The following is a 288,358-nucleotide window of genomic DNA, read 5'->3' as shown; positions in this document are numbered from 1 at the left end:
AGGAAGAGAGGGAGAGAAAAGGTGAGAGAGAATTTTTTTTTGAGTCAATTTACAGGGTGTGCACTAGAAACTGCATTCCAAGATGAACTCTGTAACATGTAGGATTTTTTTTTTTTAAGCTTTAAGGTTTTCTTTATTGACAACTTCCATAATTGTAAACAATATCCCATGGTAATTTCCTCCCTTCCCCCACTTTCCCCTTTGAAACTCCATTCTCCATCATATCCCCTCCCCCTTGCAATCAGTCTCTCTTTTATTTTGATGTTATTATCTTTTCCTCCTATTATGATGGTCTTGTGTAGGTAGTGTCAGGAACTGTGAGGTCATGGATATCCAGGCCATTTTGTGTCTGGAGGAGCACATTGTAAGGAGTCCTACCCTTCCTTTGGCTCTTACATTCTTTCTGCCACCTCTTTTGCAATGGACCCTGAGCCATGGAAGGTGTGATTAAGATATTTCAGTGCTGAGCATTACTCTGTCATGTCTTCTCAGCACCATGGTGCCTTCTGAATCATCCCAAGGTCACTGCCATCTGAAAAGAGAAGCTTCTCTAACCAAAAGAAACAGTAGCATTAATATATGGGTATGAACATTAAAAGAAGTATTTACTGGGCAGTTTGGTGAGCATAGTGTATACATTTATCCAGACACCAGCAGACGTTACACCCCTAGGGCTCATGACTACTCCTGATGTAGGTTTTCAGTATCAGGTATGCATTCCCTCCCATGCAATGGGCCACCAGTCAAATTAGAGAATGGTTGGTTTTCCCCATAACAGACATGCTACTAGTGTACCCGTTGGCTCATTTGGCCTGGCTGGCCAAATATAAGGTTTGCAATGTCCACTGTTGGGTAACATCTATGGCTCCTGAGTGTTCCATTGTTCAAAAAAGTAGGTTTCCATATAACTCATTTATATCCTCTTAGATTTTGATTAGCCCTCTCTCCACCTTTCCTTTACTCAATCTCTTCCCCTGACCTTTCTGAGGTCTTTTCACACCTATTAATCTGTTCTTCTACTTATATATAGTACCACCCTATCAAGTCCTCCTTCCCTCCCTTTCTATTCCCTTTATATCTCCTTTCTAGCTAACTGGTCTCTGCTACTGGGTTTTCTTCCTACTCACACACATGTAGCATTGATCTTATAGGAGCTGTCCCCTCCAGGAGGTGTGCCTGTGTATGGACCTCAAGCCAGGAAAGCAGATATGCTCTGGTGAGGAGCATCACTGGTAGCTTACACAGGGACATAGCCATGCTGAGTAGGGTGGATGGAAGGTGGCACATGTGCTGGTAACATTAACTAGGAAGTTCAGGAACACTGGCTGAGCCCAGAATCAGATGGGACATAGTAGCCACATGGGCAGGAAAGGCATATATATACAAATAAATAAATAAATCAAAATATTTTTTAAAAATTAGGGCTGGAGAGATGGCTTATCAGTTAAAGCTTTTGCCTTCAAAGTCTAAGAACCCATGATTGACTCTCCAGATCCCTCATAAGCCAGATGCACAAAGTGATGCAAGCATGCAAAGTCACACATGTGCACAAGGTGCTGTATGTGTCTGGAGTTTGATTGCAGTAGTTGGAGGCCCTGGCATGCCAATTCTCTCTCACACACACTTTTGCTCTTGCATTTAAAAAGGCCAATCTGCATATAAGCATCTAAAAAAATGTTCTACGTCACTAGTCATCAGGGAAATGCAGATTAAAACTACATTGAGATTCCATCTCACTCCTGTCAGATTGGCCACCATCATGAAAACAAATGATCATAAATGTTGGCGGGGATGTGGAAAAAAAGGAACCCTCTGCACTGCTGGTGGGAATGCAATCTGGTCCAGCCATTGTGGAAAACAGTGTGGAGGTTCCTAAAACAGCTAGAGATTGATCTACCATATGACCCAGCTATAGCACTCCTAGGCATATATCCAAAGGACTCATCTCATTTCCTTAGAAGTACATGCTCAACCATGTTTATTGCTGCTCAATTTATAATAGCTGGGAAATGGAACCAGCCTAGATGTCCCTCAACAGATGTGGATAATGAAGATGTGGTACATTTATACAATGGAGTTCTACTCAGCGGTAAAGAAAAATGAAGTTATGAAATTTGCAGAAAAATGGATGGACCTGGAAAGTATTATACTAAGTCAGGTAACCCAGGCCCAGAAAGCCAAGCGCCACATGTTCTCTCTCATATGTGGATCCTAGCTACAGATGACTGGGCTTCTGTGTGAGAATGAAAATACTTAGTAGCAGAGGCCAGTAAGTTGAAAAGGAGACATAAAGGGTGGAGAAAGGAAGGGAGGAGGATACTTAATAGGTTGATATTGTATATATGTAATTACAATGATTGTAATGGGGAGGTAATATGATGGAGAATGGAATTTCAAATGGGAAAGTGTGGGGGTGGGGAGGGAGGGAATTACCATGGGATATATTTTATAATCATGGAAAATGTTAATAAAAATTAAAAAAAAATAATAAAAATAAAAAGGCCAATCTGTTGGGCTTGCCTTAAAAAAAAATTTTTTTTAACCCACAATGATGAACCTCACACCAACTAGGATGGTTATAACTTTTAAAAAAGAAAGATGTGAGAACAAATATTTGTGAGCTTTATTGGGAAACAGTTTATCAGTACCTCAAAAAGTTATATTGGGGTGGGGCTGTAGCTCAGTGGTGGCACATTTGTCTACCATGCACAAAGCCCAGGTTCAATTCCCAGTACTGTAGATACAAGAGCTAAACACAGAATAGGACACACTGATTCCACACTGAGGTTGTACTCAGAAGGACTGAAAACTGGTCCATACCTGTGCATGCCTTCACAGTAGCTAAAAGGGGAAAAGCCCAAATTTGTTCCAGTTAGTGAGTAGATGAGCGAATTGTGGTTTACCCACAGATGAAAGAGTGACCAGTTGTGAAAAGGCATGAGATACACATGCTAACATAGATGAAGCCTGAAAACATGCTCAGTGAAAGAAGCCAGACACCAAAGGTCATATTATGTCATGATTTCATGGAGGTCAAATGCCCAAAGGAGATAAAGCCATAGAGTTAATCCAAGTTGCTAGTTTCCAAGGGCTGATAGGGGCCACAGAGAGCAATTGCTTAATGGTAAAGGGCTCCAACAAGCTGTCTACTTTCCAGGAAGACACACAGAATTGCGTGTGCTCTGATCCTTGTGAAAGTGTCAAGGTTAGGGAGCGTGATGATGGTGGAATCCCAGTCAGATGGTCAACCACCTGCCAGGTTGGCATCAGTGAGAGGAAAGACAGGAGTTCTTGCCATCCCAGGATTCTGCTCTCTCCAAAGAGCAGGAATGGCAGAAATTAGCAAGCAACCTTCATGTCAGGTTTTAAGGGCAGAGAAAAAACCAGATTCTAAAATGTCCCCCACAGTGAGCTTTTTAGGAGCAAAGGGTAAAACACTATACCTTCCTAAGGCCCTACTGTGTAGGAGACACCATGTCAGCCAGCAGCCACAAAAACCTGCTGGTCCCTTCCACCCACGTGCTTCTTAGGGCAGACAGGAACACAGAAAGAAAGGTGTTTGGGATAGTGATGGATGGGGTGGGGGAGGCAGGCAAGAAGACACAGGGGACAAGGAAAAGCCCAGGAGGTCAAAGGAGCCTAGAGTGGTGAGGGGGTGGGTAGAAGGGAGCCCAGAATCAGATGGGACATGGCTGCCACATGGGCAGGAAAGGCATATGAGCCAGATGCCATGATGGTGATATCTTGTAACTGCTCTGGTGTCCCCTGTGCCTTCCCCTGGCCCACCACTGGCTGCCACTGTGGCCAGGATGCTTCCTGCACATGGCATGGCTTCCCGCCTCAAGCACCCATGCGGTACTCTTTTTGTGTGTGTGTGTGAGAGAAAGCAAGTGTGCACGTGGGAGAGAGAGAGATGGAGAGAGAGAGAGGGAGAAAGAGAGAGAGAATTGGTGTGCCGGGGCCTCCAGCCACTGCAATACCTTGCACCACCTGGGTGCATCTGCACTCTTTGTGCTTGTGTCACCTTGTGTGTCTGGCTTATGTGGGACCTGGGGAGTTGAACATTGATCCTTAGGTTTCACAGGCAAGCACTTTAACCACTAAACCATCTCTCCAGCCCTATTTATAAATTTTTAAAATTTATTTATTTGAGGGAAAGAGAGGGAGAGAAAGAAAGGGAGAGAAAAAGAGGGACACACACACACACACACACACACACACACACAGAAAGAGAGGGGGGGGAATGAATGGGCATGCCATAGCCTACAGCCTCTGAAAATTAACTCCAGACACATGTACCACCTTGTGCATCTGGCTTATGTGGGTCTTGGGAAATAGAACCTGGGTTCTTTGGTTTTGCAGGGCAGTGCCTTAACTGCTGAGCCATCTTCTCCAGCAGCCTATTTTTTTTAAAAAAATAATGTTTATTTATTTGCTAGCAGAGAGAGAAAGAAGAGACAGATGGACAGAATGGGCCCTGTGCCAGGGCCTCTAGCTGCTACCAACGGACTCCAGATGTACGCACTACCCTATGCTTCTGGCTTTATGTGTGTACTGGGGAATCAAATTCATGTCGTCAGGTTTTGCAGACAAGTGCCTTAATGGCTGAGCCATCTCTCCAGCTCACTCCCCTCTCTCCTCCCCCCTTTTAATGCCAACAGAAGTTACCACCCCTGGAAGGTGACCCTCTATGAATAGGGGACACATTAGTTACTTTCATCTTTGCTATTATAGGATACATGACCAAAGCCACTTAAGGAAGGATTTATTCCAGTTCACAGTTTGAAGGAAAACCATGGTGCCATGAAGAACTGGTCCCACTTCATTCTGTCAGGATGGAGGGAGGGAGAGAGAGAGAGAGAGAGAGAGAGAGGGAGTGGGGAGATTAATGCTAGTGCTCAGCTCACTTCTTCATTCGTTCTGGGACCCCAGCCCATAGGATGGTGCCATCCACATTTAGAGTGGGCCTTCCCTGTTCAGTTAGACCTTTCTAGAGACACTCTCATAGACACAGCCAGAGGCGTGTTTCATGACGATTTTAAATTCAATCAAGTTGATAATGATGGTGAACCATCACAGGCTATAAACATCTAGAAAAATGTTCTTGCTTTCCCCGCACTGAAGACCATTCTGGAACACACTGTACAGTTCTTCAGAGGACCTTTAAGGTGCCAAGGTCCTGGCTTTGCAGCGGTGGCAGCCCAGTAATCCAGACTTTCTCTGGGCTCGCTTTCTTGGCACCTTACCCCTGCGGTCTGAGCCCACTCCCAAGTAAATTGCCTGGGAACAGATCTCGGGGGCTCTGTTTTTAGGGGAGCCTAAACTAATACAACAAAAGTGGAGAGTTTAAAGCCAAAGGAAGTGAAGATAGTGCTAAATAGAATGAAGCTGGCAGTGTGATAAGCTCTGAAAAGTAGCTCCTCAGTTCAGCGACGCTGAGGCACTGGTGTCCTCCCGCAGGTGGCCTGTTGGGGGCCTGAGTGAAGACTGAGGAGAGGGGCGCTCACATGAGCGCTGCTTTGAGAGGCTTGGGGAAGGGGAGGCCTTTCAACTTCCGGACTGTTTCCTTCCCCATATCCCAGTGTCTGTCACACTCTGCCTGCTGTCCTCCACAAAGATGTCTAGAATCCTTCTGGAGATGGCATTTCTTGATAAATTTTCTCCTGGAATTTTCCTTGTAGAATCTTCTAACGCTAGGGTCTGGCTTCCTGCAGAGCTGGGCCTCTGCCCTGCTCCCTGTGAGGGAACCACAGTGCATGCGCTCACTGTGTTTGGAAATGTCCTCAGCTGCTTTTAGTCAGCCCTAGACAGCCGCCCAGCCATCCCCAGCAGTGAGGTAAATGCAGCCCATGGTGGAAAAACAGGCACAGACAAAACTTAAGCATGCGTCCCAGGTCAGTCAGGAAGCCTGTGGTGGCCTGAGTCTGGGATGCAGAAAACAAATGTCCCAGACTAAGCCCCAGGGTGACAGGCTAAGCCACGGGCTCCCAGAGGAGGAGGGGCAGGGGAGTTCTCATTCCTTTCTGTCTGCAGAAAACAACCCTCGGGTGCTGGCAGCATGGAGGGCCTGCTTGCAAGGAACCCACGCTTCTCTGTTATAACGGGCAGGACATACCTTCTGACCAGGCCAGGTGTGGCTGCTAACAGCAGGCTATCAGAACTTCCGTTCTGCGTGGAGCTTCAGGAGCCAACTGAGGGCTGGTTCACTCCTTACCTTCTGCCAGTCATACTTTCCACAGAGAAAAGGCCATAAGGTTGAAGAGAGATGAGACCGGGGAGGAGAGAGGGGAGCTGGGGAGACGCTGAGGAACGTCGTCCTTGACCGCAGGGTGACAACAAGCTGAGGAGGGCTGGGCATATGAGTGTGTGCGCATGCCCGTGAGTTAACGTGTGTGTATGATATAAAGGGCCCCTCAAGATTAACACATCCATCTTCCCAATGTTGGGGAAATTAAAATTACAAACGGTTTTTAAAACTTAAGGTTTGAATAAAAAAGAAACACAATCAAGGTATAGGAGAGGTAATATTTGCTGGAAATTTTTGAAATACAGTAGGTAAAAATACACTTTGAAGTCCAGGCTGGTCTAGAAAGCTCTTTGTAGCCCAGGTTGGCCTTAAACTCATTGTGATCCTTTGCCTCAGCCTTCCAAGTGTTGAGGTTGTTGAAATTTCAGATGGGAGCCACTATATGTAGCTAATTATATACATACATACACACACACACACACACACACACACACACACACACATATACATATATAGTATTTTATTTTTATTTATTTCTGAGACAGAATGAGCATACCAGGGCCTTCGGCAGCTGTACACAAACTCCAGACACATGCACCACCTTGTGCATCTGGTTTACGTGGGTCCTGGGGAATTGAACCTGGCTCCGTTAGCTTCACAGGCAAGCACCTTAACTGCTAACCCATCTCTCTAGCCCAGCTGATAGATACTTTTAAGGACAATTCTAAAACACCTGGATCCCAGGCCTCTGGGGTTTTGTATAAGCTTTCTTCTGCCTCAGAAGAGCTTAGCAGAGACTTTATGGGCTAGCACATCTGTCGAATGCAGTGGTAAGCTGATAAATATTAAATTAGCTCTTCAAGGGAAAAGAGTCATGATTTATAGTGTCTGTCCATTCCCATGGTGTCAATATTCCCCCATGGCTAAGTTCCACCACCCAATGTGAAATTACCAGTACAGCGCTGGGAGGAAGTATACGCAACCTGTCCGCCCAGTCTAGTGTGCCCAGCCCTAAGGCACCGTGGACTCCAGCCCCACCTCCTTTACAGCAAGAACAAGAGCCCAGAGAAATGACCACCCAAGGCTACCCCAGGGAATTACTTGTACAGCTGAGCTCCTGACCAGATGCTCCATTCTTAGTTCTATGGTGTCACTTACTACTTGTTGTTGTTTTTTTACTTTGTGTTGCTCAAGAATAAGTGAGGCTTATTCTAACTCAGAATCTTCCTTTCATATTTTAAAATTGTGCATGTGTGCACGCATATGTGCATGTATATGTGCACATGTGCATATGTGTACATGTGTATGCACAGCGAGTGTGTATGTATACCCATACTTCTTTAGCTCTTTCCATGGGCATCCCTCTCTGGAATCTCAGCTGCCCAAAGCTGCCACCTTAACCTTCCGTCTCAGTTCTCCTGTCACATCCTCAGCACACATACAGTTCCCCCATGACAGAGCCCAGTTCATTATCTTCCTGGCAGGTGATGTCTCTTAATTACTAGCTGACTGTGGTCTCCTCCCTAAAGAGCAATCTATGTGAGAGGCAACTGTGTCATTGATACCAGCTCCTGGAATTGGCCTGGCAGCTACGCCCTCATTTGCCAGATGTTTGTTGAGCTCTCTACTTTGTGCCAGGCATAACTTTGGCAGAGATGGGCTGGCACCAACTGTTCTAAAATGGAGTGCGTAGAGGGTTTCCTCCCATGGCTGTGTATGAAGGCTTGCATTCCCTCTGCTGAAGTAGCAGCAAGGCACATAGAGGCGGTCAGTCAAGGACTCGGTGGGCAAGCATGGGCCCAGGAGGATGCTTTGGCTCATTTCCCAGAGTTCCTTATCTGTTTCTGTGTAGCAAATAATCCCAAAACCTAAAGGATTAAGACACAGCATTTTTAAAAATTTATTTATTTATTTTTACTCTTGCAGTCCAGGAAACACAATCTGTCACACGGAGCCTTGTGGAGTGGCAGCCTTTGCATTGAATTCTAGTGAGGATTATGTGTGTGAAAACTTGCATGTTAGCAAATGAGCCAAAGCTCATGACCCAGCATGCAGCAGAAAGGCCCAGTACCTTTCGTGACTTTCACACCCACAAGCTAGTGTTCTTCGCTTCTTTTGTAACCTTTCATGATGACCTTGGAATGAAAGATTTATCAGGGCAGGACCTTTAAGCATTTTAAAAAATGAGAGGACGATATAATTTACATGCAGTAAAGTTTATCCTCTTTTTGTGCATAGGGCAATATATTTTGACAAATGCTTACAGTTGTGGCCATGACCACTATCAGAATATGGTGCATTCCCTGTGACCTGTGGTGGTCAGCCATTCCTTCTGCAGCTTCTAGCAGCCTGCATCTGTTTTCTGTCTCCATACTTTTGTCTTTTCTAGAATGTCATGGGAATGGGATCACAGAGCATAACTGTTTGGGTCTGGCTTCTTTCATTTAGTGCAATATATTTCAGATCCATCCATACTGTTGTGTGTTAAGCTCTTTATTGCACTGAGTAGTAGCGTGTGGAATGGCATCCTTTTCAGTCTGTCTGTTTTTCAGATATGGAATTCCTTATGTGAAATCCAACTGGCGCCTCCAAAATATGCAACAGGTCTGACGAGCTAGAGAGGGGAGGAGAGGGGCTGGGGAACCTCAACTCTGGGTCACAGTCACAGTATAAAGAACCCAGAGGTTTCCTTGGAGCATAGTTTGAAGAACCTTGCCCTAGAGGTTTAGAGATAAGCCCATCTTCACTTCATGCTAACCTTCATTACCTCTTAGCTCTTCCCACTGCTGTTTAACACAGGCTGTTCCCTGTGCCTGGGACACTTTCTTCTCACATATCCATAGGGTGCATTCCCTCAGCTCCTCCATTTCTTGGTGAGGCCTTGGCTTTTCACAAGACTGACTTTGGCTCCTTCTAGTCCACATTGCAAACTCACCCACTCCTTCCCAACCTTCCTACTTGGTTTTCTCGCAGCCCCAGAGTCTGTCTAGTCCATCAAGTTATGCTTTTACTTGTTCTGCTTATTACTCAAGGTCCATCTTCCCTGTGAGAATGCAAACTCCATGAGGTGGAGGATCTTTGTTTTCATCATCTATCTTCATTATGTAGCAAGCAACTGGCAAGTTGTAGGGAAATAATGCTGGATTAATATATGAGGAATGCCAAGAGTCATGAAACCTGAAGACAGGGTCTGAATCGTCAAGCATTGTCACCTTTATGTATACCAGTCTCTTTGACCCTGGGTTTCTTCCTCTGGAAAAGGAAGTGATGATCCCAAGGCTCTAGTAGCTACATGAAAAAAAACCAGGTTGTGGGCTGGAGAGATGGCTTTGTGGTTAAGGCACTTGCCTGCAAAACCTAAGGACCCAGGTTCCATTCCCCAGTACCCACATAAGCCGGATGCACAAGATGGTGCATGTGCCTTAAACAGGGAGGCCAAGACACTGTGGTGGGTACAGATACCATACCTGCCTCCCGAGGCCTCACTCAGAGGTTGGACCCAACCCAGTAGCCAAACCCATGGGTATTGGAAAGCATTCTGCACTACTAGCAGTGCCCAAGCATCCTAGGCTCCCAGCTTCCCTTTCTGGGACCCACTTGTTCCATGCCTGGGGCCTACATCCTGTTACCTGTGTATGTTCACACCATCCTCCTCTGATGTCAAGTCCATATTTAACTCGTGATCTGGGCCTGGGAGTGTAGCTCAGTAGTAGAGCACTTAGCCAGCATGTGTGAAACAACTCTGGGTTTGGTTTAGCAAAACACACACACACACACACACACACACACACACACACACACACACACACATACCTTAACTCAGGATCCCAGGCCAGCAAGTTTAAGAACTTGGAACTTGCCTCAAGGAAACCTGGGAATGTACATTGGCATCCATTTCACCCTCTAGATATGTCTATGAAGCACACCAGAGCTCCCAGTACCTTTCAAAGCTAAGTGTTGGGATTAAGTTTTCTCAGTTCCTAATGTGACTCCTGGGCCTCCCAGGCCTGCAGTGGGAGGTTGTAAACAGACTTCCACTGCCTTTGAGTTTCCCTTCCCCCGCAGAGCATGGCTGGAACCCAGTCCCCTCTGGGCACACCTCAAGCTCTCCATTTCTAACCCCAGTTTCTACTTTTGTGCTCTTTACTGCGTCCTGTGGCCTCATTCTTTCCTTTGCCCCTGGAACCCTGGCTGTCTTTTAATCTGGTAGGCCTAGCATGCTTTCCCCAACCCCTTGTTGGACTCCACACTTAAATGGTCCTCACCCTTGTGTGCTACAGAGAACATCTGGGCAAGGTTGACCCAAATTCAGCCTTGTGCAGGCATCTAATGCCCATGCACAACAGAGTCTGCTCTTGGAGACGGGGCCCCAGAAGTGGCCCTTGTGGCAAGGATCCAACTGCAGGCCATTTATTTGGAAAGTGACCCTAGTGGACATTGATAGGGAGTGGAACAGGGCAAGGGAGGCACCAGTATGGGTGTCTGGGAAAGCAGGTCACCACTACAGCCAGCTGCTCCATTGGCGGGGGAAACCTCCCAGGGTTGCACTTAAGATGGTCACTCTGAGTGAGGAAGGGAGCTGGGATGCATGTCCGTGGGTTCCCATGAGTCTTTGGTTGAGGGTTGCTGGGTCGGCTTCCATGCCCTTCCAGCTTGCTCTGTGGGTGGGCTTCAGATGAAGTACTTATGTAAACAGAGGCGGGCAAGGCTACATGGATTTGACAAAGAAGTCAGTAGAGCATCTACATCTGCTGCAGTCCCTTACAAAGTGTGTGCCACGACATTAACATGTGCTGGGCACCTCTCACCTCTCAGGAGCTAGGACTGCAGCCATGATACTAAGCAAGACACACATGGGCCCTGCCTTCCTGGCTCAGTCTGGCAGGAGATAAAGGTACTTAGCCAGGCTATCAACTTGCAGAGGGCTGTTAGAGGAGGAGATGCCAGGGCTGAGAGGGAGAGGAGGGCCGGGAGAAGTGCTGGGTAGTCGCAGAGGTTGCTCAGTGTATGGGAATGGCACTGGACTTGGTAGGGGCACGTGGACAGGAGAGAATGCGCAGGCTTCCTGGGGAACCTGAGCAGATGCTCTGGAAGAGCGGGAGATGAGGACTGAAGAAGAGAGGGCAGCTCCGATCTGAAAAGGTCCTGTAAACTGTACGTTGTACTAGCCTTCACATTACTGGGACAAAGGACCTGACCAAAAGCAGCCCACGGGAGAAAAGGGTTTATTTTGGCTTATAGTCTAAGGGGAAACTTCATGATGGTAGGAGGAAGCATGGCATGAGCAGAGGGTGGACATCACCTCTTCCACAGCAGGTGGAAAACAGCAGTAAGGAAGTGAGCTGAAGTCTGGCAAGGGGGAGCTGGCTATAAAGCTCCTAAGCTCACCCTCAACAGCCCACTCCTCCAACAATGTGCTGCCTCCCAAATTGCCACCAGCTAGGGACCAAGCATTCAAAATACACGAGTTTATGGGGGACAGTCTGACTCAAACCACTACACTCATGAAGGAACTGTGATATCACGCTGAAGTCAGAGGTGAGCGAATGAAAAAAAATGATTACCATGGGAGTGACCTGAGCAAATGTGTGGTTTGAAAATTTCTCTCTAGAGGCTGTGGGCTAAGAGGTGGGGTGGAGAGAAAAGGACTTTTGTCTCTTTAAAGCTTTTAAGGGATTTCAAATTGAACGGTCCCTTTGGCTACTTCTTTCCCTTGCATGTGTGTGTGTGTGTGCGTGCGCAGGTGCACGAATCTCATGGCCCACATGTGGCAAAGTATAGTTTGGGTCAGCCTTGCTTTTCCACTTCATTTTCTCTCTCTGGGTTCTGGTTATGCTGTTGCTCTTTGCTGTACTTACCATGAGCTTCTGGGAAATTCTCCTGTCTCCGGCTCCCTCGTCAGCATGCTGGGATTGCAGAGCATTTGATCCATGAGCCATCTCCCCAGACTCTTCTACAAGTTCTCAACCTTCACGTTCATACTGTTGACTTGGTGATGTCATCATTATTATTATTGAGATAGTATCTTGCTAAGTAGCCCTGACTGGACTGAAGCTCAGTATGTAAACCAGGTTGGCCTCAGATTTGCATAAATCCTTCTGCCTCTTTCTCCTGAGTACTGGGATTACAGGTGTGAACCACCATGCCTAGCCTTAACTTGGTGATTTCTTTATAGGCATGTAACTGATGGCAAAGCTCACCAGGTATAAGTAGCTGCTGGCTGTTCAGGTCTGTGTATTGGAGCACAGTTTCCATCAGGGTCCTCCATGCTGCCTTTAAGCCACTTACCCCCAACCTGGCCACTGGCTGACCTCTAACACCATAGAATACTTTTGTTGTTGTTGCTTTGAGACCAGGACTCACTATGTAGCACAGACTGTGATCCTCTTATCTCAAACTCCCAAGAGCTGGAATTACCGGCATGTGCCACTGAATCCCACTCGTAAGGTACTTTCACCCATCCTTGACCTTCTTAGAGGTGGATCAAATGGGGTACATGTCTCTGAGGTCCTTCTTTGCCACCTTGTGTCAGGAGCCTTGGTCTTCTCTTTGCTGTGACCCATGTATGAACACACAGTATGGATGGGTACTCAGGTTGGATCCAGTTCAGCACTCATGAGCAGTCTTCTCCAAATGTACTGGCTTGTGTTTTAGGAGGCTCAGATGCAGCCCTAGCACTCCTTCTGACAGGCTGTGGCTGCAAACAGAATTTTCAGGCTTCAGTTTTTAAAAATTTTCTTCCAGCTTCCCTGCTATTCATAGTCAAAAGGAAAGTCTGGGAGTCAGCGTGGGGACTTTCTGAAACTGAGCATTCTCCCACAGCTGGGCAGTGACCCCATTTTTAGGATAAGGAGTCTGTCCCTTGATCAGACGTTCACCCACCACTTGCAGGTGCACACAGACATCACTCCCAAGTGGAAATGGCACCCTTCTGTTCTTTTAAGGCTCAGGCTTTCTTTCTTTTTTTTCCTTCTTCTTGTGAGTGTGTGTGTCCTCATACATGTGTCTGTGTGTAATGATCCCAGAAGAGACTCTCACAGAGGAAATAGCAGAGAGAAAAGACTTGTGCTTTATAAAATAGTTTCCCCAACAATGAACTTACTAAAACCTTCTGCTCCACTGTTGCCTAAAAGGAGTATGTGTCAGTAGATTAGTGGAATAGAATAGAGGGCCCAGATATCAGTCCATGCCACTACAGGCATCTGATTTTTGACAAAGCTGCCAAAAATACACTCTGAGAAGAGATGGCATCTTCAACACATGGTGCTGGGAAAATTGGATATCTACTTGTAGAAGAATGAAGCAAGGTCTTATCTCTTACCCTGCACAAAATTCAACTCCAAATGGATCAATGACTTCAATGTAAGACCTGAAACTGCAAGACTGCTAAAGGAAAAATTATGGTTAGACCACAAGACATAGGCACAAGCAAGGATATTCTAGGATTCTTGTTGGCCAGAAAATCAAGCCAACAATTAACAAATGAGACCACATGAAAATAAAAAGCTTGTACAGCAATGGAAATGGTGAAGTGACAGCCAACGGAATGGGAGAAAATCTGCCAATGACAGAGAATTACTATCTAGAGTATACAAAGAACTCAAAAACAAGGTGTGTGTGTGTGGCGGCGGGGTGGGGGGGGGGGGAGGCTTGGAACTGAACAGAGCAAAAGAGGCTCATAAGACCTCACACCTTCCAGAATAGCTAGTGACAGCCAATATTTGCTAAGGGAGGGGTAGTCATGTCCTCATTCTCCTCCCCTTCCTCGCCTCCTCTTTGTCTTCCTCTTCCTCCTCTTTCTCCTCCTACTCCTCCACCTTCTTCTTTTTAAAGCAGGGACTCACTCTAGCCCAGGCTGACCTGGAACTCACTCTGGAGCCCATGCCGGCCTCTCTGAGTCTTTCCCCAGGTATCTTTACCTCTTCAGAACTCCCCTACTCATTTTAAATTGCATACTATCCCTTACCACTTGTTATTTATTTTTCCTAGTCTCAGTCCTTTTGCCCTTACCGCAATTTAATACACCACATCTTTGACTATTTAACCTGTTATCTATTCTGGGAGGCCAGAGATTTTCTTTTTTCTTTTTTTTTTTTTTTTTTTCTGTGTGTGTGTGTCGGGCGGGGGGGGGGGTTCCAGGTAAGGTCTCACTCTAGCCCAGGCTGACCTGGAATTCACTCTGTATTATGATGGTGGCCTTGAACTCTCAGCGATCCTCCTACCTCTGCCTCTTGAGTGCTGGGATTCAAGGCTATGCCAACATGCCGGGTTTTTCTTTCTTTTTTAAAACTATGTGCCACCTTGTGCATTTGGTTTCATGTGGGTATTGAGGAATTGAACTTGGGGTCCTTAGGCTTTGCAGGCCACTGCCTTAACAGTTTAACAGCTAAGCCATCTCTCCAGCCCAGAGATTTTTGTTGTTGTTGTTGTTTGTTTGTTTGTTTGTTTTGATTTTTCGAGGTAGGGTCTCACTGTGGTCCAGGCTGACCTGCAATTTACTCTGTAGTCTCAGGGTGGCCTTGAACTCATGGAGATCCTCCTACTTCTGCCCCCTGAGTGCTGGGATTAAAGGCATGCGCCACCATGCCCGGCCCAGGGATTTTTTTTTTTTAACCCAGAGCCTTGACCATGCTAGACACATGTTCTATCACTGCGGTACATCCTCTGTAAAGGCCGGAAGTTTATTTTAATATTTATTTTAATTAATTTATTTGAGAATGAGAGAGAGAGCTAGAGAGAGAGAATGGGTGCACCAGGGCCTCTAGTCACTGCAAGTGAACTCCAGATGCATGTACCACCTTGTGCATCTGGCTTTACATGGGCAGTAGGGAATTGAACCCAGGTCCAGGCTTTGCAGGTAAATGCCTTAACTGCAAAGCCATCTCTCCAGCCATAAGGGCAAGGAGTATTAAACATCTTGTTCTAGAACTTCAGAGTGAGAACATTGCCTGAAACATTCTAGCTGGTGCAGGTCAGCTACTGGACCTGGCCTCTTGATGCCACTAGAGAGGTGTATACATGAGATGTGAGAGGCTGCTGTTGGCATAACATGACATACTCTTTCATGGTGAACAGTGTTTGTTTGTTTGTTTGTTTGTTTTTCTGAGGCAGGGTCTCACGCTAGCCCAGGCTGATCTGGACTTCATGGACTTCACTATGTAGTCTCAAGCTGGCCTTGAACTCATGGTGATCCTCCTACCTCTGTGTCCCAAGTGCTTTGACTAAAGGCGTGTGCTACCACACCCGGCATGAACAGGTTTTTATATGTGTAAGCACACTGTAGAGTAACAGTGGAATGCAGATTGAATATGCAAATCAGTCACCCAAGTCCTTAATTTGTCCTCACTGGGAATTATGTGCCATATGTGATTACATGTGCTGTGCTTTTATCCCACTGGCAGCGCGAGTAAGTTTGTTTACATCAGCAGCGTGCTGAGCCGGGCCGGTCCGCACACCAGTGAGGCCATCACCAGGCAACAGGAAGTGTGGGCTCCATCGTAATCTTATGGCATCACTGTCACTCACATATACAGTCTGCTATGGCCAAAGTGTCCTTTACAGTGCGTGGGGGTGCTTCTCTGGGGCCAGTGTTACTCTTTGCCTTCTCATGAAATAAATATAGCTTAGTTTCCTTCTCACCTTTGACCTTAGTGCTTCACTTCCCTTTCCCACAGGCAACTTCTGTTGTGATTCTTATTTATCCTTGCAGACATGCATTTCTAGCATTCCTTTTTCACAAGTGATAGCACATCGCACACTCTCTTCAGCATGTTGCTTTTTCCACGTCGTATGTCTTGCAGGCACTTGCACCCCAGAGCATGAAGAGCTGTCTTTGAAAGGCCATAGACTAGGCCATAGGTGGATCTACTAGACTTAACCCACTCATGCCCATAGACATGAAGGATGATTCCGGGCTTTGTCCAAGTGTAGAATTTTTTTTTTCAGAGAGGGAAGGAGGGAGGGAGAAGGAAGGAGGGAAAGAAGAAAGGAAAGAAACAGAGAAGGAGGGGGCAAAGAGGTAAAATAATCCACACGTATGGATTCAGAGTTTGACAAATATTTACTGGGTGCATAATTTAAATGTTGGTCCAAGTCTGTGGCACCCTAGCCCTCGGAGCCAGCTTAACAGTGAATCTCAAAGCCTTGCCGCTTTCCTTGCTCCATGGAAATTCCTTGTAGCCTCTCCAGCCAGGATGGGGAGGAGAAAGCAGAGGGCTGTGTGTAGCTTTGAATGGAGTGCCTGGGCTGGGCTTTATGTGGAGGCCCTCAACCGCAAACACGAGAGCACCCCTCATATATAGGCATTCAGGCAGCCGAGGGTTATGAGTTTGCCATGATATATTTAGAAGGAGCCCTTGAGTGGTGCCCAGAGCTGGAGCGTAAATAGCTGCTTACACGGTCATTTCAAGTGAACACAGAAAGCGGCTGTAATTGCAGAGCTCAGGAAATGCTGTACTTGAGAGCTGCACTGAAATGACATGCTATGTGACCCAATATTTTCCAGAATGCAGAGGCTTCTTTGATCTCTGAGGCAAGCTGCCCTTGCACAATGACCGCTTCACAGCAGCACTCTGGGTGGATGTGCCCAGCCCCGGGGGACGGGGGGCAGAGCTGATGGTGGGGACAACCTGGGCTGAGAGCTGATGACCTGGAGCTCGCCTGAATTCTCCCAGAAACAGACACAAATTGAGTTCAAGTAGATCATTTTAAAGGCAATTCCTGAAGTGCTGTTAGGGAAGAGAAAGAGAGCGAGATGGGAAGAGCAGTCATCGCCATGGGCCTCAGGTCACTACCTAAAATCCTTCAGAGCTGCTCACTGAGGGGCAAGGAAGCTGGGGTATTTACTGGACCCAAACCCAGCCACCACCGGCTGGAGGCTCTTTGGGAGGGAGCTGGAGTGGAGCCCTGAGTGGCTCTGTGAGCTGCTGGAGAAAGGAGCTGCTGCTGTGGTCTCGGCAGGAATTCTTTGTTGTTGTTTGTTTCGAAGCAGGGCTACTCACTGTAGCCCAGGTTTGCTTTGAACTCATGGTGCCGAGATTAAAGGTGGGCCGCCATGCCAGGCCTCTCTGTGGGAATTTTACGGAACCTCCTGATTAGTAAGTTCTGATGAATGATCTCAAATTTCTAAATGTTATTCAAAGCTGAGCACAAAATGTTGAACTCCTAGAAGTAATTGTGAACTTCTGGCTTGCCACTACTGCTAGGAAAGTGGCACCCAGGGCCACCTTCCAGGTGTCTAGGCTGGGAGACCCCATGACACGCGGCGTGCTGAAGAATCAGGGAGATCTGAGCGGCTACGGGTTTACTAGTGACGCCTCAGATGTCATGCAGCACATATCTGTGCCCTCCCCCTAAGAAAAGCCCTAGCCAATGGATTTGAACTGGAGCAAGACCTTAAACACAGATGGTCCTTGACTTATTATGGTTCCACTTAAAGACGTCCTGGGTTTCTGCTGAAGTGAAAGCAATGCACCCTCCGTAGAAACCCTCCTTTGCATTTTGATCTTTTCTGAGCTAATGATATGTGTAGTGTGATTCTCTCTGGTGATTGGCAGTGGCAGTTCCCAGTCAGCCACGTGGTCACTGAACACCACGGTTATCAACAGTGTGCTGGTGGCTGAGCTAGGATGTTTGGTAGATTAGGTGAATTAAGTGCATTTCCACTTACAGTTTATGATGGGTCTGTTTGAGTGAGGCCCTATTGTAGGTCATGGAGCACTGGTGTTTGAAACTTGAGAGACTAAAAAAAAAGAAAATCTCAAAACATTGTTTCAATGGGATACCAGTGTCTTCCTTCTGGTTGAGGGTAATAACGGGGGGGGGGGGGGGTAGGTATAGTGAGAGAGTAGGTTAACAGGTTGTGACATAGGTTGCATCAACTGACTTCGTCACTCTTACCTAAACCCCAAAACACCTTACCTCCCAATCTCTCCCATGGAGAAATGCTGTCTCAAATATCATTGGCATCACACCATCATTCATCTTAATGGCTTTATTAAAATTCCACTAAATCATAGAGAGATAACAATTTACAGATTTAAGTTAAGATTTTAGATGGCATTTCTGTTTACTGAATTTTTTTTTCTGTTTTTGGTTTTTCAAGGTAGGGTCTCACTCTGGCCCAGGCTGACCTGGAATTCACTATGTAGTCTCAGGGTGCCTCGAACTCACAGTGATCCTTCTACTTCTGCCTCTCGAGTGCTGGGATTAAAGGCTTGAGCCACCAAGCCTGGCTCAGTTCACTGAAATCGTTACAGATTAAATGATGGACAGTTAGAATTTGTTTCAAGCAATACAGGGAGTAGAAAGGGGGTTGGGTGTGGCCAAAAAGACTGTCCATAAATTGATCATAATTGAATTGGATATGGATGGTCACATGCTATTTTCATAAATATTTAACATCTACCTACCTACCTATCATCTATTAAATGAAACTTATATGTAAAGAAAATTTCAGAAAAGTATTGAAAGTTATAGCTTGTTATTGAATGGACCAAACAGGACCAGCCAACCAATCATGGACTAAACCCTCCAAAGCTGGGGCAGTGGAGATGGATTAGTGGTTAAGAGCATGAGGTCCTGAGTGTGCCTAGGTTCCATCCCAGATACTCACGTAAATAGTTGGGCATGGCCATACACTCCTATAACCCCTGTTCTGGGGCTCAAATAGCCCAGGTGTGTTAATTATTTTATTCATTGCTGTGACCATATACCTGCCAGGAAGCAATTTAAGGAAGATGTGATGATTAATCTGTGGTTGTCAACTTGACAGGGTTTAGAATCACCATAAAAAAAAATCTCTGGTCATGTCATTATATTAGTTGGGGTGGGAGGCTCCACCCTAACTGTGGGTGGCACTGTGCCATGGGCTAGGTCCTTGGACTGTACAAAAAGAGGAAAGATAGCTGGGCATTCAGGTTTCATTGATCTCTACTTCCTCCCTGCTGATAGAACAGTGTGATGCTGGCTTCCTGCTCCTGTCATACTTTCCTCACTGAGATGGACTTCCCCTCAAAGCAGTAAGCCAAAAATAGAAGCTTCCCTTTCTTAAGCTGCTTCAAGTTCAGTATTCTGTCCTTGCAATGAGAAGTAACTGGTAGAGAAAGAAAGGGTGCTTTGGCATATAGTTTCAAGGCGATATTGTCCATCAAGGAGGGGAAGGCACAGTGGCAGCAGCATGAGGCAGAGCAGGTCTAGGCTGTAAGATCCGTCCGCGGTGACCCACTTCTGCCACCTTCTAAAGGCTCCTTTCTAAATAGCATCACCAGCTGGCGCCCAAGTGTTCAAACACATGAGCCTACAGGGGACATTTTTTATATATATATATATTATTTATTTATTTATTTGATACAGAGAAAGAGGCAGAGAGAGAGAAAGGGAGAGGGGGAGAATGGGCATGCCAGGGCCTTCAGCCACTGTAAATGAACTCCAGATGTGCCTCCTTGTGCATCTGGCTTATGTGGGTCCTGGAGAATCAAACCAGGATCCTTTGGCTTTGCAGGCAAGTGCCTTAACAGCTAAGCCATCTCTCCAGCCCCTATAGGGGACATTTTACATTCAAGTCACACCAGGCAAGTACTCTACTGCTGAACTATAATCCTCAATGTATCTTTCTCATTTTAAGTTGATTTATCTCAGGCATTTGTTACAGTAGCTGAAAGCTGAGTCACACCAAGGGTATCCCCATTTTATATGGCTTAGCTACTCCAAAGGAGGAAGTGGGGCAACTTTGAGGGTGACCTCCTTTCCAGGAGTGATCCAAGAAACTGGTGGGGAGGGGTGCTGTAGGATCTACTGGATCTATCACCCCTTCCCACGCTTTCTCACCTCTCAAAAAATCCAAATGTTCGTTCGGTAGGTAAGACAACTATTGTTATGTTTGGTTTTTAAAGCAGCGCAGGCTGACCTGGAACTCACTGTAGACCAGGGTGACCTTAAACTCAAGGCAAATTTCCTACCTCGGCCTTCCTAATTATAGGACACCAACATGCCTAACAGCTGCCTTTTGTCCTTGGCTCATGTAAGTCTAACAGACACCCAGAGAAGCGCTCTTTCCATCGATGTCCAGCTGCCAATTTCTTACAAATGGTGATGGCCACCTGGGTCAGGAACTATAGTATGTCAGAGGTCCGCCCTATGCCCATTGAGGGCAGTGCAGTGCTGTACAGTACAGGTTTGCTTTGCATTTCAAACTTCACCTCAACTTGGAGCCATCCAGCATGTGTTCAGGGTGACTGGTTTCCTTTGCAAGCATGATGTCTCTGTGAATAGCTGCAGACAATTTATCCTTGTTCCCTAAAGACATTCCATTGGATGGGGCTTATTCATCTATCCATTTAATTATTGATGATGATTACCATTTACTCTATTTCTTTATCCATGTTACTGTTGATAGGAACTTGAGTGGTTTCAAACTTGAAGTGATTGTAACACTGTGAATTTTCTTGAACATGTCTTTTTTTTGGCCATGGCCAATGCCTTTCTCTGAGGTAGACATCCAGGAAGGTTTTAGATACATAGTAGGTCAGTTTCCACAAGCCCACAACATGGTTTGTTTTCTTTGGGGGAGGGGCAGCCTTTGGTCTTTCTCTTTTGGGGTGCTAGGTATACAGCTATTTTTGAAACATTTTTATTTTTTAATGTTTTTTCATTTACTGGCTTTTTAATTAACAACTTTTATAAATATTGACAACATACCATGATCATAATCCCCTTGACCATCCTCCTTTTCCTCCCTTCCGGAATCCCTTCTCTATTGAATCCCTTCTTTCCAACTAGTCTCTCTTCTGGTTTTTTTTTTTTTTTTTGAACTTTAAAAAATTTATTTTTATTAGGTTTGGACATATTTAGTATGTAAACAACATATGTTGGTACCATCCTTTCCTTCATCCCTGCCCCCTTTCCAAAGAGGCCCTCCTAAGTTGGGCATGCAGGTCAATCCCATGAGGATTGTGGTTGTGCATTGTGGGGGCAGCAGTCAGTTATGGGGGAGAAGTAATGTGTCTGTGCCGGTACCAACTTGTGGCTCTAACAATCTTTACACCCCTCTTCCACAAAATTCCCTGAGCCTTGTTGGGTGCATTTTAAGTATATTTCATTGATGGGCTCTTAGGAGCCTCTGGCTCTCTGCTTTGGTAGGTGTTGAGTGTCCTCAGTGTCTGTCTCCTTCACCCTTGTGCTGACAGCAGGTTCACCAAGAGACCATCACTCTTGCTCACTCCCCCAGTTCTTCTGTGGTTTCAGCTGGGGCCGGGTGAAGTGCGCTGGGTCAGTTATCTCCTCAGGCCCCACTCCCATTGCTGCTGGGCCTACGCACACACTGTCCAGCACAGGGAACCCGGACTAGGGAACTGGGGGGAGCCAGGAAGCGGGCTTTATTTTTATTTTTAAAAATAGTTTTATTTGGGGGTGGAGAGATGGCTCAGCAGTTAAAGGCATTTGCCTGAAAAACCTGATGGCCTGGGTTTGATTCCCTAGTACCCATGTGAAGACAGATGCACAAAGGGGTGCATGCGTCTGGAGTTCATTTGCATTGGTTAGAGGTCCTGGTGCACCATTTCCCCACCCATTCTTTCAAATAAATAAGTAAAATATTTAAAATGTTTTTATTGTGTGTGTGAGAGAGACAGAGAGAGGGAGAGAGAGAGAGGAGAATAAGAGTATGGGCGTGCCAGGGCCTCTTGCCACTGCCAATGAACCCCACATACATATTCCACTTTGTGCATCTGGCTTTATATGAGTACTGGAGAATCAAACCTGTGCCGTCAGGCTTTACAAGCAAGCACCATTGGACAATCTCTCCAGCCCCTTATTTTTGTTTTAAAGGAAGATACCCCCTCATCTAGATCAAAGATCATCTATATCATCTGTAACAAAGATCCTGGATCTGTGTACTCCAGAGAGAGAGCAAGAGATTGAGAGAAATAATGGCTGACAGACATATAGACTGAGCTGGACAGAGACAGGGAGGGAGGAGGGGGAGAGAGGAGAGAGACCCACAGTGACAAAAGCAGCTGCAAAGCAGAAAGGAATGAAACCTGGGGGCTGTGAAGTGAAACCACACAGCTCTGAGGAAAAATCCATATCTTCAAACAGGTGACAATTGTGTTTTGCTACCAAATTACTGTGAGAAGTAGCTTCAATTTGAAAAATCTCACAGGGCTCAACTCAAAATGGCTCCAGGGAAATGAAATAAGCAGGGCTTGTAACATCCTGCAGGGAGGAGAGCAGATCCCTCAAGACCTTGAGGTCTCACTGGAGGGATGATCAGAGGCCTCTTCCCTTAGCTGCCAGGCCTGAGGTCCCACAGGTGCAGAGGTAGCAAGAGGTCTCTGGAGAGCCTCCTGCCCCTGCCTGTGCTTGTGGGTGCCTGCCTGCTTCTGCGCCCCGAGGGCCTTCCTTCTTTATGCTGGGAGGGTCTCCCTCAGAGCTGTGAGCACTCCTAAAATGCCAGGTTATCAGAGAGGAAGACATGAAAGGAAGCCAGGCTGGGGTAAGGTGAAGCAATTGCTTCAGGGGCAACATTTAAGTGGGTGCCAAGAGCTCTGGAACCAAAGACATAACACTTTGTGCATCTGGCTTTACGTGAGTACTAGGGAATTGAGCAGGCAAGCAAGCACTTCTCTGAGCCATCTTGGCCACCCAGCCTGAGAGATAACACTTTTTTTTTTTCAAGGAAGGGTCTCACTCTAGCCCAGGCTGACCTGGAATTCACTATGTAGTCCCAGGCTGGCCTCAAACTTATAGCAATCCTTTTACCTCTGCCTCCCAAGTGCTGGGATTAAAGGCGTGTGCCACCATGCCAGATGAAAACACTTTGCTGTAACTTCTTGTAGGTTACTGGGAATTCAATCTAGAGCCTGTATATGCTGGCATGTGCCTTACCATTGAACACTGTCAGACCTCAGTGTAATTTTTTTTTAAATAAAGGTGAATGAAAGCTGGGTGTGGTCGTGCATGCCTTTAATCCCAGCACTTGGGAGGCAGAGATAGGAGGATCATTGTGGGTTTGAGGCCAGCCTGAGACTACATAGTAAATTCCAGGTCAGCCTGGGCTAGAGTGAGACCTTACCTCGAAAAACCAAAAAAAAAAAAAAAAAAAAAAAAAAAAAAGTGAATAAAAAAATCATGCAATGAATAAAGTGTCAAAGTTTTAAATGAAAAGGGGATCCAATCCTCTGCTGACCTGACACTGCCTCAATTGATCCACCATCATCCTTATGTTGATTCTATTTATTTATTAGAGAGAGACAGAGAGAATATGTGTGTGTGTGTGTGGGGGGGGGTGTCTATGTGTGTTTGGATGCACCAGGGCTTCTTGCTGTGAAAAGTGGACTCCAGATATATGTTCCACTTGTGTATCTGGCTTTACATGGGTACTAGGGGATTGAACCCAGGCCAAGCAGGCTTTGCAAGCAAGCTTCTTGAACCACTGAGCTATCTCCTCAGACCTCTTCATTGGTTCTAATAAAATGTAAGTTATAAGAAAGATTAAGCCTACAGGCTATAGCTTGCAAAAAAATTTTTAAACAAAACTTGGGTAAGGCTGACCATTGTTTTTCATGAATCTATAGACCAGCTGGGTCTTGTTTGGCTATAATAAGAAATAAGGACTCCAGGTGTCTTAGATGTTGAGACTTCTAGGCAGGAAACAGAGGATAATGAGGTACTTGTCTATGGTAGTTGATTACATGGGCAAAAGGCAGGGTGACATGACAACCAGTCTGCCAAAACAAATGTTCTTTCTTATATGGTGCCATGATTTGAATACATTTTCTAACAGTTCATGTGTTAGAAACTTAATCTTGGGCTGGAGAGATGGCTTAGTGGTTAAGACACTTGCCTACAAAGCCAAAGAACCAAAGTTCAATTCTCCAGGACCCGTGTAAACCAGATACACAAGTGTCTGGAGTTTGTTTGCAGGGGTTCTATGCCCTGCTGTGCCCATTCTCTCTCTCCCTCTCTCTGTCTCTTTCTCTCTCTCTCAAATTAAAAAAATTAAAAAAAGAAAATCTCCAAAGCCATGTCATACGTTTAAGATATCTGCACATAGGAATTCTGGGAGGTAACTAGGGTTAGATGAGATCATGAGACTATGTGGGGCCCATAAAAGCATTAGTAGCTTTATAAGAGAGAGACCAGGGTCAGCATGATTGTTCTGCCTTGCCATGTTATAATGCAGCAAAAAGACCCTCACTAGATTATAAGAAGATGCAGGTGGCATGCTCTTGAATTTCCTATCCTCCAAATAAACTATTCTTTGTAAGTTGCCTAGTTCTAAGTATTTTAGTGTAGCAACAATAAGCAGCCTAAGACACATGATGAAAAATTGTGATCAGGAAACCACTGGCCATCAGGAAGCACATTTCCCATTATTTATTGCATCCATACTAACAGGGCCATGTGACTAGTTCCCACCAGTGAAATGTGAATAAAAGTGAAGGCATTGAGAAAGAGTGTGTTGGGCTGGAGAGATTGCTTAGTGGTTAAGGCTCTTGCCTGTAAAGCCTAAGGACCTATGTTCAACTTTCCAGATCCCACTAAACCAGACACTCAAGGTAATGCAAGTGTGCAAGGTTGCACATGCACACTAGGTGGTGCATGCATCTGGAGTTTGATTGCAGTGGCTGGAGGCCATGGTGTACCAATTCTCTCTTGCTTGCTCTCTCATTTTTTTAAAAAAAGGAGTGTGTAAGGACCTAGAGAAATCATGCTGTAACTGAGCTGGAAGTTTCTTCTCTGCTAGTTAGCCTTCATAGTGCTGGAAGGTGTGATGCAAGCTTCTGGGGGAGAAAAGTCATCAGTGTTCTTAACCCAGCTGTGTACCCTGTATGCTCTACAATCAACCTACCAGGCAAGATGTGCCCACTGGTATAATAATGGCATGACTGTTGAGTGTGACCAATCTCTTTCTGACTGAATTTGAGGCATCCCCCACCCCACCGAAGGGAAATTCATGCCTGGCTCTGTAAATCTAGTCAAAAGCCCATGGTTGAGGAGGTCATAGACCCTAGGGGAGGACCCTATTAACTGTTATTATATTAAATAGACAGATTGTCAAACTGTCTTCTAAATATTTATAGTTACACCCATAGACTACTGCCGCTCTCAGCCTCAATTACAGAGGTTTCTTCTTGCAGTGAGCAGAGGTAAATGTACACACACACTGCTATTACTATTGTACTATTAGTATTGTGTGCTCAGCTCTAAACAGGACATCCTGGCCATCCCCTCCAAGGTTCAGAGCATGTCGTGGAAGAGGAAGTGGAAAGAATGGAAGGGTTGGAGGATGAAGAGGAGCTCTGTGGAATACTGTCTTCTGAACACAACATGGCTGTCACACTCAGGAACACGCAGCTGCTGGGGTTTACTGCACAAGATGAAGCCACCCATATTCCATTATGGATCAGTGAGGGCTGCATGAGACCCCATTTCTCCTAGGGGACACAATTGGTAGCTAGTAGTTGCCATGGGAGGGAGGATCAGTTCCCACCGTGGAATGTGAACATCTTGTCTCCAGTGGTGGTATGCCAGTAAATAAATTACCACCCATCCTCATACAAGCAGCCCCAATTTAATCCAGTGAATGCCCCACCAAAAAAAAACAAAAACAAAAACAAACAAACAAACAAAAACCTCATGGAGACAGGAAGGAGATTAATTGGCCACATTTCCTACACCATGGACGTTGCAGTTACAGCCACAGAGGACAAAATAGTGAAAAGGGTGGATTGCTGCTGTCAGCTTCCTGAGATGTAGGCTTTCTGCATCCTTCCCATGATAAGCTGACATCTCAGAAATGACTTCTAATTACCTCTCTGGTCCAGGCAAAGTACTAACTGGACTTTTTGTTACAGACACACAAGAATTCCAAATACTCCCAAAGATTTACATGAGACACAGTGAGGTTACATTTTTGGGGCTTTGAGAGGAGTTGTGGGAAAGGATGCCTCTGGAAGATCTTGAGGGGTGGTGTCTTAGAAACTGGGTTAGGGAACCTCTGCTCACTCATTGGAAAGGGGGGATTGTGATGGTTAGTTTCAATTTGACAGTTTGATTGGGTTATGAAATGCCTAGGAGCTTAGTAAAATGCACATCTCTGGTGAGGGAATGGTCTGTGATGGCGTTTCCAGAGACAATTAGGTCCTGAAAGCTCTGACCTAATCAATGGATTAATCCTTTGATGGACTGTTGATATGATAGCATTGCTGGGAGATGGACATAGGTAGAAGTGGGTCCTGGTTGGGAGAACTGGGTCACAGGGAGGGAACATGTCCTAGTATTGTAGTTCTCCCTGGCTCCTTCCTATTCTCTTTTCTCTCTGCTTCCTTGTTGCTATGCCTCTGCACTTTCATGTCCTCTCTGCCATCTTGGTGGGGCAACACTTCTGAAACTGTGAGCTAAAATAAATCTTTCCTTTCTTAAATTGTTTATATCAGGTATTTTCATCACAGCCACAAGGAGCTAGTGAATATAGTGATGGTAGTGGAACTTAAGGGTCAAAAATGAATGATCCCATTCATATCCCTGCTTAAAGACATCACAGAATCTACCTGATCTCTGCTTGCTTCCTGGTTCTGAGAAGGATTTATACTCACAATCACCTCCTCAACCCTGGATCATAAAGCCTGACTGTGGCATCCTCAGTTGTTGTCAGTTGATGGGATCCTGCAAGTGTGAAGGCTTGCAGGGAACATAGATATTAGAATTACATGGAATGTTTTGCTTTTCAAAAGATGAAGCTCAGAAATGAACATATATTTAACCAAAGAGGATATACAGATGGCAAATAAGCACATGAAAAGATGTTCACTAGCTTGAGCCACTAGGGAAATGCAAATCAAACTGTAATGAGCTGTATTATAGGATGACTAAAATAGAATGACAACACCACATGCCAGAGGATGTTGGGGAGAAACCAGATCATTTGTTCAAGGCTAGTGGGCTTGTTGTAGTTGCCTTCACATTGCTAGGACAAGCCACTCAACCAAAAGCAGCTAATGGGAGGAAAGGATTTATTTTGGCTCGCAGTCTTGAGGGGAAGCCTTGTGATAGCAGGGAAAGCACAGCTGGACATCACTTCTGCCACAGCAGGTGGAAAACAGCAGCAAGAGAGTGAGCCAACTTCTGACAAAGGGGAAGCTGGGTAAAAACACCCCAGAGCCCTTTCCCATTAACACACTTCCTTCAGTAAGGCTCCACTTCTGAAACTGCCAACATCTGGGGACCAAGCATTCAGAACACATGAGCTTATGGGTGACACCGGAGTCAAACCAACACATTCTACTTCTGGTTCCCATAGACTCATAACTATCTCAAGATGTAAAAATGTCTTTAAAAACCCTTGGGCTGGAGAGTTGGCTTAGTGGTTAAGGTGACTGCCTGTGAACCCAGGTTTAACTCACCGGAACCTACATAAGCCATATGCATATGGTGGCACATTAGTCTGGAGTTTATTTGCAGTGGCTAGAGACCCTGACACACCCATTCTGTCTCTCTAATAAACAAGTGAAATATTTAAAATTCCTCATATCTTTTAGCAGTCCTAACACTGTTCAAATATCCCCATAGTCCAAGTCTCTCAACTTTGAGCCTTTACAACCAAAACACAAGTTACATACACATAATAGTATAGACATTCACACTGCAAAAGATGGCACAGTAAGAAAAGATTGAAACAACACAAGGTCTAAAACAACTGGGGGAAATATTAAATTCCGCAGCTCTATGTCTAGCATGGAGAACCCACATCAAAGTGTCTGGGGTTCCAAGTTCACACCTTCAGCTGGGCTGGGGAACTCTTTCCTGAACCAGCAGCTCTCCTTGGCAGACATTCCACAGACCTGGCATTTCCAAAATGTTGGGGTCTCCATTGAAGCCCACAGTCCATCCTCCTGGCTCCATCAGGCCTTACGACAATGCTCTTCCCATCCCCACCTACCTCTCTGACATGGGTTGCTCCCCACCGTTCTTCACTGTGTCCTCATGTCTGCCCTTACTTATTCCATGCACAGCAACCAAAGACATCGCTTTCCTTTGGCTTGTCTCCTTGACACAGCCCACAAGGCCTGACCTGGCTTGTATTTAGGGCCCAGACTCCTGCCCATCGCCTTCCTCATCACTCATCATTCTACTGTCACAGATTTCTCTGTCTCCTTTAGCAGATTACCTCTTTGCACTGGCCCTTATGCCTGATTCTTAGGGATTAGGTTTCAGCCAAATATTACCTCCTCAGATAGCGCTTTCCTGACCCTGCTACTTCCCAAGTTAGCCCAACAGCTATTTTTCTGATGGATTTATGGTTTTAGGTGGAATTATATTGTCTTGATTTTTTGTATTATAATTTTTGCTTTTTTAATTTGATTTGATTTTGTGGAGATTTTTGCATCTTGAGTTAATTTGATGCTTGGGTTTTCTAATTATCTGTAGTATTCTTGGATGTGTAAAAACCAGAAGTTATATACCTGAGGGTAGGAGTTTAGGGTGCCAGGTGTGGCTCTTACATTACTCACATTACTCTCAAATTAATAGCAGGAGTGATCCTAGGTGTTGGGTTTGCCTGTTACTCAAGTATTCTAGTAGGCTGTGTAGAGCCAAATACAGGCAAGTTCTAAAATTCAACTGAGCAACATACATACCAAATCAAACCAGCATAGAATATTAATGTAAGAGTGGATATTAAACAAATTATCTACCCAAGTCAAAGTCCCTAAGGGTGTGTGTTGCCTCACACCCTTAATTCTGTCAACTGGGAGCCTGAGATTTCTGGTCTGTAAAGGGTTCTAAGTCAGCCTGGTGTTGAGTGAGACCCTGCCCCCAAGAATGACAGAAGAAGAAGATAAAGGCACTATAAACCAGGAAGCCCCAAAAGACAACCCCAGAATACAGCTTAAAAATGTCAAAGCTGGCCATTAATCAAATCTAACACATAACCTGCCCTGACATGGAAGGTGTGATTAGCACTTCCAGTGCAGGCCTGTGTACCAGGCCTGTATACCTTTTGGGATGGCTTCAGTCTCACCTATGCTGTGTGCCTGCTTGGATGCCTCTTTACTGCGCTGTGGGCTCAGCTAGGCTGGCTGGGTCAGTGGGTCTGCTGCTTTACTTGGCTGTGCTGGGTGCTGTGTGACTGGGTTCCATTCCTCAGGTCTCCAGTGGTTGCCTGCACTGGCAGCTGGGGCCGGGGAGCTGTGGAGACTGCCTGAAGTTGTACCAGAGCTGCGGAGCTGGTCCCTGCAATCCTCTGCCTCAGCAGCTGCACAGCTGGCCCCTGCAGTCTTCCCCTTCAGGGTTTTGACTTTGCGAGGAGGCTGGTGTGGGTGGAGAGTCCCCCCGACCTGGGTTCTGCTCCTGTGCCTCAGGCATGTATCTCTTCCCACAGCTGGGACGGGCGCTGGGGCAGGAGCTGGTTCTGGCTGTGTGTGTTGTTTGTAGAAGCTATGGGTCTCTCCTGCTTCTCTGCTGAGGTTGATAATTCCTTATATACCTTCACTTTTTGGTAGAAGAGTGTATTGCGGTATTTTTCTGCTTATTTCTCCCCCTAGACTGCTTTGGCATAGCTATTACACCACCATCTTAAGTGGAAGTCCCCTTTGTGTTACTTTTCTAAAGCATGGTGTCGCTGCTTGGTGTTTTGTAAGCCTTTTATTGACAACTGTCATACATATAGACCAGATACTGTGATCATAATCCCCTCCCACTACTTTCCCTTTTCATCCTCCCAAACCCCTCTCCACTGAATCCCTTCTTCTTTACAACTAGCTTCTATTCTATTTTGATGTCATCATTTTTTCCTTTCTATTTTGCAGGTCTTGTGTAGGCAGAGTCATGCACTGTGAGGTCATGAATACCACGGCCCCTCTGTGTCTGGAAGACAGCATTGCAAAGCACTCCTCCCCTGTTTTGGCTTTTAAATTCTTTCTACCACCTCTTCCTCAATGGTTCCTAAGACTTGTAGGGGGTGATAGAGATGTCTCACTTAGTGCTGAACCCTCCACTGTCCTTTTCTCAGCCCTTTGGCCATTTTTGAGTCACTCCAGTGGTCACCATCATCTGAAAAGAGAAGCTTCTCTCACTAAAAGTGAGAGTAACATTAATATATAGGCATAATCTATCCATTCAGTAGACAGTAGTATTGGTTTTCCCTCTACAGCTTACGATCTTCAAGCCATAGGTTTGTGTTTAGATTTTCAGTACCAGGCTGGAATACCCTCCTATGGAGAAGGCCTCAACTCCAATCAGAGAGCAGTTGGTTTCCCCCAAAACAGATGTGCCCCCGTTGTACCAGTTGGTACATTTGGCCTGACTGGCCAGCCATAAAACTTGCAAGGTCCGCTTTTAATTAAGACCACTAAAGACTTTTCTCCTCCAACAGGCTGCATAGCTCTCTCCAGCACCGCAGCAGCTAGTCAACAGAGGGGAGACTTCCAGCTCAGATCCATCTGGATTTTTCGCAATCTACAGCCCAAGCATGTGCTGTCTTCAGCAATAGGGGCTTTCCATCTAGTTCTGGTGGGCAACCATGAGCTTTGGAAATAGCCTGTAATGTTTTGGGGTAGCAGAGGCCTCCATGACCAACAACTCACTGGAAGGTGAAATTTTCTAGTAGCAATCTATGGTTTCTGGATACAACATTATCTACCTTTTCAGGCTACTTCTGCACAAACTTTCTTTTTTAACATATATATGTTATTTGCTACTGAATAAGTAGGTTTCCAGTGGCTTAATCATAAATTTAAAAATCTTAAATTTTAATTAATCATTGTCCCACCCCCTTCTTTTTTCCACTCACTCCCCTGATCCCACTTAGACCATTGCACCCCGTGTTCTGCGCCTCTACTTACGCACCTATACGCCACCCCTGAAGCCCTCTCCTCTCCTCCTTCTATCATGGCCCATTTCTATCATTTTGGCCTCTATTACTGACTTTTACTCCAAGTCACTGCTTGTTCATTTGTTGTTACTTGTCTTCCCAGCTAGAGTTTAGGCCCATGGAGGAAGAGAGTCTGCCTACCTTGCATATTGCTCTCTGCAGTGTCTGGAACAGTACCAAGTGCACAGTCACTTCTTATCCCAGCCGCCTATTATGCATAAAGGCCTTTCCAAACATAGAGACATGCAACAACAACCATCCTATTTTGCCCACAGATACGGGCTGTGAGGGATGGATAATGTGTTTCTGTTTTGCCATGCTGGGGCTTCATGATGTCTGGAAAGACTAGACTGGGAAGGCTGGAGGCTATTTGAAGATCTCAGGCTAGACCAGCTGTGGCTAAAGGATCCACTTCCAAGAAGGTTCCTCACTTACATGCCTGGGGCTTGAGCTCGAGCGGTTGGGAGGCTGGGCTCAGTGGGGAATGTTGACTGAACTTGTAGGTGGTCTCTCAACTTGGCAACTGCAGGGTCACCTGAGGCTGTGGCTTTGCCTGTCCATGAACTAGACTAACGCTGTGTAGCTTTTGTCACAAAGCAGAATTTCAACTCTATTTTGGCAGTCAAAATAATGGCAGGGGAATGTAAAAGAATGTGTGGTTCCAGGGCTCATGGAACAAGGGGGCAGACAGAATGCAAGATCTAGAGAGTGGGGAGGAATGTCGAGGAATGTCATCACTCAGGCATGACATGGTGGTTGCACTCATGACCTCACAGTGACTGTCATAATTTTCACAAAGACCTACATGATTTTGGGCCTATTCACATTCTGTCATGGATATTGGAGGAGGGCATAAGACCCTCGTTACTACTTGAGGAGTTACAGGCAATTTTTTGCAGTGTTTTAGCCCCTAGTAGGACCCAGACGATCTGGTAAATAATCCCCTACCTGTGCCCATTACATGCAATCCAAATTAAACTCCGTGAGTCACATCCACACACACAAAAAAACAAGACATCAAAGTAGAAGATGGACTAGTTGGGAAAAATAAGGGATTCAACAGAAGGGCTTATGAGGAGGGAGATCAAGAGAAAGCAATGGAAGCTGGCCATGGTGACGCACGCCTCTAATCCCAGCACTCAAAAGACTGAGGTAGGGGAATTGCCATGAGTTCGAGGCCACCCTGAGACTACATAGTGAATTCCAGGTCAGCCTGGGCTAGAGTGAGACCCTACCTCGAACTGCCCCCCCCAAAAAATGGTAAGAGAGGGCAATGGGAGGGGATTATGATCAAAAGACTGTATATACACATATTAAAAATGTCAATAATTGCCGGGCATGGTGGTGCACGCCTTTAATCCCAGTACTCGTAGGCAGAGGTAGGAGGATTGCCATGAGTTCGAGGCCACCCTGAGACTCCATAGTGAATTCCAGGTCAACCTGGGCTACAGTGAGACCCTACCTCGAAAAATCAAAAAAACAAACAAACAAAAATGTCAATAACAATTGAGTTTACAAAAAAGAATTTTGGCCTGAGGAGATGGCTCAACAGTTAAAGGTGCTTGTGTGCAAATCCTGCCAGCCCAGGTTCAATTCCCTAGCCATCCACATAAAGTCAGACAGGCATTTGATTGCAGTGGCAAGATACCCTGTTGCACTGTCCTTACACGCAGACGTGCAAATAAATACATAATAATAAAGGAATTTGTGGCTGCCAAAAAATGTTTGGAGTTGGAAATGTAGCTCAGAGGTAGAATGCCTACTCAGGATGTGCAAAATCCTGAGTTCCATCTGTTACATTGTAGGGGGAAAAAGTCTATAATTGTTCTCAACAAATGTTTCTTGAATGAGTGAGTGAATGAAGCTGTGTGTCTGTATTAGGCTATCTCTAGATAACTGGCCTCAACTAGTAGCCACAAAATCATATATATATATATATATATATATATATATATATATATTCATTTAATTGTGTGTGTGTGTGTGTGTATATATATATATATATATATATATATATATATATATATATATATTCATTTAATTGTAAGGAGAGAGAGAATGGGCACCCCAGGGTCTCCTGCTGCTGCAAACTCCAGACACATGTACCACTCTGTATCTGGCTTTATGTGGGCATTGGGGAATCAAAACCAGGCTGTCAGACTTTCCAAGCAAGCACCTTATCTGCAAAGTAATCTCCCCAGACTCCTTACCCAATTTTTTATGGTTTCAAATAAATTAGAAAAAATACTGCCTCTCAAGCCACAAATTTGCTCCCTTAAGTGAGCTAAAGAAACATGTGTGCAGGGAGCTCAGGGGCTACAGGGCAGCCTTGGCCAGTGGAGGGCAGAGGAAGCATAGGGCTTTGAAGAGACAGGCAAGGAAGGGGACCATGGAGGAAGGGGATGGTTGGCAGAGGAAATGGGTGAGCAGGGTGTGGAGTATAAAGGGGGAAACTAGTCTGTGGGACTGGGGTCACCAGGACTGATGACATCACCAGATCTTTTGTCTCCAGCTAGTGGACCCCTCAGGCCCTTACTGTAATGGCTTCCTTGAGTCCAGGTACTGGGGAGCCCCTCTCCAGACCAAAGCTTCCAGAGCCTTGTTATAATCCCAATATGAATGTCTGCTTCTTTCCTCACAGCCACACATCAAGATTTTTTAGGTGAAGACCATATTCCTTAATGCAAATTAAAACTAAAAAGCATGCTATTATGCTTTCCTCAAATGGGTCAAGTGAAAAAGACTGACCTACCCAGCACTGATGAGGGCACAGAACCCCTGAAATGTTCCCACTGACTGCTGGGAGTGCAAGTTGGTACCAACATTGTAAATTGCCTGGTAGTGTCTAGTGCAGGTGAACACACATGCGACAGTTCCACCCCAGTATATCCAAAGAAATGAGCGCTCCGAGCAGCGCTAACTACGATAGTCAATAAATAAAACAATCTATTCCTATAGTGGAATACCCTACAGCTGAGACAGAAATGAATTATTGCTGCACGAGACAGCATAAATTAATCTCACAAATATACCACTGAAAGAAGAGAAACACAGAGTGTATGTATTGCCAACTTTGGGTCTGGAGAGAGGCAGTTGCCTGCAGAGTCAAAGGACCCAGGCCCCATTCCCCAGGACCCACGTAAGCCAGATGCACAAGGTGGCACATGTGTCAGGAGTTAGTCTGCAGTGGCTGGAGGCCCTGGTGCGCCCACTCTCTATCTGCCTTTTTCTCTCTCTCAAATAAGTAAATTACTTAAATATTACAAACTTCGAAGTTCAAACAGGTTAAACGATCTTGGAAGCTAACTGCCAGCCAGCAGTGTAGTTAGATAGGCTTGTCTGAGAAGGGGGCCGGGCTCTGAGCGGCCAGGAATATTCTGTTGATCTGGGTGGTAGTTACATCCGTCTGACATGGGTGAGCTACATTGGTGGTTACATGGGCGGGGGCGGGGGTGTATTCTGGGAACCCATCAAGCTGTTCACTGATGTTATATGCCTTTTTGTGTGTGTGCATTGCAAACCAAGGGATTGTTATAAAGACCATAACCCATAACTCACTCTGGTGCATCTTTGGAAGACTTTCAGAGAAAATTTTTGGGCTCTAGCAGCTTTGCCCAAGGAGGGGATTCCAGAATGTTCCCAGCCAGGAGCGGGTGGCTGGGCCCCCAAGGGGCCTAGGTCAGCAGTACCACCCTTAGTGGACTCACACCCAGGGAAATGACTGCCCAGGGGATGCTGCTTCTGCTTCCGGAAGAAACCTGGATGAGCCCATGACTTGGACCTTCTGAGCTGGGCAGTCCGGCTGCTGGTTCAACCCCGAAGCATTAATTGTGGGAACTTGTTCATTGACTTGTGGTTACTTTACCAATGTGATCACACTCAGCTTGGAAATTTTGCTTCTCAGCCTACAGTAAAAATCCTGGAGCCTGGCCGGAAGTGGTGTACAATGGGCAGACTTGGAGTGTGTGTTGGGGGGGGGATTACTGATGTGTGGCCTGATTGGACCTGGAAAGGGATTTCCCTGCTTCCTGCCTCTGGGACTAGGCTCCAGCATGGCCTCTTCCGGAAACTGCTGCTCTCCAAGTCTGGGTGGCTGACCTTTTTCTGGGCCGAGCCAGCCTCTGGGAGGTCCTGGTGCACCAAACACTGGCAGTAAGTGCAGGAAGCTGGCCTAGGTGTCCTGGTGGGCTTTGCACTGCGTGAGGGAGAGTTCCCTCCTTCCAGAAACAAACCTTTGTTCTCCACAGTCACAAGCTGGCTTATCTGACAGGGTCAGCCCTGCCCAGGTTTTGTTAAAGGGCAGGACAAACAACCCTGAAGGCATCCGCCTCTCAGTTTGCTTCAGAGCTCAGCCAAGAAAAATGCTGATGAGGAATTGTTAGAAGACTATAGCCATCCACTGACCTCTGGGGGAGAAAGTGGATGTGGGTGGCAGAGTGGGTCCTCAATTTTGTAAGAGCAGCTCTGAATACCAGCTGTCCACTCGATTCAATAATTGTTTCCTGTGTGCCTACCCATACCAGGCACTGAGCCAGGCTCTAATGATTAATTGTAGCGGGTTGAGATCATAAAATAAGTCAACAATGCAGTCGATTAAACTATGATAAATGCTATGGAGAAAATGTGTGTGGACACACAAAGAGAGGGAGACCGAGAGAGTGAGTATGCTGGACCGGAGATAAGGCTGCAGGGTGCGTTTTTGACAGGACAGCCTGGAAGGAGGTACGTGAGCTAGGCAGAGACTGGGGAAGGGTGTTCTGGGCACAGGGACCAGCCTTTGAGGAGGCTCCCTTCTGCCAATGAGTGCATCTACTGTGTTTAAAAACAAGGAGGGGGCTAGAGGGATGGCTTAGTGGTTAAGGTGTTTGCCTGCAAAGCCAAAGGTTCAATTCCCCAGGACCCATGTTAGCCAGATGCACAAGGGGGTGGATGCATCTGGGGTTCTGTTGCAGTGGCTGGAGGCTCTGGGGCACCCATTCTCTCTCTCTCTTTCTTTGTCAAATAAATAAATAATAACATACTTATTTAAAAAGACGAGGAGGGCCAGTGTGTTCTGGAACAGAGGAGTAGTGGGCAGTGAGAAGAGGCCAAGAGTTAGGTTTCATTCACATGGTATGGAAAATGGTGATATTGAACTCGCTTTATGACCCAGCTAGGTGATAAGGTCAAACTTTTTAGAAAAATGATTGTAGCCAGCAGTAAGAGTCTTTTCTTTAAAAACAAAACAAAAAAACACTTGGGGGGCAGAGGTAGGAGGATCACAGTGAGTTCAAGGCCACCCTGAGACTACTAATTCCAGGTCAGCCTGGGCTAGAGCAAGACCCTACTTCAAAAAGCAAAAATAAATAAACACATAAATTGGAGCCATTTGTGGTGGCACAAACCGTTAATCCCAGCACTCAGGAGGCAGAGGTAGGAGGATCACCATGAGTTCAAGGCCACCCTGAGACTACATAGTGAAATCCAGGTCAGCCTGAGCTAGAGTGAAACCCTACTTTGAAAAACAAAAACAAAACAAAAAATGGGCTGGAGAGATGGCTTAGCTGTAAAGGCGCTTACCTGCAAAGCCAAAGGACTCAGGTTTAATTTCCCAGGCCCCACATAAGCCAGATGCACAAGGTGACATATGCATTTAGAGTTTGTCTACAGTGGCTAGAGGCCTTGGTGTGCCCATTCTCATTCCTTCTCTCTCCCTCTCTCTGTCTCTAATAAATAAATTAATTAAAAATTTAAAAATATTTAGTTATTTATGAGAGAGACAAAGAGGCAGATAGAAAGAGAGAGAATGGGCCGGATGTGATAGTGCACGCCTTTAATCCCAGCACTCAGGAGGCAGAGGTAGGAAGATCGCCATGAGGTCAAGGCCACCCTGAGACTATATAGTGAATTCTAGGTCAGCCTGGACTGCAGTGAAAACTTACCTTAAAAAATCAAAAGAGAGAGAGAGAGAGAATAGGCTCTCCAGGGCCACTGCAAACAAACCCCAGACGCATGTGCCACCTTGTACATCTGGCTTACATGGGTACCGGGGAATCAAACCGGAGTCCTTCCTTAGGCTTTGTAGGCTAGCATCTTAACTGATAAGTCATCTCTCCAGCCCAAGAGTCTTAAAAATATCTCCCCCGCCCCCATGCAGTTGGCCTGTTTCTCAAGGAAGAGTGGGATATGCTGCAAGGAGTTGTGCTTAAGGATTTGTTCATTCAGTCAATGAGCGTGAATAGCTGCTCATAAAAGCTTTGCTTATAGTGATGAAAAGCTTCCAATGTAACAGTAGAGGCGGAGGGTGTGCTTCAACACCACGGCACACGATTAGGTTGTTGTACCGTTTGCTCGCAGCCCATGCTTTGGTATGCCTAGGTTCAACCAACCATGAATCAAAAACATTTTCTTTCAGATTATATCTGTAGTGAACATGTTTCTTTTGTTGTTATTCTCTATACAACACAAGCGACTGCTTGCATAGCACTGACATTGCATTAGGTATTATAAGCCACCTAGAAAGGGGTGAATATCTAGGAGGAATGGTATAGATGATATGAAAATATTATACCATCTTACATAGGGATTTGAGCATCCCCAGGCTGTGGTATCCATGAAGAGGACTCAGAACCAGTCCCTCATGGGAAAAGGGACACATGTATAGAACTGTCATTTTCTTCCCTAGGGGCTGGGGAGATGGCTCAGCAGTTAAAGGAGCTGGTCTGCAAAGCCTGCTGGCCCTCGGTTCAATTCCCCAGCAGCCACATAAAGCCAGATGCAAAAAGTGGCTCACGCATTTGGTGTTCATTTTCAGCAGGATGCCACCCCCACATATGTAAATAAATAACTAAATAAACAAAAACATTTTAAAAGTAGGGTATGGTGGTATACATGCCTTTGGTCCTAGCACTTGGGAGGCTGAAGTAGAAGGATCATTGTGAATTCAAGGCTAGCCTGCAGCTACAGAGTGAGTTCCGGGTCAGCCAGAGCTAGGGACACTTCTTCAAAACAGAATTTTTTTAAAAAAATTCGTTTCTATACTGATTGAAGCTAGGACCCAGCACATGCTAGGCAAGTGCTTTACACCGAACTATATCCTCAGCTTCTTTTAAACTTTTTATTTTGAGCCAGGTCTCACTAAGATGTCCAGTCTGGCCTTGACCTTGTGAGCCTCCTGCCTCAGTTACTTCAGAATTAAAGACTCATAGGCCTGCACCACCAGGCCCAGTTTACTAGTTTTCAAAGATTTAATGATGAAAGGAGAATGTTCAAAACATAAATGAAAGAAACAGGGTAATTCATGCCCTCTACAGTCTCAGTTTGGCTTTTGAAATGTGTACACACACATGCTACAATAGGGATGTGTCTTAAGAAACATAATGCTAAGTTAAAGAAGCCAGACAACAAAGACCACATAATGATCCCGATTATATGAATGTACAGAATAGACAAATCTACAGAGACAGAAAGTAGATTAGCAGTTCCCAGGAGCTGGGCAAGGGGTAGAGAGTGCCTGGTAATTGGATGACGAGAACATTTTGAAATCAGATAGCAATGGAGTTCATATAACTCAGTGAGTACGCTGAAAGAGAGTTGCCCACCTCCAAATGGTAGGTTTCATACTATATGAATTTTATCTTAGTAAAACTCATTAAAAATGCACTTATGTAGGTTGGAGAGATGGGTTAGCAGTTAAGGCACTTGCCTGTGAAGCCTCAGGACCCAGGTTTGATTCCCCAGAATCCACGTAAGCCAGATATACAAGGTGGTGCATGTGTCTGGAATTTGTTTGCAGTGGCTACAGGCCCTGGAGCACACATTCTCTCTTTCTCTCTCAAATAAATAAATAAATAAAAATATTTTTTAAAATGCACTTATAAGCTAGAGAAATGGATCAGCAGCTAAGGTGCTTACCTACAAAGCCTAAGGACCAGGGTTCAATTCCCAGTGCCTACACAAAGCCAGATGACAGTGGCACGTGCATTTGGAGTTTGTTGGCAATAGCTGGAGATCCTGGTACACACCCATATTCATTCACTCTCTCTCTCCTTGCAAATAAATAAAAATATTTTTTAAAAAAGGAAAAAATGTGCTTATGAGTCAGGCATGGTGGCTGAGGTAGGAGGATCACTATAAGTTTGAGGCTAGCCTGCACTACAAAGTGAGTTTCAGGTTAGCCTGGGCTAAAAGTGAGACCCTACCTCAACAAGAAAGAAAGGAAGGGAGGAAGGAAGAAGAATAAAGAAAATGTACTTTTATGCATTTGGAAAATACATGGAAAGAAATAAAGTATTTGATGTTAGTAGTTGTTTATCTTTGTTTAAGTTATTCATTGTGTTTGTATTCTCCTATGTTTTTCAGATTCTACAATGAGGATACAAGTTTTTTAATTGTGCCCATACCCATTCTTTTAGAACCTCAGTCATTATGACGAATACTTCAAAAGAAAATGGGACAAATCCTATATGGACCAGAGCCTTCCTATGACTCCTAGGGCTCTCAAGATGGAGTCATGTGGTAGTGTTTTGGGGTGTGCATTAGTTAGTTACCTTCCTATCCTATAATGAAATACCTTGTGCAAACGACTTGCAAAGACAGAAGGTTTATTTCACCAGTTAAAGAATGTCAGCTCATGAGCACTGGCAGGAAGGCTTCTGCCTGTGCTGAGCTAGCACATCATGGGGAGTGCACAGTGGAGCCATATCGCTCACTTCATGGCCAGGGAGCAAGGAAAGAGGAAAGGGCCCGCATCTGACAACCTGCTTGTGCTCACAACCCCAAGAACCTAAAGTCCTCCTGCTAGGCCCTACCTTCTAGAGCTTCTGCCACCTTCAGTAGCGCTTTTCTGGGCCTAAGCCTTTGACTATGGACCTTGGGGACACTTGAGGCCCAAAGCATAGCAGGCTGCTTGCCCTAGTTGTCCACCCTCCCCTTCCCTGACTCCATGGGGATAGGTGAGGCCAGTGATTTGTTAGCAGTAGTGACACGGCTGCTCTTGGCCAGAACACTAAATGCAGTGTGAAACCATCAGAGCTCTCCTCCGGCTGCGTTGTCCGTGAACATGCCGATGGGCTGCCCTGACAGCGCAGGTCCTAGGCGTGAGACGGTGAAGCTGTAGGACAGAGATACAGAGCTCTGTTGCTTGAAGAGCCTGAATGCTTGGAGGCTGTGTGAACTTTTCCTTGGGAGACAAGAACACGTATCTTCTCACCCCAGACAGGGCATCAGTGACAGACCATTGTAATGATTATACATAAGCCAGGCTTGGTGAACCTATGAGTTTATTGGGTGAGGGGCAACTTAGAGGAGGATCATGGTGACTTCCAAAACAGATGTGTCACCAAAGCATCTCACCCCATCATGGTTGATGACTTCCCTATAGCTGCATAGATGGCATCTCCCCTTCACTTATCCTTTCATCCTCTATGTTACTCGGGCACACCCAGAGACCATATTCAGTGGAAGCAGAATTACATACAGGGCTAGAGAGATTGCTCCCTGGTTAAGTCATTTGCCAGAAACACATACATCAAGGAGGAAGCATAGGAGGGTGGGAGTGACTGGAATCTCAGACAAAGGTCTAATGACCCTTCCTACCTGCTCCTTCTATCAGGTAACATCAGGCTGCAGAGATTGCTTAGTGGTTAAGGCACTTGCCTGCAAAGCCTAAGGACCCATGCTTGACTCTCCAGATCCCACATAAGCCAGACGCACAAAGGCAAATGCAAGGTCGCACATACCCACTAGATGGCGTGAGTGTCTGGAGTTCGATTGCAGTGGCTGAGGCCCTGGCACACCAACTCTCTCTCAAATAACATAAAATAATAAAATAAAATAATATCAATGGGCCTGATCTTGTTGAGGGCCTCCCGAGGGTAACCACAGCTTCTCTGATCCACATGGTAATTGCTGTTATGCTTGAAGGACAGCTTTTCACAACAGGGTTTTGGGATGATGCTTGTTACCACAGCCGACCCAGCCTACGCTGACTAATGCAGACAAGCAGTGAGATCTGAGGAGCCACTGCCACATTCACTGGCATCTGTCATCCAAACCAAAATCATGCAGGCATATCACATTGCTGGAGGGTGCGCTACCTCCTTTTCTATTTAAAATGCCCTGTGTCTTTTTTTGGAGTTCTCTTTCGAACAAAGGAGATAGAAAATAGCATATTTTCCTCATTGCACAACTCAGAAAACAGAAATGCAGTCAAATAATACGATTTGCCCATGGTCCAGCCCCAGTTAGAGGCATTTTCCAGGTCTTCTTAAATCTCTTCCCAGTGTCCTTCCCACAGTGGCATTGCAATCTGGTCTAAGTCAGTTCAGTCACTCGGCCAGTCCTAGCAATACTGCAGTAAGTCAGGTGTGGCTACAGAGGGAAACAGATAGGCAGCTATTGAGGATCTGATAGAAAACAGCAGAAGCTGGGAGTGGCAGAGCATACCTTTAATTCTAGCACTCGGGAGGCAGAGGTAGGAGGATCACTGAGAGTTTGAGGCCACCCTGAGACGACATAGTGAATCCAGGTCAGCCTGGGCTGGTGTGAGACCCTACCTTGAAAAACAAAACAAAGCAAAAATGTCAGGAAAGAAATGGTGCGGGGATGTCAGAGACCATCAGTGGCTTTGGCCTTGGGAAAGGAAAAGGGAGAGGTAGAGCCTGGGAAAGTGAGAAAGGAGATCTAAAAACCTCCAACTAGACTGGGCTTGGTGGTGCACACCTTTAATCCCAGCACTCAGGAAGCAGAAGTAGGAGGATCATCATGAGTTTGAGACCAGCCTGAGACTACATGGTGAGTTCCAGGTCAGCCTGAGCTAGAGTAGAGACCCTATCTCAAAAATATCAACAAACTCTCCAACCAGGAGAACTATGAGGAACTTTTCTGCTTGGTAAACAGAGTTCATGGAGCGAGAGCAGCAACGTGAGGCCCCTCAGCATGGCTGCACTGAAGGCCCAAGTCACCACACCTCTGGAACTCTTGAGTTTTCCTACGTTCTAAAATGGAGGTGCCGTGTATTGCCCCCCCCCCATTTGCACAAGTAGCCATGCTAAAATATTCAAATTATAAAGTATAGAAAGTTAGGGCTGGAGAGGTGGCTTAGCGGTTAAACGCTTGCCTATGAAGCCTGAGGACCCCGGTTCGAGGCTCCATTCCCCAGGACCCACGTTAGCCAGATGCACAAGGGGGCGCACGTGTCTGGGTTTTGTTTGCAGTGGTTGGAGGCCCTGGCGCGCCCATTCTCTCTCTCTCTATCTGTCTCTTTCTCTCTCTGTCACTCTCAAATAAATAAATAAATAAAAATGAACAAAAAAAAATTTTTTTTAAGTATAAAAAGTGAAATCACCTTTTAATTTCAACCTAAAAATTGGTGGTTTTATATGGCAAATTAATGCATTTACTTATTAGCATTTGTTTCCTGCCCTTTCCCTTTAGAATATCAGCACTTGTGGGTAGATGCTTCTTTTTGTCTGCTGGACACCAGAACTGTGGCATATGTTTTAGTCACCCACTTCCACCTTAGCACATCTTGGGCAACTTTCTGGGGTCATAGCAGTGGGTCTTCCTCTCTGATTCCCATCCCTGTGAGCGCTACCTTCATGCCCATCAGCACATCAACTACATCACCAAGCATCGTCTCCACTGCCAAAGGGGCTCTGCAGGCGGGTTGGGGGGGCATGGCTTTAACAGAAGGCAGACCTTGAGAAAGATTAGTAGCTAAACTCAATTGCTTTGGCTTCCGCCACCATGCCCCTCTGTCCACCTCCCACTTCCCCATCCTCAGCTTGTTCAACTGGGACTGCCCTTTAATACCAAGCTCGAATGTCGTCTCCTTCTAAAGATGACCATACTGCTCCACAGCAACTTCTCTAAGTGACCAGGCGCACTCAGTGTTGTACAGTTGAATGCTTTGGTTTGTCAGAGCCGCTGTGTGCACGGAGCTCTGACTATGCACCCGGAAGTTTTATCTTCCTACCACTTGAATTAGGTGCACGGATAGGCGTTTCACAGTCTCCTGGCTGGACTGAGGGGGTAGCTTTGCAAAGGTCTTATAACTTGTGACCAGGGAGGATTCTGTTCCAAAGCCAAGCCCCACGTCTCACTCCACCACCCACCTGCGGCAGAAGCTCCCAGTACCTTCCAGGTTCCCACCTCTTGTTTCCAGGCAGGGGCTGCCAGGGAGGCACATTTTCCCAGGGGTGAGCTCAGGAGCTGAGCAGTTACTGATGAGTGGTGTGTGGAGACCCCAGGTCAGGGTCTCCTTATATGCTTGCTCTTCACTGGTGGCCAGAATCGCCCCCAAGGGCAAAGCTTCCATTGCCCACAGTGAGAGACAGTAGCAGGGCTCCTTCCCTGTCAGGTTCCTGACCGCCACCTGCATTTCCTGGGGACACCCCCAACGAGTCACTCGCACAAGGTCTCTGACCTTAGGATCCACATCAGAGTAGGTGTCAAGCTGAGACACACCTCTAAACACCTCTGCTGGACTTCCTTCCTTCTCCCACTCACCTCTCATCATGATGCAACTCCTGGAAGCCAGAGAAACTGCACCTTCCTTCTTCCTCTACCTCTCCCATAGCACCTAAGCATGCTTTAAACCTTATACACTTGGCAAATTCCAACTGAAATCATTGACTCATGGACACCCAACACTACAAAGATCCAAGTCCAAGGGGAAGGCCCAACCCCCCTTCTCATGGTCAACTCACTCCTGCTTCAGATGCTTCAGACCCACCACATGTGATCAGTGTTCTGAGGCCCCAGCCCTTTGTCAAACCACAGAAGCACCACCCTGCCAAGAAGAGGAGGCACCATTAGCTATGCTGAGGACTGGCATACCTGTCACTTGTCATGTGTCCTTTAAACTACTTTGGGGGAAGCTGGTCGTGGTGGCACACACCTTTAATCCCAGCACTTGGGAGGCAGAGGTAGGAGGATCACCGGGAGTTTGAGGCCAGCCTGAGACTACATAGTGAATTACAGAATAAGACCTTACCTTGAAAAAAAAAAAAAAAGTTTAAAATGTTGGAAGGATTGCTTAGTGGTTAAAGGTGCTTGCTTGCACAGCCTCACAGCCTGCATTGTTCCCCAGTACCCACGTAAAGCCGGCTGCATGGAGTGGTGCGTATGTCTGGAGTTCCTTTGCAATGGCAAGAGGCCCTGGCTCACCTATTCATTCTCTCTCTCTCTCTGGGTCTCCCTTTCTTTCTTTGCTTGCAAATAAATAAATAAAATGTTAAAAATAAAATACTTTGGGAACAGAGGCTTGATATGACTCTACAAGATTACAGTCAAAATCTGAGACAAAGCCACGTGTGGTGGCACACACCTTTAATCCCAGCACTCTGGAGGTTGAAATAGAGGATCACTGTGAGTTCAAGGCCAACCTGAAACTACACAGTGAATTCCCACATCAGCCTGGGCTACAGTGAGACTCTATCTCGGGGAAAAAAAAGAAAAAGAAAATCTGAGACAAGCTGATGTTCATCTCTTGCCTTTCCTCACCTATTAAAGAGTGGTGGCCAGTTGCCCAGGGCAGAAGTGGACTGGAGCAGATAAGCTGCTATCTGGGTTCTTGTCACAAGAGAATAAAGACCTGAAGACCAGAGATAATGATGCCATTTATTGCACCATGTAATTTGCACACTAATAGCATTGATATACCTTGTGAGGCACGTTGGTTATGACCTTCTTCCCTCATAACATGGATGAGGAAACTGAGGCTCAGCTTTGTTAAGTGTCTCACTCAGGATGAGGTGGAGATTGGCAGAGGCAGAATTCACATCTATGTCTCACTGCCTCCAGAAACCGTGCTCGCTTTGACCTGCCCCAAGCTCTTCTCCAGATAGAAGTGTGTTTGGGCCTGGTGCGGTGGTGTGCCCCTTTCTTTAGTCACAGCACTTGGGAGGCAAAGGTAGGAGGATTGCTGTGAGTTCAAGGCTACCCTGAGACTATATAGTGAATTCCAGGTCAGCTTGGGCTAGAGCAAGACCCTACCTCAACAAAATAAACAGTGTTTGGAGTTTGATGCAGCACACTTTTCCAGGGTAGACTCATCTGAGCAAGGAGAAAGGTATCAGTTAGATATTGCTGTGGAGCAAACTGTCTCAAATATCAGGAACTGTAAATAGTGAACCTTTTCTTTTTCTCTTTTTTTTTGTTTGCTTTTTCAAGGCAGGCTCTCTCTCTGGTCCACTATGTAGTCTCAGGCTGACCTCAAACTCACAGGGATCCTCTTACCTCAGCCTCCCAAGTGCTAGGATTAAAGACATGTGCCACCATGCCTGGCAAACCTTTTTTCCTTATAACTACATCTGTGAGTTGAGGAGTGACTGGGCCACACAGGGCTAGCTGGGCAGCCAGGCCGCAGCTGCAGGCCTCTTGTTCTTGCTGCAGGTTGGGCTAAGGTTTAGTTTCACCTGGATTCCTTCTGGGGGCTAAGATGAGGGACCACATTGATCCAAGGAAGTAGCCCTTCTCTGGGGATTGGCAGAGGCACAGGAAACTGAATGAAAATACAAGCAGGAAAAAAATTAAATTTAAGTTAAAAAGTAAATAAAAACGAAAAAGAAGATATGAACAGGGCCTCAGTGTGGACAACCTGTCATTGTCACCTAATCTCATTGGCTGAGGCAAGTCACACGTCAGGTCTAAGTCCAAGGGCTAGGAATGTCTTTCTACTCCTAGTGGGAGGGGAGGGGACTATAGGAAACTGAACAAAAGTGAAGAGTAGCGGGTATATTGGTGGTGCACACACCTTTAATCCCAGCGCTCGAGAAGCAGAGGTAGGAGGATTGCTGTGAGTTTGAGGCCAGCTTGAGACTACATAATGAATTCCAGGTTAGCTTGAACTAGAGCAAGACTCTACCTCAAAAAAAAAAAAAATGTGGGGCTGGAGAGATGGATTAGTGGTTAAGGCACTTGCCTGCAAAGCCGAAGGACCCAAGTTTGATTCCCCATGACCCACGTAAGCCAGATGCACAAGGTGGTGCATGCGTCTGGAGTTTGCAGCACTAAAAGCTCTGGTCCCATTCTCTCTCTCTCTCTTAGCTATCTGCCTGTTTTTCTCTCTCTGTCTGAAATAAATAAATAAAAAGTGAAGAGTAGAGGCCAATAATTTTATTGAAGAATTAAGGCCAATGAGTTTATATACAAGGAAGACAAAAACTTCAAAGCAATGAATGAATGATAGGGACAATTCCTAGTCTAGGGGAATATTTTTGGGAACAGCATTCATCCCTGGTGTAATAGGTACTTCCCTTTCATTGTGATAAAATATCCACCCAGAAGCAGCTTGTGGAAGGAAACAGGTTTATTCTGGCTTACAGTGTTGAGGGGAAGCTTCATTGTGACAAGGAGCAGACAGATGGCTGGGCATCGGCGTGAAGTAGGGAGGTGAGCTGAGCACAGCAAGCAGGGCTGGGCTGTGGCACCCCAAGGCCCACCCCCAGCAACACCTCTTCCAGCAAGGCTTCACCTCCTCCCCGGCTCCACCCGCTGAAGAGTAAGTATAAGGCTTATCATAGTCACGTGAGGCCAAGTGGGACATCCAAACCACCACTTCTGATATCCCTTTGCACAAGGGAGGGCTTGTCTTCGATATCTGTGTTGGAATCCATCTGTAGGGGTACCCTTCTGGGGGCCATGTATTTTCCAAGTTTCTGCACTCCCTGCCATCTCTATATACCCCTGGCCAAAGGGATGAATTTCAGCAATGTTGGAGTATGTGAAAATAGACCGAGACAAGAGCCCCTCCCTCTTTCCGTGGGAGTCAACCAGCTCCTGTCTTCCAAGATGAGTGACATCTAAATACTGCCACTCTGTCACTGGAGAATTATTAGCTCAAGGGTGGGCCATGAGAGAGGAGGCAAGGAAAGACTTTTGATGGTCAGATCCTGAGCTCTTGGGGTATAAAGCTACTTAATCCAACTGGCTCACCGCAAATCCTTGACTCTTGTGTCTCTTTGAGGAAAGCCAAGGAAGAACTGGGAAGGGTGAATAGACTTTGGTTGGCATAATCCAAAATTATAACTTTAGAAATGTACCACCAGTGAGGTGTTTAGAGAAAAACATAAAGATCTTCACTGAAGATGTTGGTCTTGGTTAGTGCTATCCCCAACACTTCTTTTTCTTTTGTATTTCAAAACTACCGGAGCTGGCCTTTTAGAGTTAGGTGTGGGCACAGGACTTGCTTTGGCAAGGTGGGATGTATCACTTCTGGAGAGAGGCTTTGAGACACAGTGTGCATGCAATTCACCCTGGCTCCTTCCTGCTGCTCTGGTTACCATAGAAGTGTGTATGGAGGGCTGGAGAGATGGCTTAGTGGTTAAGCGCTTGCCTGTGAAGCCTAAGGACCCCAGTTCGAGGCTCGGTTCCCCAGGTTCCACGTTGGCCAGATGCACAAGGGGGCGCACGCGTCTGGAGTTCGTGTGCAGAGGCTGGAAGCCCTGGCGCGCCCATTCTCTCTCTCTCCCTCTATCTGTCTTTCTCTCTGTGTCTGTCGCTCTCAAATAAATAAATAAATAAATTAAAAAAAAATTTATATAAAAAAAAGAAGTGTGTATGGAGTAGGGATCTCCATCCAGCCACAACTCATAGTGACAAGAGACAGTTTTCCCGATCACATATAATGGACATGCAGCGTGAGAGTCAACCTTTACTGAGTAAATCATTGAGATTTTTGAGGTTATTACAGTAACATAACCCTGTCTATGCTGACTGATTGCACGATGCAATTCAAACAAAAAGGACAGGTACCAAAGAATTCAAGAATGACAAAGCTATGACCTTGAAAATAATGACACTAACAAGGATTGATGATAAGTTCTATCATGTACAATAGGGATTGTGCTTATGGCAAGAATGTACTCACTATAAACCTTGAATGAACTGAAAGGATCAATGAAACCAATAAAAATGAAAACTGGGGAAGATAAATGAACAGTCCTTTTTATTTTGGTAGCAGGAGTTCACACCCTCTACATTTAAAAATTAAAGTTAGGGCTGGAGATATGGCTTAGCAATTAAGGTGCTTGTCTGCAAAGCCAAAGGACCCAGGGTCAATTCCCCAGTACTCACATAAGCCAGATGCACAATGGTGCATGTATCTGGAGTTCGGAATTTGTTTGCAGGGGCCAGAAGCCCTGGCATGCCCATATTCTCTCTTTCTTAAGTAAATAAATAAATAACTTTAAAATTTAAACCGATGATGCTCTTTACTGTTTCTTCTATGTTATATACTTTTTTCATTAAAGCATCTATTTGGGAGCACTGAGGAGGTGGCTCTGTGGGTAAAGCACTTGCCACACAAGCACACAAGAGTTTGGATGCCCAGTGCTCACATAAGTGCTGGGTGGGTATGGTGGCCATCCTGTGTTTGTAGCACTTGGGAGGCAGAGGCAGGAGACCCCCCCAGGGCAATCTGGCTAGCTATAACTTCAAGTGAGAGACCATGCCTTTTTAAATAAGAGTGTGATTATCAAGAGACACCTGGAAAAGAAAAGAAGAGAAGAGAAAACAAAAGAAAAGAAAATTGGTCTGGAGAAATGGCTTAGTGGTTAAGGCACTTACCTGTGAAGCCTGAGAACCCAGTTTGATTCCCCAGGACCCATGTAAGCCACATGCACTCGGTGGTACATATGTCTGCTGTTCATTTGCAGCAGCTGGAGGCCATGCGCATTCTCAAAAGAAAAAAAAAAAAAGAAGCCTGGCATGGTGGTTCACACCTTTAATCTCAACATTTGGGAGGCAGAGGTAGGAGGATCGCCATGAGTTTGAGGCCATTCTGAGAGTACATAGTGAATTCCAGGTCAGCTGAGCTAGAGGGAGATCCTACCTTGGGAAAAAAAAAAGGACACCTGATGTCAGCCTTGGGCTGGGCCTCCATGCATGTGCACGCATGTGTACAAGCACCCATATATACATGTCCACACACACATGTACATACCACATGCACACACATACACAAAAATCTATTGTGTGTGGCAATAGGGATCAAGCAAAGGCCTCATGCATGCTGAACAAGTCTACCATTGAGGTCCACCCCCAAAACCTAGAGGAAATTGACCTAGAAATGTACCACTATATCTAATGATGAAAAGAATTGAAGCCAGGCATGGTGGTACACGCCTTTAATCCCAGCTCTCAAGAGGCAGAAGCAGGAGGATCGCCGTGAGTTCGAGGCTACCCTGAGACTACATAGTGAATCCCAGGTCAGCCTGGGCTACAGTGAGACCCTACCTCGAAAAACAAAACAAAACAAAACAAAACAAAACAAAAAACAAAACAAAAAAGAACAAAAGAATTGAACACAGTTCAGAAATTCTTTCAATTCCTTTTGGGGGGGGGTTGAAATAGGGTCTCACTCTAGCTCAGGCTGATCTGGAATTCACTTTGTAGTCTCAGGGTGGCCTTAAACTCTTGGCAATCCTCTTACCTCTGCCTCCCAAGTGCTGAGATTAAAGACGTGCTCCACCATGCCCGGCTTCAATTCTATTTTTCAAAAGTATTATTTATTTATTTATTTGCAAGCAGAGAGATAGAGAGAGAATATGGGTGATCCAGGGCCTCTTGTCATTGTAAACAAACTCTGGATGCATTGGCCACTTTGTGCATCTGGCATTACATAGGTACTGGAAAATCAAACCCAGGCTGTCAGACTTTTCAAGCAAGTGCCTTTATTACTGAGCCATCCTTCCAACCTCCTCTTTTTTTTTTTTTTTTGCCTCTCTTGTCAAAACTAAATCCCAATACTCTTGTCTTTGGTTAGGTTCTCCCAGAAATGGATTCTGAGACTAAAACTGAACATTTTGGGTGGCAGAGGGAGAGAGGAGGGATCACGGGGGATACTGGAAGGGGATCAGAGAAGTAGGACAGGAAGAGAAGGGTGAGGGTGGATACAGGGGTGTTAAAGAGCGAGTCATCATTGGGGAACCTGGGCGGCCTGGTTCTGAGCTGTCCCATCCTAAAGGCAAGGATGCTGAAGTGTTTACCCACTGACTTGCATGCGTCCTGGGTATTGGCTGGCTGGCAGCTTCTCTTGCTCTCAGCTGTCTGCTCCCGCTCCTGTAGAGAGACCCCTAGCAGAAGGCCGCTATTACTCACTGCGAAGCTTGAGGAGTTTACAGAACAGTGAGTGCCCACAGCAGAAAACATCAACAACATTGAATAAAACCTTTTTGAGTTTAAAAAGCCTGAATTATACTAACTGAAGAAAAAAAAGAAAGAAAGAAAGATCCAGTTTCAAAAGGCTGCATACTGTGTTATTCCATTTATATGGATTTCTGGAAAAGTCAGAACTATAAGGACAGAAAACTGTGGTAGCTGCCTGGGGGCTGGGGGTGGGGGAGGGGAAGTCCACAGAGAGACCATAGGGGACAAAAAAGCAAGTTGTACTGGGTGGGAATTGTGGACTGGGAAGATGGCCCAGTAGAAAAAGCGTTAGCTGTGCAGGCATAAGGACCAGAGTTCAGATCCCCAAGCACCCAGGTAATTGCTGAGTGGGCAACCCACCTATAACCCCAACCCTCCGGGGGCACACACAGACCGAGGACACTCGGGTGAGCAGGCCGACTAGCCTGCCTGGGAAGCGACTTCTGCGCTCCAGTGAGAGATCCTGCCTCAGTAAACAAGGTGGAGAGTGGTCAAAGAAGACACCCAGCATCAAGCTCTGGCATCCACACACAAGTGCACATCTACCACACGCATGTGCAAAATCAATCCAACAGTGACGATCTTAAAAGTATGCCTGATAGGGGCTGGGAAATGGCTTAGCGGTTAAGGCATTTGCCTGTGAAGCCTAAGGACCCCCGTTTGATTCCCTAGGATCCACATAAGCCAGATGCACAAGGGGGGGGGGCATGTATCTGGAGTTTGTTTGCAATGGCCAGAGGCCCTGGCGTGCCTATTTTCTCTATCTGCCTCTTTCTCTCTCTCTTTCAAATAAATTAACTAACTAATATATATATATACACACACACACACATACATACATATACACACACATATATAATATACATTAGTTATATATATATGTCATATATTAGTATATATATATATACACACACACATAAATAATATACATTAGTTATATATATCTCATATATTAGTGTATACATACATACATACATATATATATATATATATATATGTGTGTGTGTGTGTGTGTATATATATATATACCTGATATACTATTTCAAGAAAGAGAAATTTTCCTTTCCAGACAGTGACTTCTTAAAAGAGAGACAGAGCTCTCTCCTCCTGCCAAGCAAGATGCCGAAAGGAAAGAAGGCCAAGGGGAAGAAGGTGGCCCCGCTCCTGCTGTTGTAAAGAAGCAGGAAGCCAAAAAGGTCGTAAATCCTCTGTTTGAGAAAAGGCCCAAGAATTTTGGCATTGGACAGGGCATTCAGCCCAAAAAGGACCTCACCGGCTTTGTCAAATGGCCCCGTTACATCCGGCTGCAGTGGCAAGGGGCTATCCTGTAGAAGTGGCTGAAAGTGCCTCCTGTGATCAACCCGGTCACCCAGGCTTTGGGCCACCAAACAGCTACCCAGCTGCTGAAGCTCGCCCACAAGTACAGGCCAGAGACTAAGCAGGAGAAGAAACAGAGGCTGTTGGCCCGGGCTGAGAAAAAAGCTGCTGGCAAAGGGGACGTCCCGACTAAGCGACCCCCGTCCTTCGAGTGGGGGTCAGCACCGTCACAACTTTGGTGGAGAGCAAGAAGGCTCAGCTGGTGGTGGTTGCACATGATGTGGATCCCATTGAGCTGGTAGTGTTCCTGCCTGCCTTGTGCCGCAAATTGGGGGTCCATCCTACATCGTCAAGGGGAAGGCCAGGCTGGTCCACAGGAAGACGTGCACAACCGTTGCCTTCACACAGGTCAACTCAGAAGACAAAGGCGCCCTGGCTAAACTGGTGGAAGCTATCAGGACCAACTACAATGACAGATACGATGAGATTCATCGCCACTGGGGAGGCAATGTCCTGGGTCCAAAACCTGTGGCTCGCATTGCCAAGCTGGAAAAGGCAAAGGCCAAAGAACTGGCCACCAAACTGGGCTGAGTGTACACCACTGAGCTTTCTGTACATACAGATAATAATAAACACTGTCCTTCTCCCTGAAAAACAAAAAGAGAGAATATAAAGATATAAAGCCAGGAGTGGTGACTTGTTCTTATAACCCTACCACTTAGGAGGCTGAGGTAGGAGGATCAATGTGAGTTTGAGACTGGTCTGGGATACAGAGTGAATCCCAGGTTAGACTGTGCTAGAATAAGACTGCCTCAAAAAAATAAAATAGGGCTGGAGATATGGCTCAGCAGTTAAAGGCAGTTGCTTGCAAAGCCTGGTGGTCTGGATTCAATTCCCTAGTACCCACAAAGCCAGATGCACAAAGTGGTGCATACATCTGGAGTTGGTTTGTAGTGGCAAAAGGCCCTGGTGCACCTATTCTCTCTCTCTCTCTGCTTACAAATAATAAAGTATTTTAACAAAACAACACCAACCACCTAGAATATAGAGTTGGGAGGCAGAAGTGATGTTGCATGAATCAATGCTAGATGGTTAAAAGCACTGTGGCTTCCTTCTCTGTCTCTGTCTCTCAAAAAAAGTTGAAAACACAAGGAACAACTCAGAGCCTGGGCATAAGTGGTGAGGGCATCATGTACAGGGGCAGAGTGGCCGGGGCAGGGACATCACAGGAAGCAGGCACACCACTTCTTCAGGCAGGTGGAGCTCTGCCGGGCCTCGCACTCGGTGGCACCGCAGCAGCAGATGATCCACTTCTGGAACTCTGCCTCATCCTTGTGCATCAGCAGGAACTGTCCCAACAGGATATAGGCCTGGAGGAGGGGCAGCACGCAGGGAAGATGAGAAGGGCCGGCGCTGACACCGGAGCGCCCTGCCTCCTCCAGCCTTCTGTGCTCAGGTGACACACAAAAGGGCATGGGTCACACGCCAGGGAGACTCAGTCCCTGAAACCCTGACTCCAGCCAGGAGTGTCTGGTGACAAGCCCCTGGGGAGCGATGAGGCCAAGTTAATCACTCGTCTTTCAGTGCTGGTCTAGGACTGTCAACCTGCGGTCACTAGGCCTTGTCCTCCTCAAACTGTGAGAAACAAAGGAATCCCCTGGGATGTTGTGAAAGGACAGTTTCTGACAAAGCAACTAAGACTAGGGTGAGGCCTGAGAGCCTCCCTTCCTTCCCTTCTTCCCTTCTTCCCTTCCTTCCCTTCTTCCCTTCTTCCCTTCTTCCCTTCTTCCCTTCTTCCCTTCCTTCCTTCCTTCCTTCCTTCCTTCCTTCCTTCCTTCCTTCCTTCTTCCTTCCTTCCTTTCCTTCCTTCCTTTCCTTCCTTCCTTCCTTCCTTCCTTCCTTCCTTCCTTCCTTCCTTCCTTTCTTTCTTTCTTTCTTTCTTTCTTTTTTGTGGTATATGCCTTTAATCCCAGTACTCGGGGAGGCCGTGGTAGGAGGATCACTGTGAGTTCGAGGCCACCCTGAGAATGCACAGTGAATTCCAGGTCAGCCGCCTGGGCTAGAGTGTGACCCTACCTCAAAAAAAAAAAAAAAAAAAAAAAATCACTGATGGTTCACCCAGCCTCAAATCTTTTCACTGGCTAAAGACAACGCCTTAATTTCTTTGCATTTCCGACCCTTAGGAGGAGGGCATAAATACGCTAATACAGTGCAGTTACCCTTTGATAGAGGAAGCTTTCCATGCTTCAGCCCTCACTATGACATTATTTAAATGTCATTCACAGAATACACCCGACACTCTGGCTTTACTGCTTCACGGCTGTGTCACCCCAGGCAAGTTACTTAACTTTTTAGCATTTCAATGTTCTTATCTCTAAAACCTGTTTAAAAATTGTCCCTGGGCTGAGGACCATAGCTCAGTTAAAAAGCATTTGCCTAGCCTTCCCAAGGCCCTGGGTTCAACCCCTAAAACCAGAAGAAGAAAAAAAAAGTGTTTCAAGGACTGGAGGGATGGCTTAGCAGTTAAGGCACTTGCCTGTGAAACCTAAGGACCTATGTTCAACCTTCTCAGATCCCATGTAAGCCAGATGCACAAGGTGATGCATGTGTAAGGTCGTACATGAGTACAAGGTGGCACACACATCTGGAGTTCGAGTATAGTGGCTGGAGGCCCCGGTGCCCCAATTCTCTCTTGCTCTCGCTCTTGCGCTCTCATTAGAAAAAAACAAAAAAGGCCCAGTCTGTTGGGCTTGCCTCAAAAAAAAAAAAAAAAAGTGTAAGTGTTTTAAAAAATAGATTCTGGGGAGATGGCTTAGCAGTTAAGGCACTTTCCCACAAAGCCGGATTCCCCACTATCCATGTAAATCCAAATGCACAAGATGTCACATACATCTGAAATTCATTTGCAGTAGACAGTCTCCATTTCTAACAGGTGCCCAGCTGAGATTGGGCCAGTAGGAATATTTTGAGTACAGGGAGAATTAGCCTACCTCTGAGGCTCTTTTCAAGCCTGTCATATAATACTTCTCTTATTTTTATTTTTAGATTTTTGGTATTTCAAGGTGGGGGTCTTACTATAACCCAGGCTGACCTGGAATTCACTGTGTACTCTCAGGCTGGCCTTGAACTCACGGTGATCCTCTTACCTCAGTCTCCCAAGTGCTGAAATTAAAGGCATGTGCCAGCATAGCTGGCTTCTCTTATCTTTTTTTTTTTTAAAGTCAGTTTTTTTTTTTTAAATTTATTTATTTGAGAGCGACAGACACAGAGAGAAAGACAGATAGAGGGAGAGAGAGAGAATGGGCGCGCCAGAGCTTCCAGCCTCTGCAAACGAACTCCAGATGCGTGCGCCCCCTTGTGCATCTGGCTAACGTGGGACCTGGGGAACCGAGCCTCGAACCGGGGTCGTTAGGCTTCACAGGCCAGCGCTTAACTGCTAAGCCATCTCTCCAGCCCTCTCTTATCTTTTTTGTGGGGAAATGGTGATGGTACTAGCACTAGGGACCCAACCCAATGCCTTGCACATATGCTAGCCACACCCCAAGAGCTACAATCCTCAGTCCAAGGGTTTCTCTGAGATGCATTCATACAACGTCAAGTGAGAGACAGTTCTCACCCCACTACTTTCTCAATTGCAGGAGCACAGGTTTCCTTAACCTCAGCACCGCTGACCTTCTGGCTAAGTCTGTGGTGTAGGGGACTGCTGTGCAAGGCAGCGTGGTTGGCAGCATCTCTGGTTTCTACCCCGAAAATGCCAGTAGCATTCCCCCCAGTCTCCCAAAGAAATAACCGTGATTTCCAGACATTTTCCCATGTCCACCTGCCAAGAAATCTCCCTCAGTTGAGAACCGTGGCATGTGCGGCTGGCAGGTGAAGGACGAGTTAGCCTCACATTTGTTTTTACAAGCTGCCTGTGTGATCTCACGTAACTCAACTGAAAGGAGAACGCACAGGGCCTTTGCAAGGCTTCCACCACTGACCTGGCCGCATGGGAGTGAGTGAGTCAGATGGGAAAGCATTACAAAAATGTGCATTGCTCTTCTGCCTTGGGAGAGGTCACTCTCTGGAAACCACACAGGGTATAAAACACTCTAAACCTTATCCCTCTTCAACTTGGGCTATGTGTCTGCTCCCTCTCTCTCTTTCTCTCTCTCCATGAGAGGTTTCCAGCCTCGTAGACTGAGCAGTTAACTGCTACTTTCCCTGACTTCCAGCCTGTGGGTAGCCACAGTGGAGCTACTTGCCTCTGATCGCATGAGGCCATCTAATAAACCCTCTCGTATAATTACATGTGTCTATTTGTTCTGTTTCTTGGAAAAGGTAATATACTTCCTCAGAATCTCTGTGGACTAAAAACTAAAGAGGCAGCTGAAGAGAAGGCTCAGTGGTAAAGGCGCATGCTTGCAAAACTTGATGGTCCAGGTTTTGAATCCCCAGTACCTGGTGTAAAGCTAGATGCCAATGAAACACGCAGCTGGAGTTCATGAGCAGCAGCACAAGGCCCTGGTTACCCATTCTCTCTTTCTCTCCTTTTCTCTCTCAAATAAATAAGTAAATTTTTAAAGTTTAGGGGGGAGGTGAATGAGAACAAAGTATAATGACATAAATGTATGAAAATACCAGGGCTAGAGAGATGGCCCAGCTGTTAAAAGTGTTTACTTGCAAAAGCCTGCCAGCCTGGGTTTGATTCCCCAGTGTCCACATAAACCCAGACCCATAAAGTAGCACATGGGTCTGGCAATTGTTTGCAGAGGCAAGAAGATCTGGTGCATCCATATTTACTCTCCCCACCCCTCTTTCTTATGCATGTAAACAAATAAAATATATTTTTTAAAGCTGGGCATGGTGGCACACGCCTTTAATCCCAGGACTCAGGAGGCTGAGGTAGGATCACTATGAGTTTGAGGCCAGCCTGAGACTAATTCCAGGTCAGCCTGGGCTAGAACAAAACTCTATGGTGAAACTGCCCCCCCCCCACCCCAAAGAAAGAGGAAAACAAATGCCACAATGGAACCAATTACTTTGTATGCTTTATTTAAAAAATTTAGAGCTGGGTATAGTGGCATATGCCTTTCTTTAATCCCAGCACTCAGGAGGCAGAGGTAGGATAATCACTGTGGGTTTGAGGCCACCCTGAGACTACATAGTGAATTCCAGGTCAGCCTGGGCTAGAGTGAGACCCTATCTTGAAAAGCAATTTTTCTTTTTTTAGAAATGGGGCTGGTATGATTAAGTGATTAAGGCACTTGCCTGCAAAACCTAAGGACTTGGGTTTGATTCCCCAGTACCCACAAAAAGATGGTTCACAAAGTGGAGCATGTATCAGGAGTTCATTTGCAGCAGCTAGAGGCCCTGGTGTGTCCATATTCTCTCTCTCTCTCTCTCTCTCTCTCTCTGTCTGTGTGTGTGTGTGTGTGTGTGTGTGTGTGTGTGTGTGTGTGCTTACAAATAAATAAAAATAGTTTTGAGAAATTTAGAAACTTGGTCCTATGGCAGTCTTGAGTTTTCTGACAATTCACCCTCCACAGCTTTCACAATTTTATCACACCACTGTTAACAAGAAGCAGGGCCACATGGCCATAAACTGGCAGAATCAGAAATAAGGCAGAGGCCAGAGACTTCAGGTCACATTACGTATGCATCTCTGGGGCCTGGCTTGGGGGCTCTCCAAGTTGGAATGAAGAGAACCGACATCCACCCACGCCTTGGAGTTCTGGGCCCTTTCCAGGAAAACCCACTGCTGTCTGTTGACTTTCTGTTACATAAAACAAAGCAAACTTCATCTCAACCAAAGGGAACATTTCTTTTTTTAACAAAATTAAATCAAATAAAAACCAAATCCTGGTCATAAAAGGTGCACCCGAGAGTTAACGTTTGGAGGTTTTATTTATTTGTGTTGCTGGGATCAAACTCAAAACCTGTAACACAGTAGGCAAGCACTTACCACTAAGTCTCACCCCAGCCTGGGGTTTTATTTTTAGTTATTGTCCAGTTGTTGAAAAGAGAAAAAAGCCAGGGTTTCATGGTGATTGTAAACTGTTACTTTATTTTTTTTTTTTAAAGCAGTTGCTTAGCATGATCTCATTTTTTTTAATCAATATCACCCCATTTTCGCTGGTGCATTTTACTGAGATGGTTATAAATCAACATTTTAAAACACTGACATCTCTAAAGGGTCCATTGGACCCAGTGCTATATGTGTGGGAGATATCCAGCTGAGTACAGCATGATACACACGTTTTGAGCAGGAAGGAGACATCAATGAGACTTGTATAACAAGCAACAGGCTACTCATTACTAAAGACACCTGACACGCATTAGTCTCTCGATCCTCACGGGTACTCTGTCCACCATTCTTCAGAAGGTGTCCCCAAACATCCAAGAGATTGAGACTTCTGTCTCTATCCATTCAGTGCTTCCCCATCCAACCCTTCCACAGCCCAATATGGAGGCAAAGGCATTCTCTGCCCCTTTCTGAGGCCGGCCATGGCATCTGCTGGTGTGGAAATCAGAGCCTTAGCAGCCAGCAAGCCCAGAAATGCACAAGTGAGACCCAGGCAGGCTTTCCAGGAACGCGGCAGGGAGAAGGGCTTCAGTGCCAAGTTGCAACCTGATGCTCCTCCATCCGTCCAGGGCTTTCCCTTGGGTCTCAGCCTGGCACCTTCCGGGAGTGCAGAAAGAAAGATGACTTGCCTTCTTGCTTCGTCCTTGAGGACTTCACCTTGCTCCCGAGAGAAGTGGGAGTCACGGGCTCTGGTCACAACCCTGTTTAATGTCTTCTTGGTCTCCCCACTGCCTCCGCAAAGTGAACCCCTAACCAGAACTCCTGTTGCAAGGAATGTGATACCCGAACACAGACACCTGAGCAGATGGCAACCACCTTGGACAGTGGCCATGGCCAAGCCTGCCTGGAAGGTGCATGTCTTCCTGAGCAGCAAGACGGTGACTCAGAAGCAGGCTTGTCTCAACTCCAAGTCCAGACAGGGAAGGTTGCCCAGTGCCTTCCCCCAGGCTGACAGGAGCCGCTCTCTTGAGTGCAGTGTCCGCTCACTGCTCAATGACTGTGTTCTGAATCTGCCTCACAGGTGATCCATGTGGGGGGACCGTGCACGGAAAAAAACAATTGAGGGCTGGGGAAATGGCTTAGCGGATAAGGCATTTGCCTGTGAAGCCTAAGGACCCCGGGTTGATTTCCCAGGACCCATGCAAGCCAGATGCACAAGTGGGGGAGCTCATGCATCTGGAGTTTGTTTGCAGTGGCTGGAGGCCCTACTGTGCCCATTTTGTCTTTTTATCTGCCTGTTCCTCCCTCAAATAAATAAAAATATTTAAAAAAAAAGAAAAGAAAAAATTGATCCCATTTAATGTTATGCTGTGACATATTGAAATTTTTATGCATTTGAACACAGGGCTTCACCTGTCTTTCTGCATCAGGCCCCTCAAACTAGGTAGCTGGCCCCGGTCCTCGCTCATTAGCATACTGATCCTTCACTACATCCTTGTCCGATGAGGTAGCTGGTCTCGGCTTCTTTCACCCTCAAGCTTCTTGAGTTTTCCCCCGCCCTTGTTCTTCAGCTCCTGGCCTTCTGCACGGCATGTCTAGCACTGTCGCAAGACGCTGCTGCTCCTCGATGACATGACTTTTTTTTTTATTTCCTTTAACCCAGCATGGACACTTACGTCTTCAGGTCCCCCAGTGGTAGGTGGACAACCTTGCAAACCCAAGATTTCTGACAAGATCAGGTGCATTGAGGGTGGTATGGCCACAGACAAACTCAGTATTTCTTGCTCACTTCCTGTACAAACTGCGGAGCCGTTAGTGTGACTGCTCAGTCCAAAGCAGGCCTCCTCCTCCTCCATTCTAGACTGTGTCCACCTGGACATGCTTATTAAATTATTTGTTGATGCAAAATTAAAATTTAACCAGGCCTTTTGTATTTCAGTTGACAACCCTATGCATGGTAATCCCCAGGCTTGGGTGGCTGACTCTTTGCAGGGCCAAGATGTCAGGCAGTGGGCGTCCAATGCTACAGAGAGGACAGGAGGCGCTGGGGCTCTCTGCAGTTCGACCATGGGTTCCTGCTATTTGCAGTGTGGAGGAGCGTGTGTCTGTACTCCGAATAAGTAAGGAGGCACAAGCTCACTAGAGCCCATAGATTCAAGACCAGCTTGAGCAACAGGGTAAGACCTCATCTCAAAATGAAAAACAAGCCGGGTGTGGTGGCACATGCCTTTAATCCCAGCAACTGGGAAACAGAGGTAGGAGGATCGCCATGAGTTTGAGGCCACCCTGACACTACATAGTGAGTTCTAGGTCAACCTGAGCTAGAGTGAAACCCTATCTCAAAAAACCAAAAAGAAAAAGAAATGAAGAACAAAACTATTGATCTACTCAAGTCTTCAGGAGTTCAGAAACCAAAAACATAACTGTGTTTTCTCTGGGCTGCTTTGAGTCTGCTCTTCACTGGGATAATCAGCTTTGCCCTAAAGACCTGTACCACTTGCTGTTGTTCTGGCCTTGCCCACATCCATTCACATCCTGAGGCACTTACTCATCTTGTGGGCACCAGATGTGGGTCTTCTGGACTCGGCCAGGGTCTGATGGGTCCCAGGCCCTTGTGCTGAATCTCACCCCAACATCTCAGTCTGATATTCCTCCTGTGAAGTACAGCTACCTGAATCTTCTTGTGTAGTTTACGACAGTATAACCCAAGGTCACTTTCATACTCACTGGAGAGCTCAGTCAAGATGTCAACTCCTAGCCAGACATGGTGGTTCACACCTTAATTCCAGCACTCTGAAGGGCTGAGGTAGGAGGATGGCTGTGAGCTTGAGGCTAGCCCGGGCTACAGGGTGAGTTCCATGTCAGCCTGGGCTAGAGTGTGCTGTAGTTACTGTCTCATTGTTGGGAGAAACACCTAACCAGAAGCAGCTCATGGGAGGAAAGGGTTCGATTCCCCAGTGTTTAGATGCACAAAGTGGCTCGTGTATCTGGAGTTTGCATGCATCTGGCATGCCTGTTTTCTCTCTTTCTCCATATAAATAAAGAATATTTTTAAAAACACCAATAACAAAAAAGAAAAGAAACCAGAATCCTCATCCGATCAGTGTGGAATATGTTTCCAGAAAGGATTGGGAAGGAATGACCCATTCTGAGTTAAAAGAAGAAAGCCAGATACAGGCTCACATCCCTCTTCCTCTGCTTCCTGGTTGATGTTAGGGACCAAGCTGCTGTCACGGCCAGGTCTTCCCCACCATGATGAACTGCACTCCTCTTAATTATGAGCCAAAATAAACCCTTTCTCCCTGGAGTTGCTTCGTGTTAAGTGCTCCATCACAGCAACAAGTAGCCAGTACAAAGAGTAAAAGGAATAGTCGTTTCTTTAAAGAATGTTTAATAATCAAACATTTCCCCCCCTAGCTACACCTACAGGCTTCCCTGCCCTCTTGGGAATGGTTCTCTTCCTTGATCAGGGAGGGAAGAATCCATTCCCCTCGGCCACGCTGCTCCACTCTCCTGGCAACACCACCTACTGGATATTCAACTGCTGGTCAGTGGCGGTGAGATTCAGAACATGGAGAAACAGGCACAGCATAGCAATGCCAGTCAGAAAACCACGGGCCCAGGGTTTAGAGTGTGGGGGTGAAACACACGTATTATCAGCCAGGCATACGGTAATCCCCCGCCCCTGAGTGTTTCTGTAATGTTCCTGCCTGCCGGTGGAGACCTCGCTGAAAATGGAAGGGAGGTACGGCAGCAGGTTGTGCCTCTCTTAGCTGGGCGTGCAGTGCAGCCTGGCTCTCCTCCCTGCTTCGTAGGCACTCTTCTTGAAACTCATTCTGGGACTGCCTCCCATGCACTCCTCAGGTTCCATGCAGGGTATTTTTTTTTTTTTTTTTCAACGTAGGGACTCAGGTTCAACTCCCTAGGACTCACGCAAGCCAGATGCCCAAGGTGGCACATGCATCTGGAGTTTATTTGCAGAGGCTGGAGGCCCTGGTATGCCCATTCTCTCTCTATCTGCTTCTGCCTTAAAAAAATTTTTTTTTTATTTGAGGGAGAAAAAGAAAGATAGAGGTAGAGATAGAGAGAGAGGAGATAATGGGTGCACCATGGCCTCCAGCCATTGCAAAAGAACTCCAGACACATAAGCTTTGTGCATCTGGTTTACATAGTCCTGGGGAATTGAACCAAGGTCCTTTGGCTTTGCAGGCAAAATGCCTTAACTGCTAAGCCATTTCTACAGCCCTGTTTCTGTCTCTTAAATTAATTAATTTAAAAAAGTAATTACATAGAATACTCAGTGGTGTGATTTGGGTGTAGCTTATTTGTCCTCCCAGAGTTTCATTTTTTTTTTTTTTTTGGAATTGCCTAAATATTTCTGTGTAGACATGATGCAGCTTTTAAAAGGTGGGACCTGGGGCTGGAGAGATGGCTCAGTGGTTAAAGGCACTTGCTTGAAACACTGATAGCCTGGGTTTGGTTTCCCAGTAGCCACATAAAGTCAGATACACAAAGTGGCACATGTGTCTGGAGTTTGTTTTCAGTGGCTGGAGGCCCTGAGGCATCCATTCCCCCACCCATATATGTATGTGTATATATGTGTGTGTGTGTCTTTCTCTCTTAAATAAATAATACATTTTAAAAATATTTTGTTTATTTATTGGAGAGAGATACAGAGAGTATGGGTGTGCCAGGGCCTCAAGCTACTGCTAACAAATTTCAGACACATGCAACACCTTGTGCATCTGGCTTATGTGGGCACTGGAGAATCAAACCTGGGAACTTAGGCTTCACAGGCAAGTTCCTTAACCACTAAACCATCACTCCAGCCACAGATAAATATCTTTTTTTTTTTTAAGAGGTGGGACCTAGTGGAAGATTGTTTGGTCACTGGGGACAGCACCCATGAAAAAGAGCAATGTAGTTCTCTTGGGAACCTGATTAGTTCTTGAGAGAGTGAGTTGTGACAAAAAGACAAGAATGAGGGTGTGGCTTAGTGGTAGGTAGAGCACATGCTTAGTTTGTGTGAGGACCTGGTTAAGTTCATGAAATCAAAATTTAAAAAGAAGAACAGTCTTTCCCTACCCTCTAGTTTCCTGTCTCACAATATGGTTTCTCCCCACATGTGTGCTCCTGCCTGTAGTACCATCCACTATGATTTGAAATGGTCAGGAAGGTCCTCACTAGAGGCCAAACATATGGGACAGTCAATATTGGGCTTTCAGTGTCCAAAACTGTGAGCTAAATAGAACTCTTTTCTTGCTGGGTGTGGTGGTGCATGCCTGTAATCCCAGCACTCAGGAGGCAGAGGTAGAAGGATCACTGTGAGTTCGAGGCCAGCCTGAGACTACATAGTGAATTCCAGGTCAGCCTAGGCTAGAATGAGAACTTACCTCAAAAAATAAAATGAAATAAAATAAAAAAGAACCAAGCCTGGCGTGGTGGCGCACGCCTTTAATCCCAGCACTCAGAAGGCAGAGGTAGGAGGATTGCCATGAGTTCAAGGCCACCCTGAGATGACAGAGTTAATTCCAGGTCAGCCTGGACCAGAGTGAGACCCTACCTCGAAAAACCAAAAAAAAAAAAAAAAAAAAAAAAAAAAAGCTAAAAAGGAACCCATTTCTTTATAATATCCTGAGTATCAAATATTTGGCTATGGCAATGGGAAGTATGCTAATGCATCCCAATTCTGCTGGATATCCTCAAGGCCATTCCTGGGCTGGCAATAACAGCTTAGAATAATTCACTTCTCCTCATCCTTGTACAGACCTCAGGCTGCTTCTCCACATGTCATTGCCACTCTGGTGCAAGCACGACTCTGTAGCTCCGTCATGGGGGTGGGGAATGGACCCAGGAACCCATCCTAACAGCTCTGTCTCTGTCCCGGGACCCCTGTCAAGCTCTGAGTATTTGAACACTGAGCAAATTCTGCCTAACCCAGCTGCTCTGAGCTGAAGCAATTCTATTTACCTGCCATCAATAAACCCTCAAGGCTGCCCAAGCATGTGGGTGAGTGGCACTGGAGTATGTGGCGCCCTGCCAGGTGGCAGCTTTGCTGTCTGATGGCCTTTCGTGGGGACACGTGGTGAGAGCAGCCATCTGGTAGGACTAAAGGAAGACAGGTTAGAATAAGGAATTGGAAAGGAAGAACCAAATTACCTTGTTAAAACCTTTGGTGACCAAATTGATGGCAAGCTCTTGACTGATTCCATCCACCCAGGTGATATCCTTTTCCCCAATGGGTTCCGAGAGGAAAGCTTCCAGTCTGGGAGACATGTAATCCATCTCCTGCAAAGCCACAGGGGTGAACAAGAAGTGAGAGGGTGTCTGAATGCTGAATGCTCACAGTGTGGTGGACATCAGGGAGGTCCTTCAGCCTCCTGAGGGGTCGAGAGCAGCAGATGGTGGACAGTTAGCCATCATCAATGTCTACTGGAGACTTCTAAATGCCAGCTGCTCCACCTTGTCCTGGAGGCCTTTATACTTCTATTCTTACCTGGATGGACAAGGGGAAGTGTGCTGATGGCTACAGGTGAGTCAAGTCAATCCAGTCTCTATGACAAGAGTGTGCTTAATGCTAAGAAGTGCGAACTCCTTCCCCAAAATTTCTACCCTATGTGCTTAAAGAAATGGGCACTTGTCTTCTTTCTTAACCATCCAGCTCTTTTATTATACTTTTACTCTACCATTTATCATACTGTATAATGGTTGGCTACTGGGCTCAGGCAACAGAAAGCTCTTCAAATGGACATCACACAATGCAAAAGCCCAGGATAAAGTTGGGCATGGAATAATCACAAGTAGTTCCATTTCTCTGTGAATCTCTTGATTTTTCTCTCCTTAGGTTGGTTTCGCTCTTAGTTTATTTCCCCTTATGATGGTCATGCAGCTACTATAGCACTCTATTCTCCAACACTGTCATCCCAAAAGAAGAGAAAGAGACAACATGTTGCTCAGAAGTTCCAAGAAGATGCTACCACTAAGATCTGCCCTAGGTCACTCATGTGAGCTACTATCAGTAGATGCCCAGGTCTTGATCTGGGAATGGAGTTGTCCTTCTATAAGCCAGATGAGCTGTGAGTTCACATGTAGTTAACCCAGAGAGGAGAGATGGGTGTTAAAGGAGTAACTATAAGGTCCTCCTACAGCCCACCCTTGGCCACCCAACCTCTGTACACTCTCCTTCCCTTGTATCATTATCAAAAACACCAATACTTGGCTACAGTGAACTCACCTCTCTTCCAAAGGGTGCAACCTTGTGATTCACAAGTTACTGGGTTGAGACTTAAGGTCATTTGGGGAGAGGTGCATCACACGATTCATCATGTCTGGAGGTGACCTACTAGCAAAATTCTAAATTTCCCCTCCCTTTATACTGATGGCCACAAGCAGAAAGGAAGAAAAGAAGAGAAAAGGTAGGTTTTCATCCATCTCTACTTCCAAATGGGCTACTTTCCTACTAAATTTGAATCCTTTAGGACCTTGATGATGATTGCCAGCGGTAGTCAACATCCTGAACATTTCCTGTAAGATCCCTGCATGGGGGCTGGCGGTATACAGCTCACTGTGAGTGCATATACATAGCATTCATGAGTCCCTGAGTTGGATCTTTTGCACACATTCCCCGCCCCCCCCCACCTCTCTCTACATGGCATGTACTATGTTTTGCTTTGAATTTGAAATGTCCTCACAGGTTCATGTTTTGAAGACTTGGTCAACACCAATGACACTATTGTGAAGGCTATGAAGCCTTTAGGTGGCTGAGGGAACGAGGTCACGGAGACGGGGGCTTTGCTGGTTATATCCACTGTTGGTTTGGGCTTGTGCTCCCTGTTTCCTGGACTGCCCTGATGTGAGGAACCTCCATCTGCTTCTGTGGACTGGTTGTTTCCACCATGCTACTTCCCCCATGGTGGACTGAAATCTCTCTGACACTGTGAGCCCAAATAGACCTTTTCTCCTTTAAGTTGTTTCTGTCAGGCATTTTGTCACACAGACAAGAAGTATAACTGACACAGAAAACTGGTCCCAGGAGCTGAGAAGAGCAACATTGGCTATCTTGCTACTGGAGGTACACAGAACCTGGTAGCTATTTAGTCCAAGCAGCTGGATGCCTTAGCTCATAACAGAGATGAAAGCCTGGAAGTTCTCTGGAGAGTTCTAGTGTTGAGGACATGTCAGAAGGCCAAGAATTTAGAGTCGGACATTGCAGATAAGGGTCCCAGCCACAGACACTCTCATTCAGGAAGAAGAGAGAGTTGCACATTCACTTGGCTTCCTCTTTGTCCAGTTTTATTCCACCCAGGCCCCTATCCCACTAGATAAGGCCACCCACATCCAGGGCAATCCTTTCCCCTCAGTCACTGACTTACAGGTCAGTCTTCTTTGGAAATATCTCCACAAACACACTTGGAGGTTGGTCTTTAGCCCTAGACATCTCCTAATCAAGTCAAGTTGACTACTAAAAACAATCACTGGCTGGAGAGATGGCTTAGCAGTTAAGGCACTTGCTTGCAAAGCCTAAGAATGCATGTTCGAATCTCTAGGTCCCACATAGCCAGACACATAGTAACGCAAGTGTGAAATGGCACACATGCACACAGAGGGTGCACATGTCTGGAGTTTGTTCACAGAGGCTGAAAGGCTCTGGTATGCCCATTCTCTCTCTCTCTCTCTCTCTCTCTCTCTCACACACACACACACACACACACACACACACACACACACACACACGTTCTCTACCTCTCTCTCTCAGAAATAAAACTTAAAAAAAACAGTTACAAGTGGCTGAGCTCTTGCCTATCTAGCATGCGCAAGGAGGGCCTGGGTAACACCTGCAACACTGTGGCAGGGGAATCGCCATATGGCATAGACTCCATCATAAGATTTGTGTCCCAACATAACTGGTCATTGCGTTGAGTGAGGACCGCCATCTTCCTAGTTCCAGTAAAGACGTTCTTTTGCTGCTTTCTGCCCAAACATCTCTTTTCCACGAAATCCTTTTGAATTATATTCACCACAGAACTCTCTGGTGTCAAATAGGTTTAGTTGGTGATGTGTAGAACAGAAAAAAAATCCAGCTTAAAGTAACTTACTTATTTAATTAGCCCATTACCAAAGAATCCCGAGGAATCAGGTATGGTTTGATCAAGGCAGTTCTCAGGACTTGGACTTTCTCTGTATCAATCCTCAGCTTAACTTTTTCATGAAAATAAGCAGCTCACATCAGGGCCTGCCGTTGCTCTTGAGAGTCACACTCCCTCCATCAAAGGAGGACACAGAGCTCTCTCCCCAGAAGCCCCTAACCAGTACTTTTTCCAGTCCTTATTGTCATATGTCAGAGCCTACAACAAGAATTCTGATCCTGGGCTGCAGAGATGGCTCAGTGTTAAAGGTGCTTGCTTGCAAAGCTTGGCAGCCTGTGTTCAATTCCCAATGCCCATGTAAAGATGGACCCATAAAGTGCACTTTATGTGCAGTGGCAAGAGGCCCTTCTGTGCTCACTGCCTGTGCCTTGCTCCTCTCTCTCCTCTCTTTCTCACTCTGCTTGCAAAGAGATTTACTTATTTATTTATTATCTAGACACCACAAGCACACTGCAGATACATGTGTCATCTTGTGCATCTGGCTTTATTTGGGTACTGGGGAAATGAACCCAGGTCCTTAGGCTTTGCAGGTAAACACCTTAACTGCTGAGCCATCTCTCCAGCCAAGTATTTTTGTTAAAGAATTCTTGTCTGATCTGCACATCCTTACCTCTGGCCTTAAGAAGCTCTTGGACTGCCAGAATAGAGAGGGGTCAAAAATCAGGAGAGTAACCATGTGGTCTGGGATAATTGCTCCATACTAGAATAGAAGACTGTTAAGGGGAAACCCAATGTCCACCTCATAGTCTCCAGTAGTTTGTGAACCCCCAAGGGCTCTGGCTGCCTCCTCATGGCACCAACACAGCCATAATGCCTAGCATAGTGCCTAGTACATGGCAGACCCTTGATGACATAAGTGATCAAATGTGTCCAAGGCCTGTCCCTACCTTTCTGACCTTTGTCCAGACCTTTCTATGAAACAGATCTCCTCTTGCAAGCTTTCTTGTCCCCCAGAACATTTTGAAACACTTCAGATGCAACTAAACTATTAGAGAAAAGATGGATCTGAAGGCTCTGCTTTTAGAAGTCAGGGACTCCTAGGGAGAGCAGCCTCACTGTGTCATAGATTCTAGCAAGAAAGGTAAGGCAGGGGAGGTTGCTCAGTGGACCCCTGACACTGGGTCTCAAACACACAGGTATGTGAGTTGTCATGACTGGAAAGAAGGCATGGATCACTCTTTTCATCTGAGATGTCTCCTTACTACCAAGAGATGTTTAGTGCCAGCATTAACAGGAGAATCACTCAGCACTCATGACCTTAGGGACAATGATTGGAATTGGTGGCCTGCGCATGCCCAGGTCAAGGAGAGTCCAGGATCTTTGAGCAGAAATAGCTTAGAAGCCCCATCTGCTAGTGCCAACTTTTCTGCGGGAAAATTCCACCCACTATCCACATTGGCCATCTGTTACGTTCAACCTCTTGTTTGGCCTACCAGGCCTTCTAAGAGCAAATGGAAACTGTAACAATGTTATCAGAGCGCCAGCGCCATCAAAGACACAAGTGGAATGTTTGCTTTTCCCACATGCTGAACTCACTTGGTTGCTCAAAACACCTCTGAGGAAGACAGCAGGGGGTTGTCCCTCCTAAGGCTGCACAATGAAAGAGCTTCACGTTCTTTAGGGTGGCTTTAGCTGGAACAATGGATTTCAACCATGAGAGATTTGGCCCCCAGGGAGAAGTTCACTGTCACCATTTGAGAAGCTGCTACTGCATCTAATGGGTGGAGTTCAAGGACACTGGTGAACACCCTAACAGTGCATGGCAGTACCCCACATCAAGATTTGGGATGGTGAGAAAGTATGAGTACCTGAAAAACTGGTGACAGATGGGGAGCGGGGCTGGGGGCGTGCAGGAGTGGGAGGGAGGCAGTACCCACGCCAAGCCACGCTCACAAAGCGGTGCATGCATCAAAGAGTTTGCTTGCAGAGATACCATTCTCTCTCTGTCTGTCTCTCTTCTCTCTGTCTTTCTCTGCTTGCAAAAAAATAAATAAATAAACAAATAATTTTTTTTAATTGACCTGATGGCTGGAGAGATGGTTCACCAGTTAAAGGCAATTGCAAAGCCTGATGACCTGAAATTGAGTCCCCAATGCCCATGTGAAGCCAGAGGCACACAGTGGCACATGCATCTGGAGTTCATTTGTAGCGCTGGTGTGCCCATACTCACTCTTGCTCTCTCTATCTCACTCAAATAAAAAAAAAAAATTTAAGATAAATTTAAAAATATTTATTTGGGGCTGGAGGGATGGCTTAGCAGTTAAGGCTTTTGCCTGTAAAGCCAAAGGACTCAGGTTCGATTCTCCAGGACCCAGGTTAGCCAAATGCACAAGGGGGATGCATGTGTCTGGAATTCATTTTCAGTTGTGGAGGTCCTGAAACACCTGTTCTCTCTCTTTCTCCCCCTCTTTCTATGTCAAATAAAAAATAAGATATTTTAAATAAAAAATTTAAAAATATTTATTTGTGCACATGTGAGCAAGCGAGAGAGAGAGACAGGGAAAGAATGGATGCACCAGTGTAATGAACACCAGATGTTTGCAACACTTTTGAAAAAATACATATTTATTTATTTGAGAGAGAGAAAGAGAAAAACAGAAATAGGCATGCCAGGGCCTCCAGCCACTGCAAACAACTCCAGAGGCAAACGCCACCTTGTGCATATGGTTTTACATGGGTACTGGGGAATTGAACCTAGATCCTTTGGCTTGGCAGGCAAGAGCCTTAACCACTGAACCATACATCTCTCCATCCCATGAAACACTTTCTACATCTGGCTTTATATGGGTACTAGGAAATCAAACATAGGCCAATAGGCTTTGCAGGAGAGTGCCCTTAACCACTGAGCTATAATCTCAGCACCATGTATTTAAATATACTTCTGAAACATTTTCCCATATCTTGATGAACCTTATTTTGTGGTGCAGTGATACTAAATACTGTGAAATTGTTTTCTTAGTAAAAAGGAAAAATTATTAGGCTATAAACTCATATAAACCCTTGGTATGAATGAAAATGAATATGGCCACTAAGGAAGTCAGTATGGAGGAATAAAGAAGGTGGAGGATGAGGAAGAGAAAGGGGAGGAGGGTCTGGAAAAGGGGATGGCTGAGAGAATGGTGCAAGAAGGACTAGAGAAGGTGATGGAGGGAGTATAGGGGGAGTGAGGAGGAAATAGAAGAGGTGATGGAGGGAGAACAGCAGGCAGAGAAGGGACTAGAGGAGGTGATAGAGGGTGAACAGCAGGGAGGAGGAGGGACTAGAGAAGGGGATGGAGGAGAACAACATGGGCAAAGCAGACGAGAGAAGGGGATGGAAGGGAAACAGCAGGGAGGAGTAGGGACTAGAGAAGGTATTGTAGGAGAACATGGGGAGGAGGGACAAGAGAATATCGTGGAGAACAGCAGGGGGAAGAGGGACTGGACAAGGTTATGGAGGGGAGTGGCAGAGAAGGAGGGAGTAGAGAAGGAATGGAGGAGAACAGCAGGGGAGGAGGGACTAAAGATGTGATGGAGGGGTAACAGCGGCGAGTAGGGGCTAGAGAAGGTGATGGAGGGGAACAGCAGGGAGGAGGATGGACTACAGAAGGGGGTGGAGGGGAACAGCAGGGGAAGGAGGGACTAGAGAAGGTGAGGGAGCAGACCAGCAGGGGGAGGAGGGAGTAGAGAAGGGAATGGAGGGGTACAGCAGGTAGACTGACTAGAGGAGGCTATGGAGGGGAACCATAGGGTGAGGATGGACTAGAGACTGTGATGTAGAGGGAACAGCAGGGGGAGGAGGGAGTAGAGAAGGGAATGGAGGGGTACAGCAGGTAGACTGACTAGAGGAGGCTATGGAGGGGAACCATAGGGTGAGGATGGACTAGAGACTGTGATGTAGAGGGAACAGCAGGGGGAGGAGGGACTAGAGAGGGGGATGGAAGGGAACAGCCGGGAGGAGGGAGTAGAGGTGGTGATGTAAGGGTCAAAGGGCTGCTTATCCATTTATGAAAATGTCATAATGCAGCATAGTATTTTATATAATTAAAATAAATCATTAATTAAAAATAAAGATTCTACTCTAAATGTCAATAGTGATAGAATTTACAGAACCTGGGCTATACACAATAGAAAACTTTGACTCTGATCTTAAAGAGTAAATCCATTTCTGATCTCACTTATTCAACAGCCCTGTGATGATGGGACCTGAGATTTTGTCTATCTGTGGCTCTGTCTTTTCAGGGCTAGGCTAGCTGTCCCCCTAATTCTAATAGAGTGACAGAATTTGCTCCAGTGTCATTGCAGTGTCAAAATGTCCTAAGAATGGAGTCACTATTTCTCTTTCCATGTCCTTAAGGGGAGATGACTTTCCTGTAGCCTCAGGGATCAGTCCCAGGGAACATGTCCACTCACAGTCTATCACTGGGCTAGGAGGAGGACTGCCTCTGTGGTGGGTCAACTCAACCTCCCTTGAAGGACAATGGTGGCTTCTGGAAAGGCGGGGAGAAAGACTGGATGGATTCCAGGAAATCAAATCCTAGTTCATGAATGGCTTAGGTAGAGGACTGCCATGACTTCAAGGCCAGCCTCGGCTACAGTGAGATCCTGCTTCAAAACAAGCAAACAAAACAAGGCAAGACTAGAAAGAATGAAGCAGATCTTGACTCTGTATGCCTGAAAAGGGCCTCCAAGTCTGTTTTGCAAAGGGTCACAATGGAAGGACAAGGAAGCTGGTCCACAGACCAAACCTTGAGTAGGTCATCACATGATGCTACACATTCCTTTTATGCAAATTATCGATTTTATAAAAATTGTCATCTTCAGCTGGGCTTGGTGGCACATACCTTTAATCCCAGCACTCAGGAGGCAGAGGTAGGAGGATTGTTATAAATTCAAGGCCACCCTGAGACTACATAGTGAATTCCAAGTCAGCTTGGGCTAGAGAGAGACCCTACTTCAAAAAACAAAAAATTAAAATTAAAAAATGAAAGAAAAATTATCATCTTTATCCTTTGTAAGCGTACAGTTCAGAAGTGTGAAGTGCATTCACACTCACTTGCAGCCCATCCCCAAGTCTCTGCATCCCGCAGAAGGGACCCTCCATGTCCGTGAACAACTTCCCCGTCCCGCTCTCCTACACCCAGGCCTTCACCCTCTAACTTCTGTCACTGTGAACTGGCTGATCTAATTACACACGTATGTGCAGTCATACAATGTTTGTCCTTTTGCGACTGGCTGCTTTTGCTTATCATGTCCTCAGAGCTCATTTATCCTGTAGCTTCTAGGAGAATTTCTTTTCTTTTTTTCAAGGTAGGGTCTCGCTCTAGCCCAGGCTGACCTGGAACCCACTATGTGGTGTCAGGGTGACCTAGAACTTAAAACGATCCTCATACCTCTGCCTCCCTAATGCTGGGATTAAAGGCATGTACCATCATACCTGGCCAGAATGTCCTTTCTTTCTTTTCCCACAATTTACTTTATTTTATTTATTTGAGAGAGAGGGGTAGAGAAAGAGGGAAGGGGGAGAGAGAGAATGGGCATTACAGCTACTGTAAATGAACTGTAGACGCATGCTCCACTGGCTGATGTGGGTACTGGGGAATCCAACCTGGATCCTTAGGCTTCACAGACAAATACCCTAAATGCTAAGCTATCTTTCCAATCCCAGAATTTCCTTTGTTTTTAATAATATTCTGCTATGGGTAATAGACCACACTTTCCTTTTGTTCTTCATTTCTTGGTGGACATGAGTTGCCCCAAACTTTTATTTATATATATATATGGTGAAGAAAAGAATTCTGGGGACTTAACTCTGTTACAAAGCCCTTGCCTAGCAAATTCAAAGCCCTGTGTTTGGTCCCCAACACCAGGGTAAAACATCATAAAAAGAATTCTGGGGCTGGAAAGATAGTTCAGTAGTTGAAGGTGCTTGTTACCAAAGTTTACCATCCTGGGGTTTGATTCCCCAGTATACAAATGAAGCCAGACGCACAAAGTGCTCCGTGGGTCTGTCTACAGTGGCTAGAAGCCCTGTGTGTTCATGCTGTCCCACCCCTCCCTCTGCTTGCAAATAAATAAAATTTTTTGAATTTATTTATTTATTATTGGAGGGGTTGAGATAGGTCTCACTGTAGCTCAGGCTGCCCTGGAATTCACTATGTACTCTCAGGGTGGCCTCGAACTCACGGTGATCCTCCTACCTGTGCCTCTAAGTGCTGGGATTAAAGGCGTGCTCCATCATGCCTAGCTATATTTATTTATTTATTAGAGACAGAGAGAGTGAGAGAAAGAGAGAGAGAGAGAGAGAAATTGAGAGAATGAGTGCCCCAGGGCCTCTAGCCACTGCAATGAACTCCAGACACATGCACCACCATGTGCATCTGGCTTATGTGAGACCTGGAGAATCAAACCTGGGCCCTTAGACTTCACAGGCAACTGCCTTAACTGCTAAACCATCTCTCCAGCCTGCAAATAAATAAATTTTTAAAAAAGAATTCTTACATGAACATAGGAGTATAAACATGTCTTTAAGACCCTTTTGTATCAAATGGTAACCCTATTTTCAGACTTTGAAATAATATTTATGTATTTGTGATCAGAGAGAGAGAGAGAATGGTCATGCCAGGACCTTTTGCTGCTGCAAATGAACTCCAGATGCATACACCACTTTGTTCATCTGGCTTACATGAATCCTGGGGAATCGAACTCAGGTCCTTTGGCTTTGTAAGCAAGCGCCTTAACCACTAAGTCATCTCCCCAGCCCTATTTTCAGATATTTGAGTGATCACCATAGCGTTTTGCATTTGGCTTAAGCTTGGCCGCACATTAGACTCACATGGGGAGATTTGCAAATGACTGCTACGTAGGTCTCTCCTCCAGGGTTTGGCTTGATTAGCTTGAGATGTAGCTGGGCATCCACATCCTTAACACCCGCCTTCCTTAGTGGTGTTAGAACCCCTGCATCCTTGTCCTTTGCCTCTTTCTCGCAAACCTCTGAGCCGGTTTGCTAAGATGACGGGGCCCAGCCAAGAGGGATTGTATGCTGGGGTCAGTATGCCATGTGGCATCCTCCACCCAGCACTCAGGCAGTGTTTCCCTCCAAGTCACCAAGCACATCAGATCCTCATTAGCCACCAGTAAGGAGATTTAACGATGGCTTCCCATGGCTTTGAACTCAGAGGACATCTGAGCAGGCCAACCTCTGTAAGCACCACTCCTTTTCTTTTTTAATTAAAAAGGGATTTATTAACTTCAAAGGAAAATTTACCTGAGATTTATTAATCTAAGACAGATCAAAGTAGAATTATTCTGTAGACTAGGGAATGAGATGAGGTCACTTATGCCTGAAACCATGATCTCCTGTGTTCTCCTAAACTCTTCTCTGATCTAGCCTTAACCTCTCATTTCACCTGTCTGGAAACTAAGGCCCAAGAACCGAAGTGGCTTGCTGGTGACAGTGTTCTATATCTCTCAGGATATCACTTCTCCGTAGGGGTGTGCAGTATTCCTTGGCGAGCTCTGGGTGGGCTTTCCTAGCACCCGGCGGAACACTTAACCACCAGGCACACTTGTCAGCAGCTACAACTGCCTCCATCTAACCCTGCCCACAGAAGTTCATCCTGTTACAGTGGCTTCATTATGATCTTCAAAGTACTACTTGGGGAGGACACATTGGCAGGGAATAATCTCAATCAATTCTCTTTTGGGATGGCAGTGAGACATCCACTTAAGTACAGAATAAAGGAATCCATGGGATTTCACCAGGACTCCACAGGAATGGCATAAAGAGTGGCACCTTTGATGCCCTCAAAGGCCAGGAGAGGGGTTGGGGATGCAGCTTAGCTGGTAGACTGCATGCAAGAATGAGAGCCAGCACTGCCTACATCTACACATACATGGGACATGGTAGTTCACACCTGTAACTGCAGGAGGATCAGAAGTTCACGGTCATCCTTGGTCAAGGCCAGCCTGGGATACATGAGACCCAGTCTCAAAGAAAAAAAAAGCTGTCTGCTAGGACTTGATGAGAAGGCCATCATCACTATGGCCCAAACAAATGGGGTGAGGTGGAGGCGATGTGCCAGTGCTATACAAAAGGTATCTGTGGCTTGCAATGTGGCAGGTTGTAAGAATTCAAAAAGGAACACCTCTCAATAGCTACCATTAGCTGGAAGTAAGTTTTTGTCCTTTGGAAATTATATAAAATGACATAAAAGTGACACCTATTAAAATTTACTGTTTACTTAAAAGTTGAAAACACAACATTACTAAATGTTTTGTAAAATCTATGATTTTAGTGTCTCTAATTAAATTATGAAACCAAACCATATGCATAAGACTATTTTACCTATATCCCTAAAAGTGTATATCCCCAAATAGCCAAAACCTATCTTTGAGAGGACTTTCTGAAGAAGTGAGGGATTCTCTAATGTTCATGTTTATTTTATATTTGGGCACCATGGTATCACCCTACTCCAGTCTACTAGGAAGATCTGAGAGAAATATGATTAGATAAAGAAATGATTAGCAAGGGTTGGCATCTCCTTCCCTGTGTAGCTATATTTGTTCTTTTGCTCAAAGCCTTCTTTTCTCCTTCCTTTATTTTTAATTTAAATGTTTAGATCAAGGTACTCAGTAAAGTCATGACCTTCCTTCCTCTCTCTCTCTCTCTTGCTGTCTCTCTCTCTCTCTCTCTCTCTCTCTCGCTTTCTCTGTCTCTCTATATCTTTCACCTGAGGATAGCCCAGGCTATATTCTTTCCCCTTCCTTCCTTCCTTCCTTCCTTCCTTCCTTCCTTCCTTCCTTCCTTCCTTCCTTCCTTCCTTCCTTCCTTCCTTCCTTTCTTTCTTTCTTTCTTTCTTTCTTTCTTTCTTTCTTTCTATCATCTGTCCAACACATAACACATGGAAAGAGGGCTAGGATGTAGTACAGAGGTAGAGAACCTGCCTTGCACTGGGTTCAATCCATAGCATATATACACAGACAGACAGACAGACAGACCGACAGACAACACGAGAGAAGGGGGGGGGGGAGTTTTTCTAAGCCAAACAGGTTTGTGGAGACATTCAATACCCAGCCCTATGCTCAGAAAACACTGTAGGCTTATAGCACCAAGGAAAGGAAAGAGAATGAAGGTGAGAAGGATCTCAGAATTGGCCCCTCTATTGGTCTGCTGTGTGATGACAATGGCAAAGATGGATGGAATGGAAACATTCCCATACTTCTCACTCCATTAGGATTTGAGGAAATGCTTCCTGTCAGTCACTACCACTTCCTGGCTCTTTATGCCTGTCCCCACTCCTTAAAGTTATGGTTCCTTCCATATAAAGAGTAGTCAGGGATGGAGAGATGGTTTTAGCAGTTAAGGTGCTTGCCTGAAAAGCTTGAAGACCTGGGTTCAGTTCCTCAGTATCCACATAAAGCTAGATGCACAAAGTGGCACTTGCACCTGGAGTTTGTTTGTAGTAGCTGGCATGCCTATTCTCTCTGTCTCTCTTCTTTCTGTCTCTCTCTGCTTGCAAATAAATAATATTTTTTAAAAATAAAGAAGACAGTGGTAATGTTTCCATCATATTGGAGTTTGATCCTGAGGTGCCCTTCTCTTTAAGCCGTTCAGATCCCAAGAGATATGAAAAAGCTGTCCTCCTACAGCAGAAGGAAGGAGAAATGCTTCCCTTTGGGGGGCTGATGCTTGTGACCTCAAGAGCTTCTAAAATGCTACATTTTGCACAATCAACTCAGGAACTACATTCCAGGGGTTACCCTGCTCGCTGTTGTATCCTTGGGCTGCCTATGTGGGATTGCTTAGCTATGATGAGCAGCGTGTGCTCAGTTGAGTTTGATGGCTGCTATCTTGGCCATAGACCATAAGGAATCCACATGAGGGCTAGAGAGATGGCTCAGTGGTTAAGGTGCTTGCCTGGAAAGCCTAACAACCTGGGTTCAATTCCCTGGTACCCACATAGAGCCAGATATACAAAGTGGTGCATGCATTTGTTGATCATTTGCAGTGGTTGATGGCTCTTCACTTGATATGCCCATTCTCTTTCTTCTATCTCTCTCTGCTTGCAAATAAATAAATATTTAATTTTTTTAATTGGCTGGAGAGGTGGTTTAGTGGTTAAGGCATTTGCCTGCAAAGCTAAAGGGTCCTGGTTCGATTCTCCAGGTCCCATATAAGCCAGATGCACATGGTGATGCATGTATCTGCAGTTTGTTTGCAGTGGCTAGAGGCCCTGGTGTACCCATTCTCTCTCTCTCTCCCTCTCTCCCTCTCTGTATCTAATAAATAAATAAAAATAAAATCTTTAAAATTTTTAAATTAAAAAAAGAGTGCACATGAGGACAGCAGCTCTAATGGACTATCCATAAATCATGGGCGTGCCTGGATCTAGCCATGCCTAAAGTCGCCTACTCTTGGGGTTCTCAATTGTGTTAGGAAAGGTACAGAAAGTAGATATTTTTTCCCACTGCATTTTAAGTTAGGATGATATCCTACATAACAAAGAGGCCTAAGTAATAGGTTATCAATGTCTATTTATTAACTCACTCATTCAACGGCAACCTGAGGTGGTACCAGTCCCATGGCTCAGGTATCAGGAACATACGGGGTTGTTTTCCAGTGACCACGAATGCTCACATTTCAAAAGCAGAGGTCATATTTACCATCCTTGTTAACTCTAGCGTCACACCCAAAGCAAGATCTTTTATTCTTCTGCTCCTTGTTGGCTTACACTGGTCCTTTAATCATAGATCTTTCTTTTGATGGGTCTACAAGTAATGACCAAATAAACTCAGTGATTCCTTAGCCGTTCACTGAGCCCTGTTCGTATGTGAGGCCTTGAGTTATTTCTTTAACCTGTAGGACAGACTGTTCTCAGAGAGGAAGCGTCATAGGCCCACAGCAGGACACAGTGTGCTGGGAGGGTGTCACCAAAGGCAAAGGGCTTCCCTCTCTTCAGAGAATTGGGAAAAGGCTGTGAACCAATGTCATAGACTCCACACTGCTCTGAGGTATCTGTATCTGGAGGCCACTGCTGAGAACTGGGCTGGGGGCAGAAGCCTTGGATGTGGTCACAGCTCTACTCAAGGCCAGCTCCTTGTGCGAGGGCCAGTCACCTCGGCTGCACTCAAGTCAGCATGCTGAGCGTAACGGGGCATGGTCTCCTGGATCCTCGCTCCGCTGCATCTTTATTTACTGTCTTCAGATGGCACAAAGCTTGTGCAGGCTGACAAGCCCTGTCCTACCAGTTTCAAATCTAAAAGGCTCTGAGAACCAGAAGGCTTTTTTCCCCCCTTATTTTTGGCAAGGGGTACTTACTTAGCAGCCAAACGTGGCCTGAACTGACTTGAGGCTATTTATAGTCTTTATTATCCCACTGGTGTGAATATTTCTACATTTCAGCATGGGAATATGAATAGGTTTGTTTACAGGGTGCTGGGTCAGACTCCACTGGAACTATCTGGAAGAAAGAGTAGACACCATATTGTCTTCCTTAAAGACGCCTGAACTTCTCAAAACTTCTACCCCTCCCCCTGCTAGTGTTGAGTAACACTTTAGGTACCTGTACCAAGGTCATTGTGCTTGCAGCCAAAACACCTGCAGAAGTTCCCAGAGCAAGTTACTTGTCCCTCAGGCCTCGCCACATTCACTTGTACCATGAATCTAAGTCTCCCAACCCCCCCCCCCATAATATCAGAATCCACAGTTATATACGAGATCATGACATTTTGGTCAATGAGGGAATAGATGGAGATAGAGATAGATAGAGATATGGGTTTCATCCTAGGATTACAAAGAAGCTAAAACCTCCTATTGTCTGTCCATGTCTTAGCCGTTCTAATGTACAGCACATGCATTACTCCGGTGTGTGTGGCATGGTGGTGTAAGCCAATGCACAGATTCCTGTCATGTAAAAGTGAAACAATTAGCCAGGCATGGTGGCGCACGCCTTTAATCCCAGCACTCAGGAGGCAGAGGTAGGAGGATCGCTGTGAGCTGAGGCCACCCTGAGACTCCATAGTGAATTCCAGGTCAGCCTGGGCTAGAGTGAGACCTTACCTTGAAAATAAATAAATAAATAAATAAATAAATAAAAAGTGAAACAATTATATGCAGTGTATAGGGCTTGATAACAACAATAAATCCCTATGTTCTTGGGTAATATATTTATCATGCTATGCTTTTTATCATTATCTGAGACCATTTCAGCTTACAAAAAGTTTACTGTGGGGCTGGAAAGATGGCTCAATGGTTGAAGGTGCTTGCTTGCAAAGCCTGACAGCCTGGTTTCATTTCACAAGTACCTAGGTAAAGCCAGATGCCCCAAGTGGTACACGCAGCTGGAATTTGTTTGCAATGGCAGAATACCCTGGTGAGCCCATACTCCCTCACTCTCTCTCTCTTTCTCTCTGTCTGCCGTTTTCTGTCTCTTTCTCCCTTTCTGCCTCTTTTTCTCTAAAATAAATAAATAAAATATTTTTAAAAAAAAGAAATTAGAAGTGTGGCTTTGGACTTGCCCAGCTTTCTCTGCTTCCTAGATTACCACATGACATATCTCCCTGTGCCCTCCACCATCCACCATGGGACCTCACCTGAGCCAGATTCAGCACGGTGCCATTAGACTTTTAGTCTCCGAAACTGTAAGTCCAATAAACCTTCGTTTACCCAGTTAGCTACCTGAGAGGTATTGTAGAAATTTGAGACTGCCAAAATGCCTGTTAAACTGGCAAGTAGCCTCTCACATTATTTATCTTGACTCCATCAGGAGGCCATGTCACGTGACTTAGACTGCCTAAGTGTGTGAATACCTGCTCTGATATTCACTCAGCCATGAAATCATTCTTTTCTCAGCACACCTTCCCAACCTTAAGCAATTTGTAATTTTGTCCCTTTTTTGAAAAAAATCCTATCTAGCCTAGGACATCCTTGTTTCCAGTTGCATTTTTCATTCCTAAAAGTATTCTCTTCCTTTTGAGGCCCTGTTCTCTGCAAAAGATCAAGAACTGATCATGCAAAGAATAGATGAGCCAGGAATGGAAGTGCTTGTCTTTAATCCCAGCACTCGGGAGGCAGACACCCTAAGCCTGCATAGTGAATTCCAGGTCATCCAAGGCTAGAGCAAGACCATACCTTGGGGGAAAAAGAAAAAAGAAAAAAAGATGGCTTAGTGGTTAAGGTGCTTGCCTGTAAAGCCTAATGACTTGGGTTTGATTCCCCAGTGCCCACATAAAGCCAAATGCACAAAGTGGCACATGAATCTGGAGTTCATTTGCAGTATCTGGAAGCCCTGGATGGCTCATTTTCTCTGTCTCTCTTCTATCTCTGCTTGCAAATAAATAAATTATTTTTTTTAAAAAAAGAAGCCAGGCATGGTGGAGCACACCTTTAATCTCAGCATTGGGGAGGCAGAGGCAGAAGGATCACCATGAGTTCCAGGTCAGGCTTGGCTAGAGCAAGATCCTGGCTCAGTAGTAGAGCAATGGCCTAGCACCCAGGTGTTTAAGCTGTGGATTGTGACCTCATACAGTGTCACATAACTGAATATGGAGGTCATGAAAAATCTGAAAATACAAGATTCCTGAATATACAACAGCCAAAAATGAATGGAAAACCAAACACATAATGAATCTGAGATACTTTTGGCAGAGGTTGCCCTTACTGTATCATGCGATTTCACTGCAACCTTGGTTCAAAACACACATGTACACTTTATAGTACATATGACATGCCACACAAAATCAATGAACACTGCCTGAAACACCTGGGCTCAGACTTGAGACTATTTTATGTTATGAACTGTACTGTTTTTACTGCATATAAAAAGTTTTCTACTCTCGTAAAAAACATACCTTAGCCAGGCCTAATGGCACAACACTTGGGAGGCAGAGGTAGGAGGAGCTCTGTGAGTTCAAGGCCAGCCTGGAACTGTAAAGTGAGTTCCAGGTCAGCCTGGGCTAGAGTGAGACCCTACCTTGAAAAAAATCCACAAAATAAAAAGTAAGACATACCTTAATTATGTATCTGACTATAAGTGGGTACTGGGGAATCGAACCCAGGTCACTGGGTTCTGCAGGCAAGAGCCTTAACTGCTGAGCCATCTCTCTAGCCCTTTACCTTAATTATGGAAAACACACAATTGTAGTATTTTCCTATAGTCAGCCATCACCAAATTAGTATATTTTTGTATTGTATTGTATTGCCTTGTATGTCCAGAGTCCCAGGTTTAAGCCCCAGTGCCACATAAACCAGATGGGATGGCACAATCCTATAATCTCAACACTTGGGAGGTATAATCAGAAGGACCAGAGGTTATACAGCAAGTTTGAGGCCAGCCTAAGTTACATGAGACCTTGTCTCAAAAAAAAAAAAAAAAAGAATCATTCAGCTGGGCATGTTGGTGCATGCCTTTTTAATCCCAGGACTCAGGGAACAGAAGTAAGAGGATCATTGTGAGTTTGAGTCCAGCGGCTACAGAGTGAGTTCCAGGTCAGCCTGGCCTAGCAAGACACCCTACCTTGAAAAACCAATAAAATAAAATAAAAAATGAAAACAAAATCATTCAGTGAGTTTTGGCTTGGGATTAGAACAGAATTTCCAGAAAGCTTTGAGATGGTCCTAAACATACTGTCATTTCATACTAAATATTTATGCAAAGCAGCGTTCCCAGAATTGATTTTAAAACCAAAGTAATGGGGGCCAGAGAGATGGCTCAGTAGTTAAGGCAATTGCCAGCAAAGCCTAATAACCCCAGTTCAATTCCCCAGTACCCACATAAAGCCAGATGCACAAAGTGGTGCATGCATCTGGAGTTCATTTGCAGCAGCTGGTGGTCCCAACGCACCCATTCTCTCTGTCTCCTCTCTCTACTTGCAAATAAATTTTTAAAATTTTTAATAAATAAATAAAAGCAAAGTAACACTGAACTCTGAAAAACTATAGATGTTATACATCTTTCAATCACATATTACAATTTCACTGTTCATATTAAAAAGAAGCATGTTTGCAAATTAGTATACAAATTGGCTTCCATCTTTAATAGATGATAATACTATATGTATACCAAAGAGTTGTTTTTAAATGAATTTTTTTGTTTTGTTTTGGTTTTATTTTGTTTTTCAAGGTAGTGTCTCACACTAGCACAGGCTGACCTGGAATTTACTTTGTAGTCTCAGGGTGGCCTTGAACTCATGACGATTCTCCTACCTCTGCCTCCTGAGTACTGGGATTAAAGGCATGTGCCACCACGCCTGGCTCTTAAATGAATTTCTTTATGAGTTATTATCAACAAATGTTTAACTTTATGCCAATTTCATGTATCTATATGCCCAAGGTTGTGGGGGAAAAAATTAGGGCAAAAGAGGTTACAAGTAGAGAAAAGTTTAAGAAGCCCCAGGCTAACATTGGCAAGGCACTGGGGTTGATCCCCAAGGTGGCAAAAGATAAAACAAACAAAAAAAGATGGGTAAATCTATTACTCTACACTACATAAACAAGGCAGCTTCATCTGTAATAAAACTTTAATTCATGGGTTTTAACATTTGTTATATTCCATTTTTATTTACTTGACAGATAATGAAAGAGACAGAGAGAAAGAATGGTTACAAATACACTCCAGATACACGTGCCACCTTGTGCTTCTGGCTTATGTGGGTACAGAGAATAGAATCTGGGTTATTTGGCTTTACAGGCAAGCGCCTTAGCTGCTAAACATGTCTCCAGCCCAATTCACTGGTGTTTTATAGCTTTTTAAAAATTTATTAGAGACAAAGGGAACACAGGGGGTGGGGAGGGGGCGTGTGGAGAGAATGGGCATGTCAGGGTCTCTGGCCACTGCAAATGAACTCCAGATGCATGCACCACCATATGCATCTGGTTTACATGGGACCTGGAGAATCAAACCTGGGTCCTTAGGCTTCACAGGCAAGTGCCTTAACCACTAAGCCATCTTTCCAGCCCTCACTGGTGTTTTAAACATTGGTTTAATTCTACTTTCTGCCTCTATGAACTTGATTACTCAGGAACTCTGAATTTGCCTTTGTGACTGACTTATTTCACTTAGTATAATGTCATTAAGGTTCATCATGCTATGACATGTGACAAGATTTCCTTACTTTGGGGGGCTAAATAATATTCTATCATATAGATATATACCTGTCCCTTGGTTCCTGGACCCCAACTCCCAAAGATGCTAAAATTCATAGATGCTCATGTCCTTTATATTGAATGTTGTAGTGTTTTCACATAACTTGTGTACATCTCTCGTCCACTTTAAGTCATTCCAAATGACTTATAGTAGCTAACACAATATATGTGCTATGTAATAGGGGTCACACTATGTAGTGTAAGGAATCATAGCAGCATAGTTAGTAAAGATATGGTTTTCTAAGTACAATTTTTGTTCTGAGTTTAACTGCACCTGGGGCTGTAGATCTGGAGTGCTGATGGTATTTAGTTTGTCTGTTCAGGCATCAATGGACACTGAATGCATCCACTCATTTTGGGGAAAGGGGGATCGAGGTAGGGTCTCACTGTAGCCCAGGCTGGCCTGGAACTCACTCTGTAGCCCCAGGCTGACATGGAACTCACAGACATCACCCTACCTCTGCTAGGATTAAAGATATGCACCACCATGCCCATATGCATCCACTTTTTGGCCATTGTGAAGGCCCTTCTCAATGTGGGCATACTACAATAGGTGCATTAGGTTTTAAAAATATTTTTATATACTTATTTACAAGGAATAGAATGGGCATGCTACAGTCTCTAATCATTGTAAATGAATTCCAGATGCATGTGCTACTTTGTGCATCTGGCTTTACATGGGTACTGAGGAAACAAACCAGGGCAGTCAGGCTTTGCAAGCAAATGCCTTAACCACTGAGCCACCTCTCCAGTCCTGTAACAGGTGTATTCTTAACCCTCTTGATTTGCAGCCCCTTGTGAACAGAGAACATTGATTCCTCTTCCCTTTGCCTCACGGTGTCAGAGAGGAGGAGGAAGTGGGAGGTGGAGAAAAAGGACGGGGGTTTGGGAATCAGGCAATAGGGTCAGGAGCTTGACCTTCCCTCTCTGGGACACAAACTTGGAAGTGACAGGCATGGTGATCTTGGGGGGATGGTTCTGAAATGCTAGTGGGTGTAGGGACAATACATGGGCTTAGTGACCAGCCTTCCTGGGCTTATGGAGAAATAACCAGAGCAGGGCCACTTCCAAAGTGCTTTGGACAGTAGTACAGCAGGAACAATAGCTAGGCAAAGACTTTGAGGAGGTGCCCTCGGTACTGTGCAGCAAAAAGCTCATGTGTCCAGGGCAGAATGAGAGCCAGGTGCTTCAAGGAATGACGCATGAGTCAAAGCCTGACATCAGTATAAAAAGTCTCCCTTAGGAGGAAATTTACCTCCTGGGCAAGTGACCAGGCCATGGAGCCACAGCAGTGAGTATCAAAATGTCCCTAGTATATTGCCTGTGGCCAGACACCCCAGGCCACAGAAGTGACCCTGCCACAATGATAAGGTCATTGTCCTGTGGTCTTGATAGCCATTCGGAGTTCACATGAGATAGTGGTTATCTGTCCCCACCCCCTGACAGCCACATCACTCCTTTGGGAGGACTGAGAAGGGCAGAGCTCTGTCCGAGGAGACTGTCTCCCAGTAGAGACTCTTTCAAGGTTTGGATAGAAGCTCATGCAAGGAGCCCAATGGGAGCTAAAGGAAAGACCAGAAGTGCTGCTGGTCCCCTGCCCAGCTGCACACCCTCAAACCCTGCTGCTGCAACTTCACTGCAAACCTCCCTGCGGCAGAAGGAGCGTTGCCTGGGAGACAGAAGCCACCACCCCTGGAGACACCTGGGAGTCTGAGAGGCCCAGCCCCTTGCCTGAGGGTAACAGTGGTTTAAAGCCTATAGATAGACTCAAAAGCACAGAGGTCCTGTTCCCTTGTCACTCACTATATGAAGCCAACTCGGACACCCTTCGTGAACTAAAGTACACCATGGGCCCAGGTAGGAGCTGACTCCATGGGACAGTAGACCACCCCCTTCCTCCCTGCCCTCCTCTTCCCTGGGCCAGTGAGCAGGATCCTGATCCCCATCTCTGCTTCTGGGAAAGCCACCTAGGACACCCCCTGCAGATATCACTAGCTGTGTGTCCCTGTGCTCCCATGTGGTGGAGATGTCTAAGACTAAGAAAGGTTTTTTAATTTAATTGATTTAATTTAATTTAATTAACAACATATTTTATATGGATACATCACATATTGGTACCCTCTTTTTCCCTCGTCCTTTCCCCATTCCACTGGGGACCTTCCTCAGAGGGATTACAGGCATTCCCTATGGGGTTGTGGTTTTGCATTGTGGGAGCAGCAGTCAGTTATTTGTGAGGAGGGGATGATGTGTAAGTACAGGGAGAGGGAATCAGTCTGCACTGCATGATGTAACAAGGCTGAGGACGCAAGTAGCTCTGGTGAGCAGTTGTGTTCTCTATGCGCTGGTGCTGGGAGGCTTTCCCAAGGGGCAGCCTGCTGGTCTATAACCCAAACCTCCCAAGGAGGTTGTTACTCCTTAAGTTCCCCAAGACCAGGCTTATCAAAGTTAGCGAATAAAAATACAAGATGCCCAGTTAATTTAAATTTCACATTCCAGGGCTAGAGGGATGGCTGAACAGTTAAAGGCACTTTCTTCTGAAGCCTGACGATCCAGGTTCAATTCCCCAGTACCCAAGTAAACCAGATACATAAAGTGGTTCATGGGTCTGGAATTTGATTGCAGTGGCAAGAGACCCTGGCACACCCATACTTTTCTCTACTTGAAAGAAAATAAATAAATACATAATTTATTTATTTTGGGTTTTGGAAGTAGGGTTTCATTCTAATCCAGGCTGACATGGAATTCACTATGTATTCCCAGGCTGGCCTCAAACTCATGGTGATCCTCCTACCTCTGCCTACCAAGTGCTGAGATTAAAGACCTAAGTAAGTAAAAATTTAAAAAATGTCGGGTGTGGTGGAGCATACCTTTAATACTAGCACTTGGGAGGCAGAGGTAGGAGGATCGCTATGAGTTCGAGACCACCCTGAGACTACATAATGAATTTCAGGTCAGCCTAGGTTAGGGTGAGAGCCTACCTTGAGAAACCCAAAACAAAAACAAAAACAAATTTAAATTTTTTTACATCTGATATGCTGTGTCAGGAGGATCACAAGTTAAAGGCCAGCCTTGATTGTGCAGCAAGACCTCTTGTTTAAAAAAAAAAAAAAAAAAACATAAATTAATAAACAAGTAAATCAGATACTCATTAATACATAATATTGTAATGTAAATATGATGACCTGACATACTTACACTTAAAAAAAGTAACTGATTATCTAAAATTTCAGTTTAACTGGGCATCTTCTATTTTATATCACGGAATTCCACAGTTGGGTGCACAGAAGCCCCCAGAGCTGCCTGCCTTCTAGGGGTCAGCAATTCTTCCTGTGGGGATTTCCTTCCTGGCCTGGACTCAGGCAGGCCAGACACTTTCTCTGCCCTGTGCCTGAGGAAGCTTGAAGCCTAAAGCTCTAGCGGAAATGATAAGAGGTAGCTGGGGCGAGTCTGGAGGCAGCACAAGGTGTCTCTTAAGAGGCAGACACTAGTTTCTACGCTGTTCATCTGGAAAGGAGCCCTGCTGCCAGCTAGGCTCACTCCAGGGATAGAAACAGAGGAAAGATTATGGGCAAGTGGGAGATATGAACCAAATCACACTGGCAAATCATTGGGCTCACATGGATTGAACAACTCAACTGTGCTGTTTAGGCTGGGCGTGGTGGGGTAGTAGTTCAATCCCAGCGCTTGGGAGGTACAGGTAGGAGGATCACTGTTTGAGGCCAGCCTGGGACTATAACAGAGTGAGTTCCAGGTCAGCCTGGGCTACAGTGAGACCCTCTGCCACACTTAATCTTCAAAATTAATTAGTTAATTGGGAAACCGAGGTCCTGAGAGGTGAAGAGGGTTCCTATTCAGTAAAGACACTGATGGAGTATATAAGCTCAGGGCCCTGGAGCCCAGCAGCAGGGACTCAGAACCAGGGCCTTTTAGCCAGTGCTGTCCAGCTCTGCCCTTGTCCTCTCGAGCTCAGAGTCGCCACCACAAGCCAGTATCTGTGGCTGTTGGCCTTGTGACTGGGAGCAGCGCCTAGCCAGGGAGGGATGCCCTGGAGTGACAGAGCCTCACCATCTCAGGAAGGACAACCTCGGGGGTATGTTCCACATCACCTCCCAAACGTGGCAGGGGGAAGTAGCCTCAGTTGCTCATGGAGGTGACCTGTTTGTGACTACTTTCTCCACCCAGGCTCACCTCCCGATTCCCCTGCTTACGTGCATGAACCTTGCCAAATCAACCACAGATGCTTCTCAACTTGGGGAAAAGCACTTGATATGCCTAACCTAATGGACCTCATAGTTCAGTTTCTATTGAATGTGTATAGCTTTTTTTCTTTTTTAAGTGGGTTTTCGAGGTAAGGTTTCACTCTAGTCCAGCCTGACCTACAATTCACTACAGTCTCAGGGTGGCCTTGAACTCATGGTGATCCTCCTACCCCTGCCTCCCAAGTGCTGGGATTAAAGATGTGTACTACCACATCCAGCTGCTTTCTTCCTTTCTTTTTTTAAATATTTATTTATTTAAGAGAGGAAGAATGGACACACCAGGGTCTGTAGCCACTGAAATGAACTCCAGACACATGCGCCACCTTGTACAGCTGGCTTATGTGGGTTCTGGGGAGTTGAACCTGAGTCCTTAGGCTTTGCAGGCAAGCACCTTAACCACTAAGCAATCTCTCCAGTCCCCTGTATCACTTTCTTCACACCATCACAAAGTTGAAAACTCACTGTACATTGGGACTGCCTAGCTTTTTGCATTTCTGTTCCATTCGTGGTGAAGTCCAGTGTAAGAGAGCAGTCTAGGTTGCTTCAAGCTTCCCATGGCCCTGTACCAAATTCCCACAGATATCTCATTTAATCTGCCCTTCACAAGCTTAGTTTCCATTATGACCCTTCCTTCCCATTCACTGACCAGAGGGGTTGTCAAGCCTGAAACTGTGTGCCCCTCTGGCTATAGCTATATTCCCAACCCCTGAGTCATTGGAAGAGGCTTCCACTGGGTTCCTGGGCAATCATCCCCTCTCCATCTAATGCTGGGCACAGATGCAAAGGGGTCTATTCAGCCAACAAGGGAACATCTCACAGTACAGGAGGGGCTGTGCAAGGTGTGCTGTTCTAAGATCACAGCAATCCCATTCATGAGCTAAAGCCCATAAGGTACACGTTTTCCTTTCCAATTTGCCAGACAGAATGTCTCACCTAAGAGTCAACTTCCATTCATTCTCTCCCATTTTGTGCATCATGCCCTGACCTGCTGGGTCCCAGAACAACAGCTCTGGCACTTTCTAAGGACCAGGCAGCTCAGCTCTTGCAGCCTAGAGCCATGAGTATGTATGTGCATCTGTGATGTCTGCTAAGGAAGTGCCTCCAGCACATGCCCAATTTCTCCTATGTAAAGTCCTACTCAAGACTCTCCAGAGGGGCTGGAGAGATGGCTTTCTGGTTTAAGGCACTTGCTTGTAAAGCCTGACAGCCTGGGTTCAGTTCCCCAGTACCCACATAAAATCAGATGTACAAGAGGCTGGAGAGATGGCTTAGTGGTTAAGCACTTGCCTGTGAAGCCTAAGAACCCTGGTTCGAGGCTCCATTCCCCAGGACCCACATTAGCCATATGCACAAGGGGGCGCATGCATCTGGAGTTTGTTTGCAGTGGCTGGAAGCCCTGGCGTGCCCATTCTCTCCCTCTCCCTCTCTCTCTCTCTCTCTCTCTCTCTCTGCCTCTTTTTCTCTGTCTGTCGCTCTCAAATAAATAAATAAATAAATGATAAACAAAACCAGATGTACAAAGTGATGCATGTGCCTGGAGTTCATTTGCAGTAGCAAGAAGCCCTGGCATGCCCATTCTCTCTCCTTCCTCTTTCTCCACTCTCTCTTTCCTTACAAATAACTAAAAATATTTGTTTAAAAAAAAATACTAAAGACCCTTTCCAGGATCAACAAAACAGAAAACAAAAACTTCCCTTTCCACCCACCCCCAAAGGAATCACTAGGCTGACTGGTTCAGGTTTTCAGAAAGTGACCCAGCAGAGGCGCTCTGGCTTTCTGAGAACTGGGTTTTCTATTCAAAGACAAGTTCTCAAAGTACCAAAGAAAGAATTCCCCAAAGATGAACTTGTTTTCATTGATGGTATTCTCACCTGAACAGTCTCTTGCAAACTCCAGGAAGAAGTGTAATCATTTCTGGACACCTGTGGCTGTTTTGTAACCATCTATACAGAAGCTGACTCCAGAGGCTGAAGTAGATAAACTGTAAATTGGAGGCCAGCCTGGGTTACAAAGTGAGTTCAAGATCATCCTGTACAATTTAGTAAAACCCTGTCTCAAAAAAAATAAATAAATAAAAGCCAAAAAAAGGCTTGTATAAGACCCCTGGGTTTAGTCTCCAGAACTGGGGGTGGGGGAAAAAAAGAGAAGAAAAGCATGCCCATTCATGGGTCAATACACATCCCTTGGGAGGAAGTAGGCCTGTGTCTCCTGGCCAGGCAGGGCATGCTCTGCTCCTTCTGAGGGTTCCGTCTCAACACTGGAAGAAATCTTAGTTTCTGTGATGGTTTAAATCAGGCACCTCTTTAATAGCTATTAACAGCTTAGATCTCAAGCAATGAATGCAAAAGCCAGAAGGAACTGACTCATGAAAGAAAATAAACCAGGTGTTACCTAAATAGCAAATAAGAAGAAAATCAAAAGCCAAGTGTGCTGGCACACACCTTTAATCCCAGCATTCGGGAAGCAGAGGTAGGAGGATTGCTGTGAGTTTGAGGCCACCCTGAGACTATATAGTTAATTCCAGGTCAGCCTGGGTCAGAGTTAAACCCTACCTCAGTAAACCAAAGAAATAAAAATGTTTAAAAAAGAAAGAAAAGAAAGCAGAGAATTAAAATTGCATCAGCAGGGAGATCACAAATGGTATTAGGCTCTGGTTGAGGGGTCCCAACCTCATCTAAAGGCCATCCCCTCTCTGGGTTGTGTGTTCCACATAACACTTCTTGGAAGAATTTTTTAATCAAGAAGCCCAAAACTTAGGTTGTTATGCACATCCTAATTGTTTTTTTTTTTTCCCTGAGACAAAGTCTTGCTATGTAGCCCTTGCTGACTTAGTGCTTGCTATGAAGTCTAGGCTGGCCTTGAACTCCCAGCAACGCTTCCACCTAGGTCTCCTCAGTACTGTGTGCCACTATGCTTGGCTCCATTTTTGTTTGTTTTGCTTTGAGTTTTGAAACAGGGTCTCATGTGTACCAGGCTGCACTTGAACTACCTATGTGGCTGAAGATGACCTTGGGCTCCTAGTCTCCCTGCCTCCAGTTCCCAAACGCTGGATTATGGGTATATGCCACCACATCAGCTAGACTTGAGACAGGGTCTTACTGCGTAGCTCAGACTTGCTTTGACCTGCTATATGGCCTAGGTTAGCCTCAAGCTATCAACAATCCTTCTATCTCAGCCTTCTCAGTGCTGGTATTACAGGTATGTACCACCAAGCCTGGATCAAGCCCCCAGTTTTTAAATGTAGGCAACAATCACATATTCTTAGCACTACATAGACCCAATAAAACAAAGCCACACCATTAGTTTGCCTCTGTTGCTGGTAGGCTTTCCTTCCAAACAAAATGCCCATCTGCTGGCCAGCCAGGCCAAATGAGCCAACAGGTGCAATAGTGGCATGTCTGTTATGGGGGAAACCAAATACTTTCTAATTGGACTGGAGGCCCGCTCCACAGGAGGGGATATATACCTGGTACTGGAACCTAGTCAGAAGCCTATGGTGGGGCCGGGCATGGTGGCGCATGCCTTCAATCCCAGCACTTGGGAGGCTGAGGTAGAAGGATCACTGTAAGTTTGAGGCCACTCTGAGACTCTGAGAGTGAATTCCAGGTCACCCTGGGCTAGAGCAAGACACTATCTAAAAAAAAAAAAAAAAAAAAAAAGCCTATGGCTGGGGAGGTCAAGAACCCTAGGGGAGTAACACCTGCTGTTGTCTGGCTAAATCACATAAATGCAATTTAATAACACACATCCCAGTGTGTGGTCCAGAGACCTCAAATTAGGGGCCCTATAGGCAAGTTCCACCTCTTATCATACCTTTACCTTACATCTGGTGGCTCTCCCCTCTTCCACCTTAGATAAGACCTTCCCATGAAGCTATCTACAGATAGGTAGCCACCATTCATACTTTCACTTAAGACACCACACCCAACATATACCCTTAATTTCATGCTGGGATGCTCATCTCTAAGACATGCCATAGAGACGGCTGGATTTCCAGCCCCTGCAAACTCAGCTGAATGGGTCAGGTGCAGTCACCAATTCTTCCCTCTGCTGGCCTGTGAGTGCTGATAGATAGGATCCGGATGTCCCTCCAAGTCCCCAGCAGGACAGGTGTACATGCCTCACCCTGTGTACATTAGCTACGTATATGAATGGACTTTGGATAGAGTCACCTGGGAGTGACCGAGGAGACAGACACAACCTGTGCTCCTTCACAGGGACGCCTTGAGAGAGCCCTTTGCTCAGCTTCATGCCCCTGTGGTGAATGCTGTTTGCTTCTTAGTGTGGCGGTGCACGCTGGGAGAGCCACACCAAATGTCTCGGTTTGTCCCCTTAGTGGTTGGAAACCTGGACCTGATGCCCAATCCCCTCCCCTCCATTCTGGTGGCCACTGGAAGACTCCTAACTCTGGATGGGCCAGGTTTTCTTTTTTCTTCCTTCCTTTTTCTTTCTTTCTTTTCTTTCTTTTCTTTCTTTCTTTCTTTCTTTCTTTCTTTCTTTCTTTCTTTCTTTCTTCCTTTCTTTCTTTCTTTCTTTTCGAATAGCTAACATTGCCATTGCAAACCTTGAGGCAGGAATTCCAGATAAGGAAGCAGAGGGCTAGAGAGTTTAATGACATGCCTAAGGTCAAGTGCCTTGCAAGCAGAAGAGCCACAGCTCAACTTCTGAGTGTTTAGCAAACACCTGTGAGTGTAGCCAATGACTCAATGGCTCTTCTCTTCTTTGTGGTCACAAACATGCCTGGACCAGGTCAGTGAGTGGTAGCCATAGGAACCACCCAAGCTCAAGAGGGTCTTAGAGTCATGTTACCACAGCCACCCCCAAATCAGCGCTCCACACACTTGATGTCCAGTCTCCTTTGGGACATTCGGGTCGTGCTGGGCTCTGGGAAGTGTAACCCCACCTGTCCAGCAGACGCCACAGCTCATGGCACTGACTCTGGCATCTTGGGCCAAGCACAAGCCTGCAATGATGTCATCTTTATGGTTGGGTGGCTGTATTTTCCTAAGAAGACCCACAGGTTATTCTGCACTTTTCAGCCATTTCTTTTGATTTGTAGCAGCACTGGGGAGCGGGCAGCATGTCTCAGGCAGGGTTGGGGCTCACTGCTGAGTGCTCACTGCTCCTCACAAGTCCCCGCTGTGGAGTCTTGGAGCTATTACACAGGGAGGGGAGTGAGGAAGAAAACAATCACCTTCCAGACAGGAGGACAGCGGGGGACAGCAGGGCTGCTGATGGGACACAGCATGAGCTATGGCCACCCTCACAGCACATGGGGACAGTTCCAGCACTACCTAGTCACAGGGCCTTGCCCAAGTCACTTTTGTGCTCTTGCCTCCAGTTTCTTCATCTGTAAAATGAGTAGCACAGATGTGACATTATAGTATGTCTATTTTGGGTTCCATACACAGTTTCTGGCTTGCAACTCCTTCCCTAAGGCAGATCAGAGACACTGTCATCCCCCACGCACCTTTAGCTGTCCATAAGGAAGTTCTCTGTCCTACCTCGTCTGATAACAGAGTCTAAGGCTCCCCTCATTTCAGATGGTTCCTACCCTCACCCGGGTGAAAGGCAAAGTCCAAGTAGACACTCCTTGGTGGGTTTCCCCATTCAGCTCGTCAGCATTGGATCAGAATGGCGTCCAATCACTTTTTTTAATAAGGAAAATTTACTTTATTTATTTGAGAGAAAGAGTCAGAGAGAGGGAGGGAGAGAGAGAATGGGCCCGCCAGGATATCCAGCCACTGCAAGCGAACTGCAGACACATGCACCACCTTGTGCATCTGGCTTATGTGGGTCCTGGGGATTCAAACCTGGGCCCTTTGGCTTTGCAGGGAAGTTCCTTAACTGCTAAGCCATCTCTCCAGCCTTGCAATCACTTTTATCCATGCTTTAACCAGAACTACACAGCCAAGTCACCAAACACACACACACACACACACACACACACACACACACACACACACACACGCATGCACACACACATGCACGCACACACACACACAAAACTATAGAGACAGGCTTCAGGGGCATTCAAACAGCTTAGTACATGAAGGCTCCTGGAAGGTGGACCTCAGAGAGCCTGAAGGCTGCCCATGCTCTCCATCCTCCCCTGTTCATCTCTTCATCTGTGTGCCTTATAATGTCTGTCTCTTATGACAAACCAGGAAACCTGTTTCCCTGAGTTCTCTGGGACTAAGCCCTCCACCAGGGGGCCATGGCACCTCTCCAGGTAAACAATGTCAGAAGTGAACTGGATTAGGACACTGGCTGCTGCCCACTGCTGGCTGGCTGGCGAAGAAGTCCTCACACCTTTTAGTTCACAGATTTTTTGTTTTTGCTATTTGCTTGCATGTTTGTTTGTTTGCTTGTTTGTTTGTTTGAAACAGTATGATTTAGCTCAGGCTGGCCTCAAACTTGCTATGTATCCAAAGATGACCTTTAACTCTAGGTGCTCCTGCATCTACCTCCTCACAAGTGCTAGGGTAACAGGTGTGTGCCACCATACCTGGCATCCTCACACCTTTTAAGGTCACAGATGTCTAATATGGCTGACTGTGATATGAGAGAAGAAAACCAGGCAGTTTTCCAACACAGCAGAGTTAAATTAATAGTATTTTTCAGACTGGAGAGATGGCTCAGCAGTTAGAGGTACTTGCTTGCAAAGCCTGATGGCCCAAGTTTTATTACCTAGTACCCACATAAGCCAGATGCACAAAGTGTGCATGCATCTGGAGTTCATTTGCAGTTGGAAGAGGCCCCAATGCAACTCACACACACTCTCTGTGTCTGTCTACAATAAATATATATATGTATGTGTGTGTGTGTATATATATATTTTTTTTTGGGGGGGGGTGGTTTTCGAGGTAGGGTCTCACTGTAGCTGAGGCTCACCTGGAATTCACTATGTAGTCTCAGGGTGGCCTCGAACTCTCAGGGATCCTCCTACCTCTGCCTTCCAAATGCTGGGATTAAAGGCCTGCGCCACCTCACCCGGCCCAAATATAATAATTTTTTGAAGATATTTATTTATTTATTTATTTATTTGAGGCAGAGAGATGGGTGGGGGGGGGAGAGAGAGTGTGTGTGAGTGAGAATGGGCATGCCAGGGCCTCTAGCCACTGCAGACGAACTCCAGACGCATGCACCACCATGCGCATCTGGCTTACATGAGAACTGGAGAATCGAACCTGGCTCCTTAGGCTTCGCAGGCAAGCGCCTTAACCACTAAGCCATTTCTCTAGCCCTAAAATAATTTTTTAAATACCTCTTTATCTTTCTCCAATTCTTCAGAATTCACAGGCCACTCCAGCCTACTTAAGGCTCTGACGAGTGCTGCAGAGCAAGGGAACTGCTGTTTTGGCTTATGCATTGCCTAGCCTCCCTTAACCACATAGCTTTTTAAGTTCAACCAGTGTTCTGTGGAGCATGTCTTGGCTAATTTTAGGTTTCTTCTGGTGCTAAACTTCTTTGGGGTTTTTTTTGTTTGTTTGTTTGGTTTGGTGTTTGGTTTTTCAAGTTAGGTTCTCACTCTAGCCCAGGCTGACCTGGAATTTACTATGTAGTCTCAGGGTGGCTTTGAACTCATGGCACTCCTCCTACTTGTGCCTCCCAAATGCTGGGATTAAACGTGGGAGCCACCACCCCTGACGTCTTTGTTTTGATGGTTTCTTTGAATCTATGCTAGGGGTTGAAAGACTTTGGTAGCGATGGGCACTCTGGCTTCTCAGCCATCACAGGAGACACCTGCACCTGTTCTCATGGCTAACTGGGTTGTGTTTTGGCCTTGCAGTAGCTAATTCTGGGGGGTGGGGATGCCCTTTTTACTGTTTTCATTCCATTTGGGTTAAGTGAGGCCAACTCTGCCATTTGGGTCCTGGGGTTCACACATGGCCTAGCATGTCCTCTTTCCCATAGTGACTGCTTCACTGTGGACATGTAGACTAGCTAGACCAACTAGAGAGAGAGAGAGAAAGAAACCCAGGCACTTCTGCAGGAAAGTCTGGGAAAGAAATGTACCCCTCTCCTGCTGGGATAGCTAATGGAGAGAGTACATCTCTTCCTCCACTTGAGGGGGTTCTAGAGATCTTGGGGGGTAATTTCACTGGATACAACCAGTCCTGAAGCCCTAACATGTTCCAACCAATTCTCCTCTTCTTCATCATCATCTCTTTTTTGTGTTTTTAAGACTGGGGAGTGAACCCTGGGCCTTGGGCACACTAGACAAGTGTTAAGCCACTGAACCATATCCCCAGCCTTTTTCATTTTCCATTTTGATATAGGGTCCCACTAAATTGCCCAGGCTGACCTTGAATTTACTATGTAACCCAGACAGGCTTTGAATTTGTCAGCCTCCCAGGTAGGTAGGATTATAATCCTGTACCATGACATCCTATCTATTCTTTTAAGCTATAACAGTTTCCCAACCTATGATGGATTTATGTCCTGATAAACCTATTGTAAATTGAAACTATTACAAGTCTAAAATGCATTTAATACACCCGTCCTACTGAATATCACAGTTCAGCCTACCTTAAATGTGCTCAAAACATATTAGCCTACAGTTAGCTCAGTCATCTAAGAGAAAGCCTATTTTACAATAAAGTTCTGAACATCTCATGCAAATTACTGAATGCAGAACCTTGTATGGTGTATGTGTACTCTCATGATCATATGTGAATCATGACTGACTGCCACCTGGAGCTCACAGTCGCTGTCCAGCATCCCAAGAGAAGATTAGACCACAAATCAACGAGCCTGGGAAAAGATCAACTTTCAAATTTCCAGGTATGAGGCTGAAGAGATGGCTTAGTGGTTAAGGCGCTTGCCTGCAAAGCCAAAAGACCCAGGATTGATTCCTCAGGACCCACGGAAGCCAGATGCACAAAGAGGTAAATGTATATGAATTCGTTTGCAGTGGCTGGAGGCCCTGGCACGCCTTTTTCCCCCCTCTCTCTTTCTCTACCTGCCTGTTTCTGTATCTCTCTCTCTCTCAAATAAAAACATAAAATATATTTTTTTAAGTTTTCCAGGTATGACTTCTAGTGAAGAGTGTAGTGCTTTCACATTGTCATTAAGACTGAAAAATCCTTGGCTGGGCGTGGTGGTGCACACCTTTAATCCCAGCACTTGGGAGACAGAGGTAGGAGTATCGCGGTGAGTTCAAGGCCACCCTGAGACTCCATAGTGAATTCCAGGTCAGCCTGGGCTAGAGGGAGACCTTACCTTGTAAAAACAAAAAACAAACAAGAAAGAAAGAGAAAGAGACTGGGGGGGGGGGAGAGAAAGGAAGGAAGGAAGGAAGGAAGGAAGGAAGGAAGGAAGGAAGGAAGGAAGGAAGGAAGGAAGGAAAGGAAGTGAAAAAAGAAAAGAAAAAGAAAGAAAGAAAAGGGGGAAAAAGCCTTCACTGCACGCCTGTTATCCCGGCATTAGATAGACTGAGGCAGTAGCATTGCCATGAGCTTCAGGCCAGCCTGGGCTAGGGTAATGAGACCTTGTCTCAAAAAATTAAAAGAGCCGGGCGTGGTGGCGCACGCCCTTAATCCCAGCACTCGGGAAGCAGAGGTAGGAGGATCGCTGTGAGTTCAAGGCCACCCTGAGATGACAGAATTAATTCCAGGTCAGCCTGGACCAGAGTGAGACCCTACCTCGAAAAACCAAAAAAAAAAAAAAAAAAAAAAATTAAAAGCAAGAATGAATGGCGAGAGGAACACTGCTGACTTGGCTCTTTACCTCCGGCTGAGTACAAACCCAGTACAAACGGAATTTCGCCGCTTTGCAAGCAGCTGACCTGCGCAGATTCACGTCGCCGGAGCCCGGTCCCCACGCGACAACGCCCACCCACGTGAGCGCTGGCTTCTACGCGCCCGCGCACCGCAGTGACCGTGACGCTACTGGGATGAGGTGGGGCTGACCTCGGACCTCACTGGAGTCGAGGCAGGAGGAGCCCGGCCCAACATCCAGGAGGATGTGCAACGCCCGGGGCTGTGTGCTTGCAGCATTTGGGATCTATGGAAGTAAGTCTCTCCCGCCTGGAATTAGTAAGCCCAAAATAAACCCTTTTCCTCCTAAAAGCGTGCACTACCACGCGTGGCTAAACAACACCGCCCCTCTTTTATCTTGGCCTGCCGTGACTTGGCTTGATTGGCAGATGTGATGGAGACAGCCTGGCATCTTCTATTTGCTCACTCAGCTGCCTGCCCGGTAGAAAGTTGGGTCCCACCGAGACCGCCATGCTGTAAGGAGACCCAAGCTACGTGCCTGGAGGTGTTGCCTGGAGGGCCAGAGTTCCGGGTGTGTGAGGGCGAGGCCTTCATGGGTCACTTAGTCCAGCCTTGCCCACCGCTGAATGCACATAAGTAACCTTTGCTGCACCAAACCACTCTCTTGGGATGACTCAGGAATGTCCTCCTTATCACCAAGGGAGTGGTCATCTGCAGGCTGTGGCCTCCTGTCAATTGTCCACTGGCTCTGGACAAGATGCTGGCTGAATACTTGCCCTGCCATTATCCCAGGCATGAGGTGGCAAGTGAGAAGATAAACAGTTCCCCGGGTATTTCTTGTTTTTTTCTTTTCTATATTTTTTATTTATTTTAATTTTTTTTCATTTATTTTCATTTACTTATTTGAGAGCAACAGACAGAGAGAGGAGAGAGAGAGAGAGAGAGAATGGACGCCTTGAACTGGGGTCCTTAGGCTTCACAGGCAAGCGCTTAACCACTAAGCCATCTCTCCAGCCCTGTTTTTATTTATTAATTTGAAAGAGAGACACAGAAATAGGCAGGTAGAAAGAAAGAATGGGTGTGCCAGGGCCCCTAGCCACTGCAAACGAACTCCAGTTGCGTGTACCCCCTTGTGCATCTGGCTTATGTGGGTCCTGGGGAGTCGGACCTGGGTCCTTTGGCTTTGCAGGCAAGTTCCTTAACTGCTAAGCTATCTCTCCACCTCCAGTACCCCTATCTTGGATGGACCAATATTCTTGTCTTGTTCAGGAAGAGGGTGATAGATGAGACACACACACAGTATGATTTCAGAGCTATGTGGAACCACTGGGAATGGGAGTGGAGACCACTTAGAAATTTAGCAGGCTCCCTCTGTGGAGATGCCTCAATTTGCAATCCTCATGGTGTGCCATGGCAATGAACAGGGGTGGACCAGGAGATAGATGTTCCAAGAACACACCACTGTCAGCAGAAGGAACAGCAAATGAAAATCCAGAGTGCAAACCGCCTGGCAGGTGGGTACCCAGATAAAGGAAAGCTCGGGAGGGGGACACTGAGGTCAGAGATGACGTCACAAAGGTGGGCTGGCGTTAGATGTGTCCTGTCCAGCTCCACAGCCCAAGCCACACATGACAGTATAAATTGCCATTTTAAAATGCAGTTCCAGGCAGGGAAGATGGCTTAGCGGTAAGGTGCTTGCCTGCAAAGCCAAAGGACCCAGGTATTATTCCCCAGTACCCACATAAAGCCAGATTCACAAGGTGGGACATATATCTAGAGTTCCTTTGCAGTGACTAGAGGCCCTGATGTGCTCATTTTTTTTTTCCTCTCTCTGTCTGTCTTTCTCTCTGTGTGTCTCAAATAAATAAATAAATAAAATATATTTTTAAAAAACTTTTAAAATTTTAATTATTTGAGAGCGACAGAGAGAGAAGGATGGGGAGAGAGAGAGAATGGGTGCACCAGGGCTTCTAGCCACTGCAAACAAACTCCAGACGCGTGTGCCCCCTTGTGCATCTGGCTAACATGGGTCCTGAAGAACCGAGCCTTGAACCAGGGTCCTTAGGCTTCACAGGCAAGCGCTTAACCGCTAAGCCATCTCTCCAGCCCTTTAAAAACTTTAAAATAAACAAAATGCAGTTTCTCAGCCCCTTTAGCCATATTCCAAGTGCTCCCTATCCCTAAATGGCTAACAGCTGTCATGCTGGAAGCATAGTGAGAGAGCAGTCCCATCAATGTAGAAAGTTCTAGTGCCCAGTCCTGGCTATAGAACAGATCAGACTTGGACCCTTCCTGTTTGCTTTTTCTCAGGTGGGGCGGGGGTGGTGGTAGTTAAACAAGGCATTTCCGGGCTGGAGAGATGGATTTGTGGTGAAGGTGCTTGCCTGTGAAGCTTAAGGACCCATGTTCGAGTCCCCAGAACCCATGTAAGCCAGCTGCACATGGTGGCACATGCGTCTGGGGGTTGTTTGCATGGCACTCCCATCCCCCCAAACAAATAAATAAAAATTTTAAAAAGGCTGTTCCAAGGCAGAGGAAGGAGGATCACTGTGAGTTAGAGGCCACTCTGAGACTACATAGTGAATTCCAGGTCAGCCTGGACTACAGTGAGACCCTACCGTGGAAAAAAAAAAAGGTTGTTCCAACTTAATACTGGACCACAAGCAGTGGCCCTGGGGGTTACCCACAGAGCAGGTTCCAGTCTTCCTTGCATCCCTAGCAGTGGAGGTCTATTCGCTGATTCCTCTGCAGCTGAATTTCAGCAGCCAGTTTGGGGCCCCCTGATGAGAAGAAAGAATAGGGCATGGCTACTATTTCAGGGCCACGCTCAGAAGGAAAATTGCCACAATTAGCCGAAGCTGATTTTTCATTAGCATATTTTCTTTCTCGGTGCAGTAGTGCATCAGTTGGGTCAGCGTGGAAACACTCTGTCATGCCCCACTAGAATGAGGACACCAAACCAGGCAGCCCACAAGGGACCCAACATCAGCTGGGACAAAGTCCAAGAGTGTCTCAAGATATGGAATCAGGCAAGATAATGACAACTTGTCCAAGGAGAAGAGTAAGAAAGGACAATGTAGTACAGATAGGAGAATCACTGTGAGTTCAAGGCCAGCTTGACACTACATAGTGAATTCCAGGTCAGCCTGGGCTAGAGCAAGACCCTACCTCTAAAAAGGGAGGGGAAGCTGGAAAGATGGCTTAGCGATTAGGGCATTTGCCTGCAAAGCCAAAGGACCCAATTACATTCCCCGGGACCCAAACAACCCAGATGCTCAAGGAGGCACATGCATCTGGAGTTTGTTTGCAGTAGCTGGAGGGTCTGGCACACCCATTCTCTCTGTCTCTCAGTCTTTTTCTCTCTCTCAAGTAAATAAAAAATATTTTTAAAAAAATTAAAAAATAAAAGGAAGGGCAAGCCAGGGGTGGTGGTGCATGCCTTTAATCCCAGCACCTGGGAGGTAAAGGTAAATGGATCACGATGAATTCAAGGCCGCCCTGAGACTACATAGTGAATTCTAGGTCAGCATGAAAAACCAAAAAAAAAAAAAAAAAAAGTAAAGAAAGGCCAGTGCAGAAAGTCAAGTATGGTGGTACATGCCTGTAATCCCCAGAAATTTGCAGGTAGAGTCCCTCAGGACTGTCTTAGCTGGAGATAGTAACTCTCTCCACCCCGAGGCTGGTTCCATGCTCACATAGCAACCTTAGATAATTCCTTGGCTCCTCATGAGGGTCTATGTCAGTGCATGAAGTACTCAAGAGTCAAAGTAACTAAAAATTCTAATATTTGTAGCAAATTACAAGTGAAAATAGTATAAAAGTTTGGTGACCGTTTCCATTCTTAATTTGTGAGGGTTGCAGGACAAGGGGAAAACTCAAATATAAATATCATTCAGACTTTATATCTGAGGAGAACATATTAAAAGAACGGAGAAAGTCTTGGGACAAGGAGGTTTTATCATGAATTGAAGGTGTAGACTGTGCAGGTGGCAGGTAGCAGCAAGCAGGTGGAAATGAGGCCCTGTATTGGCAACCTGGAGCGATCAGGGATAAAGATACCAGTTCAGGACACACTGGTGTGGAGGCCTGCTACATGGTTGAGGTCAGTGTGGAGAAAGAAGGGGTGAGGACTGGAGAGACAGCTCAGCAGTTAAGTCATTTGCCAGCGAAGCCTAAGGACCCAGGTTCAGTTTCCCAGTACCCACATAAGCCAGATACACTAGTGGCACATGTATCTGGAATTCATTTGTACTGGCTGGAGGCCCTGGCACACCCATTCTCTTCTCTTCTATTCTCTCTGCCTCTTTCTCTCTCTCTCATATAAATAACATAAAATAAAAATCTTAAAGAAAAGAAAGAAATTGGGAAGTAGAACCAGGAAGATTAGGAGGTTAAGGTCATCTTTGGATACATAGTGAGTTCAAGGCCAGCCTGGACTAGAGAAGGTCCTGTGGTGATGGGGGAGGGGAAGACAATGCTACTCATACAGGTCAGAAGGCAGTAGGTGAAGTCTCACAGTTAATAAGCACCCTAACTTGTATAATTTTATAATCACTATCACCTGAGAAATGGGAAAAAGAACATCCACCTGATGGGGTTAAGAAAGGAGTACACAAAATCATCTCTGGAGCCACAGTTGATATTCGGTTGGTATCAGTCAGTGATGACTGAATCATATATACATACATACGTATGTGTATATATGTTAGCCCAGGCTGGCTTGGAACTTGTTATGGAATCCATGTTTGCTTCAAACTTGTAGACATCTTACCTCAGCCTCCCAAGTGCTGGGATCACAGGTGTGCACTACCCTGCCCCGCCTTAGTCATGATTGTTTATCTTGTGATTCGTGTGTGTGCACATGGTCATGTGTGAGTGTAGGAGTGTGCGCCATGGCGCATGTGTGGAGGTCAGAGGACAACTTTCAGGTTGGTCCTCTCCTGCCCACCTCATTTGAAGCAGGGCTTCTTACTCTGGATTCTCACTCTGCTGGGCTCGCCTCAAGCTTCTGAGAAATTCTCCTATAAGTGTACCACAGATCCCACCTCTTTTACAAACAAAGAAATTATTTATTTACTTGAGAGCGACAGAGAGAAAGAAGGAGAGAGAGAGAGAAGAATGGGTGCGCCAGGGCAAACAAACTCCAGATGTGTGTGCCCCCTTGTACATCTGGCTAACATGGGTAAAGCCTTAGACTGGGGTCCTTAGGCTTCACAGGCAAGCGCTTACTCGCTAAGCCATATATCTCCAGCCCCAGATCCTACCTTTTTACATGGAGTCTGTGGATCGAACTCAGGTACTCCAGCTTGAGTGAAGTCCTCTCATTTTATTTTCTAAGACATAATCTAGACTGACCTCAAACTAGATATGTAGCTAAGGATGACCTTGAATCCCCATCTTCCCACCTTTGCATCCTGATTGCTGGCCTCGCAGGCATGGGCCACCACACCTTGTACCAAAATGTTGACTGACAGAAGTTGGAAAATGGAGGAGCACAGGGACATTTTGATTAGGACCTAGGCTTGGTCTTGCAACCATTATCTGTTAAACACATATTAACCCTGTGGATTGGCCTTATGACCTTGGACTACCCGGTAGCCAGCTCCTGCCTGCCTGGAGCTCAACAGGTTACTATGGCTAATCTCTAGAGTTCCTTCTAGCTCTGTCAGCCTGATACAAAGTCCACATTCACCCTGGAAGGCCTGACCTGTTTGGGTTGAATGAGCTATGGGACTCAGGATCCTGTTCTATGGAATCTGGAAATGCCCCCTAAGATCTTTTGCTCCAACTCCGGACTGATAGAGAGACATCATCCCCAGCCGTGCCTGGCAGCAGGCTGGGCTTGTTTGTACATTCTTACTGCTTTGCAAAGTATCACGTCTATTTCCAGAACACTCTGTTGTTGGAGACAGTTAGGACATAGCCTGTATACATTCCCGATTGCTGTCCGTTGAGCCCACCCCCAGCCCAGAACACAGCCCTCAGTCTCTTGGCTCTTCTGAGGAGTATGAGAATAACTCATTTTCCCCAGAGGAAGGGTAGGAATGAAGGGCAGTAAGGAAGCTAATGGTTTGACACGCACTAAGTGGGGTGTTTGTTCCCTCCCTCCCTCCTTTCTGGAAGGGAGCTGCCCAGGGCAGACCCCCCCCCCCTTCCCCACTAGTTCAGTAGCCCAAGGCTGTCTGCTGAGAGTGTTCTCAGCCAGTAGCTGCCTCTGACTTTGGTGAGGCACAGGAGCTATGCTCTCGTGGACCTTCACTCTGAGCCCAGCCTCTATGCCATGGGTGTGGGCGTTGGTCAAGAATACAGATGACCTTTGCCTAGGAAGCTGGTACAGGTTAGAGACCTACCTCCTGCAGGTGGTGAGCCAGCAGGAAGAGGAAAGCATGCATACCTCAAATGAGCCAACTTTCCTAGGAGAGTTTGAGCTTTCCCAGCACACTCCTGGTCACCAGTCTGACTTATCTCATTCTGATGTGAGCAGTCGGAGACCCCAAGGTGCTAGGCAGAAGATGCGTCTCTGTCCCAGAACTCACTAGATGCACCTGGTCAGGCAGTGGCACGCAGCAGGTGGCTTGTCCCTGCGGACTTGAAGGGTAAACAAGTGTCTTGGAACCTCAGGGCAAATCAAGATTCTGAATGGACCACACTGTGATGTCACAATTCCAGGGTGGCCCCACAGAAAGTTCTACTTCTGGCATTAGGGGACAGGGTGGAGCAGGAGGGGCTACTAGAAGAAATGGACATGACTGCTGTGCTGCCTTTGGCTGCCTTGCTAGAGAAGCAATGAGGTGCGTCTACCTTGTAGAGAATGTCAACCTGGGAGACGAGGTGTGACGCCACCAGCTGCCACTTGCTACTACCATTCCTGTCCCCACCAAGCCCATCTTTATTTTTATTTATTTATTTATTTATTTTGGTTTTCCTAGGTAGGGTCTCACTCTAGCCCAGGCTGACCTGGAATTCACTCTGTAGTCTCAGAGTGGCCTCGAACTCATGGCAATTCTCCTACCTCTGCCTCCTGAGTGCTGGGATTAAAGGCATGCGCCACCACACCCGACCAAGCCCATTTTTATTAAACTGGTCCATACAAACTGATTCATGTGCATATCTATAACTCTTCACAATGTTTGTGGTTCTTTTAAAATGCCAGGACTGCTCCCTCCCCATATGCTGAGATATCCCGACTTTCCCTCTCCTGCCTACCTGATACAGCCTCAAAGCAAGCAAAATAACTTAAATATCAGCTTAGAAAAGCAGCAACATAAAGCCACTCTACTCTGGTGAAATCCAGCCCAGATGCCTTTTAGGTTATCTTCTATAGTATAGTACTTGGCTTCTCTCAAGTCTTGGTAAGTGGCAATTAGGAATACTTTATATTTAATAGGTTTTAAAAGAAAAGTTTACCAAAAGGGACAAAGCAAGACATTTTCAGAAGTTCCAGTTCCCCTTTCTTCTGGTGCTTGGAGTTCAAGGATAGGGGTATTCAAAATGACTTCACTTTGGAAAATGTTGGGCTATCCTTAGTTTTAGAGTCTAAACAGTGGGTATCAAAATTTAAGTTTACCTAGAGAGGTTGTTAGAATACAGATGCTACCCCCAGAGATCCTGACTCAGTAGATCTGGGGCGAGATCCACAAAATGCATGTGTCTTACAAGTGGCCAGGCTGAGTCCTGGGACTACAACACACTTTGAGGACAAATAAGGGATGCCGTTCTCATAGGTTTGATCCTAAAATAGGCTGGCTGGTTGATGGCAGCATTTTGAGGTTTCTGGAGAACAAAAAGGAGCTATGGCTTTGAGGCTAAAGCTAGCCAAGCCCTCTGGGTTCAATCGCCTAGCTTTACTGGGGATCTATTCCTTGCAGGGACTGAGTCTATGTTGGGGACCCCCCCACACACACACACATACTGACATTGTCTGGGGCCCTGCCCTTAGCTTCTTGGCTGTTCTCACCTTAGCAGGAAGGCAGCCTGACTTCCAACTGCCATGCCTGTCTCTCTGCTCAGGGGCTTTTTGGAGCCCACTCTACCCACCACAGTCAGCTGCCAATGCCAAGTACTGCCAACCCAGGAGACCCTCAACTAGTGAAGAATAGCAGTAGTGGCCACTTAGTAGGGATGGCTTAGAGGACCCCTGGGTGCTTGCAGCAGAAGCTGGCTTCAAAATTCACCTATTACTACCTTCCTCCTCTGTCTTAGCTCCCCAGGTGCCTCCTAATGCTCCCTAGAAATTAGCCCCTGGCCACTATCTTCTGAACCCCTGTCTCAGGGGGAACCCAATGTAAGACATTATGAGTAAGGAACAGCATTTGACTTTCTGAAGGTCACATTTAGAAAGAAAAATACAAACTAGCTTAGAACAAAGTGGATGGTCTGGGAATGGCAGGTGCGTCAGCTCTCCAGGCAGATGGAGGCTTTTTGCCCTTTGAAATTTTGTCAAGGTCACCTTTGGGAGGAAATATACCAGCTGATATGCTCAAGATGGAGGCGGGGAGAGGCGGGGTTGGCCTTTTCTACCACAAAAGGAGCTTTCCTGTGCTACCCACTGGGGACTGATGTGTTCCATACATTTCTCCTGTATTCCACCTTCCCTGTGAGTCTGTGTTCTTTTCTTGTGGAATACGAAGATGAAGGTGGGACTCAGACTATATAAAACATGGCTTTTAGAGAGTCATGGTGGTCCATGCCTAGAATCTCAGCACAAGAGGATCAGGAGTTCCAAAATAGCCTTGGCTAAATAGTCAGGTTGAGGCCAGCCTGAGCTTCATGAGACCTTGTATCATGTTCACAAGGGAGTGTCAGAAGCTTGGAGAGTGGTTAGAGAGGTTCTCCACTAACTGGATAGGGTTAACATACTTTCCTAGGTCCCTGGCCTAATGCCATGGGCATGTTCAGCTGGGCATCTGTACCACAACAAGTTCACCCCAACTCTCCTATTGACTTTGCTGGACCTCAGTTTCCACCCCAGCTCTTCACATGGTATCTTCCCCATCATTACCGTCAGTCCTTGTGGAGTCCCCCATATCCACACAGAATCCAGAATCCAACAGAAATGCTTATGGTAAGAACATACAATTCAAGTCCAGTTCCTTCAGCCAGATGCTCCATGGATAGACTCTCTGGAATTGCCACTTGCTGATCACCTTCAGAGATCATTCTAAGGGACAACGCACCCCAGAACTCTTCTTTGCCCCACATTTCCACTTGGTTCATGACAGCACCAAGCCTATGGTACCAGAGCATCACACCAGCAACAGTGTCAGCCTTTCAGCTATACCCAGGAACCAAAAGGTAATTGGCAGAAGGGCTTGGTGTCACATGCCTATAACCCAGCACTGAGGAAGCTGAGGCAGGAGGATGCTCATGTTAGGAGTCATGAAAATAGTGGCTGTAAAGGGGGTAACAGAAGAATGCTAAGTATAAATTTAAACAGAAACAATATGAACAATGAAAATATTTACTTATAAAAATAATCACTATCATTAGTGATCAGGGAAAAGGAAATTAATACCACCCCACCCTCACCTGAGTAGCCAATAGCTAAGAAGCAGTATGCCAAGTATCCACAAGGATGTAAAACAACTTCATCTTCAAAAGCATAAGGGCTAGCTGGGCATGGTGGCACAGGCCTTTAATCCCAGTGCGGGAGGCAGAGGTAGGAGGATTGCCGTCGTGAGTTCAAGGCTACCCTGAGACTACATAGTGAATTCCAGGTCATCCTGGGCTACAGTGAGACCCTACCTTGAAAAACTTAAAACAAAAACATAACGGCTGAAGAGAGGGCTGAGGGGTCAAAAGCACTTGCTTGTAAAGTCTGACCACCCAAGTTCAATTCCCCAGGACCCACATAAAGCCGAATGCACAAAGTGGTACGTGTGTCTGGAGTTTGTAGTGGCAGGAGGTCCTGGCATGCCCACATTCATTCATTCTCTCTCTCTCCCCAAATAAATAAGAATTAAAAAAAATTTTTTATTGCTGGGCATGATGGCACAGAGGTAGAAGGGTTACCATCAGTTTGAGCCCACCCTGATACTATATAGTGAATTCCAGGTCAGCCTGGGCTACAGTGAGACCCTACCTGGAAAAGCTTATGTGTGTGTGTGTGTGTGTGTGTGTGTGTGTGTGTGTGTGTGTGTATGTATATGTATATAATGTATATATGTATATGTATATTTGCAAGCAGAAAAGCCACCAGGCTTTGTAAGCAAGTGCCTTCAACTGCTAAGCTGCTTCTCTCCAGCCCCTAAATAAATTAAAAAAAAAAATAGTGCTGGGAAGATGGCTCAGTGGCTAAAAGCTCTTGCTGCCTAAGCCTGATGATCAGTTCAGAGCCCCAGAACTCACATAAAGCTGGACACTGGTGCTCGTGTCGATAATCCCAATGTGCCTATAGCAGTGGGTTGCTGAGTCCAGAGAATTCCATAGGTCACAGGCCAGATGGTTTGGTGTCTGCAGTTGCAAACAAGACAGACCCTGTCTCAAACAAGGTGAGAGAGAGAAAGAGAATGGGCATGCTATGGGCTCTCTAGGTACTGCAAATGAAATCCAGATACATATGCCACTTTGTGCATCTGGCTTTACATGGGTACTGAGGAAATGAACCCAGGCCGTCAAGCTTTGTAAGCAAGCACCTTAACTGCTGAGCTCTCCAGCCCTTGTTTTCTTATCTACACAATAGTGGTAGGATCACTAAGTTGAGATTGTGTGTGCTTAAAGCCTTCTATTAAAGACAAAACATGCTCCCATGATAGATGAGGTATTTACATGCTCCATGTAGACCTTTCTTTCTGACCTCATTTCCTCCTCTCTGTCTCTTTACCACTACTTCCTTGCCAGTTTTCACTCAGCTCCCTGAAATTGTCACATATATTTCAACCTTGGGGCCTTTACACAAACTACTTCCTCTACCCAAAAGACTTCTGCTCCTACACTCTCCTCATATCACCTGAGGCTTTACCAAGGAATCTTGAAATCCCCACTGTCACTTTCAGAGTCACCTGGAACCTGTGACACTGTCACTTTCAATTTCATCATTGTGCAGTCCTCCCTTATGGGAGAGTGTATTCCTGAAATTCCCAGTGGACATGTGGAACTACGGATAGAACCAAGTCTTAGGCTGTGTGTGTACGTGTGTTTCCTGTGTGCTGTCACATAGTACTGGAGATAATGAGTCCTTCCATGTGTCACGTAAGGTGTCTTCTTTGCATCATTGTTCTTGTGCTTTGGGCTGATATCAAGTAAAACAGGGGTCGCCTGAGCCCAAGCAGTGTGATACTGAGGCAGTCCCCTTGACGGCCACAGTGTCTGATGGGCAGGTAGCATATACAGCATGGATACGCTGGACAAAGAGGTGACCCTTGCATGTGGACATTCATGCTGCCCCTCAGATCAGGGTACTCATAAAACTTATGAATTATTTATTCCTGAAATTTTCCATTTGGCATTTTTGGACTGTAGTTGAGCTCAATTAAAGTGAGACTGCAGATGAGTGGCAACAGCTATACTTGAAAGGATCTTGTTTGTTTGGTGTTCCTTATCAGCTTCCCACCCTCAACCTCCTGCTGCAGAGGGCTCAGGTCCGTTTCGCTCACTGCCCCAGCTCTAGTCCTGGAGCTCAGGAGATGCTCAAAAATCACGAGCTGGGGACTTCCAGTCAAGATGCCATTGCCTAACCATGCTTCAGCTCCCGGGGCTGTAGCAGACAGAAGCAGGACCTGAGCAGAAAAATGACCCAGCGCACTCTACCCCGGCCCCAGCTGAAACCACAGAGGAATTGGGGGAAATGAACAAGAGTGCTGCTCTCTTGGTGAACCTGATTATCAGCACAAGGGTGAAGGAGACAGACACTGAGGACACTCAACACCTACCAAAGCACAGAACCAGAGGCTCCCAAGAGCCCATCACTGAAGTACACTTAAAACGAACCCAACATGGCTCAGGGAATTTCACGGAAGAGGGGGCGGAAAGATTGTTAGAGCCACAAGTTGGGACATTAGGCACAGAGACATTGCCTCTTCCCCATAACTGATGCTGCCCCCACAATGCATGACCCACAATCCCCATGGGGATAACTGCATCCTTAACAAGGAGGGTCCCTTTGGAGGAGGGGCAGGGATGAGGGAAAGGATGGTACCAACATGGGCTGTTTACATACTGAGTATGTCCCTAACTAATTATTAAAATAAATCACAAGGGCTGGAGAGATGGCTTAGCGGTTAAGCGCTTGCCTGTGAAGCCTAAGGACCCCGGTTGGAGGCTCAATTCCCCAGGACCCAGTTAGCCAGATGCACAAGGGCGCGCACGCATCTGGAGTTCGTTTGCAGTGGCTGGAAGCCCTGGCGCGCCCATTCTTTCTTTCTTTCTCTCTCTCTTTCTCTCTCTCTCTCTCTCCTTCTCTCTCGCTCTCACTCTTAAATAAATAAATAAAGATAAAACAACCAAAAAATATTTTTTTTTAAAAATCACAAACTGAGGGGTGGAGAGATTGCTCAGTGGTTAAGGCACTTGCCTGCACAGCCTAATCATCTGGGTTCAATTCCCCAGTACCCATGTAAGCCAGAAGCACAAGGTGGTGCACATGTCTGGAGTTCATTTGCAGTGGTTAGAGCCCCTGGCGTAGCCATTCTCTCTCTCTCTCTCTTCTCTCTCTCTCTCTCTCTCTCTCTCTCTCTGTCTTTCTCAAATAAATAAAAGCAGAGAGAGAGAGAGAGAGAGAGAGAGAGAGAGAGATGTTAAAAGAGAGAATATGGGTATGCCAGGGCCTCAGACCACTGTTAACTCCAGACATGTGCATCACTTAGTGCATCTGGCTTTATGTGGGTACTAGGAAATTCAACCGAGGCCAGCAGGCTTTGCAAGCAAGTGCCTTTAACCACTGAGCCATCTCCCTAGACCTGTTTCTTTAAAAGAGAGAGAGAGAGAGAGAAAGAGAGAGAGAGAGAGAGAGGTATTCATTTATTTGAAAGAGAGACAGAGAGAAGGCCAAAGCCTCTTGCCACTGCAGATGAACTCCAGACACATGTGTCACTTTGTGCATCTGGCTTTATGGAGGGACTGAGGAATCAAACCTGGGCCAGCAGGCTTTGCAAGCAAGTGCCTTTAACCACCAAGCCACTCCTCAGCCCCTCGTTTTGTTGTTGTTTGTTTGTTTTTGAGAGAGGGTTTCACTCTAGCCCAGGCTAACCTAGAACTCACTCTGTAGTTCCAGGCTGGCCTCTAACTCATGGCAATCCTCCTACCTCTGCCTTTGGAGTGGTGGGATTAAAGGTGTGTGCCATTATGATACACTTGGATCCAAAATTTGTAATTTTTTAATTAGTTGTTTGTAAGCAGTGGGGGAACAGGCGGTTAGGTTCAGAAGGGAAGAAAGAGAAAGAGTGTATGTATGGTCAGCATGGCCTCTTCGCAGTGTGCCACTTGTTCATCTGGCTCAAGATGGGTAATGGGAATATAACCCAGGCTACAGGCTTTGCAAGCAAGCCCTTTAGCCACTGAGACATCTCTCCAGCCCCAAAATGTGTATTTTAATAATAGACAAAGGCTGGGGAGAGGGCTCAGAGGTTAAAGGCACTTGCTTGTAAAGCCTGAAGGCCAGGGTTCAATTACCTAATACTCATGAAAATCCATATATATAAAGTAGCACATGCATCTGGAGTTTGTTTGCAGTGGTTAGAGGCCCTGGTACACTTATTCTACCTCTCTCTCTCCTCCTTGCTGCAAATAAATAAATATTAAAAAAAAAAAAGGATAGGAGGAAGCTGGACATGGTGGCACATGTATTTGGAGTTCATTTGTAGTGTCAAAAGGCCCTGGTCTGCTCATTTTCTGTTTCCACCTCTCTTTCTCTTTCTCCCTCCCTTTCTACTTGTAAATGAATAAATAAAATACATTTTTTGTTTATTTTTATTTATTTATTTGAGAGCGACAGACAGAGAGAGAAAGAGGCAGAGAGAGAGAGAGAGAATGGGCACACCAGGGCCTTCAGCCACTGCAAATGAACTCCAAACACGTGTGTCCCTTGTGCATCTGGCTAACATGGGTCCTAAGGATGAGCCTTGAACTGGGGTCCTTAGGCTTCATAGGCAAGTGCTTAACAACTAAGCCATCTCTCCAGCCCTAAAATCCGTTTTTTTAAAGTCTAAAAATAAATAAATAAAACAATTTGGGAGGTGGGGTGTCAAGGTAGGGTCTTGTTATAGTCCAGACTGACCTGGAATTCTCTATGCAGTCTCAGGGTAGCCTCAAACTCATGGTGAACCTCCTACCTCTGCCTCCCAAGTGCTGGAATTAAAGGTGTTCACCACCATGTCCAGCTAAAAATAAACTTAAAAAAAAACAAAACTCATGAACTGAGCCAGGCTTGGTGGTGCAGCACACCTTTAATCCCAACACTCCGAGGTAGGTGGACACTGTGCACAAGGCCACCCTGAGAATACATGGCAAATTCTAGGTCAGCCTGGGCTAGAGTGAAACCCTACCTTGAAAAACCAAAAAAGGGAAAAAAAAATCATGAACTGTGGGGCTGAAGAGATTAGCTCAGTAATGAAAGGCACTTGCTTGCAAAGCCTAACTGTCCAGTTCAATTCCCCAATGCCTATGTAAAGCCAGAGTCACAAAGGGGCACAGGCATCTGGACTTTGTTTGCAGTGGCAGGAGGCCCTGATGTGCCCGTACTCACTTATGTTCTGTCTCTCTCAAATAAATAAATCCCAAGAACTGAGCAGGACATAGGGTCACAAGCCCGTCATCCAAGCACTCAGGAGGCTGACGTTAGAGGATCTTGAGTTTGAGGCTTACCTGGGCTACAAAGCAAGACCCTGTCTCAACAAACAAACAAGCAAATCAAAGTCTTGCATGGAGAGAATGAGTAAATATTTACTGACCCTCAGGCCACATGTTGAATGCATTCACTTCAGTTTCCCAACTGTTTTACATAAGGAGACACTGTGAGGGGACTGCTGCTTGTTCCCACCCAGTGGCTGAAGGAATTTGCCTAGGACTTACATGTTGGTCACAGTTCTGAACGTCTGCCATTATGGCAAGGTTCCATGTCAGTCAGCATGGGTGAGGACTGGGAATAAGGAGGCTTTGTCCTGCCTGCAAGGATCAATGCGCTGAGAAGAGCTGGGGAATGCCCCTCCCTGCTGGATACCTCGGCCAGCCAGGGCTTTCTTCTTCTCTTCTCACAGTGAATGTGGGAGCCCCACGGCTCTGTCCTACCTGTGTCCCCCCAGCTGTCAGAGTGGGGACTCTGCCAGGCTCTAGTGTGGGCCCCAGCCCTGCCAACACCAAGGAAGTAGAGTGCTCTAAAGTTAGGGCTCATTTGTTTTCATGTCTGGAGGAAAAAAAGAAAACACTTCTTCAGGAACTAGGGTGTTTGCCCTGCTGACGGAGGGCCAGGAAGACGAATGTCATTTTGTGGGTACAGGATTCTGGGAAGCACCAGCACACTGCCACGTGTATTGCCCGTAGTGGCAGCTACCACTGTCTAGGTGACGTAGACAGAGGCAGGAAGGCGTCTCTCGTCTTCCAGTGACTACACAGTACATTTCCAGAACAGCCTTCTGCCCTGCCTCTTCCCTCCTAATACCCAGATTTCTGAAGCAAGCCATCCTGCTTTTCAATTACCGTCAGTTCCCTAGGCCAGGACCTAATGCCACCAGAGAGATCATCAGAATTTTTACACAGTGGCAACGTTTACACTCACAGCCAAACAATGAGTCTTTATAAATAGAAAGTAGCATAGAAGAGAAAAAAATTAAAATGTCATGTGTGAAACTTCATGTGATCTTTAAAATGTATTTATTTTTAAATATTTTACTTATATTTGTGTTGAGGTGGGGCACACCAGGGTCTTTCGCCACTGCAAAAAAACACCAGATTCTTGTGCCTCTCTGTCTCTCAAATAAATTAATAAAATATACTTAAAATATTTTATTTATTTACTTGGGAGGGAGAGAGAGAGAGAGAGAGAGAGAAGAGAACAGGTATACCAGGGCTTCGAGCCACTGCAAATGAACATGTCTGGCTTTACATGGGTGCTAAGGAATTGAACCTAAGTCAGCAGGCTTTATAAGCAAGCATCTTTAACCACTGAGCATCTCCCCAGCTTCTCATGTGAATCTTTTTTGTATTTTTTAAAAACTATTTTATTTGGGTGGGAGAGATGGCTTAGCAGTTAAGGCATTTACCTTCAAAGCCAAAGGACCCCAGTTCAATTCTCCAGGACCCACACAAGCCAGATGCACAAGGGGGTGCATGCATCTGGAGTTCGTTTGCAGTGGCTGGAGGCCCTGGTGCGCCCATTCTCTCCCCCTCTCTTTCTCTGCCTCTTTCTTTCTCTCAAATAAATAAATAAAATATATCTAAAATATTTTATTTATTTACTTGAGAGGGGCAGAGAGAAAGAGAGAGAGAGAGAGAGAGAGAGAGAGAGAGAGAGAGAGAGAATAGATATACCAGGGCCTCTAGCTGCTGCAAATGAACTCCAGATACATGTGCCACCTTGTGCATCTGGTTTACATGGGCAGGGGGGAATTGAACCTTGGTCCTTAGGCTTTATAAGCAAGTGCCTTAATCACTAAGCCATCTCTCCAATCCTTTTTTTGTAATTTTATTGATATTTTCTTCTGTTCTATCTGCATAATGTATCCATATATATTACCCTATGCCATATAATAAAACATTTCCATTTGAACAAAACTTATATACTTAAAACAATTTCCTGAATCTATTTTTAAAATTATTTTTGTTATTTTTATTTATTTATTTGAGAGCAACAGACAGAGAAAGAAAGAGGCAGATAGAGAGAGGGAGAGAGGGAATGGGCGCGCCCGGGCCTCTAGCCACTGCAAACGAACTCCAGACAAATGCACCCCCTTGTGCATCTGGCTAATGTGGGTTCTGGGGAGTCAAACCTAGAACCGAGGTCCTTAGGCTTCACAGGCAAGCACCTAACCACTGAGCCATCTCTTCAGCCCCTGAATATATTTTTGAGAAGAATGCAAAGACCCCAGGGGTGTTTGTGATGGTTGATGTTCACTATCAAGCACACCTCTCAGTGTATCTGTGGGGATGTTTCAGAGAGGACTAACTAAAGGGAAAGACCCACCATTAATGTGGATGCCACCATCCCACAGTCTGGGAGCTCAGATGGAACAAAAGGAGAAAGGAGCCAGGCATGGTGGTGCATGCCTTTAATTCCAGCACTTGGGAGGCTGAGATAGGAGGATCACTGTGAGTTCAAGGCCACCTTGGGACTACATAGTGAATTCCAGATCAGCCTGTGCTACAAAAAGACCCTACTTCATAAACCCAAAATAATTAAATAAATGAGAACGGAGAAAGCAACTTGAACAACAGCATCCATGTCTCTGTTCCACAGCCAAGATGTGAGCAAGCAGCCTCACACTCCAACCACCATAGCCTGCGCGACCACTGCCATGCCTTCCTTGCCATGATGGACTGTATCCCCTGAAACCGTGAGCCAGAGTAAGCCCTTCCTCCCTCAGGCTGCCACTGGCAAGAAAGTAACTAACAGAGTGTTTATAGCCATCTTTTTCCTTGAACGTGTGATCCTCCTTCCTCAGCTTTTTTAGTGTCAAGAGTATGGGCACACACTACCATACCTGGCTTTACCATCAATATAGAATAGATGTCTTAAAGCCTGGAGTCCCTTTCCCTGCCCCCAACCTCAGATTCCACCTTCACACTCTTGGCCATTAGAAGCAATTTGGCAAAAGTATTTGAGAGGCATTGCGTAGTAATGTCAGTAAGTCATTGAAACTTTCTTATAAATGAGTCTTTCATCCCCTCCTCATCACTCACCACACACACACACACACACACACACACACACACACACACACACACACACTGGATGGTCTCTCAGGACTCGGTGAGGATCACTGAATTCATAAGTTAGCCACACTACAAGAAAGAATGTAAGTTGCCCATGTTAAACTTGTATCACTAAATCTAACAGGACCTGGAATTATTGGACAATAGTGACCATCAGCAGTGTAGAACAGAGAGCCACTGGTGCTCAGGTTAAATCCACATCCTCCCAGCCTGATTTCCTCCAGTCCCAAATGGAAGGTGGGGAGAGCTTTGCTGAGTGGGGCAGTCTGGAGTATTATTGGCTGGCTGAAGGCCTGCCAGGCTTGGAGCTCAGTGGCCCTAGTGGGCCCTTTCAGAATTTATTACACTTTTCTTTTTATCCGCTACCGGCTTAAGAACCTTCTTTAAAACTCTCACTAATGATTAAAAAAATAAAGAGGGGAAAAGCTGATTAGAAGAGTTTGAGGAGAACCATGTGGTGATGAAGTGCTGAGAAGAGGTTTGAGGAGCTGCGTTTTTTAAGTCTGGAGGGAAGAACCTGGAAGAGGGGGTCGAATAACGAGGTTTCAGTGCCAGATACTTACTAATCAACTGCCACCCACATCGCGACTGCTTTGCAGAGACCTAGCATAGAGCAGTGGGCCTCAGCTCTGCCCTAAAACCATGAAGAACAAGAATGGGAGAAATGAGTGCACAGTGAGTTAGGAGTGATTTAAGATAGACATAAGAAAGGACTTCCTGGAGCTTAAAGCAGTTTATTGCAGAACAAAAATCACAGGGAATTCAGAAGGAAAAAAAGTACAGCTCAGGCCTTTTAGCTTTTACTGTTATTTGAGCGTCTCCTAGCAAACTCTGTTGGGGCAGCCTCCAAAGGGATTCAGTGTGGGGGTTGGGGAAGGCCAGGGGCAGAGAATAACCCAATTCAATTCAACTTTGCACCCCCACAACAAGAGGATGCTTGGCAAACTTAGCCCCAGTTACAGAATGAATGACCAAAGGCAGGCCCTGAAAGATGGGAGTCTGGGGAGAGGTGAAGGCTGGTAGATGGAGCAGGTGCTGATATGCAGAGGCTGCAAAACTAAGGCACAAAAACAGACTGAACTTGGTGAGAACCATTTCAAAGTCCTGCAGGTGAGGCAAGATAAGATAAAAATGGTGGGTTTACAGATCAAGCTTGCTAAATGAAGATCTGAGAAAGAAGGCTGGAGAGATGGCTTAGTGATTAAGGCTCTTGCCTGCAAAACCTTGGGACCCAGACTCGATTCCCCAGTACCTATGTAAGCTACATGCAAAAGGTGCGCATGCGTGTGGAGTTTGTTTGCAGTGGCTGGAGGCCCTGGCATACCTATTCATTCTCTCACTCCCTCCCTCTCTCTCTTTCTCAAATAAGTAAATTTAAAAAAAAAAGAATTGAGTAGCTGGGCATGGTGGCACATGCCTTTAATCCTAGCACTTGGGAGGCAGAGGTAGGAGGATCACCACGAATTCAAGGCCACCCTGAAATGACGTAATGAATTGCAGGTCAGCCTGGGCTAGAGTGAGACCCTGCCTCGAAAAACAAAAAGCAAACAAAAAAAAAAAAAAGAATTGAGAAAGAGAGAGAAAAAGACAGGGTGTTGGGTTTGGGGGTTCTTCACAATGGAGGACGGAGATGGACAGTTTCTTTTTATTGTAAAAAGGGAGAGGGAGAGAAAGAGGGCAGAGAAAGAGCAAGAGAGATAGAAGAGAGGGAGAAATGGTGTACACCTTCTAAAGAGGGAGAGAAAAATGGGGAGGGGGAGAAAGGGGAGCCTCGCATACACCTGAAGCAGGAGAACTGGAAAGAGCCAGTGAGGGCTGGGGTGAAAGCTTTATGGAGAGGTGAGAACTGCCCTGTGAAGGAGCGGCCTTGGGCAGGTGAGCAGAGGTAGGAGCTTGGGGGAAGGTGGCCTTCCCTCCTCTAAGGCCAAGGGTAGTTGAAGTTACCATACCATGAGTCAGTCCCAGAGTCCCAGAGTTAGCATGGCCAGGTGGCAGGGGAAGGAGGGGATGGGTAGAGAGCTCTGAGACTCTAACAGGGGAGCACATCCTACAGCGGAAACTTAGTCTGTGACGTTACTCATCGCCTGCTTCTCCAGCCACTAGACTATGAACGTACAGAGTACAGACCTATCCGTCTCATCCTCTGTTGAAGTCCTAGCAGCTCGTGGAGATGAGTGTGCCACAGCGCTCCCCAAATGCTTATTGAGTGAATGAAGTAAACCAAGAATGAAAGCTGGAGGTCTAGACTACAGCACCAAGTCCCAAGCTCTTCATCTCTGATAATGCTTTTGTTTTTTTAATTTGTTGTTGTTGTTTTAGAGGTAGGGTCTCAGTCTAGTTCAGGCTGCCCTGGAATTCTCAGGGTGGCCTCAAACTCACAGCAATCCTCCTACCTCTGCTTCCCGAGTGCTGGGATTAAAGAAGTGTGCCACCACACCTGACTAAAAAATATTTTTATTTATTTATTTGCAAGGAGAGAGAGAGAAGAGACAGACAGAAAGAATAGGCACGCCTAGGCCTCTAGCCACTGCAAATGAACTCCAGATGCATGTGTCACTTTGTGTATCAGACTTAACATGGGTCCTGGGGAACTGAACTTGGGTCCTTTTGCCTTGTGGGCAAATGCCTTAACTGCTAACCCATCTCTGCAGCCCTTTAAAAAAAATTTTTAAAAATTATTTTATTTATGTATTTGAGAGAACGTGCACGTGAGAGAGAGAGAATGTGTGCACCAGGGTCTCTAGCCACAGTGCAAATGAACTCCAGACACATGGGCCACCTTGTGCATCTGACTTAATGTGGGTACTAGAGAATTAAGCCTGGGTCCTTTGGCTTTGCAGGCAAGTTCTTTAACTGCTAAGCCATCTCTCTAGTCCTCTGGTAATCTTTTTGTATTTTTTTTTCATTTTGTCTTGTGCTAGAGATGTAACCCAGGGCTTTGTGCCTGCCAGGCAAGTGCTTTACCACTGAGCTACATCCCTTCTTCTGGTAATATTATGGAAAAGCTGAGATGTCTTTGTAGCTAGACTACTTAACAATGCTTTCAGCTGAGAGATGGAATGATGAAGGCCTGCTGTGCCCTCCAAACTAACTAATGATTCTTGGATTTTGCCCATGATGTTGGGTGTGAGGTCTTTAGTCATGCCAGGCTCGCATCAGGACTACAGGCATTTCTTCTGACTGGTATTCCTCCATCATACTGATGGAGGGGGTGAGTATACAATTCCTTGAATATCATGGCTGAATAGCACAATTTGACAGGACTTTGATCAATTAAATCTGGCAAACAAGAGACCTTGCCTCAAAGAAGGTGGAAGGTGAAAGGTGAGGATAGACACCTGGAAGTTGTCCTCTGATCTCCACACATGCACACATCATACACACATACAAAAGCAAACAAAAAAATCTTTGACACCTTGCCATTATTACTCAAGGAGTGTTCTAGAGGGCATGCATGGAGCCCAGGAGAAAGATTTCATTGGCTCATGAAGGGTATGTTGTAACTGCTCTTTTCTCCACTGGTGAATCCATGGAGGAGACAGCTGGATGTACTATGGAAAGATGCTGGTTTGGAAGTCTTTAACGCATACTTAACTTTGTATTTATAAGTGAGAAGGCTTGGGCAAGCCACTGCACTTCCCTGAACATTACCTACTCACCTCTCACCAAACTTGTGGTCATGCGCCTGTAGAAGGGATCATTTACAGAGCCCCACAGAAACAGAACAAGGTCAGATTAACATGGTTCATTTCTTACTTTGTTTTTCCTGGTTTCTGTAGGGAGTTACAACCAGCCTTTCAGTCAATCATTGTCATGTGCAAAAGCCCCTATCTGTCAGCTCACTTCCAACATACCCATCCAACAAACCAAATGTTGGTAACTTGGGTTCAACTTACCATCTACTGTTTTTGTGTACATTTTATCTTTCCTTTGACAGTATAGACCAGAGACTGTTTTTCCTTGTGTGTATGATATTACTCTGGTTTTGAGGAATACTACTGTAGAATATAAATTATCTGGTATATCACACATGTTCTCTGCTCTGATCTTATTAAGGTGAATAAGGTATGTGCTAAACTGAGGAATGGAGGGATACACAGTCTGTTTTAAAAGTTTTAAATCTGGGCCCCAAGCAAAAGACATAGGTTTGCAGACTTGGTTAAAAAGCAGTATCCTTCAATTTGTTGCCTCCAAGAAACTCACTTTCTATGAAGGATGGACACTATCTTAGGGTGAAATGTTGGAAGATGGTATTTCAAGCAAATGGGCCTAAAAAACAAGCAGGGATCACTACCCTAATATCTGACAGGGTAGACTTCAGGCCAACATTAGTTAGGAAAGATAAGGAAGGTCACTTTATTTGATTAAAGGAATACCCCAACAGGAGGACCCTAAACATACATGCACCTAACACAGGGGCTCCCAATTTCATCAAACAAACACTAGTAGAACTAAGGTCACAGATAACACCAAACACAGTTGTAGTGTGGGACTTCAACACCTCACTCTCATCAATTGACAGGTCATCCTGGCAAAAAATAAACAGAGAAGCATCTGGAATAAATGAGGTCATAGAACAAATGGCCCTAACAGATATATACAGGACATTTCATGCAAATGCTGCAGAATATACATTCTTTTCAGCAGCACATAGAACATTCTCTAAAATAGACCATATATTAGGACGCAAAGCAAATCTTAACAAATACAGGAAAGCTGAAATAATTATTTGCACTCTATCTGATTATCATGGGATCAAACTACAAATCAATAGCAAGAAAGCTATAGAGCATACACAACATCATGGAAACTAAACAATAGACTACTAAACGATGAATGGGTCAATGAAGAAATCAAGAAGGAAATAAAAAAAAATTCATAGAGTCAAATGATAATGAGAACGCAACATACCAAAACATTTAGGACACAATGAAGGCAGGTTTAAGAGGGAAATTTATAGCTTTAAGTGCCTATATTAAGAAATTAAAGCCGGGCATAGTGGTGCATGCCTTTAATCCCAGCACTCAGGAGGCAGAGGTAGGAGGATCGCCATGAGTTCAAGGATACCTTGAGACTACATGTGAATTCCAAGTAAGCCTGGGCTAGAGCAAGACCCCCTCAAAAAAAAAAAAAAAAAATCAACCAGAAAAAAAAAGAAGAAAAAGAAATTAGAAAGGTCACAAGTAAATAACTTAATGTTTCACCTTAAAGCCTTGGAAAAGAAGAACAAGGCAAGCCAAAAATCAGTAGATGGGAAGAAATAATAAAGATTATGGCAGAAATTCATGAAATAACCCCCCCCAAAAAAAACCAACAATCCAAAGAATCAATGAAACAAAGAGTTGGTTCTTTGAAAGGATAAACAAGATTGATAAACCAAATCTGACCAAAAGAAAGAGAGAAGAGACACAAATTAATAAAATTAGAGATTAAAAAGGTACCATCACAACAGATACCAGAGAAATTCAAAAAAATCATAGGGACATACTAAAAGAACATATACTCTGCTAAATTTGAAAATCTGAAATAAATGGATGATTTCCTTGATTTAGATTACCTACCTAAATTAAATCAAGATGAGATTAACACTTAGATAGACCTATAACAAGTATGGAGATCCAAGCAGTTATAAAAAATCTCCCAACTAAAAAAAGTCCAAGTCCAGATGGATTCACTGGTGAATTTTACCAGACTTTCATGAAAGAACTAACACCAATGCTTCTTAAACTTTTCCATAAAATAGAGAAGGAAGGAATCCTACCAAACTCCTTCTATGAATCCAGCATCACCCAGATACCAAAACCAGGCAAAGATAGAACAAAGAAAAGAAAATTACAGACCAATCTCCCTCACAAACATAGAAGCAGAAATTGTCAACAAAATATTGACAGACTACAAGAATATATCAGAAAGATCAATCACCCTTACCAAAGTAGGCTTTATCCCAGAGATGCAGGGATGGTTCAACATATACAAATCAATAAATGTAATACACTAGGGCTGGAGGGATTGCTTAGTGGTTAAGGCATTTGCCTGCAAAGCCAAAGGTCCCAGGTTCAATTACCCACGACCCATGTTAGCCAGATGTACAAGGGGGTGCATGTGTCTGGAGTTTGTTTGCAATGGCTGGAGGCCCTGGCACACCTATTCTCTCTCTCTCTTTCTCTGTCAAATAAATAAATAAAAATAAAAGTTCTTTTTAAAAAATGTAATACAGGGCTAGAGAGATGGCTTAGCAGTTAAGCGCTTGCCTGTGAAGCCTCAGGACCCCGGTTTGAGGCTCAGTTCCCCAGGTCCCACGTTAGCCAGATGCACAAGGGGGCGCACGCATCTGGAGTTCGTTTGCAGAGGCTGGAAGCCCTGGCGCGCCCATTCTCTCTCTCTCTCTCTGTCACTCTCAAAGAAATAAATAAAAATGAACAAAAAATTAAAAAAAAGTAATACATTATATAAGTGGACTGAAGGGCAAAAATCACAAGATCATCTCATTAGATGCAGAAAAAGCATTTGACAAAATTCAACGTCACTTCATGAAAGAAGTCCTACAGAGACTGGGAATAGAAGGAACATATCTCAACATAATAAAGGCTATTTATGACAAACCTACAGCCACCATAGTACTAAATGGAGATAAACCTGAAGCTTTTCCACTAAAATCAGGAACAAGACAAGGGTGTACACTGTCCCTACTTTTATTTAATATTGTACTGGAAGTCTTAGCCATAGCAGTAAGGCAAGAGACACACATTAAAAGGATACAAATTGGAAAGGAAGAGATCAAGTTATCATTCTTTGCAGATGGCATGATTCTATACATAAAGGACCCTAAAGACTCTGCCAGCAAACTGTCAGAGCTGATAAACACCTATAGCCATGTAGCAGGATACAAAATAAACACAGAAATCAGTAGCCTTGGGCTTCTGACTTCTCAGTCTGGGTGGCTCTGAGGCACATCCTGCCCTGGGTCTAGAGTTCTTCTTTGGGGTTCTGCTGTCGCTGCCTCAGCATCATTTCTTTGTTGCACTTCTTGCTGGTTTTCTTCAACTGGAACTCACTATGTAGTCTCAGGGTGGTCTCAAACTTATGGTGATCCTCCTACCTCTGCCTCCTGAGTGCTGGGATTAAAGGCATGTGCCACCATGCCTGGTTCTTGGGATTTTTTTTTTTTGGTGGTGGTGGTGGGGCAGTTGGTCTATGGCAAGTTCTTTCCAAAATCAAGATATTGGGCTAGTTAAGTGTAATCATGCATTGCATAGAAACACTGAGCTCTTGTTGGGCGTGGTGGCATGTGCCTTTAATCCCATCACTCAGGAAGCAGAGGTAGGGGGATCACCCTGAGTTTGAGGCCACCCTGAGACACTACATAGTGAATTCCAGGTCATTTTGGGCTACAGTGGAAAATAAAGGTGGGGGGAGCTCAGTGGATCACAGTTCAGATGGGGATGGGATGAGTACAGAAGTGCTAACTTGCATGGACCCTACATTTAAAAAAACCAAAAACACCAAAAACAACAACAACAAAGCAAATAATCCAGGCATGGCAGCAAACACCTATAATCCCAGCGTTCCAGGCCAGCCTCAGGTACATGAAATCCTGTGTGTGTGTGTGTGTGTGTGTGTGTGCGTGTGTGTGTGTGTGTATAGTTAAAGTGCGGGTAAGTACCTTAACTGCAATATAAATACTCTTTTTGGTATATACCAAAAGCCCCACAAAGATGATAAATCCTCAAAAATCATCACTTCCTAATTATATGCTCATTGGGCATAGTCTCTTGTGTCCACACAGTAGAAAGTATACACAGTACTGTATGACTAAACTCTCCATCTTTGTCTTCAGTGATTTTGTAGCTTGAAATCAATGGGCTCTGGTAATAGTATTTATACCACAGGAACTGGCAAATGCTATTAATGAAGGTGTGTCCACCTCTAAGAGCCAGTTGTTAAATATTGACCAACACAACACCAACATCTCCTTTCTCTCCTCTCTGAGCATCAGGCATGCATTCTCTGTCCCCTGAACCACTGGCTAAGTTCTTCTCTGCCTTAGGACTTTTATACTTCATCTTCCTTCTGAGACAAGATCAGCATCTCATGCTTTCAGTCTCAACTCGACTTAACCTTTCAGCTTCTCTCTTGGAGAGACTTTCTATATCTTTTCTTTTTCTTTCTATTTTTCAAGGCAGGGTTTCCCTTTAGCCCAGGATGATCTGAAGTTTGCTATGTAGCCTCAGGGTGGCCTTAAACTCATGGTGATTCTTTCTCTGCCTCTCAATAGTGCTTGGATTTAAGGTGTGTGCCACCACACCCAGCTGACCATCTTTCTATCTACTGCACTCAGATGTCCAAACCCTCCTGCTTCTTAGTCACATGAGTACACTCCCTCTCTCTTCCTCGTAGCCTGTTGTTCCACTTCAACTCCTCACTTCTCTATTGCTCTGCTCCCCACAGCAATGTGAGTGCACTCAGGGAAGACCTATAGCCTTGATCATGGCTGTGTCTCCCGCACCCAGATAGTGATGCACACGCAGTGAGTACTAGTGGGATTGCTTCTGCTGTTCATTTCTCAGCCCTCTGCAGCATGGAAGCCACTTACCACATACCCTCTCCCCGGAAGCTGTTTCTGTAGGTCACTGTGACTCTAGGTAGTCAGGTTCATTCAACATCTACTCCAGTCTCTCTTCTGTCAACTTCCAAGTTATATTAAACATTGCTTACTTTCCACCTCTTGAAACTCCCTGGTCTGTGAACCCCTCCTCTCTGTATTTACCTTTCCTATTGCCTCTTCTTGGACTCAGTGGTACATGTGTCATTGGTATCATTCTTGACTGCCCGCTCCCCCACCACCACCGCCACCCACCTATATCTCTCCTCCTCTTAAATCTGGGCTACCTAGAAGACATGCTTTAGTCAAAGGAGTGAGGTAGAAATGACAGTTCTGAGCCTTGTCCTCAGGAGACCTTGTGTCTTTCTACTTGTTTTCTTTTTTCAATTATATTTATTTATTTATTTATTTTGAGAAAAAGGGAGAGAGAGAGAATGAGCATGCTAGGGCCTTTAGCCACTGCAAACGAACTCCAGACACATGCGCCCCCTTGTGCATCTGGCTTACGTGGGTCCTGGAAATTGAACCAGGATCCTTTGGTTTTGTAGGCAAACACCTTAACTGCCAAGCCATCTCTCCAGCCCCTTGTTTTCTTTTTTTAAATTAGTTATTTATTTGAGACAGAGAGAGAGTGAGAGGCAGGTAGAGAGAGAATGGGCCTCTAGCTACTGCAAATGAACTCTAGACACATGTATCACCTTGTATATCTGGCAATACACAGGTACTGGGGAATCGAACTCAGGTTCTTAGGCTTTGCGGGCCAGCACCTTAACTGCTGAGCCATCTCTCCAGCCCTCTGCTTGTTTCCTTTGTTTTGATCTTCGCTACCAGAAAGGAATGGTTTTTCTGCTCATTGAAGAGTGGGTAAACCAAGAGTTTAGGAGCAAGCTTCTAAGTTATACCTGTCAAGTCCGGGGTAGACATGAGTCCCCAGCCTATCTCGAGACCTGTAAGTGAACCAGCCCAGCTTGTGCTGACCCACTCTGATGTGAAATCAGATTTGTTTTAAGCAACTGACTTTCAGGCTGGTTTGTTAAATAGCAAGAACTGGTTGATACAGATGCATTTGTGGGGTTTTCTCTTTGTCCAGGACTTCAGCACTGCCTTTCACCTGTCCCTGTCCACACAGCTCCGTACTCTGCATGATCACTGCCATCCGTGGGGCTTCACCCTTCACTGGAATGTGTAGATTTTCAAACTGTACCACCAACCTGAGCTTCATGCCCACAAAAACAGTATGACCACAGGCTGCAGAGCAGAGTTTCAGTCAGTGACAGGCAGGATCACGTCTTTGGCAGTAGTCCCATAAAACTGCATCACCTAGTGATGTAGCTGTCTTTGTGTGGCACACTCAAAGCTGTGCACACAATGGCATTGCCTGCCATCAGGTTTCTTAGGCTGCGGGGCATGGCTAGAGCTCTACTTGGACTTCCTTCAATTTAAGTGCCTTCAATGTCGCATGACAGGTAAAGTGCATTTTCCCCAGTTCCCATCTACCACAGTGTGCCCTGCCCAGCAGTGATACCAGGTTCCTGTCACTCAGGCTGAAAACAGCGGTTCACAGGTGTCTCCTACCTGTCCACCACAGCTGGTAATCAACTGGTCTCAACTGCTTCATCTGCACAGCCCTGTGCTTCCCACCCACCCCTGCACCGCCCCTCATTACACTTCTTACCTGAGCTATTGTAATGGGTGGATCACCTCCCAATATAGCTGAGTCACAGTCACCCCAAAAAGATCATGTCAAGGGTCGCAGGGATGGTCACAGATGTCACTAATCACAAACCTTTCATTGAAAAGCCACCTTCAAAAGGTTAGGTGCCTCCCTCTTTCTAGACACATAGGAAACTTTCTAATATGTGTTTAAATCCTTATGTGCATGGGAATAAGGGTCAAAGATTCCATCTCTGAGCCTTGAGATAATGAATGGTAGGGCCCTCAACCTCTCAGTGCCTCAGTTTGCTCATCTCTAAAATAGAGATATTTGAAGCTGGGAAATGCCTCAGTAACTAAAGGCACTTTCTTGCAAAGCTTGCTGTCCTAAGTCCGATTTCCCAGTACTGCATAAAGCCAAACACAAAGTTGTACATGGGTCTGGATTTTGTATGCAGTGGCTGCAGTCCCTGCATACCTATTTTCTCTTTCTCTCTTTCTCATAAACAAATAGAAATATTTTAGGGCTGGAGAGATGGTTCAGCAGTTAAGGTACTTGCCTGCAAAGCCTCACAACCTGAGTTTCAGTACCCATGAAAACCAGATGCATAGAGTAGCACATTAATCTAGAGTTCCTTTGCAGAGGCTGGAGGTCCTGGTACTCCCATTCTCTCTCTCTCTGTCTCTCTCTCTCCCTCCCCCCCCCCCCCGCCCCACATGGTAGTGCATGCCTTTAATCCAGCACTTGGGAAGCCAAGATAGGAGGATGGCTGTGAGTTCAAGGCCAGCCTGTGACTACATAGTAAATTGCAGGTCAGCAAGACCCTACCTCGAAAAGCCAATATACATATACATATACATACATATATACATATGCATATATATGCATGCATATATTTTTTAATAAAAGAGATAACAGTACCTTCCTTACAGGTTGGTGTGAAGCCTAGATAACTGCATTTGTAGGGCATTTCCAACAATGCTTGGCACAGGATAAGACTTAAGCATGTTGTCTACTGTTCTGTGCCTTTTTTTCATGATATTTTACTGCACTTGTCATTTATCATCCTTTCATAGCTGACAAAGCAAAACCTCTTTCGAAACTGTTAAAACAGACTCTCATCTTTTTGCCTTCTCTTTTAAAAATAATATCTGCAATTTAGCAATAGTAAGCCAAGAAATCACTGACATGAAATCATAGACCATGCTAGGTGATTAATTGTATGTTTAATTTTTCCTAACAAGGATGGTTTATTTGCTTTACATATGCAACAGAAACCCAGGATGATCTGGTCTGGAGTCAGGATGATTGAAGGATAATTGCTTGCAAACCCAAATTTCACCCATGTCAGGTGCATGCTAGTTGGTCTACCTACCTTCCACATTTCCTTTCAGCTTCTGCTCATCCCTTCTCTTGGTCTGGATCAATCCCTACCTGGAATTCCAGACCATTTCAAGCCTCTCTTTTCCTCTCTGCCCACACTGGCCACTTTGCATTGAAATCACCTACCTATACTTGCCAGCTGTTTGGTGGGCTGCCATCTGTGGATGGCAGGGACCTATTTCTTAGGTTCCAGCCTGGAGCTTAGCACTGAGCAGATGGTACCTAGAATCCAAATGGTGAAGTGGGATCTTCCTGTTGTGGCTGGATGGTTATGTGATTTAGCAAACTGAGACCTGTGGTGGAAGGCCTGGGCCTTCTGGGTATCCCTCATGCCTCTGAAAGGCATGTTCTGTCCATCTCATCCTGGAGTGACTTTGGTTTTGCCAGTTACACTTTGGAAGAGTGGAGGAGACAAATGGGGCTAAGGGAGGTTGATTTCTCTGCCCAAAGGTGCCTGAGGGTAAAGAAGCTGGGGGTGGGAGGCTTCACAGCACAGCTAGGGGTGGCAGAGGATGGGGCGGGGAGGGGAGACAGAGCTCACACCTGGCTAACCATACCGAAATGAATAAGGCTGAGTCAAATAATGAATTAGGGGAAGGAACAGTGAGCCCCTTTTTGTAAACACCCCTCACTACTAGGGACTTTGTGATCTTGTCACTCATTGAACAATGTTTACAGAACCTGTATTTGCTGGCCTCACTGTGCAGGCACCTGGCTGGGTGCAGGTTCCTATGTAGGGGAGATACGATGGTGGCCCTGTCACATACTCTGGCATTCACCAGTTTGCCAGGACTTCTTGCTACAAGGTTTTCTGCTAATGAGTTGAAGTGGGGTGAGTTAAAACTCCTTCGCCATTGAAGAACCTGTTAAGTCTACAGGGCTGAGAGAAGGTAATCAGGACCATGTCCTTATCCCTCCGGTAGGAAATCTGTGGAGGGAGTTCTATGTGGTTTCCCAGCTTCCTCAGAGATGTAGCCCTGGCTTCCTGCAGCAGTTGCTCCTTTCATATGGTGCTTCTGTTGGTTCCTTCCATTCCTCCTTCTCCACCAGTTTCTAGACCATTCCTCAAGTAAGTTATAGCCGGCCCTCCACACCCATGGCTCTGCATCCACAGATTCAGCCAGTGCAGGGTCAGAAATGTTTAGAAAACAGTTGTAAGAAAGTGACTTTAACCACTGAGCAAGCTCCCTAGCCCTTATTAGAAAACAATTGTGGGGATGGATGGATGGATTGCTTAGTGGTTAAGGTGCTCACCTGCAAAACCAAAGGACCCAGGTTCAATTCCCCAGAACCCATGTAAGCCAGATGCACCAGGCAATGCATGTGTCTGGAGTTCATTTGCAGCAGCTGGAGGTCCAGGCATTCACATTCTCTTTCTCTTTCAAATAAATAAATATAAATAAAATAATAAAAATATATTTTAAAAAGAGAACAATTGTGTCTGTACTGAACACGTACAGGATTTTCTCCCTTGCCAGAACCCTGAAACGATACACTATCACAACTATTTATGTAGCATGTATTATAGGAGGTACTTAAGTCATCTACTGAAGGTTTAAAACATACAGGAGGAGGTAGAGAGGTTACATGCAAATACTACTATATCACTTCATTTCTTTTTAGGTTTTGTTTTTGTTTTTTTTTGAGGTAGGGTCTCGCTCTAGCCCAGGCTGACCTGAAATTCACTATGTAGTCTCAGGCTAGCCTCAAACTCATGGCAATCCTCCTACCTCTGCCTCCAGAGTGCTGGGATTAAAGGCGTACGCCATCACGCCCTGCATAGTACACCACTTTATATAAGACTTGATGCTGAGCTTGTGCATTCTTGTGGGGGCGGCTCTTGACACCAATCACTCTTGGATACTGAAGAACTAGCACATTTGAACCAAGCCTTCCTGCCAGGATCTGCTTCTAAGAAAACTTAAAAGACAGCGAACAAGATGAAGAAGCACCCTGTCCATGGAAGGTTGGCTCTGTGTTATCTCCTCAGCCACTTATTCAACTGTAGTGTACCCCAGGCATTCAACAAACACAAGTGAATGAATCCATGAGTTTCTTTCCTTAACCCCAGAGAAGGGAGTGAATGTTCAATCTCAGAAGGAAGGAAATGGCTTGCCATGGTCAAATAGGACTAGTCAGTAAGCAAATTTAGTCAGAAGCTGAGACTCTGGAACTTTATTTCAAGATGGGCCCCACCGCTGTTAAATGACTGAGTGTGGAAAGCTAATCTAGGTTAATTCCTACTGATTAATCATTAATATGCTAAGATTAAAACCAGGAATGAAACAAATGTGGCACGTGCTTTTAGTCCCAGCGCTTGGGAGGCAGAGGCAGAAGGATCACAGTGAGCTTGAGGCCATTCTGAGACTACATAGTGAATTCTAGGTCAGCCTAAGGTAGAGCGAGACCCTACCTCAAAAAAAAAAAAAAAAAAAAAAAGCAAAAAAACCCAGGAATGAATGGTTTGACTTCAGCCAGACCCCTCTGTATCCGTGCATGATTTTTTATTTTCTATATCTAATAACGCTTGTACAATAAGTAGCAATGGCAAATGGAGGTGGTTGTGGAGAGACTATCCAACAAATAGGTGGAAGGTGGGAAGTGGGGGCTGGGGGGAGGGAGGGTCCTGCAATCACAGTGTTGGGAAGTGGTGTGGGGCAGAGCAGCCCTTTCTGCCCCTCAGAAACCTACATTTCAGGGGCTGAGGAGACGGTTCGGTGGTTAATGACCCTTTGCCTAGAGTTTGAATCCCCAGAGTCCATATAAAGCCAGACACAAACTGGCTCATGTGTCTGTAATCCCAACACACCTACCACAATGGGAGGCAGAGCTGGGAGAACACAGAAGCTCATGTGCCAGCTAGTCTGGCCTTCCTAGTGACAAAAACAAGTCAAATCCTATTTTGAACAAGGTGGAAGGAGTGGACCAACACCCTGAAGTTGTCCTCTGACCTCCACCCAGGCATCATGGTGTGCATATCCCCAAACACATACATATATACATGTGCACACACACAATTTAAAAAAAAAAATTTATTTATTTGCAAGCTGGGAGATAGTGAGAAGACTGACAGAAGAGGCGTGCCAGGGCTTCCAGCTGCTTCAAATGAATTCTAGATGCATGCGCCACTTTGTGCATCTGGCTTTATGTGGGCACTGGGGAACTGAACTGGGTCCTGAGGCTTTGCAGACAAGTGCCCCAACCTCTGAGCCATCTCTTCAGCCCCCAATTTTATGTGTGTGTGTGTGTGTGTGTGTGTATTTGTTTTGTTTTTGTTTTTATTTTTTTGAGGTAGGGTCTCACTCTAGCCCAGGCTGGCCAGGAACTCACTGTGTAGTCTCACAGTAGCCTTGAACTCATGGTGATTCTCTTACCTCTGCCTCCCAAGTGCTGGGATTAAAGGTGTGCACCACCAAACATGGCTCCCAATTTTATTTTTTAAAAAGGAATAATGAAAGATAGTAAGTTAAAAGATTTCAAAGAGGCTGGCCATCACTCAGTCTCGGAGGGTTTGCTTTAAGAGAGTTATAATGGTTACAACCTAAATTTTTAACTGAATTTGGTTACCAAGGGCAAATGTTGGCTAATATTTAGGGGGAAACTATGTAACAAGAAAACACCAATTTTCCCAGTTTCTTGGGATGTAGGCAGGTTTTCTTGGGTTTGAACCTTACCATATACATCATCTGGAATCCAAAACTACAATATGGTAACTTAGTTCTGTTCCTGTAATTTGGGAAAGTATTTCAGACAATTTCAGGGGTGAACTTCCCTAACAAAGAGTGCCTGCAGTCCACCTCAATTCCTTGTGTTCCTATTTCTTCCATCCCCATGGGTCTGTATCTTTAAGGAAATTCCATCTGGTTCAGAATGCAATCGCTTTAAAGATAAGGACTTATACTCCCTTCGAGGAATCCCCCCCCCCAACAGACCTTGTTCTTTACACCCGGAGGCCCAAGGGGGCGGTGGTTTGGGCGAAGTTACTTGGGTTTAAATAAAGCTTTTTCCCCCCATTGCTCACAGGTTGTGCAATCCTTCTTAAAGTGACATCCATCGCCTCCTTAGGCCGGCGATCTCCAGGCCTGGAGCCGTGGAGATTCGAACCACAACCCGCCTTTGTAGGCGGAGCCGCACTAAGTAAGCTATGATGTCGAGGAGCGCCGCTGGTCGGAGTGGGCGGGACCAGCGGACGACCTCCCCGAAGTGGGCGGAGCGTTAGAGACCCGCCCCTCCCAGCGCGGAGCCGGGAGCTGCGCTGCGCGGCCCCGCCCCTCTCCGGCCCCGCCCCCCGCGGCTCCCCGCAGCTCCTCCCCTCTCTCATTGGCCGAGACGGAAGCCCTCCTTTCTGTCCAATGGCCACCACCGGCGGCTCGGCCGTCCGCGTTCTGATTGGCCAGCGTGCAGCAGAGTGGCAGGTAGCGGACTAATGGGACGAGGCGGCTCGATGAATGGCTGGCCCGGGTGGGGAAAGGCAGGAGGCGGCGTTCCCGGCGGAGGGGGGCCGTTCGCCAGCTCGGAGGCAGAAAGTGCCACGACTCCACACACGCGCGCACGCAACCAGCGAGCGGCTGGAGCGGACGGCGGACGGGGCGGACGGCGTCGGGGTCGCGGCGTCTGTAGCTGCTCAGGGGGCGGCTTCTCGGTGAAGGCTCGGCCGGCTCCTCTCTCGCAGTGCGGCGGCGGCGGCGGCGGCAGCAGCAGCGGCAGCGGCGACTCCTGCTCCTGTCCTCTGGCTCTCCCTCTCGCGTCTCGGGCTGCAGGTAAGAAACTTGGCCGGGCCCTGCAGCGGTGGTGGCGGTGGCGGCGGCGGCGCGCGGCGGGCCGGGCCGTCGGAGCGCCAGGCCGGCCGCGCCACGCCACGAGTGACACGTCTTCCTTGGCGGCCCCTCCCCCGGCGGCGCCGGCCCTCCCGCCGTGACCGTGGCCGCGGCCCCTCGGGTGGGACGGGGCGTGTGTGTGTGTGTGCGTGTGGACACACAGGGAGAGAGCCAGGTCGTACCCGTGCAGGGGCGTCGGCCGAGCGCGCCCCACCGGGTGGACCCCTCGGCCGGCCGGCGGGGAGCGCTGGCGGCCCCGGACGGCACGACGTGGCGGACTCCTCCCTCCCTTCCTCCTCCTCTCTGTCTCCCGGCCGAACCGTCGGGCCGACCCGCGCTCTCCGAAGTTGGGCGAAGAAAGTTGGCGGCGGGGCGGGGCGGGGCGGGGCGGGGCGGCGCACAGCTGGCGGAGGAAGGGGTTAAGTTTCGGGAAGCCGCCGGATGACGTTGCCAGGCTGAAGTCCCGGCCCGAGGGTGAAGTGGGTGGGGGGTGGCGGAAGGCGGCGGGTCGGCCCGGGAGGAGGGCAGATTGCATGGACGACCCCAGGGCCCAAGCGTCGCCAGCCTGCGGGGGCCGCGGTCACCGGGACTCCTCGGGACGCTGCGGTACCCTCGACGGGATGGGCTTGGGACTACGGGGCTCGCCGAGGGTGCTTGTCCTGGGGGCCGGACGCCCGGCGGCCGCGGTGGCAACTTCCCGAAGTGCGGGACGAGACTCCCTGCTCCCCCTGGCGGCGGGGCCGCCGCACCGTTTCCTCGGTGGGGCCGCGCGGAGCTGGGCGCGAGGGTGCCAGGTCCAAGTCGGGGACACTCTGGGGGGCGGGGGGGGGGGAAGGAGGCTTGCCCCGTCCCGTTCCGCCTGCGGCCACGATGAATGGCCTGAACGTGCCAGGTCTTGGCGGAAGCGGACACCTCCGGCCCGGCCAGCCAAGCGCGCTGGCACCCCGCCTTGTCCCGGCCCGCCAGGCTCCCCGGCTGAGACCTGGACAGGGAGGCAGGCTGACCCGCGCGGGCAGTGCTGGGGTTCTTCAGGGACCATCCCCCCACCCCCCTGTCAGGATTGTAAATAACTGGCCAGATCTCTGTAAGGAGTCCCACACCACGGAGGACAAACTCCATCCAGTTCCCTTCGCTCAGGGTTTACCTTTCCTTGTCTGAAAAGTGGGGTTCCTGATAGCCTCTGCTTGAGGACAGCTGTGGAGACCCAGTACATGTAGGGAGTAGTCAACAAGGGTTGATGGTTATTGTGGGATGAATCCTTTTTTTTTTTTTTTTCAAGAGTCCTGAGGGGACAAGGGAGCAAGGTGGAGCCTGCTGTGGACCACGCAGAGCTGCACCCCGAGATCATCTGAGGCGCGTATCCCCTAACCTCTCAACCTGGGTTTCCTTATCTGTAGGCTGGAGATAGTACCACCCACTCACCATTGGGGTCAGGGGAACTGTGTAGGAAGTGTAGGACCTGGTGCAAACAGGGCAGTTAGGCAATAACTCCTGAGGTCACAGGTTAGGACAGTCTGGGAAGCACCAAGTAAATGAAACTTTAGATGCTCTTTGGAGCCTTCTGTGTCAGTATTTGCTCAGCTCTTTTACTCTGCGTACTCAAGCCTTCTCATGGGGGTGCCTGGATGGAACTTTGGCTGGTGGGGCCTCACATTATAGGTTGAACAACTTCACATTTGACACCAGCTCTGTTAGGGAGTATTTTCGCGTCATCCCCACCTCTTCCCTACAATTGCCCTACTGCCCTTGTTTGTCTTACCTTCCCATTAACTCGACATCCAGAGAAATTGCCCTGATCACGCAGCATGCTGCCCAACTGTGTGCTGTCTTAATTCGTTTATGAACTTTCCAAAGGTCAGCCTCTTAAGGTCTGCCAACTTGTTTCCCTTCCAGAAGCAGCTTCCTGTTCTGAGAGCCTGGAGATGCCACTTCCTTGTCTGTTTAAGCAAAGGAGGAGAGGTCAGGGCAGAGTTTCCCTTTACATGGAACGGTGCAACCCTGGATGGCTGTGCCAGCCTGGATGCCCTGGCTCCTGGGCCAGTTGAGACCTAGGAGGAGAAAAAATTGTGGTGAGAGAGGCAAGGAGATTTTGGAGGATTTTTGAGTTTGTAAGCAGCCCGTTTCCAGGGTGGGGAGCTAAGGGCACTATGTTATAATAGACCATTTCCCTTTCAGTTTTATTTTATTTATTTGCACAGAGAAAGAGACAGACAGAGAATGGGCACTCAGGGCCTTTAGCCACTGCAAATGAATTCCAGATGCATGTGCCACTTTGTGCATCTGGTTTTACGTGGGTACTGTGGAATCCTGCTCATTAGGCTTTGTAGGCAAGTGCCTTAACCACTCTGCCTTCTCTCCAGCCCCAACACTTCCTTTTCATATTTAGGACTTAACCTCTGACCATGTGCAGAGAGATGATAAGTTAGTGGTACTATGACCTATGGATTTGTTGTTTTTGTTGTTGTTGAAAAGAGTCTTAAATAATCAAGTCACATTTGGGCAATTATGCTCTTTGCAGAAATGAGCCCTAACTTTACAGGCTACAATAATTATATAGCACCAAACTCAGTTTAAATGGTTGAATGCAAATGATTTAATTGGAATATTGGCTTATCATGTAGTAGGGATACCTTTTAAAAAGCAAAGGACCTCAGATTCTTACTCTTTTATCCCTAGAAGCTTTAACTAAAAATGACACAGGAGAAAGCCAACTGTCCTTTTGATATTTCTTTGTCAGGTCTTGTTAGCAAAGGGGAATATGTCCATCAGAATTATGAGTGTGGAGTTATGATTGTGCTCTCCCTCCATACATCCTGGGTCTGCAGTGGTTAAGGCCTCTTCTTACAGTGAACAGTGAAAAGATGGACTGTCTGGCTTCTGGGGCAGTTGAGGCCTGGAGGATGCCAAGATTGGAGGATCTCAGAGTTTTTGAAAGCACAGGGTTTCCATAATTCATATTAAGAGACAGACAGCCACCTCATTGGATAAATGTCGGTGAGTCAAACTTGATTTTTAAGGTTGTTTAAAAATGACTTCTGTACTTTTGTACTCACAATGCCTATTGTACTTAGAGTTGGTATGGTTGTCCCCTATTTAGTGGGCGAGAACATGGAGCCCAGCAAATCAAATCAAAGAGTTGTTGGGCTGCTCCTGTTGCCAGCTGCTCGGTGATAAGGTCTTTGTCTTCTGAACAGTCTATGGGGCTGAGTGAGTCTTCTTTATTGGGACAGTAATTATCTGATGGAGGACACATTACTAGAAGATTGAAAGTATGAGGTTGAGTAGGAAGAAGAAATAGTTGAAAATTTTGCAGTGCAAGAAGGTACTTTGAACCCCCCCCCCCCTTATGTGTACTGTGTGTGGTGTGTATGTACTGATGTTGTGCTCTGCTCTCCCCTTTGGTGTCCTCCACCATCACTCACCTGCCTGTCTTTTTCCTTGTGATACAGTCTTAAGTGATTTCAGAGCTTGCCATTCCTATCTCCATCACCTCCAGCTCTCCAGTCTCTGCTACCCATGGGACTGGTTTTACAGATGTACATGGCCATGTCCAGCTCTTTGTATCGGTCCTGGAGATTTGAACTTGGGATAGGGCCCCCTTAAGCCCTCCTGCTTGTGCAGGAACCGTAAACAGCTGCACCATGTCTTCAGCCCTGAATTTTGTTTCTTTATGAAGGGTCTCTGATCTGGGACTTCAAACTCAAATGAGTGACCTGTAGCTCTTGTCTGAAGAAGGTAATGTCTTCAGCAGCATTGTCTAGTACCATAACCACACACAGCTATTTAATTTTTAACTTGAAACAGTTAAGATGAAACCAGATTTTTAAAAATATTTATTTTCAGGGTAGGGAAATGGCTTAGTGGTCAAGGCGCTTGTCTGTGAAGCCTAAGGACCCCAGTTCAATTCCTCAAGACCCATGTAAACCAGATATACAAGGGGGTGCATGCGTCTGGAGTTTGTTTGTGGTGGCTGGAGGCTGTGGCGTGCCCATTCTCTCTCTCTGCCACTTCCTCTCTGTCAAGTACATACATAATTTTTTTTCTTTCTTTTTCTTTTTCTTTCCAAAGAAGGAGAGAGAGAATGGGCGCCCCAGGGCCTCCAGCCACTGAAAATGAACTCCAGATGTGTGTGCCCCCTTGTGCACCTGGCTAATGTGGTTCCTGGGGAATTGAACCTGAGTCCTTTGGCTTTGCAGGCAAATGCCTTAACTGTTAAGCCATCCCTCCAGACCCATAAAATATTTTTTTAATTTTATTTATTTATTTATTTGAGAGTGTGGATGGGCATGCAGGGCCTTTAATCACTGCAAACGAATTCCAGATGCCTGTACCACCTTATGCATCTGGCTTATGTGGGTCTTAGAGACTTGAACCTGGGTCTTTTGGCTTTGCAGGTAAGCCCCTTAACTGCTAAGCCATTCCTGCAGCCTGGAACCAGCTTTTTGGGGAGGTAAGGTCTTACTCTAGCCCATGCTGACCTGGAATTCACTGTGTAGTCTCGGGGTGACCTCAAACCCATGGCAATCATCCTGCTTCTGCACCCTGAGTGCTGGGATTAAAGATGTGTGCCACCATGCCCAACCCCAAACAAGCTTTTTAAAAATATTTATTTCGGAGATGGGGAGAGAGGGAATGAATGGGCACCCTAGGGCCTCCTAGCCACTGCAAACGAACTCCAGGCACATGTGCCACCTTGTGCATCTGGTTTTATTTGGGTACTAGGGAATTGAACCTGGGCTGTTGGGCTTTGCAGGCAAGTACCTTAACACCAAGCCATCTGTCCAGCCTGAAACCAGCTTCTAAAAATTGGTTGCCCAGCCACACTGTAAATGTTTAGTAGTCACAAGGAGATTTATATCATTCCCATCATGTTCAGTCAGACAGTACTGGATTAGTACTTCTGGCCTGTTCTCTAAGGTTCAAGTTCTCTCTGATCACATGTAAACACAATGGTGAATTTGTCCATTCTGTAGGTCAGAACAGGGCACTTGGTGGCAGTTCTTAACACTTCAACCCAGAAACCTTCAGAAACCCTTAGCCCAAACTGCATATGAAAATGGGTGGGGCAGGGGCACAGCAAATTTTGCCTAAAACCAACAGCATCAAAATGGCCAGATGTATCAAACACAGAAAATAAGTAGGTATTGTATAGGAAGCATATGACATGTAAGGAAAGCAAATATTTAATTCTTAGTGAGACATGGGCAAGGGAGGCCACTTAGCATTATAGAATTAATATTAACTCAGGGACTTCAAAGGAAGTTTTTTTTTAATTTTTTTTTTTGAGAGCAACAGACAGAGAGAAAGACAGATAGAGGGAAAGAGAGAGAATGGGCGCGCCAGGGCTTCCAGCCTCTGCAAACGAACTCCAGACGCGTGCGCCCCCTTGTGCATCTGGCTAACGTGGGACCTGGGGAACCGAGCCTCGAACCGGGGTCCTTAGGCTTCACAGGCAAGCGCTTAACCGCTAAGCCATCTCTCCAGCCCAAAAGGAAGTTTTTTTTAGGCAAATTCTGAATGGGTCCCCTGAAAAATTGAGCTGATGTTGCCCAGGCTTAAAACCAGACACACCTACTGTTTTTCCTTGAAGTGTTCATGTATCTCCTGGCTTGTAAAGAATAGCTTACAGTTTCCAGATACCTGCCTGGTCCCAGTCCTTTTGCGTTTCACTGTGCTGGAATTTGCTCTCTGCTTTGTGGGATTCATTTCCTGAGCACTGCATTGACTATTCACAGGTTCTGCTGTACTCCATATGACTTTGAAAGAGCTTGAGAACTTGAAATGTTCAGTGTTTGGGAAGAATTTGCAAATTCTTGGTTGTACTTGGAGCACATGTCATTTTTCCATAGACTGACATAAAACCAAAGTTTAAACAAAACCTCCAGTGGATGGGTAGCTAGGGTCATCTCCTGCTAGTCGGAGAGGAGTCCATTGAGATTGTGCCGGAAGTCATCAGCTATTTATAGTGATAATGAGTATCATCTGCCATCTCAAAAGTTGGACTAAACGACCATCTTTAACCCAAACCTTTAATTCTGTACCCTAATCCTGGGTGAGCTATAAGCAGACAAGGTCTGTGTTAGGCTGTCTCCAGACAGTCTGAGATAGTGCCCTGTGGAGCACATGGTTTGTTTAGCTAGCCTCGTTTTATTAGACAATTGAACCATTTTTTTTTAAATGGAAGCTTTTTTTAAAATTAAAGTTTATAGATTTTGGGCTGGAGAGGACCCAGTTTCAATTCCTTAGTACCCACATAAGCCAGCTGCACATGGTGGCACATGTGTCTGGAATTCATTTGCAGTGGCTCGAGGCCCTGGTGCACCTGTTTTCTCTCTCTCTCTCTCTCTCTCTCTCTCTCTCTCTGTAGTAAATAAAATAAAAACAAAATATTAAAAGAATCATAGATTTTTAGTGCTCTTGTGAGAAAAATGAGAATTTCTGACTGTCGTGGTTTGATTCAGGTGTCCCCTATAAACTTAGGTGTTCTGAATGCTAGGTTCCCCAGCTGATGGTAATTGGAAATTAAAGCCTCTTGGAGATGGTGTATTGTTGGGGGTGGGCTTATGGGTGTCATAGCCAATGTCCTCTTGCCAGTGTTTGACACACTTCTGTCACTGTTGTGCATTGGATGTTGGCCAGAAGGTGATGTCTACCCTCTGCTCATGCCATCATTCCCCCCCTGCCATCACGGAGCTTCCCTTCGAGTCTGCAAGCCAAAGTAAACCTTATTTCCCACGAGCTGCTCTTGGTCGGGTGATTTCTGCCAGCATTGCAAACCTGACTGCAACACTGGCCATCTCAGCTTGGTTTCTTGCATAGTGTCTGACCTGGAGCCGACTTTTCTGGGCAGAGCCTGTGCTCTCCTTAAAAGCATCCTGCCGCGGTGTGTGGTATGTTTGGCAGTTTCTGTGAGGGCTAGAGGACACTGGGTCACCCCATTGACAGCAGCTTCTCTAGAGTCACGTAGGGCTACACTGCAGCATGGGGCAGTGTGAGAAGCACTGGGTAGGACTTCTAATCCCAGGAATAAACACTATGATGTTAGACATGACTTTTTTTCTTTGGAGGTAGGGTCTCACATTAGCCAGGCTAACCTGGAATTTAGTATGTAGTCTTGGGGTGGCCTCGAACTCACGACAATCCCCCTACCTCTGCCTCCCAGTACTGGGATTAAAGGCGTGTGCCACCACACCTGGCTAGACATGATTTCTCCTCCCAAGACTCCTGTAAAATGAAAGCAGATCATGTGGCTCTATTTTTAAGGCCATGGGCCTTGGTGTATCTTTACTCTTGCACCTGCAAATCCCATTGGCTTTACCTTCCAAGTAGAGTCTTAAGTCTGGGTCTTACTCCCCTCCTGGTCTACTTCATCTGGCTGTCCCCTCACCCCTTGCGCTGCCTTTGAGACTGCAGAGTAGGTAATACAAGTCTTGTCAGCATTCTCCAGGGCCCTACTTGGACTAGGGCTGCACTTCAGCCACCGCTTCTGCTGCAGCTATACTGGTCATCTCTCTGTTCCTCAGGCCTGTGCTACCTCAGGGATCTGGCATGTGCTTTTGCTCCTACCTGGGTAGCTTCTTTCAGATGGCCAGATGGCTGCTCCTCTATCTGCCTCAGGTCCATTATCCACACTGTTGAAGGTGACAGCCCCTGTCCCACCTCCACTTAGCTTTCTGCTCATTCCAACCACTTGATATGTCCTATATCTGTCACCACTTATACCAGAGCCTAAGCCCTGCCAACACAGGGTCATTGTTTTGTTTGCCGAGGTGTCCCAGAGTCTAGAACATGGATGACACTTGGTAGGTGTCTATCCTTTCTGGCTAATGGAGTGATAGTTTCCTAGTGCTCATATTCTGTAAGGTCCTTATTTAGCTTAAAGTTGTCTGGATTCACAAAGCATCATATAAATATACAAAAACTTACCCCAGAGCCAAATTCAGTAAGATTTGGATTACCTCCTGCTGCCTCCAGTTGAGAAACTGATGAGAAGGTGAAGTGGCTCTGTCAAGCTTGGCTGTGCTGCATGCAGAGGCCAGAGGTGTGAGTAAGCCTTGGGGGCAGGAGGAGTGTGGTTGGATGCTGGCACTGTCCTGGGCTCTGGATCTTCAGGTCAGTATCATTGCTGTCAGGGCTGCCTGTCTTCATAGTACCACTGCAGGACTCTATCCTGATAGGACCAGATGTGTCCCCCCTCTGGCCAGGGAAGGAGCCTTTCAGGAGGCATCCCACATTTCCCTGGGGAAGGCTGAGTGCTGGGTGGGGCCTGTGGAGGAACTAGCCTACCCAGGAAACAAAAGCTTATTTTGCTTTAAACAGTTTGCAGGTTTGTTCTGAAAAGAGTATGAGAGTAAAAGTGTTCCTCAGTGGTAGGAGGGAGACTTCTTGTCTTGTGGTTCACATGATGTTACTTTCTCCTGGTCAGATTTTGTTGTGTTTAGGCTTGACAGGAGTTGTAAGATTATGCTCCTGCTTCCGAAGCTTCAAGGCAGCTGAGGTAGGGCAGTCTAGGTGGTGAGAATGCATTCCAGCCCTACCTTCCATCCTTCATTTCTCCTCTGCTTTTTCCTACATTTAGGCAAAGAGCTGACAGGTATATCCTGGAGTCCTGGCCCTATGTGATGGGGGCGTGTGAGTGACTCTTTATATGGAAGGGTAAAAAACACTTGTTATACCCTGGTGGTCTATTTTCTGGAACTTCTCTGATTAAAATGTGCAGCTTAACTGTATCAAAACCAATTTTGTTTTCCATGAACACAGTTTCTGAATAGCAATTAGATGCAGCTTTATTTCTGTTGGATGTATTCTTATTTCCTGTTAGTTTGTGTTGGTATTGTAGAACTTAAAAAAGTCTTAGTTTTTAGAGCTTAATAGTAATCATAATGATTGAGATTGTATATGTGAATTGTTAAAACTCTTAATGAAAAGTCTTACTAGTGACATGTCAGGGAACTTCAAAGAGGCCAGCTTCCACCATGCCTCTGAAGCCCACTCATTCTCCACTGTCACAAGTTTCTTCCCTTTTAAATTGGCAAATTCTGAGCTTTGTTTTATAGTTATTTTTTTATTTATCTGTTATATGAGAGATAGAAAGAATGGGCCTACCATGGCCTCCAGCTGCTGCAGACAAACTCCAGGTGCATGTGCCACCTTGGGCATCTGGCTTACATGGGTCTTTAGGCTTTGCAGGCAGCACCTTAACTGCTAAGCCATCTCTCCAGCTCCAGTTTTTTCTTTTCTATTCTTTTTTTTTTTTTTTCTTTTTTTCGAGGTAAGTTCTTAGTCTGATCCAGGCTGACCTGGAATTAACTATGTGGTCTCAGGGTGGTCTTGAACTCACGGAGATCCTTCTACCTCTGTCTCCTGAGTGCTTGGGATTAAAGGTGTGTGCCACCACACCTGCCAGCAGTGGTGGCTGCTGCTGCTGCTTCTACTTCTCTTTCTCCTCTCTCCCTCCCTCCCCCCTCCCTCTCCCCCCTGGTTTTGGTTTTTCGAGGTAGGGTCTCTCTCTAGTCCAGGCTGACCTGGGATTCACTATGTAGTCTCAGGGTGGCCTCAAACTCACGGTGATCCTCTACCTCTGCCTCCTGAGTGCTGGGATTAAAGGCGTGTGCCACCACACCTGGCTTTTTTTTTTTTCTTTTTGGTGCCTCACACCTGTAATCCCAGCACTAGGGTGGCTGAGGTTAGGATCACCATGGGTTTCAGGTGAACTGAGGTTACATAGTGAGTTACAAGTCAGACCTTGCCTCCCAAAGAGGGCAGTGCAACAGGGTGGGGCTAAATCACAGCCATGGCTGCTGTGGGAGGTCCTGTGATTCCTCTCTGTAGAGAGCAGTGCCTTCTGATGCTTGTGAGAGCTGGAGGTCTAGGTAGTAGAAAGTACTCCTTGACAGATTCTTTCTGCCTTAAAGGCACCCTCCTTTGGGGGAATCCATGGTATGCATTTTCCTAGCAGAGAAGACATATAAAATTTTTATACTGCATTGAAGTTAACAAAAAATGTATGTATACTTGAGTCTGCAGATGAATAGGTTTCTGCAAAGGACACAGACCTGTTTAACTAGCAGCATATCAAGATGTCATTCCTCTCCCCAGCTCTTTCTGTGTCCCCTTCCACTTTGTCTTTCTTCAGGGTTACCTTCTTTCCTGTTTCTAACATTATAGATTCACTTTGCCTGTGTTTGAACTCAGTAGAAATGGATCATGTGACATAGGCTAATTTGTCTTTCTGTGTATAATGCCATTTGTGCTTGTTTTGTCCAGTTAGTGACTAGATCACAATCTTCATTTAAGTGGGCATGTGATGGCTTCAAAGGAAGGGTAGGGATGTTGTGGATAGTGATCTTACCTGACTTGGTGAGTGCTTGCACACATTTCCCTTGGATCTGTTTGTCTACAACGGAATTGTGGGGCTATAAGGAGGCATATGCTCAACTTCAGAAGAAAGTACCAGACTTGTAAAAAGAATTTAACTCTCATTACCATAGTTTTCTTTTGTCAGAGATGGGACTGTTTGGCCAAAAGAATTTGTTAATCAGAGGTGAGCCTTTTTCTTTTTAAATTTTTATTAACAACTTCTATGATTATAAAAAATTTTCCATGGTAGTACCCCCCACTTTCTCCTTTGAAACTCCATCATATCCCCTCCCTATCACAATTAGTCTCTTTTATTTTGATGTCATGATCTTTTCCTCCTCTTATGATGGTCTTGTGTAGGTAGTGTCAGGCACTGTGAGGTCATGGATATCCAGGCCATTTTGTGTCTGGGGGAGCACATTGTAAGGAGTCCTATCCTTCCTTTGGTTCTTACATTCTTTCCGCCAGAGAGGTGAGCCTTTTGCAAAGGACTTTGAGATGGACAGATTTTTATTGAACGACACTGTTCACCACAAATTTGATGGAAAAGCAGCTCTTCATAGACATTGAAGGAGGGACTTGAGCAGTGTTCTTACCTTGAATTCTTCATCAGAAACTACTGCTTCTTTCCTGTGGGTTTGAACTGTCAGTTGGGTACCAGGCCAGCTTCTCTTCCTCCCTCTGCCCCCCCCCCCACCTTTTTTTGAGGTAGCATTTGCTCTAGCCCAGGCTGACCTGGAATTCACTATGTGGTCTCCTGGTAGCCTTGAACTCAAGGCATTCCTTCTACCTCTGCCTCTCAAGTGCTAGGATTAAAGGTGTGCCACTACACCCAGCTCTTTTTTTGCTTTTTTGAAGTAGGATCTCACTCTAGCCCAGGCTGACCTGGAATTCACTGTATAGTCTTAGGGTGGCCTTGGACTCATGGCGATCCTCCTGCCTTGGCCTCCTGAGTGGTGGGATTAAAGGCATGTACTACCATACCTGGCTCCTTCCTTCCTTTTTTGAGCAGAGTCTCTCTCTAGCCCAGACTGGCCTTGAACTCATGGCATTCTTCCTACCTGAGCTCTTGAGTGCTAGGATTAAAGGTGTGAGTTACCACACACAGCTTCCAGCACTTCTCATTAGTACATTTGCCTATCTCTAGAGGTTTGTGATCAGTTGATACTACTCCTATTTTCCCACTCCCCAAACCTGCCCTGTGGTACAGGGCTCTCTTGTCTATGAGGAATGATTTTCTAGATCCTCAGTGGATGCTTTAAACTACAGATAATACTGAACTGTATATGTACTTTGCTTTTACACACACCCATTTATGATACAGATGAATTTACAAGCTAGGCATTGTGAGAGATTAACAAGAACTAATGACAGTGGACACTTATAACAACATGGGATGATGAAAGTTACCTATGCTGTGAACATAATCTTATTGTACCATACCCATGCTTTAGTGATGACATGAGATGAGCCCATGCCTATGTGGTAGTGAGACAAAGTGAAGGGAATGGTATAGGCATAGTGATATAGCATTGAACTGTGGGTGGTCATCCAAATTTTAGACTGACTGACCATGGGGCCAGCCCATGAAGTGAGCAGGTCTTTGAAGGACTATACCTTTTTCCTGGGCTCAGCAAATCCCAAGGCAGTTGGTTATAAGAGGAACATGAACATAGTTAGGAAGTACAGTGCTGCAGGTGAGGACCACTGAGAACAGATCTGTGAACACAAGGCGGTGGGTTTTTATTTATTTATTTATTTTGGTTTTAAAAGGTAGGGTTTCACTCTAGCCCAGGCTGACCTGGAATTCACTATGTAGTCCCAGGGTGGCCTTGAATTCACAGTGATCCTCCTTCCTCTCCTTTCCCCCACCCCCAGTGCTGGGGTTAAAGGTGTGTGCCACCAAAACAAAGGGGCTTTTAAACAGTGCTGGTTGGGGTGGAGAGATGGCTTAGCGGTTAAGCGCTTGCCTGTGAAGCCTAAGGACCCCGGTTCGAGGCTCGGTCCCCCAGGTCCCGCGTTAGCCAGATGCACAAGGGGGCACAAGGGGGCGCAAGCGTCTGGAGTTCGTCTGCAGAGGCTGGAAGCCCTGGCGCACCCATTCTCTCTGTCTCCCTCTCTCTGTCTTTCTCTCTGTGTCTGTTGCTCTCAAATAAATAAATAAATAAATAAAAATTTTTAAACAGTGCTGCTTACTCTGCTGAGATTGGGAATATACACAGGAAATAGGAAAGTAGGAAGTAACCTAGGACATTTGAAAGAGGACTATAGCAGACAGCTTCAGGTTTGCTGAGATGAACTTCCAGACCAGGCACAGTTATGGAGGAAGGGATATTTATTGAAGCTTACAGATCCAGGGGAAGTTCCATAATGGCAGAAGAAGCTGGCCTGCCTTCATAGGCTCAAGCAGAGAGAGAGAGAGAAGCCCAAGCCAAAAGCCACACTGCATAGCACACTTCAGGAACTCCAGCTAGGCACACTTTGCATATCTTTAGATTGCAATCTGAAACCCACCACCACACCTTAAGATCCACCCAGTGACACTGCCTCCAGCTAGGTGGTTGCAGATGCAAACTACAAACAATAAAGAACTGAATATATTGGGGGCCATCTATTCTATTCAAACTACCACAAAGACCAAGTGCAACTTGGAGAATGAACAGTTCATTCGTTGCAATTAAAATCCAACAGATGGGTTCATTAACACATTCAACAAAACAACAGAAAAAAAATGAGTTGGAAAGGAGAATAGATGAGAATATGCAGGATTCATCTTAGAGAACCACATAAATGAATAATATGCAAGACCAGTTAAGCGTCAAGGAAAGTAGGTTGAGAAGAGTGTATAATTACAATTCCAGGGAGGAAGGAGGACACAACCAATGTGTGAAGAGATAGTGACCGAGAATCTAAGAGTGGATGAGACTCACCCATCCATCTACATCCTCCTCCCTGTCTACTTACCCATTTACTGATTGATTGATTGATTGATTGATTGATTGATTGGTGGGTGTGTGTGGGTGTGTGTGAGAGAGATGTACATTTTGTGGGTGGTAGTAGGGGTTGATATGTACGTGTTTGTGTATGCAGATGTGTGGACCCCAGAAGAGGACTTGGAGTGTCCTCCTCTGTCACTCTTTTGCCTTACTTTCCTTGACCTGGAGTAATTTTTCAGTTAGACTAGCTGACCAGGTAGCCCCAGCTATCTTCCTGTCTGTGTTCTTCTTAGAACAGGGAGTACAGATGTGGTTACACCTTGAATTTCATGTGGGTGCTGAAGATTGACCTCAGGTCCTCGTTTTTTATATAAGTGCTATTTACCCAATGAACCGTCTCCCTAATTCCTTTAAGCACCCATTTTTAAAGAAAATCCAGAAAACAAGCCCAAGCAGAATAGAAATAAATATACATGGAAAACACTTATGGAAAAATTTGTCAGTGAAGGTGAAAAGATTATAATTTATAAAACACACAAAGACAGTTACTGATAAGTTTTGTTGTTGTTTGTTTTGTTTTTTTGAAGTAGGGTCTTACTCTAGCTCAGGCTGAACTGGATGAATTCACTATATAGTCTCAGGGTGGCCTTGAACTCTTGGCCGATCCTCCTAGCTCTGCCTCCCGAGTGCTGGGATTAAAAGGCATGCGCCACCACGCCGGCTATAATAAGGTTTTTGTCAAAGGAAATTCTCTCAGATATTGCTAGAAGGAAAATGAGGCCAAGTGGAAGAAAGAGAAGCAATAGAATGAAGAGGTAGATAATACTTGGAGATTCCTCGGCCAGTATAAGGGGAATGGTAATGATATGGGTGAGACTGAAAATCTCCAAGACCAAATACATTTTTTAAAACAATTACTTTCTGGGGCTGGAGGGATTGCTCAGCAGTTAAAGGTACTTGTTTTTGTTTGTAAAGCCTGATGGTCCCAGTTTAATTTCCCCAGCACCCAAGTAAAGCCAGATGCACTTGACAAGAGACCCTGGTATCACCCCAAATAAGTTTTAAAAATTAAAAAACAAGAAGACCACATTTTTAAACCCCGAATGAAGGACTAAAAGAGCAAAATACTTTTGTAACAGTAGAGGGAAAAATGAAGTTAAAAAATAGTCTGTGGGACGGGCTGGAGAGATGGCTTAGCGGTTAAGCGCTTGCCTGTGAAGCCTAAGGACCCCGGTTCGAGGCTCGGTTCCCCAGGTCCCATGTTAGCCAGATGAACAAGGGGGCGCACGCATCTGGAGTTCGTTTGCAGAGGCTGGAAGCCCTGGCGCGCCCATTCTGTCTCTCCCTCTATCTGTCTTTCTCTCTGTGTCTGTCGCTCTCAAATAAATAAAATAAAAAAAAAAAATAGTCTGTGGGGCTGGGTGTGTTGATGTATGCCTTTAATCCCAGCACTTGGAAGCAGAGGTAGGAGGATTGTCATGAGTTTGATGCCACCCTGAGACTACCTAGTGAATTCTAGGTCAGCCTGGGCTAGAGCAAGACCCTACCCCTCCGGGGGTGGGTGGAGAAAACAAAAACCTGAATTACTATGTATTAAAATTTGGGGGCTGGAGAGATTAAAGCACGTGCCTGCAAAGCCAAAAGACCCAGGCTCGATCCCCCAGGACCCACGTTAGCCAGATGCACAAAGGGGCACATGCATATGGAGTTCATTTGCAGTGGCTGGAGGCCGTGGCACGCCCATTCTCTCCCATTCCCCCCCCCATCTGTCAAATAAAAAAAAAATATTAAAAAACTTGGATGTGGCTGAAACATTTTTTTCTGAGAGATTTGTAACTTAAATGCATTCAAAAAGAGAAGATAAAAATTATTGAGCCTAAGCCTCTATCTTGATACAATTCATGCTAACTACATATAAAAAGCAATTTTTTAACCTGATAGAAGAAAGAATAAACCTAAAATAGCCATGAGAAATAGCGAAGAAAGAATTAAGGAACTTGAAGACAAACGTGTACTAGAGAATCTCAGCTGAGCCATAATTTCATCCTCAGAAGAGATGAGTATTGACAGACCTCAAGCAAAGCTGATCCATAGAGGAACATTCAGTCAGTTCAGAAAACAGGACAGCTTCAAATTAATGCCTTTGATGCTTATTAAAAGAAAAAAATTGGGTTGGAGAGATGGCTTAGTAGTTAAGAACCGTGCCTGGGAAACCTAAGGACCCAGGTTCCATTCTCCAGGTCCCAAGTTAGCCAGATGTACATGGTGTCACATGCATCTGGAGTTCATTTGCAGTGGCTAGAGGCCCTGGCATGACCATTCTCTCTCTCCCTCTCTGTCCTTCCCTCTCTCCCTTAGTCTGAAAGAAAGAAAGAAAGAAAGAAAAATTAGTTTTAGAGACAGTAGGTGCAGTGCATGTACCTCTAATCCCAGTATTTTGGAGGCTGAGATAAGAAAGTTCTTGAGCTTGAGGCCAGCCTTGGTTATATAGATAGACTGTCATTCATGTATATAATAGTAGGAGAGCAGGAAGTTATATACCACCCACAGATCATGCATGAAAAAATTCTTTTTCAAAAGTTAACATGCTGGGCTGGAGAGATGGCTTAGAGGTTAAGCGCTTGCCTGTGAAGCCTAAGAACACCGGTTCGAGGCTCGATTCCCCAGGTCCCACGTTAGCCAGATGCACATGAGGGCGCAAGCGCCTGGAGTTCATTTGCAGTGGCTGGAGTCCCTGGCGTGCCCATTCTCTCTCTCTTCTCTCCCTATCTGCCTCTTTCTCTGTCACTATCAAATAAATAAAAATAAAACAAAAAAAATAAAAAATATTTAAAAAAAGTTAACATGCTAATAAATTTGTGAGTTTATGATCACATAAGCTTCTAGAAAATAGGATTTACCAATCTTGAACTAGGGAGAGAGAAAATACATGGTTTGTGTAGTTGTTAAGGAAATGGATCCAAAAGTCTTCTCACAAGGAAAATACCAAATCCAGATGTCCTCACTGCTTTGCTCTATTAAGAATTTAAAAAATAAGCATTTCTGGGCTGGTGAGATGGTTCAGGGGTTAAAGGTGCTTTGCTTACAATGGCTAACAACCTGGGTTCAATTCCCAGTTCCCATGTAAAGCTAGGGGCACAAAGTAGTGCATGCTTCTGGAGTTTTTACACTGGTGGCTAGAGGCCCTGTTGTACCCATTTTCACTTCCCCTCTCTCCTTGCAAATAAGTAAAATATACTAAAAAAGTAAGCATTCTAATATTTTTCTCCAATGCAAGAAAAAGAAAAGGACATTAATTATGTAATTCTTTTGATATCAGCTAGCCTTGTTGTAAAACCTGACAAGAATAGGAGGAAAGAAAATTATCAGTCAACAAAGATTCACTTAAAAGTATAAGCCAAACTAGGGAGTATATATGATAGTCATATTTATCCTAAACATACAAACCTGGTTTAATGTTTAAAACTGTTGATGTTCACCTTCCACACTGGCAGATTACAGGAGTAAAATAGTTTGATTCTATTAACAGATACAGAGAAAGGCTGTGTTAAAGTTTAGCATGGAGTCATGCAAATGAGGGATGAACAGCAACTTCTAATAACCCAAGAAAAGATGTCTACAAAGTCAACAGAACACCTACTTGTGCCTTGCCTTTTGACGTAAAGGAAAACGGTCTTCCTGTTGTCATTTTTTCTCTATAGTATTGTGTTGGAAGCCTTACCCTATGCAAAAATTCTTGAAAAATTAACCAGAATGTATGAAGATTGAGAAGAAAGGAACAAAATGGTGATTGCATATGTAGAAAACTTAGAAACAGATAGATATATTACTAGAATTAAAGTTACTGGAAAAGTCTTCCTCCCTGAGTGGATCACATTTGTGTTTGTCAACAGCAAACACAAAATGAAAGTGGCCATTTGCAAGAGAAGCAAACTAAAGAAGAAGTGGCTTTCTGCCATAGCAAGCCAGTCTCCATGCTGTGCATTTCCTCATCAGAGTACCTTTGGTTTTCCTTCTTGGATTTTTCTAAGAATGCTGGATAGCACACCCTGTCCTGATGGGACAGTTAGTAGATTCTTCTCAGCTGGCACCTCCTAAGTGCTGATGTGCTCAGGCTTGGTAGGATACAGTGCCAAGCATATACTGTCCCTGCTTTCTGGGGGACAGTCTACTACAGTAAGATCTCTGGGTCAGTACACCTGAATTCTTATGTCTACTTTGAAAAACAAATCAGAATCTTGGTTCCTGCCATGTAGGCCTGTTGATTAGTAAGGTAAAGCCTTGAAGGCTTTTTAAAAGCTCTCAGATTTTGGTCTATTTAAATATCTGCTTTTACAAAGCCTTTTTTTTTTTTTTTTTGAGAAATATACTCAAAAAGACAATTCGTTATTTTTTTTCCCCTCAGACATAGAAATTGAATCTGAAATGGCTGATGAATAAGCAAGGGCTTATAATAGAATATATTTCTATTTTTAGTATTTCAAGCCTTTAAACCAAGCAATGTTTCTTTAGTAAGAAGTTATTTCCATCCTTTTATCACATGAAATAAGTAATTCCCAAACCTATATTTTAGTTGCTTCAATTTCTCTTAGTTTCTCCAGGTTACAAAAAGTCACAGGTTATATTTTAATTCTTAGATCAGAGGCTCTGGAGCTCTCATAGGAATGCTAGGTGAAGGTAATAAGCATTGAGCTTTAGAGGTAGCAGACTGTCAGAGGATGAAAGGAGTGGCCAGCCCAGCCCACCCCACGCTGACCTTGGGATGCTGATTGGTAGGATAATGGCAGTTGCAGTCACTTTGGACTTTACTGTCCAAGTGGAACAGGTGGTAGTGGGAACTGACACCTAGTATTCATGAAATCTTGAAATGCCACAGCCTCCATGAATGGGCAGGCAATTTTCTGGTCAGTAGCAAGGGGAGATGACAGGTGAGAGTTTACCTGCTCTGTCCTGAGGGAGGGGAGCAAAGTCTCCTGAGAATTTTCTATCCTCCTGCCAAATATACGTGTGTATATAATCAGCCCTTGGTTATTGGCTTTCCTGAGGGTCTCATTGATTACCACTGGATCACCAAATATATAGCACACAATCACAATTGAAAGGGCAGGAAGGGGGCAAACTTAAGACTAAAGTAACTCAAAGTACCAATTAAAGAGCTAGTTAGATTCATCTGAAGAGAAAATTGGTGAGTGGAGCTTACTTCTGAGGAGTTGGCCCTGTAGAAGCAGAGAGGAATTATCTCATGAAGGAACAGGAGCAAAACAATTGCCAAAGAACTCAGTAGCCAACCTTTTCCAGAATTGATGCCAATTGATGACTTCTCACATTTGGACAGCACAACAGGCATAAATAAGATTTAAGTGTACACCTAGGCATATTTTATGAATCCCTTAGAACCCCCCAGAGATTAAAAATGATAAAGGGAATGTATCTATTATATCACATATATATATATATATATATATATATATATATATATATATATATATGAATGAATGATAAAGGATTGCCATCGGACTGTTCCTCCACAGCAACCACCTCCCCCAAACCCAAAATAGAAAACCCAGATCTTGGGCTGGAGACATAGTGCAAAGCCTAAGGACCCAGATTCAATTCTCCAGGTCTCACATAACCCAGATGCACATGGTGGGGCATGTGGTGACTAGAAGCCCTGGTGCACCCATTTTCTCCCCCCCCCCCACCACTTCCCATCTCTGTTTCTAATAAATAGATTTTTAAAAAAGAGTTAGATCTTTAGAGTGGTGAGAGAAAACCAGCATGGATTCTGTTTGCAGTTAATTCATTAAATGAAGAACAGAGGTAAAACTATAAGACAGTGTTTTCAGCTGGGCATAGTAGCGCAGAGGCCTTTAATCCCAGCACTCAGGAGGCAGAGGTAGGGGGGTTGCTGTGAGTTCAAGGCCACCCTGAGAGTACATAGTGAATTCCAGGTCACCTTGTGCTAGAGTGAGAGCCTACCTCGGTGAAGGGGTGGGGAGGACCCAAAAAAACAAAACAGTCTTTTCGGGAAGATGAGGGCTGTGAAAATTTATCAAGGAGAGATGCTTGCAAGACCCTAGTAGTGGGAGTGAAATGGAGGAAGCAAATGAGGAACTTCTGAGCAACTTAAATGGCAGGCTTGGCTGTCCAGAAGAGAACAACAGTGACTATATGTAGTCCTGATTATTAGATGGAAGGACCTTAAAGCCCCCCAGATTCTGTTCTTGTTGGGGAGGGGAGAGGAGTGAAATTATGTTAGGACAATGTAAGGGTAAAGAACATTTTATTTGGATTTTTTTTCAAGGTAGGGTTTCACCCTAGTCCAGGCTGACTTGGAATTCACTATGTAGTCTCAGAGTAGCCTCAAACTCACAGTGCTCCTCCTACTTCTGCCTCCCAAGTGAATATTTTTAAAAGAGTACTCATTGAAAAGTAGAAATACAGTGTTTAACTTCCAAACTAAAAGCAAAAAAGGATAGTGCTTGAATTTGAATAATCAGACACTACAAAAAAGCAAAAAGTAAGAAACAGTATTATAAATAGGAAGCATAAAGTAAGACTATAAATGAATCCAATTATTCAGGAAAGCACAATACATGCTGGTGGATAAACCTATCAGTTACAAAGACAAATCGCTACTGGCCCTAAAATAAATCCAGCTTTATGCTGTTTTAATTTTATTATTTTAATTTTACAAAATAGGGTCTTGCCTAGCTCAGTCAGATCTGGAATTCACTATTAAGATGGTGGCGTAGGAACCATGCCAAGGCAGCTCAGGGGAGGAAAAAAAAAAAACAAAACCCAAGCCCAGCAAAATACACTCTTCTACTAAAAGAGTGAGGTGTATAAGAAATTACCAACTGCAGCAGTGAAGTAGGAAAGATCTAGAGCCCATATAGGCAGGCAGAAGAGGCTTCAGCAGCAGTGGCACCAGGTCCATCTGGCCACAGCTGCAAGGCTTGGCCTGAGCCACAGGAAAAGCCAGCTGAGGGGATTCTCCATTCACACTGGAGCTCCTCAAAAATTCAAAAAATATGAATGGGGGACAGCAGGGAAGAACAGAGGTGCAGCTCGTGAGGAAGACAACCTCAAGGACCAGCAGGAAAACATCAGCCACCATCCACAGCCTCACTTCCCTCAGGGAGCTCACAGTACCCGGCACTGGTGACCAGAGCAGCAATCCACCAACCCAGCCAGCCTACCTGAACTCACAGTGCAGCAAAGAGGGCCCCAAGCAGGGGTAACTGACCAAAATCATCCCAAAAGGTAACTGAGATTACACCAGGTCAGTACCCTCCAAATAAGCCTGGCATATAGGCTTGAACCAGAAGTGCTAATTGCACCTTCCATGTCAGGATAAATTACAGAAATCTTAACCTTCTAGTTGACATAATTAAGGGTGTGTGGCAACACACACACACTAAGGGACTGTGACTTCGCTAGAGGATCTGGTTGTCATAATACCTACTCTTGCACATAAATACTCTATGCTGTTTTTCATTGAATGTGTACATTGTTTAGTTAAATTTTAGAATCTGCCTGTATTTTATTCTACTAAGCCTTCTTGAATACTCTCATAGCAGGCAAACCCAACATCTAGGGTCACTTTTATAGATACTCTGAGAGTCTTAAGAGCCACACCTAACACCTTAAGCTCCTTCCCTGAAGATATATAACATCAGATTGACTGATAATCTAATAATACTGCAGCTAACTAGAAAATCCAAGCATTAAATTAATCCAAGATGCAAAAGTATATACATTATAACACAAGAAATACTAAAAATCAACCCAATATAAATCCACCAAAAAGCATTAATGCATCAGAAATGACCTCTATTGAGAATGATTTAGAGGAAATGCTGAGAAAGATTTCATCCAAATGCTGCAGAATACACATTTTTAATTTTTTTTGTTTGTTTGGTTTTTTTTGAAGTAGGGTCTCACTCTAGCCCAGGCTGACCTGGAATTCACTATGGAGTCTCAGGGTGGCCTCAAACTCATGACAGTCCTCCTACCTCTGCCTCCCAAGTACTGGAATTAAAGGCGTGTGCCACCACACCCGGTAGAATACACATTCTTTTCAGCAGCACATGGAACATTGTCTAAGATAGGTCATATATTAGGACACAAAGCAAATCTTAACAAATACAGGAATATTGAAATAATACCTTGCATCCCGTCTGACCACAATGGAATCAAACTACAAAAATCAGTAGCCAGAAAAGCTATAGAGCATCCACAGGATCATGGAAACTAAACAATACACTACTAAATGATGAATGGGTCAATGAAGAAATCAAGAAGAAAATCAAAAAATTCATCAAATCAAATGATAATGAGAACACAACATACAAAACCTTTGGGAAACAATGAAGGTAGTCCTAAGAGGGAAATTTTTAGTTTTAAGTGCATATATTAAGAAATAAGGAAGGTCTCAAGTAAACAACCTAATGCTTCACCTTAAAGCCTTGGAAAAAGAACAAGGCAACCCGAAAATCAGTAGACGGGAAGAAATAATAAAGATTAGGGCAGAAATTAATGTAATAGAAACAACAACAACAAAAAAAATCCAAAGAAACAATGAAACAAAGAGTTGGTTCTTGAACGGATAAACAAGATTGATAAAAAGTCCAAGTCCAGACGGATTCACTGGTAAATTTTACCAGACCTTCATGGAAGAACTAACACCAATACTTCTTGAGCTTTTCCATAAAATAGAAAGGGAAGGAATCCTACCAAACTCCTTTTACGAGGCCAGCATCAGTCTGTTACCAAACCCAGGCAAAGATAAAACAAAATAAAGAAAATTACAGACCAATGTCCCTCATAAACATAGATGCAAAAATTCTCAACAAGTTATTGGCAAACAGAATACAAGAATGTATCAGAAAGATCATTCATCCTGACCAAGTAGGCTTTATCCCAGAGATGCAGGGATAGTTTAATATATGCAAACCTATAAATGTAATACATTATATAAATGGGTTGAAGGACAAAAATCACATGATCATCTCATTAGATGCCGAGAAAGCATTTGACAAAATCCAACATCCCTTCATGATAAAAGTCCTACAGAGACTGGAAATAGAAGGAACATATCTCAACATAATAAAAGCTATTTATGCCGGGCGTGGTGGCGCACGCCTTAATCCCAGCACTTGGGAGGCAGAGGTAGGAGGATCGCTGTGAGTTCGAGGCCACCCTGAGACTACATAGTGAATCCCAGGTGAGCCTGGGCTAGAGTGAGACCCTACCTCGAAAAAAATAAAAATAAAAATAAATAAATAAATAAAAGCTATTTATGACAAGCATACAGACAACATATTACTAAACGGGGAAAAATTGGAAGCTTTTCCACTAAAATCAGGAACAAGACAAGGGTGTCCACTGTCCCTACTGTTATTTAATATAGTACTGGAAGTCTTAGCCATAGCAGTAAGTCAAGAGACACACATAAAAGGGATACAAATCGGAAAGGAAGAGATCAAGTTATCATTCTTTGCAGATGACATGATTCTGTGCATAAAGGACCCTAAAGACTACTATCAAGCCGGGCGTGGTGGCGCACGTCTTTAATCCCAGCACTTGGGAGGCAGAGGTAGGAGGATCACCATGAGTTTGAGGCCACCCTGAGACTACATAGTTAATTCCAGGTCAGCCTGGACTAGAGTGAGACCCTACCTTAAAAAAAAAAAAAAGACTCTACTAGCAAACTGTTAGAGCTAATAACCACCTACATCCATGTAGCAGGATACAAAATAAACACACATAAATCAGTAACCTTCCTATATGCTGACAACAAGCACACAAAGGATGAAATCAGAGAAGCACTCCCATTCACAGTTGCCTCAAAAATAAAATAAACAAAGTACCTTGGAATAAACCTAACTAAGAACATGAAGGATCCCTATAATGATAACTTTAATACATTCAAGCGAGAAGTTGCAGATGACACTAGCAAATGGAAGGTAAGACATCCTTGTTCTTGGATTGGAAGAATCAATATTGTGAAAATGGCAATCTTACCAAAGGCAATCTACACATTTAATGCAATCCCCATCAAAATTCCAATGGCATTCTTCACGGAACTAGGGAAAAAAATCCAAAAATTCATTTGGAAGCACACAAAAAAATCTCAAATATCTAAAACTATATTGAGTAACAAAAATAAGGCTGGTGGTATCACCATACCTGCTTTTAACCTATACTACAGAGCCATAGTAACAAAACCAGTATGGTACTGGCACAAAAGCAGTCATGTATATCAATGGAACAAAATAGAGGACCCAGATGTAAGTCCAGGTAGCTATAGCCACCTGATATTATATAAAAAGGCCAAAAATACTCATTGGAGAAAAGCCATCCTCTTCAGCAAATGGTGCTAGGAAAACTGGATATGTATCTGTAGAAGGATGAAAATAGATTCTTCTCTCTCGCCATGCACAAGAACTAAGTACAAATGGATTAAAGACCTTAACATCAGACCTGAAACTCTGAAACTGCTAGAGGAAAAAGTAGGGGAAACCCTTCAACATATTGGTCTTGGCAAAGACTTTGAATACCACCCTAATTGCTCAGGCAATAAAACCACAGATTAACCACTGGGACCTCATGAAATTACAAAGATTTTGTACGGCAAAGGACACTGTGAATATAGCAAAGAGGCAACCTACAGAATGGGAAAAAGTCTTTGCTAGCTATACATGGGATAGAGGATTAATATCTAGGATATACAAAGAACTCAAAAAATTTAAATAACAAGAAATCAACCCAATTAAACGGGCTATGAGCCAGGCGTGGTGGCACACACCTTCAATCCCAGCACTCTGGAGGCAGAGATAGGAGGATTGCCATGAGTTCGAGGCACCCTGAGACTACATAGTGAATTTCGGGTCAGCCTGAGCTTGAGTGAGAATCTACCTTGGAAAGCAAAAACAAACAAACAAAAGCTATGAAACTAGAGAGTTCTCAGAAGAAATACAGATGGAATATAAATATCTAAAAAAATGTTCTACATCCCTAGTCATGAGGGAAATGCAGATTAAAACTAAGTTGAGATTCCATCTTACTGCTGTCAGATTGGCTACCATCATGAAATCAAATGACCATAAATGCTGGTGAGAATGTGGAAAAAGAGGAACCCTTCTACACTGTTGGTGGGAATGCAATCTGGTCTAGCCATTGTGGAATCAGTGTGGAGGTTCCTAAGACAGCTAAAAATAGATCTATCATATGATCCAGCTATAGCACTCCTAGGCATATATCCTAGGGACTCATCTCATTACCTTAGAGGTATATGGTCAGCCATCTTTTTTGCCATTCTGTTCACAGTAGCTGGGAAATGGAACCAGCCTAAATGTCCCTCAACTGATGAGTGGATAATGAAGATATGGCACATTTACACAATGGAGTTCTACTCAACGGTAAAGAAAATGAAATTATTAAATTTGTAGGAAAATGGATGGATCTGGAAAGGATTATACTAAGTGAGGTAACCCAGGCCCAGAAAGCCAAAAGTTGCATATTCTCTCTCATATGTGTATCCTAGCTATAGATGATTGAAAACATCTATGTGAGTAGGAAGAAATCTCAGTAGCAGATGCCAGTAAGCTAGGAAGGAGATATAAAGGGAATACAAAGGAATGGGAGTGGGGGGCTTTATAGGACAGTGTTATATATATGTAAGTAGAACAGATTAATGGAGATGAAAGGCCTAAGTGAGGTCATGGGAAGAGATTGAGTAAGGGAAAGATGGAGGGAGGGCTAATCAGAATCTAAGAGGATATAAATAAGTCATATGGAAACCTACATTTTTGGACAGTGGAACATTAAGGAGCTGTAGATTGTTACTAGAAAAATTTCAGTGCCACTTCCAGTGAGTTGTTGGCCAGGGAGGTCCCTGATGCCCCTCCCCCCAAACATTACAGACCCTATTGCTGAAGACTCCACATACTTGGTCTGCAAGGCCACTGAGAAATCCTGCTGGAACTGAGCTGATAACCTCTTCCATGTAGACCAGCTGACAGAAAGCTGGAAGAAGCCATTCTGCAAGCAGTTTAATGGGAGAAAGAGAAATCACCAGTGAAGATACTGTGAGCCTTACAGTTGGCCAGCCAGGCCAAATGAGCCAATGGGTACAATAGTGGCACATCTGTTATGGTGGAAACCAACTACCCTCTAATTGGACTGAAGGCCCACTCCAGTGGGAATATGTCTCTGATACTGAAAACCTACAACAGGGCTAGTCATGAGCCAAAGGGGTTCTGCTTCTGTCTGGCTTAATGTATATACTATGCTCATCAAACTGCCCAGTAAGCACTTCACTTAATGTTCATACCCATATATTAATGCTACTCTCACTTTTGGTTAGAGAACCTTCTCTTTTCAGATGGCAGTGACTTTGGGATGACTCAGAAGGCATTATGGTGCTGGGAAGAAGTGACAGAGGAGTGCTCAGCACTATATTATTTCTATCACACCTTCCAAGGGTCACAGTCTATTGTGGAAGAGGTGGTAGAAAGAATATAAGAGCCAAAGGAAGGGTAGGACTCTTTACAATGTGCTCCATCAGACACAAAATGGCCTGGATATCCATGTATCCATGATCCAACAGTGCCTGACACTACCTATAGAAGACCATAATAATAGGAAAAGAAGATGGCATCAAAATAAAAAAAAAAGACACTGATTGAGAGGGGAAGGGGAAATGATGGAGAGTGGAGTTTCAAGGGGGAAAGTGGGGGGAGTGAGGGCATTACCATGGGATATTGTTTGCAATCCTGGAAGTTGTTAATAAAAAATTAATTGATTAAAAAAACCAAACAGGATTCTAGCCAAATATTAACCCCACAAAAAAGTAAACTTCAATGAAAAAATTCATTATTATGTTAAAGATTGTTCTAGAATAATGGGAGGGTACTTCGTAGGCACTTGACCACATAAATGTAATAATTCTATGTCCACCTAACATGGTGGTCTTCTAGTAAAGCACACATTGAGAAATTTGAAGAGGAATTTGATAGTTATGTGATCATAGTGGGAAAGTAAGAGCTGTCAGAAGCTGCTGGTTAGTCAGGCAAAGGCCTAGCATTGTTGTAGAGAAGCTTATTCCAACTAAGGATAGGTGACGTACACAGCACCTGGCACGGCACTCCATCAAGTATGTGCTTATAAAAACTAGCCACAACCTTGCAAATGTTGCCAAATGCCATCTACTCTTAAGTTTTCAAAATGTGGCCCTAGCCTCAGAGTCATCTTACTTGTTAAAGTACTTTTAGATTTTTTTAATGCTTTATTTTTTATTTATTTGAGAGAGAAAGAGGCATATACACAGAGAGAGAATGAGAATGGGTGTGTCAAGGCCTCTAGCTGCTGCAAATGAACTCTGGACATATGTGCCACCTTGTGCATCTGGCTTAAGTGGGTCCTGGGGAATTAAACTTGGGTCCTTTGGCTTTGCAGGTATGTGCCTTAACTGCTAAGCCATCTCTCTAGCACTAGGTTTGGTTTTTTTTTTTTTTTTTTTTGATAGCGTAGAAAATGCCAGTGTATTATATATACTAAAATTTTGTGATTTTTTTTTTCCCATCTCCATACATATGTATATACTGGCTTGTGGATATGTGGGTTCATGTCCATGTTCTAGGATACAGAAAACAATATTTTTGGATCCTGGTTAAAAATTTGTATGCTTACAGTGTAGTTAAATTAGGATTAATTAACCATAATTCACTCCCTCTCATATGTTAGGAAAGTTAAATAAGTTGCCTAATCCAAGCCAAAGAAGAAATATATGGGGACTAGAAAACAAGCTGAGCAATAACAACAGTAATGTTCATTAAAGTATAGGTGATAAAACTATAGAAGTTCTTGCAGAGCAGTGTATTTATTGCCTTAAGTATTTGTTACAAGAAGAAAGAGGGGAATGGAAAATTAATAAATGTCCATGTCAAGAAGTTGGGATGACAGTACAAACCAATGGAAGATGTTGGGAGGAATAATTAAGATTAATTGGTTCACAAACCCAGAAGCGTATTCTAAAATCATCATTGAAATTGAATCAGCAGTTAAAAGTTAGTTCTCTTGGGCAGAAGAGATCAGCTCAGTGGTTAAGGCACTTGCCTGCAAAGTGTGATGACCCTGGTTCAAGTCCCCAATTCCACGTAGGGCCAGATGCACCTAGATGGTGTGTGCATCTGGAATTCATTTGCAGTGTCCAGAGGCCCTGGTGCACGCCCATCCTCTCTCTCTTTTTCTCCTTACAAATAATATATTTTTTTAAAACAGGGCTGAAGAGATGGGTTAATAGTTAAGCTGCCATCCTGCAAAGCTTTAAGGACCCAGCTTCATTTCTCCAGAACCCATGTCAGCCAGATGCACAAGTTGATATATGTATGTGGAGTTGTTGGCAGTGGCTAGAGGCCCAGGCACATCCATATTTATATTCTTTCTCTCTCTCAAAATTTGGGTGTGGGGGTGGGGGAATTAGTGTTCTTATTGCCTGCCCTCTCTCTCTAAGAAAGATCCAGACATCTACCTTGACAGTTGCACTGCATCCTACAGCTTCCCAAATCTACAAAGAACAGATGCACACAGTTTTCTAAGGTTTTTTTTCTTCCCAAGATAGGGTTTCACTCTAGCTCAGGCTGACTTGGAATTCACTACTATGTAGTCTCAGGCTGTCCTCGAACTCATGGTGATCCTCCTACCCCTCCTGAGTGCTGGGACTAAAGGTTCTTTTTTGTTTTTGTTTTTTGAGTTAGGCTCTCGCTGAAGCCCAGTCTGACCTGGAACTCACTATGTAGTCTCAGGCTGGTCTTGAATTCACAGTGATCCTCTTACTTCTGCTTCCCTAGTACTGGTTAATCACCACCACACCTGGCTTCTAGTTTTCTTTATTTATGTAAATGTGTTTGTATATATGTCTATGCTATGTATAGGTGGGTGCCTGTTGGCCTTCATTCCAGGACATGAATTATTCCTACTATATTGATTGCATCCACACAGTATGCGTTACTTTCCCATTGAACCTGATAATCAGCTCGTCTGTTCTCATTTTATTTATTAATGGCCCCAAAACACAAGAGTAGTGATGCTGTCAGTTGTGTTACAGTATATATATATATATTTTTTAATGTTTATTTTGTTTGTCTTTTTGTTTTTCGAGGTAGGGTCTCTCTCTGGCTCAGGCTGATCTGGAATTCACTATCTAGTCTCAGGGTGGCCTTGAACTCTCGGCGATCCTCCTAACTCTGCCTCCCAAGTGCTGGGATTAAAGGTCTGTACCACTACGCCTGGCTTTAAATATTTATTTATTTATTTGACAGAGAAAGAGGGAGAGAATGGGCATGCCAGGGCCTCCAGCTACTGCAAACAAACTCCAGACATGTAGGCCCCCTTGTATACCTGGCTAACACAGGTCCTAGGGAATTGAACCAGGGTCCTTTGGCTTTGCAGGCAAACTCTAAGCCATCCCTCCAGCTCTACAGTATATTATTATGATTGTTCTACTTATGTATTTATTTGGTTTTTCAAGGTAAGGTCTCAACTCTAGCCCAGGCTGACCTGAAATTGACTATGTAGTCTCAGGCTGGCCTTGAACTCACAGAAATCCTCCTACCTCTACTTCCTGAGTGAGTGCTGGGATTAAAGGCATGTGCCACCATGACTGGCTGTGTTCTACTTCTTTATTGTCAACTAAACTATATCACAAGTATGAATGTATAGGAAAAAACATGATATGAGGGAAAGAAACAGCTGGGGCTTACATCATTAATTTCAGCATGTGGGAGGCTGCAGTAGGAAATTACCATGAGTTTGAGGCCAAATGGGGCTAGTCTGAATAAAACAGGAAACAATTATTTTGGGTTTTTTTTTTTTTTGAGGTAGGGTCTCACCCTGGTCCAGGCTGACCTGGAATTCACTTATGTAGTCTCAGGGTGGCCTCAAACTCACGGCGATCCTACCACCTCTGCCTCCCAAGTGCTGGGATTAAAAGTATGCACCATGGGCTGGAGAGATGGCTTATGGTTACGCACTTGCCTGTGAAGCCTATGGACCCTGGTTCGAGGCTTGATTCCCCAGCCCACATAAGCCAGATGCCTGCGTCTGGAGTTTGTTTGCAGTGGCTATAGGCCCTGGTGTGCCCATTCTCTCACTCTCTCGCTCTCTCTCTGTGTTCCTCTTTCACTCTCTGTCACTCTCAAATAAATAAATAAAAACTTTTTTTTAAAAAGTGCACCACCATGCCCAGCAGGAAACAATTATTTCATAAAGAAAATAAAAGCAAATCCCTAGATCTGACAAGTGTGTGTAAATATATAAATGTGTGTGTGTGTGTGTGTGTGTGTGTGTGTGTGTACACATACATACACAGTTTTACTGGTTGTTTATAGCTGGGAGAATAGAAAAAAATAATTTACAAAAGATAACTTTTTTCCCAGGACGTTTGCAATAATTTTTGACAACAGAAAGACACATTAAGGAGAAAATCATAAAAGCTTTAAGTATGAAATGAGACATTTAAATCAATGTCATATTATAGCATATATTGTTCAGTGACAGGAAGTTCCCATGGTTACAGCTTAACATGATTCAAATCAAAACTCTGTTGAAATCCTGAAGGGGATATGTAGGCTGAAAACACGGTATTGATACAAGGTATAAATAAATAGAACAGAATCCATGAACAGACTCAACTCGGTGCCACAGAAGAAGGAAGAGATAGGTAGGGTTAGTGATTAAACCCAAGATGACTGCTTCCTGTTATCTACCAAAGTAAATCCTCAGTGACAAAATTCCAGCAGTTCTCTGGGGATTCTAGGTCTTGCTGTCATGGTAGCTGAGTGTGCTACCACTGAGCTACCTCTAGTGCTATTGCTGAAATTTACAGAAGAAAGGAACTTTTAAACACAGTGGTTTCATTTAGGAAGTGGCCTGGAATGACATGGGTTAGAAGTAGGTGGAAGATTTTTCATTCTTTGGTAAATATGTCACTATAATTCTGTTTGAGTAGCATAAATTTTTTAAATATGTAATAAGATCATGGATATTAATATACTATAGGGTTTAAGGAAAACAAACCAAAGTTACATGTGTTTATATGACCAAACCTCAGAAAGGGAAGATTAGCTAAAAACTTGTCAGTAACACCCAGAGTCACATCCCTTACATAGCAGTTAGCAGCGTGCAAAAAATGTTATATTTTTTTTCTAGAGATAGTATTTCTAGCTTAAGTATAAACATTTATTTGGACTTTTTAAGACTGAGGGTTCTCTCTGGAAGAGAGCTAATAGAAGTTAATATGTATGTGTGTGTGTGTATGTACATTTTTACACAGACATAAAGTATCTGAAGTCAGTATGACAGCATGTTAAGATTTGTTTTAAGTGGTGGGAAAATGGATACTCAAAAAAAATTTTGTTGTTTTGTTTTTCAAGGTAGTGTCTCGCTCTAGTCCAGGCTGGTCTCAGGGTGGCCTCAAACTCACAGCAATACTCCTATCTCTGCCTCCTGAGTGCTGGGATTAAAAGTATGCACCACCATGCCCAGCCATACTTTTCTTCTCAGTGCTTCTGTATCTTTGAACACAAGTTCAGGGTACTCTATCCAAAATGTTTTAACTCAAAGTGTTTCAGATTTCGGATATTTTTGGACTTTATATTTTGGGGAGACGACCCAAGTCTGAATATTTAGTTCATTTATGTTTCCTATATACTATGTACCCAGTTTGAAGGTAAGTTTGTATAGTGATAATATGCTTGATTTTTATATTGTCTATATGAGATAGGATCTTCTTGATCTGTGGCCAGGCTGGCTCTGAACTCACAGTTCTCCTATCTCAGCCTCCTCAGTGCTATGATTATAGTACTTGTGTGTCATGACACCTGGCTTGTGCCTGTGTTTTAACTGAGACCATCACATATGATATGGTAAGAATTTTTCATTTGTGGCACCATCTCAAGCCCCTGGAATTTCTGAATCTGGAGCATTTCAGATTTATGAATTAGAAATACTCAAACTTTTTTTAAAAATACCAGGGGAGGGCTGGAGTGATGGCTAGTGGATAAAACACATGCCACATAACTGAGTATCTATGTTCAGATTCCTAGACCCCGTAAAACCTGGAAGTATTGGTAGGCTTTTTTAGATATAATCATTTATATTTTATATTTTTGTACTTTATAATTTATAGTTTTCTTTTGGTAGGCTTTTTTTAATCCCAATATGCCAATGGCAAAAGGGAGCAGAAATTGAATTTCCTAGAAACACTGGGTTTGGTGGCACACGCTTTTAAACCCAGCAGAGGTAGGAGATCCACTGAGTTTGAGGCCAGACTGAGCCTACATGGTGAATTCCAGGTTAGCCTGGGCTAGAGTGAGACCCTACTTTAAAAAAAAAAAAAATTCCTGGAAACTTGCAAATAGAGCAGTGAATGAGAGAGACTGCCTCAAAAGAGGTGGAAGATGAGGACCAACCCAGAAGTTGTCTTCTGGCCTCCACACACACACTGTGGCATGCACACCCACTCCAGCACACACAAACACACGCACACACACACCAAGGGAAAAAAAAAATCAGGAGATAACTATTTTGATGTAACCACACCTATTACTCCTTTCATTTCCTTAGTATTCTGTTTTAGTTGAGTGTCTTCCTAGCAAGTTGCCTTGTGCCCAGGAACAGATCTGGAGGCCATCCCCTGACCACCCACAATACATGGCTTCTCTGAAGATCACATGTCCATCATAGAGCTGGCCAGTGATAAGACAGCCCCAGGTTGTTGTTGAGGGTCCTTTTTTAATACTGACCTAAATGCCAAATAGGACTAACATGGCTTTGTCAGGTCTTGGGAGTTAGCAGGTATAGTCTGTATGAAGATCCTGCTTTCCCACTTCCTTTTGTTTCCCAAATTCCAAAACACAACTTAGATGTAGCTAATGAGTTTGTCAGCCAAGCCTGGAAGTTGTCCTTGATCCCTGGGTAGCTTCTGGTCTCCTTCCTCTTTCTTCCTCAGGGCCTTCATCTGTTTGCCTTTTACTCTGAGTGTACTAGCAATAGTGGACCAGGAAGAGTACCTGTTTCACAGAAGTTTCTGGAATTAGTGAGTAGAGAAGTTTTCCTGTGGTCAGACCATACAGGGTATATGTGGGCACACATCTGGCCTGATTCCTTCCTGGTAGCTCATGTAGGCAGGACTTGAGGGGAAACCCTAGAAGAGATATCTGCCAGGGTCTCAGCATGGGGCCATGGGGAAGGTGTCAGGCAGGAACCCCCTGGGATGCTGATGTTCAGTCCATGGAGAGGCTGGCTTTGTCAGGGATTCCCAGGGTATGTTGGTGAACTGCTCAAGCTTACTCTGCAAAGCAGTAGAAAGGTGATTTTTTAAATTTCTATTTCTTTGCTGTCTACAGTGATACCACCTTAGCCTGAAGTGTTTTCAGTGCATTAATAAAGAGTAGGCCTTTTCATTTTCTTGAGAAAGCTTTCTTTTAAAAAATTCAAACTCAGGAATTAGTGGTATGGATGTAATTTCTTTTTAAAGCAACTTTTCTGTAAAAGTTGAGAAGACACATTTATGCTGTTTATGACGCATACATTTGTATGTGCTGCAGAGGAAAAATACCTCCCCTAGGTTTGTTTTCCTCGATTCTGAGCTCCCCACAGAGAATATATTTTGTGTGTCATGTTTGCCTATGTGGAGCCAGATTAAAGGCTGATTTTCCAACCTTGGGTTTTCTGTCTGGCTGAGAAGTTAGAAGACATGAGGCCACCCACAGCTCACAGTCCTTGGCTATAAACAGGCCCTGCTTTGTTGATGGTCCTTTTACTGCGTCAGGGTCTGGTGACCAGTGCCAACCGCAGCTCTATGAGAGGCCACCTCTCAGGCACAGGGCTGTTGGGAGGCCACTTAGGATTAATGGAGCTGCTCCAGGGTGAACCTGGCTGGGAGTTGGTTGGTCTGCCTCTGGAGAAAAGGGAGTGTTCTAGAGGACAGTCATCATCTGAATGGACATCTGATTATAATGTCATCTATGGACCTGGACATGTCTGTGTTGGCAGAGCTCTAAACAGCCCTTGTGAGGACCTGTGAGAGTTTCTACCACTGACGATCAGCTGTATCACATACCTTGTCCCTGCTCACAGAGTCACAGAACCCAGCCCAACCTGAGCAGGGTGCTAGTTCTTTTTCCGCACCTCGCCTGTGAGCTTGTTCCTGAAAGAACTCACTTGTGCCCCTCCCTTAACTGTTAAATATGGAGAACACTTACCCTGGCTATGGATCCAGTATCACTCATGACCCATATCCAGTGGTCAGAGTCCACTAGGTGCATAAATGCTGCCTTGCTCAAGGTTAGAAAGCCTGTGGGATCTACCTTTAGACCTCATTTTTCCAGGTGACAGAGAAGTAAGATCACAGCAGCCAGAATGGAATGAACACTGCGGAGGGTGTGTACGTGGAGAGTGTGTGCCGGGAAGCTTTTATTTATTATGAGCAAGTCAGAGAGAAATTTTGAGTCTGAATTGTGAGGAGAGTAGTTTGTCGTAGAATACAATGCTGAATGTTTAAAACATTGTCCCTTGTTTAAAATGTCCTAATGTCACAACTTAGAGTTCACACTGACTATTTATAAATTCCCACTCTGGTTCCCCTTCTCTGCAAACACTCAGAAGGAGGAGCAGAAATCTAACTGTCCAAGCCACCAACCAGGTCCCACAGTGTCTAGAGAGCCTGGAAGGAAATGTCTTCTTCATCTTCCCCTCCTCTGCTCCTTCTACCACCCTCCTTTGACCTCTCCTCCTACACTGGAGCATTGTGCTCGCCTGGTCCATTGCTGACCCTTTACAGAGGGGCTAGACTTGTTTCTTCCTCTGTCTCACATAGGGGACAGGTGACTGATGATGGCATTGACATAAGTTAAAAAGCTCTTTGGTGAAATGTAACTAACTAGACCTGGGCCATTAGCCAGGAAGGAGTGAGCCCATTTCCTCTAACCCTTTGGACTTTTGTCCATAGACACACCAGTATGGCTCTCCTCCTAGTTTCAGGTATGTTGTTTGGCATGCTTTCTGTTTAGCCTGCATGTGTGAAATTCCAAACCTAGACTGTGGTGAGCTTCCCAAGACTGACTTATTATTTGTCTGTCTGCATGCAAGTTTTAGACTCCCTGAGTGAAAGGAAATGGTTATTGCTTTGATCAGTTTTCAGGATTGCAACACAAAGGTATTTGTCTTTGAACCTAAGTAGTTATGTTTATGGATTTGGGGAACAGGGAGACAACACAGTAGATGTGGCATGCAAGGGCCCTACTGGCCAAAACACACAAAGGTGAGAGACTGCAGATCGGATTTTTCACCCAGTCTAGTCCTAACTAGGAGAAAAAAAGAAAAAAGACAAAAAGCTCTCAGTCTAGTATGAAAAATTAACTCAGTGTTAACATCCTTGTGGCTAAGTAGCACTGATGAAGTTATTTCGGTGGGACTTTCTTTCTTTCTTTTCTTTTCTTTTCTTTTCTTTTCTTTTCTTTTCTTTTCTTTTCTTTTTTCTTTTTTTTTGGTAGTCCTTACCGCTTCCCATTGTCCTAGTCTTAGATTATAGTGTGTTTGTTTTTGACCCTGCAGTGTGGTTGGGATGGGGTCATTAGAATTTGGCTTTGAGTCTCCAGGGCATTCACAACTCCAGGTAATACATTTGTACTTTGCCACTCATTACTAGTTGTATCTCAGCATTAAAGGAACTGCTAAGACCATGGGTAAAAACTGTTCACTCAAGAGGGAGATGAAAATGTATGAGGCCGCACGTGTCCATTTCTACTCTGAATTCAGTCTGTAGAAGCAATGAGAAACCTTATGCTTGGTGGTAGGGAATGGAAATTGTCAAATGCCTCACTTTTTCCAGAAAGTAACCTGTTTGTTTGTGTTGGCAGGTGGAAAAAAGACCAGCCAGAATGGATATCTATGACACTCAGACCTTGGGGGTTGTGGTCTTTGGTGGATTCATGGTGGTTTCTGCCATTGGCATCTTCCTGGTGTCAACCTTCTCCATGAAGGAGACGTCATATGAAGAAGCCCTTGCCAACCAGCGCAAAGAGATGGCAAAAACTCACCACCAGAAAGGAGAAAAGAAAAAGAAGGAGAAAACTGTGGAGAAGAAAGGAAAGACCAAGAAAAAGGAAGAGAAACCCAATGGGAAGATACCTGACCATGACTTGTCTCCCAGTGTGACCATGGTACTCAAGGAACCAGTGCGTGCACCTGCTGTAGCTGTTGCACCAACCCAGGTCCAGTCCCCTGTGGTCCTTACCCCTGTTGCCACGGTACCAGCCATGCCTCAAGAGAAGCCAGCCTCCTCCCCTAAGGACAAAAAGAAGAAAGAGAAAAAAGTAGCAAAGGTGGAACCAGCAGTCAGTTCTGTAGTGAATTCCATCCAGGTTCTTGCTTCTAAGTCTGCTATCTTAGAAGCCACTCCCAAAGAGGTGCCTATGGTGGTTGTCCCACCAGTGGGTTCCAAGGCCAATACCCAAACCCAGAGCCAGAGAAACAAGCGGGACGGAACCCCAAACCAGGGCAAAAAGGGGGAGGGGGCCCAGAACCAGGGCAAGAAAGGGGAGGGAGCCCAAAACCAGGGTAAGAAGGGGGAGGGGACCCAGAACCAGGGTAAGAAGGGGGAGGGAGCCCAGAACCAGGTAAGGAAGGAGGAGGGGACCCAGAACCAGGGCAAGAAAGGTGAGGGAGCCCAGAGCCAGGGCAAGAAGGGGGAAGGGGCCCAGAACCTGGGCAAGAAAGGGGAGGGGCCCCAGAACCAGGGCAAGAAGGGAGAGGGGGCCCAGAACCAGATTAAGAAGGGGGAAGGGGCCCAGAACCAGGGCAAGAAGGGGGAGGGGGCCCAGAACCAGGGCAAGAAGGGGGAGGGGGCCCAGAACGAAGGTAAGAAGGGGGAGGGGGCTCAGAATGCAGAAGGAACCCCAAACCAAGGAAAGAAGGGGGTGGGAGTCCAAAACCAGAGTAAGAAGGGGGAGGGTCCCCAGAACCAGGGTAAGAAGGGGGAGGGGGCCCAGAACCAGGGTAAGAAGGGGGAGGGGGCCCAGAACCAGGGTAAGAAGGGGGAGGGGGCCCAGAACCAGGGTAAGAAGGGGGAGGGGGCCCAGAACCAGGGTAAGAAGGGAGAGGGGGCCCAGAACCAGGGTAAGAAGGGGGAGGGGGCCCAGAACCAGGGTAAGAAGGGAGAGGGGGCCCAGAACACAGAAGGAATCCCCAACCAGGGCAGGAAGGGGGAGGGGGCCCAGAACCAGGGTAAGAAGGGAGAGGGAGTCCAGAACCAGAGTAAGAAAGGGGAGGGGACCCAAAACCAGGCCAAGAAGGGGGAAGGGGCCCAGAAAGCAGAAGGAACCCCAAACCAGGGCAAGAAAGGAGAGGGCCCTCAGAACCAGGGTAAGAAGGGAGAGGGGCCCCCGAACCAGGGTAAAAAGGGAGAGGGACCCCAGAACCAGGGCAAGAAGGGAGATGGTGCCCAGAACCAGGCCAAAAAAGTGGAAGGGTCTCCTAACCAGGGGAAAAAGGCAGAAGGGGTTCAGAACCAGGGCAAAAAGGCAGAAGGAACCCCAAACCAGGGTAAGAAGACAGAGGGAGCCCAGAACCAGGTCAAGAAGGGGGAGGGGCCCCAGAATCAGACCAAGAAGGGGGAGGGGGCCCAGAATCAGGCCAAGAAGGGGGAAGGAGCTCAGATCCAGGCCAAGAAGGGGGAGGGCGCCCAGAACCAGGGCAAAAAGGAGGGAACTCCTAACCAAGGCAAAAAGGGGGAAGGTGCTCCTAACCAGGGCAGAAAGGCAGAGGGGGCCTCCAACCAGAGCAGAAAGACCGATTCAGTTGCTAATCAGGGTACAAAGGCTGAGGGGTCTCCCAATCAAGGCAAAAAGGGAGAGGGAACCCCAAACCAAGGCAAGAACGTAGAAGGATCCCCCGGCCAAGGCAAAAAGGTAGATGCAGCTCCCAATCAAGGCAAAAAGTCAGAGTTGGCCCCTGCCCAGGGTAAAAATTCAGGAATGATCCAGAACCAGGAGGCACCTAAGCAAGAGGCCCCTGCAAAAAAGAAGTCAAAGAGAAAAGGCGAGCCTGGTGAGTGACTTGGACTGCTTTGTGAACTTGAGGGAAATCTGTCTCTGAATGGCTGGTGGGTTCCCTTTAAAGGCTGGTTGTGTGACTTTTCCTGCAGGGATGTAAACATATTTCTGTTTCCCCTCAGACAGGGCACCGATGATAAACTATAGAAACAGCCACCCATCTAGCTTGGTGAACAAGTGAGTTCAGTGGTGTTATTTACAGACATATGGGTCTTTTAAATGCAGCTACATTACCAAAACACCTGCCCTAGTGTGAGGGAGGATTTAAGAGATCGTCATTGAGGAGGGGTCTGTGAGTCTTGTGACCTTCTGAGCTTCCCAAGTTTTACAAGTTGCATTAGCCTCCTAAGTTTTTATGAAACATTCCCGTTCCAGGCAGGAAGATTTCCTTTGGGAGGAAATAGCTATATAACAGGGTGCCATCTGCATCCATCTGCGACTGCTCTAGTAAAGCTATGTAACAGGCACCCCAGATTTTTTGCCTTTTAGGAGCAGTCATCTTTCCTTGCTCTTGCCTCTGTGACTGGCTGGATGTTGGCTGATGGAAGGATTATCTGCTGGGAGGCTCTCTGCTGCAAGCTGTGGCTTAACTGGGTTGTTTCCTTGCTGCAGGTTAACACAAGGTCTACCTCATATGAGTTCATTCTGGTGCCTGGGCTGAGGTGTCTCAGTAGCTTTCCAGGACAGAGGCCCTCTCAGGGTTGTACCAGAGGCATAAAAGGGTATTCTAAGCAGGCACAGTGTATCAAGCATCTTCTTGGCCAGGACAAGTCATGTAAATGGGCCTGAGTCAAGGGACAGGGACAGGGTACTCATGTTTCCAGTGAGGGATTGCAAACTGAGATTGGAGGTGGGGAGGTAAGGCATGAAGAATAGTCTAGACATGGTTGTGTCTTGGCAAGTTTTGCTTGAATGTCTTGCTGTGTCTGTCAGTCTGTTTTGTGTTCTTCCCTCACTTTATGTTTTGTCCAGCTTTATTCATTTATGTCTTACTCAGTGAATGGCTGTACAATCATATCTAAAAAATTTTTTTAGTATTATTTTTGAGAGAATGTGCTACAGAAACAGACAGAATTGGTGTGCCAGGGCCTTAGCCACTGCAATAAAATGCCAGACATTTGCACCACCTGGTGGGCATGTGTGACCTTGCACTTGCCTCACCTTTGTGCATTTGGCTAATGTGGGATCTGGAGAGTCAAACATGGGTCCTTAGGCTTCACAGGCAAGTACCTTAACTGCTAAGCCATCTCTCCAGCCCTAAAATCATATTTTTAAGGAATAGATTACTCCATATTGTTACACCCCTTCCCTAGTCACTTAATGAAGCTGTGTGTGTGTGTGTGTGTGTGTGTGTGTGTGTGTATGAATAAAAATAGGTAATAGAGAACCTTGACTTATCTTTGTCATTTCAGTAGGTGATACTATGCAAATTAGGTCAGAGTTTAAAAGGGTGGTATTTGTATGACTCTTTTGAAAACAATTTAGTAAACTATAGCAAGAGCCTTGGAAGGGTTTGGTAGTTTTTTCTCAGAGATCTCCTCTCAGCAAACACTGTAAACTGTGGTACACAGGTCTGTGGTTAGTGGACCTGATAGCCCTCAGACTGTCTGAGCCCCCTGTATTCTCCCCACCCAGGCATAGAGCAGCCACCAAAACAACAGTGATGAGTGTGAAGATTCCACAGTGACATGTGGAGATAGTACAGTGTGATTCTTAGTTGAGAAAAGTAGTATGCTAGATGATTTAAACACCATGATAACCATCAGAGGCATTAAGTGATGACACTGATTACAAGATAACCCCCATGGGTTGCAGAATTTGCACACTCAAGTCCCTTACATAAGATGACATGGTATTTGCATATGTTTAGTACCCAAGATCATGTAGACTTCACTTGGTCAGTTATATGGCAGTGCTGGGGACCAAACCCAGGACCTTCCTGAGTATTAGACAGTGCTGTACCAATGAGCCACATCCCTAGCTCATCCCCATATATTTTAAATCACCTCTATATTACTTACATTACCTGTACAATGTAGATGCTGTGTAAATAGTTGTATGTGTTTAGGGAATGATGACATGGAAACATCTGCAAAGGTTCAGTAGAAATGCAGTTTTAAAAAAAGTATTTCTGATCTGAGGTTGTTGAATTAGTTGATGGGGAACCTGTGGATACGGAGTGTTAGCTGTTCCACAATGAGAAGTCCAGTTGTTCTTTGATTTTTTTTTTTTATGCAGTGTGCTGATATTTTATTCTTCAAAAGTTGGAAGCAAACCTGAAGAAGGTGGCTCTTGTGGCTATGACAGCGCCTCCTGGAGTTGGAAACACCTGTGTGGAAGGCCTTCGATACGCTCCTTGGTGCAAGGCCACATGGGACAGGACTCCTAATGAGCTGTTGCAGTAGATAATTTCCTATTAAAACCCTTCTTTAATGACCTTTTGAAATTACTTTAGAGCCATACAATTGGGTCTTGATATACTATCTCAAATTCTCTATTCTGCATTCCAAAATAATAATGATGATAATAAATAATAATAAAGCAATAATAATACTTTCAGATGTTAAGAGAATTTAGAAAGAAACCTGTAGGGCACAGGGTGAGGGTGGAACTCCTTTTACTGTGGATGTAGCTCAGCATATCAAGCCTCTGCAGTAGATTGATTTGTGTCTGTAGTTCTGTGGCAAAAGACATAGTAGAAACTACCAGCAGGAGCACAGAGGATTGACTTGAGAGGGTGAGGGTGGGTCATAGCAGCCCAAGACTGTCAGAAGGGGTCATGGCCTTGGTGACTTGCCCAGAGCTCCAGCCACAGGGAACAGACCTGTGGTTTTTGAGTGCCATAAGTTCAGAACAGGTGCAAGGAAATATTTATGTGCCCATAAGGGAGACTTTTTATCATGGTTGAGTGTTAGGGCCTGAAATTCCAGGTACTGCCCAGTATATGTATGCAGCTGTTTGGTTTGTTTTGGGACAGGATCTCTTTCTATAGCTCAGGCTGGCCTTGAATTTGCAGCATTCCTCCTGCCTGTCCTCCCAGGTCCTAGGATTATAAGCATTAGCCACCATGCCTGGCATCAGCTGCCTCTTATTTCCATTGAACCAGAAGAGCCTATTGGTGAGGCTTTAAGGTGAGCCACAGAAATCATTCTATCCTTGAGGTATATGAAGATCTGTGGCCTTCATGGGAAGGAACATTTTCAAATTCTTGCTTCAGTGTTTAGAATTTCAGTTCCTGCTGCAACTATGGGCAAGGTAGCCCCCACCCCCACCTTACCTCCCTGTGATGGCAAGAGTCTCCTGAGTTTTCTGCAGGGAGTTATCCTCAGGATGTGGAGTGACTTTGAGTTCCTGGAATGACAGAGGCTGAGTCCCTCCTAGGTGGAGGACAGGGAGGGAGGGGTTGCCTGCTGTGACACAAGGAGGTTGGGGACATACTACTTGGATATGCTCACTCCATGGCCAGTCTGTATGGAAGGTGATAGAGGTGAAAAGTCATCCTAGGCTGAGGATGTAGCTCGATTGATAGAGTGCTTGCTCAGCATGCAAGAAGCCCTGGATTTGATCTCCAGCATCTCATAAACTGGGTAAAGCAGCACATACCTATAATCCCAGCATTCTGGAGGTAGAGGAAATAGGATCAGATGTTCAAAGTCCTCCTCAGCTACATAGCCAGTTCATGGCCAGCCTGGGATACATGAGACCCTGTCTAGAATTGTGTCCTCTCATGTGTCTTTCAAAAAAAATTTTTTTTTATTTACAGGCTGGAGAGATGGTTCAGCAGTTAGGGCACTTGCCTGCAAAGCTTAACAACCTGGGTTTGATTCCCCAGTATCTGTGTAATGCAAGATGCACAAGGTGGCATATGTATTTGGAGTTCGTTTGCAGTGGCTAGAGGTGCTGGCACACCTGTTCTCTCTGTCTCTCCTCTCTCTCTCTCCTTGCTCTCAACTAAACAAAAATATTGAAAAATATATTATTATTTGCATGCAGAGAGAGAGGGGGTGGGGAGAAAATGAAAATGGACACACTAGGGCCTCCTTCCACTGCAAACGAACTCCAGATACATGTTACATCTTGTGCATCTGGCTTTATATGGGAACTGGGGCATTGAACCATGGCTGACAGACTTTCCAAACAAGTGCCTTAAACCACTGGACCATTGAACCATCTCTTCAGCTCTAACTAACTATCTTCCTTTCTTTCTTTTTTTTTTGGGGGGGTGTGAAGTAGGGTTTCACTCTAGCTCAGGCTGACCTGGAATTCACTATGCAGTCTCAGGGTAGCCTTGAACTCATGGTGATCCTCCTACCTCTGCCTCCCAAGTGCTGGGATTAAAGGCGTGCGCCACCACACCCGGCTCTTTCATTCATTTTTAAAGCCATGTTTAAAAGAAAAAATTACCAGAGGTGGGGAAGGAGAGAATCAGCATGTCAGGACCTCTAGCCACTGCAGATGAACTCCAGATGCATGCCTCACCATGTGTATCTGGCTTACATGTGTTCTAGGGACTCGAACCTGGGTCCTTAGGCTTGGCAAGCAAGCACCTTAACTGCTAAACCATCTTTCTACCCTTGTTTTTGTGTGGGTTGGTTTTTTTTTTTTTTTTTGGCTCATTGTGTCTTTTACTGTGGTCAGACCAGGGTGACATTGTCAGACTAAAGCAGGCAAGAACATGTTTGTGAATTACTGTTTGCACAGTTGCATGGTGTATTTTTCTCTTACTTGTGCTAGTGTTATTTGAGAATGTCCCAGTCAGTATAGATCCTATTGGTTGTGGATTATGAAGCGAGTTTGTTGTGTGTATGTATGTATGTCTATATGCAGCCCTTGGCCAGACCACCCATTTGGGTTTTTCTAGTAGATGCTGTTACACATTGCTTATTCTCAGCTTGAATGTATTTTACTTTTTTATTTTAGCTGATGGGCTATAGGATGTTTAACTTCCTGTGGCCACTATCTTTCTGCTAATAGAAGGGTACCCAACCCCCAGGCACAAACAAGTGACATGAGTAAGAAGGGTGAGGGCAGTTTATTGTTAGTGCTTTGCAGCATTGTGGTTCAGTCTGTGTGGATACTGGTTTGTAATAGGGTAGAGGTCTCAGGGTGGACTCTGAAGCATGTACCCTTCCCTTATAGTTGGATATTCGTATGCACAAATATGCAAATATAAGAATAGCTCTAAAGAAACACTGGACAGGGTAGGACTCTTACTGAAAATGCCTGCGAATTCTGGTGCTAACCCTACTCTGTGAAGACCCACACCAAATAGTAATTTGGTTATTCTTCATTTTGCCTCATGAGCCCCTTCTCCAGTCTTGGAACTCAGTCATTTGCAGTGATGTTTCCCTCTTGCCTGGCATTCCCTGGGACTTTCTTCTTTGTTTCAGCTGTGCTTCTTTAATCTAGGAGCTATGGTGATGGGGCTTGGGGCATGAATCTGTGAGCTGATGGTATAAATGTTTAACTTAACTGGTCCTTGTGGAATCTGTCTCCCATTTCTTTTCACTTTTATCATCTGCATGGAGTAGAGTTTATCAGAATTCATCTGATTTATATTGATCATTTGCAACTCTGGTGATGTTGTCAGGTGAACAGGTATGAATGAGAAACAGGCCTGGATGTTTTCACATACTCAGACCTTGTGCCTACTCTCTCTGGTCAGCTCCCCCTGGCCTGCTTGTCTGGCCAAGTTGCTGCTCAGCTGGGAATGGGGAATGGGCCTCTATCCAGAGCTTGCCTATGCCCTGGGGTCCCCATGTGCCCAATACAAGGTAACTGTGCCGGAACTTGATGTGAGCTCTGACCATCTAGCATTGTAGTGCTAGACGGGTGAGGTGGCCTGATGGCAGTGCTGCAGGAACACAGGAAGTGTTTGGCCAGTGGGTTCTGATCACTGATATGGAGCAGTGGCTAGGAAGGGAGCTCCTCTCACAAACACAGGAGACCTTGATCTGGGCAGGGGAGGAGGGCTACCGTACTGTGAGATTTAAATGGTGGGCAGCAAACAGTGAGGGTCTAGAGCTGTGCCTATCCACTGCAAGCCACTGGTCACACTGGCCATATAGATTGATTTGAATCAGTCAGAGGTAAATAAAATTAAATATTCTGTTCCTTAATCACACTGACTTCTACCCTTTAGGGTTCAGTAATCATATGTTGCTAGTGGCCACCATTTTGGACAGTACAGAGAAACCTCCATCAGATAGCAGTCCTGTTGGACAGCAGTCCTGAATACCAGCCACTTGGAGGGAGGTGGCCCTATGAAGGAGACATGTCTTTGCAGCCATGTGTTGGCTTCACACACAACTCCTTCCACACTTGTTCTGGTTGCCTGCTGTCCCTCACATCACAGTAGGGCACTAAGAGTGAGATCACAGTGCAGAGACAACCTCAGAGCTGGAGTCCTCTACAGACTGGTGCCACTTCCTCAGTCTTAATTGTCACTTGCTTGGTGCAGGGCCCTTGTTGGCAGGTGCTGTGAAGGCCTAGTAGGTATGGAGGCAGGCATGGGACGTGTTTCTACAGGACTGAGTTGGAACTTATACACTGATTTTCCCAAAAGAATGGATCTTGACATTGTCACAGGTTTGTTTGTTTTTTTACTACTTGTTTGTGGCTGTTTGATAATGAACACCTGATCCTTGCTTTTTTACAGTTTATTACTACATAAGTGACTATTTCCAATAAATAGAATTTAAATAGGGTAGAAGGATGGGTGGGGTGAAAATCTGGTCTTTCTTCCCACTCTGTCCTTGTCACCAAACTACCAACTACTTTTTTTTTTTTTTTTTGAGGTAGGGTCTCACTCTAGCTCAGGTTGACCTGGAATTCACTATGTAGTCTCAGGGTGGCCTCAAACTCACGGCAATCCTCCTACCTCTGCCTCCCCAGTGCTGGGATTAAAGGTGTGCGCCACCACGCCCTGCATACCAGCTGCTTTCTGAGGGGTACTGAGGGCACTGCTCTCCCATGCAGTCTTTGATAGACCCAGTTAGAAATATGCTGTCTGCTTAACAGTGTATTGGTGACATTTTTCCACATTGAACTTGCAAAGCTGCCACATTCAGCTGTACAGTATTCTGTAGTATGAATGTATCATGATTCATTTAAATGACAGTAGTGTGTGGGCTTTTGGGGGGGTTACTGAAATGAATGCTGCAGTGATGTACATATATTGCTGTGTGAGTGTCTCTCTAAAGTAAATTCTAGATATATAATTGCAAGTCAAAAGGTGGGTACATTTTTAATTTAAAAAGATGGTGCTCTGTTGCTCTCTAAAAACATTTTATGACTTACCAAGAGGCCTGAGTGATTGTTTCAGAGTTAATCACTGCCCACGTGGTTCCTCTGTGGTACTGAAAAGGGTTTGAAGTTCCAGAGGATCATTATAAATCCCTGTGTGGAAGGAGGAGGAAACACTGGCCTGTGAAACAAAAAGTGCAGAATCTCTTTTGAATATGTGGAGACGGAAAATTGGGATGTTAGAGAAGTGGAAATTCCCCAGAACTAAAAGGACACTGCCAATAGCCTTAGTGGATGGCCCAGCACTTGTACCCCGTGTCGGTTTGGAAAGCCATTTTTTGCGCAAGGAAGCATGTGTATGTGGTGGTAGTGGTTTTTTAAAATCTATTTTTATCCGTGCCTTCCTAATTATGCCAGCCTGCCTCTTTCCCTGAGCTGAGGGCTGCACTCATTAATTCAAATGGCCTCATGGTGTTTAATTGTTGGGAGAGCTGTCCTGTCTGAGCACTGGATGTGAGTTTGGAAAGATTCAGGATGGACTTGGGGCATGGAAAGTGCTGTGCATACATATCTGGGATCCTACAGATACCATAATCTCTAGACTGGGGTCCTTTTAACTGGAGTATGGTCTACTGTGTACTGTTGCTGGGAGAAGCTGAGATAAGGTTCAGGCGTGGAACTCCCCACAGGAGCACTAACCTTCCTGTGTAGTGGGAAAGGTTGCCCCTGGGGCTGTGGCACTTCTCTCCTGGGCAGTGGTTGGCCTTTTGGAGGAGCCCCTCCCTCCCTCCCTCCCTTCCTTCCTTCCCCAGCTTACTCACAGAGGCCCGTATTATTCTTGAGCCAGATAATCATGATGTGCATGCAAGAGAATCCCATCAACCTTCACAATATAGAAAACACTTATGGAAATAGGCCTTTATAAGGCCCACAATTACCGCATAATCAAACAAGGGAGTCCACACAGGCACGGTATCACTGGGAGGTAGAATTGTGGGTAAATTTTTATATCTTTCATTTACCTTTCTATACTTTTCCTCCTCTATAATGTACTATTTTTAACTGGAGAAGACACAAAAGCTTGATAGTCTCTAATTCTCTATGTTAAGTAAATAAATAGATGATAGCAAAGGCATGGAACTCTTCCCCTGTGCATTCTGGGAACATCTCTGGACAGCAGAAAGGGGACTCTTGTTCTCTTAGGGGGACTGGAGTGAGAAAAGGTGGTGGTCAGTTCTCAGGCCACCCAGCCCTTGGTACCTGGTAAGGACTCCTGAGGTGAGATGACTTTAAGATGATTTCTTGGGTGACATTCTTCCTGCCAGGCAGAAACAGAATCCTAAAAAAAAAGAAAAAAATTACCAGAGGCAGAGGTCAGAGATGAGTCAATACTATCCAACGTGCCAGGAATGTTCAGGGTGTCCAAAGTAGAGCAGCACTCTTTTTTTTTTTTTTGGAGGGGGAGCTCAAGGTAGGGTCTCGCTGTGGCCCAGGCTGACCTGGAATTCACTATGTAGTCTCAGACTAGCCTCGAACTCACAGCGATCCTCCTACCTCTGCCTCCCAAGTGCTGGGATCAAAGGCGTGCGCTCCACGCCTGGTTTAGAGCAGCACTCTATTTGATCCCTACTTCTTGCCCACTCTCCTGTTCACTTGTGCTTGTAGAGCCTGAGCTGTCATTTCTTGCCTATGGCTGGTTACACAGTGCTGTACGCACAGCCAGAATGGCTTTATGAAGGGTGTGCTTTATGATACTCCTCTCTGGGCTCCCCCTGTCCCCCCAGGTCTGCCTGGTTTACACAACCAGAGCTCAGACTTGCAGAAGTCATGCAGCCAGCAGATGGCAGTGCAAAGTCTTAATGGCAGCCTCCTGGGCCCTTTTCCCATGTCCCTGCTATTAACTGTTTGTCCTTACTGCTGAGGCCACCAGGTATAGACTGAAAGCAATTCTTGATAACCCTTTGTGTTTCGTTTTTTAAACTTTAACTCAGTGTGCCAGGGTCTGAAGCTGTGAAGAAAACCCTCAGGCTTTTGAGCTCTAACTCACTTTCTGTCTAAGTTATTCAAATCCAGCCCTTTCTTCTTCTTCCTCTGCTTTTTGTTTTTCTTTTAAAGAGCAGCGTACTTTCAGGGAATCAAGTGAAAAGCTGATAGATGACATTTTTCTAGAAATCTCCATTTGGTCACTGTAAGACATGGCAGTGCTAGGACTTTAGTCACTGCTCAAACAACTGTGGTCACAAAGCCCAAAAGTAAAATCTTGACTCTGTTAAAAATCATCCTTTTTTTTTTTTTTTTTTTCCTGCCTCCTGAGTGCTGGGATTAAAGGCATGCACCACTACGCCCAGTTTAAGACCATCTTTTTAGTCAGTCTGTGAACCTGAGAAAGCATAAGGAGGGGCCTTGGCCAGAGGCCTTTCCACAGTTGTCTTTATATTTTATTATTTATTTATTTGAGAGAGGGAGATAGAAAGAGACACACAGAGAAAATGAGTGAACCAGGACCTCCAAGCCACTACAAACTAACTCCAGACGCATGCGCCACTTTGTGTGTATCTGGCTTACATGGGTACTAGGAATCGAATTTGGGTCCTTAGGCTTCGCAAGCAAACGCTTTAACAGCTAAACCATCTTTCCAGCCCACAGTTGTCTTTATTTAAACGTACTGTGGTGTGTAACCCCCGCCCCATCCCAGTATAAAATTGTTTCTATTGAGGTTTGGAGAAAAGGGCAGTAATTTAAAGAGGGAAGCAGTGACTTAGTCTGTAGGATATTCCTTTAGATCTTATTTAATGTACATCCTCTTAGTGACGGATTACTCTTTCCTCCAACCAAAAGAAAGAGCCTCAGTAGGCTGCACTTCACATTGCATGTGCTTAGCTCCAGTGCCCTGGAAAGTCCAGATGTGATTGTCACTGGCAGTCAGGGCTCAAGGGTAGCTGCTCATCGTTGGCCTGCATGCACTTGGGGTTGCTGACCAGTGCTTTGGTGGGCTGGCTGCCAGGCCTGAGCTGGCAGTGGAGTTGCCATTGAGGTCCTTCCTCAGCTGTGGGTGGAAAAGCAGTGAGCTGGAATGGAAAAAATTGTGTTATGTCTTCGTTTTTTTTTTTTTGAGGGCCTCAGAAATGTCACTTTCCACATATGCTTCTTGGCAGCCTGTGAACGTGCGTTAGGGAGAGCTGCAGTGATGAGATGGTGAGTCCCTTGCTCTAGAAGAATGGTGGTACTCGCCAGCTTGTCAGGCACCTGCAAAGAACTAACCACCTGCTAAGAGCAGGAACACTTCTGGGTTTCAGGACAAGTGGGGAGCTTATCTTCAGTTCCTGGATCTTTGGTTGTAGCTACAAGTGGGTTGTTTTTGCATAGCTGGGCTTGCAAGGAAGCCCAGGGACCTGTGGCGCGCATGTGCCACCTTGTGCATTTGGCTTATGTGGGTCCTGGGGAATGGAACCAGGATCCTTTGGCTTTGCAGGCAAGCGCCTTAACTGCTAAGCCATCCCTCCAGCCCTGTGGGACTGTTTCTGTGATGAGGTAAAGGCCTTCAGAATGGGTCTAGATAGTCCCTTAGAAAACAAGTGACTTTGCTGTCTGGTTCTCACCAGCCCCTGCTCTCATGTCAAGTCCAATTGTCAAGGTCTGTGGGTTGACACCTGGACTTCTCCTCCAGTTCAGCCTTGGCTCCCTGCCTTTAGCCTTGTTCCACTTGGTATCCTGGAGTCACTTTGCCAAACTGTAAATGCTGCTCCTTTCTAGGCAGTGCTGTTTACCTTCAGGATAGAATGCAGGTATCTGGGACCTGTGAAACCTTGGATTCACTGCAGCCTTACCTACCCCCAGTCTCTGGGAATCCAGTGAGCTGGACCCTCCTAGGCTGCTCCCCTTCCTTAGACCCCTTGCACTGTGGATTGGGCACCTGTGCTTTTGCCTTTGCTTGCATTGTGCCATAAGTGCTTTTCCAGAGGCCCCTCCTATCATGCTTTTGCATGGCTGTCCTGTGTCTGCTGCTCCTTTTAGCTAATTTCCCCTCCAGCTTCCCTTTTTGAGCCTAGTATTTTTCAGGCTTCAAGGTTTACAATATGTGCATACTTTGGTGCTTGGAGAACAGCTGAACCTGCCTACTTTGAGCTGGGCACTTGAAGTGACAGGTAGCTTTGAGCTAGAGCCTTTTGACTGGCTCAGATTGGAGCTGAGTCAATAATCCTTTTCCTTTAGCCTCCAGCTACCTATAGGCACTAGGAAGGCAGATCCTGGAGCAGACTAATGTCCTCCCTACTGATTGAAGAAGCCGGGTGTGGGCAGTGCTGGCAGGTTCTAGTAGGTGGGCATTGGAGGGGCTACTGAGTCTTAGGAGCCTTCCTTTACTGTTGACATCTTCCTCATATACTGAGGCTGGTCACTGGGGAGCAGTTGACGATGCAGGCAGAAAGCTTCCCAAAGGACCCCACAGTTGACAGAAAGACTTTTTGTAGGACCCATTTAATTTTTGAGATGGTAAAACTGCAAGGGGCAGTGTAGTCTTCTTGCCCCTCTCCCCGCCCCCAGGCAAGGTCTTACTCTAGCCAAGGCTGACCTAGAACTTGCGCTGTAGTCCCAAGATGGCCTCAAACTTACAGCACTCTTCACCTCACCTTCCCAGGAGTTGGGACTAAGGGCGTGCACCATGGCATCTGGCTTAAGGTCAGTAGCTTCTGAAGTCTGGGGTACATACACACAATATACACCAAGCCTGTGCAGGCTTCTTGGTGTAGAGTCCTGGAGGCATAGGCCTCATTTTCTCTAAAGCTTTTCCTGTTTAGCCTGAGTAAGGACAGTGGTAAAAGCCAAAGCAAAGCCGGGCATGCATAGCTTTAATCCCAGCACTGGGAGACTGAGGTAGGAGGATCGCCATCAGTTCGAGGCCACCATGAGACTACGTAATAAATTCCAGGTCAGCCTGAGCTAGAGCGAGACCCTACCCCAGGACCCCCCCCCCCCAAAAAAAAAGCTACCAGGGCAAGATGGTCCACAGACCCTGGTGTTTTACCTGAGCTTTCTCTGGTCGGCCTTGGCTTCCCCTTTATATGACTTACTCCAGTACTGAGCAGGGAGTGAGCAGGGCATCTGTCTGTCCAGGAAAGGCTCAAGATCTAGGACTCTCATATGGTGGGGACTTCAAAACTGACCTGAGGGTTTTTTTTGTGGGGGGGTTTCTTTACTCTGCCCTGTGCCAGGCCTGATTCTAAGCATGCTGCAGTTTCACCTCTGTAGCCAGGCTACTGGGGAGGAACAATCAAAACTCCCACTTTAAGCTGGGTGTGGTAGTGTATGCCTTTAATCCCAGCACTTGGGAGACAGAGGTAGGAGGATGGCTGTGAGTTTGAGGCCATCCTGAGACTACATAGTGAATCCCAGGTCAGCCTGGGCCAGAGTGAGACCCTACCTCAGAAAAAAAAAAAAAAGGCCTCCCACTTCACAGATGAAGAAATAGAGGCAGGGTGGTTAGGACACTTGTACAAGGATGCAGGTGGAAGAGGATGAGCTGAGATTTGGGCCTAGGCCACTGGTCCCCAGAGAGGTTATGGTTTAATCAAGGCCAGAAGTGACCTTGTAGACTGGTCCTGTCCATAAAGTAGCTTTATCCATTTACTTTTTATTTGAGAGAGAGAAAGAGGTAGAGAAAGGGAGGCAGGGAAAGAGAATGAATGGGCATGACAGAGCATGTAGCTGCTGCAAATGAACAACAGACGCATACACTGCCTTGTGCATCTGGCTTATGTGGGTTCTAGGGAATCGAACCTGGGTTCTTTGGCTTTGCAGGCAAGCACCTTCACTGCTAAGCCACCTCTCCAGCCCTCCATTTACTTTGGACAGAGTTAGCTGCCAGCATTAAAGGTCTGAAGATGACACATGATCGTCTCATTTTCAGTCACTTTGCTAGTTCTGAGGGTTCTGGCCTGATTTCCCCATGGGAGCTGTCACCTGGAAGGGCAGTACCATATCTGGGGTCACTCAGCACAGGAGAGGCATATCCCTCAAGCCTGCGTGATGGCTTATTGTAGTATCTTACCCATGTCTGGGGTCTAGGTGATGCCGTCATCTAGCCTTCTCAGTTCCTTCCATCTACCTTGTTCCACCCTCAGGCCAGACGAGCCCCCCACCCCACCCCAGGATAGTCCCTGCCTGCCAGAGCAGCTTTTTAGGGAGCTGACCTCTTCTAGAATTCCTGCCCCTTGCTCTTCTTGAATTTTGTGGTTAAATGAATTAGATGTGGGATTTGGGGCAGGTTTATTTTAGTGCTTTAAAATTTCACAGTTCCAAGGATTACTAGAATCTTCAAGTATTTGCTGGAGAGTGAGTGAAGTGCTGGGCAGGAGCATGGCTCCTGTTGGCACATAGTTTGAATGTGATTCATTTATAGAGGCCCAGTAGTCAAAGTTCCCATTTTTAAGTGTTTTCCTTTTTTCTGTCAGTTTTATTGCATCTTGATTTGGAGACAGTAGAGATGGTACATTGTTTACCTGAAAAGCTTTAATGAATAAATGGCAGTTATGGCTCTCTGAAAATAATTGAAAAGAGATGTTTATATGAACATGGAGAAGACCATGGAAGTTTCTGTGAGAGAGAGGATGGGCAGGAAAGGTTAAACTTTAGTCTACATTAGGTTATTTTGCATGGAAACAAGTATGTGTTTTTAAATTAAAACATTTAGCAAAATTTAATGGAATTACACTGTAAAGTTTTAATATAGCTTCATTAGAATGCTTCTCTCAAAGAATTTGGTCAAACTAAGGACCCCGGTTCGAGGCTCGGTTCCCCAGGTCCCACGTTAGCCAGATGCACAAGGGGGCGCACGCGTCTGGAGTGCGTTTGCAGAGGCTGGAAGCCCTGGCGCACCCATTCTCTCTCTCTCTCTATCTGCCTTTCTCTCTGTGTCTGTCACTCTCAAATAAATAAATAAAAAATTAAAAAAAAAAAAAGAATTTGGTCAAAAAGTCTCTGGACCAAGCTCTGTGGAGGGAATGCACACATTTGCTTTGTGTGTGTGTGTGCTCAGGAGACACATGTTCTGTAGCAGGGCCTCCCTCAGTGATACCCATATATTTCCCTCCAACAGAGTTGGTGCATAGGACCCTAGAGACTGATGTTTTGTTTTATAGTTCTTGTTGTTTTGAGACAAGGTCTCATGTAGCCCAGGCTGGCCTCAAGCTGACCATTAGTCAAGGTTAGCCTTGAGTTCCTGATCTCTATGTCCCCAAGTGCTGTGATGACATTGCACCACCATAAGCACCACCATACCTGGCTTGAAGAGTGTCTTCCAGTGGAAAATAAAAGAAATGCTAGTGGTCTTGGTTACTTAGGGACTGCTAGGAATTCAGCAGGCAGCTTTGGGGTCCCACAAGGGTGAAAGAAAGTAGAGCAGCTGGTACAGGAGGAATACTGGATGTTCCGCATGTAATTTAAAGGGTTCTGGCTCACCTTATTAGCGCTTGCCAAGAGAAAAATGAAGGGAATAAATTTTAATATATTTCACCTGGTTTATACAAATGCATATATAAATTAACCATTTTACATTCTTATGCCATGTTTTGCAAAATCTGTTTAAACTCTTGATAAGTTGCACAAGTTCTTAGGGGCTACCATGGCTTGGTCTTTCTGAATCAGAAAAGGATATATCCCTGCAGGTATCAGCTGAATATTGGCTTATGAGGCCACCCTGCCTTGCCTTGTCTGTGACTACCATGTGTCTTTGAAGCACTGGGCAGTGTTGGCAGAGGATGTACAGCTAAGGCTTGGGGGTTGGGGAACCATAAACCAAAACTGTACCAGTGGGGGACTTCTGTTGAAAGTGAGCTCATGCCAGAAGTTTTATTTTATTTTGGCCTGACAGCACTCAGAATTGTATCTAGTGGACATATGTTTACCATTATAGTGACATATATGTACATATCTCAATGAACTTAAAAAGGGGCACCCTCCCCTGCCCCCAGCAGCTATCTTCTTGGTACCTGTGAGTTCTTAGGCCTTTATCACCAATGTGGCTATTTTAAGTCTGCTACACTTCATCAAGGTAAGCAGTTGTAAAATAGAGGTGCTTATAGCAACCGTCTCACCCACATCCCACCTTCCCCTTGTTAAGGTATCATGCTAAGTGCTTTGACTTGTAATGAAAATATTGTGACTGGTTAGAGAATTCAACGTTGCTATGGAAACCTTCCCCATTTATTGTCTTCATAAGGTGAGCTTAGCTGGAGGTGGTGTCCTGGGCTGGCTTTTTGTTGTTGTTGTTGTTTGTTTCTTAAGTTTTAGTTTATTTGGGCTTCTCTTTGAACTGTGGGATAGATTTGGACTTCAGCAGAAGGAATTTCCGAGGTAGACAAATCATCTTCGTTCACTCTTTTTGCCTTCAGGGTTGCATGAGAATAGCAAGCAGTGAGAGCAAAGCTGGAGGTGGGAGGGAATGAGTAGGGATGAGCAGGAGTTTTTATTAAATGGTCCAAGCCCAGGCAGTCCATGGACTGGGGAGTGAGCAGGCTGATTCTGGGAGACACAGCACAGCTTTTCCTCTCCTAAAGCCTTGTTGTTCAAGCTCTGTCCAGAGGGAAGTAGAAATAGAGTGCCTGACTCTGGATATGTATGGGAAGTCCATCCTCTCCATTGCTTTGTGTGTTCTTCTGTGGGTCATTATTGGTGAATGATGGGTGCCCTGGTTAATTATGGGTAGTCAGTGCCCATGAGAACATGGAGGTAGGCTATGGCCAAGGGGAAACTCTCTGAATCACATAGGGGAAGACTGAACCAAAGTGTTTCATTAAAAGAAGAAAGGAAAATTTTTAGGGGAAAGTGTATTGCTTTTTTTTTTTTTTTTTTTTTTTTTAAGGAAGGGTCTCACTGTTGCCCAGGCTGACCTGGTGCTCACTTTGTAGCTCCAGGCAGACTTCTAACTCTCAGTGATCCTCCTCCCTCAGCTTCACAAGTGCTTGGATTAAAGCTGTGTTACTGTACATGATTAACAGGTGCTTGCAGTATTCTTTGCATCTGGTTTCACGTTGATTCTGGGGAATTGAACCCAAAACTGAGACGCTTTGCAAGCAAGTGCCTTGAACTACAGAGCCATCACCACGCTGGGACTTTCTTTGGGCAGGATAGGACAGGGTGGGATCTCTTATTAGGAGGCACCCACAGTAGGCATACTACATTGGTCTGTCAACTCTGTGCTGTTGAATTCTTGGTTCTCACCAGAGTCACTTTCTGATGGGCTTTATTACTGTGCCTGTCATTTTGGGGTGTGAATTTAAGCCCCTGCTCTTTCCCACTCCAGGACCCCCAGATTGCGACAGCCCTCTCTTCTTGCCCTACAAGACGCTGGTCTCCACAGTTGGAAGCATGGTGTTCAGTGAGGGTGAGGCTCAACGGCTCATTGAGATCCTCTCCGAGAAGGCTGGCATCATTCAGGACACCTGGCATAAGGTGGGCCACAGAGGGCATTGGAGGACTTGTTTGGTGCCCTCCCAGGGACCAGTGAGTTAGTTACCTGGTCCTTCCTGTCTTCCCCCTACCCCCCGCCCAGAGATAGGCCTATCAGGCCCATATATACAGCTTGCCAAGGCTGCAAAGAGAGTTTTCCTAACACAGCTTCTTCCCAGCAGAGCCCTGTGCTCAGATTGCATAGATCACCCTTCATTGATCTGCCACTGCCTGCCCACCCAAGCCACAAGCTGGGGCTGAGGCTGGGGCAGGCCTCTTGGCTACATGTAGCCCTGGAGGTGGAACACAGCTGGGTGTGTCCAGAGCTCAGGGTGCAGAAAAGAAAGTTATCGGTGGGGGGGGGGGGGGGTGGAGGGAAGGAATTGCCACAGGATATTTTTTTATAATCATGGAAAATGCTAATTAAATTTTTAAAAAAAGAAAGAAAGAAAGAAAGATAGTTAGTTAGTTAGTTATTGGGACAAGCATGTGAAGGTGCCCTGTTGTGAGCCCTGAAGCACCATTCTGGTGTCCCTTATGCTGTGAGAGCACGTTTAATGGCTTGTTTCCTATCTTCTGGTGCTGGTGGCCAGTGAGCTGACCATGAAGTGCAGTCTGTGTGGGTTTGTTTCCTAACTAGTTCAGTTAAAGGTAACTTTGCCAGACATAAGACAGTTCAGAGTATTCCAAGAGCCAGACTAGGGGTTCCTTCTCTGAGGTCAGTGGCAGTTATTCACCTTCTAGCTGTCACTGATGGGTGGAGGGTTGGGAGATTGACATGCACTATAAGGTCTCAGTGATGATGGGAGCTTACTGAGCATCTGGTGAGCCTTTGGGGTGTTTCCTGGGCATGGGTGCTAGAGAGGGATTAGGGCAACTGTGGCCTCAGCCCAGCTCAGGCCACTTTCCCCATAGTATACTAACTCCTCCTCTAACTTGCACACTGCAAACAGTGGCCTCCAGTTTGCATGTACTGGCTTTGGGGCTGGAAATGCAATGGTCCTAAATCTGCCCCAAGGATGTATTTTTTAAAATATATTTCTTACTTTTTTATTTGCAAGCAAAGGGAGAGAGGGAGAGAGAGAGAAAGAAAATGAATGGGTATGCCAGGGCCTCCAGCCACTACAGATGAACTCCAGACTTGTGCGACTTTGCAGGCAAGCGCCTTAACTGCTGAGCCATCTCTCCAGCCCCTCCCCTTTCAGGGAGATTTTGACACTTGGCCTGGATGCCCCCAAAGAGAAGAAGCTGGTTGACGAAGCAGGGTGATCTTTTCCCCTAGTGGAGCCGGCAGTCAGAATGGACTCTCATCTTGAAGGCCCCACTTCCTGTGCTCTTGTCTCATTGCCAGGGTTGGGATGAGCTTTGAGTCTGTCTCTCTGAAACATGAACATGGCTTTGTGAACATTTGCAGGCCACTCAGAAGGGTGACCCTGTGGCAATTCTGAAACGCCAACTAGAAGAGAAAGAAAAGCTGCTGGCCACAGAGCAGGAGGATGCAGCTGTCGCCAAGAGCAAGCTGAGGGAACTTAACAAGGTACAGTCTAAGCAGAGGTGAATGTGCTCAGGAGGCAGCTCCTTTCCCTTTCCTCTGTGGACCCCTCACCTCAGGGTCATTAGAGCTCGTGTGTATACCCTTGTGCCACCCCATACAACTCAGCTGCAGTAGCCAGAGGGGGTTGTTACACTCATCACTCTTCTGGCTAGGGCTGTTTTTAGCTGGACCCTCCCTCCCTCTTTATTGTTTCCAAAACTAATAGGGCTACCTTTCTGCCCTGGGGTTACAAGCACACATGGCCACACCTAGCTGTTTTGTACAGGATGTGGAGATTTGAACTCAGGCAGTCTCAGACCTGCCTGAAAGCACAACTATTTGCTGAGCCATCTCTGTCCAATCTTTTTATTTCTAATTTTATTTTTACTTATTTAACAAGAGAATGGGGGGAGAAAGAAAGAAAAGGCATACCAGGGCCTCTAACCACTGCAAATAAACTCCAGACACATGCACCACCATGTACATCTGGCTTACGTAGGTTCTGGGGAATTGAACCTGGATCCTTAGGCTTTGCAGGCCTACAGTCACCCCACCTTTTTGTTTAATAAAGTAGAAACTTTGTATGAACATATCATATGTTAGTACCATCATTCCCCTGTCCCCACTCCACTGAGGGCCCTCCTTAGTGGGGTTTCTGGTATTCACCATGGTGTTGTTAGTTATGGGTTGTGAGAGCAGAGTCAGTCATTGTGGGGGGGTGGGTCTGTCCAACCATTGACATGGCAACATGACATTATCACTTACAGAGGTCATTCTCAAAAACTGCAGTAAGTCTCCCCCCACCCCCCCAAAAAAGGTGTGTTTTTAAGTTAGTTTACAGTTTTTTTTGTTTTTGAAGTACGGTCTCACTTGAGCCTAGGCTGAAGAGAGACACTCACTCTTTAGTTCCAGGCTGGCCTTGAACTGCAACCCTCTACCTCTGTGTCCTGAGGGCTAGGATTAGAGGCATGTGCCACCATGCCCAGCAATTTTACAATTTTGTTTTGGGTCACATTTATAGCTATTCTTGGCTACAGATGGCCCATACCAGCTCCCAGTTTGACACACCAACTTGGAAAGCTGTGTTTTCTGCCAAATGTTATGAACTTGTTCTTTTTCTCTCCCTGTCTACCTGCTTTCGCTGTCCCAGGTAGCAGGTACAGAGAGATGGCATCGGCCAAGGGAAATCTGACATTTTGAATGCAGCCCTTTCTGTAGGTACCTCCAATTGTATACTTGAGAGAAAATGGAAGTGAGATAAATTGACTTGGTCCTAGATTCAGAGGCTGCCCCTCTGAGCCACACAGGAAAGTTGATTGGGTGAGGACAGAGAAAAGCCTTTGGTGTTGACTCTTTGTGAGCCCTAGGAGCAGAAAGGAGAAAGCCAACCTTCAGGGACCTCTCCTGTCACTCAGTAAGTTTCTGTTCTGTTTCCCAGGATGTGGCCTTTAAGTGGGTTACTGGTGAAATGCTTGCCCTGGCTCACAAGAGCTAGTTGTACCTATCTCTTCACACACATATTGCTGGGATTTAGGCCTAGGCTGTGATAAGGATAGTAGTGTTTCCACCATGGGATTTGGTAGAGCCCTCCTACCAACGAGGAACAGTTAAATGATGCATCCCTCTTGTTCTGGAGAGCCAGTCATCTATACCTTCTTTCTAAGCAATAGACATTTTAATATTTGCTGATCCCTTAAATCAAGTTCAAGTGAGAGGCAGCAGGGCTGTTTCCATGGGTGGCTGTATGTTGCCTTACTAGTTAATTGTGCCAGACTCCTTGAATTTAGAAAGAATATATAAGTGTGATCAGTAAGGAAGCTGCAACTTCTGATGGAGGCTTGTATGGTCCTGGTTCTTGCCCATTGCTAAGGTCCCCATTCACCAAGGATAGGTTGGCAGGTATGTGGAAATGATGTCTCTTAGGCATGCCCCATGTGTGGGGCCACTCAGGTGTGTGACATAATTTCTAAAGCTATGAAGACACCTAATCCTAGATAATTTCACCAATCCAGATCCGTACAGCAGTAGAATCTTTTTTGGCTATGAGCTGTAAGGTCATTGTAGTGCTTGATTTTTACTATATATGTCACCTTCCTTCCAGAGTATGGGCCTTGGCCCCAAGGCAAGGTAATGTTTAATGCTATATCCAGCCATATCCCTCTCACCTGCAACCACATCTTGCTCTTTGTAACCTGAGGAGGAGTTCTTTGGCTCCCCCATGCTGATCTGCCCTTAGAGGACCTTCTTTAAGATCTGCCACTGCCTTTAAGTCTTCAAGCCCAAGTCTGCACCCAAAGTACCAGCTACCTGCTTCTGACCTTTGCCACTTCCTGTTCCCAATGTATCCTGCCCTTTCTTGCCTCTCCTCATTTCCCCCACTTGACTAGACATTTTCTTCATACCGTTTAAGACTCAATTTGATTTCTATTCCCTCAAGAACCTTCTAGGGCTCTCAAGTTGAGGTCAGTGTTATGATCAGATGTTAGATCTGCATGATGCTCCTGATGAACATTTGTCCCAGCCTAGTAGACTGCTTATGAACAAATGACCACCAAGGCCTGAGCCTTACTCAAAGCTAAGGGGAAGCCTTTGTTGGCATTTTGCATTTTCCTCACACAAATACCTAAATATTGATAGTTTATGCATTTGTCCATTTTTTTTCCCCTGTGTTCCTAAAATTGTAGGCCTTAAGAGCCCAGCAGGGTCATTGTACCTACCTCATTCATGTATCATGTCTCCTAGCCCAGCACTGTTGAGGGATGTTACGTGAGAAAATGTGCCTGAGCATATGGGCAGTCCTCTTACTTAATTCTCACAGGAGCCAGAGAGATTGAATGGCCATGTATTCCTTGTTCTGCCCTTCTGACTGTTTTCTTTGTCCTTATAGAGATATTTCATAGTTTAAAAAAGGGTCTTCTTGGCTGAGCGTTGTGGCACACGCCTTTAATCCCAGCGCTTGGGAGGCAGAGATAGGAGGATCATTGTGAGTTTTAGGCCACACTGAGACTACATGGTGAATTCCAGGTCAGCCTGGACCATAGTGAAACCCTACCTCGGGGAAAAAAAAAAGTCTTCTATGGTCTCTTTATCAGGGGTTATGCCAAAGGCCGATCTGAATGTGCTGAAAATGTTGAGGTCATCTGCTGGGTTTGTGCTTCTTGGCATGTATACTTTCCTGGCAGAGTTGGGCCCATGGCCAAGATGGAAACTGTATATAAGAGCTAATGGTCTTGGGCACCCCTGGAGCTCTGTCCTGGCCCTCTGTGGCTTTGAAAACTCCAGGCCAGGTATGGGAAAACCTTGTCAGCTATTGTCTTCCCAGGACCCTTGTTTTGAAGTCACACTCTGGGCTAGACTGTCCTATACCCACTCTAGTGCTTGAGCATAAGCCTGGGTTGAGATGACTGCTCTGATCTGTAGCTAAGGGTCCTGAGACCTTTGGATGATTGCTCGGAGGTGTAGTTTAGGGCTCTTGGTAGGGGATGGAGGTGGTGCGGTTGCCAGCCTCTATCCGGAGGCATGTCAGGGATCCTCTAGGCCATGGATGCTTGTGCCATGCAGAGCCTCACTAGCCCTGGGGAGTAATGCCAGAAAGAAAGTATGACCAGGGGCTGGAGAGATGGCTTAGCGGTTAAGGTGTTTGCCTGCAAAGCCAAAGCCAAAGGACCCTGGCTTGATTCCCCAGGACCTATGTAAGCCAGATGCATAAGGTGGCACATGCATCTGGAATTCATTTGCAGTGGCTCGAGGTCCTGGCACTCCCATTCTCTCTCTTTCCCTCTCTCTGTGTCAAATAAATAAATAAAAATAAAAAACATTTTAAAAAGAAAGTACGACCAGATCCCTAAAGAACTTGTCAACAGCCATTTCTGTACTGGGTTCTGATGCTGTGCTTTGGCTCATCTCTTGATCCAGGCAGAGAGGACCAGGCTCCACTGAGGGCACTCCTGCACCCTGAATGCTATTCAAGAAAATACTCTGACCCTTCCTCTGCTTGCCTGATCAGTTCCCCATCTGTTTTTTCCAGGAGATGGCCTCAGAGAAGGCCAAGGCTGCAGCCGGGGAAGCCAAGGCGAAGAAGCAGTTGGTAGCCCGGGAGCAGGAGATTGCAGCCGTGCAGGCACGCATGCAGGCCAGCTACCATGAGCATGTGAAAGAGGTGCAACAGCTGCAGAGCAAGGTGGGCCACTGCAGAAGCTCAGGCCAGCATGAGTCCTCAGAACCTAGAGGCACGGCTTTATCTGAGTCTGAGGAATTGTGCTGGGGTTGCTAGAGGGGAAATCAGCAGATACATTTGGCCATATATTTTTGTATGTGTTTGATGTTAATAACCAGAAAGGTATAAGGTAGAAAAAAAAAGTTACAGAGCCTTACCTCCAGTAGTCTCCAGATGTTAAAGCCCTCCAGGTGCCCAAGGATTAGGTTCTCAGCCTCCAGGTGAGCCTGGGATTATGCTGTCTTCACTGTCTCCATGTATAGTTGAGAAGATTCCGTAAAACAAGAGACCTGAATATCATACAGCCGCAGCATAAGGTTATGGACCCCTGCCTCTCTAGATTGGTCCTTGTCAGAGCCTGATGCTTATCTTCTGAAATTTGCAGTTGGTTCATCCTGGGCATGGCTGCCTTCCTGCCCCATAACTTAAGGAATCAGAAGGGAGAGGTGACCCCTTGTCAAAGTACTTGCAGGCTATGTGCTTTATCTCAGAACAGTCTAGAGATTGAGGTGCCAGATAGAAAGCAGTGAAGAGAGAGGAGGCATATTGCTGGGGGTGGCTCACATTTGGCCCTGAGCCTCTGATGCTGGAGAGGTGCCGTGTTCAGACCTTTGTTTATGGAGACTTCTGGCCTCCATGCATAGCAGGTGGAGTTCCTGTGGACTTCTCTCTGGGCACTGACCTTGCTCATCCTGGTCCAGAGTCATTTCTCTACACTTAGCCAAGCAGCACTGATGCACTTGTCAATGACTTTTCAGATCCGAACTCTTCAGGAGCAGCTGGAGAATGGTCCCAACACCCAGCTGGCTCGCTTACAGCAGGAGAACTCCATCCTGAGAGATGCCTTGAACCAGGCTACGAGCCAGGTGGAGAGCAAGTAAGTTGAGTGTCCTGTGCAGATACTGTGGTGGCATATTCCCCAGAACTTGGAGCCTGGATGGGTTCAGTGGGCCTTTTATGGGTATACAGCTGACACATGTGCACGGGGCCATTGATGAATTCTTGATCCCTTCCAGTCCAGCTCCTGTGTGGGTTCTGAACAGCTGAGTCTTCTAGCAGGTGATCCATGGCCACAATTTTCCAGGATAATTGTAGGGACTTGCTGTGGCCTTGATCCGTCACTGGAAACACAGCCTCATTTGATGCCCTGGTGGCTAATGCTGTTTTACAGCAGACAAGCTGCAGTGGAGTTCCTGCTCACACTGTCTCTGAGCTAAAATGCTGGAGAGTTTATTGCCAGTCAACCAACTCTGGAGGGCAGGCCTTGGCCTCCAGTGTTCACATATCCTGCCTTCTGCCTTCCCGATGTGAGCACTCACTAAGAAGCATACTACCTTGACTGCTGATGCACAGGTTTTTGCCTTCTCTTGGCCTGAAGTGTCCTGCTGGCGTTCATGGGATTCTCTTATCCCCAGAGCATCTATTTCCAACACGAGGAGGACTAGCTAAAGCAGATGACCTATGGCCAGGCATTGTGTGGGAGAGCTTCATCTCAGGAACACCCAGACTACCCATGCATCTTTTCCTGGTGGCTCCTCTGATATGGAATGAGTACTGGTTGTTCAGGCTGTTTCTTCTGTAGAGGACCCCTCTAGGTGGATGTGCATGTTTTTAATATCCTCTTTGCACATTGCTGGATAGAAGTTTGTGACTGCCATTTCCTCAAAAGCCACAGAACAAAGTGGATATAGGGACCAAACAATATTCTGGCCAGTCGTGGTGGCACACGCTTTTTATTCCAGCACTTGGAGGCAGAGGTAGGGGGATTGCCATGAATACAAGGCCACCCTGAGACTACAGAGTGAACTCCAGGTCAGCCTGGGCTAGAGTGAGACCCTACCTTGAAAAACAAAACAATAACAAAAAATATTCCGGCCTCCTGTCATGTAAAATTTGGTGTATCTTCCTTCTCAGGGAAAGCCCTGAAGCCTGGGGACTTGTCACCCTGTGTGGTACCATTAGTTTGGAAGCTATGTGTGATAGGAGGTGCTCCCCTACCAGTGGCCTACCTGGTCATCTACTGGAGCTAGAACAAGTACTGCCAGTGTCCTCAGAGGTTTGGCCATCGTTCTGTCTGCCATTGAAACAAGGCACATGGACTCTGCAGGCTGCTGCCTAGGCGCTGCAGGGGCAGGGGAAGCGACATGCATCTTTGGCTGAGGAATGTCTTCCCTTCATTTAGTCTGAATAGCCAGTGGTGTCTGGGAGGGATGCTGCAGAGCACATTTGCCATCCACTTTGTCTGTGGTCCACATGCTGTCCTGGTAAAAGATCTTCAACAAAACTCGCACCAAAAGCAATGTGGGCTGGAGAGAAGGTTCAGTGGTTAGGGTGTGTGCCTGCAAAGCCTCACAACCTGGATTCCGTTCTCCAGTACCCACATAAAACCACATGCACAAAATGGCACATGCATCTGTAGTTCGCAGTGGCTGGAGGCCCTGGCACACCCACTCTCTCTGTCTCTTCTGTGTGTGTATGTGTGCAAATAAATATTTCACCAGGCATGGTGGCACTTTAGTTCCAGCACTTGGAAGGCAAAGGTAGGAGGATGGCTGTGAATTTTGAAGCCAGCTTGAGACTACATTGTAAATTCCAGTCAGCCTGGGCTAGAGCAAAACGCTACCTCAGAAAATGATGATAATCATTGATAATAACAATAACAATAGTAGTTTTTTCAAAAGGCACCATGGCTGGCAGTGCAAAAGAGTCAGGACCAGGTCACCAGTCTCTATCACCCTGTTCTGTCCATCAGTTGGGGTTGGTGACTGTCTTGCAGGCAGAATGCAGAGCTGGCAAAGCTCCGGCAGGAGCTCAGCAAGGTCAGCAAGGAGCTGGTGGAGAAGTCGGAGGCCTCCCGGCAGGAGGAACAACAGCGGAAGGCTCTGGAAGTCAAGGCAGCCACCTTCGAGAAGCAGATTTTGCAATTGCAGGTGTGGAGGGGGTGGGGGTGGCCTCGGTGTCCCCGTTCACTGCTCATTGAATCTGCTATATAATGAGGATGGGCCAGGACTTGCCCAGCCACAGTTACCTGTGCAGCCATGAGTGATGGCTTGAATCCTGCATCTTAGCCTTGTTAATAGGCATAGTCGTTCATATCCAGTGGGTCTACTACACATGATTATGAGGGCTTGACAAGTACTAACTCTGCTAATTGTAACTGTAGCTCTATGAGGTAAGTATTGTTGGTCTGTAATTTACCCACAAGTTTGAGGAACAAAGAAGTTAAGTGACTACCTGAAGCTTACACAGCCAGGATATGGCAGAGGCAGGATTAGTTCCTCTGAATCTAGTTCCCAAGCTGTGTTTGTCCTCCCATTCTTTTTTTTTTTTTTTTTGAGGTAGGGTCTCACCTCTGGTCCAGGCTGACCTGGAATTCACTAGGTAGTCTCAGGGTGGCCACGAACTCACGGCTATCCTCCTACTTCTGCCTCCCGAGTGCTGGGATTGAAGGCCTGTGCCACCATGCCCAGCTTGTCCTCCAATTCTTGAACCCACTGGGCTACTACAGCTCTAGTGTCCACTGGCCACAGATGCTATTTCCTGGAAGCTGTTTTCCCAAGGGCATGCCTATTCCTCAGAAGGAGGGATATATTGTCAACACTAGGGCACACTGAATGCTATTCAGCCTATCAGTCTGTGGCTTCTGATGCCCTTTATGGCCTGGGCATGACAGTAGTGTCTCCTTCAATGTGGTTGTGAAGATGTGCCTAGCACTAGCAGGCCTTGCACAGAAAGCCAGCTTCCATTCAGGAAGTCTGCATATCAGATTATAGCTCAGGCTGTAGACAGGTCCTCTCCCTGTCAGGCCAAACTGCTAATGGGTCTCTTCCCATTCTTTCCTTTCTTCACCTGTGGCTTAAGTCAGCTTTTCAGAGAGCAGGGTAGACAAGGCCTCCTGATGGGGTCCCAGAGTATAGGCAGCAGGAGATGGCCTCCATGCCTTAACAGGAAGATAGTACAAAGTGCCCTTTGAAGGCACTGGTATGATGACATTTGTCCTGGCTTTTTGTCCTAGTGTATGGATTAAAGTTTGCAAGCCCAGCAATGTTTCCCCACCAGCCTGCCTAGTACAAGACTGGCCTGTGTAGTCATGTGATGTGATTGGCTGCCTGATTACTTTCTTCCAGGCAAAAAGAATTGTCATCTTGGGTTCTAAAGTGTATGCATGTGGTTTCCATTAAACAAAGCTTCTAAGCTTTTGATTCCTCAAGGTTGGTGGGTTCCCTGTCTGTTCATTGTTGGAACCGTCCTCTTAATTAATGTTGGCCATGGAAGGAAAAATGTGCAGTCTTACTACAGTCTGAGCTGGATCCTCTTCCTAAAGAAAAGAGAGATGAGCTGGAGAGATGGCTTAGCGGTTAAGCGCTTGTCTGTGAAGCCTAAGGACCCCGGTTCGAGGCTCAGTTCCCCAGGTCCCACGTTAGCCAGATGCACAAGGGGGGGGCACATGCATCTGGAGTTCGTTTGCAGAGGCTGGAAGCCCTTGCGCGCCTATTCTCTCTCTCTCCTTCTGTCTTTGTCTCTGTGTCTGTCGCTCTCAAATAAATAAATTAAATTAAAAAAAAAAAAAGAGAGATGCAGACAGACAGCTAGTAGTGGTTTTCCAGTGAGAAACCTCTGCTCTCCCCTAAAAGAGAATGAAAAGTGGGAGGTGGGTAATGTTAGCTTGTTAGAGGAGTTGGGGCATGTTTCAGAACCTTACTTAGTCCACCAGTGTCATTTGTTGACAGCTATCTTGCCAGCTGTGCCCCAGATAAGCTGGTAAATTCTGCAGTTAGAGATCTGGTCCTTTGAGAATTAGGTTCTTAAAAGAACTACACAAGCTCCAGGCTCTCAGCCTGCGGGCATGCTGCTTGGTACTTGACATACCAACTAGGGTATTCCTTGGAGCATTGATTGAGAGTATTAGCATTGAAGTGCTCTAATATGAGGTGGCCTGTCTATTGATAGAAATCCACATGACTCAGATGGAACTATATGAAATTACCATTTTATGATCAAATATAGTCAAACACTGGCAGTTTCATGTAGTTGAATCTTTTTTTAAAATATTTTTAAAATTTTTTTATTTATTTGAGAGTGACAGAGAGAGAGAGAATGGGCACACCAGGGCTTCCAGCCACTGCAAACGAATTCCAGACACATGCACCCCCTTGTGCATCTGGCTAATGTGGGTCCTGGGGAATAGAGCCTTGAACCGGGGTCCTTAGGCTTTACAGGCAAGCGCTTAACCCCTAAGCCATCTCTCCAGCCCTAGTTGAATCTTTTTAAATGAAAAACCTAAAAGTGACATGAGTGATCTTGACCATGTTTCCTGCTTGTTTGTGTGTAGACATACATTAATAGAGACAGGAGGCTCTCCAGATTGTTAGCCTTTAGAGAGGGAATTGAAGACACCATTGGGGAACTTGAATTCCCCCCCCCCCCCCGAAAAAAAAGTGGGTAGGAAGTAAGTGTAGGTCCTTGGCAGGTGTTCCCTCTCATTGAAGGGGGCTGGCTGGGATGGGATTTGCCCAGAATCCTGTAGCCTTAAGACATGAAGATCTTACAGGGCTCTGATGGGGATGCAATAGTCCTCTTCGGTCTTTGAGCTGATCCTCATAGCCTTTCTCTCTCTGTGCCTTCCCCAGGCATCCCACAAGGAGAGTGAGGAAGCTTTGCAGAAGCGCTTAGACGAGGTCACCCGGGAACTGTGTCGTGCACAGACCAGCCATGCCAGCCTCCGGGCAGATGCTGAGAAGGCCCAGGAGCAGCAACAGCGGCTAGCAGGTGAGGGCTGTGTCCATTGGTTCATTCCAGTACGGCTCAGGAGAGTCTGCTCATTGTCCTGGTCCCATTGTGGAACCAGAGTACCATGGGCCAGGACTGTGCCCTGTCAGGACCAGCTGGAGCATGGGGTCAGAGGCAGACTGTCCACTGGATGCAAGGATGGTGGAGCCTGTGAGGGTTGAACATTGGGTGGGGTATGTGAGGCAGGCCAGTGCCTACAAAGGTTAGACTAAGGGCAGACATTGTTGGTGAGAGCATGATGGTCATTCACCCTATACTTCTTGGTACTGACATGGGCTCTGGGCTAACAACAGTGGCAGTCACGAGGACATGGTTACAGCAAAGCCTTTTGGACAGAGACTTAAATCTTTGGAGAACAGATGGTATATACTCTGTCTTACTGATCCAAGTGATCTCTGTTACAACTACTGCTGTTGTGAGCATAGTAGCCAGAGGCAATATGTACAGTGAGCCTGGCATTGGAATAAAGGTGAGGGGCCAGGAAGCCAGCTGACCTCTGCTCTAGAAGACCAAGTGTGGCTTTAGTCATTGTAAGCCTCTCTGAGGTAGGGGGTAGGATGTTTAAACTAGGTGGAAATGATGGGAGGAGCCAGACTCACAGTTGGAAGCCAGCTAACAAGGGCTCTGAGAGGGAAATGAACTTGGCCTATAGACGGCACAAGGTAAATAAGTGTTCTGCAATGAGAAAGCCAATGGTTAGGATGGTGTGGGGCTAGATAACTGAACAGGGTCCCCCAGGCTGCCTCCCTGTGAAGGGTAAAGTGTGGCAAGCAAGTTTTGGTCAGGGGAATACCAGTTTTATTTGGACTTCGGGACACTGTGGTGCTGGATTGAAAATGGACCATGGGGCCAACCACAGAGGTTCTGTGAGAGGGGACAGTTTTGGCAAGTGGTGAGTTTAGAGTTTCCAGCAAGAGGCAAGGCAAGATCTCGCCTGGAACAGAGAGACCAGGAGTTGGGATGCTGGATTTCTGTTGCCTTGCTGCTTAACAAAGCCTGGGTTTGAGCCTGAGATCAGATCTCGGAGGGGGGGGGGGGTGCTTTCCCAGGCACCAGGACCAACCCAGAGTTGTGGGACTTCTGAGATCACCCAAGGCAGGGTAGGCCTTGGAGAATTCAGTTGGTGAGTACACATGGCAGTACCACCTCTGCTCCTGGTCTCAGCTAATATGAGCCAGAGTCTTGTAGAAAATTAATCTTCAGAAACTTCCCATCCCATCAGTAGCCTGTGGGCATTTCATTTTATCGTAGTGGCCCTCAGAAATACCACTTCCAAGGTATGCTTTCCTTCATCAGCTAATAAGCCCCACTGATCAGAAGTAAAGTAGTTCTTTTTTGTTTTTGTTTTTTCAAGGTAGGGTTTTACTTGAGTCCAGGTTGACCTGGAATTTAAATTTACTATGGAGTCTCAGGGTGGCCTTGAACTCACTGTGATCCTACTACCTCTGCCTCCCAAGTGCTGGGATTAAAGGCGTGCGCCACCACGCCTGGCTGGAAGTAGTTCCTAAGACCTGTTATCACTGGGAGGGAGCCTTGGTGTCCTGTATGTGTTGGAGGAGGGGGTGACAGCTGGGTATCCATGCTGAGTGTTTCCAGCCCTTGACACTCTCATTTCCCTTTTACAAAGAGCTGCACAGCAAATTACAGTCCTCTGAGTTGGAGGTGAAGAGCAAGTGTGAGGAGCTGAATGTCCTCCAGGGGCAGCTCAAAGAGGCCAGGATGGAGAACTCACAGCTCACAGAGAGGATCCACTCCATTGAGGCCCTTCTGGAGGCAGGCCAGGCCCACGACACCCAGGTCAGCCCCTTCCCAAGCTGACAAGTGGAGAGGGTGGGCTCCATTGAGCAAAAGCCCTCTCCTCCTGAGTCTTGTGCAAATTGAGCTTTGTGTCTCCTTCCAGGCCAACCGAGCTGAGACAGACCAGCAGCAGACTCGGTAAGTTGTCAGTGCAGGTGCTGCCCTCCCGCTTTCTTCAGCTTCAGCTCAGAGTGGCTATGGCGCGTGGGAGCTGTTTTTTTTTTTTACTGGGGTACTCAGGTTTCCTGGGGAACAGCTCCTTTTAGAGGACCCCCCCCCCTCCTTCTTATCCCATTCCTTCAGTGACTTAGACAAACAGGAAACAAGCCTGAATGGGAGAGAAGGTAGCCTTGCACACAGTTCTATATTAGTCTGCTTTCTATTGCTTAAATCAAGATAAGTGAGGCTGGATACTCTTATTTAAAAAGGGCCGTAGGGGTAGTTATTTGGCTCAAGTTTTGGAGACAAAAGTTCAAGATTAGGCAGTGTCATGTGCTTGGCTTTTGGTAAGGGGCCTCTTTGACTGTCGTCATCATGGTGGGTGTGTGTACAAGAAGGAAAGATTACATGGTGAGACAGGAAGTCAGAGGACAGGGAAGAGACAAGTTTATAACAACTCATTCTCACAGGAATCAACTAATTCCAAGAAACCAGCAGTCTCTTTTTAGGGCAACACCCCCATGACCTAACCACCTCCCACTAGTCTCTGCCTTTTAAATATCCCACTGCTTCTTAGTACTACCACATTGAGGACTAGGTTTCCAAAGCATGGAGCCTGGAGAGACAAATCACACTGAAACCATAGTGAGCTTTTAAGTTCACTGTCAAGGAGCAGAACTCAACATGTGGTGGATGGCACATTCTTCGGTTAGGGAAAGACTTGCCAGTTGCCATCCATCCGTCTATTATTTCCCAATGGAAGGACTGGTTGATCCAAAGGTTCGCTCTGTCTGCAAGCTGGGGAACTTTAAGGACTGATAGTGAGTCAAATGAGGACATGATTGTGACTTACCATTTTTGTTGGAGCACAGGTTTGGGCACACTAGAGCAGTTCAGAGCTGACCACAATGCAGGGCTCTTCAACTTTGTCTGTGAGGTGACTTAATGGCTGGCCAGACTATTTCTCTTCAGTGTCAGCAGCCCTGTGGTAGGCCATGATCAGAGACTGTCATTTGCAATGTTGCTAAGGTCAGAATGCCTGGGTGGTGTAACTCAAGTCAGGGACTGGAATTTTATGATCAGTACCTCTGGAGCAGATGGCCATAGGCTCAGGAAGTAAGTCCTAGCTGCCAGGGCAGGGACCCCCAGAGCAGCCATGTGAGGGAGGGAGAGGGTAGAAGATGGTGTCCATCTTCTTGCACACACAGGATGTGTTATCAGCCAACAGGATTCTTTGTTTTTGTTGTTGTTTTTTTGTTTATTTGCTTTTTTTTCCCCCTAGGCAAGGTACATTCCAGCTCAGGCTGACCTGGAATTCACTTTGTAGTCTTAGGGTGGCCTTGAACTCTTGGCAATCCTTCGACCTCTGCCTGCCGAGTTCTGGGATTAAAGTAGCGCGCCACCATGCCTTGTTCCACCAGGATTCTTTATTCTGGCATTGTTGCCAAAGATCTGTCCCCCATCATCTTCTGAGCAGATTCACTTCCCCAGGCCATAGCCCATGTCCTTGGCATCTGTTGTGTTCTTTAGTTAGGGGACCTGAGGAGGAAACCAGTGACCCATTTGAGGAAGACCCAGAACCTAGCCCAGGCTAGGTATCCGAGAATGCACTGGTAAACTTTGTTTCTCCTTGTGATATTTATCAGAGTAGGGAAAATGTGTTCAGTTTTTTTTGCTCTTATATTTTAAGAGCAAGTTTTTAAAGCCAATACTTGGAAGGCTGAAGCAGGAAGATCAAAAGTTAAGGCTTGGTCTCAAAACAAAAAATAATTTTCTTTTTTCATTTTTAATTACAGAGTGAATTGCTAGGAAAATTAAATCATGTTGCAAATAATATTTAAATTTTTTTTCCTTGCATCATGGGACTATGCCTAGCATAAACTGGTTTATTTCCTTCTCAGTTTAGTTTATCTGTAAGTTGCCTGGGCAGGGCCATCCTATTCTGGGATAGGGAGGAGCATCAGCCCCAAATGTGCTGGAACTTGGCAGCAAATGCCTAAGAGGTGATCTGTGTGTCTTTCCACCAGCCTGCATAGTCTGCTTTTTCAGGGCTTCTGGGCATGCTCTGGGGGTGGTTTGCTAAAGAGACGCTTGTGTAATGTAGGGATTGGAGGGAGGGATACTTGAGGGGTCCCAATGGAGCTTTGAAGGTGGGGTCAAAGTTCTATGGTCCTGAAACTAATGCCCAAAAAATCAGTTCGTGTCTTTAAGGACAGCAGTACTGTATTTTGGTTGAATATGAAGTTGTTACAGGCCAAGTTGGTAATCAGTCATGTTGGTCAGGAGAGTTACCGTGCTTGGGTCACACAGCCTTTATGGTTAGTGTTAGTGTGTGTTATAATAGTGGTCTCAAAAAGCCTTGGACCATGGCCTCCCAGAAGAAATAAAGGTACCTGTGTTCCCCTCTGGCTGTCACTGGCAACTAAAGCCCATCTTCCCTAGGCTGGTAGTAATTCCCCTCTGCCAGGCTTCTCCTTACACCTCAGAGTGTTTGAGTTGCCAGTTTAGGCCACCATTGACTGCTTCTGGACTATAGATGTCACATGCCCCTGGCTGTTGCCGTCTTTTCTACATCTTCATGCAGAAGGTATCACATTAAGGTGTCCCATTTTCCAGCTCTTCCTTAGAACCTTAAGGATACCTTTGAAGCAGCTTTACTGCTTCACTTGTGGGATAGAGAGGTTGGGTGGGAAAGACGCAGAAAAGATGGGGAATGGCACCTCATCAGTTGAGTGAGATGGGGCGGGTAAGCTGACAGCACTAGCATGAGTCTTTAGCTTAGTTTTGAGGCCTACAGGGACCGTAGCGAAGGGCCAGCCCACAAGTTCTGTTGATGGCAGGGCAGGACCTAGGCTAATGGGATCTAGCTCTGTTTACTAGAAGAGAGAATGTTTAGGAAATCCTTCTGCTGACCCCATGTCTGCTTAGGGTCTGCCTTGGCCCTGTTGTGAGTGGAATGAGGAGCTGGGAAGCCGGGCTGGCTTCTCTAAAGAGTCTGTGCCTGGCTAGGTGGGAGGAGTGCCCTTTCAGGTACTCTTCACCAAGATGGAGCCTCAGGCTGGGCCGAGACAGTGACCACACTGTATCCCCCTAGCCTCAAGGAGCTGGAGTCGCAGGTGTCATGTCTGGAGAAGGAGGCCAGCGAGCTCAAGGAGGCCATTGAACAGCAAAAAGGGAAGAACAATGTGAGTGGAGGGCGTCTAAGCTGAGGTAGAGGAAGGGGAGAGAAGCAGGGAGCCATGGGAAAGGTTCTCCCGAGACCCCCAGAAAGATGCTGTGCAAGCTACCCAACCCCAGGGGCCTGATGTGCTTCCTTTTCAATGTTACTTGCTCTGGGAGTTAAATAATTTGTTTTTTTCTTTTGGTGGTACTGGCGATTGAACCCAGAGCCTTGTACGTGCACAGCAAGTGTTTGTTTGTTTTCAGCTCTTGCCCTGGAAGTTTTCAAAGTACATGTTGAGCATCTCTACTGCCTCTCTATTCATCCACAGCCCATCATCTGTCCCAGGGCAGACTGCCCCAGGGTCAGCACTCATCATACTGAGTACCATTGTCTTTGTCTGCGTGTGTGGTCCCCCTGAGCAGATGAGGGTAGGGGAGGCTGGACATAGAGAAGCTGGGCAGGTAACATACCTCTGTAGATCTCCAAGGCTACATCTCCCATGCCTATGCCTGTCCCTTGTCCCACAACCAGGACATGCTGGTTGCTTAATTTTGTCCTGACCAAGGCTGCAACCTCCAAGAGAGTCCTTGGGGCTAGAGCTAGCCTAGGGCATCACACTTGGTATTTTGAGGCAGGAAGGACTTCCCCCACAGGAGACAGGCTGGCCTCTCCTTCTCTCAGACCAGTCTTTCCTGAAAGGGCACCTGCCTCTTCACACTATACCTTGAGCACTTCTGTATTGGGTCATGGTTCCTGGGCCTACTGTTGAGTGCTACCCAGGAGAAGCCACATAACCTAGGAAAGAGCAGTACTTTGGCCCTGGCAGGTCCTGTGCAGGGCTTTGAGAGGTGAGGGAAAGTCTCAGCCTCGGTTGAGACCAGCTTGAAGTGAGCTGTGGAGCCTGTGGCTATGACTGACAGTATGGACCACTGACTTTATCTCTCCTTCCAGGACCTCCGAGAGAAGAACTGGAAGGCCATGGAGGCACTGGCCTCGGCCGAGAGAGCCTGTGAGGAAAAGCTGCGTTCCGTCACCCAGGCCAAGGTCAGAATCCCAGCTGTCTTCAGACTCTGCTAGTCAGGCAAAGACTGGATCAGCAGCACCTGCCTGGTTCAGCAAACTTCATGAAACTCAGAAACCACGGCCAGAACAGCCTTGGCCGCAGAGCATCTCCTATATGTGTACTCGGTGTCCCACAGGATTCTCATTTTCTTTCTCTAACTCCCTTTTCTTCCTTTTCACCTTTCCTGAAGATGGAGGGAAAAAATGGGTACCCTTGATTGCTTTTTTGCAGCTGAGCCCTCTTTTAGCCTGAGTTACACAGATTCCTAGATTCTGTCTATGTTGTTTTCATTCTGGGCTACTTTGAATCCTCCTGCCTGGCCCACTGAAATCATGGCCCAGTAGTTTTATGAGAGCACTTTCTAAAAAAGCTCAGAAGGGAGGACATCTTAGTGGTATGCACGTAGGTAAAGTCTTTATAACCCCCCCCTGAGCCCTGGGCTGACCAGGAGCCAGCATGGAATCTTTGACTAGGAGACGTAGCCAGCAGGGATGGCTACTAAAGTACTTGCCCATACCTCCTCACACACATTAATGTCCCTTGTGAAACACTATCTCCTCCTAGTATCACTCACACAAAAGGAATTTCTGTGCCCATAACAAAAGGTTCATGGTTGGACTCAAGGGATGGCTCAGCAGTTAAAGGCACTTGCTTGCAAAGCCTGACTGCCTGGGTTGTAGTTTTTTGTTTATTTGTTTTGTTTTTGAGGTAGGGTCTTGATTTAGTCTAGGCTGAACTGAAATTCACTATGTAGTCTCAGGCTGGCCTTGAACTCACAGTAATCCTCCTACCTCTGTTTCCCCAGTGCTGGGATTAAAGGAGTGCGCCACCATGCCCGGCAGAGAGAAATAGAGAGAATGTGCAAGGGCCTCTAGCTATTGCAAACAAACTCCAGACCCATATTCTACTTTGTAGATCTGGTGTTCTATGGGTACTGGGGAATTGAACGCAGGTCATTAGACTTTAGGGCCAAGTAACCTAACTACCAGTCTCAGTTTTGTTTTGTTTTTAAGAAAAACTTTATGGTGACCTGTAAGATACTCCCAAGAAGCCTGAGAGCATCAGGAGGGCTTGGGAAAGAGCCTGAAGCATCATTTTGTCAGAGCTGTAATCATATGCCTGGAATCTTAGACTTTGTAACCCTAGCAGTGACTTCAGAACTCTGGCAAATTTAGAAACTGTGACCAGAGATGTCACCTGACGGTTGTGGCCACACAGGTGGCTAGAAGGAGAAGATAGCCTTGCATCTTGTGTGGTTTACTTTCAGCTATCAGGGCTGGGTGGTCTGAGTGCAAGCCACTAGGTAGGGATTCTTGGCAGGCTTTGTCAATCTCTGGGTAACTAGGGAGCCAAAAGTGCACTTGTATAGCCCAGGGTCCTGTCATCAGGCTAGGTGTCCACTGCCAGTGTCACTCTACACATCCCTAATTGGAGTGCCTCTCCATCACTTCAAGCCACTGAAAGCTGCTAATGCCACTTGGGTCTCAGGCCATGCCCAGATGGTGAAGGGCAGACAGTGGATGGGCACTGTCTGATGGTCTCAGATTATTAGGCGAAATTTTGTTTCAAGCCTAAGTCCCCTGCAGCCACTCCACAGGTGGCACTGTGGTCCTGGGCTTTGCTTCACAGGTCAGGCTCTTTCTCATCTGTCATGCTTTGAGTGGGGGCCCTTGGCTTCCTCCTGGAAGATTAATGGAGGTGTCAGGCCTGACACAATGTGGGGTATTAGAGTCAAGCCTTGGACAGCTTCCCATGGTCTCTTTGTCTGTCTGGTGGGAAGTTGTTCCTCCTTCCCTACAGGCTCATTGGGGGTGAGCTTCTCCAGCTGCCTTTCCTGTCTGCCACTGACCCTAACCCTAGTGCCCTGTTTCTCCATCTTCATACTAACTGCCATAAGGGCACCTGCTTTGAAAACATGAAGGCCACACATTTTCTAACCATTTTCCAATCCTAGTTGGAGACAGCAGCTGTGTTCATGCACATTCAGAGCTGGAGAGAGCTCGTAGAACTTGCATGCCATGTTAGGTGCATCTGCACAAGCTGGGGGTGAACAGGCCAGCCTCTCTAGTCCTGTGTGTCCTGGAAGAGCCAAGGATATGCCCTTGCTGGGACAGAGGCTGAGTGTTGCCCTTCTCTCCTATCTCTCCAGGAGGAGTCTGAGAGACAGCTCCGCCTTACTGAGTCCCAGACCAAGGAGACCCTGTTGACTCTGCTCCCAGAGCTCCCTGTCTCAGCACACCAGGTAAGGTGGAGGACAGCTCCCAGCAGCCTCACTGCTCCAGGAAGCAACATAGCCCCATCATGCCTGTTTCTTTGCAGAATTATGCTGAGTGGCTGCAGGAAGTCAGGGAGAAGGGCTCTGAACTACTGAAGAAGCCATCTGCTACTCCCGAGCCACCCTCCGTAAGTGAGGCTTTCAGGCACCTGAGCCATCCTGCCCATCAGGAGAGCGGGTGCCCAGTCCTTCCTGTGGGTAGCTGAGAGAAGGGGCTAACCACCTGTTTCTATGCAGGACATAGTTTCCAAGTTGAGAGAGGCCGAGGAAACCCAGAGCACCTTGCAGGCCGAATGTGACCAGTACCGCACAATCCTGGCAGAGACGGTGAGCAGCCAGGGACACCTTTGGGGGCTGCTGTGGCTCCATGTCTCCAGGGTTTGCCAAAAAAGAGAGCTTTGGGGTCTGTGGGGCAGGAGATACCATCACTGTATTTCATGCTTGCTTTTTTTTTAAAACTTTTTAAAATTTTTATTTATTTATTTGAGGGAGAGTGTGTGAGAGAGAAAGGGGCAGATAGATAGAACAGGTGGGTCAGGGCCTTCAGCCGCTATACATGAACTCCAGATGCATGTGCCACCTTGTACATCTGCCTTACATGGGTCCTGGGGAATTGAACCTGGGTCCTTTGGCTTTGTGAGCAAATGCCTTAATCTCTAAGTCATCTCTCCAGCCCTCTTTCATGCTTTTTCTTTTTTGGTTTTTTGAGGTAAAGTCTCACCGTAGTCCAGGCTGACCTGGAATTCACTATGGAGTCTCAGGGTAGCCTTGAACTCATGGCAATCCTCCTACCTCCGCCTCCCAAGTGCTGGGATTAAAGGCCCAGCTTCTTTCTTGCTTTTTTGAGGTAGTGTCTTGCTCTAGCCCAGGCAGACCCGAATTCACTTGTAGTTTCAGGCTGGCTTTGAACTCAAAGCAAGTGTGTCTATATTTATTTGGCCAGATGCCAAACGGGGTGTAAGTCTCTGTTCCTAAGCTAGAAAGAAGGTCAAGTTGTATGGAGCTGGAGAGATGGTTACAAGAAATGTGGCTGGATAGGCAGTCATGGGAAAAACAAAGTAGGCTTGGGCCATCTCTCTAATTCCAAGAGGCATACTAGCTCCAGCATTCTCTGCTTTTGTGCCTGCCCTTCATTCTGGGACAATGATGGAGTCAGTGCTGTGGCAAAGTCCCATAGTGCAGAGTGTCCTAGAAGACTTTTGGAGTCTCAAGACTCATTTCCTGCCATGGCCCTGTAGCCAGCATTTGTGCCTGGCCAGCTTCCTTGCCCTGTAATACCCAGTCTGACTGAAAGGTACTAGTCAGTCCCCACAAAGGTATCAAGGCACAGGAAGATGCATGTTCACATAGAGCAGGCCAAGGAGGGAAGGACCTGCTCAGTGTCTGCCCCTTCCAGGAGGGCATGCTCAGAGACCTGCAGAAAAGTGTCGAGGAGGAGGAGCGAGTGTGGAAAGCCAAGGTGGGCGTTGCTGAGGAGGAGCTCCAGAAGGTATGGTGGACCTGTGCACTTCCCTGGGGCCCAGTGGCATGGCCTGGGCAGGCCCCTGAGATGAGGCTGGTCCTGGGAGTCATCCCTGAAATTCTCATGCCGGGTGGGATTTTGCCCTTGCTTTGTAGTCACGGGTCACAGTGAAGCATCTTGAAGACATTGTGGAGAAGCTGAAAGGAGAACTTGAAAGCTCAGATCAGGTACGTGGGCCTCTATTCTCAGAGCTGCTGCTGCTTGCCCTGTGAGTGATGCTGAGATATTACAGATGTGGACCACCTGTGTGAAAAGATTCTGAGCAAGAGATCTTCTATTTGGCCTTAGTGAGGTTTCACAGCCACAGGGGCCTGGGCGCCATGGGCCTGTGCAGCCCTGGCCAGCAATGGGGTTGGTTGTGACCTTCAAAGTTGAAGAATGTGCTTGAGTGGACCCACTGTCTGAAACACCATGACAGTCCTTGCCTAGGCAGAGGTATTTTCTCTACCCTACCACCCATAGCTAGCTTTGCAAGTACATCTAAGAGTTGTCCCTGCATGACTCAGGATATGTTGGGTTCCATTGTCATTTTTAGTAAAGGGTTCTCTTGCCAAGGACTGTTTTCTTGTTGGCCTTGGTTTACCCAGTACAGTTTGCCCCCAGAGGCCTTTGCTCATCCTGGGCAATCCTAACCTGACATCTATCACTCCTGCTACCTGTAGTTAGAGCCCCTGTTGGCCAGTGAGAGGCTCTGACAGGCATGCATGTCCATTCCTGTCCAGGTGAGGGAGCACACCTCACTCCTGGAGGCAGAGCTGGAGAAGCACATGGCAGCTGCCAGCACTGAGTGCCAGAACTATGCCAAGGAGGTTGCAGGGGTGAGTCCATCCATTCCCAGGTTCAAGGTCCACTGTCCTGGTCCTGAGTTGCCCCTCCCTATTGGAGTCTGGTTCCTCTCCACTGGCCCCTTTGCACTTTGGGAGCAGCTCTTATCTGCAGAAACTTTGAAATTATAAGCTAGCTTTCAGCCTGAAACCCCACAGACACCCCTGGGCCACCAGTCCTTAGGTATATTTCAAGGAGGTTTACAAAGACAGTCTCCATGCAGGGCGGACACAGTGCTGGCTGGGAGTGGCGCCTCATACTCAAGTGTGCTCCTTGGCACCGGCTTTCTCTTTTGGCTTACTGCCATCATTTCCAACTGAGCTGGGTTTCAACCTGATACTGCTTCTGACTTGAGGACTTCCGTTTTTCCTTAATCATGCACTGCTGCTCTTTAACGAGAGACAGTAGTGCAGGGAGTGCCATCCTTTCTAAATCTTCCAAAAGGACTTGTAGCTATGGAAAGCTTGGCCTACTTCGTTCAAAACTCCCTCACTTGGGGAAAATAGATGTGTTTAGCAGCTGACTCATGGAAACTGGTTTTCTTTTCTTCTCTCCCTTTTCTCCATCACCTGGATGTTTTCAATGGAAGTTGAGGCAACTTCTATTAGAATCTCAGTCTCAGCTGGATGCAGCCAAGAGTGAAGCCCAGAAACAAAGCAATGAACTTGCCCTGGTAGGTGGTCTTGTGTCCCAGGTGGGGGCGGGGAGGGGGGGAAGAGTGTGTGTGTGTGTGTGTGTGTATGTAAGTAAGAGAGATGAATTTACTGGTTGTGTTTTCATGAATTTACTGGTTGTGTTTTCACATATACTTAAAGATTCCACAACTAAGCAGAGGGGTGTGCTACCCAAGTAGGAAAGGATTCACTGGGCCTTTGCAGGTTTGCTCAAAACTCAGAGTTAGGGTAGGCATGGTGGCTCACGCCTTTAATCCCAGCACTTGGGAGGCAGAGGTAAGAGGATCACCACGAATTCACGTCTACTGTGAGACTGCATAGTTCCAGGTCTACCTGGACCAGGATGAGACCCTATCTCGAAAAACCAAAAACCAAACAAAACAAAACAACTTGGAGATAGGCTTATAAGCTCTGGGGGACAGAGTGCACATGCTCCATTTCATCTTCCAGGAAGCCTGGGTCCTCCTAAGATGATGGTTTTTAGGTCATTTCATTCTCTACGAGCATTAGGGACTTGAAAATTTCTTGCATCACAAGATCAGGAAGTTGGGTGGGGGAGGGAGGGTTCCTCTCCTATCCTGGCCACCTGTTGTCTTATGACTCTGAGCAAGTCCTTGCCTTCTGCGGGTTTTCCTGGCCTCAGTGACAGTTCAGCCATTTCAGACCTATCCACAGGCATACAAGATGTTACTTGTCTGCCGAACACTGGGGGCACAGATAGTCCTGTTGGCAGATGTGAGGAACTCTGCTGTCCAAAGGGCCTTTTTTTACAGCCACCGGCTTTCATCCTACACCCCAGGTGCTTGGCCAGTATAGAGCCCTCCCTCTGTTCCAGAGGTCTCACTGTACACACCCCTGGCTGTAGGCAGCAGCCTGTGCACCACAGCAGTGTTCCCTGTGATCTGTCTTTCTGAGAATCTTGAAGTAGTCAACATTTAGGCTTCTGAGAGACAGGGTCTGGTGTGTTGGGCTAGCAGTAGGTACAGTCTAGGCAAGGCATGCATGAAGCCTCCTAGGGTTTCTTGTGTCTTTCAAGTGTGCCATTTGCCTCCTGCTGGTAAGGACTTTTGAGTGGGCAGGCATGGGATGGCCCTTGCAGAAGGGCTGCTGAAATGGAGCCTGAGGCCACCCAGATTCTCTGAAGAGATGTCTGGACTCTATATCCAGGCTTTGTGACTAGAACCCTTCCCAAGCAAACCCACAAGGCTCTAACTGCCCTTCAGGGCCACATGTCACTTGTCCCTAACATTGTTCAGAGTTCAGAGAAGGGGACATAATGGCATCACGTCAGCTTGTCTGGACCCAAGAAAGGGCTCTGAGCCAGAGACTGTTCTTGAAGAACTGGGTGTGGCATATCAGCTGTTTGTCTTCTCTATTTGGACTGTGTGGCTTTGTGATCTACATCCACTGGGGCCACCATATGTCAAGGAGGTGGTGCCCAACCAGTTCTCTTTAGTAGCATGTGGGGCTCTCACTGGTCCAGAGCTTTGTTGGCATCAAGGCCTATTATTCTTAAGAGTACAGCTGTGGATCTGGCCCTCTTGCATAGAGGCAGACTTTGGATATAGGTCACAGGTGGCAAACTGGTAAGGGGCTTTGAAGTTGGGTCCTCTCAGGGGATCTGTTTCTGTGTACATACATGTGCGTGCATGTATGCACATGCACACATTTGCATGCTGCCGCCAGCTGTGTATTTGCACAAACCCACTCCTCCCTGTTTCAGGTCAGGCAGCAGTTGAGTGACATGAAGAGCCACGTAGAGGATGGTGACATGGCTGGGTCCCCAGATGTCCCCCCAGCCGAGCAGGACCCTATGAAGGTTAGGGTGGTGAGCTGGTCCTTAGAAGCATTACTAACTGTGTCAGGTGGTCTGCAGGGTGGGCAGCCCTGTACTGACTAAACTGTACACGTGCTTCCAGTCCTCACTGAAGCCACCTTCCCCATCCTGCTCTACCTAGATTAGGGGCACCCGGGGTGTGAGATATTGCAGAGCAAAGGGCAGGTGGATAGGCAGGAAGGCCAGGCCACTTGGCCCTCACATCAAGGGAGGGACTTCAGGAGTGACCTATAATTTGGGGTCTTTGCCTGCCAGGCCAAGGGAACAGCCTTAGATTAGGCCTGCCACCACAGAAGGGGACTTGACTCTGGTTATGTCCTTTGCCTGGGACATTGGAGCAGGACATCTGCTCCACAGGGTTTTGACCAAAGCAACAGCTACCAAATAGCAGCTGCCTGGAGGCAGAGGCCTGTCACCAGTCACTGCTATGCGCTTGCAGCTTGTCTCATGGCTCTAAAGCATCTTTGCTGTCCTATGTCCTGCTAGAGGCTCCTGAAGTTATAGCACTTCCCTCAACATCTCTTCTCCAGCCTTCTGCTTCTCCTGGGGCTGAGGCACACCTCCCCACTCGAGGGAGTATTGGGAATGACTTGCTAGGACAGAGAAAGGCCAAGGGGCCCTAAAGCTAAAAGGTGGAGCCTATGGCCTGGGTTTGTCCTTGACCTTTCACCAGACTCTCCAGTCATATTTGTGCTATCTCCATACAGCTAAAAACACAGCTGGAGCAGACGGAAGCCATCCTGGAGGATGAGCAGATGCGGCGGCAGAAGCTCACTGCTGAGTTTGAGGAGGTCAGGCCCTTAACCCTCATCAACTTTAAGGGTATCTCCATGGGGCTTGCTAGTTGTCCCTGCCCTCCTCAGCTTCCCTACCAGGCATCTGGGATAAGCGAATGTAGGGCCCCAGTAGATGGGTACAAGTGTTGAGGCTCACAGGCATCGGCATCCTTGGGGCTCCTGAGGGCAGGATGCTCATGTGCTGTGTCCTGGCTCCTTGCCCATATCCAGCCTGCTTTGGCCTGAGCTGCTGCTTCTTAGATGGGCTTAGCCAGGTTTGACTTGGCATCTCACCCAGACCTGTCTCCTCTTTAAAAAAGGCTCAGAGCACAGCATGTCGGTTACAAGAGGAGTTGGAAAAGCTCCGTGCTGCTGACCCTCTGGAGTCTTCTAGAACAGAGGAGGCTACACAGCTCAAGGTAGAGCATGGAGCTGGGGTGGGGGCTTAGAACATGGGATCAGCTCCAAGGCTATGGATACTCTTGGCCTTGGAGAGGTAAGAACTAAGTCCATCCCAAGCACTGGCTTCCCTTATCTCATCTGGTGGGAGGGCACTGAATCACATCATAGCTATGGATCAGCGTGGCCATTTAAATTCAGTGTAAAACTTGACATCCTGTTTCTGGAACTTAGATGCTACCTGTGTGTCTGTATGTTGGTCTTCACATTGGGCAGTGTAAAGGAGACTGTTCTCATGGTCACGGGCTGACCCTTTGGAGGAAGGGGATATACGGGATATAGAGGAAGCCCATGGACATAGCTAAGGGTCTTCCGGCTGGTATCAAACAAGTGCTTGACCCCCTTTGACCCACAGGAAAGACTAGAAAAAGAAAAGAGGTTAACTAGTGACCTGGGGCATGCAGCTACCAAACTACAGGAGCTTTTGAAGACAACCCAGGAGCAGCTGGCAAAAGAGAAGGACACAGTTAAGAAGTTGCAAGAACAGTTGGAGAAAACAGTGAGTACTTAATGCATGCTGGACTGAAAGGCAGACTCCCATACCTCGTGGGTTGGCTCACACTGGCTTTGGCCCCCAGTAGAGTAGGCACGAGTTACAGCTGTTTGGAGTGCTGGGTATGATACCTAAGAGCCCCAGGGAAGTAGGGACAGTGGGGATAGAGACTTCCAACATGGCCATCAGCCCATGGCCCAGCACTCAGGGAAGCACTAGTCCTCAGTGGAGTGGGAGGGAGTTGACCCCTCACGACTAGGCTGTCCTTACTCTCTTAGAGCCTTTGTGGGTCCCCAACCCCCTACATACAGGGCCACAGGTTCTCAGCCATACTCAACTCCTGGCCTTCTAGTGTCAGGTCCTACCAATTCCTATCCATCTGTTCCTCAGCCCCTGGAGTTAGCTGTGGGTCTCCAGACAGGTGGGATTGCTTTTACTCATGTACCTGGAGGAGCCTAAAGGGTGTACTGCAGCAGGGCTGTTGACTCCAGGCATGGGCTGAATTGCTATGCCTTGGTTCCTTGCCCGGCTTTTCTTTCACATGCTTGCTTTTTTCACAGGACGGTACCAGCTCAAAGGAGGGCACCTCTGTCTGAGTCTCCTGCAAACTGTTCAACTTACCAAAATGCCTTACACATTCCTTAGAAATAAACCAACCAACACAGCGTTGTCCAGGCCCAACTTCCAGTAGCTCTGAAAGAAGCCACTGGGGACAAGTCTTTTAGAGACACAGAAATAAATCTTCCAGACCCCCAGTCTGTAAAAGAACCTTTGTCACATTTGATAAACACTGTTCCCAGGAGCGGCCCTGGACCACCTTGAAGAGACGCCAAAGCCCTCAACGCTGACAGACCAGGGTGTTCTGGGAGGCCGGGACACTTAGGATCTATGTCAATCAGTGCAATTGTTTTTCTCAGTGGGGTGGGAGGGGTCAGAAAGCAGCAGAACTGGGTGGTGAGTTCTCAGAGGCTGCTGAGCAGACTGCAAGCTCACGGCATGGCCCAGCCCAGCCAGGCGGGCAGCCTCTTACCCCTGGAGTTGCCAAGCAGAACTGATGTGTGACACCTGGATGTCAATGCCATTAAAACCAACGTGTTGCCCGGCACCACAGTCTCGTCTGGTCTTCTACTGGGACTCCTCCATCTGGCTGGTGGGCCCAAGAGGAGGAACCAAGAGGAGCTGTCCCCTGGGGCAGACACAAGCATGGGTCTTTCGGTGAGAGTATTAGCAGCTCTCAAAGTAGGTGTGAAACCTACTGCTTCCTGGTACTCCAGTGCTGTTCCACCACCTCCTCAGCTCTGGTGGCCACTGGACAAAGAAGGGAGCTCTGTCTAACTGGGGCTTGAGTGATTAGCCACACCTCAGGGGTATTACTAAGGGGCATTAAGTAAAAGCCACTTCGATCTTCGTGTGACTTTAGTCCCACATTCTCCTGGTCCAGGGGCTTCTTTGTGTGAGCAGTGGGAATCTGGAGCTTCTGTGCTAAATAGTTACAGAAGGGCCTGCACCATGCTAAGGGAAGAGGACTGAGCAACTCCTGGTCTTAGGTGCCCAGGCCTTGCCATGCCAGCCTCCAAGTACTGGGAGATCAGTACAGCAAAGCCCTTGGATCGAAGTCTTGACATGGGTGTGAGTGAAGGGTGATGGGGTTAGAGTGTGGTTTCCACACTACACTGGGATCTGTATCCTATAGTCCCCTTGCTCACTTCAGTCCCCTCCTCTACTCCATAGCAATCTGGACAGCGCAAAGGCCTGGGCACTACCTGAAGCATGGCCAGCCTCTGGTCCTGACTCAGGGGGTACCGGAGTAGAAAGCCATGCTGTTACAGAAATTTTGTGTTACTGGCTCTATTAAGAAAGTGCTGGAAATTGGGATGAGGAGTTGCCCTGGAGAGGCAGGCTTATGCTAGGGTTCAAAGAGTTGAGGGTTGGAGAGATGGCTTAGTGGTTAAGGCACTTGCCAGCAAAGCCAAAGGATTTAGGTTCCATTCCCCAGGACCCACATAAAGCCAGATGCACAAAGTGGCACTTGCATTTGGTATTCATTTGCAGAGGCTGGAGGCCCTGGCATGCATTCTCTTTTCTGCCTCTCTTCCCCCATCCCTGTTTAAACACTGGTGGCCTTATGCATGCTTGGAGGTTTGAGATCCTGGTGAGTGGGTAACCAGGCAGCAATATCAGAAACAGCAGGGACACCAATAAGTTTCAGGTTGAGAGAAGAGACAATGGTAGTAATGCTTGATTAATACTTTACAAATGCCTTCTCAGTTTTCTTGGCTCAGATGTAATAAAGAATCTTTCTTGCCCCTTTCACATCCCACAGTGAACAAGACCCAACCTTTATATTCCAGATGTTAGATTAGAATCTAACTGGCTCTCCACAAAGTAGTGAACATTGACCACCTGAGTTTCTGTCCCACTCCAGCTGCGTATGAGTCAAGTGATCCTAGTTAGGCAAGCTACTTTACCTCTGGGCTACCGCGGGACTAGCCATAGTTCCTTCCCAGGAGCTCCTGTAAACCGTCTCCTCTAGCACAGCACAGCTGGAGCCCAAATAGGGTCTAGGAGATGTCCCATTACATACTTATATACTATTTGAAATCCCATGGCACAAATGTCTTACATGCATACTCATGTGCCAGAACTACTGATGCAGAGTCGTTGTGATGGAAGAGGGATCACCTCATAAGCTGAGGCAATTCTAAAAGGCCCTGACCAGTACTTGGTCCACTTGCAGGGCCAGCTCTTAACTGGGCAGCTTTTGGTGCTTCTTACTGAGTTCAATACAATGCCTTGTGCAGAGGACGAATTCAAGACGAAGAATGATAAATAGTACTATTTTTTGGACAAGTTTTGTAAGAGATTTTGATGAAAACAGGAATTTACTGTCATTCCTCCCGAAGCCAGACCTTCAGAGAATAAAGACATTTGAAATAGAAAAAGAATGTCAACTTTTACACCAGCGTTCACATTTTGGTAGAGGAGATAGCTTTGCCCCTAATGCTGTCAGAAATGCCAATATCTAAAGGACTCTCCCCATAGGAAGGCAAAATCCTTCATTTCCACTTTACAGATGAGTAACACACAAGGTAAGTTACAAATGCTTCCTTTATTCCATAAAGCCAGTATGCTACTTCTAAGCTCAACTGTGTGTGCATTATTCCACGTCATGCCTGTGATGTTACCAATCTCTTCCAAGTTCCATGGTACCCACTCCCATTTCCCCCAATTTACAAACTGCTCTAGGAATTTATGCTGTCCCACACCCCCAAGGAAATGTACTCAACATTCTTCCATATTTTATTTGACCAGATGCAGCACAGTTCTGAAGGAAACAAAATTAAAGATCTCAAAAGTGTCCTGGTTTATCAATACACTATCATTTTCATTAACAAAGCAGATTACATTGGAGCCCAAATTTGCATTATAATTAGTCGTTACAAGACAATGCACATTCTCCTGAGGATATACCATGATTTCCAAGACACAAGGTCACTCAGCAGCCTCCTGGCCCGGGAGTCTCACTGCAGGTGCAGGGCTGCTTCCTGCATTCCAACAACGTGCTTGGCATGGTGCTTTGCAAGGTCAGCGTGAACTCTTAAGTGCACACAAGTCTGAGGCAGTCTCATCACACACTTGGAGGCATTAAAAGACTGCCTGACTGCTGTTTTAGTGTGTATTAGTGTTATTACATGTTATAAAGAGAATATCTCATTATTTTGTTTAAGTCAAGAAGAACAGAATTTTGGGCCAAAATTATAAACAAATTATGATTAATTTTCTAAGCAAAAGAAACAACTGCTAAGGTTAACAATTCATTCTCTTCATATAGCCTTACACACTTGTGAACTGCATTATTAAAAATCCTGAGCTTAACAAAAATATTTGCTTTCCTTATAGCGAGAGAAGAGCATTAAACATGGAAGCTTTCGATTTGTGGCACTGACTGATGAGCTAGCTACACAGGAGATCCTTCAAAAGCTACGATTAGGGATCCGCCTAGCTTTTCAGCAATACAAGTCCGATTGAGGTCTTCTGGCCCATTTGCTTGATATTCATGCTTTATACCTAGAAGAATAACAATTCAAATTATGAAAATGTAGAATTATGACAGCAGCTTACCTAGTTCTCTGAGTCAAGAGCCAACTATTTTAAAGATACTACCTTTTAATATAAACTGTGGCATTTACAAACCATGGATTACTATACAGTAATCATACAAAATAATCAGGAAGTACATGCATCAAAATGGATGAATCACACATAATGCTGACTGAAAGCGGCCTGGAAAACAAGCATACATGCCATATGTCACTTACATGGCAACCCATATCAGCCCGAACTAATGTATACAGTTAGAAGCCAGGGGTATTGGTTATCCCTGGGGTTCAGGAAGAGGTAGGGGGCATGAGTGAAGCTTTTTGGCCATTAGATGAAAACTAACCATTCAATCTTTGAAAATTCACTGAATTCTATAAAAATTTATACTGTGTACTTTTCTAAAGGTACGTTACACTTCAATAAAAAGGCAGGGCTAATCATTTTTACTAGAAATGAAAATATGAATACATGCTCTCACTGCACAGTTGCTTAGTCAACTGAACTGGAATGAACAAACGCCTGTGGCAGCGCTGTCACTGTAGCACTAAGACATGGCACCCTTAGAACAGTCATGACACCACATTGCAAAATGGTTAAGTGATGGGAGTCCACACAGCACTTTCTCTGTACAGAGCTGCCACAACTTGAACAGCTATACTGCTGTTCTACCATTTTAGGATCTTTTCTCATACTCTGCTGAAAGCACAGCAAGTCAGCTTTTGAACAAACCTGGGACTGATTTGAGAAAACCACTTTAAAAAAAAAAAAAGACAAATAGGCTGTCATTTAATATTGCCATGTAAAATATATAAAGCAATTCCCTTTACTGAAAGGCAATACACAAAAAGATGAAGGATCCGCTTTTTTTTTTTTTCTGGTTTCTTCATGAAAATTTTCCACCTAAAGATTCAATTGAAAGCCTAAGTTAGCAGATGAGTGAGCACATGCTGGTGTGTCCTAACACTGGCCAAATGCCTGCAGAACCCGAAAAGACTGAACTGTGCAGCAGCAGAGCTTGGGAAAGGAAGAATTATGTTCCCCCCCCCCTCCACCACCCCCCCGGCCCCAGAAGTAGGGTCTTGCTCTAGCCCAAGCTGACCTGGAACTCACTCTGTAGTCCCAGGCTAGCCTTGAACTCCTACCTCTGCCTCCCAGGTGCTGGGTTTAAAGGTGTGCACCACACGCCCAGCTGAACTCTGTTTTTTTAAGTCATAAAACTTGTTAGGGCAAACCTGTTCTTCTACAAGAATACAAGACCTAGAGAAAAACAAGACCAATCCTGGGCAAGCCCTCTTGACCATGGCTCCCTCAGCTGTTTGGAGATACCTGTGGTGGGGAGGTGGCAGGCAAAAACACAGACCTGGCATCCCATTCCAGAGCTGAGAGAACTAGGCCCTTGGAGGTTATGCAATCTGGCCAAGGTCACACAAAGTTAGACAGCAAGCTTAGCCCCTGGGCTCGTCCCCATGCTTTTTCAACCATACCAATATCTTCTCTTGGCTGGAGTATGGCCAATACCATCTCATCTGGACCCCAGTCACCGGCTAGCAAATCAAATACAACTGGCCAGCTCAAGGTGAATGTACTTCCCTTTGGACACAGATGAATCAATTACCTAAAATTACACCATTTAACAAAAAAGCTAGAGATGAGAGGATTCTTCCCACTTCTGAACATTTCCTTTTTGCAAGTTTGTCACATCAACATTCAAAGGCAATAGCAAACTGAAGAAGTATGAACAACACAAACCAACTGGTCCCACCCGCTACATAAGAATCTAGTTTAAAACCAACCTGACCAAGTTGCATTGCACCAATATTGAAGGAACAGGGTTGTGAAGTCTGCAGATACAATGTGAGCACTCTAAGGCAGAAAATGCTCAGAATATTTCCTGTCTTTGTTGAAAAAGGTCTCCAAAGAATGTTTTTATTTTTATTTTTTGTTTACTTTTATTTATTTATTTGAGAGCGACAGAGAGAGGGAGAGAATGGGCGCACCAGGGCCTCCAGCCACTGCAAATGAACTCCAGACGCGTGTGCCCCCTTGTGCATGTGGCTAATGTGGGTCCTGAGGAATCGAGCCTCGAAGCCATTCCTCCAGCCCCCAAAGAATGTTTTTAGACAAGCTACAGTCCCCTTTCCAAGGGCCCATCACACCTCTACAATACATAAGGCACAATCCAGCTCATACCTTGAAATTTCTTTTTGATGGCATCCTTTGAGCTCGCATAGATCATTTTGCTCTTCAGAGGTGCTAGTTCTGGTGCCCTAGAGAGAAGATGACAAACTGAGAAGAGCACACTCACACTCTTTGTAAACCATTTCCAGCATTTACGAGGTCTCAGAATCTGCTGTCTCCCACCCAACCCCTCACACTCATGTTCTCAGTGCACCAGCACAATCACTTTGGCTGACTAGCAGAAAGCTACTAGTGGAGAAAGTATAGAAGCACTGAGTAAAAAAAAACCAGACTGATGAGATCACTATGAGAGAGCCAACACTGGATGCCTACTGCACTGTGTAACTCAACTCATTTTCTCTAACTTTTCTATCTTTAGGCTAGTAATCATATTTATAAAAGGCTTTAGCAGTATTTCTAATTGAAAGCAAAACGTCAAAAATCAGAAAAGCATGGAGAACAATTTGACACCCAGAATTTTAAAATGCCAATGTCATTGCTTTTTTTCTTTTCTCTTTCTTCCTCTTGCTTGTCTTTTTCTAAAAAGAAATAATAAAGCAAAGGCCTTTAACTCTTTTAGTCCTTTCATACATCTATTCCAGATACTGATCAAACAAGTATTGTTCTTCACCTTGGTCTAACATGACAGTTGTTCAATTACCAAACTAGGGGTCAACACCCGAGTTTCAATAATTTTTCTTGGGGGGGGGTTCGAGGTAGGGTCTCACTCTAGTCCAGGCTGACCTGGAATTCGCTATGTAGTCTTACAGTGGCCTCAAACTCATAGCAATTCACCTCCCTCTGCTTCCTGAGCTTAAAGGCGTGTACCACCATATCAAACCCTAAATAATTCTTTTGAAAAAATATTTCATCCACGTGTGTAACTTGTGATTCTAATCTGTTTGTTTTTTGAGACAAGGTTTTGCTCTTGCCCAAGCTGACCTGGAATTCACTATCTCAGGCTGGCCTCAGACTTAGAGCGATCCTCCTACCTCTGCCTCCCAAGCGCTGGGATTAAAGGCATGTACCAGATCACTGGTAACTCAGCAATGACCATATCTGGGTTACCAACATTACCACAATCTTATGTTTACAAAGTTTTACTGCCTTCATGAAAAGATGCTTGAACAAGCACAGCACACAGCTCACACAATACTTTCTTCCCTGGTAATAATGGCCTTCTCCTGCTGCTCAGACTGCTTACATATGAATGTCTTCTTTCCCTCTCTACCAGTAGGCTCTTCCTACCCCCACACCATGCTACCAAAATATTTAAAAGTCTAGTGAAATGCTCTTTAGCATTCAGCAATTCCATTTAGCTCCTGCTAAATTACCAGAATTGTTATTGGCACCAGTGTGTGGCCCTCACCCAGTTGGCTCTGACCTCAGCAAGCAGCAGAGATGCTATCACTGGAGCCAGGACGAGGCTAGTAGTCTCTGTCTCTTAAATGTCTTTCTCCCAACAGTAAAGCCCAGCTGGTGACAAAGCCACAAGTCCAGGACTGACAAACCTCTGAACTCCATCACACTTGCAGTGTCATCTCATGTTACTTTTTAAATTTTTTGTTTTATTTTTATTTATTTATTTGAGAGAGAGAATGAGCGTACCATGGCTTCCAGCCAATGCAAATGAGCTCCAGATGCATGTGCCACCTTGTGCATCTGGCTTACGTGGGTACTGGGGAATCGAGCCTTGAACTGGGATCCGTAAGACTTCACAGGCAAGCATTCAACCACTAAGCAATCTCGCCAGGCCACTTTTATTTTTCTTATGCAAAACATTACTGGGCTGTTCTAATTTACTCTTAGTACAATGTTGAAATACTGAAGAGTTGCCTCCTGAACAATTTGTTATGGAAAACATGTATAGTAAGGTTTTAGCTTTTCTAAAGGCTGGAAAGATGGCTCAGTGGTTAAAAGCACTTGCTTGCACAGCAAGACAGCCCAGGTTTGATTCCCCAGAACCCATATGCACAAAGCAGTACACACATCTATGCATCTAGAGTTTGCAGTGCCAGGAGGCCTTGGAGTGCCCATAGTCTCTCTGCATCTCTCTTGGTCTCCCTCACTGTTAAATAGAAAAAAAATATTTCATTTTCTTTCTTAAAATAATGATGCAAAAAACAAACCAATGTAAGTCTTTTTCCTAATTTTTCAAGCGTTCTTTAATAAGAAAATAACTTTCATAATGAAAAACTACATTAAAAACACAAAAAACTGGGCTGGATACAGAGTTTAGCAGTTAAGGCGTTTTGCCTGCGAAGCGTTAAGGACCCAGGTTCAATTCCCTAGTACCCAATAAGCCAGATATACAAGGTAGCACATGCATCTGGAGTTCATTGGCAGTGGCTAGAGGCCCTGGAAGGACCATTTTCTGTCTGCCTCTCTTGCACAAATAAATAAAATATAAAATACGAAAAATTGCAACCAAAGGAAACACTAACTTTAAAGCCTATTTAGGAGCTAGAGTCAGCAGTTAAGGTGCTTTCCTACAAAGTCTAATGACCCAGGTTTGATTCCCCAGTACCCACATAAAGCTAGATGCATAAAGTGGTGCATGTCCTCAAGTTTGTTTACAGTGGCTAGAGGCCTTGGCACACCCATATAGTCTCATTCTCTTCTTTGCAAATAAAGTATTGTTTTAAGGGTCCTGGGAATGCATTAAAAACCTGCCTCTTGCTCTTCTCCCACCAAAAATACTAACTGCTGAAAAGTTATGGTCTTTCATTTTGGCTTCACAAATGTCAATCCAGGTAAGACCTTGTGAACCCTTGTAAACAAAAATTAAATGTCACCAGGCATGATGGCACACACCTTGAATCCCAGCACTTGGGCAGGAGATGGAAGGATCGCTGTGAGTTCAAGACCAACATGAGACTACAGAGTGAGCTCCAGGTCAGCCTGGGCTAGAACAACCAAAAAAAAAAAAAAAGACTAAATGTCACAGACTGAATAGGAGTTATTTTGGGGCAGGCCCGATGATGTAACTCATGTCATGGGTTCAATCTCCAGCAACACAGGAAAAATATTAAATTAAAAATAAAACACTTTGCTTGTAAAACAGATTCTCCAAGTGCTGACTGGAAGATTAGTTCTAACTTACAGAGACTCCATATTTCAAATGCTTACCATAAAAAAAACATCAGTTCTTCTTTTCTAGACTCCTTGGTTTCAAAACTCGCATCATATAAAGCATAACGACAATCTTTTTCAGGAAGCATTCCCACAAAATGCTTGAAAGGATCGGTTATTGTAACACCAACATCTCCAACCAAGATCTCCTTGCCTTCTTCAACAACGATACACTTTTTGTCTGCACTAAGACAAAAAATGACAGCCTTCTTTCTTTTCTTGATTTCTTCTGGTGTAGAGCATTTCCGAACTTTCATGTCATAAAAAATGCGACATACTTCATCAGCAACTTGCACTCCTGAGGCCTAAAAAGAAATGTGCAAAAGGCTTATGATTTTTTTTCCCAGAGTTTCAGGTTTTATTTTAAAACAATAGTAAACAATTGCATTATTTTCTTAAGTCAAACCACCTCACACTTGGCTTGTCTCAGGCAAAAAGTAAAAATAAAAATGCTAGAGAAATGGGAGGAACTGTGGAGACTGACCTACCTCCCTAGAAACCAGCCCTGGTCCTGGCGTCTGGGACGGCTTTGGACACGGCCTTGACAGACAAGAAAGGAAAGCACCAAAAAATTGTGCTTCAGCAGCAGAACAGGAACCTCCACAGAGAAAAGAAGGGATGGTTCAAACACAGGTCCCCCTGGAGTCTGGTTCTGGAAACTTCCAAGTCTAGAAACATCTGTCCACCAGTGTGGCAGAGTGACTTAGAAACAGGCCCTTAGAAGGGATTCTTCCAGGTTGGAATCAGTTAACCCACACTTGACACAGGCCTCAAGGTGACCCCTACACAGGTTCCCAGCCTGTGGAGACAGGGCATATCCACAGCACACAGGGAGGGGGTAGGGTTCCCAACTCCTGGTTCCTCTGAGTCTTGTTCCAGTGGTGATGAAGACAGATTGCTACTGGCTGGCCAGACAAAAGGAGCTGTAAACGCTTGGGTGTGCTCACCCACATGTGCAGGCTCTTTTGTCGGAAAGGGACTACTGTCTTGGGGATAGGGGACCAGAGAAAAGCCCTTGTGATGTTGGGTTGATATGGGGAAGAACACACTGACAGCAGCTGCCACCGCAAGGGGTGCTCGCTCAAGGCCCTGCCCACAGACAAGGAAATACTGATGAGGTTCTGGAATGGCAACAGTGGCAGAGAGAGCTTGGAGATGCTTCACTCTTGGCCCCAAGTCCCTCAGGCCCAGTGGGAGGCAGGCCATAGGGCTCGGGGAAGTGACCTGGGTCCCTCTGTACACAGGGCAGCTACTGTGGAGCAGGCTCTTCCAGCCTCATCTCCAAAATCCTGCCTGCCTTTGACAAAACAAAACAAAAGAATTATAAATAGTGTGTACTCCTCACACCACCTGGAATTCCTGGCCCCAAGACCAGAAGTGCAAGCCCCTGTGCTCTACCCCACACCCCAAAGCCCATGCCAAGAGCACTTTCCACTTAGTCAGGGGCTGGTAGCAGCAGAGCCAGGGTCTCTGGCCATGTGGCCCGCCCCCAGGCAGCAGGCCCTCCCTGGGTCCTGGCTGAAGGGTTAACTTGGCCCTTTGGTTCATCTTGTCCATTAAAATTAAAATAAGGGGGGAAAAAAGGCTCCACTTGGTGACTTGGGTCTGTAGAGGTCTCTGCTTCATCCCTCCATCTGTCATTCTGTCCAACCTGCAAGGCATGGTGCAGGCCAGACTTGGAGGCTGGACCCAGCCACACCCACCAGTCACTGCAGTTTTTTCCCCAGCTTTCGCTGTCTGTTCCTGGCTTCTGCTCGGGTTACTGTGTACTCAAACCAGAGTACATTAGGGATGAGGCTTGTATCCCAGATTAGGAAGAACTCAGAGATGGGCCAGGCTGCTATCCTGGGGAACAGCAGGGTGAGGACATCCTGGGTGAAGATGAACCAGGCAATGGCCATGAGGCTTCCAGCAATGCCCCCGTAGAGCACCTGGCTCCAGGTGTGGTACAGCAGGTAGACCTTGCTGAAGGAGACGAGAAAGGCAGCAGTGAGGAGCCCCAGGGAGAGAACATGCCTCCATAGCAAGTCCAGGAACCTAGCATTATTTGTTTGGTACATTCTTAAATACAGGAAAAGGAAGGAATAGACAGAGAAGAACCACATAAACTGGGAATGGCTGGAGGGCATCCTGTGCTTAGTACCCACTGCTGTGTGGGGACCTCCACAGGGCCGAGGGTCCTGGATGACGTGCTTGATTAGCCAGTTCACCCCCTTGTTCAATGCCAGTCCCCCGAGGAATGAGATTGTGTGCAGCTCCCACTTGAATATGATGAGGGTTACAAAACCAACGATGACAAAAACAGGGCAAAGGCTCAGGTAGGCAAGGAGGTGGCCAGAGAGATCACCTGCAGGATATTCGACGTGGGTGAGGGTCACTGGCCGCCATGAAGCGGGGAGCGAGCACTGTCCGTCTGCTGCCATCTTACCCGGAGACCGGGCTTCCAAGGCTTATGATTTTTATCATGCCAAACATAAAACATGACGCTTTGGCTATAGATAGGCATGTACTTAAAAAGCTTAGAGTATACTTATCTAATAATAAAACTGAAATACTTAGAAGTATAATCACTATTATCTTCATACATCAAACCCTTTTTAAAGTTTTTATTGACAATTTTCAATACATAAATGTATTTTTTTAAATATTTTTTTTGTTCATTTTTTTATTTATTTGAGAGTGACAGACACAGGGAGAAAGACAGATAGAGGGAGAGAGAGAGAATAGGCGCGCCAGGGCTTCCAGCCTCTGCAAATGAACTCCAGACGCGTGCACCCCCTTGTGCATCTGGCTAACGTGGGACCTGGGGAACTGAGCCTCGAACCGGGGTCCTTAGGCTTCACAGGCAAGCGCTTAACCGCTAAGCCATCTCTCCAGCCCAATACATAAATGTATTTTGATCATAACCCCCTCCACTACTTTTTTTTGTCTCCCTCCCCCCCACCTGCTTTCCATTAAACTCCTTCTTTCCAACTAGTCCCTCATCTATTTTGACTTTTCTTGCCCTCCTCCATCAACCATGACAGCACAATGATGGGCCTAATATTATACAGGTCATGACAGCCACTGTGAGGTCACAAATACAAAGACCACTTCATATCTGGCTCCTTCCCATCTCTGGATCTTACATTCTTTCTGCCACCTTTTCCACAATGTTCGCTAAGCCTTGGATGGTGTGGTAAAGACTGGATTTGCAACCTTATATTAAGGTGTAGGTATACTGTGTAAACTATTTCTCACCTTTACATAGGTTAAAGCAAAATGTAACCATAGCAGACTCTATCCTAAGACCTAGGAGAGCACTCTTTAAAAAAAAACATCTGCATGGGTGCTTGTGTGTGTGCATGCACATGTCAGAATTCCTTGCTACTGCAAAGGAATGTCAGATGTGTGTACCATTTTTTCATCTCCAGCTTTATGGGGATGGCTAAGGAGTTGAACTCAACCAAGTACTTAATAACAGTGAGCCATCTCCCCACTCCAAGAAGTGCTTCTTAAATCACAATAAGCATACAGGAAAAATATGTTCAACATCAATTCTATTAATTAATTTACTTAGAGTCAGAGTCTCATGTATATCAGGCTGGCCTTGAACTTCTAAGTCTCTGATACCTCCTGAGTGTAGGTAGGGATTACAGGACATGCCACCATACCCAGTGTTACAGTAAGGTTTGCATTGCTGGCAGAAATCACCTGACCAAGAGCAGCTTGTGGAGGAACAAAAAAAAAGCTTTATTTTGGCTTAAAGACTTAAGAGGAAGCTCCATGATAGCAGGTGAAAACAACAGCATGAGCAGAGGGTAGACATCACCCCTTGGCCCAAATCAGGTGGACAACAGGAAAAGGAAAACGTACCAAACACTGGCATGGGGAAACTGGCTATAACACCCATAAGCTCACCCCCAACTATACACAGCCTCCAGAAGGTGTTAATTACCAAATCTCAGCTGGGAACCTAGCATTCAGAACACCTAAGTTTATGGGGACACCTGAATCAAACCACCACACCCAGTTTATGGGTGCTGAGGATTGAACCCAGGGTTTTGTACATGTTTGGCAAGCATCCAATTGACTGAGCTGCATGCCCAGTTGGAGTTGTTTTGTTCTTATACAGGCTTCTTAGAGCCTTGGCTAGAAGTAGATCATTTTTCTAGCTTTTATATTAATGATATCTAAAATTCCTTTCATAAATTAAAACAGATGGTACAAGCTGCTGGATTAGAAAAATTCCATTCCTATAACATCATTTGCCAACCAAAAAATAAATGCCTCTGCTTTTCACATTTCATAATTATATAACTAATATTCAGTAACTTTAATTACTTACTTTTAAGGTTTCAATTATAGATCTTTAAATTACAAGTTATGATTAAAAAAAAATAAAATGTACACTGTTAACATGACAATAGCTTAATCTGGGGTTACGCTAGCTAGAAAAAAAATACCCTTTTATGCCAAATTATATTTGTTATTCTAGAACAAGGAATGGTTAAAAGAGTTTTTAAATTTTTCATCTTCTTAAGGAATGTGCTTTTTAAACTAATTTTTCTATACTCATAATTTTATGTTTCATTAACAATTTAGCTCTCATTTTATATTTTCTAAAGCAAGAATTATAAACAGAATTAAGGTATATTTGTATTATCTACAATATAAAAACTAAAAAACCCCTCCAGAATAGGAAAAAATAATTGCAAGTCATAGAGAACCTGTAGAATGAATACATTTATAATCCTTACAACTCAACAATTATAAAAATACAACCTCACACTACTTTTTAAATATTTATATTTATTTACACTCACAGATTAGTGCTGCTCTCAGCCTTGATCATGGAATGTCTTTCTACAATGGGCGAAAAGTTAATGAGATGTATAGTTGGTCAGAGTACTGGAAATAAGTAACTATTGTGTGCTCCAGTCCTAAAGAGAGCATCCAAACCACCCTCCAAGGCTCAGAGCATCTCACAAAAAGTGGGGGCTGAAAAAAATCTAAGAACTGAAGGATAACGATAAATACAGTGGAATACTGTCTTCTTTATCTGACATGGTCATCTGACCTCCTATTACACTATGAACTCACAGCAAGCAGCTGTGGTTTCAATAAGAATGACATTGTCAACATTTCATCATGGATGAGGTGGGGCTCCAAAGACCCCATTCTTCCCAGAGTAGCTTCTATGAGAAGATAACTCATGCTCTTAGGTGATGCAGCACTTGGGTAAGTTGTCCACATACAGCAGAAAATAACTCTCCAACACATGCTTATGCTAAAAACCCTATTTTTACTCAGTGGGCATGTTCCTCCCAACAGCCCCCTCCACACACACACACCTGGAAGGATTAGTTGAGAAGATAGTAGAAGGGAACAGTAGAGGTTAATGAGGTGTTTAAGACACTGTATGCATATAACCAATAAGCAGATAGAAAAATATGTTCAACATCAAGTTACTAAGGAAGTGCAAATCAAAACCACTTCAACACATATTAGGATGGCTTTGAAAAACAGATGTCTAAGTAAGCTAGAAAGGAGATATAAAGGGAACAGAATGGGAGGGGGGACTTAATAGGATGGTATTGTATATATGTAAGTAGAAGAACAGATTAATGGGGATGGAAAGGCCTAAGTGAGGTCAGGGGAAGAGACTGAGTAAAGGAAAGGTGGAGGGAGGGCTAATCAAAATCTAAGAGGATATAAATGAGTCATATGGAAACCTACTTTTTTGGACAATGGAACACTCTGGAGCCATAGATTGTTACCTGAAAATTTTCAATGCCAGGAATGGGATACCTTCCAGTGAGATGTTGGCCAGGGAGGTCCCTGATGCCCCCAAAACATTATAGGCCATTGCTGAGGCTCTTGGTTTCCCATCAGGAATAGATGGTTACAACCTACTGCTGAAGACTCCACAGATTTGGGCTACAAGGCCACTGAGAAATCCTGCTAGAGCTGAGCTGAAAACCTCCTCCATGTAGACCAGCTGACAGAAAGCTGGAAAAAGCCATGCTGCATGCAGTTCAATGGCAGAGACAGAAATCACCAGTGAAGATATTCAACAGTGAACACTGCAAGCTTTATATTTGGCCAGCCAGGCCAAATAGCCAACGGGTGCAATAGTGGCATGTCTGTCATGGTGGAAACCACTGCCCTCCAATTGGACTAGAGGCCCGCTCCATGGGAGGGAACACATCCCTGACACTAACAACCTACAACAGGGGTAGTCATGAGCCCTAGGGGTCTAACGTCTGCTGGTGTATGGCTAAATGCATATACTATGCTCATCAAACTGCCCAGTAAGCACTTCTCTTAATGTTCATACCCTTGTATTAATGCTACTCTCACTTTGGGTAGAGAATCTTCTCTTTTCAGATGGCAGTGACCTTGGCAGCATGACTCAGAAGGCACCATGGTGGTGAGAAGTGACAGAGGTGGCTGGGCGTGTTGGTGCATACTTTTAATCCCAGCACTTGGGAGGCAAAGGTAGGAGGATCACCGCAAGTTCAAGGCCACCCTGAGAATACATAGGGAATTCAGGTCAGTCTGGGCTAGAGTCATATTCTACCTCAAAAAAACAAAAAGTGACAAGAGGAGTGTTCAGCACTGAAATATCTCTATCACACCTTCAAAGTTCAGAGTCCACTGTGGAAGAGGTGGCAGAAAGAATATAAGAGTTAAAAAAAAGGGCAGGACTCCTTACAACATGCTCCTCCAGACACAAAATGGCCTGCATATCCATGACCTCACCATGCCTGACACTACCTACATAAGACCATCATAATAGGAGGGAAAGAACATGACACCAAATAAAAGAGAGACTGATTGAGAGGGGGAGGGCATATGATAGAGTGGAGTTTCAAAGGGGAAAGTGGGGGGGAGGGAATAACCATGGGATATTTATAATTATGGAAGTTGTCAATAAAAAATTATAAAATATTAAAAACAAAACAGATGGCTGCCTGGGTGTGGTTGAGCATGCCTTTAATCCCAGCACTCGGGAGGCAGAGGTAAGAGGATTGTCAAGAATTCGAGGCCACCCTGAGACTACATAGTGAATTCCAGGTCAGCCTGGGCTAGAGTGAGACCCTACCTTGAAACACCCACACATAAAAAAAGATGGCCAACTTCTGCCATTATGGAACTTCCCCTGGATCTGTAAGCTTTAATAAATATCCCTTCCTCCATAACAGTGCCTGGTCTGGAAGTTCACCTCAAAGAACCTGAAGCTGTCTGCTACAGAAATTGGTACCAGCATGTGGGGTGAGATGAACCTGACCATGTGGATTTTGGTCTTTTGGAACTTTTGTTTTGGAGCAACAGACATGGATTTGGTGCTTCCAACTGAAGATGCCTTCTGGAGCAGTAAGCCAAGTATTATGAACTATTCTGATAAGAGTTTGAGAATGCTAAGTGCAGATAGTACTGAACTTCGAGGCTTGGCTTATGAGCTTTCTTAGGGGAAGAAGGAAAGACTGCAAAGGACTTTGTTGGAACTGGGCTACTGGCATAAGGGCTTGCTGCATTTTGGTGCCTAGGCCCAGAGAGTTTGATCAAAGTTATTTAAATCTGTAATGGACTGATGTGCTTGGCTAAAGATATTGGACCAAAAGATTTAAGAATTTAATTTGGAAAACCTCAAGCAAGCTAAAATTACAAGCACTGCGACTGGTCTTAGGTTACTGAAGTTGCTATTGTCAACATGTTAACAATCTTAAGGAAGATGGTACAACTGCTTTACTTTAAAACAATGGAGAGGATGCCTGAGGAAAGACTATGATAGAAATGCAAACTCTTTTGGGAAAGAGTTGAGAAGGAACCTGTTTTCAGGGTTATAATTTATTTTATCCCTGAATTAAGAAGAGGGCTGTGTCCTGCACACCTGGTATTAGTTTTGGAAGCATGAAAAATGCATGGAGTGGGTCAAGTGCACCCATGGTTCTAGAAGCTACTGCTGAGAAGCGGAATAAGACAGGACATGACGACTGTGATAGGCCGGAAGAGCCTTTGGAAGATAACTGTGGTTTGCATGGAGACCTGAAGACATTTTGGATATATCAAGACTGTGAAAGGGAGGCTGGTAGCTACGGATGGAAGTTTTCCCTGGCTACTCAGCACAGCTGGAGGGACAGAACTGGAAAATCTGGAAACTGGCAATCACTGGACTTAAACTGCAGAAGTTTGATGATTGCTTGATGGTGGCTGAGTTTGCATTGTTCTAGTCTCTCCTTGCTATGCCGTATACCAGTTGAAAATGTTTACTCTGTGCCTTTATATGTTGAAAGTATATAACTTGTTTGATTTTCAGGACTCACAGCTAAGAGACAATCTTAAATCTCAGATGAGACTTGGGATTTTGGAACTGTCTTATGGGGACATTTGAAACTGGAATGAATACAATTTACAGTGTGTGATAGTTTTTAATCTACTGGGGGCCAGGGACTCAATATGGTAGTTTGAAAAGATGGCCCCCAATATATTCAGTGTTTTATTAGTTTGTAGCTTGGGTGTGCAGCCACCTGGCTGGAGGTGGTGTCAATGGATGGAACTTAGGGTCCAGCCCTAAGGTGTGGGGGTGGATTTGATATTCCAATCTAAAACTATGCAAAGTGCCTAGTTCCCCTGGAGTTTCTTTAGTGTGCTATGTGGCTTTTGGCTTACAGTCGTCTGTGTGTCCCGTTCCCCCACCCCTCGTGTCCTGTAAGAGCAGGACAGCTTCTTCGGCCATAACTGTGCCTAGTCTGGAAGTTCATCTCAGCAAACCTGAAGCTTTCTGCTATAATATACTTCAGGACTTTATGTGTACTAGGAATAATCCTTATTACTATCAGGAACATGATCATAATAAACTTGATAGTTATCTTTAAATGGTCAACTACAATTCCTGCTTTAATTGTACCTTAACTTTAAGGTTAGGTAGAATGACTATGTACTTAATTACACGACAGAGTTAGTAACACATGTGTTGTTTTTGCAAATGCTTGAATAACGGGGAAAACAAACATTTGAATTTGATTGAAATAAGAAATATGAATATATATATTTAAAGCAGATGGCCAGGGCTGGAGAGATGGCTTAACAATTAAGGCACTTGCCTGCAAAGCCAAAGGACCCAGATTTGATTCCCCAGGACCCATGATACACAGGTAGTGCATGCATCTGGAGTTTTTCTGCAGTGGCTACAGGCCCTGGTACACCCATTCTCTCTATATATCTGCTTCTTTCTCTTTTATCTCTCTCAAATAAATATTTAAAAATAGATGGCCAGTAACAGATGCTAGCAAGGCTGTGGGCAATCTAATTTTCATACAACAAAACTGCAAAATATATACACACAATTAAAAAAATGAGGAACTGACAATGTTATGACGTAAATGAACCCTGAAAACATTCATGCTCAGAGATGGAAGCCATAAAGAAAAGGCCATAAGAACATGAGTCTATTTATATAAAATGTCCTGGAAAGCAAATTTATAGGAAGTAGACTAATAGTTTCTAGGAGCTATGGGGAGAGAGAAATGTGGTTTGCTAATTGATGAGTTTCTCTGGGGAGTGATGAAAATGCTCTTGAGTACGGCAGGGGTGATACAGATGATCTGAATACCCTGAACAACCAATGACTTTTACTTGTACTTCTGTTGATGTATGCAAACTACATCTTTAATAGAGCTTTTACTTCCTAAGAATCTGGGTGTGGTAGCTCATGCCTGTAACACCTTATCATAAATACAAAAAACAACAACAAAAAACAGGGAATGATACACTGAGATCCTAGCACTTACTTAATATTGAGGTAATTAAACTATTTAATTATCTCATTCACTAAGACCTCTAAATATACTTCAATACTACCTAATCTCATCCTCATATAATCATAATCGACTTCAATCCTATGTAAGAAAATCCACATATTTTGCTATGTTTAATATTCTATTTTTAATTTAATTTTTATTTATTTGAGAGTGAGAGAAAAGATGGAGACTATATATGGGTGTACCAGAGCCTTCAGCTGCTGCAAATGAACTCCAGATTCATGTGCCACCTCTGCATCTTGCTTATGGGTCCTGGGGAATTAAACCTGGATTATTTGATTTTGCAGACAAGCACCCACTAACCACTAACCCACCTTTACCACTAAGCCATCTCTCCAGACCATATTTTGCTTTTTTAATAAAGTGGCAGTGTCATAGAATTACACTAGAAAACTAACATAAACTAGACAATCTTATTACATTCTTATTATGTGTATATGCATGTTAGATTGTTAAAAGTTAATTTTTCCAGCAGAGCATAGTGGCACATGTCTTTAATACCAACACTTGGGAGGTCAAGGTAGGAGGATCACTGTGATTTTGAGACCACACAGTAAATTTCAAATCAGCCTGGGCTAGAGTGAGACCCTTCCTCAAACAATTAATAATAATAATCATTTTTGTTCTTAAGCCTTGCTTTGCACTGGTGTTTTTGAGCAGCACAGTCTGTCTATGTTAAGCTAAGATCCTTTACTCTAACAGAAATGAATCAAATGTTCAAGTAATGAAAACAAAACAAAAATTAATGAACTTCTTTGAAACAGACTCTAATTCTCTCTAATACATAATAATGTTGACTTCTAAGTTTCATTTAAACCCATACAACTCTTAGAAGGCAACACCTGAAGTTTTACATTTCTCTAACCAATAGCTGTCACTACCTAAGTCTCTTAAACTCTTAACTTTAATCTGGAAATTATTTGTGTACTAGTGACTGACTATAAAAAACAAACATTTATTCTGCAATTACAATGCAGCTGGCTGTAACTTACAGACACTGAAAAAAACCCTCAGTGGGGCGAAATTTGAGATTTTTCTATTAGAAATGTTTCCTGTAGAGGTTTTGGATAAGAGTATTTCTAAATACTTGTGCTTGAGAAAATAAACCCCAAAGACTGTGGCAAAGTCAGAAGCAGGGAGACCCAATTTTGAAACAATCATAAACATACAGGTGAGAAAAATTTCAACTGATGCAGTGAAGCTGAAAACAAAAAGCTCTATTCTAACTAACTCTGTTACCCAACTCATGAGAACACAGGAGGACCCTGCTGGGCTTGGGCTGGAAAGAGCTCCTCTAATGGCAGGCTCAGGAGTTTATGGACACTGGATATTTTCTACAAACAAAGCCAAATGACCACAGTTGTGGTTTGGGGAAGTATATGAAGCTATACATAAGTGGAAAAGAAAAGGAAAAGGACTGTGGCAGGGACCTGAGCTAAAAGCTAATTCTACAAGATGGGAGGTGACACAGGTCTTCCTGAGGAAGTGGCAGCAGTGCCAAGGAAGGGGTGGGTGCAGTCACTGCTTAGCAGCCATCAAGTGTGTGTGACAACACCTGGACTCAAAGAGGGGCTGGAAGGGAGTCTGCTTGAAGGTCAAGAGCCCGATTACTGCCAAATGCTCAGTCTTCCCACCCTTTCACTGTATAGTATGGCTCTTCATGATTAGCATATTCTTCTACATTTTGTCTGTGAAAATAATATAAAACATACCACAGTGTAAGTATGTTTTAAATCGTTAATACCTAGGCTGAAGGACAGAACAACCCTGAAACATCAGAGGTACGGGAGAAGTTAAGATTAAACAATTGGTCTTCAGATTCTTCACAAAATTTTTTATCTAGTTAAAACTAAGATCACTTGGGCAGAGTGAGAAAGTGGAGAATATATCCAGGAACTTGGAGTCACTGCTCAAGGATTCACCCAGCGCTGGCATACCTCTTCTCAGCAAGCTGGAAACTCTTCTGCCTTTGTTTCTCATGGGTGAATCGGAAAGTGAGTAAAAAATCATGAGTGGGATGGGAAGAAGACCAAATAATCCTTAAGCAATTGAGCTTAGCTGATTAATAACTTGGAAAACAAAACGAAATAAAAGCACCAAAGTAAGGGAAACCACAGTCCGTCCAAGCTGTCTGAATTACATTAATTCTTTCAGCCATCATTTGGGGCATGTATTAGAGGAGTTATTCAACTTTTTTTTTTTTTTTCTGGTTTTGAGGTAGGGTCTTGCTCTAGCCCAAGCTGACCTGAAATTAGTCTCAGGCTGGCCTCAAACTCAGAGCCATCTTCCTCTCAGCCTCCCGAGTGCTGGTATTAAAGGTGTGCCCCACCACACATGGCTGAGTTATTCAAATTTAATGTGCATAGGAATCATCTCCAGATTTTGCAGATTCTAATTTATAATATCTGAGAATCATTCACATTAAGATCCAAGTGATGATCACTAAATCTGGCTAAGATGTCATGAAATACTTTAGTTTACTAATATATTTACTTCTTCACCTGAAAGTAAAGCTTTTACAATGAAGCAGTAATAAGAGCACTACACAAAAATGAGTGAACTCATGTTCAGTTAAAGCATTCCTTTATGTCTGCCACAGACTCCTGGCAAAGCATAGAAGCCCTTCACAACATTTTAAATAAAATACATAGGGTTACAGAAGAATCAACTATATGGAAATATAGTTCACCTATGATGATAGTTAAGGATCATCATAGTTAAGGATGAGTACTGATTCTGAATTTAAAAGAAATCTTCCCTATTGGTTCTAATACTGATATACAGAATTGTTTGTTTTTTGTTGTTATGCTGTGCTTGACCTAAGAGAAAGTCTATCAGGTCTACAGACACACCACTCAGAATTCTCCCTGATCTTGGAAGTTAAGTGAGGTTGAGCCTGGTTAGTACCTAAGAGGAGGTGACAGAAGAAAACAACCCTTTCCATCAGTCTAATTTTTCAGTATTTTTAGAGTAAGATTATAAAGATATGTAACTGCTCAGCAGCCAAGAAATCTTGTTTATTTTTACATAAAGTAAAATAAAATTCCACTTTTATTTTAAAATTATCTTTAAACAATGAAGACCACTAAAAGATACTCTAAACGAAGGAAGCACTGAAATTTGCTGCACAGTTGAGAAGGAAATTCTTGAGAGAAAAAATAGACTGCTATGACAGCAAGAGCTCTGTGACTGCCTTAAAAAGATATGTTATTCACAAGTGAAGTTCCCCATGTTCTGTACTAGTAACCACTAGAGAATAACACTGCTCTGGCACTTTGTCTCCATGTGAAAATAACTGCAGTTGAAGAACTGTTTTGCTGCATTTTATCTTGTTCAACTAGTATAATGGATCACATGCCTATATAAACCTTCTCTGAGACTTTGTCTTAAAAATAAAAAAAAAGAGGTATCAATGAAATGGTTTCAAATAAACCACACCTATATGAATCTTCTTGGGTGGAGTTTATAAAATACTGATCAAGGAAATTCAAAACCAGCCTGAACTGCGGACTACATCATGACACCTTGTCCTAAAGATAAAAAGAGATCAATGAAATGGTTTCAAATAAACCACAGGGATTCAAGATCAAGAATATATGAGCAAGCCGGATGTGGTGGTGTGCACCTTTAATCCCAACACTCAGGAGGAAGAGGTAGGAGGATCACCATGAGTTCGAGGCCACCCTGAGACTACATAGTGAATTCCAGTACAGCCTGAGCTAGACTGAAACCCTACCTTGGAAAACAAAATAAACAAAAAGAATAAATGAGTAGTTTTAGTACATATTACAGACAGATACATGTGGTTAAACATCAAGTTGATAAGCCCAAATGAGAACAGATTTTCAGTCCTAGAAGTAAGCCTGAGTTGAACAAGAAAAAAAAAAAAGACAAACAGAATAGATCAGTAATATTCCAACACGAAAACATTCCCTACTGGCAAAGTAAATACTTCAGGGAACAGAGACATTAGAAATTGAACAAAATGATAAAAATTCATAACCTCTGCTTAACAGGGCATCTGGTGTAGAAGCAGGAAACAGAAAAGCTCATGTGTGTCACTTATAAACTCAGCTGTAGAGAAATAAAGAATACAAGAGAGAATAGTTTAAATACAATAACAGTTGATTCTTATGCATTTGGAGTTCATATGTAGTGGCTAGAGGCCCTGGTGCGCCCATATTCTCTCTCTCTCTCTCTCAAATAGAAATTTAAAGAACAGGGCTGGAGAAATGGCTTAGTGGTTAAGGCATTTGCTTGTAAAGCCCAAAGACCCAGATTCAATTCCCCAGGACCCATGTAAGCCAGATGCACAAGGGGGCGCATACGTCTGGAGTTCGTTTGCAGAGGCTGGAAAACCTGGAACACCCAATTCTCTCTGTGTGTCTCTTTCTCTCTCAAATAAATATATAAAAATTTTAAAATAAAACAAAATAATTTTAAATAATTTATTATTTCCATACTACTAAATCCCCACATTTAACCCTGATTTAAAAAAAGCAGAAATAAAAGTTATCTTACCTACTGAAAATTAATTTTAAAAGCCTTTTCCTAAGCTAAGAATCTAAAATATTTGAAAGTAGGATAGTACTGCACAGCAAACATATAACTTCAAATTTAACAAATTGGCAGGAAACTGAGTGGTTCTCTTATCTTCCAACATTACAAAGGAGTGAGGAGTTTTACACTGGTTCATAACTCCCTTTGCTTACATCAGCCTTGGACAAGTGCCAACAGAAACAGAAGAGTGACAACAAGAAGAATGAGGTTGGTGTCTACAAATGATAACCTCTGAGCAGAACCTCTGAGACAATGCAATGGAAATGACAAGTGCTTTGAAAGGGCCTCAGGCCCTGTCTAAGACTGAGGGGATGAATACATGAAATATGACTCCCTACCACAACTCCACTACAAGTATTAAAAAGGGGATGGGGGGAGGTCACCCAGGATATGAGCCAATGAAACACAAAATTCAAATAGGAAGACTGGATAAAATTACTTTCTGAAGGACTTGGATCATAGATACCTTCCTGAACATCAACCTGTCTCTGAAACTGCCGAGTTTATTCCCCAGAAAACATCTTCTGGTCTTTCTGGCCTGGTCATCCTACTGAAAAGAAAATAGGTGACCACATGAAAATGAATGCTGACTCCCCACTGTAATCACCTTGATGGTAGTTTCTCTCTCTGCTTGGATTTATGAATGGGAGCCAGCTTCTTTCCCCACGTGATGGAACTTCCCCTCAATCTGTAAACTGAAATAAATCCTGTTCCTCCCATAGCTCTGTCTATGGAAGTTCATCCCAGCAGCTTGAAGCTGACTACAACAGTAAGTAAACACTCACTATTATGATTAACCAGAAAGCCTAGTGAGAGCTTCTTTACCTGCTTAGTCATCAATGTCGATTTTTATTAAAGTCTCAGGAAATGGAAAAGTATGTATAAGGCAATTCAGACAAGGGCTAGAGTAACTCAGTAAGTAACTTGCTGGCCTTCTCCCCTCCAAAAAAAAGTCGGGTGGTGGTGGTGTAATCCCACTGCTAGGGAGGTGGAGACAAGTGGATTTCTGCTGCCTATTGGCTATCCAGTCTAGCCAATCTGGTGAGCGCACTAGGCCAATGAGACAATTTGTCACTAAGAATGGGTGAACAGCACCTAAGGAACAATATTCCAGGTTGTCCTATGGTCTCCACAAGCATATACATATACACACAATAAAATTCAGACAAGTTAAAACCTGTATCTGAAACAGAAATTTCTTTTTTCCTTGAGGTTTATTAGGTTGGGGAGATAGTTGTAAACAGCTTGCTGTTCAACTATGACAGACCTGAGTTCAATCCCCCGCCCCAACTGACATAAAATGCCAGGCATGGTGGTGTGCACCTGTAATCTCAGAGCTGGGAAGGGGGAGAAAGGGAATCTGTGAGACTTGCTGCTTAGCTAGTCTGGCCTAATTGGTGAGTTAGTTCAATGGGAGACCTTGACTCATAAAAGAGTATGACTAAGGAAAACATCTGTCATTTTCCCCTGCCCTACCCATGCATATGCACACATTTGCATGTACAGCATACATGTGTATACACACAGTGAGCATGCATGCACAGAATGTACACATGCAAAGAAAAAAAGTTTACTGAAAACACTGCAAAGGACAGCAGGCTGGGCAGTAATAATAATACTGTGTGGTACAAGAGAAATTTCTCTGTATTACTGAAACTGGGCATTAAAACAAACTTGACATCGGATATGTACTTATCTCTTTCTTCTCATAAAGGCATGATCAACGAAGAAGATGACAATCCTAACATTTTAAGATTCAATTACACTACCTCTTATCATTCTCCTAGGTAAACGTCACTCAAATCACATATCAAAACCTACAACAAAAAGAAAAGTGCAGCCAGGCTAGAAGGTGAGTCAAAGCTTCTATCCGAAAAGCTGTCCCTTCTTACCATATGTATCAGTCAAAAAACAGATTCCTCAATCTTCCAATTAATTCCAAATGTCCAAAGACAAAAATGCAGTTTTACGAACTGTGTTTGCTTCAAAAGCTGTCTAGTGGTCACAGTGACAGAACAAGTGAACTCCAGCTCATGTAGACCTGCAGGGTGCCACTAGTTGCAGGAGTGCCACCGCTCCTCTCCCAAACCTGTGTCTCACAGGACAGCCATAATCTAATGCTTAATCACTGCCTTGGATACCAGTAATCCAAAAAGATGTTCCAAGCTAACTTAATACACTGCTGCATTCCAAAAATCAGTACTGCACTTACCAATTTCCATAGAAGGTAAGGATGTCCTTGAGAAGAGAGCCTGTGCAGACCAAATAGCAATTCTACTTGCTATCTATAAGTGCTTGAAGAGACTTACCAAAACACTCAAGTTAAACTTTACTAAGCACAGGAAAACTCAGTGATAATCAAACTTCTATAATCCATCACCCACTTTAGCATACAAGCTGAAAAGAAATTCTGAAAAATCATCTCAACAATGTAGATCGAATATAATCAAGCCCAACTGTGAAAAGTTATCTATCTTACCCTGACTGCAAACAATCATATTCTTTTGAACAATGTTACCAAAGTCTGTTTACAGATTTCATACTTCGAAGTAACATGCAAGAAGTGAGAACGAACGGGCAAGAATCATGAATTTTATAAATCTGATAAACATTCATCTCTTCTTCCCTGCCCTCTTAAATTAAAAAAAGCACAACATGAAATAGAGAAATTGGAGGAGAGGGAACACACCTTGGGGATGGTAAACACTGAGAAATAAGCCAATGCTATAATGTTTCATTTAATGATTTCCAATATCCTTAGAATAAAATCTAGACCTCTTAGCATAAGATGTCAAGTACTTTATGTCCTACTTCTCCAACCTCCTTTCCCAGTTTCTCCCTGATACACACTTCTGAACTCTAAGGACTCTGAATAGCCCAGTTCTCCTGTGATGCTGACTCTATGTTCCTCTGCTTCATCTGATTTTCCTCCTTCATGGGTCAGCTCAGGGCCTCCTTTGGGAAAGAGGCTTTTGTCCCTCCAGTTGTCTTTATAATCAAAATTCACATAATCCTTCCATATAATAATAAAGAACAGTTATTTCTAGTATCATATTACCTAATACTGTGTTAAACTATTTGTTGGTTGGAAGGCAGCTATACTCAACACTATACCACCAATACAAACAAAACTATATGTTGGTTGAATCGTTCACTACCCCACTCCTTGAAAGAACAAGACCCCTCTTGGTAAATTTCACTGTCTTGTTTCTTTTTATTTTGCAGAGCTAGGCAAGCACTGCTAGCTACTTTCCCACCTTCTTATTAACTTTATTAATCCACCACACACCCAAAATTATAGAGCTGTTAACAAAATGCTTACTTTATTGAACTTTTATTAGTTCAACACTTAATATTTCTATGTAGTCTCAGGCTGATCTTGAGCTCAGTGACCCTGCTTTAAAACTTGTGGTGGAGCCAGGCGTGGTGGCGCACGCTTTTAACCCCAGCCCTCAGGAGGCAGAGGTAGGAATGTCACCATGAGTTCAAGGCCACCCTGAGACTACAAAGTTAATTGCAGGTCAGCCTGTACCAGAGTGAGACCCAACCTCAAAAAACCAAAAAAATAAAAATAAAAATAAAAAACTTGGGCTGGAGAGATGGCTTAGCGGTTAAGCGCTTGCCTGTGAAGCCTAAGGACCCTGGTTCGAGGCTCGGTTCCCCAGGTCCCACGTTAGCCAGATGCACAAGGGGGCGCACGCGTCTGGAGTTCGTTTGCAGAGGCTGGAAGCCCTGGCACGCCCATTCTCTCTCTCTCCCTCTATCTGTCTTTCTCTCTGTGTCTGTTGCTCTCAAATAAATAAATAAATAAAAATTATATAAAAAAAAACAACTTGTGGCCAGGTATTTATGTTCAAAATGCCTACTATGTAAACACCACATAATTTCAGGATAAATGACATGAAGGGAAACAATGTATACATTAAAAATATGTAAAGTTGGGCCAGGCGTGGTGGCTCATCTTTAATCCCAGCACTTGGGAGATAGAGACGGGGGACTGCTTTGAGTTCAAGGCCAGCCTGGAACTACAAAGTGAGTTCCAGGTCAACCTGGACTAGAGTGAAACCCTACTTCGAATAAATAAATAAATAAGTATGTATGGCATATAATTAGGAAATAAATATCCTGCAAAACATGACACATTTAAAATTTCTGTAAGCCGGGGCATGGTGGCGCACACCTTTAATCCTAGCACCTGGGAAGCAGAGGTAGAAAGAGGATCATGGTGAGTTCAAGGCCACCCTGAGACTACATAGTGAATCCCAGGTCAGCTTGGTCTAGAGTGGAACCATACCTCAAAAAAAAAGAAAAAAAAAAAAGTTTCTGTAATCCAAATCTTTGTCATATATATCCACTGCAATGGAATATTTTAAGAGCATTACTTAATAAAATGCATCTACTTCTTTTATACAAAGTAAAGAGAATGTTTCATGGATTTGTTAAATATTTAATAAAGAAAAAAAACGCTAACATCCTTCACAAGGAAAGGAAACAAAATGGGGCATGGTGGAGCACACCTTTAATCCCAGCAACAGGAGACAGAGGTAGGAGTTCAAGAAGTTCAAGGCCATCCTGAGATTACATAGTGAATTCCAGGTCAGCCTGGACTAAAGTATAACCCTACCAAGGAAGGAAGGAAGGAAGGGAAGGAAGGAAGGGAGGGAGGGAAGGGAGGGAGGGAGGGAGGGAGGGAGGGAAGGAAGGGAAGGAAGGGAAGGAAGGGAAGGAAGGGAAGGAAGGGAGGAAGGAAGGAAGGAAGGAAGGAAACAAAATATATGCTTCCAACATTTCCAAAGGCATTCTGTGATGGCGGTACAGTCATGTCAAAACCAGACAAAGACACAACAAAGCAAGTTAACAGCAATCACCACCACAACAAATACCTTACAAATTACTATACCTGATGAGCAAAAATGTAAGAACTCTCAACAAACCAAGCCCACAGAGTATCAAAAGGATTATGCATCATGAACCAATTGGATTTATCCCTGGAATGTTTCAACATACACAAATCAATAAATATAATACAATGCATCCATGGAATAAAATATAAAAACTCAATAGATGTAGAAAACACCTTTAATAAAATTCAACATCCCTTTAATGATAAATTCCTTCAATATATTAGGTACAGAAGAAACAGATCTCAACACTACATAAAGGCTATGTATAACAAACCCATAGCCAAAATCACGTAACAGGGAAAGGCTGAAATTATTCCCTCTAAAATCAGGAACAAAACAAAGCCATTTTACCAGTACTGCTTAACATAGTATGTGAAATTTCATCTAGAGCAGTAAGGCAAGAAAAAGAATTAAAGGGTAATAAAATAAGAAAGGAGGAAGTCATCTGTTTGCAGAGCCATGACTCTACACAGAAAAGCCTAATGTTAGCCAAGCATGGTGGTCTTTAATCCCAGCACTTGGGAGGTATGGGTAGGAGGATTGCTGCGAGTTTAGAGGCCATCCTGAGACTGCATGTGAGTTTTAGGTCAGCCTGGGCTAGAACAAGACCTCCTTCCTATAAATCAGCTGACAGAAAGCTGGAAAAAACTACTCTGCATGCAGCCCTATGGGAGAGAGAAGTCATCAGTGGAGATAAACAGCAGTGGACACCGCAAGCCTTAAATCTGGCCAGGTAGGCCAAATGAGCCAACAGGTGCAATGGTGGCATGTCCTGTTATAGGGAAAACCTAACTGGACTGGAGGCCCACTCCACAGGAGGGTACTGAAAACCTGTAACAGAGGAGGTCCCGAGCTGTAGGGGTATAACGTCTGCTGGTGTTTGGTTTAATGCATATATTATGCTCACCAAACTGCCAGGTAAGAACATCTCCTAATGGTCACACTCATGTATTAATGCTACTATCACTTTTGGGCTAGAGACACTTCTCTTTTCAAATGGCAGTGACCTCTGGAATGACTCAAAAGGTGCCATAGTGCTGAGAAGTGACACAGGAGTGTTCATCACTGAAACATCTCTATGGCAATGTGATAGAGCTTCTTGAGGCTCAGGGTACACTGCAGAAGAGCAGGCAGAAAGAATGTAAGAACCAAAGGAAGGGTAGGACAACTTACAATGCAGTCTTCAAGACACAAACTGGCCTGGATATCCATGACCTCGCAATGCCTGCTACTACCTACACAGGACCCTCCTAATAGGAAAAGATGATGACATCAAAATAAAAGAGACTAATTGAGAGGAGGAGGAGATATGATGGAAGTGGATTTGTGAAGGGGAAAGTGGATGAGGGGAGGGAATTAGCATGCTTATTGCTTATAATTATGGAAGTTGTCATTTAAAAAGTTCAACAAAAAAGAAAGTATTCCCACTTGCAATAATTAAAACAAAGACCCCCCCCCCAAAAAAAAACAACTTTAGAAGGGGTTAAGGAAAATGTAGCTCAGTAGTACAGTGCTTGCCTAACACGTGCAAGGCCCACAGTCAATTCCTAGTGCTACAAAGACATTCAAAAAAATTGCACCCTATGGATAAAATTCATTAAGAAAGTGAATACCTCTATAATGAAAATTATAAAACACTAGTGAAAAATTCTGAAGAGAACACATACCAAAACAGAAAGATACTCTAGACAGGTGCATGGGTTGGAAGAATACCATTAAAAGGTACATGCCACCTGTTGTGGTTTGAATGTAAAATGTTCTGTATGGTCTCGTATGTCTGACCACCTGGTCCCCAGCTGGTGGTTATATTTGTGCAACCTTTAGGAGGTGGAGCTCTGGTAGAAAAATTGGGTCACTGGATTTGGGCCCTGACCTTTTTACAGACTAGGCCCACTCTCTATCTAGTCACTTCTATTTCCTGACTCTAGCTACAATGAGATCAGCTTGGCCTCCTGCTCCTGCCACCATGTCTTCAACCCCATGATGGAATATACCCCCCCACACACACACTGTAAACGAATATAAACCCTTCCTCCCTTAAGTTGGTTTTTGTCAGGCATTTTGTCCCAGCAACAAGGGTAACCAATATACTATACTAAAGCAATTTATAGGTGCAATGCAATCCCCACCCAAATATTGATAGTATTTTTCACAGAAATAGAAAAACCAAGCTGGGGGTGGTAGCACACCCCTGTCATCCCAGCACCTGAAGGTGAAGCAGAAAGACCATTAAGAGTCAAGATATCTTGAGCAGTAAGAACAAAACTAAGAACCCACACCTGGAACAGACACAGGATCTATAAACAGTTCCACAACTCTATAGTCTACTAATCTTTGACTAAGGTGACAAAAACATGCAAGTTCGCAAATAAATTTAAAAATTAAATAAATGAGTTAAGAAGTATATACTCAGGCTGAGTAAACGGCTCAGCAGTTAAAGGCACTTGCCTGCAAAGTCTGTCAGTCCAGATTGGATTCCCAAGTACCCAGGTAGAACCATACACATAAAAATGGCACATGCATCTGGAGCTCATTTGCAGTGGCAAGAAGCCCTGGTACAGCCATTCCAAGCCGGCCTCTCAAATATTCTGGGGAACAGAACTATTACTCAACAATTAAAAAAAGGCACAAATTACACATCACAGATGCCTTATGCTACACGAAAAGAAGCCAAACTCAAAGCAAATGACTGAAAGTCTATTTAATTGACACCTGCAAAGGTCAAACTATAGGGGAAAAAAGCAAACTATGATTATTGTGGGTGGCAATGAGATTAACACAGTCTTTGTTTAATAAATGAACTATTCTATATTTTAATATTGCTATCAGTCACACAACTGTACACATGTGCTAAAACTTGCAGAATTTATACTGAAAGGGGTGTTTTATGAAGGCTTTACTTTTATAAAGTATTATTCCAAATGGAAAATTTACATATCTAATATTTACTTCAAAGGCCAACAGGGTAGAAAATACTCCATTGCTCTCTGAGAAAGAGCATATTTAACCAATAGTAATTGAAAAGTTAAGGATTTCTTTTTGGTTTAAAAAATGTATGAGCAAAATGGCCTGGATATCCATGGTCTCACTGTGCCTGATACTACCTGCATAAGACCATCATAAGAGGAGAAAAGGATCAAGACATCAAAAAGTAAAAGAGAGACTGATTGAGATGGAGTCGAGTTTCAAAGGGGTGAGTGGGGGAAGGGAGGGTATTCACCATGGGGTATTTTTTATTTATTTTTCTCAATTTTTATTAACATTTTCCATGAGTATAAAAAGTATCCTATCATGGGGTATATTTTATAATCATGGAAGTTGTTAATAAAAAATTAAAAATTATTAAAAAAAAAAAAAAGATGTGTGAGGAAGCCTAGCGTGGTACATCCTTTAATCCCAGCACTCAGGAGGCAGGGGTAGGAGGATTGCTGTGATACTCTGAGAATTCCAGGTCAGCCTGGGCCAGAGTGAGACCCTACCTCAAAAAACAACCAAAAACAAAACAAAACAAAAAGCAGGGCATGGTGGCTCATGCCTTTAATCCCAGCACTCACTCGGAGACAGAGGTAAGAGACAGAGGTAGGAGGACTGCTGTAAATTAGAGGCCACCCTGAGACTACATAGCAAATTCCAGGTCAGCCTGGGCTAGAATGAAACCCTACCTCAACCCCCCACAAAAAAGGAGGGAGGCTGTAGAGATAGCTTAGTAGTTAAGGTGCTTGCCTACAAAGCCAAAAGGGCACAGTTTCAATTCCCCACGTCCACGTATGCCAGATGCACAAGGTGGCACATGCATCTAGAGTTTGTTTACAGTGGCTTGAGGCCCTGACACACTCATATTCTCTCTCTCTCTCTCTCTTTCTCTCTCTCAAATAAATTAATTATTTGATGGTTAGCTAGGAAACAGCAAACAGACTAGTCACACCCAATTCCTAAACCCTACCAATTCCTCTTTCATATATGTATTTTGAATCTATTTCCTCTCACCTAGTCTCATAATCTTTTCTCACTTCAGCATTACAAATATTTATCAATTACTAGCATCTACAAGTCCACATTCATTAGTAACAATATTTCCTGAGTCAGCCCTACTATTTAGAAAGGGATTTGATTCATTGTATGAAGAACTTTGGTGTTTTAACTCTTTAATCCAGGAATGCTTCTTTTAAGAAAATATCACAGGGAAAGAATCTAAATAATAGTTTTTTAAAAAGCCACAACAAATTTTAAAAGTACTACAGAAAAAAAGAACTACAAAGTAAATTTTAGTATATTCACAAGCAGTTTATTTTTAATTGTTTAAATTTTTATTTATTTACCTATCTATTTGATTTGGGGAAGGAGGGGAGAGAGATTGAGAATGGGCGTGCCAGGATCTCCAGTCACTGCAAACTCCAGAGGCATGAACCACTTGGCATATCTGACCTATGTGAGTCCTGGGGACTCAAACCTGAGTCCTTAGGCTTTATAGGCAAACGCTTTAACCACTAAGCCATCTCTCCAGCCCCACAAGCAGTTTCCAATGCCACTGTTAAGATGTTTATTGCATACAGTTGTTTATGACATAGGAAATTGTTTTTATTTTTTATTAACAACTTCCATGATTATAAAAAATACCCCACGGTAATACCCTCCCTCCCCCCACTTGCCCCTTTGAAACTCCATTCTCCATCATAACCCTCCCATCTCAATCAGTCTTTTACTTTTGATGTCATGATCTTTTCCTCCTCTTATGATGGTCTTATGCAAGTAGTGTCAAGCACTGTAAGGCCATGGATATCCAGGGCATTTTGTGTCTGGAGGGAGCATGTTGTATGGAGTCCTGCCCTTTGGCTCTTACACTCTTTCCGCCACCTCTTCTGCATTAGACCCTGAGCCTTGGAAGGTGTGATAGAGATATTGCAGTACTGAGCACTGTGGTCATTTCTTTCTATCACCATGATACCTTCTGAGTCGTCCCAAGGTCACTGCCATCTGAAAAGAGAAGATTCCCTACCCAAAGTGAGAGTAGCATTAATATAAGGGTATGAACATTAAGTGCTTACTGGGCAGTTTGATAAGCATAGTATATACATTTAGCCAGACAACAGCAGATGTTACACCCCTAGTGCTCATGACTACCCCTGTTTTAAGTTTTCAGTATCAGGGATGTATTTCCTCCCATGGAGCAGGCCTCCAGTCCAATTAGAGGGCAGTTGGTTTCCCCCATAACAGACATGCCACTATTGCACCCGTTGGCTCATTTGTCCTGGCTAACCAAATATAAGGCTTGCAGTGTCCACTGTTGAGGAAATATTTATTTTTGGTATTTATTTTCATTTTTATCTTTGTCTGGTTTTTCAAGGTAGGGTGTCTGGAATTCACTATGTTTTCACAGGGCGGCCTTGAACTCAAAGTGATCCTCCTATATCTGTCTCCCAAGTGCTGGGATTCAGGGCCTGAGCCACCACACCCAGTTTGTAAATTATTTTAAACAGACACATACAGTTGTATGTATAGTGAACATACTCTTACAATCATATATGACATTAAAGATTTAATTGACTTCTGTTTCCTTAAGGTCCTAACAAACTTTTTGTCAAAGTATCTTAAGCTCTTTTACAGTTCCCTAAGCATGGTGACACCAATTTCAACAATAGATTTATCTACTGATGAATTTCATAGATCATAGAAGATGAGGCCTTGCTGCAGGAAGTAAGTCACTGGGGGCCCTGCAAGCTACACAACTGGCCAGCCAGGCAGTGTACAGGGTCTGTTGTGTGGGTGACCACCTGCTCTCAAATTGGTTTTTGGTGCATGCTCCACAGGAGAAAATACATACTTGATACTGAAAACCTAGTTAAGGACCTACGGTTGGGACAGTCATGAGTCCTAGGGGACCAAAAGGTACCATTGGTGTTTGGTTGAATGGATATATTATGCCTACCAAGTTGCTCTCTAAATACTCATATGTTAGACTGCTTTCACTTTGAGTTAGTGGAGTTTCTCTTTTCAGGTAGCCGTGACTGCTGGGAGACTCAAAGCACGTCAAAGTGCTAAGAAATGACAGGTAATGTTCAGCAGGAAACAGGACATCTCTATCATGCTCTTCAAGGCTTAGGGACTATAGCAGAAAGAAAGCAGAAGTCAAAGAATGGGAAGAAGTGCTCTGGAGTTATGTCTTCCAGACACAAAGTGGTTGTAGCATTCATGACCTCATTCATAGTGGCTGTTGTTACCTGCACAAGACCTGCATAATATTGGGCCCATCAACAAACTGTCATGGATAATAGAGGGGGAAAATAAGATATCAAAATAGAAGAGGGAACAGTGGGAGAGAAGAGGAGGTTCAGAAGAGGGTAATGAGGGAGGAAGGACAAAGACAGGTGGTAGGAGTAGATTATGTAACTTTTTAAAATATTTAAGAGAGGGAGAAATGGAGAAGGGGAGGGAAAATGGGTGAGCCAGGACAACTTGCTTCTGTAAATAAGCTTCAGATCTACATGCCACTTTGTGCATCTGGCTTTACATGGTTATTAGATAAGTGAACCTAGGTTGCCAGACTTTGCAAGCAAGCACTTGTAACTGCTGAGCCATCTTCCCAGCCCCTAAATTAAATTTTTTTAAAAAAATTTTATTTACTTGAGAGAGAGAGAGAGAGAGAGAGGTAGATAGAGAGAAAGAAAAGAATGGGCATATCAGGGCCTCCAGCCCCTGCAAACGAACTCCAGACGCATGTACCCCCTTGTGCATCTGGATCACGTGGGTCATAGGGAATTGAACTTGGAGTTGTTAGGCTTCACAGGCAAACGCCTTAACCACTAAACCATTTCCCCAGCCCCGAATTTAAAAATTTTTTTTAACTTTTAATAGGCATTTATCTTATTTGAGAGATAGAAAGAGGGAGAGGGAAAGAGAGAATGGGCATGCCAGGGCCTTCAGCCCCTGTAAACGAACTCCAGACGCATGCACCCCTTTTGCATATGGCTTATGTTGGTCCTGGGGAATGGAACCTGGGTCCTTTGGCTTCACAGGCAAACGCCTTAACCACTAAGCCATCTCTCCAGCCCATAAAGGGTTTTTGTTGTTTGTTTATTTTTTCAAGGTAGGGTCTCCATCTAGCCCAGGCTGACCTGGAATTCACTCTGTAGTCTGTGGGTGGCCTTCAACTCATGGCAATCCTCCTACCTCTGACTCTCAAATGCTGGGATTAAAGGAGTGAGCCACCACACCCAGCTTCTGTAACTTTTTTAATAATAATTTTTTTAAATACCTCATGGAAAGATGGGGAGATGGCTCAGTAAATAAGGCTCTGAATCTGATCCCCAGTATCCATGTTTTTAAAAAAAGGCAAATAAGGAGGGTGTGGTGGCGCAACGCCTTTAATCCTAGCACTCAAGAGGTAGGAGGATTGCTGTGAGTTCAAGGCCAGCCTGAGAATTCAGAGTGAATTCTATCTAGGTCAGCCTTGGCTAGAGTGAGACCCTACCTTGAAAAAACAAAAAAAAAAGGCAAATGGAAACTGGGAGTCAAATGTACTCGAATACCAAAAAAAATACAGAAAGACAGGTCCAGTAACAGAAAAAGATAAGCTATTGTTTCTGTTAGTAAGTTTATTAAAACAAAAACTCTTATAGCCTAATCCCCTGATTTTACTAGGTTACCTGCTGATAGTATCAAATCTACAACAGAAGCTTTGACCTATGCTTTAGGCAGTTCAAAATCAAGGGGGGGGGGGTGATTATAAAAGATACTGATACAAAAGTATTTTAGCACTGTCTATTAGGTATATGTAGAAATGTAGAGAATTTGTGTTAGTACCCATATTAACTTCCCACTACAAATGAAGTAGACCAGTCCACAAAGGATACAGCAAATCACACACAGTTCGTGGAGTTCTTTTTTTTTTTTAATTTTATGTTTATTTCTTTGAAAGTGACAGAAAGAGGCAGACACAGAGAGAGAGAACGGCATGCCAAGGCCTCCAGCCACTGCAAACGAACTCCAGACGCATGTGCCCCTTGTGCATCTGGCTAACATGGGTCCTGGGTAAGTGAGCCTTGAACCGAGGTCCTTAGGCTTTACAGGCAAGCACTTAACCACTAAGCCATTTCTCCAGCCTTCATGGAGTTCTTTTAATGTGGTTAGTGTAGCTGAGAAACTGTATTTTTAAATTTTTTTTAATTTAATTTTTACTTGAGAGAGAGGCAGAGAGAGAGAATGAGCAGGTACTCCAGGGCCTCCAGCCACTGAAAATGAACTCCAGGTGCATGTGCCACCTTGTGCATCTGGCTTACATGGGTCCGGGGGAATCAAACCACGGTCCTTTGGCTTTGCAGGCAAGCACCTTAACTGCTAAGCCATTTCTCCAGCCCAGAAACTGCATTTTTAAATTTTACTTCATTTTACTTAAAATTTTCAAGTTCTCAATTCTATTACTGGAAAAGTTTTCAAGTATATTTGGAGCAACTTAGATATGTGAATTTAGTTTTTCAACTGTAAATTTTATGGTATCTAAATACAAATCAAATGTTGATTGAAAAATTAAAGTGGGACAGGTTTTCGTTATGTACCCAGACTGGCCCTGAGCTCGTGATCTGCCTGCCTCTACCCACGTCTTGAGTGCTGTGAGCACAGGTAGGAAACACCAAGCCTGGCTGAAGTGTATTTTGAGTGTAAAAATATATATAGAATTTCAAACAATTCAAGAGGGAAAAAGCATGAAAAGCTTCCTATTAATTTTTATGTTGATCAAATGTTGATATAATATTTTGGATAGGGATGGGGATATATCTCAGTAGCTGACATGCCTAGCATATACAAGGCCTTGAACTAGATACCAAGTAAAACGGTATGTTGGTTTAAATAAATTGTGCTTTTACTGTTTTTTTTCAAGTGTAAGTGAAAAAAATTTATAGTATATCTAGCTTGCATTTTATATTTAACAACACTGGCAAAATTATTAAACATTCTTACAACCTCCAAGCTCTAGAGCTTCCATAATTGACTTAGATTGTTCCAGACCAAACTGAGAAAGTCTTATCTGTCTGCCTCTGTATCCACTTTAGCTCTGTTACTACATGAAAAATGCTACCAACAAAAAAGTGAAAATATTTAAAAATAAATGCTAAGAACATGTATAAGCCAATAAAGAGATAAGGGTAGAAACTTCATTTTTGTTTTTCTGTGATAAGATAAACAGAGGTAAACAACCTATAAAGTAATATAAAAATGTTGAAAGAGATAGTCTTCCTTTGATGGGATCCAACCACAAATGTGACAAATGACTTCTCCATAGTATACACTGAAGTTTCTTTCAAGGCTTCATTTAAGTCTCACAAGCACTAGTCCTCAGCCTTTACACAACTGCAACAAGAGATTAAATTCTTAATTTTAATGATAATGTTCACTTATTTTTAAGTTGTTAGAATGGAATTTTGTTTTATTTTTGTTTTGTTTTGGTTTTTCGAGGTGGGTTCTCACTCTAGCCCAGGCTGACCTGGAATTCACTATGGAGTCTCAGGGTGGCCTCAAACTCAAGGTGATCCTCTGCTGAGATTAAAGGGGTGCACCACCACACCCAGCAGACTCTTATATTTCAACATAACAATCATGAGAGTAAGCAGTAGGTAAGCACGGTGGTGTCGGTAAGCAGAAGACAGACTGAATTCAGTGGTGTCCTTGGATGGAAGACAAGTATGGTACTTTCTTAGTCTACACCTGCTTAAAAAGTTTATTTGCACTTGTGTGTTTATGTGTGGGGGACTATGCCAGTGCCTCTTTCCTCTGTGCAGACATCGTAGATACTTATGTACCTTTTTTTAAAGATCTGTTTTTATTTATTTGAGACAGAGATAAGAGAGAGAGAGAGAGAGAGAGAGAGAGAGAGAGAGAGAGTTGAGAATAGGCACACCAGGGCCTCTACACTGCAAAGGAACTCCAGATGCAGGCGCCACCATGTGCATCTGGCTTACGTGAGACCTGGAGAAGCAAACTGGGTCCTTAGGCTTTGCAGGCAAACCCCTTATCCATTAAACCATCTCTCCAGCCCACTTGTGCACCTTTTTGCATCTGGCTTATGTGGGCAGCTTGGAGACTGAACTAGGCAGTAGGCCTTGCAAGTAAGAGCCTTTAACCACTCACTGAGCCATCTTCCCAGCTACAATGTCTACACCTTTCTCAGCAAAAATTTAAAACAAAATAAGTAAGGTATATCCCAAAATCATAATTCCAAGTAAAACTTTCTAACATCACTGCAAGAAAGCGGGAACAGAAGAAAATAATAAGATATTTATATTAAATATGACTTTTGTAGACAATCTTGACAGAAGTATTATATCCCAAGGGAAGTAAACTCATAATTATTTGGACAATCTTATTGTTTCATTATGTGCTGTGGTTTACACATTTAAATGGAAAATGATGTAACAAGACTAGGACTAGTCACTCAGGGAACTAGAGTGTTGCTCTGCAGATAAGAACAACGTATTTAAGCTGGGCGTGGTGGCGCACACCTTTAATCCCAGCACTCAGTAGGAGATTAGATATAAAATCCAGTTATCTAAGAGCTTCAAGATTCTTTGGAAATACAAGCATGGAATGCTTCATCTGAATGTATTTTAATTATTACTGAAAGGAAATATGAAGTTTCATTAGTATAAACCCACAAACACTTGGAATCCTTTATACTTAGTTAAGCACCATTTCATTCATACCAATTCTATTTATGGAAAATAGTCAAAATCTGCCTGATAAGGTGGTTGGAGCCTATAATCCTACTGGGCTAGCTGCATAGTGAGATCCTGTCTCAAAATAAATAATAAACAATAATATAAATAATAATAATAATATAATATATATAATAATAATAATATAAATAATAAACAAACAAAAACAGGGCATGGATATTTGCTTCTGTTTCTGTTACTTGGTATTTTGTTTTTAAATCAATGACCTCTCAAAAGGTTTAATTTTTTCATTTTTTAGTTTTTCAAGGTAGGATCTCACTCTAGCCCAGGCTGATCTAGAATTCACTATGTAATCTCAGAATGGCCTCGAAATCACAGCAATCCTCCAACCTCTGCCTTCCAAGTGCTAGGATCAAGAGGCATGTGCCACCATGCCCGGCCATTAAAAGGGTTTTTAAAAAATATTTTACTTATTTACTTGACAGTCAGAAAGGGAGGGAGAGAGAGAATGGGTGCACCAAGGCCTCCGGCCACTGCAAACAAACTCCAGACACATGAGCCACCTTGTACATTTGGCTAATGTGGGTCTTGGGGAATTGAACCTGGGTCCTTTGGCTTTGCAGGCAAATGCCTTAATGGCTAAGCCACCCCTCCAGCCCAAAAGGTTTAATTTTTAAAAGGGCTACATGAAGCAAAGCATTCATATAAAATTTAAAAGTATATCAATGCACATGTACAGCTAAAAGCAGGAATGTCAATGAGAATGGCATGTATCATTTTGAGGTGATTGGTAATATGGACTGGAGTCCCACACCCGGGAAAGCAGTGATGTGACAGTTAAAAAATCTACCATCACTTTTTGTCTGGGAAGCAGCTAAGTGAAAAGGACAGGCCTGGTGTATAGTCCAGCTAAGACCTGCTCCCTATCCTTCCTCAAGATTCCCTGGTTCACTTGCTCAGCTTCCCTTCCTTCTGTTTTCATAAGGTTTTCCTGAATGAATGTTCTCTGAAGATGCAACAGCCTAAATAAAATCATCTCCTTAATGGACCAGAACAGTGTCTTTCACACAGGAGCAGTAACCTCTGGGGAGGACTAGGAAGACATACATTTAGTAAAACAGTAATATAAAAACTGAAAATATGGATGAAAAATATTGATAAAAGGGATCTTTATTCTATCTAATGCTTAACTCATTTCAAAAGTATTTTCAATTATTTTAAAGACTGATGTGGAATAAGAAAAAGTAATTTGCAGGGTCAACTGATCCTTTACAGCCTTTTTTAAAAAAAGAGTTTATTTTTCATTTATTTATTTATTACAGACAGACAGAGTGAGTGAGAATGGGCACACCAGGGTTTCTAGCCACTGCAAACAAACTCTAGATGCATGAACCACTATGTGCATTTGGCTTATGTGGATGTGGAGAATCAAACCTGGGTCCTCAGGCTTCACAGGCATGTACCTTAACCACTAAGCCACCTCTCCAGCCCAGCCCTTTTTTTTGTATTAATAGACACACAAACATATGCCCAGCCTATTTAGAAATGCTTTTCCTAACACTAAGTGGTAATTTGTAACTCAGTCTAACTCAATTAGCTAAGTTTGTTAGAGCATAGTCCTCTTTTGTGTAAGTTTAAGGGTTAGATAATCACATCCCTTAACTCTATTCACACACAAGACTATACACTTTCTTTCAAGAGAGCCATTAACCAATGCTGTAAAGCCAAGTCTACATGCAATGTGTCAAGCCCTAAGAACTGAGCAAACAACCCTGGGCACTTAGTGGTAGACTGGTAAATAATTTTTGCACTTATGAGGAAACTGGTACACCTAGCACAAACATATTCAAGTTTTATTTGGGGTGTGTAAATGTGAAGGTAGCTTTTGAGGGGGAGGATGTTACAGTGAGACATTTATAATGAAACTACGTAGCAAGACATCTGAAGCCAGGTGTGGTAGTGCAAACTTTTAACCCCAGCACTGGGAAGGCTGAGATAGGAGGATTACCATGAGTTCAAGGCCCCCCTGAGACTAGAGTGAATTCCAGGTAGGCTGAGCTAGAGCAAGACCCTACCTTGGAAAATAACAAACAAACAAACAAGCAAAAAAAAAAACATGAGAGCTGGAGAAATGGCTTAATGTTAAAGCACTTGCTTGCAAACCCTAAGAACACAGGTTCGAATCTCCAAGTCCCACATAGCCAGACACAAAGTGATGCAAGGGTACAAGGTCGCACATGTGCACAAAAGGGCACACACACATTTGAAGTTCTTTCACAGCAGATGAAAGGCCCTAGTGTGCCTATTCTCTCTCTGCCTCTTTCTCTAAAAAAAAAGGGGGGGGCATAGCAGTGCATGCCTTTAATCCCAGCATAGGGAAGCAGAGGTAGGAGGATCACTGTGAGTTCAAGACCACCCTGAGACTCCATAGCGAATTCCAGGTCAGCCTGGACCAGAATGAAACCCTATCTTGAAAAACCAAAAAAAAAAAAAAAAAAAAGATACATTAGGCTTCCATTTTACCTTATTTTGCTTACTAAGTAACAGGAAGTAATTTTGCAAATCTAGAATAAACCCATCAGTTAAAATTTAATCTCCCTACCCTCAACCACAATAAGAAGGAAAGGAAAGAAAGAGTTGGGGATGGTTGCTCATACCTGTAATCAGTGCTAGTGAAGCTAAGACAGCAGGATTCTAGGCCAGCCTGAGTTACACAGCAAAATATTAAAGAAAAGAGAGAAGAGAAGCAAAACAAAGTAAAGTGAGAGGCTCAGGCAGGAGGAATGCCTCAAACCTAACACTAGGCTGCCTAATCTGTATTATGAATTCCAGGCCAGCCTGGGCTAGAGGGAGATCCTGTCTGGGTTGGGGGGGGGCGGGGAGAGCTCACTAACAAATCTAAATGGTATTAAATTCAAGAAGTGCTAGCCTGGGGTAATATAGGAAATTTTCGTATCTTCCTAATATTCTCTAATCGTTGGATCAAATGGAAATGCTCTGCACTCATGAGACCAAACCTAAGAATAAATGGTAAAAAATAGTCCACGTTCTGAGCTCTTCATTCTTAACAAGCATCCAAACTAAAGTAACTTGCAAGGGCTTCTTGGTCTCCCTAAAACCAACAACTGGAGTGCCTCAAGCTCCACCTTTAGTGTTTATCTCAGTGCCCCCTTCCACACACACCAGCTACCAGGAAGTATAACAATCTTAATTTTATTTGAATGTACATAATTATGTTAACCATTTAACCAAAGTTAAAATGTTTGGCCCTATTCTCAAATACAATTATAATAAAGTTTGAGAGCCAGACGTGGTGGCACATGCCTTTAATCCCAGCACTCAAGAGACAGAAGTAGGATCGACATGAGTTCAAGGCCACCCTGGGAATACAGAATGAATTCCAGGTCAGCCTGTATTAGAGTGAGACCCTACCAAGAAAAACAAAAATACTAATAATAAAATTTATAGTAGCAATTTAAAATTTAAAAAAGGATGTCAAGCCAGAAGACCCTAAAAGCAGGCACCAGCCCACTTCATAACATTTTCATCACAGTGGATAGTCAAATCTGTCAGAACCCTAACATCAAGTCTTTCAGTATAACATAGAACATATATGTAAAATCTCATGGAGGTTAAGAAGTGTCTTGGGATATTCTGTAGCTTAAGGACATTGAATCAAAGAACAAGACTTAAAGATCAAACACGAGCTATACATCCTCAGTCATCTAGAAAATATCTATTAATTGTTAATTCCACTAATAAACCAGCCTGCTATATCTGCAAAAATGTTGCAAGGTCTTGTTATTCAGTAAGCATTTTGTAGACAATAAGCAGGTACCAACTGCCTCCAAAAGCATAGATGCAGTAACAGAGCAACATTTCTGGCAGCTTGGTAAGGCTTTGCCAGCAAATCATTGACCAAAAATGGTAACAATGTGTGCAGGCTACAGAAAGTGACAAAATGTTCTACACGACCGTCCAGCTGAGAACAGTTTTACAGCCTATTTAGAATGACGGCTTAGAGGTAGAAAAACAAAAATTAAGCAAACTCTTCACTATGTACAATAAATGGAATTTCTCCTTAAGAGATTCGAACAGTCACATGGGCGTTCTATAAGCTCTGCAATGTGCATAAGCAGCACGCATCATACCCAGTCCCTGCACATTTAGGTTATGGTAAAACCGAGCCTGTTCACAAGTACCGGGAAATTTCTAACTACGGATGGACGGATCGGGCAGGGGAGGGTTAAAAGAGACACTGCCAAATGCTTGACAAGCCCAACGGGAGTGCTGCTGGAAGCTGATTGCCAGATACGACAAACAAAGCGACTGCAAGGCCACCTGTTCTTAATCATGCCAGGGTCATGCACGTCTGCAACCATCCTGGCCTCTAGGGTTGTTCAATAAAGGCCTTATTTTTTTTCCTTATTGGCGGGAAGCCATCAAGAGGAAAGGCGCACGGGTCACTCAATTGAGCGGGCTTTGGGGAAACACGCATCAGCAAGCACCGCGGTGGGACTCCGCCGCCCCCGACCGCCGCCCCAGGATCGACCTCCCCCAAGGCAAGGGGGTGAGGGCGCCCGATCCCGCCAGTGCCTACGGAAGCCGGGCCGGGAGACTCCAGGGCGGCGGCGGCGGGGAGCATGTGGCAATGCCGCCGAGGCCGGGGTGCCGCCCTGTAGCGCAGGGCCCAGCCCGGGGGACGACGAAGCTCCGCGGGGAAGCGGCGAATCATCCGGACGACTCACGTCCCTGGCCCGGACCCCGAGGCGTTCCCCGACGACACCGGCCGCCTCGAGCGAGCCTCCCCGCCACTCACCATGTTCGCCGCGGCGGACTAAAAGGACGACAAGGAAGTGGACGACCGTCGACGGGTCTGGGCAGCGTCCTCCTCGCAGCAGCCGGACTGAGAGGGAGCACAGAGCTGACGCGACGCCCAGAGCCTATCAAGGGGCGGGCGCGCGGCTCGGGCCGGAATGCGGCTGCGCACGTCACGCACACAACCCACCCCCGTCGTTGCTGAGCAACCGGTCGGCCTGACCAGCCTCCTCAGCCCCTCCAGGCAGCTCTACTGACTTCCACACAGTGGGAGGAAGCTTCCGTCGCCGGCTCGGGGGGGCTGAGGGAAGAGATCACCTTCACCAGCTCCGATCTTTGGCCTTGCGGGGTCGTGGGAGGGCTTGACAAGGCACGAGCAGGTGATGGAAAAGCAAAGGAGGATCTGAGGCGTTTGGCCCAGCGCCCCTTCCGTCGGGGGCGGGGCCGTGAGATGCCCCGCCCACCGCGCGGCCTAGGCCCATACATGGAAGTAGCCACCTGGCCAGGTGTGCGAGCCGCCGGGGGCGGGGCCGGGAATGAAGGCTGGGCGGGGCGCGAGCGGTCCACGGGGACGGGCAGCGGGGAAGCGGGGGGTGTGGAACCTGCAGTGGGAGGACCAGCCAGAACCGAGCCGAGCCAGGGCCGCTTCTCGCATTTTTTTACCTACTTTGGTACGATTCCCGCCACCCTCCCCTGATTGGCCAGCCCAGCACGTCCCGGCCCTCGCGCGAGAGAAGAGGGGGCACTCTGCATAGTTTTCCTCCTTCTCTAGGCGGCAGGGGCCGTTTACAAGCGCTGTGTGAGTCAGCGCTAATTTCAGGTCTGGAAAACTGGAGTGATTTGTTTATCCTCCGGCGGTCCCGGCAAGGAGGCGGGAGACCCGGGGGTGTGGCTGCGTACGGCCGCCTAGGGATGCTGCTGGCGCCCGCCCCCTCAGCAGTGTTTTGGGGTTTTTCAGTTTGGGATTGCGTTTTTCCAATGGGTAATTGCACTGAAGCTGTTTTCCAGAGGCCCACCAGGAATCCCAACATTTTCTCCTCCCCGCCCCACCCCTCCCCAGAGTGTTTCTGTTGGGGAATAAAGGGAATGAGAAGAGTTTACAATTGGGACGATTACTTAACCTTTTTTGTTGTTGTTTTCGAGGTAGGGTCTCACTCTGTCCCAGGCTGACCTGGAATTCACTATGTAGTCTCAGGATGGCCTCGAATTCACAGCGATCCTCCTATCTCTGCTTCCCCCTCCCCCGTGCTGGGAATAAAGGCGTGCTTCACCATGCCCGGCGATTAACTTTCACGCTTTAAGTTAGGCAACCGAGAACTAAAACTTTAATTAGCCAAATACGAGGCTTTTGGACAAGGTGTCAGTATGTTTCTGTTTTTCTTTTCTGGGAGCTATACAAAATCTAGCTTGTGTTCGTTCCCACGTAACACAGAAATCCGTTTCTCATTAGGTCGTGTTTTGTTTTTTCTTTCTTAAAGACAAAAGGCAAGTTGTGGCAATTCTAATCTACAGTGTATTTGGCAGGTTATGAGGATGGCATCGAATCACCTGGAGAGCTTGTTCAAAGTCAGATTTCTGAGTTTCCCTCCACATCTGTGATGAAGCCTGAGAATTTGTATTTCAAACAGTCCCCTGATGTAGTCCCCCTCAGTAGTACTTTGGATTGATTGATTTATGTGCAAGAAAAGAAATGGGTGTACCAGGGACTCTGGCGGCTGCAAAATCCAGACACATACACCATCTGGCTTTATGTGGGCATTGGTGAATTGAACTCCGGCTGACAGGGTTTGCAAGCAAGTGCCTTCAACCACCAAACCATTAAACCCAGAAAGAGTACTTTGGCAGATGAAAAGAACTCACATCCACTGCAGCTGGAATCCTTTGGGATGTTATTCTTTCCTGCCTAGGACTCAATGACTCCTCTAAATGAGACTTCTTTTCTGTCCAAAATTGAAGCATGCTTATTGAAGAACACATGTCTGCCTGCTCCAGCTTCTCATGTGTGTGGTTTATCTTCCATCTGCTCCCACTTCTGTCCAGACATAAGAATCTGATCCTGACCTTTGTAAGATTTTCTGTGGCTTCCTCTAGTATCTTCAGAAAGTCCATCTAACCCTTTGGCCTAGAGCCTTCTGCTGTCTTTCCTCCCCTGTCTCCCACAACTTTCAGAGTGCACAGTGTTCCTCCCAGCCTGAACTTCTCACTGTGGACCTTTCCAACAGCCATCATCGTGGGTGTGCCCATTACTCAGCCCCCAGTGTTCTGTCACCAGCCTGCCTGAAGACTTCTCTGTTTCTCAGGGAGTCATTACTATTCCCTTCTGTAATTCTACACTTCATCACTTTTCAAGTCTTTATAAGTATCTAAACTACCCAAGAGTCATGTTAAAATGCAGATTAGGCAGTTTAGGGTTCTCAAGTTCTGATAACAGCAGCTCTTCAGGGGACACTTTGAATATGGAGCATTACTGGGCTTTGCCTGCTGTTGATGTAGCTCTGAATTGGTTTCTATACATTTGCCACTAAGGCCAGGTGAGACTGGGAGTCCCTTAAGGACTGGATACTTAGGATGCACTTTACATGAAGTGGCCCAGCCTCTGAGCATGCCTGATATTCAGTAAATGTTCACTAAGTGTCTGAAGGTGTTTTAATATTTTGTCAGGCAGATTTCTCTGTAGCCTAGAATGAGGCTCCAGTTTACTAAGGTCCCATTCAACTTTAGCCCTACATTTACACACACACTTGCTTAGACATTTTTATACCTTCTCATCCCACAGAAGGATACAGGTGCAGCTGAATGCTATTATTGACCAAATATTAAAATCAGTTCCCAATGTGATGCTGTTTAGAGGTGGGTCTTTAGCAGGTAATGAGATTGTGAGATCAGAGCCCCCATGAATATGAGAAGATAGTCATCGATGGGCCAGGAGATGATCCCTCACCAAGCACTGAATATGCAGATCCCTAGATCTTGGGTTTTCCTGGCCTCCATAATTACGAGAAGTAAATTTCTGTTGTCAGTAAGTAATCCAGTTAATGGCATGTCATTCTGTTATAGCAACTGAAAAAGACTAGAGTATATAAGGTCTCCTTAAAGAGAAGGTGGGTGGCCGGACATGGTGGTGCACGCCTTTAATCCCAGCACTCAGGCAGACAGGTAGGAGGATCATTGTGAGTTCATGGCCAGTTTGGGACTACAGATTGAGTTTCAGGTCAGCCTGCTAGAATGAGACCCTACCTCAAAACAAACAAAAGAGATTAGGTGTGTTCCATTTCTCACTTAGAAAATGTTTTGTATACTTAATCAATCTGTGCGTGATTTCATTTAAACTCATTAATTTGAGTAGCAGGGAAGAATAAATTATACATTAATGAGACTGCAGACAGTCGTGGGTTAATAGAAGAAAGCTCTTTTGTCAGAATATAACAGAAAAAAAAAAAAAACTCTCCCACAAATTCATGTCTCTCTTATTCCCTGCTTTTATGTCTTTAGTCTTGAAAAAAAAAATTTTGCAGGGGGGCTGATCTCAAGGTAGGGTCCAGGCTGACCTGGAATTCACTATATAGTCTCAGGCTAGCCTCAAGTTCATAGTGATCCTCCTACCTCTGCCTCCCAAGTGCTGGGATTAAAGGTGTGTGCCACCATGCCCAGACTCCCAAAATTTTTAATCATATAAGCAAGATGTGGATTCTAACAGTGCAACACAGGAAGCCTCCTTGAGCACCTGTTGTCCTTTCCCATTGTCTCAGTACCCTCCTCAGAGGCCCTACAGAAACATCCACCTGGCAAATGTGTTTACTTGCATTGGTGTTCTATGTAATGGGTTTGTGTTGGGTGTGTAATGTCCTGTAGCTTGCTTTCCTGAAATTACTGATTGCCTTGGAGAGCTTTACTAATAAAGCTATTATAAAGCATGACTGTCCATTTATTTAACCTTTCCTTCCCTGATAATCATTTAGATGATTGCAGTGCATATCTATCAGCAACAGTGTTCAGCGACTGGCTTTTGCCTACATAAGCTAGTATACATCTCAGAAAGGGAATCAAGAGCTGGAGAGATGGCTTAGCCATTAATCGCTTGCCTGTGAAGCCTGAGGACCCAGGTTAGAATTCTCGATTCTTCAGAATCCACGTTAGCAAGATGTACAAGGGGCGCACGCACATGTCTGTAGTTCATTTACAGTGGCTGGAGGCCCTGGCGCACCCATTCTTTCTCTCTCTATCTGTCTCTCTCTTTCTCTGTCGCTCTCAAATAAATAAATAAAACTAATTTTTTTATGAAAAAGAACTACAAAAAAAGGGAATCAAGTATTTGGTTTAAGGCTAAACTAAGTTCAAACTCTTCAAATACATGTGGAAATATTGCACCATTAATGTTTTCTTTGAAAAAATAAGATGACAACTTGATTAGATTTTTAATATACACACTGTAGGATGAATTAATGTGTGTGTGTGTGTGTGTGTGAAACTTTTTTTGCACGTGGGTGTATATATGTGGGTGGGTGGGTGTGCTTATACATGTGTGTGACAACCAGAGGTCAACATCAGCTATCTTCTATCATTCACCACCTTATTCTTTGAGACATGGACCCTTACTGAACCTGAGCTTACTGACCCAGCTACACTAGCTTGCCAGTAACCCTAAGGATCCTCCTATCTTTGCCTCTGCGGTGCTTTGATGACAAGGGCACACCACCATACCTAGATTTCCTGTGGGGATCTGAACTCAGGTCCTCATGCTTGCATTTGCCCACTGAACCATAACCCAGTCCCTTACAATGTTTGAAATGTTTGGGTTTCTTTTAATTTTTTTTTACATTTTATTTTTTATTTATTTGAGAGAGAGACAGAAAGAAAGAGGGAGAGAGAGAGTGAAAAAGGAAGAAAGAGAATGGGCATGCCAGGGTCTCCAGCCACTGCAAACCAACTCCAGATACATGTACCACCTTGTGCATCTGGCTTACATGGGTATAAGGGAATCAAATCTGGGTCCTTAGCTTCACAGACAAATGCCTTAACCACTAAGCCATCTCTCCAGCCCTAAGTGTTTTATATTACAAAGATTTCAAGGGCTAAAGATGTGGCTTAGTGGTAGAGTACTTGCCTAACTAGCATTCATGAGGTTTTCTGTTTAATCCCCAGCATGGATAAATAAAATAGTGTTTAAGTCATGATTGAATTTTAGTAGGTGAAGCTTATTTCACACACAAAAGAAGTGTTGCAGCAAGTAATGCTGACATTGGATATTGACTTGGTAGTGTTTTGAGACCTGGTCTCCATACTGCTGCTTTGCTGTGCATATAGATTCCTTTCCCAGAGTCACCTAATAGTTCAAAATGGCTACAAAAGCACCAGCTATCACTTTTATTTGTTTTAACTTTTTCTTGACAAGTGCTATACATGTAGAAAATATACCAATATTATAGTCCCATTCCACAACCCTTCTTTCCCCCCTCCTGAATTCACCCTCCACTGAATCCTTTCTTCTTTCCAACTAGTCTCTCTCCTGTTTTGATATCATCCTTTATTCCCTCCTAGTATGCAGGTCACATCAGCCACTGTGAGACCATAAGTACCATGGCCATTTTGTGTCTGGAAGACAGTATTGTAAGCACTCTTCCCCTTTCTTTGGCTCTGACATTCATTCTGCCACCTCTTTCACATTGGTCCCTGAACTTTGGAGGCTGTGATAGAGGTGTCTCATTTAGTGCTGGACTCACCACTGTCACTTCTTCTCAGCACTTTGGTGAGTTTTGAGTCACTCAGAAGATCACCATTATCTGAAAAAAGATGCTTCTCTATCCAAAAGTGAGAGTAGCACTAATATATGGGCATACACATAAGTGTTTAGGGAATAGTTAGGTGGGCATAACATATCCATTTCACTAGACAACAGTAGTAGGATCCCTCCTAGAGTTTATGACCTCCCCAGCCAAAGGCTTTTAATTGGATTTTCAGTACCAGGCAGGAATTTCCTCCTGTGGAGCTGGCCTCAAATTCAGAGAGCAAATGGTTTTCCCTATAACAGACATGGCACCAGTTGGTACATTTGGCCTAGCTTGTCAGCTGTAAAGTTTGCAGAGTCCACTGTTAATCAAGACTATTGACTTTTATTTTATTGATTTCTATTTATTTATTTGAGAGAAAGAAAATGGGCATGCCAGGGCATCTTGCTGCTGCAAACTCCAGACACATGAACCATATTGCACATCTGACTTTAGGTGGGTAATGAAGAGTAGAACCCAGGCTAGCAAGCTTTGCATGCCAAGTACCTTTAACTGTTGATTCATCTTCCCAGCCCACTTTTATTTATTTATTTAAATATTTTATTTATTTATTTGCAAGCAGAAAGAGAGAGAAAGAGATTGAGAGTATATGGGCATGTCAGGGTCTCTAACCACTGCAAACAAACTCCAGATGCATGTGCCAGTCTGTGCATCTGGCTTATGTGGGTACTGGGGAATCGAACCTAGGTTGTTAGGCTTTGCAGACAAGTACCTTAACCACTGAAGTATCTCTCTAGCCCCTTATTTATTTTTTAAAATATTTTATTTGTGGATATGTGTGTGTGAGAGAGAGAAATGGCATATAAGCTCACCAGAACTTCTTGTCATTGAAAAGGAGCTCCAGGCTCATGTGCTACTTTTCACATCTGATTTTATGTGGATACTTGGGAATTGGCCAGCAGGCTGTTCAAGCAAGTAGCTTTATCCATTGAGCCATCTCCCCAGCCTGTGCTGCCACTTTTATATTTTAGGCAGTTGGAAGGCAGAAAGGTCACTTCTCCCTTTTTAAAGAAAGGTGCCAGAAGTTCCATAGAGTTTCTGCTTTTATTTCCATCACCAGAACTTAGTCATCAAGCTGCAAGGCAGACTGTGAGGTATAGACTGCTCCCAGACTAGCAGTGTGTTCAACTTAGAAACTGGAGTTCCTTTACTAAGGAATAAAGGGAGAGTGGATACTGGGAGATCACTTTGCAGTAACTGCCACAGATAGTTTTTCTGGGTCTTATTCTATACATGAGGTACGGTGAAGAAATATTCCTTAGATGCCCAAGGGAATAAGCTGTGTGCTCCCAGTTTATGCCTGCTTGCTTCAGGCTATGTAGTATCACTGTCAAGAGAACCGAGGTGTCACCATCTCCTGCCCTGATGAGGGGCAGCCCCAAGGCTTTGGCATCTATCCCAGGGAAAAGTGAAGCATAACCAAGTAGATGCATGGGCATAGTATAGCGCTGTGCTAATGTTTTCTAATTCTCTGTTAGTCTTTATGGTAGGTGTGGTGGCTTAAATATAAATGTATAAATCCCATAGACTTAGATATCTTTGAGTAAGCCTCCTACTTAAGTCTTCAGCAGTAGAGCCCTGCTGGAGCAGGTGTGTCACTAGGAGCAGATCTTGAGTCCAGCCCTACTAGGAGTGGAGACAGCCAGCTTGAGCTTTGGCTATTTGTGCTTGCAAGTGCTGTTGGTTCTGCCTCTGCTGTGGATAGATGATGAGGGTGAGCCAGCTTTTTCCACCATGATGGAGCATCCCTTTGTCCCGGCAGTGCAAAGGTAACTACAACAGTAAAGTAAGAGTCATGCTCCACTTTTCTAATGATATTGACTGAATGGTATTGTGTATTCTCAGATGATAGTATGCTTCTTGAGGTAAACATGAAAAAGTGGAGGAGACTGTTGTACAACAATCATGATTGGTTTTTCTTCTTGCTTTATTTATTTAATTTTTTTCGAGGTAGGGTCTCACACTAGCCCAGGCTGACCTGGAATTCACTATGTAGTCTCAGAGCAGCCTTGAACTCTCCCTTGAAATCAGCCTTGATCCTCCTACCTTTGCCTCCCAGTGCTGGGATTGAAGGCATGCACCACCTTGTGAACCTGGGTCCTTTGGCTTTGCTGGCAAGCTCCTTACCCGCTAAGCCATCTATCCAGCCCCCCTCTGTAATTTTTTATGAAAAGCATTAAACCCCACTCTAGAAAGATTTATTTTTGTGCAAGCTCACAAAGCTTGCCTCACAAAGCTTATGTGCTCACTCCCTTGAACCCCGTGTGCTAGACTAGATATTTCAGGAAAGTTGAAGGGAAATGTTCTGAAAAGAAAGCCAAGTGCAGAGATCAACAAGTCCTGCATTTCCCTGGGAAAACAATCTTAAACTCACCCAGATCAGGGAAGGTTTTACATTTCACTTCTTATGGGTAAAACCATCTGGGTCTGGGGATTGGTAGAGTGCATGCCTATCATGAACAAAGCCTTGGGTTCTATCCCCATCACAGAATAAAACTCAGTATAGAGCTGAAGAGATGGCTTAATGGGTACGTTGCTTGCCTGTGAGGACTAAAGACCCTGGTTTGATTCCCCAGCACCCGTGTAAGTCAGATGCACAAGGGGGCATACATGCATCTGGAGTTTGTTCCATTCTCTATATATATCAGTCTCTCTTTCTTAAATAAATAAATAAAACTAAAAAAAAAAAAAAAACTCAGCGTGGTAGCACACAACTGTAAGCTCAGCACTTGAGAGATGGAGGCTGGATGATCTGCAGTTCTATGCCATTCTTGGCTACATAATGAGTTGGAAGCCAGCCTGGGTTGCATAAAACCCCTTCAAAACAAAACAATAATAACAAAAACAACTTCTAAAACTTTATGGTTAGAGTATTAAAAAATACAACTGGCCTCCATGGTACATATGCAACTGCAGTTCATATTCCTTCATTTGATAATATGTTTTGAGAGTCTATTGCATTCTCTGTCTACGTTTTGTAAGCATGTTGTGTTCATCCTGCAGTTTTGAGTCAGTGGTTGCACTTCTGAAAGAGGATGAGCCACAAAAAGTTTAGGAAGGGGGTGCTGGAGAGATGGCTTAGTGGTTAAGGCATTTACCTGCAAAGCCAAAGGACCCAGGTTCGATTCCCCAGGACCCATGTAAGCCAGATGCACAAGGGGCACATGCATCTGGAGTTCGTTTGCAGTGACTAGAGGCCCTGACATGCTCATTCTCTGTCTTTCTCTCTTCTCTCTCTCTCTGAGCTTGAAAATAAATAAATATATTTTTTAAGTTTAGAAAGGAATCAATAAGGAAATTGAGTATTTAGTTTCAGTATAAACTAAATGAATTCAAATTCCAAAATGCAGAGAAGTTCAAGGGCTGAGTTCAATCACAAATCATCAAACCAAGGGTTGGAATAAAATGAATTAAAATTTCATGGGAGATTTTGACACATAAAAGCAAGAAGGCTTTCCTTAAAACTCAGAAATAATTTTAAGAAAAGTAGAAGCCAGGCCTGGTGGCACATGCTATTAGTCCCAGCACTTGGGAGGCAGAAGTGGAGGATCGTCATGAGTTTGAGGCCACCCTGAGAATACAGAGTGAATTACAGGTCATATTGGACTAGAGTGAGACCCTACCTTGAAAAAAAAGAGTAGAGCTAACGCTATACAGTGGATAAGATGGGAGGAAAGTGACAATTGGAGAAGAAAGACATGTCACAGCAACAGCCTTCAACTGTGATGAAGACCCAATTTGCCTATCTTTGCCCCGTTCTTTGTAGGTCTCTGCCTCTCCTACTGCAACAAGGCAGGAACCCTTCAGAACCTGCAAAGCATCCATTACAAGGCTATGACACTGGGTTCCTGCTGTGCTATGCTGTGAGGAGTTAGTAGCTATAAATGCAGGTGGGGTTGCACAGATCCAGAGCTTTCCTTTATCCCCTCTACTTTTGAGAACTCGGCCATTAGATCCTGGGGCAAAGAGGGTCAGAGGAACAAGAAGTTAACTGTAAGGGACAGGGCTTCTGTATTCATCATTGTTATTATTTTGCTTTCGCAAAATATCTGATAAGAAACAGCTGAAGGGAGGAAGGATTTGTTTTGGGTTACAGTTTAAAGGTACAGGCCCTCATGGTGGGCAAGGGATGGTGGCAGGAGCACAGTGCAGCTGGTCAAATCCAGTCTGTAGTCAGGAAACAGAGAGGGATGAGTGCTGGTGCTCAACTCACTTAAAAAAAATGTTTTATTTTTATTTATTTATTTGAGAGCAACAGACAGAAGGAGAAAGAGGCAGATAGAGAGAGAAGGAGAATGGGCATGCCAGGGCCTCCAGCCACTGCAAACGAACTCCAGACATGTGCATCCCCTTGTGCATCTGGCTAATGTGGGTCCTGGGGAATCAGAGCCTTGAACCAGGGTCCTTAGGCTTCACAGGTAAGCGCTTAACTGCTAAGCCATCTCTCCAGCCCTCAACTCACTTTAAAAAAATTTTTTTTTGTTAATTTTTATTTATTTATTTGAGAGCAACAGAGGGAGAGAGAAAATGGGCACACTAGGGCCTCCAGCCACTGCAATCGAGCTCCAGATGAATGTGCCATCTTGTGCATCTGGCTTACATGGGTCCTGGGGAATATAGCCTCAAACCAGGATCCTTGGGCTTCACAGGCAAGCGCTTAACCACTAAGTCATCTCTCCAGCCTTCTTTTTTAATTCAGACTGTGATCTTAAGCCATGGTGTAATGATACCCATGTTTAGGTGGGCCTAAACCTAATTTAGAAACTTCCTCACAAACATACACAGAGATTTGTTTCCATGGTGATTCAAAATCATACTAAGTTTAAAATCAAGATTAATTATCACAGCTTCCTAAACAAGGTGGATGACTGAGGCCAGGCTCCAACATCTGTGACTCTCCAGCCTGGTGCATCTTCACCTGTCTCCTTAACTTCTCCAGGAGAGCACCATTTCTCATCCCTTCCCAGAAATTTTGTACAAGTCTAGGTAGACCAATGGAATAGAAGAAGAACTCAGGCACTGTGAAAGACTGAACAAACTCAAGCAGAAGAAGCAGGATGGAAAATTAACATGAGCATAGTGAACATTCTCAAAAGCAGTGGGAAAACATTTGGAAACCAGACACAAGAACTACCAGTTATGGAAAAGTTGGAGATATTAATAACATGAAATACTATATAACTAAAAGATTCAGAAAATAGGCTGGAAAACAGACAGTACATGCCCCCAAATAAGGATGCGAGTCAAAAGATGAGGCCAAGGATTAACTTGGAAAGTGTCAAAAAGCATAAAGAGATGCAAAGAATGAAAGTTCAAGGCATGAGGAGGACAAAGAGAAAAAGGGCCAACTTCTATATAAAGGAACTTAACAGTAAAGTTAGAAAAACAAATGTTTGAAGAAACAATGCCTGCAAGTATAATTTCATTGCTTTAAAAATATATATTTATTTGAAGAAGAGAGGGAGAAAGAGGCAGGAAGAGAGAGAAAATGGGCATGCCAGGGCTTCTAGCCACTGCAAACGAATTCTAGATGCATGGGCCCCACCTTGTGTATTTGGCTTACATGGGTACTGGGGAATCAAACCTGGGTCCTTAGGCTTCTCAGGCAAATGCCTTAACCACTAAGCATCTCTTCAGCCCTCCACTGCTTTTCAGGTTGTTGTTTTGTTTTTTGTTTTATGAGGTATGGTCTCACTCTAGCTCACGCTGACCGGGAATTCACTGTGTAATGTCAGGGTGGCCTCAAACTCATGGCAATCTTCCTACCTCTGCCTCCTGAGTGCTGGAATTAAAGGCATGCACCACCACACCCAGCTCCACTGCTTTTTTAAAAATTATTATTATTTTTGGGAGAGAGGGGGGACCAGATAAAAAATGCTCTACATTGCACATTTGGCTTATGTGGATCCTGGAGAATTGAACCTGGGTCCTTAGGCTTCACAGCCCAATACCTTAACTGCCAAGCCATCTCTCTAGCTCTTCACTGATTTTTAAACATGAATTACAGCATTTACTATTTCTACATTGCTACCTATGGTGTGCCTACTCTGTCTGTTGTCCTGGAGTTTAAGTTTAATGTGTTCAAGGCCAATAAACAATACCAAAAAGTAAGGGGTTGTGAGTGGTGAGTGCTCCATTGACAAAAATGGGTGTGAAGGGTGACTGGGTTGAGGAGGGCACTGCTTAAACTGGTACTCAGAGAAGTCTTTTGCAAAGGTGGAATTTAATGAGTCTTAAATGCCAAGGAGAACCCAGCTATGTGAAGATCTGTGGGGGAGAACACTGTAGGAAGAGTGTGGCTAGGGCCTGTAAGCCAGGGTGAGTGGACCCAGTTGAGGCTAAACAGTAATTCTGCACAGGCTATGGTGAGGAAATCTGGGAGAACTGATGAAAAATTGACTTAATAGATTCAGGGTTGAATAATGTATTTATAATTGTATTATTTTTAAATTTGTTTTTATTAATTTGCAAGCAGAGAAAGACAGGGAGAGAGAATAGGCATACGAGGGCACAAGCGTCTGACTGTATGTGGGTACTGGGGAATCAAATTCATGTTATTAGACTCTGTAGGCAAGCACCTTAAACTGCTGAGCCATCTTTCCAGCCCCTATTTTATTTTTATTTTATTTTATTTTTTAAAATATTTTTATTTTTAGGGCTGGAGAGATGGCTTAGTGATTAAGGCATTTGCCTGCAAAGCCAAATGATCCCAGTTTGATTCTCCAGGACCCATGTAAGCCAGATGCACAAGGGGGCACATGCATCTGGAGTTCATATGCAGTGGCTAGAGACCCTGGCGTGGCCCTGGCGTGGCCATTCTTTCCCTTTCTCTCTGTCTCTGTCTCTCTCTCAAATATATTATTATATTATTATTATAAAAATAAATTATTTTTATTTATTTATTTGAGTGAGAGAGAGAGAGAGTCAGAAAGAAGATGAGGAAGGGAGAGCTAGAGAGAATGGGCACACCAGGGCATCTAGCCACTACAAATGAATTCCAGATGTATGCACCACCTTGTGTATCTGGCTTATGTGGGTCCTGGGGAATCAAACCTGGGTCCTTTGGCTTTGCAGACAAATGCCTTAACTGCTAAGCCATTTCTTCAGCCCCTCCCGTATTATTTTAAAGCATAGCTCTTTTAATTGATAATTTTCATACACACACACACACACACACACACACACACACACAAAGTATTGTGGGCAGGTGTGGTGGTGCACACCTTTAATCCCAGCACTTGGGAGGCAGAGGTAAGAGGATTGCCATGAGTTTAAGGCCACCCTGAGACTACATAGTGAATTCCAGGTCAGCCTGGGCTAGAGTGAGACCCTACCTCAAAAAACAAAAAACAAACAAAAAAAAAAAGCATTTTGATCAAATCCCCTCCCGTTACCTTCTCTTGACCCTCTTCTCTGTACCCTCTTCCACTAAACCTTTCTTTCCAACTAGTTCTTTTTTGTTTTGTTTTGTTTGCCGAGGTGGGGTCTTGCTGTAGCCCAGGCTGACCTGAAGTCTCAGGGTGACCTCAAACTCACAGTGATCCTTCTATCTCTGCCTCCCAAGTGCTGGAATTAAAGGTATACACCATCATGCCTGGCTTTGATGTCTTTTATTTTATTATTTTACTTATTTATTTATTTTTTGCCCTTCTCTACCAGCCATGATGTAATGTCATACAGGTCTTGTGCAGGTCACCACAGTCAATGTGAGTTCATGGGTGCAACAGACATGTCAAAGTTGAAGACCACATTCCATGGCTCACCTCCCCTTCCTCTGCTCTGACATTTTTTCTGTCCCCTCTTCTACAATGTTCCTGGAGCCTTAGTGGGGGGGCACAATATAGATGTCTCATTTACTACTGGGCACTTTAGTCACTTACATTCAGCACTTTGGTGAGTTTTGAGTCTTCTTGGTAGTCATCACCATCTGCAAAAAGAAGCTTCTCTGACCAAGAGCATATTATGAGAGCATCCCCATAAATATTTAGAGAGCAATGTAATGGCACAACATATCTATTTAGCTAAGCAATAATGGTAGTCATAAGCTTTTGACTAGGTTTTCAGTATGAGGGGTGGAGGCTTGAATGTAAATGTCTCCCATAACTCCAATTGTTTGTCTTTAAGCTTCCTATTTAGTCCCTGGTGGGTGAAACCCTGCTGGAGGAGGTGGGCTTGGACCTTGAATCTAGTCCTGCTGGATATTCAGACAGCTGGCGCTGACTGCTCTCTCTGCTGTGGATGTGAACCACTTGCTTTTCTTTACCATGATGAAGCTTCCTCTTGAAGCTGTAAGCTTGAAATAAATGCTTTGTCCCATCAATGAGAAGCTAACTCTATACCAGGCATGAATTCTTTCCTGTGGCACAAGTCTCAAATTCAAAAAGTAGTTGTTACACCTATGACAGTAGTACCACTATTACGCCAGTGGCCCATCCTGCCTGGCTAGTTGATTGTGTGGCTTGCAGAGTCTACTACTGAGTAAAACTTGATTGATTTTCTCCACAGTGGCCTGCATAGTGCCTTCCAGCACTATGACAGCTATCCAACAGAAAAGAGGCTTCCAACTCAGTTCCTGCTTGACTTCTCAGCATCCTGTAACTGAAGCTTATGGAATCTTCGGCAATAGGGTCTTACCATCTAGTTCTGGAGGGCAAGCAAGTTAAACATAATTTCTTTTAAAAGTTTTTAGTTAGCATACAAAACAATGGGTTTCATTATATTATAACATTTTCATACATACATTGTACCTTGTTTATATTCACCTATCGTCTTTCTTTGTCCCATATTATCCATTCCTGTGGAACCCCTTTCATCCCACTCAAATCACACACATACACACACACACACATATGAGAAAGAGAGAGTATAGATTCTGTATATAGGAAAAAATGTGTTGTTTTCTGTAGTTTTTTTGTTTGTTTTGTTTTTCGTGGTAGGGTCTCCCTCCAGCCCAGGCTGACCTGCAATTCACTATGCAGTCTCAGGCTGGCCTCGAACACATGGCGATCCTCCTACCTTGGCTTCCTGAGTGCTGGGATTAAAGGCATGCACCACCATGCCCAGCTGTAGTTATATTTTTATTATATTAAATGGAACAAGTTTTTCTTAGTATATTCAACTGTCTTTGGATGGGATGAGCTGGCACTCAGAAGGATGAGACAGGAGGATTGCAAGCTTGAGGCTCGCCTCATAATAACTTCTTGTCTCAATAAAGAAAAACTGGTTGGGTGTCGTGGCACACACCCTTGATCCCAGCACTCAGGAGGCAGAGGTAGGAGGATCACTGTGAGTTCAAGGCTACCCTGAGACTACATAGTGATAGCTGACCTATGAACTAATAGATCAGCCTGGGCTAGAGTGAGACCCTTCCTTAAAAAAACAAAAACAAGACAAACAAAAAACCTAAATATAACTATCTTTGACCTACCAAAACAAAAATATCTTGTGTCCAGTCTAATAACATATTATGTAGGAATCTGAGTACCCTGGTTGTTTTTTTTGTAAGACTGTTTTCATATTCCCATTGTCTATTATTACCATGTGACCTTCCCTTTCTTCACCATATGTGTCTGCTGTGGCCTTGCTAGCCAGGAGCATGGAGATGAATGAGTCATGGACCTTGTCATAAGAAGGTCATGGGAGAAAGCAGATCAAGGCAAAATAAATGTGTCTGTTTTTTTGCAAGCAGAGGGGGTAGGGAAATAGAGAGAGAGAGACAGAGGAGAGAATGGGCACACCAGGGCCTACAGCTGTTGCAGCTGGAACTCCAAATGCATGTGCCACTTTTACATCTGACTTTACATGGGTACTGGGGAATCAAACCTGGGTCAGTAGGCTTTGCAAGCAAGCACCTTAACTCCTGAGCCGTCTCTCCAGTCTGTCAATATATCTTTAGAGACTGAGTCATCCACATAGGAAAGCTGTAAGTTTTAACCACTTGGCTTCCCCTTTATATTGGTCAGTAGGAATATCAAGAAGATGCTACAGAGTTCACTCAGAGGTTGAAGTTTGGAGAAAGAGAACACAAATCTTCCTACCAAAAAATTAAACAGCATGGGCCAACATACAGAGAGAGAGAGGAATGAACAGGGGCTTGCTGTTTTTCTTCACATAAGGGTCACTGTGGTTTACTGCCTTGATTTTTCTTCTGGGCATGGAAGGGTGAAGCCACATAATGACTCAGCCAAGGGAACCCGGATGAAACCCAGACTTCCCAGTGAGGAAACAGTTCCCATGAAAGACACCTTCACCAGAAACAAAGAGCAAGGGTTGTCATGGAATACTTGAATACCTTTCCACCTAAGTGTTTTCTTTTTATCATACAGACTCTAGTATTTGAGACTGGATGTCACAAGTCAAGTCCTAGTCTTGCCTTATCCTGCTGGCCCAGCCATGTGACATCTGCATGGTTCACCTCTTTGAACTTCCTTGCCCTAATTAGAAACTGAAGACGTTGATAATGTTAACACTTTGGGCTGTAAGAGGTAATGCTGGTATGATGTGGAGGATTTGGGGGGAGGGGCAGGTGAGGTAAAGCTAAGTAGAAGAGTTTATGTGAGATCCTGGGCTGTATCACCAAAAATAAGTGAAGAAATAAAAATAGACTGAGAACTTGGCACAGTCTTGCGGAGTATTTATTCTAGCTATACTAAGACCCTTGAATTTTGGATTTGGGAACTAGACACGGTGACTTTCAATTGCTGTAGTGTCCAGACTGTAGTAACAGTGTTCCCTTGGCTAGCCACACCTGGAAAAAGAATTAATTGGCACCAAGGGACCAAATCCCATTAGCCTCACATACTCTCATGATATGCAAATGGGGTCAACTGTTATATCCTGCCATTAGGATGATCCCACTTATTTACCTATTTGCAGGCATTATGAGAGAGGCTCATGGTCAATAAATTCGGGCCCAGTCATTCAGAGGTGGTCCCTTCCTGAGCTTTTCTATGCTGGAGGTGAAAGGAATCACTTATTCATTTTTGTTCCCATGCTGTGGAAAGCTGTCCCTCCTGCCCCTTGAGCCAGTGAGTCACTTCCTCCCTGTCAACCTCTAACACTTCCTTTCTTGCCCAACCCAGACCTGGCCCTGCATAGGGACTTTTGGACTATCTGGCAGGAAGGGCACATCTGACAGCAGAGAGCCCACCTGAGAGCTCAGAGAAGGGCACTCCAAGCAGAAGAGGGCATATGCTTTAATAGAGTCCAAGTGTTGTAATATAAGTTCAGCATTTATTCCTTTTCTTTTTAAATAACTCAAGGAAAAGAAACGCCCATAGAAGGTACAGCGGGTTTCATTTATGACTCATGGAAATTTCTAAAATGATAAATATTGGCTCAGCAGCAGCCTGACCTAAGAAGCACTTCACTAAACCAGATGCCATGGTTACAAGAAACAAGAAGAGCTTATTTAACAAATAAACTGCTAGTCTCCTTCCAGACTGTTGGAGAAGAAAGGGCCAAGAGGGAGGCCTGGATTCTGAGCTCCCCTGCCTGGCACACAGATGTTCTGCTGGGTTTTTCTGGAATCAGAAACTTCTCTGGGCTGGTGGTTTTATCTTTCTGGCCAGGAAGACATTTCACAAGGTTTGAATTTCATACTTAGTCTGGGTTCTTTTTGCCTAATATAATTAAAATATTTTACCAGCCATAAAAATTAATGAAATGGAAATATGTTCCCTTTAGGAATTTTTTTAAAAGGAAAATAAATATTTTCCTTGTTTAGTTAAAAAATAATCCCCATCTCTGTGAATGAAGGAAACTGGTCATTCTGCAGAGATGTTAAGAATCTAGAGTAAGAGCTGGAGAGATTGCTTAGTGGTTAAGGCATTTGCCTATGAGGCCAAAGGACCCAGGTTCAATTCCCCAGGACCCATGTAAGCCAGATGCACAAGGTGGCACATGTGTCTGGAGTTCATTTGCAGTGGCTGAAGGCCCCTAGCACACCCATTCTCTCTCCCTCTCTCTGTATCCCTCTTTCTAGCCATCAAATAAATAAAATCAGTAAAAATTAATAATAATAAAGAATTTGGAGTAAGCCAGGCATCGTGGTGCATGCCTTTAATCCCAGCACTTGGGAGGCAGAGGTAGGAGAACTGCCATGAGTTTGAGGCCACCCTGAGACTACATAGTTAATTCCAGGTCATCCTGGACCAGAGTGAGACTACCTCAAAAAACTAAAAAAAAAAAAAAAAAAAAAAAAAAAGCCAGGCATGGTAGTGTACTCCTTTGATCCCAGAATTCAGGAGGCAGAAGTAAGAGGATCACCGAGAGTTTGAGGCCACCCTAAGACTATATAGTGAATTCCAGGTCAGTCTGTACTAGAGTGAAACCCTACCCTGAAAAATAAATAAATACATAAATAAATATATTTTAAAAAGAATCAGGAGTATCAACTGATTTAAGAGAAAATTTAGACTGAGGCCCTTTTGAGTTGAGTTCTTATGTCTTGTGAAATACAGTCAGCATTAGTTTATTTTCCCCAGCCTTATCTTTTGAAAGAAAACACAATATACTAAAATTAATACCCAACAAAAAAGGTTGATGAAACCAATTATGGAAAACTAGTGAATAGCTTGAGCCTGCTTTCAGCTGTCTTATCCTGTGTAATATATTTATCAACAAAGCAACCCTGCTGGTTGGCCATGTGTGTGTGTGTGTGTGTGTGTGTGTGTATACTCATGCATGCATACACATACAGTTTGGAGTAATGATGGGCATATGGCAAGGAAGATTAATAAAAAAAATAAGGAAAGGCCCAGGCCATACATTCTTTCTTCACTCTTTGTTTTTTAGTTTTAGTTGATATACAATTGCATATGAAATGGGATGCAGTGACATATAGTATATATTATGTATGTGCTGAAATAATAATCAGAATATTTGGCTTACCTGCCATCTCGAATGCCTATCATTTCTTTATGGTGAGAACATGTAAAATTCTTTAGGAATTTTGAAATGCACAATGCCACACAGTCAACTATAATTGCCTATCTATGTAACAAAGCATCAGGACTTTCAGAACTTCCTTGCCTCATCTAGCTGTGACTTTGTGCTTGTAATCTTTCCCTATTCCCTCCTTACCCTCCCCAGCCTCTGGTCACCACTATTCTATTTTCTCTTTCCATGAAATCAGTTTTTATAGATTCTACTTATGAAATAAATCATGTGGTAAGTGTCTCTCTGTGTCAGGTTACTGAAACAGCTAAGGGGTACTCAGAAGGCTGAGGCCTGAAGATCATAAGCCCAGCCAGGTCAGCCTGGACCACATTACAAGATCTGCCTCCAAAGAAAAGCTGGGTGCAATGGCATACCCTTTCAATCCCAGCACTAGGGAGGCAATTGTGAGTTCCAGGATAGCATCTCCCAAGCAGTGTACACAACAAACTAGTCTTTAAAACAAGAAAGCAAGCTAAGGGCACTGTGACACATGCAAGGATCTCTGGGAAGGCACCTAAAAGAAAGCACTCAATGTGAAATTTTTATTTTTAACTTAATTAAATTATTTGTTTGTTTTTGAGGTAGGGTCTTGCTCTAGCCCAGGCTGACCTGGAATTCACTATGTAGTTTCAGGGTGGCCTCTAACTCACAGCAATTCTACTTCTCCCTACTAAGTGCCAGGATTAAAGGTGTGAGCCACCATGCCAGTCTACAATCTGAAATTGATGTAATGTTTTCATCACTCTGCCAGGTCATGGCCGATCACCCTCCCATAGCCCCTTGAGTATGAATGGACTTCCCACAAGCAAGACAGAAGCCATGTTGGAACAGAGATATGGGCTCAGGGCAAAGACTAGAATACACTGAAGGAAAGTTGAAGAGCAGTGACCCAGATAAGCCTCCTGAGGAGGGAAGGAACCAGTTGTCTGGAATACTGTATAGGTGGAAGGGAGGAGCAACACCTGCCCTTTCCCTCAGAGGCAGGAAGCTTATCTCAAATTCCTTCAGAGAGAGAAACTGTGAGGGACACATTGACAGAGAGATGTGGGGTGGGTTGAGCAGCGGCCTTCTTGTTTACTGCCCTTGGCTTCTCTGCTCATCTTATATTAAGCAGTGTTGCAACTTAATGGGAATGGAGCTGTCCCCACCCACCAGACTGTGGAAGGAGGGTACCTGCAGGTAGCCAAGGTGACGCTGGTAGCCACAGAAGCAACTGCGGGTATGGTACCAGCTTACTGGCTGCCAAGGGGCCAGGCTGGGCTCTGGGCCAGGACACCAATGGGCCTGGACCATTCTGAAATCACTTCAGTGCATTTTTCCTGGTTATTAAAAAATATAAGTTTGGGCTGGAGGGATAGCATAGTGGTTAAGGCATTTGCCTGCAAAGTCAAAGAACCCTGGTTCAATTCCCCAGGACCCATGTTAGCCAGATACACAAGGGGGGCACATGCATCTGGGGTTTGCAGTGGCTGGAGGTCCTGGCATGCCCATTCTTTCTCTCTCTCTTTGTCTGTCAAATAAATAAATAAATTGAAAAAATACAAGCTTAACATGCTTGTGATCCTAGCACTGTGGAGGCTTCAATAGGAGGATTGTAAATTCAAGGCCAGCCTTGGCTACAGAGGGAGACCCTATTTGAAAATAATAAAACAGAACAAATAAACAAACAAACAAATAAAAAACACGTTTATCGAGAGGGATCTGGATATGTAAATATATATGCTCTGCATTGTCTTACTACCTTTTAATGTAATAATTTTCAAGTTAATTAAATGAATTATTGGGGTATCCCTTGTCATAAAAAAATAATAAACACATGTACATACAAAAATCAAACTTCCAAAATCCATGTGTGGTGGTGTATGCCTTTAATCCCAGCACTTGAAGGCTGAGGTAGGAGGATTACCATAAATTTGAGGCTATTCTGGGTTCCAGGTCAGCCTGGGCTAGAATGAGACCCTACCTCAAAAGATACACACAAAAACAACAAAAATACTTTAATATAGAAGTACTTTGCTTTCTTACAGTTTTTTCAACTCTCAACAAAATTAAATTTTTTTCATGGTCTGGAGTATTCAGGCAAGCACCTTTTTATTTTATTTTTTATTTTTTTGAGGTAGAGTCTCACTCTAGCTCAGGCTGACCTGGAATTCACTATGTAGTCTCAGGCTGGCCTCAAACTCACAGTGATCCTCCTACCTCAGCCGCCTGAGAGCTGGGATTAAAGGCGTGCTTCACCATATCCCACAAAGAGAGACAGTGAGAGAAAGAGTATGTGAGCGAAATTATGGGTGCACCAGGGCCTCTAGCTGCTGCAAATGAACTGCAGATGCATGTGCCACCCTGTGCATCTGGCTTTATGTGGTTACTGGGGAATTGAACTCAGGCTGTTATGCCTTGCAGGCCAGTGCCTTAACTACTGAGGAATCCCTCTGGCCCCCAGGAGTATTTGTTTTTTAATTTTTTTAAAAATTAAAAAAAAAAAAAAAGAGAGACAGAGGGAGAGAATTGGTGCACCAGGGCCTCTAGCTACTGTAATCAAACTCCAGATGCATGTGCCTCCTTGTGCACATGTGTGACCTTATACACATGTGTCACCTTGTGTGTCTGGCTTATGTGGGTTCTGGGGAGTCAAACCTGGGTCTTAAGGCTTCACAGGCAAGTGCCTTAACTGCTAAGACATCTCTCCAGCCCTTTCTTTTTCTAAAAATTTTTTATGAGAGAGAAAATTATTTATTTATTTATTTAAGAGAGAGAGGCAGATAAAGAAGAGAGAGAGAGAGAGAATGGGCATGCCAGGGCCTCGAGTCCACTGCAAATGAAGTCCAGACACATGTGCCACCTGTGCATCTGGCTTATGGTCCTGGGGAATTAAACTGGGTCCTTTGGCTTTGCAGGCAAGTGCCTTAACTGCCAAGCCATCTCTCCAGCCCCTCAGAAGTGTTTTTTGTTTTTTAAATGAAGTTAGGTATACCCACATTTGGTGCATTTATATTTATAACAAAGCTATCTTCCTGGTGGACTTTTCTCTTTGTTAACATATAGTGACTTTATGTATCTCTTTTGATTGATTTTATCTTTTAGTCTGCTTTGTCAGAATGTCTATTCCTGCCTGGTTCCTCTTCCAGTTTGCATCTGTGTTGTATTTCATCCTTTGACTTTCTATCAGTGTCTTCTCCAATGAAGTGTGTCTCTTGTGAGCAACAAATGACTGGATCTTGTGTTTTGAACCAGTTAGCTGCTCTGTGTCTTTGAACTGGAGAGTAGAAACTCTTTACAGTTATCGCTGAGAGCCATTCACTATTCTGTAATCTTGTTGATAGTTTTCCTGGCAGGGTCCTATTCTATTTGTTCTTTTCTTTCTCCCTTACTCATCTGAGGGGTTCGCTGACATACAGAGCTGGGTGTGTTTAATTCTTTGCTAGCTCTCAGGCATTGATGTATTCTTCTAGGAGATTTATTCTTTTCTTTTCTTTTTTTTGGTCTGCAGGCTTCCCCAGAACCAGAGTTCAGCTTCTGATCCAGCCTATCCAATCAGCTCTCTTGTCCCTACTCCAGAGCCAGCCCCTAGCCTAGACCAATCAGCTCTCTCTCAGACTCACCTGAGCCTGAGGGTAAGGCCCACCACAAGATTATAAATAAATCCTTACCAGGTGGGCAAGGCCCTTTGTGTGTGTGTGTGTGGGGGGGTCACCTTCCCTGAACTTCTAGGTCATTGCTCTGATAAGTGCCCCTTCATCTGGGCCCTACTGGGCTGAGATGGGGAGATACCCCTATTCCCACTGGGCTCCCTAGCCCCTCCTGCTGTCCACATGGTAGGAGCTTTCTGTACTTTTCTTCTCTTTTCCTCTCTAAAGCTAATTTAATTTAAACTGCAAGCCTTCTTAGAAAATCCCTTTTCATGTTTTTTCCCCAGGCCCATGTTCACCTCATGGTTGATGCATTATTCATTTCTCAGACTTTCCCTCATTCCCCTTACTTCCCTAAATAAATGTAATAGTTTATAAATGGTCCTTCTCCATCTGTTTATTCCAATTCTTTGTTAAAAACAGATATAAAGGCATGCTCTATCTGCCTCTTTCTCTCTCTCCCACCCTCTCTCTCTCAAATAAATAAATAAAAATAAAATATTTGCTGGGTGTGGTGGCAAACGTCTTTAATCCCAGCACTTGGGAGGCAGAGGTAGGAGGATCACCATGAGTTCAAGGCCACCCTGAGACTACATAGTGAATTCTAGGTCAGCCTGAGCTAGAGGGAGATGCTACCTTGAAATAAATAAATAAATAAATAAATAAAAATAATAAAAATTTTTAAAAGGCTGGAGAGATGGCTTAGCCAGTAAGGTGTTTACCTGCAAAGCCAAAGAACCCAGGTTCAACTCCCCAGGACCCACCTAAACCAGGTACACAAGGTGGCACAGTTGCCTGGAATTAGTTTGCAGCTGCTGGAGGCCCTGACATGCCCATTCTCTATCTACCTTTTTCTCTCTCCCTCCTCAAATAAATAAAAATAAAATATTAAAAGAACAGATGTAGCTGGGAATGGTGGTGCTTGCCTTTAATCCCAGTACGACTCTGGAGGCAGAGGTAGGAGGATTGCCATGAGTTCAAGGCCACTCTGAGACTACATAATGAATACCAGATCAGCCTGAGATAGACTGAAACCTTACCTTGAAAAAGCAAAAAAAGCCAAAAAAAAAAAAAAAAAAAAAGGGCTGGAGAGATGGCTTAGCCATTAAGGTGTGTTTGCCTGCAATGACAAAAGACCCAGGTTCAACTCCCTGGGACTCACCTAAGCCAGATGCACAAGGTGGCACATGTGCTTGAAATTCATTTGCAGCTGCTGGAGGCTCTGATGTGTCCATTCTCTTTCTATGTGTTCCTTTCTCTCTCCCCCCCCATAAAAAAAAATAAATAAAGTATTTTTAAAAATATAGATATAAAGGGCTAGAGAGATGGGTTACCAGTTAAGGCGCTTGCCTGCAAAGCCAAAGGACCCAGGTTTGATTCCCCAGGGTCCACATAAGTCAGATGCACATGTGTCTGGAGTTCCTTTGCAATGGCGCCTTTAATCCCAGCACTTGGGAGGCAGAGGTAGGAGGATTGCTGTGAGTTCCAGGCTACTCTGAGACTATGTAGTGCATTCCAGGTCAGCCTGGGCTAGAGTAAAAACCTGCCTCGAAAAACCAGCCAACCAAACAAAAAAAAAAAAAAAAAAGAAAGAAAGAAACAAAAAACTCCACAAATACAAAAGCTGGGTGTGGTGGTGCATGTTATGCCCAGTTCTTGGCACCCCCAGTGACCACCAAGGAGAACCAAACACGTATGCAAGGGCAAGGAGCTTTTTTTAAATTCAAGCTTAAGCTCCGTCCCTTGACTTCATCAAGGCAGTGGATCCATGCAAGAGCCCCCAGTAGAGGGAGGGTAGGGTTTTTATAGGGATTTGAACATAGAAGAAGGGGATGGGTACATGATTGGTTGATTTAAACAGTATTTTTCTGATTGGCTTGGGATTTTGGTGGGCAAAATTGGGGGCAGGACGGAGGTGGGAGCTAGGGGAACCCCAGGTGATTGGCTGGGGCAGAAAGAGCAGAGAGGACAGGCCTCAGGCATGTCCTGGGCATGTCTAGGCTAGGGGTGACTCCGGCCTTTGGGTGGGCACCTTTCCTAACCGTATGTTGGGGTGATTGCCTTCTGCCTAAATGGAAAACCTTTACTGAATCCCTTCATGGTGTTAATTTAATTTCTGGGTCTTTCAGTGCATACCTTTAATCCTAGGGAGGCAAAGGTAAATGAATTCCAGGTAACCATGGGCTAGAATAAGAAAACAAACAAACAAAAAAAAACAAAAAACAATCCTGAATACAAACTCAGGGTTTGGAGTTTATGAACTTTTCCTGAAACCCCCAAACCCTGTTACACTTCTTTTCTTCTCCTTGATCTTGGTTGATGATCTTTTTTTCTCTGAGTTTTTTTTATTGGTTCCAACATTGTAGTTTGGTTCATTTTTAAAAAATCTCAATTTACTTCCTGAATTCTTCTCCATATTGTTGAATTTCTCATGCACATTTCTGGCTTAAAAAAAAAGTAAGTCCTGAATTGATTTCCTGACTTCATTCATCTGTTTGAATACTTTTTGAAGTTGTTAAACCTTTTTATTTATTTGTTTATTTTTATTTTTTGAGGTAGGGTCTCATTCTAGCCCAAGCTGACCTAGAATTCACTATGTAGTCTCAGAGTGGCCTTGAACTCATGGTGATCCACCTACCTCTGCCTCCCAAGTGCTGGGATTAAAGGCATGCACTTTAATTGGGTTTATTTATTTGAAGAGTGAGGAAGAAAGAGAAAAACATGGGTGTGCCAGGGCCTCATGTCACTGCAAACAAATGCCACACACACGTGCCACTTTGTGCATCTAACTTTTTGTGGGTACTGGGGAATAGAACCCTGGCTGGCCTACAAATGCCTTTAACCAAGGAGCCCTCTCCTCAGCCCGTTAAGCCCTTTAGAGAAGTATTTTGATTAGTTTTTCATTGCATTTCAGTTATTATCTTTGTTTACAGTTACTGAGGAGTTCTGGGCTTTAGGGATATCATGTTGGCTTGCTTTTTCATTGTTTTCGTGCTTCTATGTTGTGACTTGCACATCTGTCGGGATAGATCCTTTTTTTTTTTTTTTTTCTGTGAGTCTTATTAGAGAGTAGTCTTCACTTGGACTTTTGATCCCCATGGCTAATTAGAGGGAAGAAGAAGACCGCAGGAACAAGAACAATGATTTAATAACCCAGTACTTTTAATGCAGTAAAAAGTGAGAAGGTACTTCAGTTAAGTCACCTGTAAGGTTAGGAAACAAAACAGTCAGGATAGTATTAGGATAAATGGAGTTTAAAGATTATTAAAGATAAAGAAGATTACAATTAAATAAAAGGAAGGACTAGGGACAGGGCCACCTTGCCGGGTGTGTCCCTCTCTAACCCTCTGAGCTGTCCTTTGGCTCCTGCTCTGCTGCTGGAAGGAGTACTGCTTGTGACTCAGAATTCAAACAGGTTAGACGGACCGGACTGCATGCTGTGACTCTCCGGAGTTCAAACCGGTTAGACTGGAATGGGCTGGATGCCTGCTACTTTCTGCCTGTCTTCCCTGCTGAGTTTAATTTCTGAATAGGAGACAGCACTTCTGCAGGCGTTTCCCAGGCCTCAGCACTGGGCACCCCTGGAACACAGAGCTCGTGATGCTTTCCACGCGCGGGTTTCAGGGTCCTGGACCCAGAGGGGCTGCGCCTGCACCTTTACCCTTGGATAGTCTCCTCCTACCAGGGTTCGGGCTGCGTTCCTCCCAGTCTTTGATTATGTAATTTTGTGTCTTCTAAGTTTAAGTACAGGCCGGCTCCCATGGGTGGCTGTCCTAGATCTCTAAGTTGTTGCGTGCTTAGTCAGTGGAGTGGAGAAGTGGGGAGCTTTGGGGTCTGCAGAAGGAATGCTTCTCTACTGTCCCCAGCAGGGCAGAATCATCTCCCCCTCCACCTCAGCCTACAGGCGCTCACTTTGACAAGGCTAGCCCTGGGTTCTTTCTCCAGTGTCAGGCGGTGTTTGCGTCTGTGCGCTGACATTTTGCTTTTGTGTTGCAGTTGCCTTCTCATTGCTGCGGTGGGACAAAGCAGCTGACCAGAAGAAAGGTGTTTTTTTTTTTGTTTGTTTGTTTGTTTGCTTGTTTGTTTTGGCTTACAGTCTCCAGAGGAAGCTCTATGATGGCAGGGGAAGCATGGCATGAGCAGAGGCTGGACACCACCTCTGCCACAGCAGGTGCAACACAGTGGCCGGACAGTGAGCCAAACTAACATTAGCAAGCAAGGGGCTAATAAAACCCAGGATCCACGCCTCAGAAACACATGTCCTCCAACAAGGCTCCACCTCCCAAATCTCCATGTGCTGGGGACCAAGCATTCAGAACACACAAGTTTATGGTTAAGGGACACCTAATTCAAAACACCACAGGTTTTCCTTTTGGTTTTATTATTTTATTTTATTTTATTTATTTATTTTTTTTTTTTGAGGTAGGGTCTCACTCTAGCCTAGGCTAACCTGGAATTCACTACGTAGCCTCAGGGTGGCCTTGAGCTCACAGTGTTCCTCCTACCTCTTTCACTTGTTTTTGTATTTGTTATATACTGGACTAGTTTAGACCTCAAGATACAGTAAGTTGGGATTATTCCATACCTCTTCTATGAACAGATGCTACAAAGTGAAACACAACTAAAGTTTGATAACATGGTCTGAGTTTTCATCAGGGTTTTAAAAAATATTTTATTTATTTGTAAGCAGAGAGGAATGGAGACAGATAAGGAATGAGTACACCAGGTCTTCCAGCTACTGCACATGAACTCCAGATGCACGAGCCACTTTGTGCATTGGCTTATGTGGGTTCTGGAGAATTGAACTGGAGTCTAGGCTTTGTAGGCAAGTGCCTTAACCACTGAGCTATCTCTCCAGTTCAATTTTATTTTCTAGGTTTTGTTTCACTTGTGAGGCTCAGCATTTCACCCCACAATATTTTCTTCCCTGCAATATTCTTCCTTCTGCCAGAGTCAAAAGAGCTCCCAATACTCTGGTTCCTCCTCGAATTTGAATGTATCTTTCACCTTTTTAAATGTCTCCCAAAGTTACATATGCTAAAGACTTGGTTAACATCTGGTTTTGCTATTGGGAGGTGGTTGAACCTTTAGGAGGTGGGACCAAGTAGATGGAAGATAGATTATTGACTTGTGTGGCCTTGTGGGGGTATTTAGATTCTCAGCCTCTTCCTGTCACTCTCTCTGCTGTGTGGTCCCTGTGAGGTAAGCAGCCGTGCTTCAACATGTACTCTCTGCCTGTGATGCTCTTCCTCATCATAGGTCCCAAAGCAATGGAATCCGGTGACCATGGATTGAAGCCATGAGTCAAAAACAGATCTATCCTCTGAAATTGATTTATGCCAGGTATTTGTCACAGCAATGAAAGATTGACCAGGGCTGGAGAGATGGATCAGTGGTTAAGGCGTGTGGTGGTTTGATTCAGGTGTCCTACATAAACTTAGTTCTTCTCAATGCTAGGTTCCCAGCTGATGGAGACTTGGGAATTAACACCTCCTGTAGGGAGTGTATTGTTGAGAGCAGGCTTATGGGTATTATAGCCAGTTTCCCCATGCCAGTGTTTGGCACATTCTTCTGTTTCTATTGTTGGCCAGAGGATGATGTCCAGCCTCTGCTCGAGCCACTGTTTCCCCCTGCTATCATGGAGCTTCCCTTCAAGTCTGTAAGCCAAAATAAACCCCCTTTTTTCCCAAAAGCTGTTCTTGGTTTGGTGATTTCTGCCAGCAATGTGAACCTGACTCAACAAGGCACTTGCTTGCAAAGCCAAAGTACCCAGGTTAAATTCCTCAATACCCACATAAAGCCAGATGCACAAGTGGTTCATGCATGTGGAATTCCTTTGCAGTTGATGGAGGCCTTGGTATGCCCATTTAATTCTCTCTGTCTCTCTGTGTGTCCCCTTGCAAATAAGTATATAAAAAGATCTTTTTAAAAGAAAGATTGCACCATCATGAAAACAAATGATCATAAATGTTGGCGGGGTTGTGGAAAAACAAGAACCCTTCTACACTGCTGGTGGGAATGCAATCTGGTCCAGCCATTGTGGAAATCAGTGTGGAGGTTCCTAAAACAGCTAAAGATTGAGCTACCACATGACCCAGCTATAGCACTCCTAAGCATATATCCGAAGGAATCATCTCATTTCCTTAGAAGTACGTGCTCAACCATGTTTATTGCTGCTCAGTTTATAATAGCTGGGAAATGGAACCAGCCTAGATGTCCCTCAACAGATGAGTGGATAATGAAGATGTGGCACATTTATACAATGGAGTTCTACTCAGCGGTAAAGAAAAATGAAGTTATGAAATTTGCAGAAAAATGGATGGACCTGGAAAGGATTATACTAAGTGAGGTAACCCAGGCCCAGAAAGCCAAGTGCCACATGTTTTCTCTCATATGTGGATCCTAGCTACAGATGACTGGGCTTCTGTATGAGAATGAAAATACTTAGTAGCAGAGGCCAGTAAGTTAAAAAGGAGACATAAAGGGAAGAGAAAGGAAGGAAGGAGGGTACTTAATAGGTTGATATTGTATATATGTAAGTACAATGATTGTGATGGGGAGGTAATATGATGGAGAATGGAATTTCAAAGGGGATAGTGGGGGGGAGGGAGGGAATTACCATGGGATTTTTTTTTATAATCATGGAAAATGCTAGTAAAAATTTTAAAAATAAAATTAAAATAAAATAAAGTAAAAAGAAAGATTGCTCAACATGATAGTGCTCAACTAAAGGTCAGCTGCTTCATCATCTCACTCAACACAATGAAGCACATCTCTCCTGTGGCTTCTAAAATCCGTGCTGTTCCTGGTTTTCCTCTTCCTGTGTGCTGTTCTTTTTCAGTCTTCTTTGCTGATTACTCATCACCTGACATCTAATGCCTGGGGTGTCTCAGATTCAGTGTTAGACTTCTCTTTTCTTTTTTTTTTCCTTTTATTTCCATTTATTTTCATGCTGAATTTACTCCCGTGCCATAACTTTTTGTTTCTTCAGTTTTTTCTGGGATATCTTTTTCTTCTGTGCAACCTCCACTTCTGGTTTTGGAACAATCTGTTCCTTTTCCGTGAGGATCATCTCAATGTGGCAAGGAGAGCTCATGTAAGGGTTAATCCGACCATGAGCTCTGTAAGTATGGCGGCGCATCTTGGGTGCTTTGTTCACCTGGATATGTTCAATGACCAGAGAATCCACATCTAAACCCTTGAGTTCAGCATTACTCTCTGCATTTTTAAGCATGTGTAGCAGAAATTTAGCACTCTTTTTGGACCACCGACCCTGTGTCCAGCCCCACTGTTTAGCCTGGGCACACCTACCAACTCCACCATTGTATCGCCGGAATGGCACACACTGCTTCTTTAAAGTGACGTCTTTCAAATACTTAGTGGCTTTTCGGATATGCATGCCCTTGATGGCTTGAGCAGTTTCACGGGTGTTCTTAAAGTGAACACGAAGATTTGAACCCCTTGACTTGCATGATTTTGTAGGGTTTTCTGGGTCGAGAGAGTAGCGAACCATTTTCACAGGTCACCTCACGCCGCTAACAGGAAGAGAGCTCTTATTTTTTTTTTAAATATTATATTTATCTATTTGTAAGAGAGAGAGACAGAGAGAGAGAGATGGGGGAAAGAGAGAGAGAGAAAAAAAAAATAAACAGGCATGCTAAGGCCTCTTGCTACTGCAAGTGAAATCTAGATGCATGCGCCACTTTGTGCATTTGGCTTACGTGGGTACTGGGGAATGAAACCTGGGCCATCAGGCTTTGCAAGCAAGGGTCTTTAACTGTGGAGCCATCTCTCCAGCCTCTTAGACTTATCTTTAGTCATTTATTTCCCCTGCTATAAGATTCAGTGTCATAAGTTTAAATATTATTTCTTTGTTGGTGGTTTCCAAATTTATATCTCTAAGGTTGACCTCCCCCCAGAACTTCAGATAGGTAGATACAACTGTCCAGTCAATATTTGTCCTTGAGTATTTTTTTCTTTTTCTTTTTCTTTTCTTTTCTTTTCTTTTTTTTTTTTTTTGAGGTAGGGTCTCACTCTAGCCTAGTCTGACCTGGAATTCACTATGTAGTCTCAGGGTGGCCTTGAACTCATGGTGATCTTCCTACCTCTGCCTCCTGAGTGCTTGGGAGTAAAGGTGTGCACCCCATGTCCAGCTTTGTCCCTGGGTATTTGATAGACATTCCATATTATCATGATTAGAACAGGGCCCCTGAGATTTTACCCCAAGTCTGTGTCACTTCCAGTCACTTCACTCCTCTTGTAAATGGTAATTTTGTCCTTCTAGTTAAGGCAGAAATCTTTTGATTTATCCCTGACTTTTTGTTCCTTTGTGTCACACAACAGCAAAATCTATTGATTCAACTTTAAAAACACCCAGTATTCCATCATGTTTTACCACCTCCATTCCTATCACCCTGGCTGAACTCATCATCACCTCTACATGCTACTACAGTGACCTCCTAAGTAGTTTTCTGCCTCTGGCACCCTCAACATAGCCATCAAAGTAGAGTGGTTAAATTATAGGTCAGTTGATGTTACTTCTTTGTCAAAACTCTCCAATTCATCAGGAAGAATTTTGTAGAATTGCTATAGACTCTGTCCCCTAGCTGCCTGATCCAACTTCATTTGACCTACAGTCTCTCCTTTCCTGCTCCACCCTTAGCAGGCTCACTCATCCTTGAACTACCCTGGCATATCCTGTTACACTGACTTCCCTGTGTTTAGAATCGCCTTTCTCAGGCATCCAGATGACTTGCCCATCATTTTCTTCAATTTCCTGCTCAGATGTTGCCTTTAGTAAGAAGTTCTCTGACCATCTTGTCAGGATTACCACCTGTCCCCCATTGTTTGCTGATCACTGTTTTCCTTTCGGTGAGACATTTATTACCATCTAACCTAGCCTAGCTTTTACTTGCTTACTTTATTTTAAAAAATTAAAATATTTTATTTTTATTTAGTATTTATGAGAGAGAGAATGAGAATAGGTGCACCAGGGCCTCCAGCTATTGCAAACAAATTCCAGATGCATATGCTACCTCATGCATCTGGCTTACATGGGTCCTGGGCAGCTGAATCTGGGTCCTTAGGTTCTTATTTGGACAAGAACAGAAAATGTTATCCTCCCCGCAACACTTTTCTACTCCCAAGATCCATAAGTATATTGGCACATCAGTAGGTAGTTGGTGAATAAATGAGTTAGATCCGAAAGAGTTGGTGGGAAGAGACTGCAGGTGTTGATGTGATACTTAGGAGGCAGTGCTGTCTGTGAAGGTGGCACCAAGCCACATGCTAAAGATAGCAGAGTGAAGAGGGACATGGATCTGGTTCCTGTGGTGCCACACTAGCCCCAAACTGTCCTCTTCTGGACTCCACATCATCACAGAAAAGTAAACTTTATCTTGGTGCCTGATGTGGGAACCTGAACCCAATCCTGAGTGACAGCAGCTAGTGACTATAAAAAGACAGATCCTGAATGGAAAAGAGAAGAGGGAGCCCCCCTCAAAGACATCGTGTTGGTGCTGACTCCCTCAAGAGGCTGGTAATGAGGAAGGAATGGGAGAAAACACAGAAATGGAATCATGGAGCCAAGAAGAGAAATTTGGCCAGAAGGGAACTGTGTTAGACTCAAAGTTGATAAGACGTCCTCAGGAAAGAAAAGCGAGTATCGCTGTGGCCAGAATGCGAGGGCGTGTCTTTGATAGCTCGACTTTCATCAGGACATAGCAGGCATGGCCATCAATGGGAGCTGATTCCATGTAGCACCTTGCCTGGGGAGATGCTGTACAGGTATTTTGCAGATATGATTAGCAGTGGTAAGCGCTGACTTAAGTAAAACAGATACCCTCTATAAAGGCTGGCTGTAACAGCATTGTTTTCTGGCCTTGGGATTTACCTCAAAACGAAAGCATAAAATCCTGCCTGAGTTTTTAGCCTGCTGCTGTGTCCTGTGCATTTCCAATAGCAATTCTTTATCTGAATTTCCAGCCTATCAGCCTGTCCTATACATTTCAAA

General features: G+C 44.9%; 5 protein-coding genes, 1 long non-coding RNA gene and 1 pseudogene across 7 annotated transcripts; 3 read left to right on the top strand and 4 right to left on the bottom strand.

Moving 5' to 3' along the window:
* Positions 1 to 51,359: 51,359 nt before the first annotated feature.
* Positions 51,360 to 52,210, top strand: LOC101598528 (annotated as a pseudogene).
* A 579-nt stretch (positions 52,211 to 52,789) lies between these two features.
* Banf2 (BANF family member 2) lies at positions 52,790 to 63,855 on the bottom strand. Its single transcript, XM_004668729.2, has 2 exons — positions 63,730 to 63,855; positions 52,790 to 52,936 (listed from the first exon to the last, which is right to left on the bottom strand). Exons 1-2 carry the CDS (start codon positions 63,853 to 63,855, stop codon positions 52,790 to 52,792), a joined length of 273 nt encoding a protein of 90 aa, XP_004668786.1.
* Positions 63,856 to 130,941: 67,086 nt separating this feature from the next.
* Rrbp1 (ribosome binding protein 1) lies at positions 130,942 to 212,931 on the top strand. Of its 2 annotated transcripts, XM_045157786.1 has the most exons (24): positions 130,947 to 131,080; positions 166,362 to 168,549; positions 185,098 to 185,246; positions 186,658 to 186,780; positions 190,805 to 190,957; positions 191,752 to 191,870; positions 193,770 to 193,923; positions 196,624 to 196,762; positions 198,411 to 198,580; positions 198,684 to 198,718; positions 201,834 to 201,924; positions 202,854 to 202,946; positions 205,115 to 205,207; positions 205,285 to 205,368; positions 205,478 to 205,567; positions 206,637 to 206,729; positions 206,858 to 206,929; positions 207,485 to 207,580; positions 208,177 to 208,260; positions 209,985 to 210,080; positions 210,806 to 210,889; positions 211,195 to 211,293; positions 211,689 to 211,832; positions 212,387 to 212,931. In XM_045157786.1, the coding sequence occupies exons 2-24, from the start codon at positions 166,383 to 166,385 to the stop codon at positions 212,420 to 212,422; spliced, it is 4,464 nt and encodes a 1,487-aa protein (XP_045013721.1). In that variant the 5' UTR covers positions 130,947 to 131,080; positions 166,362 to 166,382; the 3' UTR covers positions 212,423 to 212,931. The 2 variants fall into 2 exon arrangements, with proteins under 2 accessions (XP_045013720.1, XP_045013721.1); XM_045157785.1 differs by lacking the exons at positions 185,098 to 185,246; positions 186,658 to 186,780; positions 190,805 to 190,957; ... (17 more) ...; positions 211,689 to 211,832; positions 212,387 to 212,931 and adding an exon at positions 170,793 to 170,991 and having other exon boundaries at positions 130,942 to 131,080.
* A 1,985-nt stretch (positions 212,932 to 214,916) lies between these two features.
* Dstn (destrin, actin depolymerizing factor) lies at positions 214,917 to 256,144 on the bottom strand. The gene is made up of 4 exons (XM_004668727.2): positions 255,994 to 256,144; positions 221,235 to 221,542; positions 218,118 to 218,194; positions 214,917 to 215,894 (listed from the first exon to the last, which is right to left on the bottom strand). Exons 1-4 carry the CDS (start codon positions 255,994 to 255,996, stop codon positions 215,785 to 215,787), a joined length of 498 nt encoding a protein of 165 aa, XP_004668784.2. The 5' UTR covers positions 255,997 to 256,144; the 3' UTR covers positions 214,917 to 215,784.
* On the bottom strand, positions 222,827 to 223,670 carry LOC101597157 (dolichyldiphosphatase 1-like). The gene has a single exon (XM_004668725.2). It carries the CDS (start codon positions 223,658 to 223,660, stop codon positions 222,944 to 222,946), a length of 717 nt encoding a protein of 238 aa, XP_004668782.2. The 5' UTR covers positions 223,661 to 223,670; the 3' UTR covers positions 222,827 to 222,943.
* A 26-nt stretch (positions 256,145 to 256,170) lies between the features above and the next one.
* Positions 256,171 to 259,906, top strand: LOC123462783. Its single transcript, XR_006638511.1, has 2 exons — positions 256,171 to 256,498; positions 257,517 to 259,906. It is a non-coding gene; the product is annotated as an uncharacterized LOC123462783 (long non-coding RNA).
* A 25,372-nt stretch (positions 259,907 to 285,278) lies between these two features.
* LOC101596859 (60S ribosomal protein L17-like) lies at positions 285,279 to 285,888 on the bottom strand. The gene has a single exon (XM_045157191.1). The coding sequence runs from the start codon at positions 285,857 to 285,859 to the stop codon at positions 285,305 to 285,307; it is 555 nt and encodes a 184-aa protein (XP_045013126.1). The 5' UTR covers positions 285,860 to 285,888; the 3' UTR covers positions 285,279 to 285,304.
* Positions 285,889 to 288,358: the final 2,470 nt, after the last annotated feature.

Source organism: Jaculus jaculus, chromosome 8, assembly GCF_020740685.1.
Source record: "Jaculus jaculus isolate mJacJac1 chromosome 8, mJacJac1.mat.Y.cur, whole genome shotgun sequence".
NCBI lineage: Eukaryota > Metazoa > Chordata > Mammalia > Rodentia > Dipodidae > Jaculus > Jaculus jaculus.
This window is presented reverse-complemented; position numbering and strand designations above follow the sequence as displayed.

Coding starts and splice junctions, on each gene's coding strand:
- Banf2 (XM_004668729.2), bottom strand. CDS start 63,855: ATGGATTACATGTCTCCCAGACTGGAAGCTTTCCTCTCGGAACCCATT. Junction 52,937..63,729: donor TCACCAAAGGTTTTAACAAG/GTAATTTGGTTC, acceptor CCCCTCCTCCAG/GCCTATATCCTGTTGGGACA.
- Rrbp1 (XM_045157786.1), top strand. CDS start 166,383: ATGGATATCTATGACACTCAGACCTTGGGGGTTGTGGTCTTTGGTGGA. Junction 198,581..198,683: donor GCCAGGCCCACGACACCCAG/GTCAGCCCCTTC, acceptor GTCTCCTTCCAG/GCCAACCGAGCTGAGACAGA. Junction 205,208..205,284: donor TCCCTGTCTCAGCACACCAG/GTAAGGTGGAGG, acceptor GTTTCTTTGCAG/AATTATGCTGAGTGGCTGCA.
- LOC101597157 (XM_004668725.2), bottom strand. CDS start 223,660: ATGGCAGCAGACGGACAGTGCTCGCTCCCCGCTTCATGGCGGCCAGTG.
- Dstn (XM_004668727.2), bottom strand. Junction 218,195..221,234: donor GAACTGATGTTTTTTTTATG/GTAAGCATTTGA, acceptor TCTTCTCTCTAG/GGCACCAGAACTAGCACCTC. Junction 215,895..218,117: donor CATCAAAAAGAAATTTCAAG/GTATGAGCTGGA, acceptor TTATTCTTCTAG/GTATAAAGCATGAATATCAA.
- LOC101596859 (XM_045157191.1), bottom strand. CDS start 285,859: ATGGTTCGCTACTCTCTCGACCCAGAAAACCCTACAAAATCATGCAAG.